The 253036-nt window shown below is 39.8% G+C and overlaps 6 protein-coding genes across 17 annotated transcripts; 3 read left to right on the top strand and 3 right to left on the bottom strand.

Moving 5' to 3' along the window:
- The first annotated feature begins 14978 nt into the window (after positions 1-14978).
- Positions 14979-30707, top strand: MYOZ2 (myozenin 2). Its single transcript, XM_084203898.1, has 6 exons — positions 14979-15137; positions 15687-15790; positions 20797-20966; positions 22350-22479; positions 23827-24010; positions 30302-30707. The coding sequence occupies exons 2-6, from the start codon at positions 15715-15717 to the stop codon at positions 30531-30533; spliced, it is 792 nt and encodes a 263-aa protein (XP_084060024.1). The 5' UTR covers positions 14979-15137; positions 15687-15714; the 3' UTR covers positions 30534-30707.
- A 12582-nt stretch (positions 30708-43289) lies between these two features.
- USP53 (ubiquitin specific peptidase 53) lies at positions 43290-71853 on the top strand. 3 transcript variants are annotated; one of them, XM_084203757.1, is made up of 16 exons: positions 43290-43334; positions 50089-50799; positions 52521-52613; positions 54498-54632; positions 55671-55784; positions 55881-55963; positions 56258-56363; positions 56786-56932; positions 57469-57618; positions 57830-58001; positions 58615-58764; positions 59356-59499; positions 59882-60608; positions 62530-62603; positions 67297-67408; positions 68190-71853. In XM_084203757.1, exons 2-16 carry the CDS (start codon positions 50656-50658, stop codon positions 69178-69180), a joined length of 3342 nt encoding a protein of 1113 aa, XP_084059883.1. In that variant the 5' UTR covers positions 43290-43334; positions 50089-50655; the 3' UTR covers positions 69181-71853. The 3 variants fall into 3 exon arrangements, with proteins under 3 accessions (XP_084059883.1, XP_084059885.1, XP_084059884.1); XM_084203758.1 differs by lacking the exon at positions 43290-43334 and adding an exon at positions 43683-43797; XM_084203759.1 differs by lacking the exon at positions 58615-58764.
- A 4622-nt stretch (positions 71854-76475) lies between these two features.
- On the bottom strand, positions 76476-78364 carry FABP2 (fatty acid binding protein 2; the record flags this gene model as incomplete). Its single annotated transcript, XM_084203878.1, has 4 exons — positions 76476-76526; positions 76753-76860; positions 77456-77628; positions 78298-78364. 4 exons carry the CDS (start codon positions 78362-78364, stop codon positions 76476-76478), a joined length of 399 nt encoding a protein of 132 aa, XP_084060004.1.
- A 4811-nt stretch (positions 78365-83175) lies between these two features.
- On the bottom strand, positions 83176-189274 carry PDE5A (phosphodiesterase 5A). 10 transcript variants are annotated; one of them, XM_084205208.1, is made up of 23 exons: positions 188719-189274; positions 186438-186601; positions 140154-140256; positions 120338-120920; positions 119562-119651; positions 113297-113368; positions 112124-112213; positions 110808-110945; positions 110276-110343; positions 108072-108180; positions 106301-106385; positions 103354-103529; positions 101900-101959; positions 98645-98791; positions 97041-97166; positions 95767-95861; positions 92409-92496; positions 91182-91282; positions 91010-91087; positions 90591-90654; positions 90296-90370; positions 89743-89826; positions 83176-88398 (listed from the first exon to the last, which is right to left on the bottom strand). In XM_084205208.1, the coding sequence occupies exons 3-23, from the start codon at positions 140234-140236 to the stop codon at positions 88264-88266; spliced, it is 2547 nt and encodes an 848-aa protein (XP_084061334.1). In that variant the 5' UTR covers positions 140237-140256; positions 186438-186601; positions 188719-189274; the 3' UTR covers positions 83176-88263. The 10 variants fall into 10 exon arrangements, with proteins under 10 accessions (XP_084061334.1, XP_084061333.1, XP_084061336.1 ...); XM_084205207.1 differs by having other exon boundaries at positions 186515-186601; XM_084205210.1 differs by lacking the exons at positions 186438-186601; positions 188719-189274 and adding an exon at positions 124127-124237 and having other exon boundaries at positions 140154-140202.
- A 24240-nt stretch (positions 189275-213514) lies between these two features.
- On the top strand, positions 213515-217401 carry RPL7L1 (ribosomal protein L7 like 1). The gene is made up of 7 exons (XM_084204084.1): positions 213515-213575; positions 213703-213811; positions 215341-215504; positions 215653-215790; positions 216031-216140; positions 216300-216512; positions 216760-217401. Exons 1-6 carry the CDS (start codon positions 213559-213561, stop codon positions 216506-216508), a joined length of 747 nt encoding a protein of 248 aa, XP_084060210.1. The 5' UTR covers positions 213515-213558; the 3' UTR covers positions 216509-216512; positions 216760-217401.
- Positions 217402-218500: 1099 nt separating this feature from the next.
- On the bottom strand, positions 218501-220191 carry MAD2L1 (mitotic arrest deficient 2 like 1; the record flags this gene model as incomplete). The annotated part of the gene is made up of 5 exons (XM_084204355.1): positions 218501-218673; positions 219158-219261; positions 219583-219703; positions 219786-219932; positions 220110-220191. The coding sequence occupies 5 exons, from the start codon at positions 220189-220191 to the stop codon at positions 218501-218503; spliced, it is 627 nt and encodes a 208-aa protein (XP_084060481.1).
- Between the last annotated feature and the right edge of the window lie 32845 nt (positions 220192-253036).

Genomic DNA, 253036 nt, shown 5'->3' with positions numbered 1-253036 from the left:
ATTTATAACAGACTGTAGACAAGCAGAATTTGCCCAAGGCAAAAATGGAAAATAAGAAGCTTTACAGAATTCTAAATCAGAATAGTAGATGTATTGGTAGATTTTCCCAGCATGAACACTCTCACAGAACTGTGGAAGCTATAAAACAATTGCCAGTCTTTATATTATTATCAATTGCTAAGTTATTTTCATTTTGATTAGTCACTTCCTAATATCAATGGATGCACTTGAGTTTAGTCTCAAAAAGTCAGTAATTTTTGAAAAACAAGAATCAGTATAAAGTCAGCATATTCTTAACTCTGTGGCATTTCTAATGTTTTGGGGATTCTTTCTAACAGAAAAGCTTATAAGCATAAACAGCAGTTTTGATCAGGTGCACATCAGCTACTCTGATTTTTAGATCTGTTCAAAGCTGTTTATATTTAAATTTTGCCTATAAAATGGTTTGTATAGAAACACAGGACTTGAAGCTCCCTAGTGAATTACTTGTATGCAAAACAGAATATTTTAAAGATGATGATCAATATTGCTAACTTTTATAGTTTCCAAGAAATTCCCCACCAGATCCACATAATTTCATCATTTTGTGAAAGTTCAAGATTATTTTCTCCGCTTTTCTGTGGAGTTCGCATTCTTTACTTCCTTTGGCAGTTTAAAACCCCAAGAGATTTTCCATGTGGCAATAAAATAAAAAGATTAGTGTAGAAATTAATAAATCTTCCTACTGAATCAGTATGCCCTGAGAAAACTTGCATTTCACAGAAACACCAAGAACAAAACAAGGCAACAAAACTCCTTGGACCATGTGGAGCCAAATCCTGCTACCAGCTACGTCAACGGGAATTTGGCTAATTTACCACTTATGCCAGCAGGGCAAGGACTCCATCTCACACAGAAATGTGCAGCACAACAAAACACAGCAAATTTACAAGCACTGAACTGTGTCAGCAGTTCTGTAGATTTTTGTAGCCTGTAGAATTACCAAATGTGATTGACAAAACACTATGGCAGAAATCAGATTTTCTAATGTTATATTCTGTTAGGAATTTGCTCACTCATGTGCAGAATTATAGAGAGATATCTCAGCTGGGACTCTGCTGAGGCTCAAGTTGCTGTCTTGGCCTCCTGTATAACCAGTGTGAAGGGGCATTCTTAAAAAGAAATTAACTCCATCCTCAAACAAATGCCTAAAATAGGTGGACTGGATCCCAGGGCCCCGGACACAGCCTTATACCACTCCAAACTCACCTAGGCTTGAAGAGGTCTGTTTGGATAATTCTGTACTTGAGAAATGGATCATCAACAGACCAGAAAAACCACCCAAGGACAGTGAAGAGATGATTGCTGTTATTTTGGGAGCCATAAAGTTATGGAAGTTTAGGCAAATACTTCAAAATCAACTTGAAGGCTTCTCAAAGGACCAGATCACCACTCATCTCTTCCTCCACTTTAATAACCTGCTGTTTACCCTGCAGAATTAGATACAGATCACTGTGTTTTGGATGTTTATTACTGGAGTTAGATGTGACTCCTCTGCATGTAACCTCAAACAAACAGCAGTATGAATACAGGTTGGGAGAGCAGCAATCCAAACAGATAACATTCAGACAGTAGCAACAGTAGCTTTGTTTTTCCTTGTGACCTTTATAATAATTTCTACTGCTCTGAATGCTCTGCCATATACTGTGTACTGGAGGGCAGAGAACACAAAAGTAGTTAGGACGAAGTTCACAAGCACAATGAGGATTATGGACACTTCCAAGAAACATTGTGATTTCTTTTCCCCTCTGATAATAATTTGATTGTACCTTTCATATTTTTACTTCCCTGTTTTAAATTCTTGCCATTATTCACCATCTCCCTTTCAGATACTACAGTGTGTATGAAATGCATGATACTTTTTGACAAAGCATATAAACTTCCTGAAAAACCACAGCTAAACTAAATACAGGAAATACATGATATTGAACACTCACCTACATATACACAGAAAGATCACATGCCACAGGAGATGTGAGGTAGGCAGGGAGCAGGAGGGAAAAAAAAATCATGTTTTACCAGTAAAGCAGAAAGATTCTATTATATCAGACTGTAGGACATGGTAGGTTTTCAAACTTCTATTACCCTCTGCATTTTAGGGACTGGTGCAATCTTTGGAACAAGGATGGTCAGTTTGTCACTAAACACTTCAAGCTTACTTATACACTATTATCAGGTTTCTTGCTCTAAAGTTTTGCAAGCCCAAAAGAGGACAAGCAGTTGGACTAAGCCTAGTGCTGTCCAACAGAGGGCAATGGTACACAATCCATACAATCCATACTATTTGCTCTCCCTGACAAAGCCTCTGTTTCAACAGAGAAGCTGTGGCACAGTTAGAGATCCGTGGGGACACCAGACACCAAGCAGTGTCACTATTAGCACGTCCACTGGAGCTCAAATGCCATAAAACTTGTTTGAGCTAAATCAGATGATAGAGGAGGCATTGCTTAATGAGTCTCACACAGACTGTAGTTAATTACTCCTGACCACAGCAGCACGGGGTGGACAGATGTCATTATCTCATTTTACCAATGGAAGAGAACATGGAATGGAAAGAACACGTGCACTGCCCAAGGCTGTTGGGACAATGGCAATGCTGCACTTGGATGGGGACATTCCTGGCTCTTACCTTCACCTATAATCCACTGGCTATTTATAGCAGTCATGCATACTTCACAACCAGCACAATTACATTCTTACAGCTCAGAAAAGGAAGAGGAAGGAAGCTCCAGGTCCTTTGAAGAAACAATCTAGTAATTCAAGAGACAGATCAAGTTATGGCCCAGACTGCCAGATAAAATTCACCAAATCCCATGAGAGAGAATGTAAGGCTTTGGAGCTGTTTATTCATAGGAACCACAGCTGAGTGAACAGAGATTAACCTCAAAGGGCAGTAAAAGGATTAGTTTAAAACATCAGAATTAAAGGGGAGTCCACATTTGCTTACCATAAGGGAAGCCCCTGTCTTCTCCCACGTCACCATGCTAGTCTCACCTAAGGTCTGTAATAAAGCAAACAAAATCCATCCAAAGGAACCAAATCTTAAGTTCCTGTTAAATCATGAGCCTCCCCATGAGCTATTGCCAAATCATCACTGGCAATGTCTTCAGTCTGATGTCTGTTACTAAGGAACACATAATGTTTCTGTATCTGTCCCAACAGTAATGTAAAACATACACTCAACTGCTACCAAGGGGACCAAGCCTGCCACTAAAGGGAAAAGAATGGCACAGCCATACTCAAAGGCACCAAATGAAGGCATGTTTACATCAGGAGTCACTTCCATTAACCTGGGGAAAAGGTGACACACACGAAAAATTATGAAAGATGGTGCAAAAGTATTTCTAGTGCCTCCTTGAAAACTGCATAAATAAGGAACTGTGATTAATTTAAGAATGAGTGAGCAAAACTTGACCAACTTGCTACTTCTTTCCCAACAAAGTGAAGTTAACAATTAACTTCTCTTTCTTAGCAGGTGGCATAACAATAAATGCATATAAAAATGGACAAAAAGCTTAAAGAAAAAAAATCTGAGCTAATGGATTAGCAATACTAACTCCTGGAAACAGAAACCTCCTGGAAAAGAGAGACAGTACATAAACAGAAAGCAACACGAACACTGCTAAAGAACCTTCCTTGAATGCACAGTGGCAAGGAACAGCCTAAAGGTAATGAGCAAATGTATAGTCAGTTCATGTGATTACGTGACCACCGGCTCCAGCAGTTTCCATGCGAGATACTGAGGCACAGTCTCTGGGGGAAAGAGAAGGAAGTTGGCATAATTAAAATGCATTATGAGCACAGTCAAAAGTCACACACACTTTGTTTACAGCTCCCTTGCCACGCAGGCCCAAGTCACCATCCACTTGCATGACAGTGCTAAATAGCTGTTTAATTTAAGTTCTAACAGTAAACACAATTCAGGGGGAGAAGCAAAAACATTGGATCTGTCATCCCTAATAATTCATCCATGTCTCTTCTTTCCTATTGCACCAGAGCATGGCTATTTGTTCTAAATCAAATGTCAGGGCATAGAGACAAATCCTTCCCTAGGAAAAAACCCTCAGCCTTGGTATTTAATTGTATACATAATATATTATACATATCTTTTATTCCTAGTGCAATAACACTGAAGAATAACTCCTGTCAGAGTTTGGATGAAAGGGAGTCCACATTTCTGGGAAGTCTTACTCTTCAAAAAGCCTTAATTCCTGTACCAATGAATTTTACTCTTGCAGTGTGTTTTTTGAGGGGGATGGAACTATAAACACAACTCCAGACCTTTGCCAACAATAGTTTCTTGTTTGTTTTAGTTCTGTTCACTGTTCTAAGTGAAAGAGGAATTTGGAAAAGCAATTAAGCTGCAAATGTTGGCAGCTTCTGTTTGATTTGACAGATAAGCTTTATCTGAATTAAGGAGTATAAAGGTGTTGGTACAGCAAGTGTTACTCCACTGGGCACAATGCCCACATTTAGGGCAGCTCAAGTAATGGAGAAATTACTGAGGAGAGTAAAACACACATGTACAATCCCACAATGCATTCCCATACAGTGCAAGGAGTTTTAATTCCACATCTGTAGAATATCAAGAGTAAGAATGGAAAATATCTATGGCATGGCTGGACTCTTGTAAAGTGGAAAATATGAGATGGTAGGAGTTTTGTTTTCTGGTAATCATCTAGCAAGCCCATTAGTCATGGAATGCCTCTAAACAAAGTGAATCTGTGAAGAAAGAAATGGGAGCAAGAACATTAAGAGAAAATACAGCACATGTCGGAAGTGAAATATTCCTTCTCCCATTTAAAAATAATTCTTCTTGCAAAGATGGAAGTATGGATCAAAATGTGGCCTTTGATTCTTCATATTTAAGAGCTATGTGAGGTCACAATTATTTGGATGCAGCAAATTACCTTTTATTAAAAAAAATTAAAGGGGCAGACTAACCCAGCAAGTATTACTTCCAACACGATTGCTCACACTTGGTAAAGAATAGTGTCCAACCTATTGTACATTGATTGTATATTCCAAATATCCTGTAAAACACATCCTTTCTGTGGCAACCTGCTCACTAATCTTTTCTGCATGACTCCAATAACAACTGAAGAAAAAAAAAAGGGAAAAATGCCAAGAATTAATCACAACTCAGATATTATCCCTAAAACACGTGCACAGTAGTACGGTAGGTGTGCTCCACACAATGAAAACTACTGCAATATTTTGCACTTAAAAGGGTCAAATTGATGGGCATATTTGGGGGTATAATGCACTTGTGACATGTGACAGTTTTAAAATGTATACGTGCCTAAGTTAATGACATTGTATTCAGTTTCACTGACTAGTAGAGCCTTTTAAATGAGTTTGGAGACAGTGTTCAAATTTTTGTAAGGTAAGGTCATGACATGTCTTGATGACACAGCAACAAAGAAATACTACTTCTAATTCACCACTTTTGTGCTAACCTGCTAAAAGAACATCTGCTGAACGACAGGCTTTCTACATTTCAGCCATGAAGTATTCTAATTAACTTCAGTTAATGGGATCACCAGAAAATACCAAACACTGGAAATGCCTCAAAGCAGAACAGCAACATCCCTAGCATTTAGGGAAAATTCACTAAAGATGGTTGCTAACAATTTGCACTGCTGAATGCAGAAATTAGTTCCCTACATGTGAGACACGGGAAAAAATGCCCCAAAATTAAACTGATAGCTTGTGTTGTTTCAATGGTGACAATGGTGTTGAATTTTTTCCAAGCTGAATTTTTCCCACAAGGACACTACTTTGGTGGTGGGCATATTTTTCCTCAGCAAAATTAATAGTGACAAGAGAGAAACTCCGAACCTTCTTTGATAATGAAAGCACCAAACAGAAAACAAGTTCAACCAGACTATAATCTTAGAAGTGAGGTCTACATCTCATTTCTGATCATTGGGAAAAAAACCACAACAGCAATACAGCCTATATCTTCTCTGCTAATACTGAGTCTGCCAGTGAAAAACACCCAGAGAAGCAGCTTCAAAAATGCTAGAGGCAGACTTAGAGTTTTAGGAATATCCCCTTACTAATAAATAATCATTCTGTGACTTTATTAAACAATTAATATCTGAAAGCTTCTAAAACACATCCAGGTTGCCTCACAAGCCTGGTTGTTAACTGATACCCAATGCCTATAAGGTCAGCAAATATTGCATGGTTGCAAGGGGAACATCCATTGCTTTGGTCACATGATTGTCAGCTGAAGATGACCAGAGTTTATTTGGATGACTTCTTTACTTCTGCTACCTTCACTATGTAAGGACCTAATTTCTCAGCCAAAATTGAACAGGTCAGCAGAAAAGGAGTCCTTAATTTCTAAGGAGTCAATTGTCTAAATGAAACTGATTCATTTTGCGCTAAAATTTCTGTCTTTTTTTGTATTGTATATTCATTTTCCAAAATACAGCATTGTGCTCTTCCAGAAGACCAAAATAAATTTCTCTCTCTTCAGAAGCCAAATAAGTAACTATTTTTCCTTGTGCAACTAATACAGATTTAACATCTTACATATACTGTAAAAGAAAACTCAGTCTGTCCTAAGGGTGAATATTCCTCAGACCTCTTATCTGGAGAAAACTGACATCCCAAGAGAGGATCTGTTCCCTGAGAATCATCTACAGCTACTGCCTTTAACTTACTCTCTAAGGCTTCACATGTCCTGAATAGAGAGAAACAGACAGTTACTGAAAAATGTTGGTCCAGGTTTGTGGTTTGGTAAACCAGCAATCTCCGCTTCAAAAGTCCTTTTGCCCAGTATCACACTGTGAAGTCTAAAATTAGCCTAGCCTCTATATTTACACTGTTGGATAAGGTAAGTCCCTAAATTCATGTTCAAAGCATGTAAATAAAAATGACATTGTAGAAGCCTTGAGATCTGAAAACAGTAAATGCCTAAATACCCATCATGTCTTAAAATCAGCCCCCTGCTCTGTTGCCCAGAAATGGTGCTGGCATATGCAGTTTTGAACACCTAGATTTCTAAAATGCTTTCTAAAAACAGTCTCAATAAAGCTGGTGACAATCTAAATCAGGAATTTAGAGGCCTGCTGATTTCTCCCAGTAGTATAAGTACTTTCTAGCTTTGCCAGCCCAAATGTTTTCAGATGGAGGAGGAACAAAAGAGGGTTTGATGTTACCCTCAGGACTCAGCTGCAGGTCCCCCGGCACTGAGTGCTTGCAGTTTCCACTGACGTTCAGCCGAGCTCTGCATGTGCTAAAGGGGAAATCTTATTTGGCAAGTGACACTACCACACAGCATTGCAATCCACTGAGTACAGAGACAAATCCTGCTTTCATCCTTCTGCAGCAGCAAAGCCACGTTAGCTGACACTCCCTTCCCTGAACCAATCGTGGACATATCCTTGTTTTGATTTAAATATGTTCCTGTCCAGGAAGGGCAGAGGATGATGATTTATTTTCACAGAAAAATATGAGCGGCTATAATGATTAATGGGAACATAATTTTTCATAACACTGGGATACTAAAAAGAGAAAGGAATGTGGGACAAGTTATGTAATATGTACTTACTGAAATATGCTTCATGTCTCTGAAAGGAGACATGATTTGCCATCTCTGGAGTGAACACCAGCTTTGCAACTCAGGGAAACTTCAGCGCTTTAAATCACAGATCGATTCCCCCTAATTTACTCTAATTTAAGGTGAAATGTCCATGAAAAGCTACTACACCCAACACCAGAATATCCCCTGCATGACAAATTCTCACCTCAAAAAGAACAGCATCATCCCTGTGGCACGTAGGCCTAAAACTCAGTGAAACCAATGCGTACAAGAGCTGCCTTGCCCCAAACCCCTGAGGATAAAGCAAGGTTAACGCAGCTGCCCTGTGTCAGGACTGAAGGCTCCTGCAGACTATGAGACATTAGTCTGAATCACTTACAAATAGCAACTGTACCCAGAGGAACAAGTGTCTTGGAAAGAAACCACTGTTACCTAGGATGACACTTCTCTTGGAACCGTGCTGAAGTTTCCAGGACAGACTCACTTCAGTTCTAGGGATTAGAAGCCATGTTCACAAAATTTTTCCTCAGGGCAGCACGGGAGTATCACATCATTTCTCTTTTTTTCTGGTGAAACAGGATTAGACTCGTGCACATGTCTGCATCAAGAAATGGGATTTTTAGCTGTGGTCTATGGGGCACTGGGGCCAGCCTTCAAACTTGTACTTTGGCCTACACAGTGACTTATGAAAAGAATGCAAAATTATCCATGTCCCTTCTACTGCAGGCTGCCACTCTTCAAAGAGAGCTGTCTCTTTATCCTTTCTCTATCATGGAAGCAAGGGCAGAGGCTTCCAGGCTGAGTCCAGTGAGGGGCTGTGGGAGCTACTTTCCTCAACAGAAAACAAAAAAATGCTTTCCCTCTAATGGTTATCATGAAGTGGATGCCAATACAGTCTAAGGCCTTACAAAATAAGTAATTAGAAGTTATATTACACTGTATTCTTCATTTAGAAAAAAGAATCTGCCTGGAACATGAATAAACCAAAAGAAAAAAAAAATCTAGTTCAGAAGATGGTAATCTCTAGATACAATGACTCTTTATATAAAGTTTGTTATGCAAAAAATATGCATTAATATATTCACACCCCAGTAAGTTTATTGGTTGGGAGAAAGAATTAGAGGAAGTAATAAGTGAAACCTGAGAATCTAAAGGAAGCCTGACATTGGCAGTCAAACCAGAAGTCCACTGAAGTTCTATGCAGAGGTCCAGGCAAGATGATGAGCTGTACAAAGGATGAAACAGTGGAGGAAGAAACTGAAAAAGTACTGAAAAATGCTTCTTTAATAGATCTGCTTCAGGAAAAAGTGTTTCAAATAGCTGAAACACATCAGCAATTAAACAGGTCCTGTGTTACCCTGCTGCAGAGCACTCCTTGCTGAAGGCACTGGTTACCTTAAGGTATTGTGGCAGCCACAGAAATGTTTTCACAGCATGGCTACCTCTGGCTGGCAGCGAAAAATGCCTGTTTTTCAACCAAATGTTAATAACTGTTCTCTTTCTCAAGTGTGGGGAAAAAAGGTAAACAACAAAGTAAGCTTTTCAACTTTATTTGTTTTTGTTTTCTTCTTTTCTTAATATAAGGGTATTTTCCTGCCAGCTTTTTCCTATGGAAACACTTGGCCAGCTGATTCCTTCTTGGGATATGTTATTGACCATTTCCTGCTAGCACAGTTCGGGTGTGTGCACAACAGTGTTCCTACGTAGCCATAACTCCATCTCAACCTCTGTGCCTCTACACTTACATGGTGTTCTCAGCTTGACAGACTTATGTTTAATTTAAAATTATTTCAGCATGAAAAGCTATATAAACCATACTTAACAAACACAGGGCTTGATGGTACTCATGCTTGAATGTAAAAATGATAGTCCAAATACTCTCCTTTCTGTTCCAATTTGTTTCTAGCTCTACAACTTTTTATTTGCTCTTTCAGACCACCTTTCTGTTGAAGCATTGTTGAACTCATGCTTCAATTAGTCCAGTCTTGCTTTGGAGCTCTAACCCCCAGTGATCAGTAGACCAAACACACATAAAATTGAACAGGTGTTTACTGGTAGGATCAGGAGCTTATTTTTCTTTCAACCAAAAATTATTACTCCTCACCCCCATCACTCTCAGCTTTATTTACCAGTGTTTACCATTTTATGGCTGATTTTAAGTGGCAGCATTTTGCTCTCTTCTTTGTTTATTTTGAAGAGTTTACACTGTCCTGACTTAAAAACAAACACATGAACTACAAACCACATATGAAGGAACTCACCCTGCTCATAACAAAAGTCTCTTGTCCTCTCTGAGCTGCTTTCAAACCACCTAGTTTATAGAAGTCAGATCAACAAAATACTTGCATCATGAGTACTGCCAGCATCACAAGCCAAGCTTGTAGCTGCCTTAACAGAGAGAAAGGAATTCAATGCATATGAAGGCAGCAAGTTTGGGGTTTTTTTCTAAGTCAGGAACAGCAATGCTGCTAAGATGCCAGAATTTAATCTCAAGCTTTAAGGCTTTTTTGGTTTGTTTGTTTGTTTGTTTGTTTGCTTGTTTGTTTCCAGCTCCTGCATTCCTAAGAACTTGAGTCTTCCAATAGCTTCTTTTCAGAAAATTGAAAAGATGTCTGAAGCATGTGTCAGACAAAAGTTATTATGCACTTCCCCCACAATGCACTTAAACGCACACATTCTTTATAAACCATTGTCCAGAAGATGGCTCTTTATTCTGAATGGCTGGATTTGACAATACAAAGGTAGGAAAATAAGTATGAAACTAATCCACTGATCTGATAGTATCAGTGGAGCTCATAAAAATCAGAGATACAGCGAGGTTTACCTTGGATCTGCAGCTTCAAGTACTTTAAAAACATTCTACATACTTTAACCATTATGACATGTATTTTGGACCAAAATTCCCTCCTTCACCTTCAAAAACAAAACCCCCCAAGATACTCTCCCAGTTTGATGTTTGGCACTCCCCAGCAAATAGAAGAAGTTCAACAACTTGGCAGAATAGTCAGTCTTTTCTTTGAACTTCTATTTAATTTGGAATGTTTCCTGTTAAAATCACAGGGCCACATCAAAAGTAACAAAATAAAATTCTCAGGTATCCAAATCCTGTGGTGAAGGCATCTACATAGATTCTCTAGGTATGGAGAAAGAATTTGGAATTGAATGCAGTATGAAAAGGGTTTATCTTGAAACAAACATGAACCTGCCAGAAAGACGCACATGCCCTGCAGTATTTTAGAGGATCTTCTCTCTAAGAGCCCCTTACTCAGGCACTCTCAATGCTGGTGACACAATGTCAGACTTCAATGTTGATGCAAGCAGGGAGAAGACTTGTATCCTTTTGATGGAAGAATAAAACAACCCCAAAGAGTATGTCAGGCTCACAGTGAGGAGGACCACCCACAGAAATGAAGGAGTTATCAACCAGTGACCATCAGAACATGCACATACTGAAATAAAGCTCCCTGGCCAGCTGCTGGCTCTGATTAAGTCTTTGACAGCACAGGCTGGTGCTTGTGGCCTTAGCCCTGGGGATTAAATCAGGCTGTTGGCTTTATGTTTTCTTAAAATGCCTACTTCAACTGGAAATGAAGCATGAAAGTGGCAGACAACTGTAAGTAATAAACCTTGAGGAGTCACCCCATATCTGCTGTCCTTGTAGGCTGGATTACAGCCATACCCACAGCAGCCCATCCCCGGGCTGCTGGGGCAGCTTTCCCACTCTCAGGGAGAGTAGGGGCAATACCGTGCCTCCAAAAATGAAGCTCCATCCCCACCTCAGCACAGAAAATCTATTTCCCATGTGTCTGTACTAAATGCAGAAATCCCACAGCATGGAAGAAATGCCACTGAAGAAATTCTCCTATTTTTTAGGGATTATTTAACTTCAGTCAAACGCAGACCAGAGTCTCCAATGAATTGTACCTATTGAACCATGAATTTCAGGGAGAAGTATTATTTAACAGCTAAGATAATTAAACCAGCCTGACAGCCTGTGAGCAAGGGCAATATTAATCTGTCATTCTCCTTTAGGTCTTATTCTGTTACAGACCATGCAGGTAAAACCCCAGCGGGGCTTTTTTTTCCTCAGCCTTTTATGTAGATTGTTACTGAGTCTGATGTAGCAAACGTAAATCCTACAAAATAAACCATCCCATTTGTTTAAAAAAAAAATTTAGATAATGGGATTACTAAATCATATACTAAATCCTAGAATGTCTTCTTATCACTCCCAGATAAAAAATTATATTGTTTGGATCCTGAAAAGAAAGACAACAGTAAAAATATTTTTTAAAGCCTATCAAATTATTAATTATACATTATTGAATACAACAATACTTCAAATGCAATCATCTTTTGCCAGTCTGCTCAATGTAGCTACAGAAAAAGCAGCTAGAATTAAGCATACAATTGAAATGAAAATACTTCATTTTTCATCTGAAAAAAAAATTCCCTAAGCAAAAAATCAAACTGGACCTATTTTTAAAAAAAGGCCTTTCCCACATTTGTCATAGGCAGAGAAGGATATTTCAGATAACTCTATAGTGGGTGTTTTTTTCACTCCAACATTTTTGAATTTAGAAGTGGAAATAGGGAACCCTGTACTGCCTCAGTCAAACTGCAAGACATATTTCATGAAAATTTATGACAACAACACCACTTGGTCTCATTTGCAACACATGTAGGAGGCCTAGGTTCAGAATTTAAGCAAAAACAAGATTACAAGTACACTTAGATCCATGGAGGCCAGTTTCATTTGGAAAAAGCAACTGTGGGCAGTTTATCTCCAAAAAAAGGAACAGTTTAATTTTTAAAAGCAACTGTTGACACTTTATGTCTACCTAACTTATTATTTGGCTCCAGCCAGGTATTTTACACTAAGTCATACCTGTAAATCACTGTCTGAAGCACAGATAGGCACAGAATACAGAAACATCAGCTTCATCATTAATGGAACAGCAACTTTGCCATTGTCTAGTAATTATAGCCCCTTTTTTACGAACAGATATTGCTCAAATTGTGAATTATACGCTACAGATACATTAACAGCCTGAATAGTTCATTGATTTAAATTCATGGCATGAAGTTGGGCAGACATGGCAGTCACAGCCTCAGGCTGAATTTAAGCACCTGTTAAGAACTAAGGCTTTATTCAGCATTTAAATTGCTTCTGTGGAGAAGAGAGGAGAAGCAAAGGAAGGAAAAGGAGAGAAAATGAGGGAGAAGTAGCTCAAGCTTTTTCCACTTGCCAGCCTGGATGTCCTTTCTGGTCAATTATGCAATTTAGAGGAAGCAGTGTGGTGGAAAAGAACCCACAAAGTATCAGAAAAGACCAGACCCAACGGAAAAGTCTCTTGGTCAAATAAAACCAGTTTAACCACATCATACTTAGTTAAATAAAAATGCCCTAAATGAAGAAGACAGGAAAATACTGCCCCTGTTACCAGGCTGACTAAACATCCTAGTTTGCCACTAATAAAATAGTTCTTCTCATTGACATACAGGGTTTAATTTTTGATGATGTCACGTGGTACTGTAGTTCTTTCACCTTCCTTAGCTTTTACTAAGAGTTATGGACATTCTACTAGTCACATGTATATATGAATAATATTTCAACAACTTGGTGTATTTTATGGTGCCCTGACCCTCTTTGAGCATTATAAAAGAGAGCAGCATTGAACAGGATCAGTTCTAGTTTTGCAGTCATGACAGATACACATTCTTTATTTCAGCTGCAATGGCATGCTTATTTCTACTTTCTATTTCAAAATCTTCACACACTGGTAAGTAGTAAATTAAATTCTAGGATAGTCACTCTACAGTATTTTTTTAAGGCTCAGCTTCAAAACAATAACATTTATGTACTTTTTATTGTACCAAAAAGTAGTTAACGGGAATTGGAATAGACTAAACATGAGACTATCCCCTTTGGGATGACTCTTGATATTTCCTCCTGGATTAAACATTTAAGTCAGTGCCAATCAGATGAATTCCCACTTTATAATTGCTTTTGGAAATGGCTTTACTGAATTACATTTGATTACCACCCCCCACCTGGCTCCCCCAATTCATCAGGCTTTCGTAACATTAAAATTCTTCCCTTCAATGCCATTTGACAGGCTGGTAATGAACCCCTGAGACTATTCAAAGTTGTTAGTTGAATAGGTAAGATTCAACCAAGACTGTGACCATGCTTGTTAGTACTGCTAAAAGTGTCTGATCCAGGCACAAAAGCTAGAAAAAAAATCACCAATCAGCAATAGCACCAGGTTAATTCTGATGGTGAGGATTAAAATGAACATTTCTTCTGGGCAGAGAGGGCTAGGATCTCAGAAATATGTTTTGCAAAGCTAAGCAAAGGGAATAGAAAGCTTGAGGGAAAAATAATGCATTTTTTCAGTTGGACAGGCAGATTTTCAGGACATTGGATCAGGCACATACATTTTATCTATCTCAAAGTGCTTCTTACTGGAAAAGGTCTGCACGTCGTGTTGGTTTATTTTATTACTCTCCAGATTCCCTTTAAAGTCAGAATACATACAATTTTCTGATCAATCCTCCAAGCTAAATAAGATCATAATTTTTCATAACAAAAAAGGAACTTCCTAGAACAAAGTCAAATCCAAATCAGAAATACAAGAACTTCACCTTGCTTTTACTGTCCCAAAATTCATCTATCTGCATTCAGACAGGAGGGCAAGGGGATAATGTTCCTTTCTGCTGCTGTTTTAGTCTGTCCAAAGTTGGTCACTGTCTGGAAAGATCTGTGCACTACAAATCACACATTTCTTTGATAAACTGACACAACACCATCCTGGAATGCTGGATATTAGTGAGCTTCAAATTGCTGAAGGCTTTTTGTCCCCAGTGCTCAAAGAAAGTGAAGGGATTTTGAGCAACAGTTTGTGAGGCATGTGCTTGTTGAGCAATTACTCCCTATCACGTCTAATGCTGAAGAAAATCTCATTTCTTTTGCAGAGCAGCCTCTGTATATCAGCCATCTGCCACTGACTTTAGCCATCGGCCCCTACAGGAGCAGGGTTTCATCTTTCACTGAAGGATTAGCCCATGCCATTCTCATCCGCTATAGTCTTGTCTATCTATACACTTAACGCCTTATTTTTAAATGTCTCCTTCCTGATTATAACACACAGATTATAACTCTCAGGGGCAATGAGAAGATGAGGAGATGATCTGTACATTGGGGGGGGGCATTCCACCAAATTTTCAATAAGCTCTGAAAGGGACATAACCTCTCTTTGTTGTGGGTGCAGTTGAATCTTTTCTGTTCTCTTCTTTTGCCAGGAAGATATGAGTGGCTGGAGTGTTTGGTTCTATATATAACTGGTTGATGTCAGCTGGATGCCAACCCCTTTGGAGAGGATCAGCCCCCCAGTTTGTCTCAGTACTAGGTACCATGCAGATCCCAGCACAAGGGTACAAACCATCCAGGACCAGGCAGGTCATCCCCATGCATAACTAACTTCTGAAGCCTCAGCTAAAGGGTTGACATCGCTTTTTATCTGCACAACAAAACAGTAGGGTAAGTGTATTGTTTCCTGAAATGTTTTGACATTGTCTGTCCTACAAACTGTCATATACAAGACATTTATGTAACCTCTTGACTCTGCAACTTAACAGATGTTTATATTCTTACTTAGTCAGAAATGCACCTTCTTTAAAGATGCCAGAGGAACTAGTTTCATTCCTCAGATTCTTTATTAGATTAAGAAATTTCAAAATGTAACATTTCTGAAAACATAAACCGAGATGTAAATTAAAATTAGTTAGGAATTTACATCTTGCAGTATAGTGAGTAGATGTGAGAAGGCCTATACCACTGACACTGATTTTTGCTGAAGAATTTATGTAACCAACTCAAAGTCCATTCCTTTGAAACTTCTATCCATCAAAACATGTCCTAACATCTGTCTGCAAGCAAGAACTGCCAGTGCATTTTGCAGGGCAGTATTTCTCAGTCAGAAACCCCTGACTTCACTGTTCAGCCATTCTAAACAGGCTGTTGGAAATGAAAGTTGACCAAACTGTGTGTGCTGGCTCAACAATATAAAAATGTGTTGTTTTTTTGCAGCAAGGAAAAGTCGTATCAGAAAATCACAATGCTATCAGATTCTGCCCTGGCCAAAGAGAGGAAAGAGCAAGCATCAGCCATTATGGATGAAATACACAGAAATGGTATAGCACTGAACCCAGCTTACTGCATATGCAATGTCCTCTAGCCCTCCCTAATACATTTCCTTTAATCACAGAGTTTAACTCTCTTACAGCTTTGTCTCTGGGTGTTTTGCCATAAATAATCTTGTGGGAGTATCATGCTGCCTATGGTAACTAATCCTTTTGTAGTTGCCTCTTTTCATTTGAAAGCTATTTTCAGATGAACAACTGCTGTGGAGGAATGAAGTAATCTAACAGCTGATGTACATTCTGCTAGGATAGCCTTTCAGAACATTATTTGGGGTTAATAACGTGACTTCATTCCACATTAAAAGGCTATCATCTAAGAAACATAATGATCTGTGCCCTCTTGTTGTTTTTTTCTTTTTTGGTCTGCTTCACTCTGCTTTTTTATATAAATGATAAAAAAATTTGAAACAAATGTTCACATCTCCATTCCTCTCAAATCTTGTCTTTGTTACTAACACATTTTACTAGCATTTGGCATTCTCTCCAATGCACAGCCACCAAATAATCTTATTTGACAGAAATTTTACTTCTCTGTAGTTGCACTGATGAAAATGCAGGCCCTTTTTGGAAGGTTGTTTGATTTTCTAAAACAGGTTCTTGAAGTTATGCTTCTAGCATGACACCTTAAGAAGCAATTAACTCCAGTGGGAATACAAATCTGCTTGGCTTTCATTAGGCATGTGCTGGATGCTTTTGGAGAGCCTTCCAGTCCTGCCCATGAAGCTTTTTTTACCATCTACATAAAAGATCCATTTTCTAAAAGTGATAAGCACCCCTCAAGCCTAACAGCAACCACAGGGAGCTGCATTAATGTTTAGAATTTATGAAAGTTATACCGCTTCCATGGGATGAAATACTGAACACGGAATTCCAGTTTTGAAAATCTTCCCAGTGGGCTTTTGTTTCAAGAAACTTGTGGATGGTTTCTGCACCCACTCGATGACCATGGTGATTGCATGAAGAGTAGGGTGAGGAACTAGAGAATTTTTAGAGAAAAAAGCTACAAGTTTGCCTGGTCCTACTCCTTCAGATATTTCCAGAGGTTTATTCCTGAAGTTTCTATTCCTAAACAAATACCTCTTTCCTGTTTCAATTCTCCACTGAACATGCACTCAAATCTGAAAGCCAGTCTGTACTTCCAGATTTCATTACAACCCCATTTTTTTTGGTATTGTAAACCCAAGCACTACATGTGCCTGAAATAGCCTGTAAGCTCTTCAGGGCAAAAGGGAAAAAAAAGTCTTTCATATGTTTGTTTGGAACCAGGCATTTCACATGGTAAATGTTGCTACTATTCATAGCAATACTAATAAATGTAGCATACAGCCCTTGAAATCATTGGCGTATTTGGATAATCTGTGCTGATGCTTAACATTTGCCTCACATAATCTTCCCTTTTATTATTTACGTATTATCAGATTTGCTGTCAAGATTCATACTCATAGTTATGGCAGCTTATCCTGCAAGATATGCTGTGATATGTGGCCACTGAAGGCAATTCTAACTCTTGGTAAAATTCTATTTTTACCTCTTCTTCGGGTGCTTGAGATATTTATATGTTAACAAAAAATGAATGTCCATGAAATGGGTGTGATAAGAGACTGAAATTTATAACTGTACAAGCTCAGTGAAGCCAGATAGAAAAGACAAGGATAACCAAAGCTGTGGTGACACAAAATATAAACCAGTTCTTTGGGACCAAATCTGAACAAGCCTTGGAAAAACCAAGGAGAAATATTGCATTTAATTGACTAGATTCAGCCTAACTAATTTTTGACATTTTGTTTTGATCTGAATCGTTAATTCAATGAGCTTAATTTGAGATCTAGAAGGTGAGCTGTTGTCTCTCTGAGCTTGGAATCACTATTCCTAATGACAGTCCTGCAACTGGTAATTACATCAAAACTAAATGTACAGTTCCAGCCAGTCTCACAGCCCTGTGAAACTCTCCACTGCTAGCACAGGTACACAACAACAGAAGGCTCTGTAGCATAAACTCTAGCACCGTGGAATGGTGTAAGCATTCCTACTCCACTTTTACTACAGACCCTTTTTATTATAATGCTTTCAGGTAAAGAGTGACTCTCCCCTTCATTGTTAAAAGACATTCATAGCAGAAACAGTTGTTGATAGACTCCAAAACCAGCCAAGTTTTTTGCCGGTGTCTCAGATCACCAATCTCTGGGCAAGACTGGTGAACCCTGAAAGTCCACCTCTGCTGTTGGCTTGTGGGACATGACTTTGTCCCATTTTTAAGAGAAAATGCACACACCATTAAATGCTGTAGGAATAGACATCAACTGCAAACCTTCTTACAGTCTCAAAGAGAAACTGCATAGTAAATCAGTGGGTGCATACACTGACCTCCTCAGGCCCTTGGTTCGTCTGGCAGACTTGGACCAATCAGGACACTTCTAAGACTACTTGGTAAACTTGGATGTATATAAATACATATGTTTAAAAAGCCCTTGGAGTTCATCACTTAAATCCCACATCCAGTTCTATATTGCTTCTTAAATGCTTTCTTCAGTATCTACACGAACTGTCTTTTCTGATAGAGTTAAAAGATCTTATTTCTGATACTACAACAAACACACTTTCTAATATTTATCATTAAAGTTTATAGTCCAGATTAAGGTATTTAGAAGATTGTAAACTGAAGGATTAAAGGAATATTAGGTAGTGAATGCTGGAGGGACTATATAAATCATATTTAAATACAATCTGCTGTGATTTTAAGCACAGGACAAGAAGGACTTGGCAGGAGCAAATTAAAGAAATGAAGCTAAAAGGTTAAGATTAGGATTAAACTATGAATTAAACTTTCAATATTATTTTTCAATGTCCATCTATGACATTAATGTTCTCTTTCTATCAACCCCTGAATGTCCTCCTTCTCTCTTTCTCCATCACCTTATCTGCACTGACACTGAAACTATCCCTAGACACATCATAAAGCTAGACAGATGATTAGATTTTAGTTGGCAAGGAATTCAAATGAACTTTACACTTATGATTTTGGGATGCTGCCTGGATACACAAGAGTACACAACTGTGAGTTACAAAGTAGCTTGGAGCCTTCAGTTAACATTAACAAGAACAGTGTGTATATAAGGGAACAGCAAGGCCCAAAATAGATAACACCCAGAGTGTCCCAGAAGAATCCCAAGTGCTTTGGACAGAGCTCTGCAGTTGCCTTGGCTCCCCAGTCTCTGATGATGTTCAAGATCCCCATTCTGTGTACAAACAACAAAAGCTTTTCTATGTGAAAACGTTGCTGAAGTATGGGGTCAATTTCTTTCTTCTTACTAATATGAAACCATCCAGCAGTCTCTACCCTTGCAGTCATTTTGAGAAACAGTAAAATCAAAATATGACTTGAGGTCTAAATTTCAGGCCACAGGCCAATAACCAGTACAGTTATCTCCATGCCAGAGCCAAAACCCCACCATTATCAGCCACTGATAGGGATACGCTGGGCAAGCTGAGTCATTTTCTGCCATGTTAAGAACGCCCTGTTTTGTAACTAGCTCTTAAATAACAGGAGGTTGTTAAGATTCTTTGCACACTCTATTTTTAAAGGAGAAGTGCACAATCCAGCTCATGATCCAGTTAACTTGCTCTTGTTCTGCTGAAATCCACTGCAAGTGTTCAGTTGAAATTGGTAAGGACTGAAATGGATCAACAGGGGTGCACTTCAGGGCCCATCTACTTGTTTCATTTACCACATGGAAAACTCTTGTCCATACAGCTTCAGCTAAATATTTAACATATCTGTCTCCATTAAGTTTTCCTAAATGTCAGCACATCACATTGTTTTTCCAACATAAAGTTACTAGGAGACACATGCCAGGCTGAACATGCCATTTACTAAAAACAAAACCCTTCATATGCAATATTGACTTTGGCATTAGGTACCTTCTGCAGCTAATTAATTTGTAATGTGAATTTCAAACTGGCCCTCCTGTCTGCTTACTCTGCTAGCAGGATACATATTATGTATAATTTGTCCTCATTTCATTTTAATGTATTAAAATACATGTCAAAGTTCAGAATTCTAAATCCTGAAGACCATAAGAATATGTGAAACATAGAATGTCTTATTATTGTTGTATTTCTTAAATTCTGCAATGCTCTAAGCAAAAATGAATAAATAGAAAATAGTTTCTTCAGTATTTAGGTCTCTGTGTTCTAAGGATTAAGTTTTGTCTCTAGGTTGGGGACATTCAGTGAGAGTTCAGTGACAAAGCAATAGCTTGCTTGGTGCAACCAGCATCCCAGCTTCCAGAACAACATCATGAAGATGACATTCAGAATTCTGTTTTCAATCATGATTGATCTCCCCTTCCCTTGCTTATGCACTTTCCTTTTCAAATTCCACAGGATGTGAATAAAGACATAGAAGAAATTTTCCCCAAGTAGTGAATAAAGAAATATGCATCCAGTACTTCAGTTTCTCCTTAAAGAGAATAAAACCCAAAAGGTCCTAAATGAATCAATTTCTAGAAGCATGTTGTAATTCTTTGTTAGGACTCATTTTCCACACCTTGAGCTTTATTTTGAGAGTCAGTCTAAAAATAGCATTTAATAGAAACTGGTAGGTGTGTTTAAAGGAGATTATCCCTTATCTATCCAATGCAGGGGACAGAAAGTTAAATGAAGGTTTGATGTGGGAACCTGGGATGAGAAGGAATTTTGTTCCCAGTTTTAGCAGAAGCCAGTTTTTACTAGCCTGCTATTAATATAGTGTGTAGGACACTATAGACCTGATCTAATTTGGAACTTGAGATGCTTATCATCTTTGAGAATACAAGTTCGTGGTGTTCAATAATGTCCTCCAAAATTTGGGAAGAAGGTTTAATTTCACTAACACCATGTGACACTGTGTTATGTGTTAGCCAAATATGCATGAAGAAGTTGTTGGATTTCAGGTGCAGAGCATGGAATATCAGACATTTAAGACAAACAGAGGCTTGTACTTACCCATTGCATTGCAGTCTCACCCACCCTGAACCTTGGAAAAAAGGTCAGCACGCCCAGAGATATCATGGTGGAGGAACTGTCGACACTCAGCAACAGAGGGGCCAGGCTCTTCAAGCGACGCCAGCGGAGATCTGACAAATACACATATGAAAATTATCATTACGTGGCAAACAAGCCAAGAAATGTGAGTATTTTGTAATGGCTTCTTGGTGATTCTACATCAGGCTCCTTTGCCTCTCATGATACACATTGTGTATCATTAACTTGTAGTTTCAGGAAAAATGAAAGCAAAATCCTAGAATGAGGCTAAGAAGAAATGAGCCAATTGTATTTTATTAAATGAGATCCTACAGATAAGAAAATAAATTTACATTTATTTTCATATGGTACAGATATTCCCAATATCTTTGATCACTTGCTCAACAGAAGTTAAATTACACTGGGATAAAATGAGATCCAGTTTGAGCTTTGATAAATCTGCCTTTTTAAAATAAATCCTCCACTGAGCACCCAAGCTGTTATTAAAAACTCTTATTTAAAAGTCCATCTATGAAAACTGTCCCCCCATTTCTCCCTCTATTGAGTATTGGAAGCTACACAGATAAATTCTGAGCACACCACCAATCTTGTCAGAATTCTGTATGCAATTACATGATTTTGCTACAGTCTGACAGATCCGTTTCCCTCTAGTCCACTTTCCCCCCCCAAAACCACAGAGTACATTTGGTTTACAATCAGTATGACATTCCAACACATGAAAAAATGATGCCTCTGGCTGCAGTTCCCTCCCCTAAGTGTCTATTTAGCACCGCTGGTGGCGTCTGCATCATCTTTAGGGCTCTGCCTGCCAAAGTTAATCTTTTTAACATACTTCAGGATGACTAGAAAACATTCTGCCTTGATCTTTTTTTGTTGTTACTTCAAGTTTAAACAAGTATCATTTGTTTGCTTTCCTATTCAAGAAATTCTTACTCTAAACCAGTCTATATTTAAATTGCTTTTAGCCTATGTGTCATGGCTAAAATAAGATGCTGACTTCTTATGAGACTCTAATTCTATATTTATGCAACAATGATTAAGCCTTCAGATGTTTCCTTAGAACTGATATCCCAATAGGAGGGTGGAAAATAACAGCATATCATGAATCTCCAGAAAGTGACCTGCACTGAAGTTGTTATTTCTACTACAAATAAAGGAAAAGACAATCCCAAACAAAAGCAGTTGAACAAATGCAGCGAATTTTCAACTGATATGGGAAGAGACGCTTTGAAGAATCAATGCTTTGAAACTCAAAGGTCTCAAACTTGCCAAACTTCTTGACCCTTTGGGTAGCATGGGTGCTCTGTCTGGCACAGAACAGCATCTAGTGTCTAGTGACCGAAAAAATGCTCATTTTTGGTTACTTAGACAACACAAGTGTGAAGGGAATACTCTACCAAACAGCAGCACAGTGTGCTTTAGAATTGTGCATGCTGGAAATCAGATCTGGGCTGTAAATCAGAGCACTGGTGCAGTCTCCCCAAAGAATGCCATGCCTGAAGTGCTATTTCTTTCTGTCTGAATGCAGCGTGGAGAGCCCATCCAGAGCGTCAGAATGGATGGCCTCAGTGTGGAAGGAATCCCCCAGCATGCCCCAATGACACCTCCCAACACACCTGACCCCCGGAGCCCTCCACACCCCGACAACATCGCCCCAGGTAACGTGGGAGTCTGCAGAAACTGAATACACTCAGCCTCATTGCACGGCAAAGAAACGACCATTTTTAAGGCAGTATTTTCAATAAGAAGATAATGGACTAATATTAGAAATAGACACATTCAAGTCAGGTAACTAATCAGAACTTCTCCCAGAAATGTAAAGGGTTGCTCCTAGTTGCTTGTGTTCATTTCTAAAAGATGTGATATACCTTTTGTACTACTTCTCTCTAAACTAAAAACATAATATCAAGAGAGTCTGCTCCTATATATATGGGTCTTAAAAACACTGAGAAAGAGATCCTCTGATTTAAAACCACGTTAATATATTGATTTTTCTTTGTCGAACCATTGTTTCCAACATGCAACATCCCGCTCAACAGTCAGCAAGCTATCCATTGTAGTTTAATTATCCATAAATGTAAATCTGAAGCCACTAAATTTTGCTGGAACCCTTTAGAGAGGAGTAACTTTGAAAGGAATTTGCCTCTGGCTGCATAAACTGTTCTTTTTTAAATCCTTAACTGTGAGGGTACTGTTGGCTTTATTTAAAGGAGTGAGTTACAAGAAGGCCTTATTTTGTATTCTTTAAAGACTAGAGAAGGCTAATTTGTTTTAATTAATTTATTCAGTGATATAGCCCTTCTTCCTGTTTATGAATTATCCATGAGCAGACCGTGGTTTTTACAAATTCATTCTTTGTTCAGAATTACTCAATGCATGTTTTGTGCAGACCTTTTCCAGTCCATGTAAACTAGGTCAGTCCTGCTCTGCTGGTGTCTGCTGAGGCTCTGTGCATCCTTTGGCCAAACACAATGCAAACAGAGGTAATTTCCATTGCTAAGACATGATAGAAATCTTCAAGCCTTTCTTTAGGCAAAAAAGGTCTTGTCAGAGTAGATTTTAAGCCATGGGGAGGTTTAAGCTTATAGAATGAAATTTAGAGACCTAGATGTAGATGTACTTGTGGAAAATTTCACTCAAAGATGTAGAATTGTCTTACTTTTAATCAACAGTCTGTTTTTAAAATCTTTTTGTTAATTTAGCCTAAGGACTCTCTGGTTTCAAACAAATGCTTACAATAGAAACAAATTTATAAAAAAGACCAAAATAAACTCAGCCTCAAAAGAAGGTGGAATACTTTGGAGCAATTTTCTGTCTAAAAAGCTACAAATTTTCCCTGCCAGGTCCCTGTTTCTGTGTAGCTGTAGCCTGGTGACTTGGCCCAACTGTTCATTTTAACTCACTGAGAAGTTCTGCTGTGTTAGTTCCTGCTTGCACAGGATGGCGACAAGGAAGCAGAAAACACAAAGAATCATTATAATCATTTTACCTTGACCACATTGCAGGATATTCTGGACCACTGAAAGAAATTCCTCCTGAAAAGTTCAACACTACTGCTGTGCCCAAGTATTACCAGTCTCCCTGGATAGAAGCCATTAGGGATGATCCAGAACTGCTGGAAGCTTTATATCCTAAACTTTTTGCACCTGAAGCAAAGCCGGAACTGCCTGACTACAGGAGCTTTAACAGGTAATCCTGAATGAACACTGAATTTTACTGACCAGAGGAAAATTACTATGAAATAAAATGTTTACACCAGCTTTAAAAACCCTACCACCTGTGTTTGCAAGTGTATGCATAAACATGAACACACACAGAGATTACAAGTGGTAAACAAGAGCATTAAGGAGGAAATTATTCTATCTCTAAATTATGGGCCCAAATTCAAATGGTAAAACTAGGAACAGAAGATAAATTGCTAAAAATATTGAAAGAAAGAAAGTATCAGAATCCAGTGCCCAGAGAAGTTGTGGATGCCCATTGCTGGAGGTGTTCAAGGCCAGGCTGCATGGAGCTCTGAGCACCCTGGTCTAGTGAAAGGTGTCCTTGCCCACGACAGGTGGGTTGGAACGAAATCCTCTTTAAGGGCCCTTCCAACCCAAACCACTCTGTGATTCTATGATTCTGTGATTCAGTGTACTCAATAAATGGGAAATATGAGCTTCAAATTCCTTTCAGGATGCCTGTTGTTGACTTCAGTAAGTATGGTATTGTCAGATCTCTCAGTCAAAACTTTGTTTCTAAGTTGTATAATGCAAAGTACTCTATTTCTATTTCTTTTTCTAATATAACTCACATGGCTATGTTTTAGGCAATGGCGGTGCAATGAACTTTATCCCTCAACCAATCCCTCACAGGAAATAGCGAGATTTCTCTTTTATTGCAGTGTTACATTTTTTTATGTATTTGATAACCTTCAGCAACAAATTAACAGCTTAAACATTGTTTTTACATAGTAACTAGTGTATCATGGCTTTCAGTAGAACTTCTAGCTATATGGACAACACTGGGCTTTTAAAGCTTGAAAGCAAATTCTTACTCATGTCTTTTGCTTTCTTTCATTCCATTTACACGATTTTTATTTACTGAAGTAATGGACAACCCTGCTGAGTTCCAGACAGCTGAGCCAAACCAAAACCCCTCCTCAAAAGGCCAGACAGCAATCTATTGAAAAAAAAAATTGTTCATGGCAATAAAAACTTGGAGAAATACACCACAAACATCACTTGTGTTCCTGATGTTGATGTGGGCCTCCACTATGAGTGCAAGGACTAAAACATTACACAATTCAACACCAAAATTGGCACTGCAGACACTGCATTAGTTCTGATTTCCCTGCAGCAATATACATTGCCATGTTAATAACTGAGTCTGTGTGGCACACTCTTCTCAGCAGACAAAACAGTAAATGCAAGTCAGAGAAGTGCCACAGCTGCCAACATCAGAACAGTAACAGCACAGTTTATGTACTGTGCTTATTGTAACCTAAAAAAAAAAAAAAAGAAAAAGTTAAAAAAAAAAAAGAGCAAAAAAAAACCCCGTTAAAGATACAAATGCATGGAGACAGAATCAGTTCTCCTTCTCACAAGAGGTGCTAGTCATTATTGTGAAGGACAGCACCAGACAGGGCACAGAGACTCCATTAACAGGGATATCTGTCATGAGATGCTGTCTGATGGCTTCTTTGTGGATTTTAAGGCTGTCTCTGTGGCCCTGTGTTCTGTTAGCTGCCCTCTTCACAACACTAACTATTTGGATTTCTTTCTATGTGGAGTTTCTCTGTGTATGACATGGCAGAACTGTGGCTTACTACAGTCTGAATTTCTTGAACATATGTACATTCTTATAAGGGAAAAGTCAATACTCTCCCTTGTAACTGCCATAAAAACCTAAAATTTGGCACATAAATGCAGATCCAGACTGTAGTGGTAAAATTCAAACCAAAAACTATATAAACATAGTCCACCACAACTCTTCTTTTCATGGAAAAAACGTGATATCCAGTAGAAAGGGATGCCTGGTAGCCCTAGAAAAGTTGTTACATGCTACAGTCAGACTTATGTTTTCTAGCAGATTAAAAAAAAATTTAGAATTTGAATTAAAATTCAAGATACTCATCTCTTGGAGAGGATTTCACAGCCATGACTTAGATGTCTGCACTCCTAAAAATTCACAGGAGAGTGTTTGATGATGGGATTTAAAACAGCACACTGCCATGCCAAGCTATCCAGCAGAAGACTAACTGGACTTCCGTGTCTAGATCCTACTAAGTCATTCTGTGCATCTAGGTCACAGCATCCTTGGCTTGCTTAATTGCAGTCTCGGAGAGAAAGCAAATTATATTGTATTAAACAATTAAAATATGATATAATAGCACCATTTTGTTATCAGTGAGGGTATCTATCTAGGCTTTCCATCCTGCTGCATCAACCAGTAAAGTGCCATTGTGCTTGTTCTCCGGCAAAGCACTGCTACAGTCACCATGAGTCAGGAGGGGTGTGGTTAGCTGCAAGGGTGAGCCATAGGATTCCCAAGGGAAATGGGCCTGGGATCCCTCCCGGTTCATTCACTGGCGTCTGTTGAAGTGGCACTCAGACTTTACAAATCATTTCAGGCTCCTTTCAGCTTTCCTGGTTACACAACAAACTGGAAAAGCAGCACAACCTGAGCAGGTAGGGAGGTCTGATGTGTTGGAACCGAGGCACACATTCACAGATAAAAGCACTTCAGCACTAAACAGCATCCAGGTTTTTTTTCCCCACTGTCCAGTAGTGAAGAGGTGACTGTGGACCCTGCAGCAGTGCAATTTTTATGACACAAAGGAATTTTTTAAGACAAATAAGGAATTCATAGAGGTGTTTTTTGGAGTGTAGTATTCATTTTAAGCTGCGGGGACCTTGCAGTGCTGGCAGATCACTGGAGGAAGAGCTGTGGCAGCAAATGTCAGGAGGGTTTGTGCTCCAAGGCAGGGCTTTCTGTGAGACTGGCAGCGGTGCTCTGACAGCACAGCCCTGGGCAGAGGGGAGTGGAGCTCAGAGGGGCTCTGAACACACTGCGCACACCAGGCTACTCTTTGCTCCCCTCAGAGATAAAACCAATCTGTTCTAGCAGAGAAAAGAAGCAGAACAGACCATGCCATCTGGCTTCTCTTGGAGATTCATTCCTATTAGGATTGAAGAAGCATTTGCTAGTGAAAAAATTTCTTGTCTCTTTTACCAGTATGGAAGCACCAAGTAATGAATCTGTGGGAAAGCAGCAGGAATCTGCATTTGCTAAGGAGTTCATAATATTACTTAAATTAGTACCTTTATTCCATCTGCTTTCTTGCAGCTGGATAAAATGTCAAAGGTAGGATTATGAGTAACATACAAAGCACCACATCTTACTCACATAGGACAAGCAAGTCAGACTAGTTCTGCCTCTCCTACCAGACAAATTCTACTCAGCTTTCTCAATTCCCAAAGACTACTCTTTCAAAAGCACTACAGGAATTCAGTCGATCCAGACTGGGCTCTGTTTTCATTGATTCATGAATCTTGATGTCTATTAGAAAATGTTAAGATCCAGAGTCTCCCAGGAATTTTGGGTGCTAACTTCAAGTGATGTGACATTGGTGGGAACTGGTGTTTAGCCAGTACCTTAGCACCCAAATACCTCTGTGAAATTAGCATTAGCTCTTGCACTAAGCTCCCGTGAAGCTCTAAGCATTTTGCAGGGTCAGATTCTTTCCTCCTACATCTCATTTTTTTGCAGAATTAATGATAAACAAAATGTTCTATGAATGATGATCCCATTTTAAAATGTGAAATTCACTTTTTTTTTTTGTGATTATGTAACCAAAGGTGCTAATCTAATGCAGTTAAAACATTCCTTCAGAGTTTCCCAAATCGTGTTAACTACAAGCAGTCTCCTATGTCGAGACAACGTAATATTCAATAAGAAAGACTAAGGGTAAAAAATTGAAAAGAAATCCTGTTAAAATGACAAGTAAAAATAAACATGATTGTACCTGCTATTGTTAAATCAAGCACCTACTTTTTAGGAATATGCAAAGTGAATATTAAACAATCTGTTACACTTCCTGGCACTATTTCCTATGGCTCTGAACCAGCATTTCCGCCCTTATGAGCAATGACTACTGGAATTTTTTAGGCATGAGATTTAGGCTTCTATACAATGAATCAGACCTCAAGTAGCACAGCTGATGTGCACACAACAGAGGTCATTACAACACCATGTTGTCAGACAAGTTATTGCACACAAGGACATATTTACTGCTGTAAAGGAAAACCAACATCTCTCAGCCAATTACTGTACTCTCCTTTCTGTCAACCATCATGTGCCCCTGCCTATAAGGCAGGAATGCAGAATTCTCTGAGGCCAAACTTTGTATAACAACTACAGGGGGGTATTTTGGCACAAAAGATACTTGAATTTCCAAAGAAAGCCCTCCTGTTTCTGTTACATACAGGAGTATGCTGTATTTAAAACCCATAAATACTACAAAGAGGATGTTTTAGACAACACAATTGTTTTGCTAATTATACAACTATTACAATTCTGTTTATTTTGATTATCCTTTTAATATACACATCGGTGATAATTAAATATCACAGCAATATGAGAATGTGCATTGTAATTAGGGCAGCAATTAAAACAATATTTATTATCCGGTGAGATGTAGATCACTACATTCACTCTGTGCCAATTACCAAGCAATTATTTTCAATCAGTATCATACGGTATCCATGTTGACACTGTGACCTAGAAGACAGCTCCACAAGAAAAGCTTGATACCACAGGCTCGATACCAACTTTGGATAAACAATTTCCTTTGACCTCAAAAGAGTTTAATGCCTGGACTGGCTGCTGCTGCTGCAACATCTTGTCTTATCATCATTTGAGACACATTTTTAGAGCCTTATCTAAAGCAGTGTTCTTCTCTCAGTGAGGATGCATGCCCAGAACTTGCATGATTTTTTATATCTCCCAGGATTGATGCTTTGGAGTTAACACCACCCCCTTTAACAAATGCTGCTCGTACCAAAATGCAGTGAATCATCCATGCAATGAGAGAGCAGCACCATTTCTTTCATGTCACAGATTCATTTTTCTGAACTAATCTCTTCCTTTTGTGTGTGTGTACTTCATTCTTAGTACAAAACTTAGGGGTTTTATTCTGCTGAAAATCCTGGACAGATCTTCAAACAAGCTCTTTTAGTTTCTGTTGGTATTAGTTTCTCTGGGCTTTTGCTATAATACTTGGAGCCACTGGAAATATATTCCATCAGATCTGCTGTTCTGTACCACACACCAAATATACCAAGGCTGGTGAAACACCATTTCAACAAAAATTAATTTTCCCATGCCATTACACGTCTGGTTTCTGCAGAAACCAGGTGCTCTTGTGCAATTTAAAAATCTGACACTCTTCACTGGCTAGAATATATGCCAGCAAAGTTATGCAGCTGATCAAAATGCAGAGCACACACCATAGTCTGTTTGTTTGTCTACAGGAGGCTGGAAGAAGTGACGGGAAAACTCAAGGGGTTTTTTTTCAGTCTGAAACCCATATATACAGAAGATCAGGGGAGATATTTGGAAATACTGTTGTTTTAAAGCATTTGCAAATGCATCTAACAGTCAACTCCAACTTAGTATTCCTTATCTTCCAGTTTCTCAGGCTTACTGCCTGGGGGAAAATCTACATTCAAATAACATGAAAAATACCGGCTGAACAGTGTTTCAAGGCTTAGTTACATAAACATTTTCTTCAGAAACAAAGCTGGTGTATCAAGTCCTCACCCATTCCCTCCTTTCCAGAGCCTGTTTTCTTTGGCTGTTCCTTTCTGCTTCACTCATTAAGCTCCACTCCTCTTCACTTGTATTGCTGCAATTGTTCGAGCATACTGATATAAACTAGATTGCTGAAATAATTTGGATTTTGAAGCGCTCCTCTGTTTTCAAAGGTCTTTGTTTAACCTAGATCACAGAAGTGACCCAAGTTTACTGCACAACCCACATACATTCTAACTGGTACAACAATATAGTGCTGAAACACAGTGTAGTGGGAGGAACAAGCAGCTGAGGAGAGGAGAAAATGGGGTGAGAAGTTTCTGAACTAATTACTTGCTAGAGAGAATGTGTTGAGCTACAGTTTCAGACTTATCAACTTATCACCAACAAAATAAGTTTAGTAACTGTGACTCACCAATTACATGGTTTTCTTGTAACGTCTTTTTCTCTTGGCTTTTTCATCCACTTGAATTTTTGAAAAGGCTGCAAGCTTTATCCAAGGGGAAATTAATCAGATCTTAAAGAGAATTTCCCAGAAAACACAAACAGAATGGGTTTTTTTACAAAGCTTGAAAATCTGAACAAGAAACTGCAACAAAAATCTGCTCTTTTCAGCTGCTGGGAGGGAAAGAAAACAAGTATTTTTAAAATCATATTTAACTTTTATTTCTCTGATATCTGCAGAGTTGCCACTCCCTTTGGTGGTTTTGAGAGAGCATCAAAGCTGGTTAAATTCAAGGTACCAGATTATAATATGCTGATGCTAAACGATCCCAGATTCATGATCCTTGCAAACCCTCTTGCTGCCAGAAGATCCTTCAACAGGACTCCCAAAGGATGGACATCTGAGAATATCCCAGTAGTGTTCATTCAGCCTGCAGAGTCCAACACCGTTCCAGAAACAGAGGACCTGTGAGAGAGGCTGCATTCTACATGGTACAAAATGCTCAAAGCTGCACATCCTTGTATTTTTGGTCCAAATATTACTAAAAGCTACTGACAAAATTTTTCCTTGGAAGCTGGTGTCTCTTTTCTAGCACCCGGTTTCATCTGTAAACATGAGCTAAATAAAGTAACTTGGAAAATATGACAGTGATGTTTTCTGTTTGTGTTTACATGTTCTTCTTTTACTTTCTGAAACATTTGCATGTCATTTAAGAGCAGGTGTACCAAGAAAAAAGAGGTGACACTACTCTCAAGGGACTTGAAAGGTACTGTAATTTAGGGGAAACAATCAAGCAAACTTTGCACTCAATGCACCCCAAATCCTGCCTGCTCAAAATAAGCTCTGACAAATCAACCTTCTTCCCAAACCCTGCCTTTGGCCCAAGGTAATAATTGTGTCATTACTTCAGTGACACCAAATTCAGGCCATTTTCCTCCTTTCTGACTCTTCCTCAGCTGTTATGATGCACATCAGTGCCTGTGTCACCTGGATTTGTTTACAGAAAACCCAGTAAATTTGGCATTGACAAGGATTACGTACTGGGATGAAAAAGTACAGAGGTATTACCTGGATGTCTAGAATGTTTGTATTATTCACAACTAAAAAGCCCAGCGACGACTGGTTATGTCAAACAAACAAAAATAGTATCACCAAGCTCTGTTACCACAAATGTTTTTCTCAGTAGAAGGAAATTTCATAGACCTTTCCCTCTACATCTATACTGGGACTTAAAAGCATGAGAGAGTCCTTGCTCTTGATATACTGACAGGATCTGATATTTTATAAATATCAGCATATGTGTTTTTCAAATGTCATTTCAAGGCAGGTAGTTGGCAAAGGAAATTTTGCCATCCATTTCCTTTCATTTACTTTGTCACATAATTTTCACAAATAAATGTACAGGTGCTGAACAAATTTAGGAAACAAGGAAATAAATAAATAAAAAAAATCCGCCTCATTGACTGAGAGCACTTTCCTAGCAAGGGATTAGTTTGGGGATCTTAACTGTGCACATTGTACAACCATTAAATGGACAATGACAAAAATACTAATTCTTCAAAGTTAAAGACGCAAGACTAAATAAAAAACTATGGTGAGATGTAATGCAAACAGGTTCTGGAGGAATTAGCATTTTATGGGCATTCATAAGGTTGTTTGAAGAGAAATATGAGAAAACTGGTGTACAGCACATACACATGAGAACTGTGAAGAGGGGATACATCATTTTTACTGTATTCTCTGTAAAAACAACCTATACATGCAAAGCATGCCACCTTGCTTCTTACACAGCACACATAATGGCAACTTTAGTTCCCTATATATCCGTGGGTACACTGGAGCAGAACGGGCTCAGGAGGCTCCAGATGTTTGAGAGGCGCTGAGCCTGCTATGGACACGTTCAGCTGATGGTCTGAACAACAGAAAGCACGGGCAGTCCTTACGTTCTGTCCGACGCTTCTCGGAGGAGCTGTGGAACCGCAAAACAACGCGCTCTGATTCCCCTCCCAGCTCAGTCATTAGCTGCAGAGTAGGAGCCCTGTGCCTCCCGTCCCACAGCTCTGCCACCAGAGAGCCGCAAGCACGCCAGCCCATCGCACGGGCCGGAGCGCTCCGTGGAAGCCCCGCTGGCTGGGGAGAATCTGCAGCCGCACCGTTCAACCTTCCCGCAGCGCGGGGCTTGTGCCAAAGCACCTGCTGGGAAGAGGCCACGCTAAACTCCTGAGCCATGCCTGGGAAGGGTTTGGGAGAGTGTTAACTGGCAGAGGGAGGGCTGTGCAATGTGCTAAGCATTCAACAGCACGCAGGAGCCAGTGCCAGTGTCCAGGAATGTTCCCTGGCTGCATCAGCCTGGATGGAGCCTCATTGTGCAAGTCCCACTGCAATAAACAAATCCCTCTGCCAAAATCCAACTCGTTTGCCACAAAGGAACATCTCTTGGTAAGACTGGGAATTCAGAAGTCCACTGTTACCTTGACTGGGGTTTAGGAGCCGCCTTTATTTTTTTAGACTGTTGTATTTCACTTCAAGTGTATCCTATAACTAAAGGAAAGCTGCAGGGGGGCTCCTAAAGGCTTCTTTTAGCTGTAACAAATACAGCTGCAAGGACAGATTGAATGGGAAAACACACAAGTAGCAGATTTACACAAACAGAAGCTAGCACAAATTTATAAATATTTCAGGAAAAGTGCATCGTGTACGTTTTATCACAAGACACTTGTATTTGCTTCACAAAGAGAAAGGCACTGAAGGGTATGGTGAGAATAAATATGCAATAAAAATGCCTAAAATGTTAGTTCCCAAAGGCTTTTTTGCCTAATTTTTACTTACATTAAGGTACCCATTGCAGCAGTATAAAGGGAACTCAAAAATTAATTTAAATGTTTTCAACAAAAAGTGTGTTAATTGGGAAAATAGATTTGCTATCTCCCAGTTTATACAACATACCCTACAATCACAGTATGTAAAAAATAAATAAAAAGGTGTATGAGCCTTATGAACCTTAAACCTTTTTTGACACGAAAAATCCGGGTCCATGGCCTGTACTGTCTGCTCTGGAGAAAAAAAATTAACAGCATGCTCCCTTCTTAGAAGTCAGAAATATGTCAGCATGTCTTGGCTGCTTTCCCTCCTGTATGATCCATACAACTGACAATTGTGGAAATAAATTATTATTCTATTGTCTCAAAGTATCCCTGTGTTTAAATTAATTTAATATACATTGTCTCAATCAGAAGCAGGAAAAACACACTGGAGACAGAGATCTACTCCCAATGAAATCAAACAAAAGTTTTGGCATTGTCCTCTGTGCAGACAGAACTTGTACATGGTATTTATTTCATCTCAAACATGCATTTGCAATCAGAATTGATACTATGTGTTCAGCATCAGAATGGATGTTTTGGATCACAGAGCTGGGCCTATGTAGGTACTTTGTTTTGCATTTTTACATATGGTGAAGTGCTGACAACTCCAATCATTCCTTAGAAATACTCTGGGAAACTGCATGGAAATGCAGGGGAAAATGAGCCCATATCCAATTAGATCTCTTTAAAATTATTTTCAGACCAGAGATGAATAATCTGCACTCTGCCTCAGCGCTTAGATGTCCTTGCTAACCAGCACAAAATATTCTGGGCAACAGCTAAACCAAGAGCATAAAACAGCCCTTCCTGAAACACATTAAGACTGTGGAGCATAAACCCCCATATATGTTAGATTAGTATTTTTCATTGTGAGGCCCATAAATTATAAGCAGACTAGACAGAAACACCAGAAGATCCCTATAAGGCTGACAAGTCACGTAGCACTGGCTCCTTCATTATTCCCAGAGGCTACATACTGTTCAAAACCAAATAAAAAGTGATCTAAATGATTTATAAATAGTGTGTTTGCCACAGAGCTGTTATGTAACAGGGTGTTAGAACATAGATTATAAAAAAGTTACCAAGGGCTGTCAGAATACTGATGCAGTTTAAGAAACAAAAAATTGCATATAATTTACTCTTACTAAAAGGAAATAAGAAGGCACTGAAAGGGTAAAATCCTTACAAGGAAATAATGCATTATTTTAAACAGCCTGCAGACCAAGTGTTCAGAACAAGGAAAAACTATTACAGAGCTCTAACCCTTCTCCCCCTAAAAAAAAAAAAAAAAAAAAAAAATTATCATGGTTTAAGAGTACAATAGAGGAGACTCAGAAGACAAAAAGACAAATAAAACTTTACTGCAAGGACACAGTAATTAAACTATCTCAACACAAATAAAGGAAGTTATGACAGAGGTGTCCACAAATGGTATGGAAAAGATGATGAGGGAACAATAACACAGGAACAAACTGACTCTTAATAAAATGGTAAGGAACCAGCTTTAAAATGAACGGAATAAATATTTTTTCAAGAAATGCCTGGTAGTGGAACCTGATGCTATAAGATTCTATGGGTCAAAAACTATTAATAACTTCAAAATAGGATAAACAACTTCATAGTGGTAACTATGCCTATTATGGATAATGGCTACTACGGGATCTGCACCTGGAACATAGGAAGTGTGTTACAAAGATCACCCCATATTTACCCCATTTCTTTCTATAAATATCATCTACTGGTTACTGCTAAAGATGTGAGAAAGAGGGATTTGTCAGTCCTATGAAATACTTTCTGTCTCCCCAAAGCTGTGTATTAGAGTACCATGTCAATTCTAGCACGTGCCATTAGTACCGAGGTTCATTAATTTCCATCAAAATATCCATTAGGAGAGCAGTGACAGCAAAGTCAATTCCCACATGGAAATGGGGACATTTAAATGTAAACTGGGATCAGAGAAAGCCAGGCCTAACTCAAACCTCCCACACAGCATATGGGCACTGCAGGGAACACAAAAGCCTGACCTCAGCTACACCTTTGGCAAGAGTCCTGATCCTATACAGAGAGCTCAGGTTAGTACACAACATACAAAACTTATTCCTCAGTTTTTCCTTTAATAAAATGTAAATACTAACGCAGGCTGTATAACTTTTATTATTGTATGTTTGGGGGTTGGGGTTTTTGTTTGCTTTTTTTTTTCTGTTTTGTTAGTTTGTTTTGTTTTGTGTTTGTTTTGGTTTGCTTTGCCTTTTGCATTTTGGTTTTTTTCTCATGTTGAAGAATGAATTTCATGGTAAAAATAAAGAAAGTAAAAATAGCCTTACATGAGTACATACATAATATTCCTGGCTGTGGTGTAAAATGAATGCAAGAAACATTACAAGTAGAATAACATTCTACTTTCATTTTACTTGAAATACTGGATTTCATTCTACAATGGGCAGGCTCTAACTAATAAAAGTATCAACAAATCAGTATTTGATGTTTTTTAAAATAAAGATGTAAGTTTAGCTATTAAAAAGTCCAAATTACTTCTCTTACTGTTATTTTTGGACAAAACTTTAAACTAAATTCAGGATGAATTCACAACCCTTTTGTTTTCAGATGGAAATTGGATTTCCTGAGAACAGACTATTCATCCAAAATACCTGGCCCAGAATTTCCCTACTGCAATACTTCCCTACTGCACAAAGACACTGTGAGACAAAGTTAAATAACATTTGCAAGAGGCAGAGGATTTATAAATCACTGTAAGAGTGAAAATAAGCCCTGGTATTGTGAGCCAACTATTCTTTCAAAAGCAAATGGAGATTAAAATATTCGATGGTGTTTGTACAAAGAACAGCTTGAACTTTGCCAGTTCAGAGCTGGCTGTACTCATTAGCACAGGAAAGCCCTCAGGCTGCTTTGCATGGAAGGTATAACTTAGAACTGGATTTCTCTAGAGTTCTGAAGGACATACGGACAGTCATCTTCCAAAACAAAAAAGTTGAAAATTTCAAATCTTAAGGAGACCCTGGGTGCCAGGAGGCTGACCATACCCAGTCCCCATGGGGGAAGGCTGGCAGCCATGCAGAAGCCCAGAGTGTATTACGGCACTTCCTTTTCCTTTGAGAAGATTCTCTGCAGAGACAAGTTAATCTAGGCAAATAGTAACTTGAAACAGTACTTACTGTGGTCATTACCCTCCAGATTACTGAAAGATGACTATGCAAGATAACTACAAATGATTATAAACAAACATTTGAGGTATGACAGGCTCTTCCTAGGCTGGCCTACTGTACGTCAAGGAGCCAAGTAAGGCTTAATTCCGGCAGCAAATTCCAGCACTATGTCATTCCTCAAGTTCTTAATGAGAACATTTTGACTATTTGCTGGCAAAGGTAAAAACAAGAACATGCTGTACAAAAAGAAAGGAAAAGAGCAAGCCAAACTAAAATGGAAGTGTCTATTTCCTATCCGGGTTTTGCAGTGATGCAAATCCATTCCAATAATGTCTCGTTGCTGAAAAGGAAGTGATACTACACAGAGCTCAAAATGAAAAGTCTCCTTATGTTTAGTGGTGTCACCTCATCATTCCTTCAGATGTGGCTTATAAAATAGGCAGAAAGAAAGGAAAATGTGGAAATGGAAAGCATCAGTGGGAGGGAAGCAGTAAAGCAACCTGCAGATCTAGGGTTCCGTGAGATGAAGAACTATTCTAGAATGTGTTCCTTGCACAAGACATTTTCTTTTAGCAATGTTCAGACACCTCGACAATTAAAAATCTTCCTCTAATTTTCCATCTAAATTTGGTCATACCCACCTTCATTTCTCATTATAACGTTTTTTTTTTAATTAATACATACTTCCTTTCTTGTCACATTTGCTTCAACAGGTATATTCAAAGACTGTAAGGTCTTTTATGCTTCAGTTGTCCAGACTAAAAAATTCAAGTCCTTTTAGTCTCTTGTCCACTCCTTTCATTTAGTAGGGATTTAAAACATATTTTTACAACTCTTTTAAGTTCAATTTCTTGCATGTGGTTTTCCAGATCTGGTCTGTTTTACCACATGTACAACACACAGCATTAGTACTGTTTTTATCTGTACAAGAAGTACAGGGATGAAATTATTTGGATTCACATTTTCCACAGTAGCATCAAATCAGTGACTCACAGCCACTCTGTCTTTGGCTTGCACACACCCACTTTACAATTGTCTCATCTTCCATCCGACAGGCTCTGAGCTTTTATCAGGGAGCCTTTCCCTTTAGGCTCTAACACACGACCTTGTACCTCATATTGTATCCCATTTTATTGCTCTACTGCTCAAGCTCATCCAATTAGTTTGCTATGACACCACACTACAGGGACTGTTTCCCAACTCTGTGATGTCAACAGAGCTCATTAGCAAGTTCCATTTTTGTGCCAGGATCACTAATGAAAAAATTAAACAATATGAGTCTCAATATCAATTTTCAGACAGAGCTCCAATAACTTCCCCCTGCTGCTAAGTGTAACATATTGCCACCTTTTCCTCTGGGTTATTTCTTTGCCCATCTGACACTTACCTTAAAAATTCCCCTTTTCTTCAGTGTAACAAATTTGTTTATCTAGAAAAGCAGTTACTGCATCACATAAAGAAAGCAGGCAAGTCTGGCATGATCTGTCTATGGCAAAAAGAAAGTTTTATCCTATTTACTTCCACATTTTTTTCTCTAAGAAGTCATCATCATCTTTAAATACTATGTTTTAACCCAGTTACATTTTACTTGGCTATAGACTGAGGTGCATGAGGAAGGGACTCAATTCATGTATTTCAAATCAAATCATGCTCAGTTTCTCACTAGGACAAAATACAAAACATTTTTTGCATTCTATTATCTGAAGTATTCAATGTATTTTTTTTTAATGAGATACAAAATATATTATGTAATGGCAGCCACTAGTTACTTCTGATTTTATACTCACTAAATTCTTCTTTTTTGTTTTCATTTTACTTCATGTTGGGTTTCACCCTGAAAGTTCAATTCAGCCACAGGAGTTGTCTGTATGAGTCTGACCTCTCTTTCTTTTCTTTTTCTGTCGCAGACATCCATTCTGATTGGTTTACATGCTAGGAGGAAGCAATAAATGAGACCCGGAAATTTGCAAGGACTGTTGAAGACTAATGCAACACAAAGATCATCATAAAAACTTTATTTTTTTAAGAGAATCCAGATGAGAACACAATTTTTAACAGTTGTCAGATATATACAACACGCACAATATTTTCTTGTATTTTGACTGTTTCAGCAACTAACTTTAAAAACTGAAATACTTTCCTATTTTAGGCTATCCTATTACATTGTTGTTCCACAGAAGTAGATTATTGGACTGGAAACTGGATTATCCAAGAGGAAAAATATTCAGTTGCAAGACTTATGCAACCCCCACCCTTTTCCTTGTTCCTAAAGAATGAAAAAAAAAATCAAGAACACAGAGACCTTGTTCCAGGCCCATTATCATCAAAAAGTCTGGAGAAGAATGCAAACCAATGTTTCTTTTTCTAAGGGTGAAATGCTAGATGACTTCAATGAAATTTCTTTTGCCACCCCACTGAACATTGTAGCCCTTAAAAGCTACCAGGAAAAATTGTATAGTCAGGCTAGCATACAATGAATAAGAGGAAAATATCTTGTGTTTATTCCTGCACCTACAGGAAGATAAGTTTAAAAAAGGTGGCTATGCTCTATGAAAGTGTCCACAGCTAACTGAGAGAAAGAGGAGGAAAAAGATCAAACTTGACCAAAAATGCTAGGCAGTTTTTTTAACCTAGCTAAAATAAACCACCACTTAACACACTCATTGCTTCTGAAGCCTCACTTGGAGCTTTTAAAATGAAAAAAGCCAGTAATGTTTTTTTTTTATACAGGATCCATTTTCTCCTCCTTTCATTCATGCCTTCTAATGTCCTCAATTTACATGTATAAATTTTAGGCTCTATGCAGGATGTGGGAATGAGATCAATTGGATGAGTAAGCTTCATGTGACGGCTTGCTACAGACTATATGAGGAAAACATAGCTGGAGTGTGTTTTAAAGAAAGGTTGTGGGAATAAAGTGCTTATGGTAGGGAAGATTTGAGCACTGGAAAGGACTTAGGTAAAGTTCCCCATAAGAAAACACATCCTCGTAGAGCTTACTGCAAGCTGAAGATATATTTCTCATTTGTTCTGCTCTTGTTTTGGATCATTTTGTGGCAATACAGCTGAGCATACAGCCTAGAGAACTTAGGCTAAAGTGTTGTTAGGACTTCCCTTCAGAAGCCATAGCAAATGCATATGACTGCTATTGGATGTCACAAATAATAAAAATACTATTTACCTTTTCTCGGCTCTTCTCCACCTTTATGGCACTCCATCCTACCAGGGTGTTTTCCTTAACTCTTGCAGAATTATGCAGAGCACTGAGCCAATCACTCCTGAAGACAAGCAACTGCAAGAACACCTTGGAATTGGAAAGATTTTTTTCTCCTCTTCAGGCAGAACTGTTTAAACATAGGATCTGACAATACCCCAAAGGCTTAGAGAATGTGCACATATTCTGAAGTAACCCTTACCTTACTTAATGAAACTTTATCCTGCTACAGCCTATGCAGAATAGGGCCCAGGGCCCCTGGTACCTTTCAAACTACATTTTCTTCTAGAAGAACGATTCTCTTTATCCATTTTTCTCCTGAGAAGGGTAGCACAGCCTCAAACACTCTCTTCAGAGCTCAGTAATTACTTCACAACAACAGGACAGCAGTTCCCATCCACTGGAATTAAACATGTTTTCAATTAAAATGGCATTATCTCATAAGTGTCTTAAAGTCAATGCTAAATGGCACTTAATCACATAAAAATTGCTCATGATAGGCCAGTAAAACACACTGGACCATAACAGGCAGGATAGTGTAGTGCTGAAATAATTGCAGTGAAAACACTTAAAAAGAAAGATGTAACTAATAAAGCACACCTTAAATTCTGCATTGGCTTGTGGAATTTTCTGCCTCAGACCTTACACATAATTTGCTAATTTACTTTTTGCAAAATACTCCATTCAGTGCAGACACAGTTCCTGTTAAGTACACAAAGTTGATTTCACATGATGAACAGCTCATGAAGAAGCTGAAAGATCCATGCAGAAGACAAGAGCAACAATGACAAAATCAATGACTCAATAAAACATTGCTTAACTATTTTTCAAAAAAACCCACAAACCTTAGTATTCTACCCTTCCAAGAAGAATTAGAGCAGGCATAATTTTTTATGAAACATTTGAACATGAAGAGGATAGCAGTTGATTCAAAAGGTTGTTGTAAACATATTCCAAGCATTAGGAAGAAATATGAAAGAAATTAGAGAATAGGTGTTTCTGTACAGCTACAGGTATGAAAATGTCAATTAAAAAAATACATTTAAACAAAGACAAAATATAATTTTTCCAGAGGAAGAAGTCAGAATTTATTTACAGAAAAGCCACGGGCAACAAGATTAGAGATGACCCTGGAACAGGAAAATGGTAACACCAAAATAAACCCTTGTGTGCATCCGTAAAACACAGATCTGTAGCCCAGTCAGTGATGAAAATTATGTGTGACTCCTGCAGCATTGAGGAAAAATATTTAATGCAATTACCTTTGAACATTTTGATGTCTCCTAACTAAGTTAAGACTTTTCTTTTGGCATGTAGCTATCCACAAATGTGTTTTACCCTGGAATGGACATGTGCAAACCCCCAGTGCCCTGGATGTGCTCAAGGATCTGGATAAGTTCCACCTCTCTTCCCTCCCAGCTTGGTGTTTGGTGTCACATCCTGAATGCTCCTCCTTCAACCCCTCTCCTGCAAATTGAGCACCTCTTCAGCTCTCCATCAACTCTCCAGTGTAACAATCGATTTACTGATAATACTAAAAGGTACCCATAACCCCCAGAAACATTCTTCTGCATCATGCCTAGCACATATCCTGCACTGCCACAAAGGCAGCAGGAAATCATTTGCCCTGGTAGCATTGTTTTGTACCATTTATTCTAATTTTAAAATTCTTCTGCTACCTCATTTAGGGCTTCCTGTGCTGCACCTGTGTCACCCTCTGCCTGAACTGCGTGTGGAAGGCTCTCTTAAGATTCAGTGCTAGAGAATCTTAAAATATACTATAATTAAAGCTCACAGACCACACTTACTCTGAGAGAAAAAAAAAAAAAGGAACAGAAGAAACCAATATAAATCCTAAGGGACTTGTAAAGATTAGTGGTGAAAAACAAATCCGTGCTGAAGAAACGGCAGAGGCAAACATGAAAAGCAGAGTTCAGGGAAAGCAAAAATATCAAAATGAGGTCATAATCCCACTTTGGGACACACAGATGCCTTTGCTTGACTGGCTTTGCAAAGAAGCAATGCAGGGATCAAGGACTGAACTGACACTACCCAAAACAATAAGCAGAATGCTTTTTATGAGTGTACAACAACAAGATGCACGAACACAAAATTAGATTTTTAATTGCCATGTAAACACATTGACTTTCAACATGTTTTTACCCTTACATTTCTAATGACTATCTCTCAACAAAGAGTTAAGAAAGAACTATGCAAAAAAGTAAAGCCAGGATACTGTATGAATCTTAGAACAACGGATCAGATATTCAATTCCCTTTAAAAAATCACAAATTCTAAGAAATTTTAAGAAAACAAGAGACAAAGAAATATAGTACCTGTCAAAAACTAAAAGGAATCTGGTGAGCACACCTTAATGCCTCAAGAAAAAACATTTTATGCAAATCCTGTAATAAGTAATTCCAATTTGTGAACATGACTCTACAAATCACTGAAAAAATGTGGCTATCTGTTGCTCTATCTAGCTATTTCTGTATATGTAAGACAAAAATCTGGAAAATTTAATGAAAATCTTGCCAAAGAATCACCAAATCAAAAAGCTGTTGGAAAACATTGGAGAGTGAACCTGCTAAAAATCACTTTGCTGGTGGGGTTTTTACATTGGCAGTACAATGGAAGAAACAGTAGCAAAAAGTAATCTGAGGAAAATGCATCCATTAGAAAAAAAAAGGGATACAAGAACAATAAAACGTCATATTTAAGGCAGTGAACTAATTTGATGCAGTGCCTTGTATTCCACACAGTCACTTTGCAATCTGGACGACCTGAAGTAGACGCAGAGAGGGAACTCTACAGGGAAATTACTTTATTTACTATTGCAGAAGACGCTGTTGGAGAACCAAACATGCTCTTAGGCACAGAAGCACTCTTCCATTCCTAGAAGACTATCAGAAAGACAACTGAAAGACAAAAAATACAAATTGTATCCATCAGCATGTGCCAAGGACTGATGTTGGGTGTGGTAGCACCTAAAATGCCATAGCAAACCTAGAAATGAACGGTGTTAGTGAAATCTACATGTTTATCCAGGTAAAAAAAATCATAATAGTGGAATATAAAAGGTACTTGAGCAACTAGAAATATGAGCATTTGTGGATACGGAATTCCTATCTCAAATAACAAAAGGAAACACCACTCCCTGGCCAGCATAATAGATTAGATAAAAATCAGAGGGAACACGACTTTGGGGCTATGACTCTGGGGCAGGTGATAGATAAATTAATAATCATATAGGACCTTTGTAGGCCACATGAAAGCCAAACTCAACTCTGAGGTGGACGTACACTTGTGTGGGGTTTGGCTCACAAGCCACTCTATGCCAGTGCTATTCCGTGGGCATCTCAGGGAAAGCCAACGTGCACAGCCAGACATCCTGGAACGAGAACTGGAAAACAATTGCTGGAAAAAACAAGCGCCGCCGCGCTCATTTTAGCGGGTTCTTAACTCCAAACCCCAGTACCGGAGGGGCACCTGAGGGGCACCCGCTGCGCCCTTTCAACCGAGCACGCCTGTGCCCTCGAACCGAGACCAGGCTGGGAGGAAGCAGCGGGGTTCTAACAGTCCCCTTACCTGGCCGCGTTTCCCCCCACACCTTCGGCAGGACGCGGGGATCCGAGCCCCGCTCCCTCTCCCTCTCCCGCCCCATCGCCTCAGGCCCCATCGCCTCAGGCTCCATCGCGGCCCCTCAGGCGCCCCCCGGCCTCGCGCACCTTCCCGCGCGCGCACCGCGCACGCGCGCCGGCGGAGGGCGCGGCCAAGGCCTCCAATGGCCTCTCGCCGCTCCTTCCCTCCCTCCTTCCCTGCCTGCCCTGGCTCGGGAATATCCGGGACACCGCTCCGGGAGAGCGTCCCGGCTGCCGCCGCGGTGCGCAGGCGCGGCGGCGCCGGGCTGGGGAGGGGAGCGCGAAGGAGGAGCGGGAAGCGGGGGAAGTAAAAGTTGCCGCGAGGGCGGGGCCGCGCCCGGAGTCGCCGCCGGGAGGGGGCGGGAGAGGAGCTGCGTGCGGAGCCGCCGGTGAGCCGGGGGTCCGCGGGGACCGAGGCGGGCGTGGGACGGGGGCTGAGCCGCGGGTCGGGCAGGGGGTAGCCGGCAGCGGGCAGGGGTCGGCTCGGGTCGGGTCGGGGAGCGGGCACGGTTGTGGCCGCGGTCCCGGCGGGGGAGGCGGCTGCGGTGCCGAGGTGGGGACGGAGCGTCGGGGGACGGGACGGTCGCCTCCTCTCGGCCGGGGTTAAATCCCTGCCGGGGCTGCGTAGGTGGGGGTCAGCGGCAGCTCCGGGGCCGCGGCCGGCGCTGCCCCCGCCGTTGTGTAAGCGGAGGGGCCGCGGGGCTGGAGCGGGGACCCCGGGAGCGGCGGTGCGGGCTCGGAGCGAGCCGCGGTGCGCGGTTAATGTTCAACGCGGCGGTCACATGCCCAGCAGCGAGTTCTCCAGGAGTGGTTCCAGAGGCTGTCTGCCTGGAACAGGAAATGCCAGTACAGGTAGTGTTGGAGCTGTTTGAAATTTAATGGGTTTGCAGCGTTTTGGAGGCAGAGTTGTTTGCTGTGTGTTCTCGTACAGATGGAGTTTCGGAGGCGTGCGGGTAGATGTATGGGAATATATGCAAATCACCTGCTTAGCATCAGGTCTAAGTTTACCTACATCCCTTACTTTGATTTTCAATGCAAATACTTTAAAATCAGCTTTTCAGAGGAACCATGACTTGGTCCTTCAACCTACATTTTTCCTTTCCCAGAATAAGTGTGTTTTACATTACTCTACTTAGCGCTTTATTTTGCTCATGCAACCCCCTACCAAAACCAGCAAACACTGAAACACTTTAACTTTCTTAACTTTGAAGCTACTAGGATTATTTTAAGAACAATAACTTAACAACAAACACCTTTGTGCCTGATTCACGATACCCTTCCGCCCCAAGGCAATGGAAAATCCCTTGACTGATTTTATGATCACCTGCTCTTATAGAATGAAAGGGTGTTTTTTGGTGTCAAAATAGAGAGACCTCATGTTATAATCTGACTGTAAATTAGCCTTGTCAAAGGGTAAATAATCCTTTCTTCCCCTAACAAATTGTTGCAAAGTAAGAAGTGCTTACTGGTTATTTTTTTGAAGTATCAAATTACTCATTTAAAAAGTTATTATTCTTGACCAGTGGGATGTTGACAGTAAAAACAGAAAAAATATGCGCTTGACTTTCCTATCAAGCCTTGATAGTGCGGAATCTTTTTTGGCCATACAGTATGCATGATGTGCCACTGACAAAATTATTTGCATGTGTGACCCAGAGGAGGCTGTCAGGATATTGGCACTGTCCTTGCTTGTTTCTTGGTTTATGCCTCTTGATAGAGTAAAACAGTTTGGTCACTGAGGGATGTAGTGATGGGAGCAAAACCCATTCACAGAGTTCTTCACAAGCTTCATGGTTGGAGCAGAAACAGGTAGGAGTTTTTTGGGGCCAGGTTAAATGATGATGGGTTGAGGCTGGATGGGGATTTTAGATGTGTAGACTGAGTAAAGTTTGTAGGAAGATTTGTACAGGATATGTTATTGAAGAAGTATATAAGGTGTAGTGATTCAGACATTCAAACTCTTTTTTTGACAAACCTATAAAATATGTGTGGGCTTAAAGATGATGCTGACATTACCATTCCTTGTAACTCAGTTTTGTCATTTTTTCCCTGGTGACTTAAGGAATCAGAAAGCTTTTTTGAGGAAGAACAGAACTTGCTATTTTGCGCTTCTGTTAATGATCAAACATCTGCGCAGATCAAACAACTGAAAAGCTAGGCAATTAGTCTGATGCAAACAGGGAAGTGTGAGTATCCCTGTAAAGACACATTGTATCTTTCTGAGGCTCAGGAAAGGGTACATTGTAGCCTTGAATAATCACTTGTAAAGCAGTAGGAAGACGGAGAAACAAAAATCTTCTCGGTGGTGTCTGTGTGATGATTCACTGTAAATGCTGGCCCGTGTCATGGGCTGGGAATTTGTGTTCTCCAAAATCTTTACTCAGAGTTCCCATTGCAGCTATTTCTAAAGTCGGTTTCTCCTTGTGACAGATGAGGGAGGCTGAGCTGTGAACCTGTTATTTTGGTTTTGATGCAAACAGGAAAGTTTTTATTGGAACAGCTTAAAGCAAAAAATTGTGCACTTATAGAAAAGCTGTCTGGGATAGCAGCTACGCTCCTGGTTCTCCGTCCTGGAAGGGAACAGAGATGTGTGATGTTCAGCAGCAGTGGTTTGGCATAGGAGGGACAGCTATATAGGCAAGGGCTCCAGAAGAGACAATAGAAGCCCTGAAAAAATGAAAAAGTCTGGGTTGAAAATCTTCAGGGATTGTTTGGAAGAATTTCTTTTTGAGATACCATCAAATGCTCCTTTGGTGTCTTGGGGCTTTGTTGAGTCAGTGACCAAAGGAGAAGGAATGTGTCAGACCAATGCCAGCCAGTGGTAATATACTAATATTGGCCTTTTCTTGTAGTGTTGTTCTTGTTTCTTCTTTTGTGTATTGCAAGTAAGTGCTGTTATGAAGATTTTCTCCCTCTCTGATGTTTAAAATAGTGAGAATTTGCATTCCTGTAAATGTATTTTGTACAACTTCCAAGGACAAAGACTGGTGGCTGCTAAAAACATTTACGTGTATCTTATGGTGCATGAGATTTGTTTTCAAATATATTTAACATGGGGGCTAAAGGTGGAAGGGGACAGGATCTGTGCAGGGGCCAAAAAATTATGATTCAGCCTCATTGAGGTGGGTATAAGAGATTGGTCCTTTCAAAATTTGGTCTTTTTCTGCGTTTTTAAAGCAGCTTCACTGTTTATTTCTTTCTTCAAATGTAGGGGGAAATCATTACAACCTCCAGCACTGTGACAATACAAATCAGATTTTCGTTCACTTAACAATATTTGTCAATTTAAAACGACAACCTTTAGAACTGAGGCTAACACTCACATTCTTGCAGCTGCAAGTGGTTGAAATGTTGATGAATTTAATTCTGTTAAGGAGGAGGCAGTAACCCCAGTCCTAATCATATTGGCTCATTGCAGAGAATTTTAGTGGTTTCCTATCACAGCTTTATTCCTTCATAATATATTTCATCACTCTTCCCTCACAATTTTTGTTGTCTTGTGTCTAAATTCCTAAGTTACATCACTTTAGGAATTGATTTCCCTGAGTTGTCAGTGTGTTGGGTGGGGTTGCCAGGCTCAGCACAGAGGCATGAACTGCAAGCAGAAGCAAAATGCTGTGTGGCTTAAAAGTGACCCCAGCACTGGGCATGAGAGAGGTTTGCCATTAGTAATTTGTGCAACACACTGAGAATAGTTGCAAAGTGAAGCTGAGAAGATGTAAGTAACTCTTCTTCTGCCAAATTTCAGGGGTAGAAGCAGTCAACAACTTTTGAACTTCTTGGCAGGTTTCCACTCAATTTGACAGAAGGGAGAGAAGCCTCAAAGATGATTATGTACTTAGAAAGTGCATGAAAAGAGGCAGCTGGCTGAAAGCGAGAGACCTTGTAAGATGATGTGAGGAGCAGACTTGGCTTGTGCCCCAGCTAGGGAGAAAAACTGCATGAGGCAGAAAATTATGAAGAGCCCAGGCACTGGTAGTTCCAGTGTTCACAGAGCCAACTGTTATCCCACCAGTTTTATCTTGATGGATATCAGAGATGCTTAAACCCAAATGTGCTTGTAGAAAGTGATTGTTTAGGCAAAATATCAGCTGCACTGATTTCTAAGCTTCTTTAGTGACACTGCTTCTTAAACTAAAGAGTCTGTGCCAGCCACAGCTACGTGCTGGGGTGTACCAACCTAGCAGGTGATAACGTGTGGTTCTGCTGACAAGTGGATTTCTTGTTCTGGAAGCTGTAAAGCTTGTGCCAGAAATTTTTGACAGGCATGTGTTTTGTTCTGTAAGGCTGCACAGCTAGAGGTAGCAAGGTGCTTGATGAAATCACCTGTGACTGAAGAACAGTGACTGAAATTGGGCAAGGTGGAAGGAGTTAGGCTGGTAAATAGACATTGGTTTGAGAGCTTATAGCCCTTGCTTAGTGTCTTTGGTTGAGAACAGTTGTCCACAGTCAGTTGCTGTAGTCTGAAGGGTAACAGTATTCCTTCAATTCTTAGCTCCTAACAATCTTCTGCAGCACGTCAGTAGCACTGTGTGAAATAACTCTTTTCCTGAAATACTGCACTTACTGAAGACTCAGTATGGTTCAGTCACAGAATGTTTAGGTTGGAAGGGATCTTAAAGATCATTATGTTCCAAACCCCCTGCCATAAGCGGGGGCACTTTCCACTAGACCAGGTTCTTCAGAGCACCATCCCACTTGCCCTTGCACACTGCCAGGGATGGGGCACGCACAGCTGACTGATGGTCCATATTCTGTCACTCACACCTTTGGCAAGCCAAGAACTTAAAAAGATCTGGTAAACCCCAGTGTTTAATAAGTGCTACAGTGCCCTTAGCAACACTGGCTTACCACAGACAAGGAAGAAGTCTTCAGGTCCTAATTACAGTGCTATTGACTAGTGAATTTAGGTTATGGGAGTCTGGTCCAAGTCCCAGTCGCCTGAAAGTTCACCCAAACTCATGGGAGGTGAAGCAACCAAAACTGATCAGCAGCATCACTTCTCTGGTCTACGGAGCCATCTGTGATGGGGATAGGCTTGTCAGCAGAGCAATCATATTCTTCTTGTTTGGTTTTTGGTTTTTTTTCAAATCAAAACTGAGATAGTTGTCCAATGTAAATTTCAAACCAAGATTCTACTATTGGCTTTTTCACCTTATGGAGAGGCTGTGAAGACAAATTAATCCCATTGCTTCTGGCACTCTTGGAAGGCTCATCTACAGTGCCTCTCTTACTGATGAATGGGAAGCCATGAACCTTAGTATTTGATGCAGTGGAACTTCTACATACGAAAACTGCAGTTAATGCGTTCTGCAATTTATTAGAATAAGATTGTGTGGCAGATGGAATTATTTGTATTCACAGCTTTGTGGATGTGAAGTTCAGCAGGAAGCATTTTAATGCAATGGGATGGTAACACAGAGCTCATCCAGAAACACTTTCTCATTAAGTTCTTGCACTGAATCTTTATAGCTTTTCCTGACAGCCAGCTCAACAGCTAAATGCTTGGTGCATGGAGTGTTAGTTTTAGGGCATCCTTGAAATGCAAGAAAAAATTACTTCCTCTGAGTTCTTAGTAACTGAATGCTCTTTGTCAGTATCCTAAATTGTTCTGGACGAGCTCTTGTTTCCAAAACAGATTGTGTATTTCTAACAAGATCTGAAGATGGTACACATTTCCAGCTACATTTTCTTTTCCTATTCTCTTTCTGGGTTAACTGAAGTGAACATAAAGAAAACAAAATTGTTACATGATGTTCTGTCAAGGTCAGTTTCCAGCTAGTTTTCAGACTCCTTGTGCAGCGCTGCCACAAATCACACTTCCTATCTCCAGTATTATTAAATCAAATTACTTACGGGTGAGATACAGTAACATCAGTAAACAAACAGAACTCATCTGATTATTCATGGGGCAAAAGAGACTTTTGGTTAGGTTCCAGTTATTGATTTTATTTTTAAAAACAAGCAAGTACCAATGTTTCTCTTAAATAAAAGGGAATTGTTTTAGGGGTGCAAGACTTCCTGTGGGTATTTTTGAAAGCCACATATCCCAGCTGTACAGCATTAGAGAGCTGTAGAGTGGTTTTATGTGAATGTGGTGTTGCTTGTTCTGAGCTAAGTTCTCTTCCAGTTTATACAGTATTCCAACCACACAATTAATTTTTGTTTTTTAATACTCCTCATTAATCTTGCTAAGCTGCACAGTGGCAAAAACTGTAGTGGGAAGCTGCAGGTTTTGAAGTATACTGGTATGTCTTTAGTATCTCACATGCTTGTGAAATCTAAGGTGAATATCTCTGTTGAAATGTGAGGCCCAAATTTTACCCCTTTTTTTTTTCTTCTACTTTCTTTCCCACATGTGCAACCCCAATTGTGTTGGTTTATTTAAATTTATTCTGTTCTGTTCCTCCAAATGTTTGTGTGGGTGATGTAGTAATGCCAAACAGACAGAATAATCCATTGTTGTGAGAGGATCACGGCTTGGGCTTTACATGTGGTTGTGGGGATGTTCTGGAAATGGACTCATTTAACCTTCAACATGCTCCTTCAAGAACTGGAGAAACAACCGTTGTTACTGGAATTTGGAAATCCTGGAATTGGGGCAGTGCCTTGCTGTTTAGCACTGTTTTTCTGGTTGCTTTGAGAATGCAGCCAGGTTAATGACACATTTATGTAGTGTTTAGTAGGCAGAACAAGCTTCTGAAAGCTGAGTACTATCTGGCAATCCAGCCATAAAATTGAAATAAAAACCAGCTTAGGTTTTTGAGTGTTGAATAAAAAGACTTACTTCTTGGTAATGTTTTTATTAGACTCGGAGATTCAAAGAATGAATAACTCATGTATTAGACGGTCTTTTTATATGCTGTTGCTGGTTTTTAGGAGAATCTTTACAGCAATTTTATTTTGGTCTTCAGAGATGTGTAAGGAATTAGAAGATAATAAATTATGATAGATGAAATAACTTATATTGCTTAAAACCAATTATAAGGTGGGGATTTTTTCTTCTCCTCTTTCCTGGCTATTTTGTCTTGCCTTTAGATTTAGAAGTTGGTTTAGCCATGATCTTTTTGTTTAATTTAGAAGCTCTTTAACATTTTGTATTTTTCTTTTTTTTCAATAATTTCTGTTTTTTTCTTATTTCAGGTTCCCTGGAAAGAGAATGAAATAAACATGACATCTTCTAAACTGGAATATATTTCATTGGTTACAGTCAGAAGTAAAAAGAAGATGGAACAAAATGAGAGAACAGGAGTATAACACCTGACAAGAACTTTCCAGTTTTGTGAGATATATATATATATATATACACACATACAAACTTTCAATATAATACAACTAATGATTTATAGTAATACTTTATTGATATCCCTGGAAGAAGTCAGTTACTGTGCAACTTGCTTAATAAGAACTTGTATTCTAATGACTTTTAACATGTTTTAACCTTAACTGGACACCTTTATTTATTTAATTTTTTAAGACAGAAGGTTAAAAACATTGTCCAGCTGTATTTTTACTGGGAGACTGCTCCTGAGGGATGGCTCACAGCTGCTCATGGAAAATGGACTTAAGCCCATGAATGGTTACTACTGCACAGAGTTGAATGGAATGCCATGACTTCAGAAATATTGTAGAACCACCTTCTTTGCCTTGCACCTATCATATCCTTAAATATTTTAGTGTGAACATTGTGATTATAAACTCTAAAAAATAATGGCATGGGTGAAATTCTTAAGAAAACCTGGGGGAAACCTTGGAAAAGTTTATCAGCCTGGAAGTATCCTGTCCCTGGCCCCTACAAAAGGCTTATTGAATGAACCTGGACAAAACAGCTGCTTTCTTAATAGTGCTGTTCAGGTAAGAAAAAACTTCAGCTATTAAACATTTTTTGAGTAGATTTTCCTGAGGGTGTGTGGAAATAAAAATGGCAATTGTAGGAATAAGACACTGTTATGAAGGTAATTTTATTCAGCATTTAACTGTAAAGATTTGAGAGTATTAATGCTTTATTTTGCACAAAATTTTATTTGCATGCATCAAGAATATCTGAAAAACTTTCCTTTTGTATTTTAAAGTTTTAATTCCTACATTTTCAAACTTTCTGCTTGGATTTTAAAAATAATGTTTCTGTCAAGCATAGCAAAATAACTTCCAGAATTTACATGACACTTTTTTATGTGGGGCAGCAATTACTACTTGTATTGACTAGGCCACTATTTTTATTAAAATCTCATTTTCTCAGAATTAGCACACGAGCGAGCCTGGGATACTGGGATATATCAGAATATGCACATATAGTGAGGGCTTTGATTCTAATCTTAGGAAAGATTTGTGGAATTAGAGTAGGAGATACACTTGGTACCAAAGAAATATTACTTGGAATTCTTCTTAGAATAAGGTCCTTCTTGTAATGCTCAGATTTTGGATCTGAATGTTTTTAAATTGTACAGAAAGATTTCCCAAACTGGCAGAGGCCTTAATAGACATGGACTTCCTAAAGTCTTCCTAAAAATTGGAAGACTTAAAATTGGCATGGATTTAAAACTAGGAGATGTGAGAGGTATAGCTATGTGGTGTGTATAGTATCTATATGTATTTAAAATAAAGTTGTACTGTAGTTTTAGTAGAGGGTTTGCTGTTTTGCATCCAATGGGAGCACCATGACCTATATTCTCTTGAGTTCTGCTATTTTCACCTAGGTGCCCTAAAATGAAGCCCTAAGTAATTTTCAGTTCTAGTTTCAGGCAATCCTACAACTTCACAGCCCAGTGCTGTTTATCAAACAGTGGCAGATGGTTGGTGACTGCCCTTTTACAAGGAAGAATGTGTTCCTTTCTTTTATTTTCTTTTACCCTCTGCTCCACCTTCACAATTGAGCTTTGGACTTTCAGTTTCCAACACATCCTATTTCATTTTAGCTTTTATATTTATAGATAGGATATATTTTCCCCCCTGAATTCGCAGCTGTTGTCTTACTGTGCCTCTTGACAACTAATTTTCAGGGGTTTTATTTTTATTTTTATAACGGACAACTTTCTGAACTGCTTCATTTCATGTGTACCCAAGACATTAGATATTGAAAGCAGTGGTGTAGCCAAGCTGTTACTACATTTTTGTGGAGTGTTTACCCAAATAAGAGGTAGAAACATACCTGTGTAAACACCAGGATTATTTTGATCTGTGGAAAAACAAATGTATTTTAGCAATCATTTAGATAAGAGACTGTAAGAATATCATATAGGACTTACCTCTTATGTAGAGCTTTAAGAAAACAACTACAGTCCCTGTACAGGGTTTAGATTGCTGCTTGTTTCCTTGAGAGTAGTTCAGCTCTTTCTCCAAAATACATTGTGTTAAAAAGTTTAAAAGACAGATCTAAACTGTAAGTGCTGAATGTAAAACTTTAGTTTCCACCTCCATAATTTACCCAACTAATGGAAAAACCCCACATTTCCTGCAGCAATATTGATATGAAATTGTATGTTATGTGACATAAAAAACCAATTAAAATCTACTGTATGTTGTGTTAAGCAAAGAACCTTCAGAACTGATTACTGATTTTCTCTTTATTTCTATAGGTATTATGGCAACTTGACATATTTCGACGAAGTTTAAGAGGTTTAACTGGACACGTGTGTCAAGGAGATGCCTGCATATTTTGTGCTTTAAAGGTAGATAAATTCTGGAAAAATGATATTTCACAATGAGGGAAAACCAATTTAAATTATTTTTTTGGAAGTGTGTGTCTGTATCATACCTATCCCTGGGTGACCAAGTCATTCTTTTTGTAAAGAAGCAATTTAGTTTTAAGGACATTTTTAACAGGTGTTTGTAAGATAAATATTTTATTGTGTTTAAAGAAGAAATTTTGCAGGATTCTGGGGTTGGTTAGAATGGCATGAGTTCTTTTTTTAACAATGTATTTGTGATATTTAACTCTATGTCCTATGTACTCACCTCAAAAAAAAAAAAAAGAGTTGTTAATTCACTTGGAAAGGTCTGTCCCCAGCTGTTCTGTACACTGCTGGTTTTGCTTTCTTGGCTCTTTAAGATATTGGTTGAGTAATTCTGTTTGTTCTGTGTTCAAAATCTTGGACATGTTCATTTCCATGCAATATATACACTGGATGAGGATAAACAGTGATGTGTTTGTGACTTGAGTGGAGTTTTTGGTTGAGTTGGGGTACTTTTTATGCTCTTGGGCTATTCTAACCCTTCTCACCTGTTTAACAGTGAAGGATATTTTACCTCTGTCAGCTTCTCCTATGAACTGAAAGCATAGCCAATAAATTCTGGGACTTGGACTGTGCAGGCCAGTAAACTGAGCATACCTGTCTGCACACCTCCTTATCTGTACCGCTTGAATTTTTTTTTTAGCTGGACACATAAAGCTATGTTGCATAACAAAAATGACCTAGCAGCTAAAATGAGGAGTAATAAATGCTTTCAAAGCAGATCTGTTAAAAACTTCATTTTGAAGGTTTGCATGGAGATAGTAATGGCTGTAATTTTTGTCACTAGTCCCTGCTTTTTGTTTTGAGACAGAAGATTAAATACTTGAGAGACACCCTGGAATGCATCATGGTTAAAACAATACTTTTGTTAGCACTGGAACTTTGCTTCTCTATTTCATCTTTGCCTTCTATCCAACAGATTTTAACCATAGGAAGCCTATGTGAAGAATGCATATCCCTGTTTATGTTTTACATGGCTTCTCCTGACTTGCTTTGTCTTTAGTCTCTGCGATTCTCTGTAGAGTTTGACTTAGAATTCTTGACTGGGGAATGCACCTTTAAATATCTGCAAATCTGTAATTCATTTAATAGCTTTTAACTTTCAGTTGTTTCAGAATCAACCTCCTTTACTTGCTAAATGATGAGCTCACTTGGATGGATATCCCTGCCAAAAAGAAAAGTAGCAGCCAACTCTCTCTTCTGGGAAATGAATTAAAACCAAGTGCAATTTATTATCATGTCCCAGAACTGCAGATACTGACCTTTTCTCTTGTATTGTGTGCACTGGTTCAGCACTGAGCTAATTTCATAGCAAGGATTACTGGCACTCTATCTAATTTATGGGAGGTTTATAATTTTAATAAAGATATACTCCCCTCCTAAGCAGTAAATATCCCATTATTTAGTGAATCATGAGTGGTATTATATTATGCCCTAAGAATTACACACCATCTGTAGACATGAGATACATATGGATGAACTGCTCTTCCAGGGGCCAAATTAAAAAAGCTGTATAATTACAGAACAGGGCTTGTGTTGCCTCTGGGAGCCCAAGTCAATCACTTTTAGTTTTGTATTTGTATGTTGTTGTTCTACAGGTTCAGTGTTTAGTTTGGTACCATAACATCTTGTAGAGGAATCGGCAGAATACAAATGTACTAACTTGAAGAGGAAACAATAATTTTGAAAGTTACATGGGTCTATAAATATTTTAAATATAAATACTTCACATGTTTGTGCAAGAACTGATGTATTTGTGTAGAACCACAGTGTCTAGCCAAGTGGTTAATGAAGCTAAGTAACCACTGCATTTTGTCCTAGGCCATCTTTTCCCAGTTCCAGCACAGCCGAGAGAAAGCCCTCCCGTCGGATAACATGAGACACGCCCTCGCGGAAAGCTTCAAGGATGAGCAGCGTTTCCAGCTGGGATTCATGGATGATGCAGCAGAATGCTTTGTAAGTGTCTTCATGAGAGTTGAGTACAATTCTGTTAGTCCAGGCTCATGGGTAGGATTTAAGTAACATAATCCTGGTCTTCTGTATGCCTGTTTAGGGCAACAGACACACGGAGTAAGTGTCAGATAAGGGGGATGGAGTACTCTTGCATTTGTTCCATACCTTCCTCCCTTAACTGTAGCTTAGGCAGAGCAGGAAGTTGGCGAGGATGATGAACTCTGAGTCACTCTTAAAAATATTTTGATGGAGAGAAAGGTTGTCTTCTTGGGAGAAGCACCTATGGATTTGGATATGTTGTCTGTTCCTTGAAGTATTGGGTCACCAGCTATTGAAATACAGTGTGGTACAACTGGCCAGCTCATTGCTGAATTCTGCTGCAGAAGAGATTTTCATTGTCTTACCCAAGAGTGAACAAATAGTGGAAGATTTTGCTGTACTTACTTTCTGCTTCAGTGAAGTGTCTTTCCGAAAAACACTGCGGCCTTTAAAGGTGACTCCCGATGTCACAGAACTCTGGTAAAGAGACCTTCTTGAAGCTCCTGTGTTAGGCAATGAAAATGTTCACCATCAAACACCTGCAGTATTAACATTCAGACATGGATTTGAGGGGCAGGAAATATGGTTGCTGCTTCAGTTATTTTCAGCTTTGGACATCCTTTGGCAGTATCCACAAATTAATTCCTACCTGCTGGATGTTTTCTTTGCATATGTAGGAAAATCCAGGGTAGAACTCCTTAAAGAGGCTGTTTGAGATCTTGCAGTCATGAAAGAGAGCCTCTTATTACTGTTCCATCTACTCAAAATGCATTTGGACTCCTGAACTAATCTGTCTGATCTACCTGAATAGATTCACTTCTTTCCATTACCTCTGGTATTTTTGGCAAAAGGAAAAACGGCCTTGCTAATTCAGGGGACAGACTCATTGCAGCCACAGTATTTTGGAGCCAAGGGGCATAGTTGGAGTACTACAATGTAATGTTCATCATGTGTTCTGACTTCATCAGTTCAGTTTAAATTTATATTATTATTTCTTTTTAGGAAAATATCCTTGAGAGGATTCATTTCCACTTAGTGCCAAACAGTGAAACAGATATGTGCACTTCGAAATCCTGTATTTCTCACCAGAAGTTTGCTATGACACTGTATGAGCAGGTCAGACCTTCATTTCATTGGTTTAACAAATACCTTGTTTTCTCTTTCCTTGGTAAATAAAAATAAAAGGGTTTTTTTGTTTGTGTTTTTTTTTAGTGTGTGTGTCGCAGTTGTGGAGCATCATCAGATCCATTGCCTTTTACGGAATTTGTGCGTTACATTTCCACCACAGCCCTGTGGTAAGACTTGCTGCTCATTTTTCTATATGCACCCTGCTAATAATATACAAAAGCATGCCAGGCTTTTATGTGTTAAAAATTAATATATATTTTTTTATTGCAACATGCTTTTGTGATGCTGTTCAAAAATAGCATTTGGATTTCAAAAGCAAGCTGTAGAGAGGGCTTGACAAAAAATTTGTATTGTTACTGTTTTACCGCTGTGTGTCTTCCTTTTAGTTATACAGTACAGCTAATTAAAATCTGTTACTCGTTAGAAGGGAGATCCATAGGTATGGAATTTATTTTTTGCAGTAATGAAGTAGAGAAAATGATGGAGAGGCATGAACGTCTCAAGCCAGAAATGTTTGCGGAATTGCTGCAGGCAGCAAATACTGCTGATGACTACAGAAAGTGTCCTGTAAGTGAACAAAAATGTTACCTGACTTTGGGATACAACGGAGAACTTTGTGGATGGTAAATCCGGCTAGAAGTATTCCTCTAAAAGCAGGGTTATGTGTTGTGCTGCTGCTTCAGAACAGTCAACTTAGGGAAAACAAAGCTCTTACACTTATGTTTTATTGTTCCCGTTACAGAGATTTCTGTTCTAAGGTGGTGATTGGATATAGAAGTTAAGCTGTAGTCTTCATCAAAGTGGTTTTATAATGAAGAATGTTATCCTTAAATTGTTAGGAACAAACACCTTAACTAAATTTTGGAATTTAAGACATTGCAGAGTTGTTTTTTTGAACTAATTCTTGGGTAGTGACTCACCTTTGGACTTCGAATTTTTAAACACTTTTGTTTTCCTTCCCATCATGGTTTTTGTTTCCTTTTTCCTAGAGTAATTGTGGTCAAAAAATAAAAATACGTCGTGTTCTTATGAATTGTCCTGAGATTGTCACCATTGGTTTAGTCTGGGATTCAGAACACTCTGACCTGACAGAAGAGGTTATGCGGAATCTGGCAACACAACTTTATCTTCCAGGGGTATCTGACCTAAAACTTACTCTTTGCTTTTTCTAGAATTTATTTTTACTTTTTGATTTTATGTATATGTGAATATATAAAAAATAGAGTTATTCATATGTATTTTTATAAGCATGACTTCACTTGACATAAAGTTTATATAAATATATGAAGTTTATGTCTACTTTGACAGTTCTTTGTAATGTGCTGCTTGATGTAGTTTCTGTGAGAGGAAAAGGTCCTGTTGGAAGTGTTTTGTCCCTAAGTACAATAATTAATCTAGGAGACTTCCTAGTTGAAAATCTAGGAATATCAGTTTCAGTTTAAAATTTGTGGAATTATTCCAGAGCATTAATTCTTTACTCCTTCAAACACAAAAAATCTCAAAAAAGTTAATACAGATATAGTAAGTGCAAAAATCAATATTTATGCTCAGGAAAAATTGTATAGTACAACAGGACATTAAGTAACAGTTGTCTAGGTGAAATGCTAGCAGTAGGTCAGGAAATTGAGGCTGTGTTTTATACGTGTTTTAAAATATGTAATCATTTTTACAGCTGTTTTATAGGGTTACAGATGAAAATGCCAAAAACAGCGAGCTTTTTCTGGTGGGAATGATTTGCTACACGAGCCGACATTACTGTGCCTTTGCCTTTCACACCAAGAGCTGCAAATGGGTGCTGTTTGATGATGCTAATGTCAAAGAGGTAAGGTGACCTGCTGGTTTTTAGCCCTTCCTGCACTAGTTCTATCTTTTTGTTGCCATTTATGTTACCCATTGTGCTAAAATGTTGTATCTTCATGTACATTTGGAATTAGGCATTTGGTGTCTCTTGCTTAATGAATTTCTCTTTCCATATTTGGGTTCAGCGTTGTTGATAAAGTTTTGGGGTTTTGTTTTTTGATTTTTTTTCTTAGATTGGAACAAAATGGAAGGATGTGGTGTCCAGGTGCATTCGGTGTCACTTCCAGCCATTGCTGCTATTTTATGCTAACCCAGATGGCACAGCTGTGTCTCCAGAAGATGCACCAAAGCAGATTATTCACTGGTCTCAATGCAAAACAGCAGGAGGAAGTGGGGAAGACCTGGGTAATTAGATATATGGGGTTTTTAATAACAGTATCAGCTGTATTTCTGAAATGGGCATTATAAAGGAGAAAAAATGGATTGGCTGCTTTGTTCTGAAGTACTTTTATCAATCGTTATCCACGGAGTATCAAAAGAAAAGAGATTAGTGTGTATACTCAGTATTAGACCTGTTAATAAGGGGATACAAATTGAGACTAATGGGTAATGGGAAAAAGAATCCAGTCTTTTGGTTCTGTAATTTGTACTGCTGTCTCAGGTTGGCTTTTTTAATTTCATGCTGAGCATAACTTACAAGGAACATAAATAAACTGCAAATTGCATTTGACATGTTATTCTTCACATCATGTGTAGCAATAGAAGACAGATGACTTCAGGCAGCAAAGAATTGAGGACCCTGTTTCACTGCAGGCTGCCACTATAAATATGGCAGTATATAAAATATTACTGAACCTTATTGCCTAGTCTATCGAAATGTAGTGTGGTTTTTGGTGATGTTTCTCTTCTGGCTTTTTAATCCAGAATGAAAAAGCTTTCTCTCTTTTTAAAATTTTATATAGTGGAAATTTAAATCAGGAAGCTTTTTATTTCTAAAGATAAATATGTTGTTTGATAGGATTTGAAAAGCATTCTGCTGCTAAATCAGACCACGTAAAAGAGAATGGAGTTGGAGATTCCACTAATCAAAGGAGTAATAAAAAACTTCAGCCAGATAATCCAGCGTTCAGTAGAAGCCATATTCAAGCAAGTGGTGGTAGAGGCCCAGGTGTGTATTCCCTACTACCACCCCAAAAAACAACCAGATATGTCTTATTATGAAATATTTCAGTTGATAGCATTTCAGGTGGGTTGTAACCTCAGGATTAGAACTATTTCTAAGGGAAAAAAATTCCATAATGGACTCAATTGTTACACAAAGATTTTCTCAAAGCTTAAGTAATATCTGAATACCTGCCATGGAATGTTAACTTTTCCAGAGAGAGCTGTAAATGCAGAATATTTATTACCCTTGTTATGCTTTAACTGAAGTGGCTCTTGAGGCCTTGTTCCATTTCTTGAACATTTTCAAGCTTTCCAGTGATGTTGCTGATTAAAAGGCACATCAGTGACCTGAGGCTGAGGTGTGGCTCTGTTGGTCACTGGCTGCTTGAGTACACTTTTCCCCAGCAATACTGTGATATGAGCATGATTTGTAGTCCTGTATGTTAATGGACTTGATCTAAAGGTTGGAAAGAAATCTCATGCTCTTAATCTGTGTCAAACAATTCATTAGTCTTACTGTCCATAAATATGTTTGTGTGTTTTGGTGATGAATGTCTTTTCAACAATGATGTTTGACAAGAAGTATTTTTTGCAGCCAAGTTAGGATACAGTGAGCAAAAGGACAGACTGAAGGATTTATCCAGAGAGTGTGCCCAGAAAGCTGCTGACATGAAAAACTTCACATCTTTACGGAAAGATGCAGACAGAGGACCAAGGAAGGAGTCTGGGAGACAAAGAGGTACATTTTAAAAATAAAACCAGAGAATCAATGGATTAAATAACTTCTAGCATCAATGCTGCTTGTGCAGATTATTTTCTCCTTTTAAGAGACCATACTGTAAGATCACACTTTCCCAGTTTTCAGTATTCTAAAATACATGCTGGATTTGTAGAGATACTGTAAGAAGCATTAAACAATATCAGTTAAATGACTGCTTCCACCCTGGAAGTGTTCAAGGCCAGGTTGGATGGGGCTCTGAGCAACCTGGTTCAGTGGAAGGTGTCCTGCCTCTGGCAGGGCAACTGGAACTTTGATCATTGATTTGTGTTGGAGTGGACTTCATCCTTTGAAACATGAACGAGAACTGTAATGGAAGTTTTTTCCTTTTTGTTCTTGTCAGACTTGATTGGGGAAGAGCGTTCCAGTGCTAAGTCAGGGTCTCCTCCGGTCGGGAATGGACTGAGGCCCTGCGCGGATCAGCGGATCTACGGCAGCCAGGGAAGGGGCCCCTACAAGCACGACAGCCAAGCACCTCACCAGGCAAAGCTTTCTGCACATGTGCTTGGACCAAGCAAAACAGAACCTTCTCCTGCAGGGGACAAAGCGGTGACAAGGACTCGGACCGATGGCGTCACTGGCTACGACACGGACACCAGCCAAGACTCCAGAGACAAAGGAAGTATGAGGAGCAGGAGTAAAGGCTGGAAACCAATGCGAGAGACACTGAATGTAGACAGCATTTTCAGTGAGACTGAGAAGAAACAGCACAGCCCGAAGCACAAAGCAAACCTGAGCAGTAAATCTAAGCACGAAAAGGAGCGGGGCTTTAACCACTGGCCCAAGGAGAACCAAATGCAGAAGGGTTTAATGACTATATACGAAGATGAGACAAAACAGGATACAGGAAGTCGAAGTTCACTGGATTCTGAGGGAAAAGGGAATGCTGAAAAAAGCAAGGGATTTACAGAGAGAAAAATCCATGGTGATAACTGGCAAATTCAGAGGACAGAATCTGGGTATGAAAGCAGTGACCATATCAGCAACGGCTCTGCAAATCCAGACTCCCCTGTTATTGAAGGAATCAATACAGCAGATGCCAAGAATGTGAAGGAAAGTGCTTCCTGCAGGTAATGCTAGTTCTCTTAGAACCTGCATAGGTTCTATTTATGGAAAAATAACCTGTTCTAACGTTTGTGTGTTCTTCAAAACCAAAACCATCCAGGAAAACATGCTTTGAAACTTGCTTGAAGTCAGGTATGTGGAAAGCTAAAGTGTATCTAGAAATAAGGGTGTGGGCAATTAAGTGTTCAATTTACCTTCACTCTGGTTCTCTTGGGGAGGCACTAAGCCAGTTACTGAGGCACTGAGCCAGAACTGCTAAACCCTGCTGAGGGGCAGGGTGTGTTCATTTGTAGTAATTGCTATGCTTCTTTACTTACAAGATTTTTAGACTGTGTCTAACTTTCCATCTGCTGTGGACTAATACAGTGTCCATTTTAATCACACCTGTAACATTGGTTCAGGCCCTGACAAGGAGATGGGAATGGCAGTAGGTAAATCTTGGGCGCTCTTACCAGTCATAGTGCAGAAATTCAGTTTTCTAGGTCACCTCAGATATGTATTGAACACTTGGTAATTGATTGACCTGTCTGAAATAAATCTTTGCTGAAAAGTGTAAAATTACTAAAACTGGTTGGACTTGATCTGAAGAGGTCCGTTCCAATTTAAATTTATGGGATGTTTGAAATAGAAGGTTAGAATCCTTCCACACGCAGTTTTCAGTATTGTGTATCTCAAACTGTGTGTGGAATGTAGATCCTTCTATAATCCATTCTTCTTTCAAATCTTATTTGCATCCATAAAATGGAAGAGCACAGTTGGGAGCCCAAGCCTAGTCTCTTTGATAGATCTGATTTGCTAGATGCAAGCAAACTTTCAGACCTATAATTTCATGGCAAATTACTTCACAGGAAAAGAGACTGGCAAATAGCAGGATATGAAAGGGCCTTGACCTTTCTCCCCTTTGTCCCACTCTTTCCCTCCCACCAAATTGTACAAAATCCCACTGTCCCAAAAACCTTATGGGCTTTTATTAGTTAATGACATAATTATGTATAAAGCTACTCCAACTCATGGTTGTATTTTCAGGATTTGATGGTTGCCTCAAACAGTGATTTTGCACAGTTGAAACTGTCTCATTTTAAGCATGCCGTAGAGACGTTGGGGAGCCCAAATGTGTCATTTTGTGAGACAGAATATGATAAATTTCAAATAGTGCAGTCCATTAAGAAGCTGTTTACATTGTTATTTAAGCATTCGTTAAAGAAAAAAAGAAACATACTTTGTCAAAATACAACTGACTTCCTGGGACTTCCAGACATGCTTTATATGACTGGTAATTTCAACTGGCTGGCAATACCTACAAGTTTCCTGCTAATCTTTCAGACTGCCTCGTAAACCCCCCAAAAAATGCAAATTAATTACTTGAAAGTTCTTTTAGAAAGTGGAAATATTACTGTTTTCCATTCTTCATGTTTCTTTCAGTATTTTTCTTTTCCTGTCCTTTCAATAACAGGTTTTTTTTTTTTCAATTGAACTTTTGCCCCCCTGTATCTTCTTCCCTGCCTTACTCTTGTAGAAGGTAGAAATTGGCAGTGTTTGTCAGCTCCCTATCTGGATTAGTAATGCATTTTTTCTGCTTATCTAAACCAGCAAGATTTAGTAAATCCTCTGATAATTTTTTTCCCTCTCCTTTTGGGTTTATAGCTGTGATCTCCCAGTTCTATTCCAGTTAGAGGGGGGAAAAATTCAAATTAAAATCCCTATGAATGAGATACCAAGTGTCAATCAAAACTTAGAATAATATTTGTTATCAAAACAAAGAATTAATGAATAGCAAATTATCAAATTAGGAAAATGGACAAGATGGAATGTTGGTTAACAAGCTACACTTAAGATAGTTATACCTACAAAGAAATTGGATTAGGTGACCAGTGGTGCCTGTTCAACAGTTTCAATGCTGTAATCACATATATGCTTCTGTTACAGTGAACAGAACTTGCCAACCAAAAAAGCTGACAGTGTGGTACATTCAGTACCCCAGCAGAACAGAAGCTTCCATGGTAAGAACCTATATAAAAATCAAGTTTTCAAAAACTGTTGTAGATATACCAGAATTTCGCTTCCTCCCAGCCCCAAAACCCAAAAATTCCTAACAGAGATGACATGGTAGTTTGGTTCACTCCCTGTCGTTTTCCCAGAAGCTTCTCTAGGATATTTCTTGGTGGATACTAAGCAAGACTTTTTTAAAATGTCTGGGTGGACTGTGGCACCATTTGTTTTCCTCCTAGATATGAAGCAGTATCAGGAAGAAACACTTGTAATAAGGAAGTCTACTTCCTTTTACATACTAATATGTCTGCTAGGGTTTTATGAAGTTGATAAATGCCTTGGCATAGAAATATTATAGGTCAGCCTGAGGCCAGCCAAAATCATTATCTGCTGTTGTTGAAACAATGGGAGGGTGCTTGTACAAAGAGGGGCAATAAATATTAGGCCACTTCCTCAGGAAACATTTGATTTTTATAGATATCATACTTCTTTTCAAATAATGTATAGTATAGCTTCTCCTAGGACTTAAAGTGGGGGTGGGGGTGTTGCCACACCATTTCTACCTTTTCTGTCCTTATTCTAATTTATTTTTTAGTGCAGAAAGATAACTAATTTCATATTTGCTTATTTTGACAACCCAAAACAAACAAAAAAACCCAACCAAAAATGAGTAGCATGGAATGCAAGGATCTGATTTGCATGAGATTTATTCTGCTTTAGTTCTGTACTATATTATTCTTATCAAACACATTTGGATAGGAAAAAGGGAAAAAACCCAGTGAAAACCATTTAACATACTCTTCAGGCATTAAAAATGAGTGGGTTAAAGCAGTGAATTCTTCTCTGGAGAGAGTACTTAAGAATACTTAAAGCTTTCAACATGCATCCTACATCTTCTTTTAAAAAGTATAGTGATTCCATGTGATCCTTCAAGATACCACAAAGAAATTGATGATAAGATCCCATCTATTCAATTATTCTTATTCGGTAACTAATTGTTAAATAGGTTCTTATAAAAAAATGCATGTATTGAGCTCCATTTTGGAAAATGATACTTCTAATGGAAGTGATCAATGAACCAAAAAGAGATCTGAAGAATTTGATAATTTTACATTTATGTGAGGTTAAGAATTTATTTGGACTCAGATTTTGGGTTGTGAAAAAGTGTGTCAGAATACCTTTAGCAAGGACTAGAGAGTCATTTACAGGTATCAGTTGTATTACCTTGTGTTCCACCTCTGAATATGATGAACGAGACGTGGATTGGTAGGTAAATACCAGACAGACTCCCAGAAAACAGGACTTTAAAAAACAAATGCTCAGTCCTTTCTGAGAGAGGAATGGAATGTAAGAAATCTTTGTTAAGCTCTCATGGCAACTCCAAAAAAAAAAATATGCTTGAGTGGTTTTCTTGTGTGGAAAACTTCTTATGGAAATAATGTTGGACTTCTAATTATGCCCACCGTTTGTGTAACTGTGCTTTACCAGCTCCTTGTTTTTTTACTGGAGCTGAATGAGGCTGCTGTTAGGCACTTGTGGGATTCTGTCCCTGACTTAACAAAAATAAACTTATTGTCAGAACATTATAAAGATGGAAATACTGGATCACATGGTGATTGGGAGAGCAAGTGGCTGCTCCTTCCACAGGCAGTAAGCAGTGGATAACTGTACTACTGAAACAAAGGTCCCACAAAGCCAATCCCTAAATTGTGTGGTCAGATTTTGGCAGGAAAATGTAAATATTGAGTAAGCAGATGTAGCATTCATGATTTATATTAATCACTTTGTGTTTTGAAGTTTGAACGTGGTGAGTTGAGGAGGCAAAGTTTTTTTTTGAGCATGAAAAACTTGAGACATGAGCAGTGTGAGGGCAAAATTTCCAACCTCATGTTCTGCAAGTTAAAGAAAGATTACTAATTTTGATGGTTTTCCCATTGTGTTTTAATGTTTTTTTCCCATTGTTCAGTTCAATAGCATGTGACAACTCTGAAATCTAGAATCATTCTAAAGATCTGGTTAGTGTGTAAGAAGAATCTAAATTGCCTTTGCTTATATGTCACTTCAGAAAACCCCACAAACCAACCACAACTCTGAAAAAGACAGCTCATATGCTTAGGAAAATTGTACATTTATAGTAATAATTTAAAACATGCAACTGCTCTTAAGGAAATCCAGTTCTTACCCTTATGGTGCAGTCCATGTACATTGATGTCAAGTCTAAAGAAATGAGTAGAGAATTAAAGCTTTGTAGCTACTTAGTTTACTTACCATGAAAGAGAAAGAAATGAATGCTTGACTGGAGCGTATTCAAATGATAAAGTAAAGATGCATGTCAAAGATTTTGCAACTGAATGTTGCTCCAAAAGTAAAGTTTCTAGAATAGAAGGATTTTTTTTTACTTTTTTTAAAAAGAAGACTGCTCACTGTATTTCAGAAATACTACTCCATTTTGGACAAGTTATAACATACTTACTTCCTTGACTGAGAGGCTGTTATTCAACTTTTCCTAAACTTCCAATAAGTTTGCCTGTTATTTCAACTGAATACAGAAAATGTCTGGGCTAAGAGAGAGAAATTTGCCCACAAATATTTCTTATAACAAAGTATTCTGCTTTGTGGCTGGGTTTTTTATTGACAACTTAGGAAATGCTAAAAAAAATTCAGGAAGCATGCAGTTAAAACCCATAAAGAAGAAGTTGTATTTAATGTGGAGTTGATTCTTTGTTGGAGGTTTTCATAGGGGTTTTGTATTTATTTTCATCTGGGATTTTTTTCCCCACAGAAGCTGGACTTGGTAGATTTTTGCACGTTCTGTCTGTGTAAATGGAAATAAATTAGACAAGACCTTGCCGGTCCTACCTGTGGGCTTAGTCCTACCTGTAGAATGGATGTTCATCTCTTGAAAATTTGGATTGACTACCCAGCTGTGAAAATAGATGTCTGTAAACCTTAAAAGCAGACTGGTTTATATGTCAGAACACGATTACCTTTCCTTTATTGCTCAGCTCTTAATAACCCATTGATAAGGATGCCGGGCTCCAGCTGAGCAGGGCTTGTGTCCCATATTTAGGTTTGCAGAGAACGGAGAGCCAAGATTCCCAATCGAGCCGGCGTCTGGTTTTAACCGTGCATGGCTGTCCTGTCAGCAGAAGGGAAAATAACGCATCTATTTTTAAGCTGGCTGGAATTCCGCGGGCACAAAGCACCTGGCGCGGCTGGATGTGCCCGGGGGAGCCGCTCGCTGGCCTCTGCTGCCACCTCCCGGCCGCCTGCGGGCTCCTCCGGGAGTCGGGCTCGGAGGGGAAATCATCCCAGCCTGCGGCAGAATGAAATGTTTCTGTGGGAAATATTACCTCACTGTTGGTTGTCTCGCTGTTAGGCAGCTCCGTGGCACACAGGCTGTTTTGAACTCTCAGGTTGTACCTTGCATGGGCTCATTCAGTAAGAATATTTTCCCATAAATATTATTTCTAAGGTTGTAGCATTGTTTATTGTGACTTTTAAAATTTTTTCATCTCAGGACTTGAGGAAAGCCATATAGGGGCTTTGTCTCTTGAGCTGTGTGCTGCTTTAGCCTCTACTACCTGCGTTCTTGGGCAAAGATTTCATGTCTTTAGTCTCACGTCACCTAAACATAGGGCAGATGATGACCCTCAAAACAAGTATCACCAAACAGCAACACCCGAAGTTTTCACTTCAGTTCTGCTCTGTTGTTGGGGTTTTGGCTCGCATGCTCATGAGTCTAAAGTTCCAAGACTTTAAATATTTAAATTTAAGGAAATAACAAGTAAAATAGGTGTAGCAGTTATATGTAGTCTGTACATAGACAAAATAAGCCATTGTATTAATAATAATAATGGTAAAAATAAGAAGCAGTTCCTTTGAGTGGCTTCAGAGGAGGTGACTGATATTAATGAGCTAATCATGGCATTAGGAAGATTTGGAGTGTCTATCTCTAAACAAATAGACCGCTGCTTGTCACTTGCCAAGTGAGTGGTTTATGCTGTGTGGTGTTGACATGAATACTTCAATGCTTCCTTTATTTCCTGCTCACTAGGAGCTGCCTTGTTCAGAACTTGTATTTTCAGGGAATGATTCTTTGCCTGGGAATAAAAGGAGCTTCTGGAGTGGGAGTGCAGTAGTGCTGGCCCAGGCACTCAGTGCTGTGTGTTTGGGGCACGTGTGTGACAGCACTCTTTGTCTGCCCAGTGTCTCTGTGAGCCTTACAGCCTGCTCTAGGATTTGAGTTGTTAAAACCCACAAGCAACAGAACAACCTAATCCACCCCCAATCTCGGCAGTATTCATTCTGTTTAATTATTGTAACATGTAGTGAATTTTTGGAAGTCATAGTTCTTATTTTGTCATTTAAATTACTTTGGATGTTTGAATAAATACCCTTTTAAGAAAAGCTTACTTTGAAAATGTGCATAAACCAGATGAAATATTAAGGTGATCTTGAAAATATGTCTACAGGACTTCAAAATTGTGATAATTACCTATTTTCTGGTAACAAGAAAATGCAGAAAACTTCCTCCAGATTCTAAGATCTGACATCGTGCAGATTATCTTCAAAATGGTTATTTTGATTAATCTCAAATCTTGAAAGAGATCGTCCTGTTTTGTTTGTTCTGTAATCTCTGAGGAATTACAAAGAAGGAATTAGATTGTACATCTGTTAATTTTGAAATATTTTCTTTTCTAGCCCCAGATTTGAGAAAAGACCAGATCAATTCTGAAGTTAACTACAGACCTCATCCTCATGTTGGTTTCTCAACAGATTTACATTTGCAGGTGGTCAGTCCTCCAGTAAAGAGGTAACCAGTACTGGCATATTCCTATCTAGTAGTTTAAGAAATACTGATTTCTGTTATGTTACAATGATCAATATTAAGCACTGACAAGTTAAAGAACTCAATCTTTTTGACAGGCAATTCCTTTTGAATTTTGCATAATTGATGTGTCTAAATTGTGTCTTTAATTTTGATGCTGCCAGTGTTACCTATTGGCTTAGATGGTTTGAAACCATCTTAGCAGAAACAGAGGGATTTAACCTTTTTCTGTTTGGAATTATATGCAACAGGCAGTGATTAACCAATTTGTGGTTAGTGCAGTCACCCCATAAAGCTTTGAAAGGTTTGTCTGAAGAGGGAGGAGAGTTAATTTGTGTTTAGAAGCTACTGCTGTATCTTCTTGTTTCTAATATGGACTCTAAGTGCTCAGTATCTCTGAAAAATGAAGAATGTAAATACAAATGTATCAACTTAAAGCAGCAACCAGTATTTGAAAAATCAATGTATCAGAGTCACAAGGATGTTTAGAAGAGAGCAGAGGTCATATATGACTTCGTCCTGAATGTTGAAGGGAATTTATCTTACCTTTTTGGGGCACATTTACATTTCAAATGAAACAAACTCTGGAGTAATTTAATACAACTCCAACTCCAAGGGCTGTATCCTATTGAACAGATCCTAACTCTCTTGTCAGTTTGACTATTTCAGCAGTTTTACCAAGGCTGTATTTGAAAAAATCCCTGTTATCTGAGCCTTTTCATATGTTTTTACCGATACTCACATCCTGGGTGGTTTTGTATTTTAGAGCTGAAATGCCTGAGACCAACAGGAAATTTTTCCCATCATCAGCTCTCCAGCCAGCTGTCAAAGAGATTGTGAAGTCAGACAGCAGGAACAAGGCAAACGAGCCGAACCCTTGCGAGTGGCTGCACACGGAGAGGTTTGAGAAGCTCAACGTGCCGGTGTACTGTGCAGACAGCGTGCCCCACCCCTTCCCAGACAATGCCTGTGGCAGGAAGCCCATCCACAGCGACTTTCCCCCCTCTGCCCAGCAGTCCCATCACCCAAGAAGTCTGTCCCATCACACTCTGGGTCCCAAGGTGGGGCTGGTGCCCTGTGCGCCTCAGAGCCTGCTGGAAAGGCCGGCGGTGCCGCCCACCCCTTCCAGTGAGCACCTGCTCCGGAGGGCAGATCCCCTCTGGGTGCCTGAAGCCGTGTACCAGAACGTTCCTCCCCCCTTACCCCCTAAGAAATACGCTCTGAGCACTTTGGCAGGATCAGAGAATAACTCGGTAGCAGATGTAAAATCAACGGAAGCATTGCGAAATAGTCCATTAAGGCAAACAGGTGCACCTTCAAAATCTGCAGCAGAAGCAAGTGCAGTCCCAGCTGAACAAAGGTTTAAAGAGCCCTTTCCAGGGAACGAATTGTTTGTTCATAAACCGGATTCTCCACCTCGCTTATCAGTTAATGAGTTCTGGACCGTGTCTGAGAACATGCTGAAGAAAGGATCTCGTCACACGGGCCCCAGCCCTGCCTATGCAGATGGGAATGACAGCGTGTCCCTAACCACTTACTTCTCAGTAGACAGCTGCATGACTGACACCTACAGGCTGAAGTACCACCAGAGACCCAAGCTGTATTTCACAGAGAGTGGAAGCTTCCAGAAGGAGAAGCATTCTCCAGCAGCTGCAGTAGATCTGAATGCCACATACCCCACCACTCTGGAGCCCAGGCATCCCACCCCCGAACAGAGGTACAAGGCAAATGCAGAAGGAATACACTGCAGTCGATAGGTTCTTCAAGAAGCCCACACCTGGATCTGACTTCAGTGTTTCATGATGTCTGTAAAGGGGCACAACCTCAAATCTGTGTGTGTGTGTGACAACCAGGTACTCAGCTGACTGTACTTGCTTAGGAGTTGTAACTGTTCAAACAAATATGCAAATAGAGGCGAAGAGAAGAGGTGCTAAACTTGTGGTTCTTGGATTTGTTACTCTAGTTGCCTTAATGCTTACCTCTGTTACTCAGCTTGTCTTCTTCAGTTTGTATTCCACGTGGTCCCTTGGGCGTGCACACCTTGCAGCAGCGGGATCGGCTGGATGTTACTGATTCTGTAAGAAGATGTGGTTAGCTGCAGTGTAAGAAGTGTTCCTTCAGACTGTGGTCGCTGTTCTTAGACTCACAAAAGGGATAAGCATGCTACCACAACTAATGCAGTACATGAAGTCATAACAGAGCAGTATTTATCCTCAGAGGTAGCAGGAGGTGACATGGTTTTTTTTTAAGCGATGTCTCTCAGAGTCTGTGCTTTCACAAACCTTCAAGTGTCTTTAATGCAAGTTTACCCAGAGGATTTATTTTTTATTTGAAAAGCCTTAATAATAATACTTCTTTAAAAACCATTTTGGTTTGCAAGTGTTGAATTAGACTTTCAAAGGGAATGGAAGTAAACTGCAGTAATGCTTTCCTATTAATACCTCTGCTCTGTTAGTGTACATTTTAAAACACATCAGATTTGTTCCTTTAAACTGTATACTTTAACTTATTAAATTTAACTTCCTAAGTTACAAACCAGTATAACAGAATAGGATGCTAATTTTAAATACAGAGTTATGCAACTATGAAAGATTAATTTTGTAACATTTTAGAAGTAATTCCTACTTAGGTTCAGTTTTGACTTATTCTACAATTGCATGCAAAGTCAATGCTGCTATTTATTAAACTCCCCTTTTTTTCCAGGTTCATGGGGATCACACATTTAACTTTGTTTTCACTTTTTTTTTTTTTACTAACATGTTTTCCCATTTGGATCAGTCCTACACATGGATGAGATCTGCATTAGCAGGTCAGGCTGAATGTGCAGCCAGACTGGCGGCTAAGGGGGCAAGGAAAGAAGAGGTTCCTCTTTCTCTGCTCTGTCTCCAGTTTTGGCAGCTCTGGAATTTACCTTGTGTTTTGTTAACCTGACTTATCTCAGTAGCAAAGAGGAAGATTTATTTGGCTTTTATCTGTTTAGTTAAATCAGTGCACAGAACCATCTGCTGGGTGCTGAGGCAGCATAGCAAAGCCTATGCTTTAGGCACAACCTAAAAAGGTAAAATTTTTCCATTTTTCACATGGGAGTGTTAATTTGGGGTGCTGCTGATTACACCTAAACATCAATGCCTTTTATTATGAAAATAATAAGAAATCAGAAAAGCTTTTTTTCATGTTCATAACCTTACGTACATGTTGTTTTAGTGCTTCAACCAAATGATGGCAATTGTTCAGCACAATTATCCAAGGTAAACATTTAAACAGTAGTTTTGGTTATTCTGTGGCAAGGTCAGGTTTTTTTTCTTTTAAATAACATGTACCTTACAGTAGAACTGGAACATTATATATATATGCAACAAACCAGGTATCTCAGATTAACCTTTCTACCTTCTTGATCAAAATTTGTTGTAGCACTTGGGGAAAAAATGAATTCTAGAATTTATAGTGAAAATACTATGCATGTTTCCGTATGGCTGCTAGTAAACAGCAACTTAAACAATGATCCTTTTGTAGGAAAATAAACTGAATACAGAGGAACACTAAAAATGTAGGAACTTGGGTGATTCCTATTGTAATATTTTTAAGAGAGATTTCAGAACCTGTAAATTAAACTTTTCTAGTTCATCTAGCCATGTTACATAATATACATAGCCAGTTAAGTACAACTGTCCTCTAATACCTGTGTAAAAACCAAGATTATTGGAATTTGTAAATAATGTATAATTTGTAAAATTGTTTTGCAAAGAACAAAAAAATCTTGTATTTGAAATGACAGTATTTTTATGTATGGATAGCACAGCAACAACTGTGAATGATGTTAGAACACTTATTTTTAAACATGCATAGCAATGTTGATACTTGTGTACCATGAGCAATATGAATGCCTCTTACTGATACCAATGAACTCTGCTCCCAGTAAGCACAACTGGTAAACTCCTCTCTAAAGTAGCTGCAGTAACTTAGGTGTACTTCAGTTTCCTTGCTTAGCTCGGAGCAATCTTACCAGACAGCTTCCTCTGTGACCCATGTTTACCAGGTATTTCATGATTAAACAGACAGCTAATCAAGGCACCTTCATTTTTATATTTGCCTCTGCACTCCATGTATGTATGTATGTAATATTTGCTAACTAATATGTGATAACTCGTTTTAACTTACCTAGGGTGCCTATTTATTTTTTTATAAATGTCCCCCTCCAGCTATAGATTTGTATAAGAGCCTAGACAATTTTTGTAACAGTAAAGCTATTAATGAGTCTTGTAATTAATATATTTTTCAGTCTTTAGAATTATTTACTTGTAAAGTTCTACTTGTTGAAAATACCAAGATAAAAATTTAAAATCTTTGTGGTCTGTTCTTTTTGTTTCTTAAAAAAAAAAAAAAAAACCAACAAAAAAAGTTGGCTTTCCAGAACGACATTTTTAACATGACAGATAATTCTGCTAACTGATTGTTGAAAGTTTTTGTGAAGATGGTGGTCTGCTCACCTTTTCTGAACAGTAAAATTCATTTTCTGACGTATTTGTACATAAAGCTGTTAAATAGATTAAACTTATTTAACAGCTATGAAATGCATAAAGCCATTTTTATACCATAATTCTCAGACTTGGTGACAAGTGATTGACAGATACATGGGCTACCTTACTATCTTTACTAGGGCTAAGTAAAATTTACCTGGATCTCTGTACTTAGGAGCTCCATGTGCCTATGGAACAGCCAGAGCCCAGTGCAGCATCAGCCTGCACTTTGGAAATCTCATGTTTTCTGAGAAAAACAAAACCTGTAGTGTCGGATCTGGCTGAAGGAGAAAACTAAATTAGTGGAAAATAGCTTGAAATTCAACTTCCTAAGCTTTAATAGCCTTTAAATCTCCCCTGTCTTCCTTATTAAAAAAGAAATGGACTAACAGACTAATATTACAGTCATTTCCCAATAGGTTGTTCCCTGGGGATTTCACTTGTGATATCATGCCAGAAGGGAGGGTAAAAAAAGGTAGTGAATGGTGAGCTTGTCTTTTTAATGGCCTGAAATCTGGAACCCCCATTCTGGTGTTTGTGAGAATGCAGTCACAGTTCAGGGCTCCTGTGCACCTTGAGTCAAGATCTCTGAAACCACCCTGATCTCACAGGTACCAGCAGCCACGATGATAAATGCCAGCAGGGCACAGCATCTCTCTTCTGACAGCACAGGGCTGACACTTCAAACAAACCCCTGCCAGCAGCAAAATTGTCTTCACAACTGAATAAAAATAAAAGGAAAGAGCATCTGTCCACTTTTGCATTCCCAATCCTATTTAACCTCATCCTGGTCCATTTTCATTTATTGTGTGCAAAGACACTGAACCATTGCACTTCCAAGTCTCTGCAATCCAGTTATTTTGTTATATGTACTCCTGGGAAAAAAAATTAACACCAAGCATGGATTGTACTTCTCAGAAGTGGAAATTAGAATTCCCAAAGGAAAAATTCTAAAGAAAACTGAATCCCCTTCAGCCATAGCTTGAAAACTGTCTTCCCCCAAAATGTGCCCTGGCAAAACGTTCACTCCATGTTCTCAGCTTGTGTTTTGTTCTCCAAAGACTGCAAAAGGCTCTTTCCTTTAACACAAGTTTGAAAGGCTCCCTCTAGTGAGACAGAGGAAATTGATGTTGAAACCTTTTAATTACCTGTCCCTGTCTACTTACACCATCCATGGGCGGTGAGGAGGGATATTTATGTGTCATCTGGCAGTGACTCAAGGCTGCTTTTGTAACCTCCTCCTTCACAGTTTCTAGCAAGGAAAGCAGAACCTGATTTATCTTAATCAGTAAGTGAGGACAGGACACTGCTGCTGGGTTAAACACTGGCATCTTTATGTATGTATATATTTATATCTATAAAGACTGAGCCGGAGAGGGCTTAGTAACTGCTGAATGTAAAGAAAGAAAAAACAGAGAAAAGTATTATAGAAAACCAACCAGTCTCAACCCATCAGGATTAACTTTTTGGAAGCAGAACAGCTGGCCAAGCTTCATGTGTTGAGGGAACAGGTCTGAGCTACAACTTCAGTGTACAGAAGAGCTGGGTTTTATTCTCAGCCACTCTGCAGGGTGTCCTTTCAGTGGATTTCATTCACACAGTGCATACTTCCATGTCTGCCCAACAAACCTTTAGGCACTAATCACAAAGCACATCAGTTCTGTCGTTCGTGACCTCTAAGGCACAGTTCAGCACACACGAGCAGGACACTTGTGACACACAGATCCATCACGGTGCAGTACAAAAACGCGCCTCCTCCACCCACACTCAAGTGGAGCCGTGTTCCCGGTTGCTCATCCCGCACAAATGGTCCTCCTCTTCCACCGCCTGTGCTCATAAGGTGCGATATAGGTGAGAATTCCCTCGGTGGCAATGGCCCTACAGGGAACAGGAAAGGTCTGGTTATGTTCGCAGCGCTGCACAGCTTTTCAGAACATACTAACATGTAAGGAGCATCAATCACACCTCCTGAACAAAGAGCGGATAATAAATCTCGCAAACAAATAAATAAAGCTGGGGTGGTTTGGAATCAGTTTCCAGTTTCCTGAGAGGCATTTGTGCTCCCGAGGCCTTCTGAGGCGGGGCTGTGGGAATGCCGAGGCTGCTTCCAGGGGCCCGCTCCTGAAGCGGACCCTTTCCTCCAGGGGGCATAGCCCTTCGGGGCTCACCGACCGACAGACCGACAGACCGACCGCCCCCCGACCGCCGCTCCTCACCTGGGCCGCGCCCTCAGGGCAGCAGGTAGATAAGCAGAAAAAGCGCTAGGTCGAAGAGGATGAAGAGCCACAGGTCCAGCCAGTAGGACTGTCCCGATAGGGATCGTGACATCACCCGCCCACCATCGTCCTGCTCCCGCTCCTGCCGTTCCGGCTCCCGCGGCTGCCGCCGCGCCGCCGCCTCCATCTCCTCGGCGGAAGGGGGATGAGGGCGGCGGCCCCACCGCGCAGGCGGCAGCCGCTCTTCCGGGTGTGGCGCCAATGAGAACGGAGCGCACGTACCACGGCCACGCCCCTCCCGCCTCAGGAAAGCCCCGCCCCTCCCGCCTCAGGCACCGCCCCGGCATTCCCGCCTCAGGAAAGCCCCGCAATCCCCGCCTCAGGCACAACTACGCCATTCCCTCTTCAGGGACCGCCCCGGCCCTCCCGCCTCAGGCAAGGCTCCACCATTCCCGCCTCAGGACAGCCCGCAATCCCCGCCTCAGCCACGGCCCCGCTCCTCTCGCCTCAGCCGAAGCCCCGCTCCTCCCGCCTCAGGCACCGCCCCGCCCGCCTCAGGCACCGCCCCGGCATTCCCGCCTCAGGAAAACCCCGCAATCGCTGCCTCAGGCACAACTTCGCCATTCCCGCCTCAGTCACGGACCCGCTCCTACCGCCTCAGCCAAAGCCCCCATTCCCGCCTCAGGAAAACCCCGCAATCCCCGCCTCAGGCACCGCTCCGCCTCAGCCAAAGCCCTGCAATCCCCGCTTCAGGCACCGGCCCGCCATTCCCGCCTCAGCCAAAGCCCCCACCATTCCCGCCTCAGGCACCCTCTCGCAATCCTCGCCTCAGGCACAGCTCCACCATTCCCGCCTCAGGAAAGCCCCGCCATTCCCGCCTCAGGCACCCTCTCGCAATCCTCGCCTCAGGCACAGCTCCACCATTCCCGCCTCAGGAAAGCCCCGCCATCCCCGCCTCAGGCACGGGCCCGCCCCTCCCGCCTGAGGCAGCGCCTTGTAGGGCGGGCCCTTGAGGTAAAGAGGCTGGACGCGGAGAGTATTTCTGCTTATCCCTCCGTTTTAAGGATAAGTGATGCTTGTTGTGGATTCCCCAGTGCCGATGACTGACTTTCTGGGCGCCGCTGGCTGCTGCTCCCTGCCAGGTGAGATGCGGACGCTGGGGAAGAGCAGGCAGTGTGAGCAGTCAGTCCTGTCACACCGTGTTGGTCTTGTCCTGCCACCTGTGCCGGGGCTTGTGTGGAAATAAACATTGACCAACTCGTCCCGATGCGGTTTCTTAGAGAGCAGATGATGCCCTGAGAAAAACTAGAAGACCTTTTGGAAATCCTGTTGTGAAAAAGTTTAGGAAAATTAAAATTATTTTAAGATACACTCCTTAAGGTTAATTGGAGCTTGTGCACGGAACAAACGTGGAAAAGTTCATGTAGACAGTGTATTCTGTTGTGCTTTACGTGCACAACACCCAGCTGCAGGAGTAAATAAAAATAAATGAAGTGGCACAACCTGATGCCGCACTCACACCTGGGATGTGCCACCCTCAGTCCTTCCAGTGCACTCCATATTGAAATCAGGGCTATCATTTTTGTGTCCAGAAGAATGACCAGAAACCCAAGAGTGTGTAAAACAAAACCCCTCTCTTTGTAGCTATTACCCCTTTTTAGCCTCAATAGTAGGAGATACCAAGAGATTTTATTAAGAGATAAGGCAGATTGCAAGCGGGTGCTTCTGAACAGAGCTTACTTTTCTTAAACAAGCACTTAAGGGTAGCAGTTTTCCTTTATAAGTTCTGTCAATCGAAATAACGATGGATTTGTCTTTCTATAGCACATATTGGTTAAGCATGTGTCGTAGATGAAGTATGTTAGAGATTTGGGACAAAACAATGACAGCACTTCCCTTTTAAGCCTTGTCCCTATCTGTCCTATCTCGTTTATTTTTGGTTTTCCCATAATTTTGCACAATATCAAATACAGATAAACTATTTCTCAGTATAAATGCCTTTGTAAAGAAACTAAGTTTCCATCTGAGAGCTTGTGCAAAAAGTACTGAAGTTCTGCTTATGCAAAATAGTTTCTGCAGCCTTTGTGACACTTCAGTAGGACTTGGTACAGAAGATATTTTAGCGTTTGGTAATGGGAGTTTGTTTATTCAAGGCAAAACAGGAACATTAGGAGCTAGCCCTTGTTTTCAGCAGGGCTAGGTAGCTGCCACTAGGGAGATGGTGTGAGGGGATGGAAAGTGAAAGGAAACCACGCAGAGGATGTGTAGAAAATGGACTTTTATTGTTCCTTCATTGTGGTGCAGTTCTGTGTGAAGTGCTTAGCCCCTTTTGAAGAATCTCTTGGACTCGACTCCTTCGTATAGGTAGGTCTGTTAAAAAATTAGGAAGGAAAAATCAGTGGCTGGAATTGCTAAGTTTCATTTCCCAGATATGGTTCAGAGAGTCTTAAATTCTCTAGAGGCAACTGAGAATTTTAACTATAGATAAATGAAGCTATTTGCCTTGAAGAAAATATTTTCTACTTTTAGAAAAGCTTTTAAAACTTTTTCTGTTCATTCTATGGCAAACTTGTGTGTAAATGACTTCTTAACTCACCTGAACGAGTTCATCACCCACGATTTCTCTGGTTACTTTAAGTACTTTTCCATTGTCTTTTCTGGTAAATGTGGCCACAAGTTTATTTCCTTCCAGGGTCCAAGCACCCTATGATGGGAAAAAACCCAAATATTTTGCAACAGTTATGACACTGGTTTGGTTTAAAGGCTGTAGAATGCTTAAAAGTGAAAAAAAATTATTGAAACAGTGTAATAATGCTTTTTAGAAAGGCTGTAAAAATGAAATTTTAATAAAACCATTGGCTTATTTAGATGCATAATAGCCAACCTAGGTGTTTTTAACTGGTCAATACACCTTATTTTAAATAATTATATGAACAGAGATTTGTAATTTCTTACAAATACCCACTCTGCACTCTAGGTGGTGAACTTGAGTATTAGAAGGAGTAAAATTGCAAATCGTCTGGATTTCATCGTGTGAAAATTGCTACTTGCTCTGCTTTTTGGGCTCTCTGGAACCCTGATATCCATGGTACAGTCTTGAACCTTTAACATTAAAGACTCCCTTATGCTTTGGTATATAAGCTGCAAGAATTCCTGAACACATAGGTTCAGGAAAATTTCATGTAATTCAGAAGGAGAATTTAAATTAAAAACTAGGAAGACAAATTATTAATCTTGAAACTGTACGTTATAAAGTCATTATCCCACAGTAAATATTTAACTGTGTAGAAGACTCTTACAGTAAGTTCAGTCCCATCAGCCAGGCTGTACTCAAAGTTGACTCCCAGGGTAAATTCAATCTCTATGTTTCGGAAGTTGCTGGCTTCTTTGACATTAAATTTGTCCCCATTTTGTTGGATGGTGATCTTCAGATTGTCATGGGCTCCCAGCTTTCTTTTCATCATGCCAATACCTAAAAAAATCAGTTAATATGAATCAGAAAAAAAACCCCAAACCTCTGGGGCATCACATTTGTCTTTTTTCAATCAATTCTGTGTGGCCAAGTGAGTTTATTCCAGCGTTCTCACCCAAATTTTTGCCCTTGAGTTTTTATCAAGGCTGTGTTCACTCCTACACATCTAATACAAATCACTGTCTTAACTGGAGTAGTTAATGTCCATATAGGGCACACTTTGTACAAACTTCAAGTAAAGATCAGGATGTTAGAATCACTTGAATCAAGTGTTTCTCTGAAATTGAAGAATGTTGATTTCCTCCCTGTTGAATTTTTAAACTGGTTTGATGTTTTCAAAATAATAATCCAGCTATAGAATTAGGTTTAAAGTTTATCCATTCAAGTTGTCTGAGCCTTTTCCTCAAATCTAGACTTAAGAGATTCTTTTTTCTGCTGAAATAAATTTGGAATTACTTAAGATGCTTAAGATTAATGCAGTGTAATTAAATCAGAACATTTCTTAGCATCTTCCCCCCCAGCTCAGAAAATTTTGAAAATAAATGCAGGGGCAGAGCAGCCAAGAGTGAAAGGACAGGATGGCCTGAAGGTAGTTGTCAGACAGTTTGGGTTTCTATTCAGCTGGAGTGATGTTTTTCCTGCAGAAGGGATTGGAAAGGTGAGCCTTACCCATTGCCTCCATGAACTTCTCATAGTTCTCGTTTCTGTCAACTTTCCAAGTGCCGTCGAATGCCATGGCTGTGCCTGCAGGAGGGCTGCTCTGCAGGGACGAGTCTTTGCACAGGGAATTTATGTGCTGCCTTATCTTGAGGGCAATTTACTGGATGACGAGGCTGAGTAAAGCTCAACTGATACACTGACCTCTCCAAGGAGAAGTTTCCTGATATTTAATCAAATTCCCAGTCCTGACCACACTGCTTGCTGAATTTCTCTTATTGCCCCCAGATCATTACAGAATCTTTATTGCTCATCTCAAATAAGAATTGCTAATCCATTCATTTTATCCACAGTGTGGGATAAAAATCAGGTGTCTAGTGAAAGTAATAATTAAACTAACAGCATTGCTTGACATTTTTTATCTCAGTTGCATCTTCAAGCTTGTGGGAGAGTCTTCAGGCAACTGGAGGTGATATTATTTACTCAACAAAACAAACACAAGTCTCAGCTTTGTCCATTATAATTTGTTTTGGGCCTGTTCTGCTCAGCACACCAAGCATGGGGCAGAGGATTTACTGAATGTCTGCAGGTTGTTTCAGAAAACCCTCGTCTTGCTGCCTGTCCAGCACTGAGCTGTGAAAATTGGGATGGTAGTCTCTATTCATGTCATCACTTTTTTATATACATTGTTTAAATTCTTAGCAGCATCTGCAAATTTTCTTCATTATAACAAATTCAGTGAAGAAACCAGCCAGATGGAAGGTGTTCAGGCTGTTTACTCCTAAGGGTCAGGAGGGAAGTACTTCACAATGTGCATTTCACAACAACATGCAGGTTTTTGTGTGTAGTTTTCACATGGAGCTTTTCCCCACAATTTCATGCACTTTTTGATCCCCTGAATAACTCAAAAAATGTTTTAGCTGATGCCCTGTGCTGTGCCAATGATGCATGGCTAGCTCAGAAAATGGCCAGACTATTCTGAGAGTCAGATTATCTGTTTTTATTGCACTGGTGTGTATCATGACCTTTGTAGTTATCACTGGCAGTCATACCTGAACTGTGTGGTATATATACATGAACACCCAGGGTTGAGTTATAGTTCATCCAAGCTGTTACATAACGAAACTGATAACTCTCTTTGCAGTCTTTGCAGAAAGGTTCCTTGTGGCAGTGGTTGTAGTGCAGCTTCTGCTGTATTTAGTAGAAAATCGAGGTGTAAAATAATGTGAGTTGCTCAATATAACAAAATATGACTTTGGTTTTTCATATGTATTAGAATCATACAATCTACACGTCATTTAGTGTTCTTTTGTCCTCCTATAGTAGCTGGTTTTCCTTCAAAAATCACAATTAAAATTGGTTTTGTAGATTTTCTTAGTTGGAACATTCCGCAACATTTTTCCTTCTTCTGTCTCCCTCTTCCTTGTGTGGTTTTTTTTCAGAACTACAGCTTTTTTTTTGATGGTGCATTGAAATCTTGTTTTCTAGTATTGCTGTTTTCATGACAGTTTGGAAAGCTAAGGATGTGTTCTTGGCTTCGTGGCTTTCTCCAACGTGCCAGCTTCAGAACACTGAATGAAAATGGACAAACTTACTAACTTTGAAGTTTGATCGTTAGATGAGGTGGATGGCAATAAATTATTAACTTATATGGTTATGCCAACCTCATCCTGCCAATCTATGACCATTGTAGCAAGGTGTATTGTGATGGCAATTGACAGTGAAGTTCCAAAGATCAGGGTGACAAGAAGGCTTTTGCAGTGGGTTGTATTAATCTCCCCTGTTTATTGTTTTGTGGCTCGTATTCAAGTTTTTCTGACTACAATTAGCCAGATCAGTAGAACTGTTGGGTTGGTTAAGGCTTGGTGCCAGCATAAACATAATATACTCATGAAAATATTGATTTCTGTAATAGGAGACTAATCCCTGATAAAACCATGCAGATTGCCAAGTATTTCTGAGTGTTTTCTACTGAATGATTCTTCATTATGTCTTGGGATGGGTTGCAAAGACGGATCCCTTACTGGGATGTTTCACTAAGCATTTGAACCACAATTCTCAATTCTTTATCAATGTGGTAAATAGACAATTGCATGCCAGTGAAGCCAACTTAAGCCTAACAGTGGGTGGCCTAGCAACCAGGAGCTTGATGGAGCCTAACTAATGCCATGTCTTGGATAAATAATTTCAAGGTACATATTGCAGTTGGGTGTTGCATTGCAGCAGGATTAGATCCTGCTTGAGCTAAATGTTGTCCTGCTCCAGGTGCCTGTTTGCTGAATTTCTGCTTTTATTTTGGTTCGAGGAGAATCTCCTGGATGCTGCTAATGTGAAATCTGTTCAGCAATAGAAATCAGCATTTGAGGATTGCCTAGAAATTTCCAGTGAGTATAGATCCATTTGTGTGATTAGTTAGTAGTGGGCTGTGGGTTTTAAAGCTTGCTTGTTACTCTCTGTATACACTGCTTTCTAATTCCTGTGTAATGCCTCTGATCCATTTTTGAGAGTTTTTTATTGGAGAGAACTGAAGTGCAGGAGTTAATAAGATCCAGGCTGAAAAAAATCTGGAAGCAAAATTTAGGATTAAAACAATAACAATCCGGGTATTTACTTTGTCAATTTCTGTATGCTAAAATGAATCCTAGGATAACACAGAATCATAGAATCTGGCCTTGTTTCAGTGAAAAAAGGGTGACAGTGAATGTCTACCAATAAAAGTATGTGTGCTTTTCCAGAAAAGGTGAAATTAATCTCTGAGTATTAGTGCCATTTGACACTTGCCATACAGAGACTGATATGCCAGTTGCCTTTTGGGGCATTTTGTCAAGCTTTTCTAAGAGTATTTAAATTTATAGCTGAATATTCCTGTGTTTCCCAAATTCTTTTTTTTTTTTAGAATATGAAATGTGATCATAGAGTGGGGTCAAGTTATAGTCCAGTGAGCTAAGAATGTACAGTATTGAAAGTCTGCGTCAGTCATTTCAGTTTCTCCAAAATCTGAACTGCACTTTTAGCTCATTTCAACATAACTTTTTTGCTTATTGCAAATTTTTCTCTTGGTTATAATATAGCTCCCAATCCCACAAAACTTTTTTGTGATTATCTGCATTAGTGGCTTGAATCTAATTTTATCTGTAAAATAGTGAGCTTCAGAGTTCTTCTGAAGTGCAGCATTATAGCAAGAAAGCACCCTGTATGGCTAAGATATTCAAATATTTGTATTTGCAAAAGGAAAAGATGGTTTAAGATTAAAATTCCTTTCTTAGCTTGGGCATAATATGTCTCATGTGAAAGCAGAACAGACACCCAGATTCTGGTGCTCTTTCCACCTCAGAAATGGACTTTTCATGTGACCTTGATCAAATTAACCCCTCTACTTATCTGTAAAATGAACTTTCCTTTCATTAAGAAGCTCTATATATCATAAAATAAATTGCCAGTGACTTCATTAACTACTACAATAAAAGCATCCTGAATGCTTAGGTATCACATGTAAACCATTGGTATGACTGAACCATGGATTTTGCTCCTAAAATTTAATGGTGGTAGACAAGAGAAACCTGTGTAAACTGTAGATTTTTTGGCCATAATGAACTGGGGTATTATGCCGGTGAACTTGGGGTATTTTTCAACTGAAGTGGTTCTGAAGTTCTCCGTGTGCTAAGAAAACTCAGTGACTGTCAAATTCCGTAAGTCTGTCCCTAAAGCTTACTATCGGAACAAACTCACTCATGTGAGATTTTTCATAAAAATCTTGTAGGGTGAGGTTTCATGGGAGTGTGAAATGCAAAGCTGTCACCACTGCTGCTAAAAATGTGGCTGGAGGAAAGAGATTTTGTCTTTTCCATTTGTTCATGAGGCATCAGACCTGTACAAGAAGAGAAAGACCTTGTGTGATGTTCGTTCACCTCTTCAATAAAAATGCCCTTGCTCAAGGTTGTATTCTTTGCAGGGCTGGGTAAGAAATGGATCCCAGCACTCCTGCTGCAAACATTGCCACTTCTCAGAAGGGAATTCAAACCTCCAGCAGGCCAGAAAGGCTGAGCAGCAGCATGACTGGGCTGGTGAGGGGGTGGAAAGGTTGCAGTCCCAGCAGCAAATGGTGACCTGATGTTTGCAGATATGCACAGGCACTTGTGCAGTTGCACTCATAAATAAGTTGGTTCAAGCAAACAGTGCTTGTGTTTTGTGCTGAGCTAAATCTGGCCCTTCATAACTTCTTGAATGAGCCTGCTGTTTGTCAGGGGTATACATACTTTTTGGTTTTGCCTAGAGCTAAAAAAAGTCAAGCCAGAAGTGTTGCTGTGAAGGACCTAATAGGCAAAGAAGAGAAATTGCCAAGAAGCCCACGGGTCCAGAATTACTTCTAGGATCAGCAGTTTGTGCAAGATGAGGCTTTGGTTGCAAAAAAAATTTTTTTTCCACAATTTTGTTGAAGTCACTGGGCTGACTATTTCTATCTGTCTTGCAATTGATATCCCCCAGGAACTGATCTACGGGGGCAGAGGATGAGGATACCTCTGTGTAACTCTGGTATTTGCTGGTTCTGCTTTCTGTCAGAAATGAACTGGTTTCTGACAGCTCTCAGGAGGTGCAGCTCCAGTGCTCTCTAGTGGTCAGTGGCACTGAATTATTTTTTGTGGTTTTGAAACAAGAACTACTTTACTGCTGGCTGATCTCAGTAGTACTCAGAAGTATCTTGATATTAGGAGATATTTTTCTCTTCAGGATTTTTAGGACCTAGAAAAGTTGCTATGAAATACAAATTTACAGAAGCAATGATTTGAATCAGGCATTAAAAATTACACCTCAATAATATTAATTATAGCAAACAATAAAATTTGACATCATCCTTTTTATTTAAAAAAACATGAAAACAGCCCAAAGAGAAGAATGAGGAAATAAGTTAAAAGCAGCAGTCTGACCACAGAAAATAAGCTGACCCTTATGTTCTCTAGCAGCTGTATGGTAAGTAGGGCTAATGATTCTCTTAAGTAATGTAACTGGCTTTATTCTAAGAAGTCATCGGACAGAAGCAAGAGAGAACACATGACATTCAGAAGACTTTAATAGTGTTTAAAGGCAAAACATAATATACAGAGAAACCCCTTAACCTAGTACAAAAATACTGTGCCCAGAAACTATATATTTGTTCAGGTATTTTTAAAAGATAGAAGAATACAAATGGACAAACTCAATGACTAGTGACTGTGATTAAGGTTTTTATTAAACTATAATAGGAATGTATGTTAAAACTATTTACAGTGCATTTCAAACTACATTCTTTAAGAGACACATGCAGGTGTCTGCCATGTGAATACAAAGAGGACTCAAATTCTAACTTCAGTTACATCTGTAAGGTACCTTGGGCATTGGTGCGAATAGCTGAACCAGCAAAGAGCAGGTGAGGCAGCCGTCACCTAGGATAAGGGCTTGGTCCCTCTTTACAGGTAAGAAAAGATGGATTTGACCCATTCTTTCTATACAGCACAACCCAGTTCCCCTGAGGTAAGTGGGAATCACAATACTGACTTCAGGTGGGCATCTGAGCATGCATGAGGCCCTGGCATGCCAAGCTCGTGCTGTGGGAGTAGTGGGAACCAGCAATTACAGAGCATTGTCACATAAATACACATTTACAAACACTGGTACTCAGATATGAGTTTCTCTATGGAAAAAAAACCTTTCTTATGTGGAGAAGAAACTTTGCATTCACCTCTCAATCACCAAGATGAAATATCCTGCTGTCACAATTTGCTCCATTCAGCAAATGTCACTAATTACCAGGACAGGGTCTGTAGTGTTTCTTCTTCTTGTCAAAGTCCAAACCAAAAAACTCAGCCCTCGTTATTTACCATACTCTGGCCAAACTCATTCTTCTATTCAAGCTTATGTTTTAAATTAGTGCAAGTCCCTGAAAAAGTACAGCAGGGAACTGGGAAATAAAGCTGAAACCTTGTGGAATGTAAACTGCATGTAATTTAAGATGAAGAAAAAACCTGCAGCATCACAGAGATAAGACTGAATGAATACCACTATATAAATTTGCTTGAAATATGAGGTGTTTATAAAAACCTTTAAAAACATGTGAGTTTATTATGAATAAATTATTATGAAATTCATTATTATGAAAGCAAGGCAATTATTTTCCATAAAAAGTCTTTGCTATGTTCTTATGCATGATTGGAAGGGACAGCAGCTGGATCACTCCTCTAATTTGAAGGGCCTAGACATGATTCTTCATTATCTTTCTGTATAAAGGATTGGAAAATCAGTTACCTGCTAATTTTGACAAACCTTATGTATGAATTAGTTAAGTACCCTGCATTTGTCAGTTCATGCAACTACCAGGTAAAATGTATTGGGTTGGAATTCAAAAGATGCAAACAATTGTCAGGGGGTGATGCATATAAAGAGGCTTTGGTTCTCTCTTCTGAGGAGAAATCAGCTGATCATCAGTGAAATTAATTGTTTCCTTTTATCAGTAGCTCACTTGTATATGGGCACAGTGAAGATATGAGTAATCTGCTCTTAACTATAAACTGCTTCTAATTAAAAATTCTCACCATCTCCAAAGTCAGCATTAGATTATTTCCCCCTCACTTTCTTTAACTGTATGATATTATAGAAAACCTAGGCCTTCTACAGCTAACATTGCATGTGTGGCTAATTTCTTGGAAAGGAAATAGTACCTACAGCTCAAGAGCTTTACTGTTATTTGGAATTAGAAGAGGTAGGGTTAATCAGTAATTTTGTGGACATTAACACAAGTAATTTTTTTCAGAACAAATCCAAAAATAAAAGCCTACTTCAAGCATTAAACTGTGCTGTGGAGTGAGTTTGAAGAAATAAATGCTAACTTAGTTGTCCTCATTGAGCAAAGTAGTAAGAATTAGTGGGACCAGTTCTTGTACCCAGAGATTTAAATCTCAAATGTGACAATGGTTTCAATGGACTTAAGGCTGAATTGACAAAACTCCATTTCAGCTGGTTTCTTGTGTAAGCCACACTGATTGTTACAGCTCAACAATATAACATCTTTGAGAGCAGACTGAAATAATGAGATACACAGCTCATGATGAAATTAATGACAGCTGCATAGCTGTAATCCACCAGCTGGCTTTCAAAAGGTTCAACTCTGAAGACAGTGAACTTCAAGCAGGAAACCTGCTGTAGCCAGGTTAGGTTTGGATTTTTTTCCCATATTGTCCCCTATCTACATTATGAAAGGAAGGAGCAGTTTCTGCAATTAAGTCACACAAAGCCACAACACACTTGGATTTTGCCTTCACTATGTAAAAGCTTTGAATCTCATGAAATACGGCACTCTATGCTTTTAAGGTTCTTAAACCAGTAGTTTAAAGGCTTTGGTTTTGTGTAAATATATACAGATGCAGGTGTGTTATGATATTTCAATGTTTATTTGCTAGGAACTGTATTTATATGAATGTTCCAACATTTATGGTGGAAAAGATTCTATGGGATAAATGTGTACAGATATATAATTAAATATATGCACATACTGTATAACTGTTCTTTTTAAGTGAACCTTTAAAAAAATGTAACATCATGCCCTTCTTTTCAAGTCAAAAGTATGAATCCAGCACTGCTTCATAGCATTTATAAAATTAGTTATAATAAAGTTTTGCTGAACACACAATATAGTAAAGAAATACTGGAATATTAATGTCAAAGTTACATCACTGCACTGTGATATCATTATACTTATCTGCTGTGTTGTCACCATGAATTACTAGTCTCAACCATAATAGCAAGAATACACCTTTATATACATATATTTTATTACTATTTATATTAAATATGTATCTCATTAGCATAATAATTATATTTCAGTATCTCAAGCACTCAAGGATAAGACTATACAAGGGCTATGCAAATCCTGAAGCAAAGTTTTCTATTTATCCAAAAGTCCCTAAAACCTTTTTTGTGGGGGGATATGTTGGCAGGGTCAGGCTGCTGTCACCTGCATACTGTGTATGCACAGAAATACATAGACAGATATACAGAGTACTGCAAAACAGCAGTTCTGGAATTCTTTGGGAGTGTTACAATCCATCCTTATTTTTATTTTTTTTTAATTTGTTGGGACAGAATAAGGAGAAATACTTCTGTAGAAAACTGTTTTCAAATTCACAGCTGCAATCATTTATTACTGGTGCTCACAAGAGAAGTTCTCCTCACAAGAGAATTACTTCTCACAAGAGAAGTCAGAGATAGGACTTAATCAGTGACAAATAATTTAGGGTGGCAGAAATATTGCCAACTGTCAGAATACCTTGTTCTACATTAAAAAAAATATCGACATCATTTGTCTAAATGAAGGAATTGATGAAAAGGGGGAGTTTTCCCTTTTTGACCAGCTCTTACGACTTGGGTTGACAATCTCCTGGGAAGGAGAATGTATTGCAGTTTCTATCTAGAGTTTCCTGGAATATTGTGATAGAACTAAATTACCACACTTAAAATCCAGTGCCAAATGTGCTACTTTTGCCAAATGATGATTTTAACTAAAAAATAATGATTACAGACTAAAAAACTGGAACATTTCATGTGTCTCTGTGCAGCCAGTTATGTGTGCTGCTAATGCATTTTAGACTGCTGGCATTCATCTCCTTATCCTGTTCATCTAAAGAATAGTACTCTCCTTGTATTCCTCTTTTGGGATTTGTCCAATGTGTATATTTTCTTTAATTGTTTCCAATTCAAAACCATTTTTATTCATCATCTTCACTTAAATAATGCACCAATTTTTTTACTAGTGTAAGTTAATTGATTTCTTGCTTTGCAGAATATTAATGCCTCACATACAAATGGCAAATCCCTGTAGCACTCTTGGCCATTTTTGCTTTTGGTATTATTTTGTTTCCTATTTCTTCAAGACACTATGATTAATCATTTTAAACTAATGTTAAAATGATTTTTAAGAGATGTTAACATAGAACTTCCTTCAAAGTGGTCATAGCCATTTCATAGTAACACTGGCCTGAACAATGTCATTGATGGTCACCAGGAGTGTGCCCTTCCTGCATCATTCTGATTCAGCTTTTCACTTCTTGCTCTTTCAGTCATTTTCTTCTGCCTGTGATCCAGTCTGTTGGTTAGATGATCTTAAAATCAACTTCCAAATGAAGTTAAAACCAGAGTACAAAACCAATCCTGCTTTTTTTCCATTTCTCTGGGTGCTTCTTGCAGCTTTCCATGGCAGCCTGTCAGTTACACTGGGACATTTCATCTGTCTTCAAGCAGTTTCCATTGGGCATGGAGAGCTCAGACACCTCCACCACAGAACTCCTGAGACTCCCGTTGCCTAGTAATTCACAGGGGTCTTAGACATTGCTTCAGCTGGAATAACACATTTTGCTGAGACATCCATCTAATATGGAAAAAACCCAAACTCTACTGGGTGCACAGATTTTGGGGTTTTTCATCTCAGAGCCCACTTCTGCTGTCTGAGAGAGGTTAGCAATAGTTTTTTTGGAATAGGCTCCCCAGAGTGAGTCCCAGTCTTCCCCCTGAACCTCTGGAAAGAGAACAGGCAAGACTGCTCAATATTTTTATAACATAACACAGCAAGGTGGGAGGAGGGAGTGAAAAGGTGCAAAATGCAGTAGTCTTTCAGATACTGGCCACAACATGATCACTAAACAACTATGTACATCTGTAAAGCAACAGGCTCTCAGGCACAGTCAGTGCCTGCACCAGTACCTTCTTGTGGGCTGGGGTAGCAAAAACTACCCCTGCAGGTCTTTTTCCATATCAGTCAGATGTAATAAGAAACACATTGTCTTCAGATAATCTTGGCATCTAAACAGTCATGCTCTATCTTGAAATGTGGAAAAAATAATACAGCAGTGGCAAAACATAAGCCAAATTCATACAGTGTTTAGCAAGATGCGGTACTCCCCTATTACTGTGTCTCCTATGTGAACTTGAGCTTATGGTGGTGAAATCAGCATGTCAGTTCCGTTTGCCTTGGTTGCTTTCTCCATTTATCAGGTTCTCTTGCTGCTCAGCCAAGGCTTGCCATTTCTGCCTGTTTTTTCTGCAGCCATCCAGCAAAGGGGAGCAGGCCTCTGACACGTGTGTTAGGGCCTGAAATGAATTGAGAACATGGAAAACAAATTGCATTCAATTGTTAATTTTAAAAAGGAGGATGAAACACATCTCATTTTTTTTTTCCGATTTCTGAACTTAGAGGAAGACTTGTAGATCATTAAATGCACTGGTTAGCTAGCGCAAGAGCTGGGTACAATTTGGGCTAGGATCACATAGTAACTGTAGATATAAGCAGCAGTGCATATTTCAGAGTAAATAATTCCAGTTTTTCTGGTCTTTTCATAAATAGAAAGGTAAAGCTCCCTCCTAATAGGAAGAAATATAGATGTTCAGGCTCTAGAACTGTGGGCATTCAAGTCTGCTCAGGCGTTCTGTTAAAGTTTTCTGTTTGTCCAATCTCTATCTTTGCAGAGATAGTCAGTCTTGTTTCAATGGCCTACCTCCTACTGGAGACAGTTTTCTGAGGCTTCAAAGCAAAGGCTGCCTTATTTTCGGGACAGTTTCTACAGCACAGAGGTGCTTGATTTTCAGAGACAGCAGCTAGTAGCTCCCTTTCTCTATCACTGTTTCCTTTGAACTGGTGAATGTGCATTCCTTTCAGAAAAGCTAATTGTGTCAGAGGGAAAAATTCAAGTAATCATCCTGTTCCTTGCACTGGAAGGTTCTTAAGAAATCCGTTTTCTGATCACCTCCTTTCTTTTTCTCACCTTGGTTTCTGTAAAATACTCTGTACAGTTCAAATAAACAGACCTTTGCTCCAGTGTTGTACTGGCCTAAAAAACCCCCTAGAAATCATTATGTTGTTTTTCACACTGTATTTGACCAAGCAGCTTCTCATACAGTTTGTGACCAGGACAAAAAAAGCATTTCAGTGAATTATCTCATGCAATGCTTTGGTGTGTGATGAAAGAGAAGGAAAATAATGGGATAGGAAGTGTTAAAATTGGGTCAATTTCCTATACATAGAATATCACCTTTTGTATCATGAACTCTGAATTCTTTAAAACTTGTAAACCCTTTCTATCAATGCACTATCTGGATACCATTCTTTTCTTAGAGGTCAAAGCATTAGTTTTGTGACTTTCCCTGATAATCCAACATGTAACCCAAGGACATAACACCAATTGCAGAGAGTACAGCATTTTAACTAGGTTTAAAAAATTTGTGACAAAACACATTAATCAGACAAATATACAACTAATTATTAATAGTAAAATAATAATTTCTTCAACAGAATAATGAACCATATGTAATATAAAATGAAAAAATATTTTCTAAGGGGCTAGTTTTTAATTTGATTTTTATTCTAATTGTAAATCTGTGTCTACCAGTGAGCAGCTCTGGTTTCAGATATTTGCTGTTCTTCCTTAGGCACCATACCTCATACAGCTGCAAGCAAACAGCATCTATGAATCCAACCTGCATGCTGGGAATTTTGTTTTTCTTCTCTCTGTTCATTAGATCCTGCAGATAATAAGTGAACAAGCTCTGTGTTTAAATGCATTCAATATAAAACCCAACCAAAACCAAAGAGAGAGTCTGGAATTAAAAGGCAGCACCTTAAACAGCACAGCAAGCTCAGCACAGTGGGGTATCATTGCAGGTGTTAGAAGGACGGGAATTGGACTGCATGACTTCCCTCAGGAGACTGGCTTTGGGTTGACGGAGCCCAAATATCCAGGCAAACTTACTGGCTTTGGATAGCTGCATATAGGTACCAATAAAGGAATGTATTTCCTAGTCCAGTTAGTAATACTGACTTAAGAGAAATAACCTTTTGGTTCAAAAATAATGACACACTATTGTTGTTTTGGAACCACAGAACAAAATTGGCTTCTAGGAAGCCAAGGAAGGAGCTGGTCCTGTACTGTGGTCAGTGGGAAAAATTTTAAGTGCTGATTCCAAAAGATATTTTGCAAGAGATACCACTTACTGTGGGTTCTATGTTGAGTTCCTTCCGCTCTTTATCTCCTTGATCAAAGAACTCAGTAGCCACAAGCTCAGCAATCTGTAAGAGATTCACTCATTGAGAGCTCTACAAGTTCGCTAGCTGCCTACAAACAAGAGTGGTTCCCATGTCCCCTTAGGACACATCACATTAGCCCCCCCACACACATTGTGAGACTCCAGTGCAGCATTCCACCACTGCCTTTGCAGTAAGGACTGGGCAGAGGAAACAAACTTTAAAGCAGCTTGCATTTAAGAAACCTTAAAAATCAAACACACACCCGTTGCTGAACTGGCCATGGTTTGGTTATGGCTGATAAGTCACAAGCAGTCATCAGCATTGCTCTGCAGAACAAACAGAAAGAAAGGGATAAATTACATGAAATGTATGTAGCCACCAAGTTGAGTGACTAGGAAAATAGAATATAGAATTTCAAGGAACATCAAGTCAGAAAAACAAGTGAAATTAAAGGCAAGTTATAAATCTAACTCCACATACTATTTAACAAAGTTTCTTATACAGGTTGTACACTTAGTAGTTCAGACTCAGGGAGTTCAGGGATCTATGTGACAATGCCAGCTTATACAGGCCCAGAGCACAAAGACCTGCTGGGTTTAATGAATTTCACAGCAACATGGCATGGGAAATTGTCTACCCACTAATATTAACTGATTTCATGATTATTCTGCTTTTACTTACAGAAATAGCTCCTTTTGTGAGGGATCTTCCCAATTAAACTGCTTCTTCCTTAGAAGTTCAAAAAATTCTCCTCTCCTCCTTAAAAAGAAGTTAAAACAAGAGATTTTGCAGGATGCTGACATGGTGCAAATATCCAGCAGTGATTATTCAGCCAAAGTTTCTTCTGACTTACTTGATGTATAGTGCCAGGTCTGTGGCAAGAATGGCTTGTTTTATCATTTTCAGTGTAGCCTTGTATTCTTCAATGGAAAGGCTGCTGAGAATCTGATTTCCCTTTTCAAAAAAAGCCAAAATCATTGCTATCAGTAAAAAGGGCAACAGCACACCAGTCTGCTTAAGTGTCTCTAAATCACCAAATTGTTACGAGTTGCTTGCTGATATCTGAGGTCATTCTTTTACCCTCCCTCCTCTTGCAGATTGCCTAGTTTAAAAATAAAACTTCCAGTCTTCCTGAGTAATGGCAGAAAGCTGCACAGCAGCAACATCAGCATTGACTATTACAAAATGAAACTGCAAGCAGAGCAACATCAAAGCCTTCAAGTACATTTCATTCATTAAAATTAAATTTGTCACTGGCTATATCACAGCTTCTCTTTCCTCGTCCTTCCCCTCCCTGAAGCACAGGAATTATAACAGGTTCCCATACCTGTCGATACACCTCTAGTAAATGAAAACATTTTCCTTTTATGAAGTGGCATAAATAACAAGTTATTAACTAAAAGTATGAACTCAGCAGCCCCCTGCTAAACCAAAGCACTACAGAGCAGGTGAAGTGGAACTTGCCTCAATTGTTTTTCCATATTTGCCCACCTGAATAGGAAAGGATCACTACAATACAAAGGATACCAGAAGTACCACAACCTGTGGCACAAAAGGAGCAGTCCTTTGGAAGGATTGTGAATGCTAAATAACTGCTTTTGAGAATTAGTTAATAGCAGCAAACAAGAAGAATGTAGTTTTATTTGCATATTTACTAAACTTAGATTTGGCTTCACTTTGGAATGTCAACACAAGCAGTGTTTGGTTTGGTCTCATCAGGGCTGCTTTGTGTATGTGTAGGCTGGAATGTTTTTGAAATGAGAGGAAGGGCTGGGGTTTGTTTGGTGGTTCGTAAGAGGGTAAGAGGTCGTGAAAATGGCACAAAGCCTTTTGTTTCCTTCGGTCCAAGGAAGCAAGTACTCAGAAGCATGTTAGCAAGGCTTCCCTTATCAGGCAGCACTTGGAAGGCTTTGGTAGCACTCAGCAACAGAACTGTGATTTCCATGTTGCTGCATTTGCTTTCTTTACCCAAAAAGGAATAAAGAGCACTTTAGAACATATAAGGGTGGGATTCTATCCAGAAGCTAAAAATAGAAAGTAAAATAGTTTCCTTCAGCATAAGCAGCAATGTGGCACTCACTGGACTATTCAGGATCATAAGGCATTGATCAAAATGATGATGCTCCATGATTGAGTGGCAATACAGCTGAGCCAGTGGATGTTCGCTTCTGAGGAGGAAAAAGATGGAGAAATCAAATTAGACAAACATATTAGTGATCCAGAAATAACTTCCCCTTCCCTTTTTATCCATATTCCTCTTTGTAGGAATATGGATAAAAAGATAATGGTGTTCCTTCGTCAGAGCACTTAACAGCTCTGGTGTTCTGCCTTCTCTACCTGTAGAGACCAGCTGCTTGCAAGTAGTGACAATGTAATACAAGGTTACATAAGGAGTGAAAGTTGCTCTATAGAAAGCAAAGGTAACACAGTTCATTCACAAGCACAGTTTAGGAGATGGTTTTGGTTTCTGAAACATGTTCTTAAATATTCTTAAACCAAATGTTCTTAACCCACCTGTCATATTTAGTCAGCTCAGCTGCTGAGATTGTAAGTAATAATGCAAACCTAACAGGAAACCCACTGATACCAATGGAAAAATTCCTGCTGACCTCTGTGCAATATGATGCTGGGCCCAAAATGTTTATCAATGTTTATCTCTAATTTCCTAGTGTTAGTGACTGTACTGGTGTTTCATCACCACTATTGTCATGACCAAACTACTGCAACATTGTTACCTACCCTTTGCCCAGGGTAAAATCCAAAAGGGAAACTGCTTAGAGGCCAACAGTGATGTTGACTGTTCTACAGGCAGTGAAAAAAAAAGCAGGAAACCAAATTTTGTAGGTACAGAACTTAAAAATACCTTAGTGCAAAACTTAAAAGCATCTTAGTTTAGAAAATAGAATTTTCTATTTGAGTAGAATTTGAGTACCTTTAGTCAAAGTAGAGAAATTCCTTCTCTCTTGAGGAAGTCCAATTTCTCCCTGTTCCTTGTTGCATAATACAGTTCTTGGTTTTTGCTGCTCTGTCTTAATTTTCAGCCCCTGGTCCCACATTACTCATGTGAGCTCTTCAACTAAATCTGGATTTTTTTGGAAGTCTATTTTGCTGATGATCCTGGATCTGTTGCTCTGATTATAATCTGACCTACACATGTTTAATCATGTCAGTAGCTCTTTTAGCATATAATTCCATGAGACTTTCTATATGGTTAAAGACCATTCACAAGACTTAGTGGCTGCAGGATTGGGTCATTGAGTGAGTGACTGCAGAGAGGCTCAAATACAAGTCATAAGAGGAGACTCTGGGGATTTAAGAAGCACAAAAATGTGGAGAGAAAGATGGAAAGACAAACAAAAACCCAGAAAAGAAGATTAAAGGATGCAAGCCCCTGAGGAATATGGGCTGGCTGCCCAGCACCTCCTCTGAGACCACCACGAAAGGGGCGTAGAGCAAATGTACTCTTGTGTTTCTGTAAGGAAACAAACCACAGGATGGTGCCAACACATGCTGGCTGAAATTCCTATTGAATGAAGTGGGATGCATATTGTGTGTCCCAGAGTTCATGCTGACTGGAGAGAGAAATATGTGAGAAATCTCTTAGGTTATCTTCCCAAGTCTTGCTCCAAACTGGAACTTGCTTAGTACTCGCAGACCCTGACTGGGGCTGGAAATGCATTCAGGTCTGACTTCTGCAGTGGCACTTCTGTCAAGTCCCCACTACAGGCCAAAGGGCACAGCAGCTTTCTGAGCACAGGGGTTTGGTTACGCAGCTTTCTGTGCTTCCTACTTTGCATGTGGGATTGGAGCAAAAAGGAAAATAACATCCCCCCCCCACATAACTACCAAAAGGCTTTCAAGCAGTTCCCTTTCTGTAACTCCTACTGCCAGGACCATTTCAATTTTTGAAACTCTGCTGCTTAAGAAAAGAATCATACACTGAATATCTACCCTCCCTGCTTCAAAGGAAAAAACAAAAGGGATCTGTTCCTAGAAATAACTTTTGTATTTAGGTTTAAAAGAGAAATTCATGGAACTTCCTATTGAGAACGGAATTATTAAGCTATAGCCATCTCAGCTTTACAGCATGTGTAAATGTTAGATTTTGCTGTCTATGACACTTTCCCAGGACATTTTTGAGAGGAGATGACGCATCTCCAGATGTCTTCCAGGAAATTTATTTTTAAATAAATAAAGCAAAAAATAGCTAACTAGTTCTAATCGCTGTGAGGCTACAGTTACCGCTGGAATCCTCTATTACCAAACTAGAAAAAGATCTCTCTTCCAATGTTGTGGAGTTTGTTTTTTTCTTTACACATCAGTCAGTGTTACTCCAAACACATACATCTGAAATGCAGGAGTTCTGCTTCAGCTTACTTTTTTTTTTGCCTTTCAGTATTGTGTACCTTAAATAAGTTTTTCCTCCCCTATGATCTTACTTTACACATAGTGAGAACAGCAGACCACTTCTTCACAGGTCAGTTCAAAACCATTCTCCAGCTCTGTCAGAAGAAGATGCACATTTCTGGGTATCTTTTGCCCATCTCTGGTCAGACCAGGACACACTGCCATATCACAGGAATCACATTAAGCCACACTTAAAATAAACTGAAGACTTGTATATTGTTATTTGAAGTGATATCAAATTCACTGGATTGGGCAGATTTCAAACTCCTAATAAATTCTAAAACCCAGTATCTTTAGTTAAAAATCAAATTATGGGGAAAATTTTAGACTTACTCTAATATTTCATTTTGATAACTTCAAACCAAAATATTTTGTTTAGTAAAAATATTTTTTCAGTGTTTTAAATATTTTTTGCCTTTTTGTATTGTAAAGGTCTTTCTGTAATTCCAGATGGGATCAAAGTTAAACAGTACAGATAACCCACAATCAATGCAAAACAATGATACATTTTTAATGCGATTTTAACTATGTAACTTATTCTAAACAACTTAGAATTCTGGAAAAATGTGGCTAAACCAAGAGTAAAACAATCTGGGTTTAAAACAGTGGGGAGACACCTCTGTACCAGAGGGGTGCAGACCTCAGTGCTGTGTTGGCCTGGACAAGAAGTGAGCAGCTGGGTAGGGCAGGGAGTGATCTGAAAAGCTGCACATTTCCTACATATTGTCACTTGGAAGCTGCAGCCTTTTGGTGTCACTTGATGGGAAATCAGGGAGGGGACTTTGGGAGCAGGAAGTGTCCCTGCATAACAAAGGGTTCACTTAATCTGCCATCATAATTAGTCAGCAACTAAGGCTGTGCATCTATATCTTTGGACTCATGAATCGTTCTGCCTGTTCTTACACTTTCTGCTTTGTGAAAACCTGCTCCTTTGCACAGCCCCACACCATCAAAGGTTGTACCTAATTTAGCTTTGTGCTTGTGTTTTTTCACTCACTTGTTTTTATTTCACTTCTCTCAGCCCCACTTACCTTTGTATGTAAGAGTTGTTAACTCCCCTGTGATCCAGATCATGGCTCAGAGTTGCTATCAGCAAAGCCAGCGTTTCTAAGTCAGTCAGTTTGCTCTGTATGCAAAGAGTAATGCCACAAGTGAGTTGTGGATTTATTTACTACAATGTGTTTTACATGTGCTTTCTGAATAATGAGACCTGCTCTTAGTAGAGTCAAAAGACAACTCAGTTTGGAAATGATTGATTTTATGTTTCTGCTAGGAAGATGCATCTCCCAGTGCTTGCCTTTGCCCTCAAACTAAAAAAAAAAATTGAATTATGTTCAATGCTGTTCAGACTCCAGAATCTAGGACATGAGAATCAGCAGGGAGTGAATCCAGTGTAGTTAAGAATAAACAATTTATGGAAATTGCAGTGGAGACTGTCAGGATTCCAAAAATAGCAGGCAAACTATCAGGATCATCAGAGATTGCTCAACCGCACACAGAGCAAAACTACCACGTCCATTCGAACAGGGGAGGAAGATGGATGTCCTTGCCTTGGTCTCTTTCAGCACCTTTTGTCATTTTCATTAGTGAGATAGTTTGTAGAGGAAAGAAATGCCTCTTCCTCATTGGTATTGGGTTTTGGCCTACAAATATTTAAATGACACATTTATTCAGAATGAACAGAAACATTCTGTTTCCTACAAGAATATAAAACCAAAACCTAAAAACTTGTTTTGGAAGAAATTAGAATCAGTGTTTTATTTATTTCGAGGATCATCTAGCCCTAATCAGAACAATTAGGTTGTTTTTTAAATTATTAGGTGTCTTTTTAAATGAAAGGTTGAAAATTTGTTCAAAAGCTTTGGAAGGAACATTTAAATATTTATTTCTATGTTTTTATGTAGTGTTGTGTATCTGAAGCTGTACTTGGCTTTGCATTTCAACCTGAAAAATTCCTGTTCAAAATTTTAAGGAAACGTCCTGAAAATGGGTCAGCCTTTTTTTTCTCCACTTTTTTGACTTGCTTGTAGCATAAGCATTAACTTTAAAAAAGGACATAACCATGTACATGCCTTATTTGAGATATTCCCATTGGGAACATCCGGATAACCACTTCCAGAGATTTAACTGAAACACAGAACAAAAAACCATGGCAGCAGTTTCACAACTCAAGCCCTCATAGCCAGAAGTCTTCTGCACAAGATTCCACTGGGAATACCATGGAATAACGGACATCTTACTGACATGACAATCAGAGCTGTGCATCATTAGAGAATTTGTCTTAATGGAGGAACCGTAAGTGTACCTGAATCTTCCCAGATTTCAGAGCAGCAAACATGCACTGTGCTGTGTTGAAGGCATGTCTCCAATTGTGATAAGCAACGTTTTTTCTATAGTTTTTCTTCACACTTAAAATCCACCTGCAGAGAACCTTTAAGAAACAGCATCACACAAATGTGTTTTCATAAGAACAGAATTCTAATACATTCTAACTTGCTTAATCCCACTTGGAAACTCTTACTAAAAAAAAAAAAATCCATTTAACTCAATTTCAAGTTCAGCTGTAACATGCTTGTAACTATGAACATAGATAAGAAGAGGCTTACACCCACTAGTACAGCTCCTGTTTGAGTGTGTCATACTTGAGGGTTTGGGGTTTTATTGCTAAGGGCTAAATGCTAATGTCAGAGGCACTGCTGTTAATTCAGAAACTATGTTAAGATAGCTGGGAGGAAAAAACCTCTTGTTTATGATGACATATTTGATAGAGAAAATTTATTTAGTTATTGAATCCTCTTAAGAGCTGTTTTGAAAATGAACAGGCAGCTTTTCCCTCCTATCAGCTTGTCAAAACCCAAGCAGAATTGGACTTTCGAAAGCAAATAAGTATGATAGAAAGATTACTGCATTGCGGGGTAGTTTCTCTTTTAAGCAGGAGGAAAGCGTGTCCTGGATGTTTTACTCAACAGTATTAGAAATTGTGGGTTATAAAATTTTATATATATACACACATATATATACATACATACACACACTTGTTTCCTACCTTTTTTTTTTTTTGTAAGGAAGTAAAAGGTATGAAGGTCAGGTAGTAATTTGATATTGGGACATATTCCTTAAGGTTGTTCACCTTACTACAGAGGGCTAAGTACTAGGATGTTCAAGAGATCAGATTAGGTAATACAGCACTTTTGGCCCTTGGACACTACTAATCTAAATTGATCTATAAACTGCTGGTCTAGACAATAAATACATGCTTTCTTTAACTAATGTGTTTACCTATGAAGCCCTAACAAGTTAATCTTGCATTTTGATATAAAATTTGATGGGTTTTTTGCAAACGTTATAAAGCAAAAATAAGGTATTTAGAAATGAAGGTTTCTACAATGAGATATTGTGTGCACTGAGTGGAAGAGTCTGAAGAGATGTTCTGTTTACCTGTCTTGAAACTCTGACAGATGTATTGGTAAAAACCTTCAGGGAAATTCCCCCAGCCCATCTAAGTTATCATCTGCCTCACTCTTGACTGTCTCCATAACCATGAAGTTCCTCCTAATCTCTAATCCATTATTTTGTAGGGAAAGACTAAGGTAATTACTACCTGATATGAACATGTGAACAATGTTCTTGTCCTCTTTGTAAGAGTTCTTCACTTCATAAGAAGTTGCTATCCTCTCTCCCCCTCAGTATTCTGTTTTCCAGTCTATTAATCATAGACTGTAAAATGATTAATCTTTCAGCAGAACCAAACTCAGGACAGACTCCAATTGTTCATATGGCTTCCTTGTTTGCTAATTACTCCTTAATGCAGATGTCCAATTCTATTTACAGTGAGATTATGTCACTGCTCTGAATTCCTAATAATTAAGCTGTCTATTTCTGTGGGGTAGTATTTGGCAGCAACCATACCTCGTGTTTCATTTGAAAATTTTGCACCAGGTTGAGGTCTGTGAACATTCGAATTGTGCACAGTGTTGTTTCAAAATCTGACAGCTCAAAGTCACTGAAGTAGAAGTCAGTCAGGTTGAGAGTTTGTGCAGATGGCACTACAGCAGCCTGGAGAAGAATGAGAGAACACAGCTTAGCACTAGGGCAGAGAGAGAGCAGAACAAATACCTGCTTTTTCAACAGACTAATTACAAGTTTAATTTTACCTTCATGTGGTACGGAAAACTGATGATTGCTTCTCATTTACTTCCCCATGCCTCTCTTGTTTAACATTACCTTTTTACCTTGGATTTAAGAAGCACTTTTCCATAGACCAAGAGAAAAAGGGTAGAATTACCTGGTCAGTCTAAATCACCAGAGGCAAATTGTAACCAAAAGTATTGATGAAACTGGGAGAAGGAGAAAATAAGGCAGTGGAGTTACATGTTTGTTCTTATGGATATGCAGATAGCAAAATCCATAACTGTTGGCATTTTTCTAAAAATTGTGAGGAAAGAGATGTCAGTAAAACAGATTTGCTAACAGAATCCACGTTCAGCATGATGGGAGTCAGAACATTCCATGGGCAGAGCTTTCTCAGGGCTAGAAACCTGAAAAATTAGAGTTCATTAGTGATCAGTAATCTTTAAAACCCACGGTCAGTGGTTTTGGTTCAGTTTGCATACAACCATAAACCTTCAGTGTGAAATTTGAAACTACAAGGTACAGAATACACCTGCTATCCTGTATATTTTTAAATCCGAGTTTTTAATTGTCAGTAATATCTCCATCTATTACATTCCTTTTCTAGTTATAAAATACTGAGTATTTATATTCATTGCCCTTCAAAATACCAGTGTTGAGGTCGTGCTAAGTCTCATATTAACTCTCACACTAACAAAATGAATGCTAAATCTTATACTATAGAACAAAATGTAGTATCATTTTCTGCAGTAGAATAAAAGGTGGGGTTCTCAGTGCTAGTGCTTTAGAGCTGTTTCACCTCAATATGAGCGTGGTCCAAAGAAAATCAGGTAAATCTGAAATGGTGAAGGAAATAAACATTTGTGTTTATCTTCCTCTTTGTAATTCTGGGGAAAAACATTTCTCCAGTGTGGGCAGCGGTGTCCCAGAAGGCTGAGGAACTGAAAAGGAAGCATTTGTCATCATCTACAACATCAGTCCACATAACATGCAAATCCATAGAACTATGGCTGCCAGCCTCTGTTCCATATCAGTTCACTGTCCTCTCCCTTGTGTGTCAGAATCAGGAAGTCACAGAAGATTATGAAAAAGAGTGTTGACACGGAAAAAACGCACCCTTCTTACACATTTCTTTTGCCACTAATTTTATGTCCCTGTTTGGATTCATGTGGGATTTCATCTGTGAATACATCAGAGGCCTGCATGTCCAGTGGTAAATAATGCAACTGTTCAGCAAAGCTACTGACATAATTTTGAAAAACTGCAACTGCAGGCTGGGATTTCACAAGGAGAGGGACTGCAAGGACACGGAAAGAGCTCAAAAGAACACCTCATGCCTCACTTCATTCATAATTTATCTTTCCCTTCCTTGATCTCCTGCCTTTTACAGCCACAAGAGTAAGTTTCATTTCAGCTGAAATATAAAAACCCTGCACTCTATAACAGTTTATAGTGTTGTTTAACCAGATTAGCTATTTCCTTTTTCATTTAATGAAGTCACTAGAGCCTTCTGCTTCCTGTTTTACAGCACAAAAGTTCATCAGCTATTTTAATTTCAATTTATTGAGCTATAGGTTCTGTAAATACATTAGCAGCAAAAAGAATTCTATGGAAAATGTAGGATCTCTGTGTGGCAACTACAAAGAGTTTTGCTTTGTTTCATCTGCTTTGGATGATAAAACACAGGTTGTAGACAGTACCCAGGCTCAAAGGAGGTCACTGATGCATTGGAAATGATGATTAAAGTAAAAAATTTGACTGCAGCCCATTCCATAAGCAGATAATTAATAGAATATAATAGTGCCAGTTGGAAGAGCCCTACAACCATCTTCTAGTCCAACTCCCTGATAAGTATGTATTTTCAGATTGTTTGGAAGCAAAAGGTGTATCCAGAAAAAAAAAAATCACGTTATTTTGGCCATCTTTATATTACAACATGAGTGCAAAAATAAAAACTAAAATCAAAATTTTCTGAGTGCAAATAAAAGGCCTCTGCTTGTGCTCTGGTATCACCTTGGAAGCAGTGGCTGACACAGGCCAGGACTGTGGTAAGAAGCTGTGGACAGTTAAGCCATGCCAGCGGACACTGGCCCAGTTCTGGGTTTGCTATGATTCTGTTTCATTGAACAGTAAGAGTGGAACCACAAAGATTACATCACAAGCCCTGAGGAGAAACCTTAGGGGAGGAGTTGCACTCTGGTCTTGTCATGGCTCTTTATTGATGAGCAGCAGTGTGGTAGGACTGAGGTTCCAAAATCCATGTGACACTGTTCTAGAAATATCCTTATTCTCACACCTTGTGCCACTTGGCCAGACCAGTCCCATGCTGCCTAGCTCATGGTCCCCTATGCCTTCCTTCCCCTCCATCCCTCCTGTTTGTTTTTGTGCAGCAGGGGTAATGTTATTTCCCTGGAATAGCTGCTGAAGGCTTGGAAAACCTAAGCACATGCTGTGCTTTGAAATGCACTTGAAATCCTCGCTATAGTTATTCCTTAGGCAGTGGCTTCAAAACACAGAATTAAACATAAGCAGAACAGGACACTGCACAGAAAAGCAACTATAAAAAAAATTTTTAATCATTGCATTAAAAATTCAATACAGAATTTATATGTAAGGCCATAAAGCTGCAGCCATACTTGGGATATTTGAAATGAACCAAAGCTGTAAGATATACAGCATTCAGACTTAGCTGCAGAATGAAGAGTTCTCAACATTTTGCTTCTGGAATACTTAATCATTATGAGTTTGATACTGTCATTGCACCAGTGACTGTCTCAAACCCCTGAGAAAAATCAGTCAGCACAGGTCTGGGTCTCACAGTGCTCTGGCCAGCTTTTGTCTCTCCTTGTAGACATTGTAATATTTCCCTTTTATGTGATTCAGCTCAGGAACCTATCAGTATGAGCTTCACTGTCATTTTTATTTCTGGGACATATGCTTCTGCCCCTTTAGGGATGACATCTGTGTACAGTACTGCTCTTGGTTGTTCTGCTGAAGCAATATTTTTAAAGTAATAGTAAAAAATTCAATTACCACTGTTACCTGCAGCTCCCTCGTTTCCTCCTCAGCAGCAGAAGCATGGTATGAGAGAACCTATGGGAAGAAAAAAGCAGCCCTTAGTACAAACAAAAGAGCCATGTGATAACAAGGTACTTTTCCTAGAGCAGATTTCTCAGCATTCCACTGCATTTGCTGATGAAATCTTCTGTTCATGTAGGGCCTGAGCCAGTTTTAGGGGAGCTCTCTGAATGCATATGGGGAAATATCTGCATCTTTTACAGATCTCCCACAGCACAGAATCTTCTTGAGATAATTAGGCCAAGAAAACATAAATAGCTTCTATGAAAGAGCAAAGAACTCTCACTTTCTCTTTGAAAAGTTTTCATGGCCCACTTTCAAAGGCAAATAATACACGAAACAGCTCTTATTATGGGCCTGACATTACAGCCATAGTAATTCTTTCAAGAGTTTATTCAGACACGAAAGAAAGTTTCACCCTAACTGAAACTTGGCACAGAAGTCTGAAAGACAATACATTCATTTTAAATTAAAAAAATAAGCTCAGATTTTTAACTGTTGAGAACATATGACATGAAAGTGTTACAGAGTTTTATTGTTTCGTAAAGAACCCATTAATACATTAATCTATAATCTGGCTGAAACTTCCAATAGTATCTATGAAGTGCTATGGTTGGAGATAGAATTGCTAATTTGCCATATAAGCAAATGATTTGGACAATTGTTTTACCAGCTTTTTATTTAACATGACCTAATACAGGTTTATTTGAGAACTGTAATGTTTCTTTTAGAGGCCACAGGGCACATAATCCCATTTTAGGAGCTCTGCAAACACTGTTTACATAATGGATGTTAGGAGATCCAAAGTCTACACATTTTTCACTTTCTGCTTCAAGTTATCACCCCTGAGTAATTCAGTTTCTCAGACTAAAGCCCTCTTCAGCTGTGAAGCTTAACAGGAACCAATTTAAAGGCTGTGACCAGATGATGTTCATCTTGATATGGTTTGATGGAGTCTGAGGAAATTGCTGAGAATCTACAGTAATGCTGCTGTTAACTCCTCACACTGGTTTGTCTGAAGGACTGAGCCAAAATCATCACAAAACCCCTCAGACAAGAAGAGGAAGCCCCTTAATCTGCCAAACCATTTCCCCTTTCCTACGCAGCAGAACACACCCACCGTGCTGCTAGCATGCAGCCTCGTGGAGAGGAAGAGATGCCTCCAGCTCCCCACTAAATCTCAGGAGTAAAGTTAGGACACAATACCAAATAAAGAGTCTGCTGGCAGAGTCAGAAACAAGCAGAAAATTCCTGAGTAACTCAACAGTCCAAATGCTGCTCTCCTGAGGGATAACAATCTCTGCTGAGTGTCCCTGTGAGTAGCTGCACTTACATGCAGAACAGAGAGGGTCTGGGGAACATTAGGATCTGTTTGGGGCTAATTAAGGACCACCTAGATTTGATCTCACCTCTAGTGTCACCATCTGTTTGGCCATGGCTCTTTCTACAGCCTCGTACATCTGTGTGTTCTGGATCCCCAGGCCACAAAAGATGACAAATGCTTCCAGGAACTCCTCATCGTTTCTGTTGAAAGCCTTGATTTTCCCTGAGTTTTCTTCCATCTTATTCACAAGCTGGCAAACCCCTATGTCAGGACATAGAAACAGAAGGAAGTAATACAGAGAGCATATCACTATCAAGAATTAAGTTTAGGACAGATAAGCCTACAGTATAACCACCAACATACATAAGTGACACATAAAAATGCTGTAGTACTTTCCTTTTTTCCCCCCCAAAGGCAGTTTTAATGTATTATAAAATAAGTTTTAAATTTTTATATATACGTAATAAATTCAAAAGTACTTATTAGGATTTGTAAACCAAAAATGTAGGACTTCAGAGATTTGATTGTCCTGTGAAATTCTAGGGTGGTTTTCATCCCAACTTTTATTATTAATACTATTCTAGATTGATTTAATCCCTAAAGACAATTTGTCCTTTGGAGGCTAATTAAATTTTTGCAACCATGCCAAAAGAACATTTATCAAAGTCAGAACAGTGGTACACAGTTTTCTCTTCCTCATTTGAGCCAGTACTAGGATTTTTTCAAGTAAATGAGCTAAACAGGGAATACCCAATATGAGGTTCAAAGCTAAAGTACACTCGGCCTTTTTTTTGAGGATGTGGTTGAATTACAGCCTCTTGCAAATACTACTGAACTCTTTGAGAAACATCTGACTGAATTCAGCTTAGGTTCAAATGTGCTGATATTTACATTTCTTAATTTTCTGTTAAGAATTTCTGGCCCTTTCTGCACACATGTCATTGAAGAAGTCTGACAGGTAACTTCTACCACACCTTGCTGCCGTTTAAATCCCTGACACCACTGTGAGCAGGGGGAAATTCAGAAATACACCTGCCCTTAGTTTTACCTGCTAAGGTCAGCATATTAATTAAAGCAGATGAATTACAGGAATATGTTGTCTTTGGCGATGAGTACTGTCTTAATAGACTCCAAATGTTTTCTCACTGCCAGGAGCAAAAAACTTGCATTTTCCTGGCCAAGTGCCAAGATAGCCAGCTGCAAATTAAAAATTCTGAAAAAAGTTGCCACGTGTGCATCTTCCCTATTATAGCAGATAATAAAACTAAGGAAAAAAATGCAGCAGACACAAACTGTGGTTTTAGAAGAATGTTGGCCTCACAAGTTTTGATGCCTGGTGACAATGCAACATTGTCCTGTTTCCAAATTGTATTCTGTTTGGGGAACTTAGTGTCAGAGCCTCCTCTCAAGAGAGACCAAGACCACTACAGCTGTAACCGTTGAGTGTAATGACAGGGATTGGGGTATCTAAATATGGCAAACAGAATTCGGAACCTTTATGGAATGAGATGGAAAGGAATGGATCATTGAATCACATAATCCCATTAGAAAAGAATTCATTCAAATGAGGAACAAGATTAACTTTCCCTGGGAAAAAAGAAGCTGATTACTAAGCTCTTCAGGAAAATCCCATAAAACTGACCTTCAGATTTCTGTTTCTGCTTATGACATTATAATTATTTCCATAGCAACTGTGATGTAATGAACACAAGATTAAGACCCAAAAGTGAATATGCCACAAAAGTAAATGAATTCTTAAAAGACACAGTATTTGAACATAAACGTCTCTTAAAAAACTAGAGAACTGCAATAAATATACTGTGTATTACTTAAAACTAACCTCTTTCAAAAGCTTCCCCAAAGCACTGAGAAGTCCATTGATTACAAATTAAGGAACTCCAAAGTCTTTCATTGGGACAGAGTTATAAAATCACAGCAAGATTCTGTAAAGCTTTCACTACATACCTGAGAAATGTGCAAGTCAGGAGAATAAAGTTCTTTTCATTCTTTCTCGCTAGTAAGATCTGCTTGGGTTTCATGTGGACAGTTTTTCTTACCCCTATCCCACTTCCCAAAATCTGATTTGGGGTATCCTAATCTTACAAATAATTTTAAAAAGAAACCAGACTTATAATAATAGTCATAGTGCTATCTAATATTGTAAAGGAACTTCTGGGTACTATCCCAAAGACAACTTCTTGACCTCGCCCTATTAAATAATTGAACATGAGGCAGATGCGAAACTGTAAAATACTTCAAAGAACATTTCCCAATAAGAATGACTCAGATTTGAAAAGCCCACCTAAATGGGTGGCCTGACTGAAAGTTTCAGTTTGAACTTCAATAGAAAATCCCAATAGAAAAAAAAAAAAGTAGATGCAACTGTATTATCAATAGCTCGCAGCATGGTGAAATATCCCTAATTAAAGCTCCACAGTTCAGTCTTCATTTTGGTCTTCTAGGGTTTGTTGGAATATTTAAAGTAATATTTAAAGTAATAAAAGAACTCATGAAAGAAGCTAATAGCAAAAGAAATTTCAGAGAACTCTATTAGATAAAGATGAGGTTTCTCTTTCTGCCTCAGATGTTAAAAAACTAAATCTGTCACAAAAAAGGGACATCATATTTACTCTATAAATTGGGCTATGCAGTTTTGCCATCATTCTCAAAGAAAATTATTTTAAGATCATTAAAAAGGCATTCTTGGAACTCTTAATATTTACTTGCCAAATTTTTTAAAGCTGATGAAATTGGATCCATGTGCCTATCTAAGAATTGGTATATTTTGTTTTCTGTTTGCTTGTGGGGCTTACTGATGCCAGGAACAAAGGTTGACACTCATTCTCTACTCTTTAGCAGCTTATTAGGTGAGCAATTTATATTCAAGGTTGCAGTTGCAGACTTATTAGTTGAGAACATGATAATTAAGGATCTTCTCTCCTGGCTTCAGACTGCATGTTGCTGTGATTTTATCGTGGAGCACATAAATGCATCTATGAAATGTACAGAATTATTTTTGTTAAGATACCTACCTATCACTTTATTCTTTTTCCCGTTTTTTATTGGTGTGCACAGCAAACTCTTTATGTTCCGACTTAGATTTTCTGCATTGTCATTCTGTTAAACAAACAGAAAAATAGTTACAATTTTAAAAGCTGTTTTTCAGGTGGTTGAAGTAGAAAAGCTGTAGAGCTGGGCTTCACAACTACTCTTGGCTTACATCTTCCTTCAAGGAGCAACCAGGTGATCAATGAGTTTGCCCACAAACAGCAGGCAGGAAAACTACTACAGCTGGGTTAGCATTCTGCACTCTTCCCAGGACTTTGCAGCATATCCCATGCTCCAACAGAAGGAGATGAACTTATTTGGGGAGTGGAAGGCTAGAACAAAGAGATAACACCTCCCTTTCAAACACCTGGGGAGAAAAGGCCACAGCTCTGCTCTGACTGCCCCAGGAATAATGTGGCAGTTGTTAAAAAATACATTTGGTCTGACCTCGAATTGTGCATGGCATCAAAAGAAATGGGCACATGCTAATATTTCTGATCAAAAGGTTAGCTTTTTTTTTATATTGTTGCTTTGTGCCCTGCTGCTGTGCAAGGACTATAGAGAGTATCTTGGCAGGGTTTTCATGAGGTAAGTGTGCTGTTGAATGTCCTCCAAAGAAAGAGGCACGCCAAGGTTTCTAGGGCACTGGCAACACCTGGGATTTCCCTCATGTCAGAGTGCATCAGCTTTCAAAACATTTATCCTACTGCCCTGCTCCTGCAGTAGTGCAAGTGTAGTCTCTATGGTGCTGAAAAACATTTCCAGATTCCTTCTAAAAGCACTATTGCTTTCTCTTTATGTGTTTCTTTTACATACATAAGGTGAATTCCAGGAAAAAGAAAAGCATCAAAATAACTCTTCTGGACAGCCTGTTTCCAACCAACATTTGTTTGCATGATTCTCAAGGTATTTATTTCATTTTTAAATGTCTTCAAAATCATCATCTCTTTCTTTATTAATCTATAAAGAATGTCCATTGGATTCTGTCCGTACTTCCAGTCCTGCAGTTAAGACAGGGTTAGTTTGAGAACTTAAGTCCTGTGTTGCTCAATCTGTCACAGAAACCCACTCCAGAACATCCAAGAAATCTTGCACAGGAAAAGAAAGGGAAACAACCCAGCTCCCCACCATGAGCCTGCCCCTTCTTTCCACTTACTGGAACAATCAGACTGAGCACTGTCTTTTCTGATCACTTTGTTGTGTATCTCAGAACAAATTTTGGTAAAAAGCCATCTGCCGGACCACAGTAGCTCCTCTCCCTTCTTGCCGACAGGCTTGAACATAACAGTAAGAGCAGACATATTTCTAATTTCTGCATTGATAATATGGGAAAATACATAATTAAAAGTTGGCATTTTGCTGATGATGACCGTGAAGGAAACCTGACTGGAACTTGAGCCTCACCAAGTGACCTTCCCTCCTCACTCTCCAGTATCCCTGTGCTCAGTTATCCACTGCATCACCAGCTCACACTTAAGGAAGTGTTAGGCAAAAGCTCCCAAAGTGAAGTTGATCCATCTCCACTGCAGCAAAGAACTTGCATCCCTAACATTAATCTTTGCCAGAACGAGAAGGGAAAGGAAAGGATAAAAAGGAAGGAACTTCTGAGAGCCTCCCAACACTCACTGTGTGTTTACACCATTTTAACTGGAGCCACCTTGACAGAAATAAGAGGAAAGCAAAAAAAAAGTTTAGAAGTTAAACAGAAAAAGATTTTCCATTTCTGAATTTCAAACTTAAGCTTATTTTACTTACTGTCCATGGAAATCTTCTGTCTTTGCAGACATCTGGGATGTTGAGTGGCTCCATTGTATTCTTCACATACTGAGCATACATGTAATTGATTTTGTTTGTGTCACAGTCCCTGAAGGATACAATATTATTATTATTATAATATTATGTGCTTTGCATAAAAGTGAGTAATTTCATTATGCCAAGCAGGAATAATAGGAATATCTTTCCCATATGAGAGAAGGATATATAGATACAACAATAGATATATAATGGAGCTGAGTTCAAATCCTGTATCCTAATCCAGCTGTCATCACAAAACTGCAGCATGGATTGGTGCATGCTTTCCACCATTTCTTTAATGTTCAACAACATTAACACTGAACACCAAACTGAAGAAATAAACAATTCCCTACAGTTTACACAGATGAAGGATAAAGAATGAACAGCTGGGTTTATACAGAAATAAACAGAACTATTTGAAAACAAACTGCACTCATAAATCTGATACTCCTGAAAAACCAATACTGGGCGAAATTTGCATATTAGTTCAAGAGAGTGCAGCAGGTGTCACTTGTGAATTTTCTGCTTCTAAGTTAATTTCAAATTTGTTCTAAAAGTAAAGACAGTCACATGGAGCTTCTGTTACTGAAATAGAACTGTCTATTGCAAATCAGAACATAAAGTATCTTTACACAATCAATCATCTCCACTTTTTTAGCCACAATTTAAGGTATTTTCATTCTCTTCGATCCCTTGCCGGCCTTGGAGGAGGACATATATCCTACTTATAAACCTATTCCCATCAAGCTCCTATAGTTTCCCTCCAACATTTAGCTTAACTTTTGTTATCCTCCTGGTGTAAGGATGTTTCAGGGCTGGAGGAGAGGAATTATTCTTTTATTATTTCACGCATACAAGGCAACGCCCCACAATTCTGAAAAACAGTCTGATCTGGGGCTTGATTCAGTGTCCTTGATTGCATAACAAGCCTGAAATGTTATATTATGTAAAGTAATACTTCCCATCTAATACATGTCATTATATTTCTGGTCTTGCCTGAGATTGTGCCCTTCAAGCATAGCAGAAGTTGTAAGTGCAATGGTTGACTCACAGTGCAGTCCTCGGCATTTAATTGTGCTCTCTCATGAACAAGAGTCTGATAGGCAACTAAGCCTCCAAGATTCCTCTTCCCTATCAGGTATAAGAGAAGTTCCTGGCAGCTCATGCAAGCAGTAAATATTTTAAGTCTATTAACTAGTCACCATAAAAGGGATAATGAGGAGGAAGTCTCCCTTCTTATAGAGTAGAAGAGGACTAAAGAGGAACTTTCTTTTTCACCTGTGATTTTACCAGGCTGTTGTACCTCCGCACTTTCTGGTTGAACACTGTCTAAAACTATAACACAGCTCAACAGCTTTTAGTTGCTCAAGTCACACACTTTGGACATCATTCTCTAATATAGGGAATTAATATGATAAATATTTACTGCAAAACAACATCAAAGGGGCTCAAAATCTGTTTCCTCTCTGCACAAAATATCTGTAGTTGAGTATTTTATATAGAACTATGTCTCTTTCTGACAGTATTTGAAACAACTGGTTTTGATGACAGAGACCGTTATTTTCAAACTTCAATAGAGAGGTTCAGGCTAACTTCAGGAACTCTTTTATCTGGGTATTTTAATTCAGCTCTTTATCTCTTTTTTTCCCTCCCAGTTAAACTCCTTAGTGGTTTCCCAAAGATGAGTGAGAGTTAGAACTTCAGGATTCCAGTCTTGATTTAGTCAGATGTGTTCTTTGAGTAGTCTTCCTTATCTATGAGTTGAGGATAATGATTAAAATAATTGATTAAAAGCATTATTTTTGTTATTATCTACTAATTTGCATATGTCTCCTTTATAACATAGTCATCCAACACAGATTTCTTTGAAATCAGTTTTAGACCAGCTCCTCTGCACATTTCCATAGCTCAGCCTTGAAATACAAATATGTTCTTAGACTGGCAAAGTGAATTGATCAAGCCCTACTCCTGCTCTGCTCAGTGAGACCTTTTTAAGGCAAGAGAGTTGGTCTATGCCCACTTCAGGGGAAAAGCTGCTCTATAAAAATAGCAGTAATACATGGGATCCAGCAGAAAAAAAGTCTGTTATTATGAAAAGAATATTAAAAGCATAAGTTTGTTCAGAATTCTCCTAAGTGAACAAAAGTCAGAATTAATTGGTTTACCTCTTCAGATTTTCAGCTGAATCCTCTAATTCCTCAGATTCCATGTGAAAGACACTAGAAAATGTATCCTGGAATATCAAGAGGATGCTTGAATACACAGGTGTATAAGGTTGTCATTATTTAGAACAGTATTACTCATTAAAACCTTGTTGCAGTTATCAAGGCCTATTCTGTACTACAGACAAGTATAAAATTTAGCTTTATTCCACATCTGTCATCAAGCATACTGGATCCTACCACAAGGGTATCTTTTGATACAACTTTAAGTATCATTGAAGTGTCTTGAATCTCTACTCATGACCCAGAGAAGATATGCCAGTATTTACAAGCTGTGCCAAATTGATATGTCAGAACAGAATTTCTATAATTACACAAAGGCCAGAACCTCTCATGTCAACACCCAACCTGAGCAGATGCCATGAAAGAAAAGATAGAAAATTAAATTACAAGAGAACATATGAGAATGGAGGGAAGCCAACCCCTCTCCCAGGGAATAAACACTTCTGCCTTCAGACAGAATAAACATACTCACTGGACAATCTTCATCCACTATGAAGATGGTACACCTCTGCACCTGCATGAAGGATATTATAGTGGCTGCTATCTTCTTCAGGATCACCTCCAAAGACTGCTGCTCTTCAAAAATCAGGCTGGCAAGGTCAAGGAGCACCTGAAGAAAAGGTCATTTGTGGGGGTTTGACTAACTGTGATTTATGCAATAATTATTGTTACTGACATCTTTGAGTCTTCTCCTCTCCCCTGAATCAGGGAAGACAATGTTTATGTCTGTGACCAGAAGTAAGCTTTGGCTCTCAAAATTTCAAGGTAACAGTCAGTATTAGCCAGTTTGACACTTTTTATGGAAGAATTAAATAGCACAATGAGCTCTCTGATGTTTTCAGTCAGAGAAGCAAAATGGATTTAGACATTAATATGAAACCTGTGAAAGCCAGACAACAGAGTTACTTGCCCTTAAGAAACCTATTTTCCTATGGCCCATGTGTGCATTCTCAAACCACTGATTTTTTTTTAACACTTCTGAACACAGTTGTTCTTGGTTGTAGTTCTAACAGATCCTAATTAACTTATTGGGTGAAAACATAATTTAGATACAGTCTGCTGTTTTTCAAAGCTGCTGTTGAAGGACTTAGCTGCTCATATATGCTCTATTTTTTTCCCTCACAAGAAACACGAAAGAATTTAATAAACTGTCCAAATTTGAACCAATTTACTAACACTGATAGTTGGAAACTCAGACCTACCAGGAAAACTTTAAAAGAATTGCTGCCTAGTCTTTTCTCTGAAACATTATCACATTATACAGAGCAAGCATATTCACCCATAAAGGCCATGGCATTAATAACCCATCAAAACCAAGCTGGCAGCAAAGTAGAGCTATAGCAATCAGAAGGAAATTCAGTTTTCCATTTGATCATTACTGAAAATATGGTTAGTGACTGTTATAGCGGTAATAGCCTAAAGGAACAGTCTGTATGCCCTCTGCTATTCCACAGGGATATTCCTGCCTGTAATTTCTGCAGTCTGACACCTCTGGTTGTTTAATACATATGGTGAACCACAGGATAACTGCAGGCAACATCGAGTATATTAACATGGAATGCATTTTCTGACATATGGCTCTACCTGCTTCCTCTAGACAGCCATTTCTCACAGCCCAGGCTGGAATGCACCCAGCCTCTTCCCAGTGCAGCCCGTGAGAGCTTTAGCAGAGACACACAGCATTCAGTCACAGAGATTAAAAGCAGCCACAGAACAGGAAGAGGAAGTGCTGATTACTTGCAAACCCTCCTGATTTCTGTATGCCTGGGACAAACCTGTTGGCCGTACCTGATTGCGCCTGTTCTCGAGCAGAGACGTCTCGTACAACTGAGCGTTGTGAAGAACAATTCCACAAAATGCCAAATATGCCGCAAAATCCTGGAGACAAATGAACATCGACATCTCACAGAGATCATGTCACACAGCATTTGAACTCTATTCAAAGATAAGCTACTGCAACATTTTGTTTGCACTCTGAAGTATTAATTGATATTTTTGTTGGTTTTGGCAACCGCACGTTCAGGATCTGGGTTTTTTTCAGCTACTCATAATTTCTTATTTCCTCAAGAATCCCTTCTGCTTTTATTTAGCTAAAATATGAAGATCATTATCTTGGTACAAGTAGGGTTCATCTGAAAAGCGACTTCAAGGAAAAAATAAATGTGCAGCAATGCTAGCTAGAAAAACTGACCACAGACAACCAGCCTCTCTGAGGGAATTCAGTCTCTTGGGAAATGAAAATAAAGATTTGCTAACATAGCAAACCCACAGGTTTTTCCTCATTCAGGATGGGATTAATTCTGGTATCCTACAAATACTCAGTGTGCAATTTTATTTTAAAGGGGAAGTTTTCTAAGAGAAAGGATGATTTCTAAATCTTTTATTGCTGATTGTTAAGTCAACTTCTTCAGCCTGAGCACAGCCTGGGTTTTGCCCCACCAATCTGAATGTGAAGTCTAGAAATTTTTGGAAAGCAACCACACTGAGAGAATTAGGAACCCATTCTATTGTCTGCTCTCCTGAGTCTCTCATATATTCATAATTTATCTCAAGCTTTATCTTTCCCTGCAAATGCTATGCTGAGAAGTGACATGGTATTTAAAATAGAATAACTCCACAAATGTCATTGTTCAAATTGTGTTTCTTGGGCTTGCCAGGAGAGTTAGAACCAAGTAATTAAAAATTGAAATTTATGAAAGTGTTTTACAATGCATTCCAGTAGAGTAAGCCTGTGTTTCAGAGATATATGACATGGTGATCCAGAAATTAAATTATTTCACATCCATATTTCTCATGCCCCCATAAAGAAAAATATTTGCAGTATTTCCAAGAATGTTCACTTTCTCATAGATGTTTAATTTTTAATAACTTAAAAATTTCTGAGCAGCAGGAAAATTAAAAACATGTCCATCCCCCTTCCCCTGTGAAAACAGAAGACACATAAATGTCCAGCTTTTATACCTTTTCATCTTGTTCAGTGAAAGTGCCACCAATTCCAGATTTCTTGTTGATTGCTTGAGCCACACCAACAACCTAGTGCATTAAAACCGGAGAAATTAGCTAATTGTAGGGGTCTGTCACTGGATTCCATTTCCAGGCATACTTATGTAAGATAATAAATGGTCATTACAGGTATTTGCTTGGTTCACTATTAAATCAAATTGTTAAATAATAAATGTTTCTCTCATGCAGAAACATTTCCTAGATTACAGGATTTGAAGACCTTAGCCTTTTCCTAATACAATTCTGTATTTCCATTCCTTTTGAGACAAAGTATTATTAATCTAACAAAAATAATGCAAAGCTTTAAGATAGTTTCAGATTTTTAGCATGATTACAACAAGTGATAGAAAAAGCTGCAAAGAACTTCCTTTGTTTGAAGTGTAATTAGTGTAAAACCAATGCAAAATGCTAATGATTTGGGTTTTTTTCATCTTGCCTTTTTAGGATAAACACTATCAGAGGAAAATGGTGCAGTGAACATGTTTAAAAAGCTGTATTTAACCATTCATGGTAAAGTTGTAACTGCTAAACCAATGGAAGGCATGTGGTTTTATTTTTGTAATGGAAAAGAAGACAATTTACTGTCTCTCAGCCCAGCATTCCCAAAATACTGATGCTGTAAGTAAGGCCATTGTTCTTTAACATGAATCACTGCCAACTGTGGGCTCAAAAATGTCTGTCTGAAATAAAGCTCAACTGTCAGCTCCATTCCATACAACCCCATTTTTCCCACAGTCAACCTTTTTCTTACTTCAGTGAGGAATATTTCTCATCCAGTGGACATCCTTTCTGTAATAACAGTGTACCACCAGCCTGTGTGCTCCTCTGGCAGACTTTGAATGAAAGTTATTATGCTTTTATGTTCACCTACATGTGCGGAGGTTAATGCTTAGACCTCTTCTCATGCCAATGTTTCTCCTAGGTGCTGATTTAATTTTTTTTTTTCCAGTTTTGATCCAGCATGAGCTAAGACAACTTTAACAAGGCCAGAGGCTTTTCACCCAAAAGGTGAGTACTTTTCATGTTGGAAAGCAAAGTCTGCAGTGCTTAAAAAAAAAGCTATAACAGTAAAAGGACCATATTAATACAGAAAAAAAAAAAAGTATTTAGGCTCCTTTCATCAGCATTCCACGTTTCAGATACATTAACAAAGGCAGGTGTTCCAAGAGCAATGGTCAGTTTTAGATCTTTGATAAGGTCTTTCAGTAAAGGATTTTAACTGAAGGGGAAGGATGTAATGAGGAGAATAAACCTGCGAAAAATTCATGTTGACTTGATTAGGATGAAAATTCTGTGCATACGCAAACCTTTCTCTTTTTATTTGCTGTTTCAGTGGCATTCCAAGCCTCCAGACAACTGTGTTGTGCCCATTTCTTTTTCATACAAAATGAACAGTTTTAAAAATTAAACTGGCCCAAATTCTGGCTTCATTTATGTCAGCGCACTTTTCAGAATTCCATAGAATATCGTACAGAGACAGTAATGAGAAAAACTTCAGTGGGGTATGTTTTAGCCATTGGAGTCTTGCCTGCAACCAGGTAATTAGGAGAAGAGGTAGGAAACTTGAGAGGATCTGCTCCTGTTACTAAAGTAATTATGTAATTAGGACAAAAGTCAATCATGTGATAGCATTTGGGGCCATGGAGAACATATGCCTGCATTTTAGAGAATACTAAACACAGTGCGAAACCCAAATCGTCCTTTTTAAAACTTATTCTAAACAAATCACAAATAATAGGCCAACTCTGATCTCCAGCTGGGAGTTATGATTGCACCAGCAGAAAAACTGAATCAAAGGTGATCAAGTGCCCTAGGCTCAGCTAGACAGTGAACTAAAAAAGTTTAAGATATTACTCTGGACTGAAGAAAACCAAGGCTAAAGGAAAGACTGAAGTCATTAGGATCTGCTTACGTTTTGGCACCTGTGAGTTTATGGCCTAATCATTGAAGTAAGCAGTGTTCTGTGGAGTGCTACAAGCTCCTTATCCTGAGCTTTCCCTCCAATTTGGACTAGGCAGGTGGGGTTATATAACACAGTCTATCTAGAGGAGTCCTGCAGTTCCCAACAAGAGCCTTCTTCCAGGTTTGCTCTATTGAAAGAGCATAAGGGGTGAGCAGAAGGAAGTTCCCCTTGGATCAGAAACCAAGTACTTTGCTCTTTTCCATTCAGATCACTTAATACAGACATAGACCACAAAGATAAAAAGCAATTTTGATGATGGAATTGTTCCCTTACTTTCTGTTCCAAAGAAGAACAAACCTTCCATCAATTGCTGATTCAATACCCACATGCATTTTACCACATCTGAACACAGCTTTCCTGATTGTATTCTTGCTGGTAACACAGGTGATCTTCCAGCGCTCTACTTGTTACCTAGCCTTCCTATTCTAGCTGTGCTACTTTTCCAATTTAATAAATCCTGATCCACATTACAAGGAGACATTACTTCTAATTATCAGATAAATTCATTTTTACTGTTTTCTTGCAATAGTTGAGTCCTGCCTCTAAAAGTAGCAGGCTACACCGAGTGCCCAGTAGGTGACAACTGATGGCTTTAATGCTGATGCCTGTGCTCTGGATTTTATATGGATGGTTTTATGCTGCAATTTTTTGCACATTAAAATTACAGTCCTAACTCTCTGAAAGCTGTTCCAGCTCTAAAGGCAGCTGATGCCTTTTTCAGTAGGTTCTTACTAAGCCGACTTCTGATGTAATGAATATTACTTCTTAAAGAGATGTATTTTTTATTTACTTTACTGGCATGTGAAGGAAAATTACATTAAGGCCAAAGAACGGTAACAGAAATGGGAAACCTCACATTTTTGATAAGAGAAGCCGACACCCACTACAGAAGACAAAGCAGTGTTGACTTTACTTTGCTCTCCTGGTCTTGTAGAGGTTGGATTCAAGCTTATAAAATTATCCTGCAGTGACAGAACTGTATTTACAGACTTTCATTTTTTATCAACAAAAATTGCACATCCCTTTCTATTGTTCATGCCAGCAGCAGCCCCCATGCTTTGCAGCAGTCTAGCTACTATAATGTGTGTCTCAGCATAAGCTGAAAATCCATCCAAGTAGCAAATTACTGATCTCCATAATCCTGCAGCAAGACTGCTGCTGGAACTGAGTTTGTTTAAAGTCAGCTTGGCTAGACCTGCTCTATCCTGCAATGATTGGCATGTGTGCTATCTGAAGGGTTCACTGGGGGAGAAAATAACTGAGCTGGCTAAAGGTGACATACCCAGTCCCTTTTACACCATAAAATTCAACAGGGGATTTTCAAAGGCTGTTCTAAGTAGTAGGACCCTGATTTTTTGGGAAAAGCTTCCCAGTGACAGGAAATAGGTCCCAGTAAACAACAAACTGAACAACTGAGTAAACATTGCCAGAAAAAACACCCAACATTTCCCTAGTCAATTACTAGGAAATTCAATCTTACATGCTCGCAGCTTGAGAGAGATGTCTCAGTTAATTCAGCTAAAAGCTCCATATGAGAAAATCCTACTGATTTTAGTAGAATATAAACTGAGACTGCCTTTTATGAAAATTACTATGCCCAGCTCAAAGGAAAAAAAAAAAGAAAAGCAGCAATAACAGAAAATTGTGTCATTCCTGGAGGTGTTGTATGGTAGCTGTGGTGGCTCTGCTTAAAAAACCATCCATTCTCCAGGTATCCCAAACCTGCTGGAGAGCTCCACAAATTGGTTTAAGCTGAGGAATAAAGTAAGGATGTCTATTCCCTATCCAATCCTGTCAAAATGACTGTTTGGTTTACAAGTGTCCACAAAACTATATCAAAGGTAAAGTCCTCTTACTGCACTGCAATGTGTCTCATTGTTACTAATTCCTGGGTTCCTTTCCATGAGCTCTTCTGTGAATCAAATTGTTTTCATTTATGGAATTTTTTACTAGCTGTTATTTTTAAATGCAACTTTGGTTTCTCACATGCCTCGTGGAAATATAGGCAAATGTGAAAAACATCTACTGGAAAAATCTCCGTACTTCAGCAGGCCCAGAGGATTTAGTAATCAGCATGAGATTTTCCTCCTCTCAATTACTGACTCTTTTGTTTTAAAAAAATAGCACTAATACTAAACAAACAAACAGAAAGCCCCAGTTGCTCCTCTTTCTCAGTATTTATTTTTGGATGTCTTCCAGAATCATCTTTTAACTGTGATTGCTGACATCCTGGGCTAAGGCAGCATTCACAAGCCTCAATATTTCTAGAGGGGCTTGGGGAATTTTTAAATTTTATCTATTTATTATTTTAACAGGGAGGAACCAATGGTCTGGTTTTGTTGTTTGGGGGATATTTAAACAGAAAAAGCAGCAGGGTGCAAATGGAAAATTAAGGACTGATTCACTAACTCCAATGTCTCTCCAAAAACATGTCAGTCATTTCTTACAGTGAGAATGACAAAAACCTTCTGGTAGAGACTGTAAAACTCTGAAAAAATTAGTAACTGCCATCTTTTCCTGTAAGAAACCTTACATTTAACACCTTCAAATTATTGCTTCTGAGTAGAAGACTCCTCAAACTTCAGGTTGGCTGAACTTGTCAAAATAAACAAATTCCCACTTCATTTCCACTTGCTGATGCACTCAGGAGGAGGAAGCTGGCCAAAGACACGGCCCATTGCAGGTTTACTCAGCCCTTAAGTCATGGTGGACTGGACAAACAGACTGCAGCTCTCATTCCTTCCCCACCCACCACCAGCACTTCCACACTCCTCAGGCAGCAAGGCTTTGTAGTTCATTTCTGCACCTGGTTCTGTGCGGTATACCACCTTTTTCCATTTGACAAAAAGAAAATGGCATGGCTTGGGTGAAATTGGAAGCCTTGCATCAGCCTTACATGGACCACTGATCCCTGACAGCTCTTCACATGGCATCTGCTTTGTTCATCTCTGGCCCAGGGCCAGCAGTGACTGCTGCCAGGTATAAAGGGGAAGATTTTTAAGCAGGAATGGGAGTAGGAAAGGATCAAGTGCGGTCCTTGGAAGAACGGAACAAAATAATTTAAGCTGAAATTTGCAGTATGGGAAGAAAGGAAATACTGGCTGATCATCTGGGTTGGCTAGAATAAGATTCAATAAATAAATTAATGCAGGAGTTTAATAAATAAATTTAATTTTAAAAAAGGTTCAGTGCAGTAGAAGTCAAGGTGACACTGTAGAAGAGGAGTCAAAGATGGAAGAGCAGAAAAAAGGCATGATGTCTTCAAATCAATCTTGGCAACATTTCTTTTTGGGAGCTTCAGCTTTCTGGAAGCAAACTAGAAATGCTCTGAAAAATAAATTCCAGGAGAGAAAAATCTCCATTTCAAAGCTCTGACACACTGTGTGGAGAGTATTCTAGAACTGGCTAAAAGCCGCTACAGTCAGGATCAAAGAAAATCCAACCATACTTTCCTTACTCCCAAAGAGTCCATCTCCTCTTTTCCCCATTCATTGCCTTTCATAGACTTTACTGCACTCACTCTTCAAATCCTCAGGGCAAGAAAGTGTTGTTAGCCCATAATAAGAATTCTCCCCACTGCAATAGCATGAGACAGGATGAGAGAGCTCCCATGAGATGCAGCATGGACAGGAAATATAGGCAAGAGTTCAGTGAGCAGATTCACATTGTTTCAAATTAGGAGTCATTTAGGTTATGACTTGAGGATGACTTTTCTGAATCACATTGACACTGTGTGTTTTTCAGTGCCTGATGTCAAGCTCTTAGCTCATAAGTAATAAATTAGGAGTCATGTTGAGTTAAGAGAGTGTAAAAATAATCAGGTTTGCAGAAAATGATAAAACCCAGTTTGTGCCCTGTGAATTAAGCAATACAGATACAAGCTAAGCTGTCTAGTAACTTAATCACAATTTGAGATAGACCAGTAAGTGTGCAGAGAACTTTAATGCTGACAGATACTGAGTACAGGAAGTAGGAACAGCACTTCTGGAGTTAAATATATATATTCAACTGCTGCATTTGGGATTAAACTCTTCCTGACAGTTCCCTTTGGCTTACTTTACTGAACTAGATAAGATAAAATTACAGTCTAAACAAACATAAGCAGTCTTGCTAAAAAATAACCAACAAAACAAAAAAAACCCAACAAAATAAAAAAAACCCCACATGGTTGGAAGATGATGACTGCCAGCTAATGAAAGTTTAAAGCATTACCATGACTGGAAACAGTATTACATGAAGTGATCCCAAAATTACACTTACCTCTTCCCTGTGATTCTTTATTGGCATACAGAGAATGCTCTGAGTCTTATACCCTGTGATCTGGTCAACTTCTGCATTGAATCTTGGATCCTGATACAAGAAAAAATGCAATTATTAGACAACTAGCTTAAAGACCAGTTCTTTTTCTTCCTTGGTTTATAGATTAAGAAAAGTTTGAAATTTTATTTTGCTATTATCCAGGATAACAAATGTTCCATTACCAGCCAATAATTATATCAAGTTGTTCCTATCAGTGTGATAACAACAGAAAAGCATTTGTGTGGAACATGAGTGCCAATAGATTAAGACTGCTGCTATAAAGAATGAAAAACTCAAGCCCTAGGAGAAGCCTTGTTTTTGAGCGTAGACCATCATTATAATAAATATGCTCATGGATTAACCATCCCTAGTTTACCTTTTGTCATCAAGAAGAGATTACAGAAATAAACTATAAGATCTGTGCCCACAGAGGAACACAGTTTCATAAACGTGGTTTGTGGGTTTGCTTTTATCAGAGACTGCTCACCTCAGTATTGAACTTTGAATAATCACCTCAACAGAACTCTAATTTCTTTAGTCCTAGCTTCATGTTTCTGTGTGCACATGTATCTATAATACACGTACTAGAACCAAAACCACTGTCAAGTTTGCATCTTGACCACTTGAAGTCAATACAGCACCAAACACAGGCACTAAAATGGCAATATTCCAGCAGCTGATGGTGTGGCAGCTTCTACTTTTTCAAGAGTTGCTGAAGACCAATTTCCTTGGCTTACCTCATAGGCATTCTTGATGTTGAGAGGCTGCCCTATGGCTGCCACGTGACCCACAATGCCCTTGTTCCACTCCAGGCGAATGCAGTTGTTGGAAGCTTCTTCCAGGGTGGATCCTTCTGCCACGTCAAACAGCCTGCTCACGAGGAACTTCTCGTTGGAGCTGTCCTCACACACCAGGAACAGGGAGTAGCGATCGGCTGCGATCAGCTCGTGGATGTGTAGGAAGATCTTATGGCAAAGCGCTGTGACATCTAAGTGACTAGAAATATCTTTCACAAGTTCTAATAGTCTCGAGCACTGATCCCCTGCACTGGTCTCAATCCTTGGAGATTGCAGAGGCATCTGTTCCTTCTTGTCAGAGCCAGAGAGGAAGCTCACTGCTCCTACTGAGTCCTTGACAAAAATAGGCCTTAAGGGTCTGTCAAATTCAGAAGCGGAGATTTTCCTCGCCGGTGTCCCGGAGTTGGTGGTCTCGGCACAGGCAGGCTGGTGACAGGCACAGGCTTCACTCTGGGACTTGGTTCCCTCCTTGCAGACTGGGATGGTGTGAACTCTCTCAGCAAACCATGCATTAACCATTTCTCTGTAAAACAAAACCAAAAATACAGCGAATGACGTGCATTGAAAATCCTCCAGCACATACTAGAAGCTGGCACTGTGAGAGGATAACTAAGCCTTTTCACACAGAGGATACTGATGCACCTTTAGACTCCTCTGTATCAATATTCTCTAATTTTATGCAGCACTTGGCCCAGATTAAGCACTAAAATTTTCTGCCCTGTAAAAAATAAGCTATTTTTGCCTAGAGGAAATACCTGAATAGGGCAGAGGAGTACCACTTATGCTGTGGCTTTCAGAGTACAGATCAGAAGTTTGCACCATCATTTTGTGACTGAAAAGTTCCAGTCCTTTCCATTTCTAAGATTTGGATTTCTGTTTAAGACATATATATATTCATTTGAAGACAAAACTTGCTGGTTTTAACCTCTAAAAAGGTAATTTCAAACTTTAATTCTCTCAGTCAATCACCTGCAGTCCTTCCTATTTTTCCATTGCCAATATACTGTTTTTAAGTTAATTTCCCTGCCCTCCAAGTTAATGAAAAATGCTGGTTGGATTCAAAGCATAAAAGCTTTGCTTAAAAACCATCAAAGAAACATGCATATTACCAATTCAACCCCTTTCAAAATAATAACAGACTGTTTTCATGCACCTCTCCTATTTCCTTTCCTTGCAGATGACACGCATCGTGTAACTCAACCCCAAATACCAAATAACCCTAAAACTGTATTTTTAAGTGTTCACCACCAATCAAAATATGCCATGCATCTCTAGTATTTAACTGTGCTTCTCAAATTAACAGCACTAGAAAGCCAACCCTAAAAAAAGCCTCACTAAATACAGCATATCATCGTAACATGAGTATACTTTTTTTATCACAATATCATTTTCTCGTCCAAAATCTGAGGGGTTTTTTTTTCAGGGTTTTTTTTTTTGTCTTTGGTTTGGTTGGGTTTTTTTAATACAGGGCTTTTTCTTTTATTTGCTCAGTGTGAAGGAGTCCTCACAGCAAATGCCTCACTCCAAGAAGAAATGGGTTTTTGCTGTATTACATAACCTATGAGCCTAGGAACAGCAAAAATCCTATTAACAAGTCTGATCTTTTGGAAACCTTTCATGGTGGTCATGTTTTAAATTTGGGATATTTTTTATTTGCCCAGCAGACCGCAGGAATTCTGAGAGTGAAGCTGAATGAAGCCATGGAACTGAGTCAGGTTAGTCAGCCACTGATCAGTTACATGCATCATTGTACATTACATATGAAGAGCACTGTACAATAGTCTTATTTTCCTTAGAGCACACCTTTATCTTTGCTGTAAGATGCAATACTGCAAGCACAATTAGCCCTTAACTCACCAAAGTGATCAATTAAAATCTTCAAGTCCAACAATATTATTTTTAATAGCAAGCCATCCACAAAAGGAAACTCATATGACTTCTGTTAGGAAGGCTTGAAAGAGTTTCTTCAATCACATACCATTTGGAGACCTCAACTGTAGGAGAACAAAATGCTATTAAAAAATTGAAAAAAAAAAAAAACCCAAAAATGCTATTAAAAATTGAATTATTAAAAACCAATGAGCCTCCTTTATTAAAGCAGTGATACTTGTTTTTTGTGCAGTAACCTCATGCAAGTGTTTCTTGCAGTGAAGCAAAGAACAACTAACATATTATAAAAAATTGGACTTCAACAATATTACTTTTCATTACTTAAACAGGATAAACATGAAATGTGGGAACTGTGACCATTCATTACTGCAATGCATAATATGATTTGCATAGGGCAGTGTCACATGTGCAAAAGTTGTTTCGCTGAGAGTCAAAATAAGAAGCTAGCATTTGGTTCCACTTGGAATTTTCATTTGTTAGTCTGAATGAGAAAGAATAAACATTTTCAATTAAAATGACAAAAAATGTCCCTAAGAAAATTAAAAAGCTAAAGATACCAAAATCTGTATGTAAATACAGTACAGCCTCTAAAATCAGTGCTGCTAACTCATGTTCACAGATGCATTATATGTGGGTCCTTTTTGTTTTACTCTGATCTTCTCAAAATAAAAAATAACCTGGAAATTTTAGCTTCTCCAAAACAAAACTATCATCCAGCACTAAGGCTGCAGAAAAGAACCTGCAAATGCCAGCTGGAGGTATTTAAACCTCAGACACAAGGAGGTAGGTATAGAAAAATTTATAGTTTTAAAGAAGATTGCTGACTTGACCCAGATTCACATGTGTGCTGACTTCTTTTCTGAGCACTGAGGACTGGCATTAATGGAAGGTAAGATTGAAATGTAGCAGTAATGACATAGTACCAGATGGAGGGTGTTCTCCAATGACTGATGAGGCTCAGAAGCTGTGTAATTGAAAATGTTTGAAGGCATGTTTGGAAATGAACCTGTGCTGTTGTTGGGCAATTGCAATTTGCAGGGCAATCTGATTCACTGCCCACTTACTCCTGAGGAAAGGAGCATATAAAAAGCTATCCTTTTCCCTCCTCCTGATTTACACTGAATTTACATACGCTGATGTGTGTATAAAAGATGCAAGGCAGAGAAAGAATCCATTACCCTTCATGCATAAAGAAAAAACTACAGCAGAAATTTGATTTATCAGTAGAAACCTATAATTTTGTTTATTCTGCAGCATCGTGTTATGATTTCCCCAGGCCTTAATGGTGTAGCAATAGCAATCAGTAAGAACAATGTACTCTGAATGCTAATACCTGTTCTCAAACTGTGTCCGTGACATCATTAATTTTTTACCCTCTTGCCTTTTTACTGTGTAAAATAACCTCCATTTCTTATGGAGGTTATTGAGGGATGTGGAACACAGCTGTAAAACTTTCCCATGAAAGGAATTATGTTTAACAAGAACCAAAGTACTTGTTGGGTATCAGCACTGTTTATGAAGCACTTAAACATTGAACAGAACTGTATGTGGAGCTGCGTAATTATGAGTAACATATTCCTGTCCTTTGATTTCTCTTGGGTGATGGTTCAATAATTTGCCAACATAGCGCGTGATTCTCAGAAAGCTCTAGATTAACAACAACAACAACAAATCCTTAACTAAACTGGTTAAAGCATGGCTTTCAACTTCAAGCCTTTTAAGCATTTTACTTTGGGCAACAGGAAAGCCATTCAAATTAAACTGGAAAAAGAACAGTGTTCAGTGACCTTTACCAAATGCCTCTTCTAACAAGGAAACTATTTAGCTCCTTTTACTCACCCAGTTACACACACGGGTGGAAGAACCAGCATTTCGCATGAGCTGACGTATTCTAACTCTATTTAAAATCTCTTGGTGTCTTGACATGCGTCCGCTTGTTGACACTCAGTCCTATTTAACAATGCATGACAAGAAGGGTATTATGACTAACACAAGTACTCTCACAGCACAGAATTAGCTCAGCAGATATCCGACACCAGACATGTCCTGAGCCACGAGTGAGGCTCCTGGAAATTAGCAACGAGTGCCATGTACAATTAAGATGTCATTTGAAAGGACTGCAGGAAGAAACCAACACTTGGGACTATTCATAGGAACAGTCTTCAGTAAGCATTGGCATTGTCAAGAGCTGATTGTAAGGACAAGACCTTGGCTGTAGTTTAGAAGTTGCAGGAGCAGATCCTGATCCACAGGGATCCATGCAGACACTTAAACTCAGTGCAGTGTCTCTATCCCACCATGGCAATCACTGTGAGTTGAAGAGCTATAGGACCCATATGCCTCACAACCGGGATGCATCCTTTAATATGAACCTTCACTCAAGAAAAATGTAATTTATCCCAGAGCTCATGAACAGGAATAGTAGAATATGAAGTTACCATTTTTTAGTCACTCCTATCAGCCAAATCAAATCTTTCCTCTATGAAACATGACAGTAGTGACTGCTGAATTTGGCTGGTGACTTCATCAGCAGATGACAAAACTGGAGAAGAACTTTGAAGCGATAGTGCTAAGAAGGGGATAAAAATGCAATGGCAGGCAAAACATTGAAGAAAAAAGAAAAAAGTTGTGTGATCCTCCCCTCTCTATCACTGCTTATATACAAGAACAATCATCTGCAGTACATGAGACCTTGCAAGTTTCAGAGGAATTAAGACTTTGGCCCCGATTTGTTAAATGCTGCACAGATAGACCTGTCCCTAGAGCAAGAAGTCTTCAGTATTAATAGGCAATAGAACAAAAAAATCAATGGTTGAGAAAACACAGACATAATGAAGCCACATGTCTCGCCAGGTCATGCAGGAGGGCACGTGGGGACCTGAAGAGAACTTGGCTCTATTTCCTGTGACATATGCATCAAACCATACTGACACAACACTAATCACTATGCTACTCATACACCGGGAATATTAAATAATTTATTGTACCCATCTTTGCTTCATTGTGATTATCTTCAAAGTACACAGCAGACTTCTCAATAAAAAAAACAACCCAACAACCCAACCCAGTGAAGATGTTTAACAGCCAGGTTGTGATTGTCTTGCTTACATATAGCCTATGTAAGAACACACCAATGTGGCCATTCAGCACAACTGCTTGGCACCTTTGGAGCAAACATACAAAAAACAGAACGCAAAGCTAACACCGAGATGCAACAATGACAGTAAAAACTGCGTGTTACTTACCTTGCACAAAGAACGCGGAACGCTCGCAGTTCCGTAACAGAGCACGGCCATAAGTAGTTTTCAGTGAAACGGCAAAGAATTCCCTGTTTTCTCTGTCACTCACAAACCACTCATATATACAATGTATGACATTTTGGTAGTTGTGTGGGCTGTTCTGCTAATTTTTCATTCAAAGCAGCAGTTATTGGTAACACTTCAGGAAAGGGATTACAAACTTGCCTGCTAGAAAATGCCAGCTTTCAAGTGTCTGAATTCCTGTAGCCTGATCCTGACAATGCTGAAATCAATAATATTTCAAGCTAAACTTCATAACTGTTTTATCAATTGCCTTCCATAAAATAACCACTAGATGTCTTCAAATTTCTCCCCAGCATCTTGACATAATTTAGACACAGAAATAATTTAAAGCATTAGCAAAAACTCCCAAACTATTCAGTTTTAGCAAAGGAGTTTGAAATGCAAAGCTACTTGGATATTATACTTGCCATCCCATTTTCTTTCTAGTATTTCCTATTTCACAATCATATTCTAAGTGGTTTTGTCTCTTTTCTAGCAATGGAAAGATTTAAGGAAATTGTATAAGGCCTCATTAGATGGAAACAGTAAACTGACTGTAAAAGAAGTGTTTTCAAACTGACTAAAAGAGTAGATTGACAAAACACTAGATGTTTTTGCCTAAACACTTTCCAATTACAGTTAGTGAAGATACCATGTCTCACAGTGGTAGGCAAGCAGTTCTGGAATATGAAGTATGACAGTGCCAGTTTTTTAGCACAACTTGGTCAAATATATTAGGATACGTTTAGCTTTAAACATTTCAATTGGTACAAATGACTTTTGCTTGAATACAGTTCTTAATTTAGAACATTAATTCTTGATTCAAACCATGCTCATGAGAGACTGAAATAACATTTTAGAATGATGAAATTTTAATATTGTCTGAATGCGCATTTTTTAAAAAACAGAAGGCAGAGACTGCTTTTTTACTTGTTGCAAAAGTATTCTAATTGGAAAACTAACACTGACAGGCTATTCTTGGCTATTTTCAAGTTTTCATTAATATCCTAACTTCAAGCTTCACTTTTTACAAGAAAGCTTTCTTCCACAGAAGAGACTTTCTTGTTGCACTATAAAGAAAGACAGAATAAATCCTCAGGGATTAATGTTAAAATTCTAAAACCTGACCTCTATTTCTCCTCCCTATGTTTGCTTCTTGCTCCAAGCCCCCAAAAAAAAAAGAAAAAAAAAAAGAAAAAAAATAACAATAACTAGGTACCAAACAGTTTCATTGGGAAAGCAGTAGGACAATACCAGTAATTTCAGTGAAAAATGGATTAAGAGTTAAATTCACATGTCCTTGGAGATCTCATGTAAATCTTCGGCACTATTTCATTTCCACCTGAATTCCTAAACCAGGGGTTAAATATGGCTGAAGTGCAGAGGCTCTGGGATGGCTCTCCCTGCTGGGGTGAGTGCACATAATGCACAAATAAGTGGGAAAATATATATCTTTTACTAAGCAAATATATTTTGTGGCAAAATTTTCAGTGCCAAACCCAATGTGAAATGACAACCATTGTTATCCATGAGGGCTATTTGAGTAGGGCTTCTTTTCCGGCACTGGCAAAGAGCTCCTTTTGTATTTAATGCCCTTTTTAAAATACAGTTTTCTTCAAGTCAATCATATAAATGAGAAAGCATTCCATATAAATTTATGTATGTTTCTTTTCCAGTAAGGAAAAGAAATACTTCTATACTGTGCTTTTATTAACTATATTTTTCCATTACAAAACCAAAACAATTTAATGGTGAAAGTAGGTGGTAGCACATTAGTTTACATCAAGAATGCATTGCCTATATCCTCCTCACATGAGGATTCTTCAGCAGATACCCAATACAGAACCTCCGTGATCCTCTATAACTTAGAAATCAAAAAAAGCTGTCGAACTTTCTTGAGTCTCCTGCAGAGGACGTTGAAAGATCAAAAGTACTGTAATATGGTAATAGCTAGCCTGAAACAGAAGGAGCCAAAAAGGGGATGTTAACTGTCAGAGTGGTTTGCCCCATCTTATTTTCTCCTCATCCCCTAAGGCTCACCAGTGTATTTTAATTAATGTTTTCTGCACACCCATTTGTTTCTTTATTGCATAGGGCAAGTGGAATTGAGTGAAAGCACATTCTCCTTGTAGCTACTCACTGTTTCTGCTGACTAGTTCATCACCATACCAAAGATTCTGGGTAGGAGTTCAATTTAGAGCTTTGGGGGAATTTAAGATGTAAATTGCTGGTAAGTGGTTTCTTATCATTTCTCAGATGACAATTTCTTCAGTCTACAGTAATTGCTGTTTTAGAGATTGTTTCCAAAATACTCCAGCACTCATCTCACTTTATTTCCAACAACAAATGCCAGAAGTAGTCAATCACACTTGCAACTTGATGAATACTGGTAACATGCCTCAGCTTCCTGAATGCTTTGTGAATCAGTAGTTAAAAATATTTTGGGAGCATCTTAAAGCTTTGCTGTTATCATGAAAGGCATAAGGAAGGATATTGATACATTATTTATAACTGGGATAACTATGAACATCATTATGCCAACAAGAAAACTTTCCAAGATTCACACCGAAATTGATTTTTTTCCTGGACTTAGATCTCAGAAAAGCTTGGTAAACATCCAATAAAACCAAGTAAATAGGAGAAAATATTCTGATCCCCTGCATTAACACCACTGCTTCCTGTAGGTTTCAAGCTATGGTCCGAGGCATCAGCGGGTCTGCAGTCCTCTCGTTAATGCTTTACGCTGGGTAACTTAGAAAAGCCAGTCCCCTTGCAGCATATCCCAGCTATCTGCACAGGATTCTGTACCTCTGCTGGAAAGCTACTGGGGTCCTTCAATCATGGAAGTTCAAAGCCCACTGTCTACTCACCAAAATCATGTTAGGAGTGCATATGGTTCATACCATATGCATTTTTAGGATTATTACTTTTTTTTGGTATGCAACACCTTTTAAAGAAAAAACACAGGCCACAGCACATTTCAGTGCAGAAAACATCCAATCCCTTTATCTTTGAAAATCAGAATTTTCATTCAATTAGAAAAAGTAAGCGCAGACATTAGAAACGCACAGAACGCATATGACACATAATATTTAGGAGCTTCAACTTCAGATAGCTGGCTCAGACTGAAAGACATTTTTAAAAGCCCTCTAGACAGAGACTAGAAGGCAAATGTCCTGACTAATGTAGTACCGCAGGCAGCACATTAGAAATTGATTGTCCACCAGCCATCAAGAAGAAAAAAACAACCCAAACAACTGTGCTTGAGTTTTCCCCAAGTAATAAATGTAATTGATATATTCAAGTAATGCAATACCTGAATTTTAGCACAATTTCCCAGTCAACACTAATTCTGGAATCCTCAGTGAAGAACTGTGAAGTACCATACTGTTAAGAACACTTATTTTTCCAAATACAATCCCACCTTAATTCATCTGTAAATATTTCTCAAACATGCTAATAAGCCAAGATGTATTTATAATAAAATAATCTTATTTCTACTGAAGGGCATATAGGATTTGGGTCAACAATTGGTCTTCAGCACACCATACATTTAGGGAATCAGATAAAATTCTGCCTGTAAGAACACAGTTATCTCCAATTAGAGGAAAAATTTTACTTTGGCTGTTTTGGCAGTCTGCTGCTTCTGGGAGCAAAGAGCACTAAGAATCACTCCCATATTTTTAAAACAGGGACAAACAGGAAGTCAGAAGCACAAAAATATTCCATAGCAGGTTGAAATAAGTGTCATGTTAGAGCATGGCAATGCATGCATTGTTTTTTTAAAGGAATGTAAAAATTTCAGGAATAAAATTTCAGGAAGACAAAAAGGCTAATGAATTCAGCCATAAATGCAACCCAAACCCCCCAAAACCAGCAGATGATGCCTTTATAGCATCTAGTTAGAACAACCAGAACAACCATAGTTGCAGCAACAAAGCAGAATCACCTTACTTGAAAATGTTTCTGCTTCTGGGAAGCTGGCATATGATAGGCAATTCTAAAACTTTGGGAAGGGAAAAATAACAAGAAGACCCGGGGAAAAAAAGATAAAAAGCTTAAACTTTATAGGAGCAAGGCATTTAGAAACTCTTGACCCTTAGGTGTGCAGTACCAAACTCTCCAGCCAGAAGTTTTGTCGGCCACCACAGCCTCACTGAGTGACCCAAATTCATCGTGTCCCCACGTGTGCCGGTGACACACTTCCCCTTTGTTGTGCTGCACTTTGATCATCTTGGAACAGCACCTCACAGATAACAGCTATTTATATTGCCTCCGCATGCCACTCACCTCCATGGTACAAAATAAAGTAATAAATATCTGATTCCATAGCTTCCTACTCATGGGATCCCGGTTCATTCACCTACTCAGAGGAGGAAGGACTCCAAGCTATTCACCTGGAAAACACGCTTGTAGGACTGCAGCCTCGCACTGCTCACGCGCAAGTCAATCACCGCAGTTCTATCGAACAATATCCATAAAGCCAGCCCAGCTGGAAGGAGGCCGGGATGTGGCCTTCCTGCAGACACTGCCAGCCTCGAGGCATTGCAGATCCAAATACAAGGTGTGAGCCCTTGGAATGTGCTCATCTTCTGCAACACATCAGAGGGGAGAGAGGAGCACAGGTGCACACTTGTTAAGCACACTTGCAGCCCTTCTCTCCAAGAAGCCAGCACATGGACTGGGGAGCACAGTGACTCCAACAGCTGTCACTTTATGAACAAATTGTGAATAGAAAGAAACATCTTTTAAAGTGCCACCTTCCCAGAAAATACAATTTTGATTCAAACCACACCAATGGATACTGTTGTCAAACTGCTCTATGCAAACTGGATCAGGAGGCAACTACTCAGTTATATGAGATGATAACCCTAACCCCATACTTAAAAAAAAATCACAAAGCATACATCTTCTAAGTATTGTTTAAACACCTAATTAAAGCTTCTTAGTGTTTGGAAATTACCAAGAGAACTACCATATCAAACACTGTGCAAATTAATTAATTGCAGAAAAAAAAATTAACTATTCAGCGCTCATTATAAAATTGCTAAATTAGGTTCTAATTCAAAGCTCATTAATGTGGGTGGAAACAGCTTGTATTACGCAGTCATAAGTGATGGAGCAGGTGATCTTTTCCTATTCCTATGTAGGAATATTTGAGAAACAGGTACAGAAACTATCTTTATCCATTAGCAATTGTGCCTCACAACATGCAGCTGAATATGCCTCCATGCTCTGCAAAATACAATATGAACTAACTTCTCATTCTATTGCTTCCAGGACTGGTGAGAACTTTGGCATATTATGAAACAAAGAAAAAAAAAGAAGCAATAAATTATGACTAGAAAAATGTTGAAGCTAGTTTAGGGAACCCTGCTTTACTTGAGAGAGTAAATATAATGCTAAGTAGCAAAACATTAACAGCATAGTCTTTGTTCAATGTTTGCTGAGCTGCAAAGATTTAGCTAAAACAAAGCACAGTATTAGATGCTAGGATTTTCTTTTTTCAAGCCCTAAAAACCACTACCAAGTGGAACACTAAACCTCTCGAAAAAGTACAGCTGTTCTTTCAAACCACTCAGCTCTATATGTTATCATCTTTGTATCAACATACAGTGAAGTAATTTGTCATTTGTCTTTTTAAATACAAGCTTACATATAACAGAGGTATTCCTTATTAAATATACTTTTCTATTTGTACAATAAGGACAAAGAACATTCCATGCAAGACAGCAGAGAAGAGAGTTTTGAGACAATTGCAATGTTTCCGTCATTTCAGAAACATCACAGAATTGTTGCCAAGCGAGGGCTCAAAAGTCTACAGTGTTTCTGCAAACCCCTCTCTAACTGCAGAGGCATTACCATCTCAGAGACTCGACTGACTGTGTTGTCTGAAGTACTGCCTCTTTCAGAACGGCACAAACGCAAAACTGTGCCACAGAGTGGGGAGAAAAAAAAAAAAAAAAGAGCTAACCCATCCTGCCCATGGGGAAAACAAATCTGACACAGTGGTTACTATTAATTAGCATTCCTATTTGTTCAATACTACATCCAGTTTCCAAAAAAAGTGTGATAGGCTGAACTAGGAAAATGCTACTCCTCATAGCTGCTAGCACCCTATTTCCTGGGCAAACAAACTGCCCTTCAGTGCCACACCACGCACTGGTGTTCTGGAGAGCAAACATCAAGGTTAATGACTTCCATCTATGCATCCCGCACCTATGTACAGCCTTAAAAAAATTCAACATTTAAAAGATATTTTCAAGGCTTTTTTTTTCCTGTTAAATGAACCTAAGAAAGCAGCAGCAGACGAAAGGGGACTGCCTGACAGATGGTCACAAGCAAGCAGGTGACCCCTGAAGCTTTCTAGCTCTCTGCGAGTCAATTATTAATGGGGGTTTCTCTTCTTACCGCCCCATCCCATGCAGAGAGGAGCAGCAGCAGCAAAACCTCATTCAGAATTCATCCATCCCCGCCAAGTGACTGGGGGAAGAGGCAAATCAGCAGCGGCGAGCAGATGGTGCGAGCGGCTCGGAAGCGGGAGCACAGCAGAGAGGAGCGCAGCGAGCCCGCGGAGACGCCGTGTCCGAGGAGTCAACCGCAGGACTTACTAACCCGAGCTCCCGCTAAGATATACCGTGGGAGCTGCAGATCGCCCGGGCTCTGCATCCCCACGGCTTTGTTTATCGGAAAATATTCAAAATGGAAACCTGACTCCACGTCTAAAAATAGCCGAATTTTCAAATCAACTTGAAGTCCCGCTGTTGAAGTGTGTGACAACAGTGAGCAAATACCTCGTCTTATCTCCAAAAGGCAGCATGTCAAGTCAAGGGGGAGGGAAATGCCCAGACGAGCTCTTCAGGTCCTCAATATTGGGTTCTTCGCAAGAACCGGCACCGAGAAGGGGCGAGCGTGGAGCGGCCGCCCCCGAGCAGCGGCGGCGCCCGCCGGCCCCGCGCCGCCCCCTGCCGGCAGCGCTCCCGCTCCCCGGCAGCGATCTCTCCCTGCCCGGGCTGCCCCCCGCTCATCCGGGCAGCGATCCCTTCCCTGCCCGCCGCCCTGCCCGGGCTGCACCCCCGCCTCCCTCCCGGGGGAAGGCGCAGCCTCCCAGAGGCGCTCTCCCCACTGGACGGGCTCCTGTGCCCCCTCCTCGGGCGGAGCTCCGGTCTCGAATACTCTGCCCTCGGCTCATCAGCGCTTAACCCGTGGCCCTCGCTCCGGGGGCCGCCCTTATGTCAAAAAAGGTGATGAACTCACAGGGTGACGGAGCCCTCGAAGAGCAGCCCTTTGTTTTGAGATTACTGAGCACTGACACAACCCGCCCTCCCCAAAGACATCAGATGCTCTTTGAGGCGTCTACCTACTTCGCAGGGCGGGGAAATGCTCACTACTCACGAGAAGTTGACCGTGTCTGTTTTGAACCGAGGAGAACACAAAATAAATAACTCAAAGCCCAGAACGGGGAACTCCGGGGTTAGGACAGCTTCTCTGAGCTGCTCGCGGTGCCGGGCGGGCGCTTCCCGCCGCAGAGCGACCGCGAACCGGGGGCTAAAGGCGAGAGCCGGCGAGGAAGCGCCGCATGTGCCCTTCGGTGGCAGCCGGACGGAGCTGCTGCGTGGTGGTTTCAGTTCTTGCTCTTTCGAGAGCGGGGGCGGCGGGGGTGGGGTGGGAGTCGCTTCTTTTTATTTTCTTTGGAGGCAGCAAAGTGAAATGGAAAAGAGCGAGGTTTCCCTGTAAAAAAGGAACTGCCTCTATCCGCCACCGCTCCGGTCTTACCTCGTAGCTTTTCTAACAAAGTAAGAGCGGGTGAAGTCGCCGTGATCGTCCAGCCACGCTTCCACCGCTTCCTGCTCCGGCGCAGGGGGAGCGCAGCGCTCCATGCTCGCACCGCAGCTCTGCCGCCTCCGGCCGCGGCTGCCGGTGCTGCCTTCCCGGCCCGGCCCGCTTTACAGCTGCGGTACCCTGAGCTCCCGGCCCCCGCCCACGCCCCGCTCCCAGGTGTGCGGGCAGCAGGAAGCCCGGCCCGCAGCACCCTGGCGCATCTCCGGCCGCGCTGCCGGTCCCGCAGCGGGCAGAGCCGGCTCCACCTCCGCCGCGGCCCCGCCTGCTTCGAAAAAGTGTCTTTTTCACAAATTGAGTGTCGCTTTAGAGGGTTCCACTGTCGGCTGTCAATGTGTGATCTCTGACAGACTTCAGCCTGGATACGACTACTAAACCCCTGGTTTTGCAGTCGTTCATGCCTACAGTGCGGCTGTTAGATCCCTTTTAGACTCTGAATAAGCACAGCCTATCTTTGAGGATGCTCAACACACAGCTGTGACTTTCTCAAAATTAGACAGCTGGGACTGCAATTTTGGTTTACACTAAGCACCACTTTCAAGTATTGTAGTTCCATTCTATGATGTGCACGTGCACATGTTTATAACAATTTATCCTCTGCAGTCACAATGCACCTTTCACAAAGTCTAATGCATATCTATTGCTTCCTGTGTTGCCACACGTGCAGTGTCTTTGAAGGTAAGATAACAAATAGCAGAATGTTTCAGTGGAAGGGAATCTACAGAGTCTTGCAAATTATTCTCCTCTGTAGTCAACTGAGAGCTATTGTATGAAATATTTTCTGCTGCTCTTAATCCCCTTTCAGGTGTATATAGACTTCTGATACAGAGATATATCTCCTGTATGTAGAGAGGTGGGATTCTGCAGCCTGAGAAGGGGCTGCAGCAGGAACTTCACAGCAAAGGGATTCAGAACCTGTCCATGAGCTCGAGGGAAAAGTTTTATCTTCTGTGTCTTGGTGTCACATCTGTGTGTAGCTGACTTGGACACATGTATCTTTTGGCTGTGAGAGTTTGTGTGTAATATGAGGCGCACACAGAAAGGGAGGTTTTACATGAACATTACTCTGTTGTAAAGGGTATCTCGGGGGAAATGTTGTGCGTGGTGACCAGAGAGCAAATGTGAAGATAAAGCATAAGCCAGTTACACGCAGCACGAGTCAACCTGCTGTTCAAGGCAAAGACAAATCTTTCAGCAGGAAAATACAGAATTGCCAAGCAAACTGCATAAACAGAAAACATGGCAATAGATGAAGCAGATGTTTAGTGCCAAAACCTGGAAAGAGTGGTATGTTAGGAAAAAAAAAAAAAAACCTGTTGTGTAAATCACAGATTTCTGCATTAACCATTTCAGAAAAAGAGTTCTGAGGCTGCAGTAGACATGGCAGTTAAAGCTCCTAAGCTAGGCAGAGGTTTTGGAAAATGATACTGTGTTACAATGCTTAAGTATAATAGCAATGTACAACGTGCAATTATAGAATGCAGATTTTATAAGTAACTGAAATGCCATTCCCTGAATGGTCTCATATGGAATATTGATTATGGTACTGCTCATCCAGTCTCAAAAAGCAATTGCAGGATCATCAGAGGTGATCTAGATGGGAAACACAAGAAGGACCAAACACATGGAAATATCTTCTTTGTAAAGAGGCAGAAAGAGTTTGTTTACAAAAGGAGAAATACAAATATATAATTTAATTACTGGTATTTAAAAAGTAGGATAGTATTTTCTCCCTGTCTCATAGGAGAATAACAAGGTAATGGTCAATGCAATTATGTCAGCTGCAATAGATAGCATCTCATTTCATGTAATTAGGAGTAGCACTAATAGAAATAAGCATTTATCCTGTGCTAACATCCAGTATGCCCCAGTCAGGAGCAGAGGTTGCACCAAGGAGCACTGTAAACATGTAACATTAAATACCAGGCCAGCTGAGGCGCGTCCAGCGTCCCTGTACTCCGTGCCACGAGGAACTGGGACCTGTGGCTGCAGCTGCTGGGGCCCTTATTTGGCCTGCAGATAAGATTCAGTGAAGCCGATGCAAATGATCATCTTCCTGATGATCAGTGGTGAATTCAGTGGCAAAGCAACAGTTCAAAGGACTGCTACCCAAGCAAAGAATAGCAGAGTCTTTCCCAAAAGAAATAAAAACTGAACAGCTGGGAGGGGGGAAAGGGATGCCTTCCTCGTATCCGATGAATTTCCATGAATAATAATGAACATGTTGTTTTCATTTTTAAGGTGACAGGAGGGGATGAAGGCCAAGCATAACAAAGAATGAATGGTCAAAGTGGAAAAAGTCTTCCATAATTTTGGCTTCCAAATTGCTCTGAAAAAGCTCCGTGTATCTTAGCTCTCGCCCAGCTTTCCAGTTTATTTCCAGAGCTCAGAGGATGGAATTGATGTGGAGTAGCTCTAAACCTGAGAAGGGCTTGTAGTAATGTCACACAAATAAAAATGTCCAGTTCAAGTTTAGAAGCCAGGAAGCTTTACCATCTACCATAGGCCATGCTATTGCAGGACTAGCGGATGGAAAAATTATTTGGCTGAAATCTTTCATCTCATGTTTTGCAAATATTGTCATGTAAGGAGATAAAAAAGTGGGGCTGTTTTCTGTATGCTCAAGGCACATAAATTGGAAATTCTGCTAACTCAGGATAATTAGTAAGAATAAATAAGGAAGTATGTAACCAGAGGAAAAGTATTTATGTGATAATTTATGCTCAAAGAACTCTATATTTATTTAAATTTATTTGAAAGTGATATAATTCTATTCCATTTCCCTTTAGAAGAGAAAAAATAACGTTTCAGATGTCAACATTGTTAACTTGTCTGACTTATTCATTAGATGAATTGGAGCAGCATTTAGCTTTGCTATGAAGTGGGAATTGGCTGTCTTTCTACCATCTCTTAAATCTGAAAAACAGTTGGTCCATTTTGGCTCCTAAATCAAGTTTAGGACTGTAGTATATGACCAGTGAGGCTAGAATATGATAAGGCAGAGGAAACTATTCCACTTCTGTATAAGCCAGCACTTTCACACACATGCAGTGGGAGAATCCTAATACTAGTGAGGCAAGTTTCCATTCTCCTTCCATTCTGTTGCATAAGGAGAGTGAAATAATTACCAAAATTCAATTCACTTAACATCTAATAGTTATTTAGTGATGAAAACACTAACTTATGAAAATATCTTATAAATTTATTCTCTCAGTCCTTTCCAAATAATTGCTGGAAATGTTTCCCCAGAGCTGCTCAGCAATTGCATAACCTGCCCTCTCCTCTGGGATAACAGTGCATATGTCCTACAGGAAGCCATGGAAAATAGTAGCTTCCTCCTATTTTGATTTAAATGTGACTGAGCATTTGCGTCAATCAAAGTACCAGGCAGAATTATTGTTCACGTCAGGAAAGCAGCAGCTTCTCAAAGCTGTTTGTAATGCATGGATATTTGTCTGGAAAACACTGTCAGACTTTATCTCCTGAAAAATATAAGTTAGGATTTGAGTTTGACATATTATTTGTAAGTCTATCAGTATGCTGAAATTTTAACTTTTTCTGATTTCTGTTGGAAGTCTCAGGATAAGTTGGAAAGCTGTTAGCAAGTCTCTCTCTTTTTCTGAGCCTTCTCTCCTTTAAGCTAAGTAGTGCCACATCTTTCAGTTCTTCCTTGATCATCATGCTTTCCAGCACTCTGACCATTCATTTTCTCTTTGGGCATTCCCTAGATTGTCTCTCCCATTCCTGCAGTGTCTCACCAAGTTAGGAATAAGTAATCCATCTGAACACAGATCAAATCCCAGTGAAGTGGAAGGAATATTTTGGGTTCTTTGCAAGCTCTGTTCCTGCTAATACCGTCACCCTTGCTCATGCCTTCTTGGCAACAGCCTGATATTGTTGACTTCTGTACTCTCTGTTCCCTTTTTTTATATACTTGCCATGTACTCAGGTGCTGCCTGTGTGTTTACCTCTGCCTAACTGTATTTTCTTCCTCTTGAACATTTTTAATTTCATCCTGTGCTTGCAATACATCTCCAATTTATCAAGCTGAATTCTGTGCCTGTCCTGCAATGTGTACCAAGCTGAGTGCAGGGTTGCTGAAGGGCACCTGTCTGTGATAGGGTTTGATCACTGGGCCATAACAGGGTTTGATGCAGGTAGGTGAAAATGTAGGTGGATAATGGAGGGTTTGGTGGATTTTGCTTGGGAGATGGAGGGTAAGTAGGAAATGTGTGGGGCAGATTCATTCCAGGCCCTTGTCAATGGCATATCAAACCCTTTCTTCATTTACAATGATACTTAGCTTATTTTTAAAGAGATTCTTAGCTATTACTTAGTAATTTTCAATTAGCAGTTGCTCTTACTAGTAGTTTTACTAGTAATTGTGATTTCAATTTGAAGTATTTGGAATGTACCTAGTCTTAGAGATAATATTTAGTCAAATTATAAGAGGTTTGTTTTCTAGTTGTGGTTGTTTGGAGACTCAGTGGCAAATGATATAAATGAAAAATTAGTCAGATTTTTTTCAAGTACATACCACTGCAATTTGGGCATTCACTCTCCTGTTTCTGTACTCGTATACCTCAATTCTCTGTTGAGCTTCTCACACATTAACCTAACAACTGGAGTTTCTGAAGGCCCCCTATCATCACAAATAAGTATCATTGCTCTCGGTGAAACCCTCGGGTTTCTGGAGCTGTTTCTTAGGACGTTCTCCCAGTAATGATCTCTTTGAAACCACAGAGAGGTCTAGTAGCACCAACTCCTGTGTCATGGTTTAATCCACCTTGGTAAATAAGAATAATTTTGCCTACACTTTGCCCTGGAAATGTGTCTGCTTGGGCCTATTAGTACTATTTCTTTCTTTTCACAGTAACTCCTTTTCAAAAATAATTTCCTATCTTTTAAATGAGATTTTATTTCTCCCTTTAATGAAAAATGTAGAATTCTCTATGTTAAAATGTAGGCCAGACCTCAGTAAGTATTCTTAATTGGTCTATATTAAGGGTCTGCCCTTCGTGTTATTTATATCTCTATAACTTTTTGTAATTTGCAGCTTTTTCCATCAATAATTTTATACTTTTTGTTCAGATCTTTCAGTATGATTTGGGTCCATTTTGTATGGACCACACTGATAGTATACATTGCTGGGGCTTTTATCAAAAGCCCTGTAGACTTGTGAGCCAAAGCCCTAATGAAATCTTACTGGAGTTTACTTTATCAAACTAATTCATGGTCTCATGGGAAAATAGGCAGGTTTTTTTATTCCTGACAAAACTAATTTTCTGTGTAGACTGGCGTTAATTGTACTATCATCCTTTCATTGTACACTGATTTCTTCCTGTACCAGCCTCTCCATCAGTTTCCCTGACGTTGATGTCAGGCAAAATGATCTGCAATTTCCTTATTAAATAATGGAACAATGCTTGCTTCTCCTCTGTCTTGGGGATCTTATGTGGAATTTCAAGATATGTTTTGCTTAGTTTGGTTCTTTTTACTTTTGTCTTTTAGTGCTTAGGTTTAAGGTTCATTCCTGTTAAACTGCTATTATTTTAGTTCTGATGTTTTGGAATCTTAGTAGTGAACATACAAATTTCTTTTTTAATAGATCATATGAGGTGTGTTTTAGGGGCACAAAGCTGGTAAAGTAATATACAGTGGACATAGAAGTTGTTTTTAGGGCATTTTAGGAATGCACAGATATATTCTGGTATTGAAGGAAAATGTTAATCTCTGTGAAAGAGCAACAAAAAAAAATGAACAGTAAATACAGTGAATAGAGTTTATGTATAACATTGATATTATAACCTAAAGGTATAGCCACTGAATTTTCACTGTTCTGAACAATGTGAAAGAAAAATGTATAAGAGATTAGTTTGTAACTAAGGCTCACTGCAGCACTGCTAAATGAATATAAAGAGTTAATTGTACTCAAGAAGAAAAGGTGTGAGAACAGCCAGATTGAAAAGAGGTTGTTAAACAGGAGTGTGTCCATTTCTGACTATCCCATTTGATTTTTTTTTTTGGAGGGGTATGGCATAGTCAGGATCTTTCCATGTTCTCCCTCACTTTTCATACCTATCCCCAGAGGCATCTGTGGTGCTGATGTTTGCTTGGCCAAGGGAATCTGAATGAGAGTATTCACAATGTACCATTGCTGAGCCCAAATCATCAGTGTGCTCATGGAGAGGTTTTCCCCACAGTGCCTGTTCATTCCTTTTTATCTCTTTCTTTTAAAGCTATGGCTGATGTGAGCACTTGGAGCTTTCAAAACCCTTTGATATGTGGTAACTAGTTTCTCTCTGGTAAATAAAAGAAGAAAACTATGAGAGTAAAACAGTGAAATGGATTTTTAGATTCTCCCATCAAATAGCATGGGGTCAGCATCACCCTGCCTTCCTGAAGAAGTGAAGCTGTATTTCTCAGGAAATTAGTGAGTATTACAAGAGCTGCTGGGTCCGAACTGTGATAAGTATCTAGCTTTTCACATTTGGTTCCATGTGAGACTGGGTGACAGAGGTGCAAAATGGACTGAAAAGCAGGATTTTGTGTTTGGGGGACGTAGTATCTCTCTGCCATTTTGCTTGCCTTTGTTAGTGTTGTAGAAGAGTTTCTGTGTTTTATGAGAATTTTATGTGAATTTTGTGGTTTCACATTTGGAACCAAATGTGGTACTTATCACAATAATTGTGGTCCTTATTACAATTTCTGAGGTTGCTACTTACATTTCATCACTGGCAGGTTGCACACTGTTAGGTTTCTGAGGCAGGGGCTTTCCATGGCCATGTGTTTCTGCAGCCTTTAGCATAGTTGGTACTTCATGTGAGGCTGTAAAACCAATGCAAGGGATGAATTAAATCCATTTTTGTTGGAATCCAAATATCATTTGCATAATTTATGAGCTTTTTTGTTAATTTTTGTCCCTCCATTAGATCAGAGAGGACAGCAATAGTTGTCACTGGTAAGAAGCTATGCAAAATAGAAAATTTATGGGATTTCACTTAGGCTATAGAAAAATTTTCTATTACAGCTAAAATGACATCAAATGAGTCCCCTTGGTTTTAGTATTACATTTAGTCTTCTGAATCACCAGGGAGCTGATTTTTAATCTTTCTACAGCCATGAGTGTTACACACTCACTTCTGGCAGTTTATACCAGGTCCTAGGAGAGGCAGGAGGAGTTGTGTCAACAATGTGGCAGACTTCATTTGGCACCTCTGCTCCCAAATGGATAATGTGAACATCTGAAAACAGCATGTACCTCACTGGTGGCAGCCTAATCTGCTGCCCTGGGTTCAAAGTGAAAGAGAACCTCATCCATTCAGCCCAAATAACAAGTAGCTGGTTCAGCCCTGCCTGTGCCCTGCTCTGGCATCCCATTTTTAGGCATTCACTGCAGATTTTAGGGCAGGGCAGGATCAAACAGTGTGAACTGTGTGAGAAGAAAGCTGCCAGAAAGAGTAAGGAATATGGGGGCAGCAGAATGGAAATAAGCACATAATTTTGTAAAGTGTTCCAATATGGAACAATATTAAGGAGGCTCTTGATGAGCCTAAAACTTCTTCCAGCTGCTTGTGAGCTACCAGTGCCTGACATTCCTGACTTCTGGCTTCTAAGCCTGGTCTCTTTTTAGAACCTTGAAAAAATCCCAGTTTTTATTGGAGCTTATTGAATTTATTTTAATTTTATTTATTTCAAGAGTAAAATGTTTATGTGGAAACAAGTTTGTGTGGTGTTCTCATGGCTCAAATAGTAATACGAGCACCCCTGAGGAAATGAAAAGTGACACAGCATGGGCCAGCCTGTGAGGACAGCTGAGTGCTTGAAGGCTGCAGCCTGGCTCCTCAGTTCATCCTGCACTGAGCACATACATATTCCCTGCTGTTGTCCTCCTTTCCATGTGAGACTGGGTGACAGAGGTGCAAAATGGACTGAAAAGCAGAGTTTTGGTGGGGGTGGGACATAGCATCTCTGCCATTTTGCTTTCCTTTGTTAGTAGATGTAGAAGAGTTCCTGGCTTTTATGAGAATTTTGTGCTGCCTACACTCTTCCAGTATAGTGCCATTACCAGGTAAAAGCATGAGCAGAGAAGTATTGCAGTACTGGACTTCAGTACATTCATACAAACTTCAGGTTCATTTATACTGTGTTATCAGAATTTGCACTGTGTGCCTTTTGATTAGAGCTGCCAACATCTATTTTGTTCTGTGACAGCTGAATTACGGGTTTTGTGAGGAAAACCTCACAGCTGATTAAACTTGTATTGACAGGATTGCATTCTGTATTAACAGGAAAACAGCTACTTCAGGCCCCCTAAATCCCATCTTTGCCTCTGCTTTTACTTTAAGGCCCTGAAAACCCAGAGTAAATCAGGAAGCATTTGCCACCAAAGATTCTTTCAGTGTAAAGGAAACCAAATATGTCATTGCCAATTGACCAGAGTAGCTCTTTTGATACATTTATGTCTTCTTTTAATCTGCTCTTTGTCTTTCACTTGTGGATTGATTTATCCTTCCAGCATTTCTGTCTTAGGCAAAATATTTTTGTTAGTTTGTAGAAGATAAATCACAGCTCTTCCCTCTAAATACTTAGTGCCTGACTCTTAATTTCTTGATCTCTGTGTGTGAATAAAAGTCTGACCTTGTTTTGCTACTTAAAAGTACTAGGGGGAGGTAAGGGAATACAGAAGTGTACATAATGAAAACATCAAAAGGAAAAAAACAACACAAAACCAAATCAATCAAAAGGAAAAAAACAACACAAAACCAAATCAATCTTCTTGGTGGTTTTGAATTTTTTGTGAGGTTGAAAGATGTTGATTTTCTATGGGCTAATATTCATTTTAACTGATACATGGAGTTTAATGTTGCAACCAGGTAAAACAAATTTTAGCATTCCTGTAATCTTGTAATTCAATTGCTTGCTAGAGGATGAATTATTTAGAATGGAAAGTGTATAACAAAAGAAGGATATAAATATATCTATAGAAACAAAAGGAGCAGGAACTGGAATTCTATAATGTTTATAGTTGCTAATAAGGAAAGGAAATAAATACAAGTTGTTCTTAAACAAGCTGGTAAAATTGAAAGTGAACGCTGCAAGTTTTCCCAAGTGCTTTCCAGCCATAAAAGCTTGCAGAAAGTAGATTTTACCACAGATACAGCCCAGCTGAGCATGGAGCTGAAACATGCACAGTGCTATTGTTTCCATTTGCTAACAGGCCTTGCTTGCTTCAGGGGTCCCTGCATGTTCCGGCTGCTTTTCATTCCAAGTAGCTCAAAGCTTTAGGACTGTTTGGTCCCTTCACATCTCAGTAGGAAAGCTTTGGATTGAAACAGCCTCCCTCATTCAAAAACAGAGCTTCTTTCTTCTTCTTCTTTTTGCTTTTTTTTTAATAATTCCCCCAGGATTCTTGCTGTTTCAGAAGAGTTGTGCTCATGAATAGTAATATGAAATAAAATAATTTATGAAGCTCTTACTACAATGTAATTTTAAAAAGATGGGGGTGAAATATCTGAAATATCTTTCAGTTCGTGTGTTTATCTGTGTCTTTGACTATCTATTGGTTCTTGTAACTCCAGGACCCTTCAAATTCACTAGCCAGCATCAAGCACATCTAGTGGAAAGATAAATGTGACAAAGTACTGTGAATGCCTCAAAAAAAAAAAAGGGTGTCCTGTTGAGAAGAGACACCGTTATCATGCCTTCATCAAGAGTCAGGTTGTCAGTGACCATCTCAGGAGGGGACAGCAGAGAACCAGCAGCTTGCTGGGTCTGGAGCTTCAACTGGAGCTCTGCGCAGTCCCAGGAAGGTGTTAATATGATTGATTTAAAAGCCTGGCAGCCACAAAATACAAATAGAAAAAACACAGCTGGGTTTATTTCAATGCTCTCAGAGCAAGCAGCTCTCTTGCTTCAGGCTGGACTCTGTCTGCTCTCTTGCTCCTTTTCCCCTGCTAACGTTGAGCTTACCCACTACTTGCAAAAAGAGTGTGGAGACATCATAACTTCATTACCTTGCCTAATTTTGCTCTCTTAGTTTTAGTTTCTTTTGAAAGGAATTGGAGAAATGTCCCTCGGCACACTGACCTTCCAGCTTCCAGCTCTAGTGTCAAGTTCTTTTCTGGTGTGTCTGGTGTCCTCACCACATTTCACCATATTCCCTTTTGTTCTTGCTCTTATCATCACCAGTGATTGAAAATACCTTACACTCTAGTGCAAGAGCAAAATACCCTCTCCTCTTCACATCTCCCTGAGGAAACTCTTCTTTGGCAGCACGCAGACACAAGTCAATAGCAACAGCCATCATTATCCGACCATGCTGCTGCTTCTGGTTTGTTGCTCCCCTTTTGATCTTGCTGTGTTCTGCTCACAGACCTGTGCTGCTTAGCAAAGGTCCTTGGGACATGGCCCATCAGGCCTTTGTGTTTTGTACAGGGTATTTCTGTTCTCTGGCTGAATGTCTTGACCTTTAAAAGGCAACTCTAAGGCTGTCAAAATGTGGTTTATTTAATCAAGAATCTTATTCAGAGATAGCAACTCTCTGTTACAGGCCTGAAATTCTCTCTGTGTATTGTTCATGCCGACACAGCTTTGCCCACACAAATGTTCATGGAGCTCAAATAAAAGGAGCTGTAAATAGAGAAGAAAAGGCCTTCAAAATGATGAGGTAAGCTTTCTTAATATTTACAATCTTCCTTGTTGGTAAAATGGGTAATTTGAATTCAACCTCATCTGTTTTTATTTCAAAAATGAGAAAAATACAACCAATACTTTTTTCCCTCAGTGGAGCAGATTAGTGAGCTCCAATGAGCTAAGCACAACACAATGAAATGAGGTAATTTAAAGAAAACCATTAAAGGTAAAAACATTTGAGTAATCAACAACAATGTTCCCTTCAGAACGGGTCATTACAACAAAGGTGGTTGTGCTGCCAGTCCTGTTGATTTTCACTGACTACAAAGCAGAATAGAAACTTTCTCCATAAATCCCTGGGTGCTAATGCAGGAAGGTGGCTGTGTAATCTGAGCTGTCTGACCCTGGCAAAGGAACAGACTGTAAGCTCACTGCCTAAAGAAATGATTAAAAAATTCAGTGCTGGGAGGAGAACTTGCTTCTTTATTAATGTTTATCAGATTAAAGAAGTTAAATAACTGAAGCAATGTGAGCAGTGCATAAAAGCAGGGAAGTGAAAGGAAAAAAACTGGTCTGGGAGCGTGCCATGGCCTCTGTCACAGAGCCTCTCATTGATCTGCCTTCCAATTCATTCTGTCAAACAGCTGGCATGGCCTGGGGTCCACAGGCAGAGGAAGAGCACCATTCATTCACCCTGCTGTCCTGAGCACAGATGCTTTCCCTGGTGCCTGGTAGTTCCTAGCCAGCTTCCAGAGCTTTGGCAGAATTGTTCACAGGTGTCTGACACACCAGGATGACACAGAAATTCATACAAAAGGGATATGAGGTTAATGCATAGTTAATACTGTTGTTTTTATCTCTGTAAAGTGTATCTCCATGAATCTGGTAGGAAATAATATGTGCACATTACATTAAAATTCCTTCTTGGAAGGTATATATCCCAGAAGTTAAGGAAAGAAGCTAAGGAAAGAAGCTTTTTTTATTTGCATGTGAGAGTTTTAATGTGCTTTGAAAGGAATTGATCTGTCAGTGCTGGGGCCGAGATCGTTACCCACAGAAGAGCACAGCGCACAGCTTGCTCTTCAAAGAGCCTTTTAATGTGCCATTCCAGGCAGCTGCACAGCCCAGCAGAAAGGGCAGGCTGGAGTGGCATCCTTCTCTTCTCAACACCACGCTTTTGCTGTGGTTGACTAAACCTCCCCAATAAAAGCTGTGACTCTCAGGCCAGTCCCACAGCACACTGCCGTGTCCCTGTTCCTCCTCAGCATTTACTGTCACGGTGGTAGGAAAGCTCAGGATTAATGCCAGCTCAGGAGAGCACGGATTTTAGACCAAAGATGTTTCTCAAAGTCTCTACAAGAGTCAGTACAAACTGAAGTGGCCATTTATAGGAAAAGTAAAAGGCAAATTAGTGACAGCAAGTATTTTAACAGGGGAATCTAATTTTTCTCCTTTTACCACATGTTATGCAAAGGACGATGGTGAGTTCTGTATTTGCTGGCAGTGGAGGGAAGTCTGGGGAATCTATTCATTTTCCTCCTCATTTAAACAAACACTCTCAGAACCATGACCAAGAAAGGAAGTAAAAGTACTTAGCAAACTTATATTAAGTGTTCTAACTCAATGTTTGTATTTTGCTCCTGAAAAATATACTGACTGTATTGATAGCACCATAGTGTCCAGCTCCTACAGTCTGATGTGGGAGAGGGCTCAGGGAATAGTTTTAACCTTGTATGGAAACCTAGTTTTATTTTCAAAATACCTGCAGCTCAGAACAGTCTGAGCTATTCTGAAGCAAAAATTGTGTCCTTCAAAGAAAGTTCATGCAACTCCCACAGGGTAATCCTGTCTGGAAGAAAAAGCTACTGGTGCCCAGAGACAGGAATCCCTCTGAGGAAACATGTCTCTTCCCCTAACTTTCTAGTGCTTTGGGAATGTGATTGTAAAACAGAGGTCTTGTGAACACCAAGAATATTCCTGTAGAAAGATGATTTCTTTTCACCAGATAGCTGTCTCAGATAATATCAGCCTGCTACATAATGCTACTGCTAGCCAAGACTTTATAGATTTTCATTTCATGGATAAACCTGTGACTTTGCTTACTAATCTGGAAGATTTTGCATAGAGGCAACAATATTTATGAAATTATACTCCATTCCCATAAGTCTGTATTTTTGGCTATTGAGCCTGAAGTTCTCACTTTGGGGATTGTAAAGCAGATTTTAAATGTGATTGAAAAGATAATTTGGTCTTGAGAAGCCAAAATATTTAAATTTTGTTACCTTTTTATTCTCATCTCATCAGTTTGAATGTTTCATGCTACAAGTACCTTGTGTCTAAGTAAAATTTTATTAGTTAAGGATGAGCTGTAACTCCCAAATGCACTGTCAAAAGAAAAAGGAAAATCAATGAAGAACTGATGGGGGTTTTTTAAGGATACACCTGAAAGGTTTGGATGAAAGATTTTAATTTCTTTCCATAATTTATCACCTCCACTATCAAAATAATGTCCCTCCTGCCACGGAAGGGATAAGTCATAAACGGCATTGGATGGTAGGTGTTGTGTTTTTAATCAAAAGTGTTACCACTGCGTGGCTTGGTTTTCCTCAGGAAAATCCCATGTCTTTTGCAGAGTTGAAGCAAAATGTTTTGAACTTATTTGCTGCCTTGAAATAAATTAATCATAGGTACGGAAAAGAGATGGAATTGCGAAAGGCAGGTATTTTATGGCAAGGAGTGGCCCATTATTTCATCTTTCTGAGATCAGGACAGGATATGATGGGCAGATTCATGCCTCTCAGTGACCTGACTAAGTGCAGAATGCAGTGGAAACATCACAGGCTCGGGAGTAAAAATAGCTGCAGAGGTACCTAGATACTTTGCTGTCCCTTTCACCATCATATTCTCCTCATGGCTGCAAAAGTAATTAAATCTGAGAAGCAGATTTGTGGGTCAAATTCTCCTCTCTGCCCTGTACTGTATGTTTAGAGTGACTCATTTCACCAGGGTTTATCTGTATTTATGGAAATGTACTATGAAGGAGAAGCTTGTTGATGATGACATTTTGACCTTGTTGGGAGATTTGCACCTGAAGTGGTATTTCTATCAAAACTGTGAGGAAGCACCAAATCTGAATGATGGTAATGTGTTATTTCACTTTGGCAATTTTGCTTTAAAAGCTGTTACTGTTTTTCTTGAACCACCAGATTCAGCTTTTTCTAAAATAACATATTTACTGCTTCTGTCCCACAATAGTTTACAGAAATTGTCTCTGTCTCCAGTGCTGTCTTGGGAATACTTAGAGGTGTCCATCAGTCTGAATATCTCTGAGTGACTAATACAGTGTATGAGCCCTGAGAACTTTGCTACCACACAGGAAGTACAGTGATGTCAGTGAGAGCTCAGTATAGATATGCGTTATCGATGTGATCTAATGAAGGAGACCGATACCCTCTGGAATCAGGACTATTTGTTCTGATGCTTCAAGAACCTTATTCTCCACAACTCTGGGAGCTTAAATCAGGTTTGTGTTGGTGAGGTTGCTCAGAAATAATAGGTACAAAAAGGGAAAAACAACAAAGGGTCTTGACAAGCATTTCTTGGCAATTCCCATTTCCCGTGAGAAGCAAACACACAAATGCTTTTTTCGAAGTGACGCAGATGTCACCGCACGTCCATTGCTTGGGAAGGCCCAGATGGACTCATGTTTGAAGAAAAAAACAACAGGCAGGGAGTTTGGAGAGGAAAAACTGGTTTTGATATTTTGTGGCTGTCACCTTCTGATAGAGGCGTGTGTAGGCAAGCAAGTGCTTCTCCCTCCCTGCCCACAGCTGCCAGGGCTGCTCTCAGTCAGAGGGTGCTCTGCCAGGCACTTTTGGGGGGAGGGAGAGTGCAAGGAGCACTGGCAGGCTGTGGTGGGGCCTGGCCATCAGCTCTGTCCCGACTCTCATGCTGCCAGGACAGCAGGAGGAATGCGGGGTGAGTGGCTTAGTGTGGGCCAGAATTCCAGTCTTGCCCAGCCTGCTCTTGTTCAAAGACTTGCTCTCTGAGTTGGCTTCTTCATGGAAAAGGACAGTTCCATCTCACCAATTAGTTAACACGGCTGCTGTGCACAGACCAGAAATAAAACAGCTGTGGAAAGAGGGGGGAAATGCTGGAGCTGTGAACCAGAGAAAGACACTGAGTTCTCCAGTGGCTCAAGGTCTCAGTTACATGAGCAGGGCTTCTAGCAGTACAATTCCTTCCTGGATACAAGTAGGGATTTAGTTCCTTCTGACTTCCTGCCATTTTTGTCTAATTGGCTAATTTTACTGACTTGATAGACAGAGAGTCAGAATTCCTCACCTCCATTTCTACCCTGTCACAAATTTGGATTATTTTTGTTATAACTAGTTATTTATTTATTACTGAAAAAGATGTTGTTAATTCATAATAAAAATTCAGAATCCCATATGGATGAAGCAAATGAATCACACATGTACTGAACATGGATTTGAAACACCAGCCTGTCAGTGTCATCCAGTGGAATTTGGCCAGAAGTTGCACTATAAATATGTGGGATCTACTTTGTCATAGGTTATATTTTGCTTGCCTTCTATGCTAGAACACTGATGTCTGATTTTGAATCATTATTTTTCCATTTATTCTCATTTGATATATGCAAATATGTCAGTGACTGGAAGTGGAGAAAGTTGGCAATTTATCTTTTCTAAGCGATCATCTAGGAATCAACAAACTATCAAACAAGGGTTTATTCCTATTGCTGAAGTAAGAAGGATTGCCCTGCCTGCTTTGACATTCCCAGCAAGGACATTTAAAAGTGTATCATCCACGTATGACTTGTCTTGGAAAGAATTTTACTTGCTTTTTTAATAGAGGTGTAAAAGAATATAAGGGACATTAAAGAAAGAGGGAAAGGAGTTTAGTCTGTATTAGTTGCAAACAGCAGGAGAAGAGAGGCTGTTGTTTCATTACCAGTGAGTAGATATCTACTGCATGTGATCTCTGAAAGATTCCTTAACTCTTTTCAAAAGTCTGGTCAAGCTCTTATCTGTATCATCTGTATCTATATCTTTATCTCAAAAGTTTTTGAACATTGCCCTAAAGAACTCAGTTATTAGGGCAAGTTCAAATTCCTTTTACCCACTGGAAGAACAAAATTGTCACTTTGGAACTTGTCTTCTATGAAAAGGAAAAAACAAAACACCCTATAATTCTTTCCAGGAACTTAAGCAAAAAAAGTGTTCAGAGAAGATTTTCTATTTAGGGGAAAACACTGAAAAGTCCCACGTGGCAGAGCCTCAGCACACATTACATATCAAACATACCCTCATGGCTGTGCAGCAGTGGAGAGTGCTCATGGGCACTCACAGGCCCTGCAGGGCTCAATGCTAATGAAATGGTTAATGATGGCAAATCATCCAGGGCAATAGCCTGTATTCCATGCAGCCTCGTAAAGGATTTTTTTCTTGACTTGTTTCACATCCCATATTGCAGGGCTTGTTTTGTCAGCCAATCCTTAGTGAGGCTGCTGAGCTGGGCCCTGCTCAGGCTCCAGCAAACTACAGCAATGAGGTTAATGCCCCTCAGTGCAGATTCATTAAAGTTTCTCATCTGAACTTGCCTTTTCTTCAGCAGAGGTCACTGATCCCTGTAATTTGATGACAAAGGTATTAATGAAATTTGTGCTAAAGAGCATTCATTTAGAGAAAAAAACCCCAAACCCAACAAATACTTTTAGTAATATTTAAAGTAACCTGGATTATTTTGAAGTACTGGTTCTAAAGGTTTACCTTTGATTTATGTAAAAAAATATTAAAGGATGGTAATCTAGAAGGGTGATCATGCAGAAACCTTTTTATCCAGTTGATTTTCAGCCAAAAGAAGACCAGTGGCTTCTCCCCATGTCTTTTTTTCCAAGGCCGTATGGTACTGTTTGTTTGGGAAGTAAGGCCTTCTTGAAACCAAAGATAGCCAGGAAAGAAGAACAATTTAATTTAGATTATAATTTGCAATTTAATTTGAGGCTGAGAAGACATTCTGAGAAGCATGGTAGTAATCCAGCGGAGGGAGAGTGAGATAAATAAGCTTGCACTAATGTCAGCACTAATTAGGATCCTGTTTTCAGCAGCTGAGGCAGAGTGGTCAGGAACAGCTCAATTATGTCCGTGCTGTACCACGGCTTGTGGTGAAGATAAAACCAGAGAAACTTCACAGTGTCTGGCTCTGAAATTTGGCAACAAAATACTGGAGGCTATTCCAGATGTGCTCATTGGGAATTTGAACAAATTATTACTTTCTTTCAACTTGCAAGGAGATGCAAAGCTTTCTTTCATTCTCCTGACTTAGAAGATAGCTTTAAACAATGACACATAAGTACATGAGTCTCACTTCAGAGGCTCCTCCAGTTTCCGTGATCATTTAGGAGTTAACATGTTCTGTTGTGCATTTGCTGGATTGGAATTCAATAGAGCTGTAACATTTCATCTCTCAGAGCTTATTTCTCCTCCTACCCCCAGTCTGTTAGGAGCTAATAACCTAAACCTCTAAGATAGCCTCGTATTACAGATATTGCACAGTTCCTAAATACAGTGGGAACAGTTATTCAGGTTCTCAAGTGCTGTTGTGAGACACAAATAATATTAAACATTACCTTGAGATGTCACATTTCATTTTTGTGGTGAGAACAGAGATGTGAATGTGGAACTCTGATGAAGACTTTGGAGCTTTAGAAATGATATTCCCTTTAAAGCTTCATCTGTGAGCTTAAAGACATTTCAAATAAAATGCTTTGTTCTTTCAGGGGGTTTTTGCATGGATGTAATTGGTTAAATATGTACAAAACCTGTCTACAGGCCTTGCCTTTGTACATATTTAGGGAAACAGACACTGTTTCTATAAATTATAATAAAATGTACGAATAGTATAGCAAATGACAAACATTGTAAAATGTTGTCTGAAAAGTTCAGCCAAGCACTAGATACAAATTGAATTTGATTTCCAAGATTCCAGACAAACATATTTTTGTTTCTCTAGATTTATGAGCCGTTCTAGTTCTCCACTAATTTCCTCTTACTTCTTGGAGCTGTATTTATATTTGGTTCACTTGGCCTTCTCGAGCATCCTTTGCTATGCCAGTCCTTAAGTTTGATTTTCCACTCAAGTACTCTTCTGGGGACACTCGGCACATCAATCCCTTGAGGGCTAAATTTGGAAAGCACAGCATCAATTGTTATCATTAACTGCCTTTAGAGTACATTGGAGTAGGGAGAGAAGTGATAGATTTCCCAAAGCTTCCTAAAGAACCATTTCCTACTTCAGACCAGGACACATGCTCTGCTATCTGTTTAATCAAGTAACAGAAGGAACAGTCATAGTCAAAAGCCAGAAGAGGAACAATTATCTAGTCAAATAATTTGAACATCTTTAGAATTTGACTCCACAATGCAGTAGAGCATAATTTCATTTTCCTCCAGACATTAAAATTATTAATAATAATAAGAAGTCACTATAAATTATGAACAGTACAAAGTGTTCAAACCAACTCAGTTGTAAATTTCTTTTGGCAAAATTCCAAAGGTCTTCCAGGGAGGATTTTTTGCCTGATACTGTGCCGCCTTTGCACTTATTTTCTTTTAGTACCAGCAAAGAGAAGCAGAAGGCTGGACCAGCCATTTTTCTGGGCAGGAGATGAAGACATCAAGAAAGACTCCTGATATTATCTTGAAAAAGGATGTAGGCTACTGGCTAAGGTTGGCAGTAATGGGAGGTGAGTTATTTCATAACTAGTTTGGATACTTTCCATGAGCTGGTTAGAGAAAAATGATATAATTCTGAAACTATAGCAGAGAAAGCACAAAGTGCAAATTACTCTAATGAAAGCTTTTGTGAGCAAAGCCTTTCATTATAGCTATTCCAAATGTGCAAAAGGGCAAAGTAACAAGTCTAAATACATTTTGCTTTTTCTTAAGCAGTGCCCAGTGTGCCTTGAGCTCCATTTGTTCAAGTAAGTAGGAATATGGTGATACAAAAGCAGATGGTGTTTCCTGCTATTGGATGACAGATGTTCCCTTATCCCTGAGATTATGCAGTTAAGTGTAATGCATTTATAGCTGGGTTATGCAAAATACTGAGCACCCTCAGCTCGCGTTAATGGCCCGGGCATCTGGAGGGGCCCAGTGCCTCCCAGGAGGTGCACAGCTCTTGGGAGTTGGGGACCTTCTTAGCTGAACTCTTCACCTCAGCTCTTGGTTTGGAGATGTCCTGATGATCGGTGTTCAGCACCTTTGGGAGCAGCTTGCAGTCGCCCTCGTTAGGCTTGAAGTCAAAGACCTTCCCTCTCTGCAGGAAATGAATCAAATGCCGAAGAACTCGGTTGATGCAATTGTGTGAATGTAGCAATGCCACCAACAATAACCGTGTGGAAACACACGTCTCTGTGTTGCGCTGAGGTAGAAAGGAGATAAGATAATCTCTGTGCTCAGTAGAAAATGCTCACTGAAAGCTAAACAGTTCCAGATGCTGGGCAGCCTCCCCTTTAACTTTACACTGCTGCAGTGTAGCAGCATTGGGTGAGCCCTTCAGTCAGCCCTGATCCTCACTGCCCCTTGAACATGGCCCTCCCAGGATTATCAAATAGGGCTCCTTCTCCTTCCACTGAGGTTTCTTTGGAATGGCCAGAAGCATTTTTATATTTATCAATATGGACCCTGAGATGAGGCTGGCAAATGTATGAAAGTCAGTCATATTGACTTTCATATATTAAAGAGCTGCCAGAGGAGTGCAAAAGGGGATGTCCCACTAATGAGAACTCTATTAAAATTCATTAGGAGGAAATTCTCCACAGTCATTATTTACCAGTTAAAAGTCAATGAGAAAGCAAGCTTTTACTTATTTCAGGGCTGATTGTGTAGATGCATAGTACAATCACCTATCTGTAACTTCTGGATGTTACTGCATACTCTAGATGGATATAGTTACAAAGCAATGATTTAGGACAACATGCCAAATGAGTTAATTCATCCTTGCCTTAAAAGTTCCTGGATTCCTGCTGAACCTTAGCTTTGACCTTCTCTGAATAGAAACAGGAGATAGTGACTTCAAAGCTGATACAATTCTTGGGTAACAGAGTGCATGACCAAGTTTCTGTTAGCACATATTAAAATAAATTTTCAGCAGTTAATTCCAATAGTATTTCATTGTATATTTTAGTGCTACAAATGGCAGTGTTCCTTTGTATAAAATTGTAACTTTTATTTCATTTGATGGTTTTCTGTGTTTTGAACAGTAGATTTTTCTTTTTAGCTTATGAAATACTGTAATTTGTAAAAAAAATTAATCAAGGAATTGCTGCTTAAAAAAAAATTGATCTCTTATACCAGCTCCCTCTAAATTCTTCTCTTTTTTAAACAATGCTGTGTTTTTATGTAAGCAATACACATGCCAGACACTTGTGTGAAAAATATGATGTGTACAGTGCACTTCATTTATTTCTTGACATAACATCATAAGTTGAAAAAACGCAGGAGTTTGTAGGAATTAAGTTAGGATATAAAACAGACTATGTCAAGAGAAGGAGACAACTTGCATTAAAAATGGGGAGACGAGGACTCGCTACATAGTTCATGCAAATCTTATGTGAACTTTATAAAAACATGAGAGGGGCTCACTGCAGCCATGTGACAAAGCACAGAGCATTGTCACCCCAGGACACTCACACAAACAGGACAGAGTTTCACTGTGGAGAAACCCAAATTCTGAATCTGAATCTAGTAAGTGCACAAACCCCATTGCTTATGGAAGTTCTGGATGTGAGAGTGCCTCACCACCTCCTGTGACCCAGAACGGGTCTAGGGCAGCACTCCCTGGCAGCACAGTTTCTTTCCCACTCTCTGCAAAGGGAGGAATTTGTCACTTTGGAACCTGTCTTCTTTGGAACCAGGTCTTCAGCACGCGCTGGTAGGAGTTATAGCACTGTACTGAACAAAACATATTGTCTGCCTGAAATCACAACAGAATTTCAGGATGAACGGCCTGGCATGAAATAAATATTTGAAGTTCAGTCCACTTCAGCCGATTTGCCCAAAATAATAGGTGATGGTTAAAAATTATATTTGGATTCCAAATACCCATCTAAATGCATTTTACTTGGCAGCATGACAGAACAGTCATTTTTAGAATTTTATGCCATTAAAATCAGAGGTCAGTTAAAGTGTAACTATCCAAACATTAGACTAATTATTGCTACCCCATGTCTGTCAAGGGCTTTGTTCCGTGTCAAGATGCCTGCACACTTTAGCATAAATACTGTAACTCTCCTTCCCTAGCATCCCTCTTTTCCTTCACCCCAACCCACACACAGAGTGGCATTTAAATAAGATTCTTCACACTGTGTCATAAATATTAATGACATGAAACTCAGAGCTTGGCATTTTTCACTAATGGCCCTCTTCATCACAATTTCACCCCTGGACTGCAGCCAGCCCCTGTGTAACTGGCTGACATTTTTTTAAAACATTTTACTATCAAAGTGAAACAAAATACTGAGACAATTTCTCACAAACTAAAATTGTTGGCAAATCCTCTCTCTGCATTGTGCGCTTGGGGTGTCATTTGGCATGACTTCCTGAACAATGCCCATGTTGGCTTGGCATGGTTTGCCTTGTAATTACAGCTTATGCTTTTCACCTAATCCCTGTAATAGCTCCAAATGAGCTGTGGATGAACATTTGATATAAAACTCAGCCTGGTTAAAAAAAAAAATCACGTATTTCCCTACAATCCAACTTTTCTATGAAGCTTCCAGAAAATCCCCACAGAAAGATTAATACCGTTGTTGGCATTTCTTAGTTCTTGTGGTTATTTGCATCATTTCTGTCCTTTCAGTCTGAGCCGTACCAGTCATCTGAAATTGTAAATTAAACAACAAACAATGTTTTGGAGATATTTATGGCAGTGTTCAAGATTTAATTTTCTGTTGTCTTTCTGCCTGAATGAAACACGTACAGCTCAGTCTCTCCATACAAGATAATGAGCCTTCTGAACAAGCTGCCAGACACTGACACACTTCCTGAAACAGCAAGTATGTGTTTGCTTCTTCTTAACCTTCATTTTCTATCTGAGTTAGGACCACAATCCCACAGGACATCCCACAGGCTTGAGCCTTTCAGTTTCTAGATCATCACTGAGAAACTGACATTTCATTAAAACAATTGGGTGAATGAGACCAAAAATAATTTGTCTTTTGCCTTCAGCAGAAAGTAAAAGTAGAAGGTGGATAAGCAGAAACATATTATGGGCTCATTGAAATCAAATGTATTTCACAGTGTGGTGTGGGTCAGAGCTTTTAGTGCTTTGAATTAAACAGGATAAAGAGCAAACAAAACCACAGGATTGTAGGGCTGGAAAGAATAAGAAATCACCTGATACAAGGCAAAAGCAGCAACCTTTGGGTGCTTCCTGGCAGACATTTGTCAGCCTGCCTTGAAATCTTCAGTAGAGATGCACAAAACCTCAGTCAAATTTTCCTGTTGTTCATGGCCCTTTTGTTACAAAATGTTTCTGATGGTGTGACATGAGTATTTCTTGAATTTTGTCTTGTTACTTCTGCAGACATATAAAATAGCCTTCTACATGTCTGAGAGACTGTTATCAAGGCTTTCCTCAGTCTGTTTGGCTAAATATCCCACTTTTCCAATATTTTACCCTAATTCATAATTTATAGATCACTTCATCATTTTTATTGCTATGTTTGGGACTGTGTCTGACCAGTCCATGGACTTCCAGAAGTGTGGTCCCTGACATAGCCACAGCAATCCAGCTAAAGCCTTATCAGTGCTGCTCTAGCAAAAGGGTTCCTCTGCAAACTTGTCTGCTATCCACATTCCAGAATGACACTTGGTGTTGGCAGCAGCATGACGTTGTTAAGTCCCGTCCTGTCTGCTCTCAGCTGTCATTTCTGTGCTCTTTTCTATCTGAATGTCTCCCTCCTCAGCTATTCCACATTTTCTCTCTGTGCGGGTTATTATTCCTGAGCGTGGTGATAACACCTGTAGAAGTCAAAAAAGGTACAAAGTTTTCCATTTGTATCTCCAGTTTGTCACAACTGTGTGGAGTCCTATTCTTGACCTCCAAAGTACTGGCAATGAACCAGACTTCATTTGTCTGTAGGTCAAACAAGCCTCTTCTGTGATGTGACCTTTGGGTAAGGGGTGAAAGCACTGACCAGCACTGGGACAGACCCCAGTGGAACATCCATTGGATACATCCTCCCGTTTGATAAGGAACATAACTGTTTAGCTCTGCACTCCCATTGGACATCCTTTTTCCGTAATTTGCTGTTATATGAGATAGTATTACAGACATAACACTAATGAATGCTAAATATCTAAGGATCATCGTTTTACTTTCTGCTTTATTTCTCAATAATACAATTTTGAAAAAAAATTGCTTAATGTGCAGTCAACAGGGGAACCTTTGAAAGCACACATTTAAAATAACATCTTTTATATTGGTTTGTTTCTCCTTCAACATATAGAATTAAAATAACAAAAAATGTTCTTTCGTTCTGAATGATCTGGAGGTACTTATTATAAACTTGTGCCTTTTAAAAGTCTGCATAATTTAATGGTTGGGTATCAAATGCAACTTAAATTGTCTCTACTGTATGAAGACAATTTATGATATATTTCAAATTCAGGTAAGTATTTGAATTATAGAAACTTGGAGCATTTGCTGACTGGCTTTCATCCGCTCTGAAATCTCCAGCCATCCAGTAAATTCAAGGTCAGTACGAGAATGCTTGGATTCAGAATGCAAATTCTTTTAAGGTCTCAAAGTTCTGAAAATTTACGAGTGTTTGCATCTGGTGTTTTGATTTGCCTCCTTCTACTTATATCTTTGTTTTAACATGTAAGGTTCTATTTTTAAAAAAAAAAGTGCAGTTATATAGGGGTGTTTATCAGATATATGCCCAATATATAAAATGGTAATGGACCAGTCCAAAACTGTGGAATGGGCTGTGGTGTCCTCCTGTTGTTTAAGGGCTTGAAGTATTTTATAAACTCCTACTTTTAACTTATGCATGCACTCAGAGATATGGAATGCTTTGATTCTTAATTTAGAACCTTCATACTGTGCTTTGACTCTGGAAAACAAAGGCAGCTCACCTAGGAGTTCACAACTCGGAAGGGCTGCTTCCTTTCATTGCTGTCACCATTAGAACTTCCTATACAACAGGAGTCCAAGTGTGAAGTGCAAAACTCCAAGTGTTCTTTAGGGTGGAAGCAGAACCATTACTGTCCTCAATTCTTTCCAAAGCAGAAGGAGTAGAGGATTGTCTGGCTGAAGTAAGAAGTGCAAGGAAAAACCTATGGTGTCTCTTTTTAAGGATATCGTGGAATAACACTGGAACAAAATTTGACTTGTGAGGAAATTGCCCCTTTTGGATGATAAAATATTCCATTAGAAAGGGATCACAGCACCCTGCATTTCCATGGTGCTTAGTTTCCTGAAACCCTAAACCCTTCCTAAGTGTTAACTAACTCACTTTGTAATTCTCCCTTTAGGGAAAAATAGTACTTCCAGACCTTTTTTGACAGATGTTGAAACTTTGTCTCTGGCGGACAGAATTGTATACCCCAGGTCAAAGCAGAAACAGAGATCTCAGCCCCAGGTTGTCTCTTATATGAATATCAGGTTTAGTCCTACAAGTTGGCAAGCTCTTGGAACAGCCAAGAGGTGAAAGAGTCCCAGACTTTGTACAAATACTCATGGCCCTTTTACAAGTAATACTTGTGTTTCTGTCCTGCTGAGAGATTTTGGAGTGATGCTGAGTGACCTTAACTAAATTTGCCTAGAACTTGATCTATTGTCTTCACAGCAGATGTTTTGCTGGTGCTCACCCAGGAAAGTCCTTATGCAAATGGATAAATTAGCAGCACTGTTCCCATTACACAGGCGTCACAAGCTGAGCTGGTGAGCTCTGCACTTCCAGCACAAGTGAACTGGGTCTGTTACCATACTTCTTGTGACGCCCTGGCAAGGAAGAGCTCTTTTAATCTAGATTCTTTTTGCAAAGTTATTTGTTCAAACGGCTTGAAAGCTGTTCCAGTGTGGAACGCTAGGCTGTCAGCATGGAGCCCTGAAACCTGATGTCTTCCCTATGAGTGTCTTGAGGGCCAAGCTATTCCAGTGAAACGCAAACCTGAAGCCAGCCAGATTTATTTTGTCAGCCTGTAGCTCACTGCAGTTTGTTTGAGCTGAAATCTGAGGGCTTCCAGCAAGGCAGGAGCAAAGAGAATTCTAGGAAAGAACATGTGGTGTTTTAGTGTGTGGGGTTGGTTCTCATGCTTTCTGTTATGGCCCTACAAGATTCCTGTAAGCCCCAACCCAGTGCTGTGAGCTCCTCACAGAGCTGGTTTCAGAGAGCAGCATGTGTGCAAGGAGTGATGGCTTGGCATCGTGCCCAATTTACTTCTACAAATAGGAACTAAAGATGAGGTCTTCTTGTGTGGCTGGATAAAATACATATCCTGCCTTACAGCTGAGGACACATGCACAGTCTTAATCACAAATCTTCACCAAGAAACTGTTTCTAAATAAGTGGATAAGTGTTGGCCAATTGTTTATCACTTTTTACTGCTGGTATGTTTAACGGGAGACCGGATGATTGGAGCAATGCAACAGCATTACAGGAAAATATTCATCCTTTTCCCAGCAAATGCTTGCACTCATTTTTATTTGCTTGTTGTGACAATATGTTTGCGAAAGTGACTGTAGGACTTGAAACTGAGATTAGTTTCATGATGAGATGGAGTATATTTGAAACAAATTTAGCCCGGAAGGCTATCCGGTCAGGAAGAGGAAACAATATCAAGGAACTAAGTTGAGCAAACAACTCAGATACTGAATTGTGAATATTGAGCACTCAGAAAAATTTCATATGGGCTGACATTGGTTATCTTTTTGCAACAAAGAGAAAATTTCTGTAATATAAAGGCTGGGTGGTATATTGACCAACAATTCCTCAGAATGAAATTCAGCTGACTCTACTGCCCCTCTCTTCTCAACCACGCACACTTCGTAGAGTATTCCAGTCAAAATAATTGATTCTATAAAACAAATGACTACATTGCTAAGAATAAAGAGCATATTTTTGACACAACTTTCGTTACAACTCTAACCATAGAAGTATCCAATTTTCTCATTTTTATGTAAATGAAACTCAAATAAGTTGCGTCTTCCCTTGGCCTATCTTGCAAAAACCACTAGGGCCCAAATTTTCCAGAAAAAAAGAATGCAAAATGCTGTCTGCTTGTAAGTTTGTGATTCATGCCTCCTGTCAAGACTACCAAACCAGTAAAAACACTGGAATGTAAAAAAATAAGCATGATTATGTATTTCAGGAAAACAATTTTCTCAAGAATGTTTCTGGAACAAATTTTCAGTGTTTAGCTATTTCTAGTTGATATTTCGGTGATGGAATGCCTACTGGCACCAATTTGTACCATGGAATTGTCCCACAGGACAATACTTTGCTGTAGTGTGTTTAAGGTGTCTTTTTTTGCAGATTCTTGTAGCAGCAAATCCTTTAGCAGCTCATTACTTAATGGAAACTAAACAAAGCTTCTTCCAGGAAAAAAATGTTGATCTCTATCACCCCACAGTGAACTTCTCTTCTTAAATACATAACACATGCTTTTGGAAAATATCCTCAGTTTAATCTGAGCAGTGTAAACTCCAAAGACAAGACCACATCCTCATTCATCCATCTTGCATAGCTCAAAACTCCAAACTTTCTGGGAAAAATAAAAGGAAGCCCAGAAGATACTTTCATGTATACAAATCTCCTTGTGTGATATGACTAGACCTTTGTCTGTCATTCCTATTAAAAACAGCCACCTTCACAAATGAGAACTCAGGGGTAGGCTCTTATAAATAGGGATCCTGCAGGCCCTGGCTGACCTTCTTTGCTCTCAGCTAACAGATATTTCTTTGGGAGTTTTTCCATTTCCTATGGAAACTTTCTGCTTTTTATTGAGCAGCAACCCAGTGCTGCCTGCTCCCTGCAAACATTGTCACCTTATTGCTGTGTCTGTTTCTGCCAGAGCTGCTGTTCCACTGCTTTTCCATTCCTCTGAACTACCATGGCCACTGGTATTAATTGTACCAAAAGAAGTATAGGGTGAAGTTTAGGCACAGAAGCCATCAATTTAGCAGCTGATATGTTATTCGTAGGTTTTGAAAAATATACAAGAACGATTCCGAGCTTTGACATGAATATCATATACCTCATGTACAATCTCAATTCATTTGGAGCAACACTGGATCAGGAAGAGGAGGGTGTTTATAATATTTCGCTGCTGCTGTCACTTGCAGAGATGCAGTGCACTGTTTTAGTGGATCCAAGCTGGAGATCCTTTCCACACTGGCTTTGGCTGGCTTCTGCTTTTTGCAAAAAAAATTGCCAGTTTTTCAGCAGGAAAATGTTTGTGCCTGGAGTTGAGCAACCATAAAACAGTGCCATGAGTCTCATGGAACAATGAATAAAAGAAAAGGACAAATTATTTTGCAGATGTATTTTAGAAATATGTTTTCAAAATGTTTGTCCTTTCAAAGCATTAAATTACAAATTTTTATATCTGGTCATTACTGTTCTATTTTTATATCTGGTCATTACTGTTCTGACTTTACACTGTAGGAAGACATCTCGCTCCTATTGTCCTTACTGTGTCAGTGAGCTATTCCTTCAGGAGAAGTCTCAGCATGTGAAAAAGAAACTATTCATGAAATCAGTGAACTCTATTTTAAACTGGCAAAGCAAGTTGCTCCTGTTTCTCCTCCAACTTAACCCGTAATTCCTGGAAGTATACAGTTCCCAGATGTAAATGTTGAAAACCTAAAATTAAAACCAGATCACTTGCCTTCTCTTTTGAGGGTTGTGGAATTGCATACTTTGTGTTTATAGTATAGCTGCTGTGTAAATATAGAATACAGAGCAAAATACTGCTTAGGCCTTATGCCTCATTTGTGTTTGTGCCTTTTTTCTTTAAAGTAATCTTTTGTGATTTATGGCAATATTATAATAAACTGGGACAAAATATTGTCTTCTCTAAGAAATATATGCTTTGAAATAGATGAATGAACCAAGCTGTTAGATAATACACAAGGTCCACTATCTAAACTTTGGAACTGGTTCTTGGAATTATGTTCAGATAACTGGAGGGCCATTTTCTCAGTACCTCTAGCAAATGCTTGTTTTTTTCAGAGGAGACAGTTTTCTTTCTTAGCCATTTAGGGGGAAATCTTGCACAGGGCATATTTCTACTGAAAAACAAAGACATCTCTTTCAGAGGATCTGGAAATACCAAATAAAAAAGAATATTATGTGGCTTGTTTGGCTATTGCTTTAGCCATCTGCTGAGAGTGAGAGTACTGAGCATCCAGTTTGCATATTTAATCTGCCAGAATGTAACTTAATTGTAACTTACTGCTTTTTCAAAGCTTTCAATAATAGAAGGTGCTGAAAACTCTACTAAATTGGGTGCATTTCACATAGATTTCCTGTCTGGTCCTGTCCACTGACATGACCTAGATTCATTATTTCATACTCTCTCTTATGGCCTTGGGCACAGATTTAAAGGCATAGTCATGGGGACTAATGAAGCATAAAAACATGGGAAAATACCATGAAAAATTAACCAAATGGTCCACAAGGTCAATTCTGCTTTATAATGTTGGTAGATGTTTTGTATTTTATTCTATTTGTTTGGCAGAAATCTTCCATAATCAGGATCATTCCATAATATTTTGATAAAGGATTATCAGGTCTGAGTTACAGAACTTTTAGTATTATGGTGAACTATTTTGGATTTGTTTAAAAAGGAACTTTTTGGATTTGTTTAAAAAGGAACTTTGAATGCTGATTATGCTCAATAGATATTCCTAACGGAATAATAACTGCTCAAAACATCCAAAAGGAAAGACATTTTCCCATGAATATTTCAATGGTTTTTTCAAACCTCCATGAAAATAATACATCTTAATGAAATAGGGGCATAGACTGCTTTTTAATATCCCAAATAGGTTTCTGTAATTGTGAAGTCAGGTTGTGCTAATGTTACCTGATAGTTGGTCATGAGGGACAAACTGATAGGGATATGTGCTAGAAGATCCCTTATCAAATCTAGGGCTAATTACTTAGTTGCTGGCCTAAAATGTAAGGAAAAGTTATTAAAGCAAAAAGAATAGTAACAGCTGATATTTCAAACCTGGTTACAAAGGGATATTAGTACAGAATGAAGTCCTTGTCTGTGCTTTGATGTCTTTTATTCAAATCCATTCTTAAGAAAGGACATCAAACCACTCATATTCCAGCATTTCACCATCCCTGTAAAAAATTCCAGCTGCTGTTGTTGCTGAAAGTGCATAAACAATTTGTTGTGTAGCATGTGCAGGTCCTGCAGCACTCAGAGTCGTGCTGGTCACACTTCCAGTGCACCATTACCTCATCCCTAAGCTCTGGGAAGTTTGTTGTTAATTCTGCATGGGTTCACTCATTGAACAGGCAATAACACAGCAGATAGAGACTGAGACAGATTAACAAATAAATATCTACAGAATTATTCCTTTCCTGCTGATGGTGAATGCCATTTGTTTCTCCCACCACCATCCTTCCACAATGTATTTTTTTCAGAGTACACTGAAGGTGGGGGTTTGGAAGCAGTGCCATTCAGAGCCCATTACAGAGAAAAGTAGGAGCTGTAAGGCTGATTAGAGCTGTTATCTAAATGCCCCCATTACCCAACAGGCATCACATTGGAAAAAAGGTCAGACTAATCCAAGGAAAATAATGTGAGGAGAATACTGTAGGTGTTCAGTGCTGTGGGGGTGAAGATGTACTAGACTGTTCCTTGTATCCTCTGGCTCTCTACAGGACTTTCCAGCACATTCTCACACTGCTCTGCCTCGGGTCAGGCAAGGACTGCATAAACTCCAGTGATCCCTCTCTGTTCCATCACGCTTCCCAGGAGTGGCCAAAACTGGAGAAATTTAATTAAATATCTGGAATGTCAGGTGGAAGCTAAGGAAAACCACATGGCTACTTAATATTCTATTACTCTGTTTATCTTTTTCAGGTCTTACATTAAAACTTGTGATCACTGAGCCCCATCAAGGGTGGGGAGGATAAAATCTGCTTAGGAAAGGCAGGACAATAGGGAGCCAACCATGCTGCTCTTCTACATCCTCTTCAGTCACTGAGGGGGCACCAGTCACCTGCCCTCAGGACTAGTCCCACCTTTTGAAAACAGGAACAAATACAGAAGAAAGGTCATAACTTGAGCCCCATCTGATCTTTCCCTCTTATATCCTGATAAAAAGAAGGAAGGAAGCAGAAGGAGGAAGAAATATCAGCAGAACTGGGTGAGTTAGAGAGGAAAAGGGACTGATGCAAAAGCTATTTTTCTTTAAAAACTTGCTAAGCTCAAGCCTTGGTCCCAAAAGTATCTTCATCAACCCTTGATTCATAAAAAAGCCTGATGTGGTAAATATTTCTATTCTCACTTTCCCTGATTTTCAGGGTTTATGACTTCTTAAGGGCATTGTGCTATATCGAAGTTCATCTCTCTATAAAGAGTTCATGTATGTGGCTGTGTGCAGCTTTTGTAGAAAAGAAGGGAGGAAACCTGGGGTGCTGGGTCACTCTGTCACCATGTTTAGCCATGTCACTCACCCACTTCAGACCTAAATGCTTGCAGGGTGTAATGACATTGACACTGCATTAGCAGCAAAAATATTGATTCCAATTATTTGCCATTTCTGTCTGCTGTAAAAATAAGCCTCCCTTAGTAGATAATGAAAGTAGTAACTAATCCTTTACCCAAATTTAATTTTAGTGCAGAAGTCTGTAGGTTTGTGCTAGTTTAAATATTAAATTTCCACCTCAACAGCTTCTTTACACAGGCCAGGCCAGATGTGCATCTGGTGTAAATTAGCATTGCTCTGTGGATGCTGTAAGAGACAGGAAGATTTCTATCAAGCAGTGCTCAGTTCCTGAATGATTAAACATATATTATGTCAATCATTTGGGTATAAAATACTTCTGCATCAGGATTGCTTTCCTGCCAATCTCTTTGGTAACATTTTCCAATATATGCAGCAAAATAATGTCAGGGCAATGAAAAGATGAGGTAACCTCAGGCTGTTTATGCAAATAATTTTGACCCAAGCAAGTAGATTTCTCTGAGACTGGTCAAAATGTTTTGTTTCAAAATTTAGATAGTGTAATTTTGAATACCAAATTCTGCTTGAGGTTAGGTTTAGCTATATTCACTTAATACTTCAGTGACACTAAGTGACACAGTGTGATCAGTTTGCCAAAAATTCAATTATTCACGCAGTCCTACTCAAGCCATACAAAAACTTGTTTCCTTGACATTAATTTCTCCATCTTTTATGGGTTATCTACTCTGTGGGTATAAATGGGCATTGCTCAGCTAAGCCCCTGACCCCATAACTATTGATTCTGGTCTAGAGCAGTGGTTTCAATCTGTAACAAATGGAGAAAGTCTTTGTTTAGGCTTAAGTTCAAAATTAATTTTTTATTGCCCTGGGAGAAGATTACTGTACAAAATGGCACAGCCATGCATTTAAGATTGACAGATTTCTTGAGATCTGATTTATAACAAATTCTGAAGTTTAAAAACTTCAGATTTCTGAATTTCTGAGAAAAATGTTTTCTCAGAAAACATTTTCTAGATTTCTGGATTTCTGAGAAAATGTTGTGGAACATGCCAGTCCACACCTTTCCGTGGATTGGACATCAGACATCTGAGACTCTTCAGAGCACCATTAATCCTTTAATTTAAGCAGTCTCTGGCAATAATTCAGGTCTAAACTTTTCCCCTGAAATAACTAAATATAACTTTTCTAAATAAGTATTTTAAACAGACGTTATACCACTCTTCTAAAAGACTCTTTAAAATGCTGAGGCTCTCCCTCTTTTGGAGTTCTAGACCTTGATTTAATCTTCTCGTGTTTTTCATTACTGAATACTTACTTCTGCTTCATTCCTTGTTTTTCCAAACGTTCCTGGTGCCATAGCACATTAAGGGTTCCCCTAGCAACATAAAAACACACTTTTCCTCAGAGCTGCATCTCCGTGGTCTAAAGCATTTAAATTATGGCCTTTTAGCTACAGCTTGTTCTGAGCTTAATTAAGGGAATTTTAAAATAATAATGACAAAGTTTAGGGCATTCTTTGATCTGCAGAAAATTGAGCAAGAGGGTCAGATCTTGAGCATTTTGTGCCCAAATTAGCAATGAAATATTTGCATCCAGAGTTTATTTATATGTTAAAATGTAATTGGATCCTAGGTTTGAACTTTACCTTCAGTTTTGTGAAATGCTGTCTTTATTGGGGCTGGCACTATGTGGATACATGACAGCTTTAGCTGAGGACTACCAAGTGCGATGAAATCTGTTTATACAATTCTGTATTTGTTCTCTGTCACAATATTTCAGCTCTCCCGGAGTTTTATTCCATAAGCAGAAGGATGTGTGTATGCACACACTTCAATTTGCTCAGGTTTACCCAAGCTTGACTACAATGAAACATAAAGAGAATGAGTTGACATTCGAGATCTGTTTCATTTGCTACTAACCCTTTCCAGCAGCACAGCTTGAATGCCTGCACTAAATCCTTCTCAGAACAGTCATCCCTTTCCACCTAAATGGAAAAAAAATCCTCAGAAAAATATCTAATTCAAATAATTTACCTTAATTTTTAGAAGCACAATGAGAAAGTGCAAGCAGGGAAATGTAGTTTTTCTTCATTATGATAAATTCCTGAAAAGTAACTTCTCAAAACATCTTCAGTACAAAAGAAAAGCTCATAGCTTTGCTCCTTGCAGCTTTGCTCGAGTTCGTAATGGGAGAACTTCACTGTGCTGGTGCCAATCTGAGATGGAACTCACTAAATCCTGGTAGAACACTTGTCTTTCATTACTTCTCTTCCACATTTTTCCTGGCACATCACACTATTTATTTACCATAATCTATGCATATCCTGCCCTTTCATTACTCTTGCATCATTAAAGCTTAAGTACCGGATTTGGGAAGTGTCTTCAAGCCAAATTTCAAATCACTGATTTCAAAATGAGATCTCAAACCAATGAAGCAATAAGCAACAGTTGTTTGTGAAACTTTCCAGGATGGGGAAAAGGCACCAACTATCAGAAAGCTATGAACTCTTTTCTCCTTCTTTTATCTCCTTTGTCTTGTCCTGTGTTACTAGGCAGTAAAAATTCAAAGCTCTGGATATAAATAGTGTCTGATTTACTCCCAAAGCAAGGCAGATACATTTGTGGTGATCTCATTGTTTGAGGTGGGTAAATGTAGCTGAAAGATAAGTTTTCTTACACAAAAAATATAAAACCTCCCAATATGGTTAACTTCTATCTTTGGTCCTTGTTCATGGGCAAGCCCAGTTCATTCAAGGTCAGCAGACAAAAAGGGTTCCTAATTTTACACATTTGGAAGCTCTTTCAAAATTGGAAGAGTTATGTACATGTGAATGTCTATCCACACAGGTCTGGTTCTAGAAAAACACTCATATTTGTGATCTTTTGACTATCAAACTTTTTATTTGCAAGCCTGTGTGCTAAAAGCGAAAGAACTCTGGATTTAGTCTGGGCAGATGTGCAGAGGAAATCTGCAAAAGCAAACTCTCACCTTCTCTTGAAATGCTGTTTTAGTTAAACTGTAGAGTAATTGAGCAGACATGGAGCTGCTGCTGCAGGATTTGTGAACTATGGAAACCTTTGGAAATCCTTTCTGTAAGAAAGCTCAGTTCCCTAAGCCAGGAGAAAGCTGAGAGCTATAACTAAGAAACATAAACTTACAAAAAAATTACAAAATTACAAAATTTCAAATTTAATTTCTATGAGATAATGCTAATTGACAGACTGTAATTAACAAAATAAAGGCCATATACCGATCACTGAAAGCTACCACTGATACTTAGATTTTGTCTTTCTAGTAGCATTTGCCTTGTAAATACCCCTCCTGTTTCTGCTGTATATGATTTAATTGTAGAATAACCAAGTACCATCAGAGAAACCTTTTTCTTTAAAACATTAGATAAAATTTGGTTTTGTTTTACCTTTCTGTAACAGTTTTTTCTATATGAAGTTTTTAAATGTGACTGAGGGAATTTTGAGAAAATTAATTCCTCTTGGTAAAAATATCTTTGAGAACTGTCTGGAACATAAGTTTAGGATTAGAGGAGTCAGTAGAAATAACTGAATGTACCTACTCATCTATGACAAATATGACAAATATTACTATTAAATCCTAAGTCTCTCTCTGTTTACCATTTTTCAGCCTCCCCAGTAAATGTTTTTGTGATGTTCTGTTGCAATTTTGTTAAAAGAGGATGACTGACTCCATTAGAATAACTTCAGAGAAGAATAAACTGAACTTTTTATTGTACTTAAAAATACACAGCAAGTTACCATGGCATGGAGACAGATAAAATAAATTAAGGTTTCTAACATTAATTCCCCAAGTCTGTTCTGGAGGCAAACAGCATTTCCAGTTTGATTCAATTTGTTGTGTATATTTCCCCAAGCTCTCTTTCATTATGATGCAGGGTGCTTCAAACATTAGAAGAGCAGTGAGGAATGCTCATCATTCTCACCCCTGTTGGTATTGGCTTTGTAGATGGAGAACTGATTATACAATCAGGATTCTTTCCTACAGCCTGTGCTCATCTATACAGCAATGGATTGTCAGCTCTAAAAATCAGTTCTGCTTTTGCTTTTGAACATTTAAGTTTTTAATGGCGCCCAAATCTGAGGATGCTTTGAGCTGCTACACAAATGCCAAAGCAGGCCATTCCATCTCTGAGAGGATAAACTGAGATAGAACAAAAGTCAAGAAGGTTTCCAGGAGAGGAAGCAAAAAGCTGGCTGTTTATTCCCAGCCAGATGTACTTGTCTCTTTCTCTGTATGTTTGACTTAGTCCTGGCTCAGCTCTCTCCTTGTTTGGGGTTTGCAAGAATGAATGGATATTATGACACTCTGTCTCCTGATGGTTCCATGTAAATAATTATGAGGAAAGGAGAGGTGGATGGAGTTACTCAGCCATTTTGGGTTTTAGCAGATTTCCTGAAATTTCATGCCCAGACAAAACATGACATAGGGCTTAATATTGTCACTGCCTTCATTCATCCTGCATTTCTGGTGTGTCCAAGGGGATTGCAACAAGCAATTACCAGCAGGAAAGCAGAGATTATATCTGGGTTGCCATTATGAATACAGGTTTAGAAAAACAAAAGATGCAATTCCCATTGCTCACTGCAAAAAGAAGGAATAAAAGGCTCTAAAATAAACATTTCAGTGAATTAGTACAGAACTTCATGCTTTCAATATTGGAGCTCTGCAAGGTACTTGAGAGATAAATGGAGAAGCAGCACTGAACTTTAATGGGCAACAGGCTCATTCTTTACCTTCCTATAATTTTCTGAAATAAAAGCAGCTTCAATGGAAAATAGTCCTGGCATACAATTATGGACACATCACATGCCAGGAGCTTCTAGTGGGGGAAAAAGGCACGAGAACCCCTGCACACACTGGGTGAATTTGCACAGCCCCTACATACCCCTTTCTTCAAAAGCCCTCCCTACCCGGGCAGTATTTTAATTCATGCTTCTCATGCCTCTGTGATGTAAAGAAAGCCATTTTGCAGATGGGAGATCTGAATACTGCGTATTCACAGCCTGGTCTCCAGAGTTAGTGCAAGAGTTCAGCCTAATCTGAAGAGAATAAAGCTCATGAATATGCAGGAATTTTGCAAATTGATTGCAAGGAGCAATCCTTGTGGGCTGACCTGGGAACAGGATGTTGCTCTGGTGATATGCAGTGCTTTAACCACAGTGCATTTCCACTAACCCCAAACGAACCTCAGGCCGTGATCAGGAAGAAATAAAAGAAGGCTCCTTTATTCAACAGATTACAAAATTTATTATGTTTATCTTTGACTGAATCATTTATCCATCTCTGGAAACTCAGGGATGACTGAAAAATAGCTCAGTGGACTGCATTTGGTGAACTTTCCATTAAACTCAGGAACATTTGGGTCATGTTCTCACAATCCAGTTTCCCCCAAAACTCCTTCTTGTCCCTAAAACTGATATAGTTGAATGACAGAAAGATGAGCTAAAACCTCTTTCAATATTTTTCTTGACAGTGTTGGCAACAACAGGACCGGCTGTAAATGAAGGATGAATTAAAGTCAGGGGAACTAAAAACTTTTTGCCCTTCTCTCTGGGTGGCCCTGCCTCCCCTGGGTGCCATCCTTTCAGCCAATGTAAATGAGGCAAGTAATGAAATGAGAAGAGTCTTGGCTGATTTCAGAAGGAAAGAATATTGTCCACAATGGCTTCAAGTCTTCTTATTGTTTGACACAAAAAGTGTATTCTCTATACAGGAATACTTGGCACCTGATGAGCTATAGAATGGTTTTCCTGAAGAGAATCAGAGCTCATTTTTACACATTTGAAATTGTAATAATTGAAAATATCACATACTGATTGCATTGCAGCAGCATGGCAAACATGTTCTGTTACATATTGCCATATTTTGCACTTGCAGTACAGGTTAGCTGGATAATGTTAAATAGAAGATATTTTGATGCAAACCTCTGCTGATTTTACTTTGTGACTGATTCATTAGCTAAAAGAAATTTTAAAATGTGGTAATTTTTAAAGTTCACATATACAGCTTGAGTGTATTTGAATAACTCTGAAATAAAACATCTCTATACACAGAAGGGAACAAAAATATGCCTAGAGCATACCCAGACTTCATTTACTATGCCTGCAACCCAAACTTTTCCTCTATGTAGCTCCACAGAGTCATGTTAATAGTGCCATTAATCTTCCCTGCAGTAATCTCTACCTCTCAGCTTTTACACATTCAGCACCTGGGGCAGATTTGACCTGACAAGTTTGTCCTTGAATCCTATCATTTACAAAGTCCACATTAAAAAAGCCCGCATGTATTATCAGCACTGCTGTGTTTTATCAAATAACTGCCACCAGCTCCTGCCTGAAATAGTTCATTTGCAGAGCTGTTGCCACCAAACTGTGGAAACCAACCATCAGTCAAGAGCTTGTTTTGGTCCCTATTTCAGCGAGAGCAAATGAACTGCAGATGGAGCACTGTTTATACTTTCCCATCATCTCAGAGTGCTAGGAGCTGTCGCTGTGATGTCATTGCACTTGGGCAGGACACAGAGAAGGCAGCAAGACTGGAAACATTTATTTATTAAGAACACCATAGAAAGAACACCAAGAGGCTGGAAGTGCAAGGGACATCACCTTGCTTTTGGTGTAGACCTATAGGGGAGACGTCACATGGGGGAAAAAGTTTGATGCATCTGCTGATCAAATTGAAAATGGAAAGAACTTGTTCTTAGATTTTATGTAGCTCAGTGTCAGCAGGAAATTTTGGTTGTTTGGGGTGGGGTGTATATCTGAAGCCTCTGTCGCAGAAATGCTGGCCTTTCTGGCTGAGACAGCTGAGTTTTGTCTGATTAAGATAAATAGTATAGTCCTTTCCCACCCTCAGGTGTCCACCCATCTTGGGAAGCACTTGTTTACTGACTGGCTTGTGTTGTGCATGAAGCAAAGCAACGTTAATTGAGAAAATTGATGATAGATTTTTCACTTCCTATAGCAGGCTTCATCCATGAATCTGTGCTTGCAGCAGGAATGCTGTAAGTCACACCAGTCATTGGAAAAGTCTGATAACACAGAACTGCAGAGCACACAAGCAGTGATAAAGCAAACAAATCAAGGTTATGGTATCACAAAAGGAACTTTGTCTACCCGGCCAGAAAACAATATTCTTCACAGTATTACTTCCTCATTGTCTAGCCAGTGTTTTGTGTTGCTTATTGTAAAAGCTGCAAACAAAGCATGTGAGCATACTACAATATTCTCTATTAGGCAAAGATCTGTCCTGCAACTTCTAAGAAGCTTTTTATGTAACTCTGCTCTCCTAAACATGGAGGTAACTTCAGCTGAACCAGTGTCTAGTAGAAATGTGGGAATGAGTTCTTCATATGGCACCCCATGTGGAGAGAACAAATGTCCTTTGTTTTTATTTTAATAATGAACTTTCAAGGCATCTATACTAAATGATTTTGTTCTGCCCGTAGTGTTTGGTGCTCAATTTCATTGCTGTCTGTAGGAAAGTGCATTATTATGTGTTTAATGGTCACTTAAGGCTCACTTAAAGTTTTTATTACAGTATGCTTATTAATAGTGCACAGCTTATTTCTGGAGAGGTTCCGTTCTGCTATTTGTGTTTAACTTATGTTTTAAAAAAAAGTGAAATTTTAAGATGTTGGTAATATCTCTGAATATTTATGTTGGAAGGGATTTCAGGAAGTGATTTAGCCCCATTCCTCTGCTCCAGGCAGGGCTAATGTCGACATTAGAACAGGATGCTCGTGGCCTTTTGCAGTCATATTCTTGGTGTCTGACTCGAGGTTTCCCAGCCTGTCCAGTGCCTCTCTGTTGAGCCCCAGGGAAATGTGCTGTGTAGCCACTCAGTTCAGTTCCCAGGCAGCCTTCAAAAGGCTTTAGGACCAGAGCTGGGTCCCAGGTGCTGTGACCAACAATTGTACATCTGCCAGTGCGTGCCTGAAAGCCTTTTTCAGCACACTCGGCTTTCCTGCACTGAGCTGGTGCTTCAAGGCAGAAGAATGGAAATGCTCTGTATGGTTCCAGGGGGAGAAGAAACACTGTGGGATGTAATTTACTAAATTATCAGCAGGGGCAGGTAGAGGAAGATACTTTGGCAGTCAAAACCAATAATGAACTTGCTTTCTATTCACTTAATCTAGGGGGCTTTTCTACCCCTACTTCATGACCCCTTCTGTCACTAATATATTCCTTCCCTGAACAGTTAGGCTTGCATTAATCCCTCTGGCTGGCAGGAGAATCCAAATTTTCAAGATCACCAAAGTAAATACAACCTGTATCTTCATCTCTCATATTTTTTACTTCAGAACTACTCGCTAACTTTCCAGACTTGGAGAAAATGTAGGTATCCCACCCAGTGGGTTTCCCTGGTTCTGCTGAGCTGAAGACATAAACACTTGGAAGAGAATGCAGGAAAAGGGGATCATATGAGAAGTCTGTAAGAAAAGCTCCCTTCACTGTTCCATGATAACTGTGACCCTGAGCATCTCTCCTCCGCTGTGGTCAGGAGGAAACAATGAAATACTCCAAGTCACAGGGAAAGGAGAACAGCCACTGTGGTGCAGCTACAAACCTGTGCAGGGGAGGACTAGCCTGGGTAATTTAAAAGATGTTTTTACCCCCAGGCTAGATTCTAACTTTGGCTAGGCTGGGGTAAATCAGGCATAACTTTTCTGACATCAAAAGCTCTGCTCCACATCATCTAGCTTCATCTCTTGAAACTGAGGTCAAACCCATTAACTTTTCTAGGCAAGTTCTGCCCAAAATGAATGGGTGGAGCAAGGTCAAGCCTATGATTTTATTATTTTCACTTGGGCACTTGCACAATTTAGTATTCACTTCTGGCTTTGTCTTTTAAAGGGCATTTTTTTGGCATCTGAACTGGCAATTGTCTGGCCACAACTATTCAGCTGCCCAGTTTTGGATGGGGTGGGTTGAGGGTAGGCCAGCTTGAGAAAAACAGATGCAAAAAGGGTATGTAGTAATTTTTAGGATGCTGTAAGAAAACTGTGTTGGATTCTATGGGTCAAGATTCAGGCTTTTATAAAAATAGAGCTCATTTTTTGCCTGTATCAATTTTATTCTTTCGCTTTAATTTAAAGTTAGTGAGCCATATGCAGAACAGAGATGAAAGTCTCTTAGTAAATGTCTGTGACCTTTATTTTGAATAATCTGCAACAGTTTTCATTGTGATAAAATGTAAGCATCAGGCAACTGCTGAGGTGCAGTTCCCAGTTCAGGTGGCTGTGCTTAGCTGCATGTCATTCTTAGCTGGAAACTTGTACTGTGATTTCACATTGCTTTGGAAGCAGGGAATCACTTTAGCAACATGCTGCCTTAGACATTTCTAGTAAACAGAAATTCAGCTGCGGTTGCAGTTGCTGCTGTGGGTGTTTAATGCATTCCCATGCAATACCACGGGAAGGGGCTGATCTGCAAGAGGAAGTAAATCTAGTAATACCCTCCTGAAAGGGTGCAAAGCCCCGGAGCCAAGGTGGGCTGTACTGAACATTCTCAGCCACCAGGTGGCAATGAGCCGTGGCGCTGCGCCTGGGGACACGGCAGGACCACCCACTGCAGAGTCCGGGCATTGCATGGGAGAAGCTATATTCCTGTGGAGCACAATCCTTAGGACCTCTGATGGATCTCAGCATGCTGGCAGCGACGGCAGATTTTTCATTCCGATGGTGTGAATCAGTTTTCATTCCCTTGGTCGTCTTTTGTTATTTGCCACTTAGCAATGTCATGTTTTAACACTCTCTGCGTCCTTTGGGAAGTAACTGCATTCTGTTATTTCAGCTGTGAGCCTGATAATCTACTGAAGTGGTGATGGATGTTTTAAAGAAAATGGCAATTATCATGTGCAGTTATGCTGAGCTTGAAATCTCCTGGAGCCGGTGTATCCTGTTACCAGCAATAAGAAATAAGAGCATGTGGAGCACTGTGCTCACCTAGAAGAGAGATAGTGATAATTTAGGAATGAGTTCTGAGAGACATATTTGCTTCTGGCCTATGCTGAGGTTGTAATTTTTTCAGAGAAAAGGGGTAAAATTATTCACTAGGATTTTTTTTTTTTCTATTGCGGCAAGAAAATAACATTCAAGGGCACCAGCAGAGCTCAGCAGCACTTCTCCCAAGTTGCAGTAAGGTCAGCATTAGGAATTTCTCATTTTATGGGATACTCTGGGAACCCTTTATCCATTTGCAGGAAGCACTTTTATTAGGAGTGGAATAATTCTTCAACATCACTCAGGGTTTCACAGGCATGTCCTTAACATCTGAGAAGAAACTGCTTCTGAAGGAGCCCTTTGTCATGTTCTTCACTTTGAGATCCTAGCAGGGCAATCTGAGGCAGCAGAACTGACAAATGCTCTGCAGGAATCTAGTGTTTGGTAGTGTGTACTGCAAATGCCTCCTGCAAAAATAATACTGGAAAGGAGGTTGCTGCAGCAAAGCTGGACACCACAGACACAAAGCAGTGGTGTTGCAGACACTCATGCAAGTTTAATTTCTTCTGTCTGTGATGGTATCAGTCTTTGGTTACATAGCAGTCCTACAGTTTTCCCATTTTCTGCTGATTTTTTTGTGCAGCCAAAGTATATCCAGCTAAGAAGCTCTGACTAAAACATCTTGAGATAATGACACTGGAGCATAATTTCTTGTATGCCCAGGCTCAGCTCCAATCACCATTTTGCAAGTACATACAATAACAGCACACTGCCTTTGGTAAAATGGTGTGATCTAAACAGGTAAAGATGAGAAAACCCAATAGAAAGTTCAGAAAGGGCAGGGAATTAAAAAGGCAGGAAAAGACATGGTAACAGTGGAAAGATTGAATTTCATGTAACACGCAGCAGTCTCAGTGTGCACGTTGCCTGGCCAAGGTAAACCACACAATAAGTTACTGTACAAACAGAGAATCATGAAGTGTGTGATCCTTTAATCTTGAGGTGGCATCCCTGTAGTTCTGTTCTAATTACCTTGTTATGGATAGCAGGAGCTGATGTGGTTCCAGTTCCTGAAGGGGCATGGTAGCTTCTGATTGTTGGAAAACAGATTAAGGCAGTTCCATGGTTTCACAGGCATGCCTACAATCCAGCTGTCAGGCGTATTTCTATTTAGCTATGGTTTGGAAGGTGTTTAAGGGGAACAGCAGTTTAATGGAGCATCTGGATCTCATTGCAGGCCTGCTTTTTGTTTTTGTGTTTCTTAATTTATTATTACACTTTCCAGCTGGGCTCATAGAGGCACAAAGGAGACAAGACATGGCCCCAAGTCACAAAGCAAATTTGTATTCCAACTTAAACTTTAAAGTTTCCTTTTGCCTTTTACTTTAAATGTTAGAGCTTCCAACACTCCTTGATGGTATTTTTACTTGAAGTTTAACTTATGATTAATGTATTAACATTCCTTGTTTCAAAAACAATTTTAAAATATATTATAGAAGGCTTTATTTTTTTCAGCTTTGTTTTGGTCCACTGCTGCTGTTTTGTAGGAATAGTTGCTTATCTGTCTTTTTATTCAGGAGAATGTCAGGGGTGTGTTTGTGGTTTGAGGACTCCTGGAGCTACTCTGTAAAATGTGCTGTATGGTACGGGTAATCAATACTTGACTCTTAATATGGATAAAGAAGTAGCAGAACATGCCGGCTGTTGACTGCATTATGTTGTTTATCCTGCTTATGAGTCTTCCTGCAGGCTGTTCATCCTCTTACAATCCATTGCCCAGTTATTTCTGACAAACTTTTGCTTTGAAAAAAAAGGCAAAGGGCTGCAGTCACATCCATGTTCTGATCGTTGCCTGCTGTATTCCTCCCTCACAGGACCCAAGTTTGTTGTCCTCCCACTCTGTTAAACTGTGCCAAAATACAGAATGTAATTGAGAAATAATGTATTAGTGCTCTTGTGAGGAAACAAGGAAATCCAAAAGGAAATTCCACTTGTAAGTGTCTTCAATTCTGTTAAGGCAAACTGTATATTTGGTTGTCTGCTTGAAGGGGAAAACTGAAGCCCAGCCACTTAAGTTAAAGGTGTGTGTGACCTTGGCTGTGCTGGTTGTTTGCTACTTAGGTAAATTCTTGCCATTTCTGATATCTGTGGATCACGTCCTTGGAACTGCTGTGTAATGCAGCTAAATCATTTCCATGGGCGTGAAGTGGAAAGACAAGAAATTTGTCCCAGGGTTTAATCTGAGTGAGATACACTGTTTTACTAGAGATTAAAGAAGGCTCTTGAGACAGTAAATAGAAATACGCCCAGAAGCAGCCATTTGGCTGTCAGGTCTTTAGATTTATATTCACGCTCACAGATCTAATTACTGCTGGTGAACTGGAAATATCTATACCAGCTCCACTCTTCCCTAACGTGCTGCTGATCACAGCTGTATAAAGCCAGTGAGTGAAAAACCAGCAAGTGTTTGTCAAACCTCAAACACTGGCCCAATTTCTTTTTGTTCACGATCCATGCAGAAAAAGGCAGGGGTGATTCCAATTACTTTTTATCACATCCATGAAATGGGATCATTTCTCTGAGTTTTGTGGAACAAGATGTTATCTAATGCAAATTACAGCAGCTACATGGATGTTTCTCTGAGGGGCTGTTCTTCCAGATGGAACCATTGGAATACTTTCTGCACCCTTTCCTCCTGCCTCACCCTTGAACTGTTCCTGGGGTCAAGTAATGTGGAGGTAAAGCAAAAAACCTACAAAGGAGAATCATGAGAGCTGTAAGTTTTGTCCACTGAATTGGTGACAAACCCTGAAAGATGGATGGGACCTAATTGTAACAGTGATCCTGATGGTTCCTTCTCAAATTTCTGCATTTATTCCTGAAGCTCTGAGTATTGCAGTACAAGGCCTTGTCCCTGTGCATCTTTGCTCTGTTCACTAAAATTCTCATGCCCTCAACAGAGATTCACATGTTTCTCACTCATCTGGCAATACTTAGGGCATTGTCAGGATCTGAAACTCTTCACTTCATTGGGCAACCATCAGTAAATGTACAAGCTCTCACTTTAGAGAACTCCTTGGATGCTGTTGGGATGGATGTGAGCAATTTTGGCTATGTCAGCCCAAAAGGCAGCAGACAAATGCAGAGAGAAGAGCATGCTAACAAGTTCTGGAAAGCTGCAGGCTGCCAAATGAGAGCATGCAGAGCATGGTGCTTTAAAAAGTGCTGGAATTTGTTACTTTGTTCTAATTTCCTGTGTTTTGAAGGTTTTTTTTTTGAAGCTGTGATGGCACTGGAGACAGTAGTGATGATGAGCTGGAGAGAAGCATAGCTTGCGTGCAGTGCTCCATCTCAGAAAATTTTGAGACCTGATTCATTTTCTTCTGGGAAAACTTTTAGTGCCAATTATGTTCCAAAAGAATTTCCGAGGCAGCCTGCCCATCCAATTTCTCTCTTTTCCAGCTTATAAAACAGCAAGCTGATAGCATGCATCTATCCTTTTGACCCTGTGGAGCAAAAGGCAACTGAAAAGTCACCGGGCTGCCCCTGGAAGCTGGGTTATGGATTCTGGCCAAAAGCGTGGAAGCTGTAATTGGTGTGGAAGATTTTTCTTCTCTTAATCACGCCTTCATATTTGAACTCTTTCCAGTCTTCCCAAAGAACAAGTCATTAGCCACTCCTTTGGAAGCAGAAAGGCTCAAGGCAGCATAGTTTGAGATTTGTTTGACCTTTCAGCTCTGCTTTCCTCTGAGCACAGGATTACTTTTGCTCTGTGCAATTTGGATTATGTAGGGATTCAAACATCTGAGAGGGTGGGGGAAATGATAATTTTTGAGTCAATGAATGAGACTTTTGGGGAACCTCTCTCTATTGGCTGATATGTTTTTCGGGAAGTTTGGTGTTATCAGAGTAGTTGCTGAAGCTACTTGCATAAAAATCTGAGGGGTTTGAATAGGATGTGAAAGTCTGAAAATTCGTTCTGCTAAGGAAAGGTATTATCCTGTGATGTGTGTTGAAGGCAGGAAATATTTCACAGCCTGTTCACAGCAGAAAATAGGTGAGAAAAAATCAGTTTGCAAAAGGAAGGAGTTAAATTATCAAAAAACATGAAGAAATGGGTTATAGTAATCTGATTTGACTGTCCAAAAGAAAGAGAACACTGCTTTCCCCAGGCCCAAAAAGAGTTTGCAGGACTGACCCCTGAGAGAAGCTGACCCAATATGCATGGAAACAAGAGATTCCTGAAGGAGCTGTCTCTGCCAGAAGAGCTGCTGCAGGGATGTTCCTCTTAAATGAAATAACACCATTCCTGTAGGAAATAAAATCTGACTAAAATCACTAACGTTATGGAAAATACTCCAAAACCTACACTGTGCTGTTCTGAATGCAGTTGCTCAAAAATACCCTGAAGAACCAAATGCTGCAACTTAAAGCAAATAATACCAATTCAATAGGCATATGACGTCAGCCAGTGTATGGAAAAAAAGACAGGGCAGCTGATTTAATTCACAGAAAAGACAGAATTTGGTTAGTATCCTTCAGTGATTGGTTGCCTTTCTAATGGTAGGGTTTGTTTGCTAATAGCCAACTGTAAATATCATTTGTACCATGTAATCCCGGGTTACTGTGATTCCCACCCTCCCCCTGGCTGGGGGAATTTGAGTTTGATCATGAGTAACTGAGACAGAAGTACCAAAGTACAGTAAATCCAACAAAATTCTTTCTTACCCCAAAATACACATTCCAAAACACTGGAAGAACACAGCACTTTTTTTTCCTGTATTATTTACTCAAAAAACAGATGAAAAATAATACAGTTCAGGAGGCTTATGTGTGATTAAAGGAATGTACTGTGCATACATCTTAATATGCAACATACATATAATTCCAATTGTATTGGTGCATGGAGTCAGAGAAAAGATTTCTGAAGGCAAAGCAGGAGTTACTCCCAGAAACTGAGAGGGAGACAGTCTTATAATTAGCTTTACTGGGATTTTATTTCTACTTTGCATGAAGGCTGTAGCATGTTGGAATCTCATATGCATTCATGCAGTATTTGTCTTTTAAGCATGATTAACATTCTGAGAAGAAGGTTTAATATGCAGTTGGAGCCTAAAAGAGCCACTTGGAACTTAGGGATCCAAGTCCATGGTGTAGAGTCTGTCCTGGAGCCAGCATAACTTTTTTCCTGCCTGTAGGTGAGGAGACCAAGGCTTGAGCAGAGCTGGCTGTTAGGGGGATGCTTTTGGTGACAAAGTGACACTGGCTGTGCTGATGTAACCTGCTCTGAATGTGCCTCTCTCCTCGACGTCCTCACCGGTTTGAAAGGGTCACTGGCCATGCCAGGCATCTGTGTAGCTGCTGGGGTGCACGACTTCTTTTGAATTGTCTGCCTCCAACTTGCATTATCAGGTTACTTTTCTTTCAGGGGCCTGCATAAGAGAGCAGGTCTCTGCCCAGTGCCAATTATAAGTGCAAAGAAAAGCCTTTTTGTTTGGGTTGCCTTTGATGTGTGTGGAGAGGAAGCGGGCAAACCACACTGCTGGGTTAGCTGACCTCTCCGCGGTGAGTTCCAGTTGCATTTACTTTTCAAAAAGCTATAAAAAGTGAAGGCTTTTCAAAGCTGTAACTCCTAATTGTTCCCAGCACAAACCCCAAACAGCTGCACTTTGTGCTGGGAAATGCCTTGAAGGCTGAAGGAGGGAGCCTTCCCTCCAGGCCATGTGGATGTTTTACAGCTGTACGTATGGCCTTGAGGTTAAAGTGACTTCCTTGAAGATCCCATCCATAGATGGGCTGGCCAGGCAGTTTTGTGGTTGTGAAGGACGACCTTGGCCTGTTGTCCCGAATGCTGCCGTGGGGGGAGGAATGTGCTGATGGGAGATCTGCACATCCTCACCTTCCAGGGGTGCCTTTCAGCACCCTCACCTCTCTTGGCACACACTCCCTGCATTTGGGGCCCTCCTAATCCTTAGGGACGGGTCTGAGAATGGGAAGCAGCACATCCCTGCCAGCCCGAGGTGCTGAGTGCTCCCATTAACTCTGTGGGGAAGCACAGGAGTCCTGGGCTGAGACTGTGCTGACACCAGGGCCTTGTTTCTGCTCACTGAGGCAGGGTTTGTTTTATATAACCTGAACTTTCTCAAGCAGCTCTGGAAGACCCAACTCCAACATCTGCTTTACAGTTATCTGACAACTGATTTAATAAAAGCTCTGCAATTAACAGGCTGAATTCATGGAGCTCATGTTCTTCAGAGCCTCATCTGGAGGCTTTGCAGTTCTTAATGCGCAGAACTTTGCAGATGCTGCACTGATCCACTAAGTTCTGCTCTAATATTGTTTAAAAGTAATTTCCCTCACCATGTTGTTTCTGCTTTGCTATTTCTGAGCTATGCAAAATTCAGGAAGCTGCCTCTTGCACATGATTATGAATTGCTGGCCAGGGTGAGATACCTAACAGGCAGCTAAAATATAATAAAACATTAAATGCATTTTCATATTGTGCACATTCTCTTTACGTATTATTCACAAGGGACTCTGAATTTGCTTCACAATAATAACCATGAAAGGAAAAAATTCTTTTCTCAGTAATGAACAGATACAGCAGAAGAGTTTTGGCATGTAGTACTTCCCTCAAAGAAGTTTTCTTGAAAAGTGTATGAAGAAAATCTCAATAAAATATTAAGATTTGACCTATTGCTGATTATGTTCAAAAAACACAGGAGAGAGTCATGGCAGGAATGTAATAGGAGGGAGAAGGAAAATAGGGTGCCAAGTGTATCCCTTAAAAATGAAAATTTTCTGCCTTATTATTAGGAAGAACAGCAGGTTTTATTAGTGGCATATAAACAGCGCTGAAACCTGGAAGTGACAACTACCAGCAGCCCACGGCTTGTTAAGTCCATGATAGAAGGTTATAATTCATATGCCATCTGGAAATTTTGTTGAGGGCTGCTCTCAACATGAGCTCATCATTTGGTACAAAATATTCCCCTGCAGGAACATGTCTCAAAGAACAGCAAGAGAACTGAGGGGCAACAATTTTCAGGATAAGAATTGATAAATTCTGTGAAGAAAAGAGATGACTTTATTTTCACCTTTGACTTATTGGTATTACTCTGAATTCACTTAGGTCCTGAAGTCTGAGTGCTCTCTTGTTTCTTCCTGACTGAACTGGTGATCTATTTAGACCCTGCCATGTGCCACAGACAAAAAGTCCTGCCACAGACTTTACCTACAAAACTCCTTCTGGATACCTGGCAGGAAACTGAAAATGATAGAAAAACATAAAAATGAAATATTAAAGATAGCTGGATGGACTCTACCAGCTCATCTGACACATAAAAAAAGATGGGAAAACTTGTTATATTTAGGCTAATAAATTAGAAGACAGGTGATGTGTTATGCATATTATATAACAGAAGGTAAATGCTATGAGAAGAGATTATTTAAGTGATAACATTGGCACATGGAAAACTTCCTGGTGACTAAAAGCTACTTCAGATTTTAAGTAGGAGAGGCCATTAATTTTTAACACAGGGAAAGCCCAGAGCCTTGCAGAAATTTAGCCTCAGGAATTGTCTGAATCAAATCAGTTTAATTTAGCATTTAACAGAGAGAAAATGCATGTACAAGTGGCAGTGCAGTCAAATTTTCAAGCGAGGTTCCAAGCAAAACTGAAATTACAGATGAGGAGCTAAGTTTGTTAAATGCATCACATTACTTACAGAAATGTTAAGGTAAGTCATGGACCCGAAATAATCTGATGTGGATATCAATTATTTGAGCAGTCTGTAATTAAAGCCAGACTTTTCTGATAGCTGTGGCTGTCTCCACATTGTTTTAAAGTGTTTGACCTTGAATAATATTTGCTGAACTGGATGTCTACGGCCACAATATCACACAACGTATTTTGGTGTTGTGGAAGGATGAGATCACCAAGGGCACACGCAACCCACAGCCTGGTCCATGGACAGTGACTGATGTCAGCCCAGAAAACAATCTGATTTTCATATATCCTGAAAATGCTCTCTGCTTGCATGGACATTCAGAGATGTTTTTGTCAAAGTAAGTCATCAGTTTTCCTGCTCTCACCAGTCATCTTTTAAGTGGCACTTCCCAAAAATGTGTTCCCCTCTGAGATTCAAACCATTAGTCACACTGTTGATTCAGTCAGGCTTCCCAAACCTGGCCTGTGTCTCCTATCAGCTGCTTCTTTGTGCATCCTTTTCTTTGAATTATTGCTGATCCAACTCTACTACAGTAATTCTGTGTACACACAGTGTATTTTATACTAACAAAGACATTTGTTTATTGTGGTAAAGACCCTCAGGAATAATCTTTAATTTTAAAAAATTGCTGCATTAAAATTGTGGTTCCCACTGAAAACACTGGGACTTTCCCAACAGGCCCTAAAATGACATGAGATTTAGGTACTATAGGATCCTCCCCTTAGTATGGGAAAAATATAAAAGAAACCTTAACTAGCTTCAGCCCAGTTCAAAATGAGACTCACTCCAGCACCAGCTCCATAGTGCTGTTTTTAGAATAAAAAGCTGTGAAAATCAGAGCTGGGGTCCTCAAAGTCAGTGAAGCCATTCTTGAAGATTTAATCATTGTGTATATTTGGAACACTGACATTTTTAGTCTTATGAGTATTGTGAGAATCACAACTTTAGTCATGCCTAAATGCAAACGTTATAGAAATATTCCATACAAACTTTAAGTCATGAAGCAAATTGATTTAGGGTTGGAAACATCGTTCTGTTTGGGATTCTGCTCGGTTTTCTTTTTAAAAATACGGTCATCTCAGAAAAAAGTTTTCCACTTTGATTTGTCAATAAAATGGGAAAAATTTATTAAAAATACTATGTTGGTAAAAATACTCTTCTAATATTTTAATCCTCCTTATTTTCTGATATATTCTGTTTTCTATGAAGCACAGTCTGCACAAAGAAATTCAGCTGCAAAATCCTTGTTTGAAGTGGGAAGCTGAGACTTTCTGACAAATTGCAAATAGCTAACTTGAAAAGTGTTCCCTGTTATCTTCCTCTAAATGAAAAAGAACACGTCTCTTCTGACATGTGTTCTTGCTATCTGCTGATCTCAGCATTTAAGAATGTTTGGGGAATAGGACAGGACTGTATTAAGGGAACTTGGATGAGTAAATCCTCTTGTGGCTCTTTAGGAAGTTATAATCTGCAAAAGGACTTCACTTGAAGGAATCTCTTCTACTTAGAAGGCAGAAAGGGAAAATTAAAACTCCCTATTGCACACAGCTTGCTATCTGATTTTTCCCCTCATGTGTAGCCAGATTTTTCTGAGGGAAAAACTTTAATGATAATTGCTTTTTTCCATAGCAGAGCAAGGATTTTTTGAACAGATGCTGACTGATTCTGTTCTGTGCAATTGGACTGGCGGCTCTCAGAGTACTTTTTCAGGGCTGCCAAGTTATGAAATGTTTGAGGTACAAGCAGAGTGTGAATAAAGCTTTTATTGCTTTGAACAAGACATCTCGGCTCAAAATTCCCTTGCTTACATTTGTGTGGATATTAATGGCCTGTTAGTTAAATGTGGATATAAAAATGTCAGATGGACTAAAGCAGATCAAGTCATATTTCTTCTTAGTTTTACCCTTTAAATGTTTTATGGTTACTATCACTGGGCTTCCCTCCTCTTCTCATGTTTTGTGTTTACTGGTTGTTGCGTGGTCACCTTTTAAAATACAAATACAGCCACAAATCAGCAGCTGTTTTTATTGTCAATTATATCAACAGAGTTGTTGTCTCTGCTTTCATAGATGAGGGAATAATTTCTAAATGGGGTGAATGAAGAACTCCTTATATTCTTCTTTATATTTGAGATGATATCTCTAGAAAATAGCAGGTTTCCCAGGGTCTAAAATCTTTCACATATGCTAGGAGAAGCTTCAATCAGTCCTCTTAAAAATCTGTCTCAAGTCTTTAAATACTATTGTTGTTATATTTTCAAATTCTAGATTATACTTTTATGTTTGCCAGTCTTTTTTTTTCTAAAGAAAATTTTATCATTTGATCTGATTATGATTTAAAGTTAGTGATTTGAACAGTTTTTAAATTTTCCTCTATTCTTTTTCTCTTCTCTCAATGTGTTTTTGTAAATGAAGACAAGTAAGAAAGGCAAACATGGAAGAATTTTTTGTTTCAGAAAGGAAATTATGTGTTTAAATACATTTAAAGAGAAAATGCAGTTTCACTATTTTATATAAAATGAATGTATCATTTTCAACCAGACCTAGCTACTAATACTAATTCATTATATTACTTAAGTAATTACACAGCATTTCAGGAATGATAACTAATGCTAGAAATTGCACAGTGAATTCAAAGGTTGCTCCCTTTCTAGTGCTGCAGCAGAGCCTGATCTGGACACGATCCTAGGCAGTAATGCTGAGCAAGTTCACTGTTACAACAGCATTGTATTTTGCTCTTCTTTTCACTACAGATTCCAAAGGCTGTCAAATTCTCCCATGTTGCTGATCCTTCTCATAATGTGGTTGTGTGATACTCTAATGGTGCAAGAGTTGTGTCAGCACCCTGCAAGCCAACGTCTGGAAACCATCAATGCTTCGTGGGGCACAGGATGGCACAGACACCACTGATGCATCTGGAAAGAGCAAAACCTCTCTGTTGTGCCCTGGTAGGGTGGGTGGTTGCCAGGGGAAGGCTGGGAATCTCTCAGGACCCTTCACACAGACTCCTGGCACATATACAATGGCTGAACCTACAGTATGACCAGGAACCCAAATGCTCCATGTGAAAAGAATGTGGAATATTGCTCTCTTGGTTTTTGTTAGTTACAATCTGTTAGTGACAGTCCAGCCTGTAAAAAGTGACAGCTACAACTGTGTGGATAAATTTCCCATCTGAAACAGATCTGAAACCAATTATTTTGAACCTAATTGCATGTCTTGCATAGCATTTGATTTATTCATGCACACAATGGCTCTGTGGCATGCGGCAGCCATCACACGTAGGACGTCTTGTTGCATGTGACATGAATGGTGTAAGAATATTTTTCCATGCTGACATGGTTCATCTGCTCAAACTTAAAGAGCTCATTTAGCAAGGCATCCTTATTTTTTCATGTTTCCTTTATTCCCTTGTAGTGGTAGCATCAATTAGTTATTCAGCTCCATTTCAAATATTTTAAATGCACATCTTATGTAGGACATAATGTAGGACAATTTATGCAAGACCAATTGTGTCTGATTATAACATATTTTCCAGAATCTAGAAAAGCTCACTAAAAGTCAATAACTGTAGCTTTTCATTACTACTTTTTTCTGGACATTTTCTTTGTTTATTAATATCATGACTGGCAACCCTTATCAAGCTCCTTTGGCTCTTCTGGTTCTGCCAAGAGCCGGGACTGTTCAGGCTGGAGAAAAGTGCAGAAGACACAAGTAGAAGTGATGCTGTCTTTTTATTTTTTTTTTTTTTTCCAGAATGCCTGCAGCTATGATTTTCCACTCAGTGAAGATTTTTGCCCCAAAGGAATGAAGAGTAGGCAGATGCTCAGAGAACAAGTGATATGGAGCTAGGAAGATATTAAGACCTGCAGCTCATGACAAGCTAAAATCTTGTGCAAACAGAATTACAATTAGCCGTATTCTGATGGGATTTCTGAGGACTTAGAGAATTCTTGATGGTTCAGAAAGACAATTTAAACTTCTAACATGCCTCGTTTTCTGTCAGCTATGCAGAGGCAATAGAAAACATTTGTCAAAACAGATGGCAGGTTTAGCCCCCCGCCACTGAATGCAAACGGGAAGTTCAAGGTCCAGTTAATGGCTGCTGAGCCAAGAAACATTTGGAAACTTAGTTTAGCATTGAATAGACCCCAAAGAATACAGTGTTACAATTCCAGGACCCCGTGGCTAGGCCAAACTCGGAATGCTGTGAGCAGTCGTTTCGCAGCTTACGCTTCCAGCCAGAACGAAGAACTGCTGAGGTGCACAAAAACTGAGATGCAGCAGCTAACATGGTTTTCAGGATTTTTGAGAAGACATGTTTGACAGCTGCTTCAGCCCAGCAGAACATTTCTTTGCCCAGTGCTTCCTGACATTTTACTGCCACTCAATTGCTTTTCCTACGCTAAAGAAACATTATCTGAAAAGCAATCATGTGCATAAAATATACAAGGAGACGAAATGTGAAAATCTCTGTTTTTTCTATTAAATCATACTGGTATTTTCACTGAAATAAGTTTCACAGAATCTCTAGGCAGATTGTGGAAACTATGATCTGTGGAGCCGAAAGGTTTTAATTGCCAGCGGCGTAACTACTGAAAGCAAAACAAAGTCACAGAGATGTTTTACATGCATCCAGTGAAACAAATACTGGGGTAATCTGTGCTGATTAATAATGGAAAAGGTTCTTGCTGAGATTGAAACAATTCACTGTTAAATGAGCAGAGGTTACTTGCCTGATTTTGGAATAAGAACATAGAAAAAGCTCCCACAAAGTGTTTGTAATAGTGCTCAGTGCTTTATACAGACCCTAATCAAGATCCTAATAATGTAATCATACAATAGATTAGAAAGGTAGATTTTCCCTATGGAATGGGTACTCAGTGCAGTAAATGCAAGGTTAAACTGCACCATGTCTGTCTCTACCTTTGCATCCTTTGTTTGTATATCAGGAATTAAGCGCTGAAGACCAAAATTGTAGCACTGGTGAAAACATGACTGACCTGTCAGTCTTGCACACAAGTCTCTGTCACCAGGTTCAGAATGTTTCTTCCCAGCTGGGTCTGGCTGCGTTCCCTTCTTTCTTCACCCTGAGGGGAATGTACAACAGCAACCTAAAATCAAGAGCAAGGGCTAAAAGATAACTTTTGTGGCTGATAATTGTCAGACTCCCCATATTTGTTTTCCATAGTTTCACAGGAACGGCTTCCTAAGGATTAGTTAAGGCTGCCTCACTGGTTTACTTTTTATTTTCTTCTAGAATTTCATGAACCTATGGGATGGATGGCATGAGTGAAAGCCAAGTTGCTGTTAGCTATATCTTAAGGTAAGCTGTTAAACACCCAGTGTTATTACCTTTTGTGTTTATTTGGAGTTGTAAAGCAGCATTAATGTGCATTATACCCTGAGCAACTTGAGAGTGAGCATGGAACAATGGCAGGTCCTTAATTTCTATACCAGTGGTTTCAGACTGGACCTAGAGACTAAATCAGATAATTAAAATTCAGGTAATCTTATAAAGATGTTCAATTCTTCCTCTTCAAAACCCTTGTGTTTTTCATGCAACAAATTTGGCCAATATGCCACCCTTGCTTCCTGCAAAGCAGAACTGAGAGATCTGTGAAGAAAGCTGTTAAGTGTTCCCTTAGGATTTAGGCCCTGATGATCAACACAGCAGCAGCAGGCAGATGTTAACACACCTCAGCTGGCAGGAAAATTCAATTTTTAAAAGACTGTGTGTTCCAAATCACTGTGGCAGATGTACAGTGAAGCCCACAGAGCTGTGGGAGCTCATCACCAATACTGAGGGTCTTGGATCTTCCTGACAGATAACAGCTTGCTGTAGCGGCTGTCTCCAGAGGGTTGCTGTTATTTGGAAGCAGCACATTTCAGTGCCTCTTTTCTTGACAATACCTGGGATTAATTTAGTCTACTGTTGTCTAAAGATCCCTGTGGACAAGGATCTGTCTTGAAGGAGATGGCTTCCGAGACCCAAATTGAGTGATGAAGAATTGTGGTCGCCAAATTTGTTTACATAGATGGGCTTTTTAGCTGAGACTTTCACTGTGTGGTTTGACACTAAAAAAGTTATTCCTGGATTGAAGCACTGGGAAACAGTATAAGGGAATAAAAATGCCTGTACAGAACTAGAAAACAACTCTTTTAACTATATCAATCATTTAAAATAGAAAAAAAAATCATTAAGTGAATTGCCTTTTCACAAGTCTGGCTAAGGAGCAGGGCATTTCTTGCTGGATTTGTGAATGTGTTCAGTACTGTGCAAATAAAATAAATGCTCTTTTCCCTTAATACTTCTATAAACCTATGTTCTGCCACTTTAATCTACCAGTGACAATAATGCAGCATTTTATTTCTTGTTTTGTTGTGACTATTAAACCTATGAGCTTAGATAATTTTGTTAAAATACAATTAAAATGTAACAACTTGTCTAGTTATCCTCCTAGTCAAATTTGTCCTCATTTGAAAGGGCTCTTTTCTAATTTTGACTTATTAAATTCCATGAGAAAGATCAAAGGTGCCCTCCTGTTCCTTATTACAGAGGATCAATGGATCACATACTTCAAGGTTTGAAAAAATATCTCAGTGAATTCAGCTGTATGCAGTAGTTATTATGTTATCAGGCCATTTTACAGTAAGAGTTAAACTCCCAATCCTTTTTTGAGCAGCCTTAATACATGCTAAACAAGTACCTCTTTCCTGAGGAGCATGGTTCTGTTCTTGTTTCAAATTTAAAAATGTACCATGTCCATTTCAGTTGCTAAGCTGTGTGATTTACGAACTGCTCTCGATGGATTGTATTGGCATCCCATCAGGACTGCATTCTAGCCTTCCTCCCTAAAATACAGGCAGTTCTAAGAAGGCAGCACTATTCTTGTGAAAACAGCATTTATATATTTCTCTTGCATGTTTATCCTCAGCATCATCTTACTGGGAACATGCTTAACCTGCCAAAAGCTCTTCTGAACTCTGACTGCAAACCATTCCAAAGTCCAAATTTTTCATGCAAATGCCATATGACCTCAGGTAGGTAGAGAACTCCAGGTTCTCTGAGCACATTAGCTGCAACCAACTTTACAGTTTTCTGAGCCTTTTGCCTGCTGCGTATTCAAAGCGCTGTTTACTTATTGCCCTCGTCATCTAGTCAGACTGCATAGCTTTGATCCAGGCAGTTTGCTTTCAGTCTTACCTCAGGATTCACAACCTCATCGTGCTGAGAAGTCTGACCCAGGTGCCTTATCCTGAAAACCTGAGGCTTTTTATTTGTTTGATCAACTCCCATGGCTTGCGAGCGATCCAGCTTTTGTTCAGCCGCCGTTCTGAAGGCTGGTGCATGGCTCTGCACGGCTTGGGCTTTCCTTAATCAACATATGGACTATAATATATTGGTTGTTTTGAGTCTGATGTCATGGGAAAAGTGTTGCTTCAGTCAGTATGGAAACTTGCCCAGATACCTTCACGTTGTTTCTTCCTTGACTGTAGTATCTGCTTGAAACTTTTCACTTGCCTTCTAATGGTTACTCCTGCTCATCCGCAGGCTGTTTCCAGTCCAAATATAGCGCTACTTGATTGAAAAAATCCAAGAAGCAGTTCTCTTTTTGGCACATGTTTAACAATCCCAGCTAAATCCCTTCTGAAATGCCAGGGTCCGGTTTGTCATAGAAGGTCACAGGCTTGCTGGGGCTGTCCCTCTGGACATTTCAGCGACTCCTGTGTCTGCACAGCTACAAAAACTCGGCTGAAATCTGGAATGTTTTTCAAACCCTTTCTTCCCCTCCCTCCGAAGTGGCTGTGAGGAAGCAGTGACCGAGGGTATCCTTGTGAAACTCCTATTGACCCTCAATATGGAATGCGCAGCCAGTTCAGGGCTGCGTCGGGGTCCCGTGTTTGGGGCTTGTTTTTTGTACTTTAAAAGAACAGCTAAAGTAATTTTATTTGCTTGTCTGCATAACTAAAGGATATTACTCAGGGCAAACGAATGTAACTCCAGTGATATTAATAGAGCTGAGTTAGAACAACTGGAGAATAAGCCCTTAAATTCTAGGGAAATTATTATTGTGCAGGCTGAGTTTCAAAGGCTCTAATGCTGTCTAATAATGTTAGGAGTCTCTAATTACCAACTAATTCCTAATTAGCTTTTCCTTCCCTCTTATGCTTTTTTTGTTTATGTCAGAGTTTTACTGTAAGAAAACAAAAACTCTGTTCGAGATAAACCTGCCCTGTGTGGTGCCTACAGACATGTAGTACCTGCCCAGGACAAGAGGCTCAGCAGGCTCAGGGCTTGCACACTCCTTTTGAAACACTCAGAAAATCAAAATGTGTTTCTCCTTCGTAAATACCAACGGGGATTTTTCTGTAGCTTTTAACAAGGCTGATGAGGACTGGATTTTCCTAGGGACAAAGATACCATTCTCTCTTGGGGGTTGTCTCACTGCCAGATTTCAAGCTCCTCTTATAAATCACTATGGCTCTTCAGAAAACAGATGAAAAATATGAATGTTGGTGAAACCACCCCGCGCTAAGTTTGTTCCAAAAATGGCTGAACTATTTTCTACCAAACTTAATTAAAAAAAATTAAAAATTACCAAGTCAAAGAAGAAGAAATTTCAACCTGGATATTGAAGTTTGGCTTTATATCTTTTCACACGTTATGGAGCTGGGGCTTTCTCCATGCCATCTGATTAACCACTCCAATTTTTGTCTGCATTAGAAACTTTATACAATAATGTAAGGAACAACAAGTATGGAGACCTTTGGTGGGTTTTATCTGGATTTGGAGGATCTTCTGAATACTATCAAAACAGTGAAAAGCGTCCAAGATCCCAGCTTTTCTCAGGCAGTACTCGCCAGAGAGGGCAAGTGTGTAACTCCACCAAAATAAAGAAATGCTTAAATTATTAAAATAATGCATATTCTATTATCTAAGGCATAGATAATAGAACTTCGGCACTTTGGATTTGTGCTGTGTGGTGAAGCAGGTTAGAAAACAAATAGAGAGACCTTGCAGAGGTCAGTCTGTCCTGGACACCCTGAAGCTGCAATGCAGAAGATGGCAAAATGAGTCCATCTGCAAACAGACTGGAAATAAACCACTACTTGAATGCAATTTTCCTTTTACCCAGAAGCTAAGACAGTGCTTTTTTTTACCTTGTCTAACCTATTGCATTTCCAGGCTATCTATCAACACAGTTTCAGCTCTCCCCTTGCATAATATGATGAGAGAGAATCCAGGAGCCAGGCAGAGGATGTACTGACCATGGTGACACCTTTGCAACATTTAAATGGCTTTGGCCCTTGGAAAGGCCTCTTGGCAGTGACAAATGTGCACGTATTCTGATACTTGATGTCCTGAGATTTCTTCTTAGTTACTGTTCTCTATGAAAACAATGTTTTTAAAATAGTGGAGATGATATCCAGGATATTTTTGCTATTTATAATTCCCATTGTTGCAGCCCTCTGGGGATGATTAGGTTGGATGACTTCAGTGGTGTGATAGCTATTGATATAAATAACTTTCCAGAAGATTTCCTTGTGACTTCAGAACAAATTAACTGGCAAGAAAAACATTTCTGAAGGAGTTCAGTTACCTAGCCATTTTCTGAAAACTACACTAGGCACTGCTCTGCATGCAGAAGAGATAAAAGCCTTTAAAAGCTAATCTTTGAGTGCTTAGGATTTTCATTTCAAAAATCAATTACCAAACACCTAGGTCCCATTTTCTGGAGTCTTAGGCTCCTCAGTCTCTCAGCTATTTCTGACTGTTGTGTTTTCTGAGAAATTTAAAGAAAGGGAAGAATTCCCACCTAGATGAAAGCAAAAATAAGCTGTACTCATCAGTGATCAGACACAGGGTAGAGTTCAGTGAGTTGCTAGGGAAATCTGGCCCAGGGACAGGTAATTATCCAAAACTCTCTGCTTCAAGCATACCTAAAGGTTTGCTGTTGGAAAAGGTCTTTCCTTTGAGATTTCCAGGGTTTCCTGGTTTCAGGCAGGAAAGGAATAGTGGAATAAGTGCTTCTCACTCTATTTTGGTACTTCTGATCCCTGAAGAAGAGAGGTAGACACATGGTGTGTGCTGAAAAGAAACTAACAAAGTTCTAATTGCTCTTTCACACATGAGTCTGTTTCATGCCTTGTTTTGCTTGCAATTTTAAATCATGTTTTTGTGGACTAATGATAACAAAGAGCCAAAGATTTCAGATCTAAATAGTGAAAGGGGAACCTGCTTATCATTCTTTCCCTTTTGGAGTTCATGCACTCAAATGCTCCAACTTTGTGTGCCAGTGCATGTGTGTGTACAAATACAATTGGATAATCTCCTTAGCTTGCCTGGGAAAAATGGAATTCTTGGACCTATTTGGTAATTGATTGAGAGACCTTGGATGAAGAATCTGCCCCTACAATTTGATTATTTAATCAGAAGAGACTTCCTTGAAGTTAGCAACAGAGAATGCTGAAATCCTTGAGGGGCTCTCACTCTTTACAGTTTTCAGTTATTTAATTTACAGCAGAAGCTGCTTCCTGTCCATGACAGGTCTACAGAGGGAATCCTATGAAGATCTGCTCAAAAGTTTTCTTTGAGGTAACTACAGCACTTTCCTTTAGCAGGATGATGGCTATTTTATGCCAATGGAATATGCTATTCTCTGTCAATTTTATGCCAATGAAATGCTCACCATGTCATGGCATGTTATTTGTTCCATGGAATCACAAGTGTTCTTCAGCTCAGCAGTGCTCCAAGCACCTAGAAACTTCCCTCTCTGAGTGACAGCCCTGTTTTTCTTGGAGAATATTTGAGAAGTGTTACAGAGCCATCTAAAATTGGAAACCTCCAGAGAAATAGCAAATCCCTTGGTCAAGGAAATATGAATATATTTGAAATTTAGTAAAACCTCAGAGACTTGCTGAAGTCACCTAATCAGTCAGCAGGGCTTCAGAGTGGGAACAAGGCTGGCACTCCCTGGTGCCAAGTGACTGGAGTCCTTCCCTGTCATGGTAAAATTTATGTGTTGCTTAAGGTAAATGAACTGCAATGAACCTTTCTGGGAAAAAGAAAAAAAAAAGTTCTTAATTCACTTGCATAATGAAGATGTAGAGGATTAACATGTTTTCACAGTGAAATTAGTGCACTGTCGTGCTGAATTGCTCCACACCCTCATTGCTGTAGATGGTGGCGAGCAGTGACAAATCCTGGAAAGTGTAGGAAATGCAATTGTAGGATCACATGCAACAATCTACCCATAGGGTAATGTTTCCCTTAATTGGAGACTTTATAATTTGGAATTACAGACTTGCATCTTTTCAAGGCACTTTTCTTATTTCCAGTTTAATTTGCATGACATTGTTAGCCTTGATATAAACTCTGGAAGATGCAATCATATCTGGGGGAAAGGGGGCAGCTTCACTTTATGAGACATTATACATGCTAAAAGATAATCCTTGGGCAAACTGATTATAGTACAAGCAGCTCACAAAAGTAAAAGATATCCTGTGTGATATTCCAAAAGGAGCAATTTGATCCAATCTACTTTGCATCTACTGCAAACTGAAAAGCTGCTTTAGTTCTGGCCTAGTTTTCTAAACAAAGTTCCTCCCTGATGTTTCTTTGGACCCAGATAAAGAAGCACGTGCCTAAAAAAAGAGTTTATCAGTATTAATTTTCAGTTCTACTCATTTCAGCAGTAAATGTGCAGTGTTGTTCTGTTCTCTGTTCTTCAGTCTTCAGTCTGCAGACTTTGGGTGAGTTGGAGCATTGACTGTCCATATAAAGCACAGGGCTGAGGCTCTTGCAGAATTTGGTTGGTGTAATGAGCTCAGAAACTCTGCATTTCCACCCCTCTATAACATGTATTAATATGGGTATCTTTACCAAGGGAGAAGGTTCTCATGGGAATATACAATGAACAAGCATGATTCTCCTTTCTCTTTTGTCACAAAATCCTGTACTTGCTCTACCCACAGCTATTTTGGCTGTTTCTTAAATAACTTCTCAGTGAAGTCACTGATTAATGCAAATTATTATTATACATTGGGTTTTGTTTAATGACTTTTTACTTAGATTTCCATGAGATGAGTAAGCTCTTAAGCAGATCCTCTGCCAGCACTTGTTACACAAAACCACTTTTGCACATGAAACCAGGTATTGGATGAGGGGATAGTACACTTATTATTTACCTGTGGCCATCAGGTGCTGCTGTGAGCTAAATCTCTCCAACAGATCCGTAAAACCATGAGGAGAGACTTGGCCAGTGGATTATGTTCCCAGTCAAGTGTCATACTTTGGCATATTTCACTAGGATTGGAAGTAAAGGTGGTATTATTCAAAAGAGATGCTGTCTGAAAATATCAGGGAGAAATTTTGTTGCTGCCTCTGGTATTTTTTGAGCAAGCTGATAAGCTGAGGCACTTCCAAGTCGGTTCTTTGCTGCAGAGAACTGGCCCTGAGGAAGCTGCCACCTGGCAGAGTGGGGTGTTCCTGCCTCCTTTCCCTGTGCTGCTGCTGCTCCCTGGTGTGTGGGAGAGGTCATGGTAGAAATCCTGCATTCATGAGCCTCGTTAGATTCCATTTTGCTCATGTTTGCTCTAGGTGGCCTGTGATAATGACAGGGAAAAGTAACATTAATTTGCTCTCATCGCTGTCCTTGGAACTCAGAGAATTTTTGGTCTTCTGTCTGAAATTTCATACAGACTTAGAGACTTGTTCTGTGAAATCATCTCGGTTACTAAAAGAAAACTCCTTCTTTTTGAAGACAAATCAGAAGTTAACCAGTCTCTGGTGCCCCACTTGATCTGAATTTACTGCTTCCAAAAGATAAACTCTTCTACTTACTCCTATTCTCAGCCACAGGAGAGCAATGGATTTCTTCAAATTAAGTTCATTTTCAACACTAAAGGCTAATCAAAGTAAATATAGTAGAAGGAATTAAGAAAAAACACTTGTTGCTCTAGCTCCAACAAAATTTCTCTCACTTCCATGTCCTGCCTTGTGACACAGGGTTTGATCAGAAATAACTGTCAAATAAAGTAAAATAATAATTAAAAAGGAATCAGCAAATAATTCAACCTCTAGGAAAAACAAAAAGCTTTGAAAAGAAGTTTGAATTGCAAATAGCCACCTTTGCTGATGCCTTGGGGTGCTGCCAGGCTTGGATCGCAGATGCTTTAGCCACCCCCAGCCGGTGAGCAGGAGAGGGCAGGTCTCCTTTGCAGGGCTCTGTCCTCTGCACTGCTTTGGCCAGGGGTTGGGAGAAGCAGGGTCACCCCGAGGGAACACGGCAGGCACCGTGTGCAGGCACTGGCACCTGCAGAGGAATCCCAGCAGGCTGCTGCTGGAATGCCCCTGTGCTGCTCTTGGAGGGGCTGGGAAGGCTGCTTCAAAACTTACCCCTGTACCAGAGTGTTCTGTGGCTATGGAAGAAAGATCTCTCTGAAGGGTAAAGTGTCTTTTTTTGCCACATGTGCCCCTCTAGAAGGCTTTAGTCCCATCACTTCAAATGACGGTGAACAACAGATTTCACCACAGCACTTGTAACGCACCTGTACTGCTGCATCCTCTCCTTGCTACCAGAAAGCAAATTTATTGTAAATTAGCATGCAAATTAATTGATGACAAAGTCTCTTGTAGTGTATTTTCTATGAACCCTTTGTGCTGTGGGGTGTGGCTTTGGCTTTCAGGCTTTTTGAGGAGACCTTATTAAAGATATCACTAAGATATCACAAACAAGAGAACAGCTTCTATGCTTTGATATTTATATTGGCTCCTGACACACCTCAGATAATGAGGTTTCTCTGCATCAGTTTACATCATAAATTGTCAGGTAATTTAGCCCACAAAGAAAATGTGCAAAGGAACAGCTGTAATCTCTCGGGCTTTTGTGACAGAATAAAACAACAATACAGCCACAGCAGAGGCTTTGTGCCACTCTGTGGGGATGGATGAAGAGATGAGGGCAGGAGGGAGTTACTGAAGTTTCCACAGAGCATATAAAAACCTCATCGCCCTGTGGAGAAATGCAGGCTCTGGGCATTTCTGCTGGTAGCTCTCCACACTGCTGTGATCGAAAGGTGTGGGCAGGGGGGGATTAGTGGCCTGCTGTCCAGTTGCCTTTGAGACTGTATTTACCTTCAAGCGCAGGTGAGTCTCTGTGGACATGAGGACATTAATTATCCTCAGCTCTTATATTTCTTTGGAATAGCTAGAAAAATAGTTTCTCTAAAGTAATGGTCATTATAGGCCTGAGTTTTCCTCTTTTCTTGTTTAATAGAGAATAGCTATGGCCTGTTGCCTTGCATAAGAAACCAGCTGAATTCACATGTGGGTTTTTTTCATGGCTTCCTCTCCTGCTCATGCTGCAGACTTCTCTTGCTCAAAGGAGCTGGCACATCATTGCATTTTTGCAAAAGTAATGGGTTTCTTCTGGAGGCATAAATCAGAAAGCCGTAATAAAACACAACAACCCCAGCAGCTGACATGTTTTAGAAGCAGCTGAAGATGAAAAGCCCTTCAAACTTGTTGTTCTCCTCAAACAGCTTGTGTTCAATCTGTTCCATACAAACACAGTAGGAATTGACCTTTCCATGTGTTACTATAGGACAAACACCACTCTGTGGATGTGGATAGTTTACACTGTGGAATGCTCCACTCATACATATTTGAAATATTAATCTTTAGACCCCAGTGCAAACAGTAAATTACTCCTGCACTGCATTCCTTTCTACAGTTTAGCACCTTTTCAACCTCATTTGTAAAAGATTTTTCTATTTTCTTAGACATTTATCCTCCTTTCCTTTTAAGAGTATATTAGTTTGTAATACCTAAATTATGGATTTTATAGAAGCTCTTTAAATCATTAGAAAAGATTTGGAAAAGAAATGATCCATCATTCCAATGTGTGCAAGTGCTTTATGCTCCAGTGAGGTAATGGATATCTGCAGCTATTTATGAAAAGTTTTACTGTATCTTTTAATGCCAAGCTTACAAACAGTGGCCTTGGAACATTATGATACAACCTCAAGTTATCTGCTGCCCTACTTTGATTCCCATGGTGGTATCTTTCAAGAGTTCTCTTGGCTGAAAAAGGCTTTGATCTATGACTAAATGCCTTAAGGCACAGAAGCAGGGAGCTTCTGTCCTTGCATAAATGAGGAATGACAGCAGCAGACAGGAGGAGAAAACTTCAGGATGAGTTGTGGGAAATGTCTAGATGCATCCTTATTTTCATGATTGGTTAATGAAGCAGTGGGACTGGGATTCAAGGTGGATCTCTGTTCAAGCTAATTCTAGAAGTGAGTAACTGTGGTGTTGTCATGAACCACATAAAATGCCTTTGTTTAGGTGCTTCAATGAAAGTTCTTGGGTATGAGGCTCTTCTCAAAATGTGGCCCTAGGTCTGCAGCTGACTGCAGTTTGACTGCAGTTCTGAGGAAAGATTGACTCAGACATCTCTCACTCTGGTCAGAACCTGCCACTGCATATCTGGGAGCACTTGAACATGGGTCACTTCATTAAAATGTCTCTTACAGACTAAATGCAATAACAAGTTGGTAGTTTTTGGCACAAGGCAGAGACCTGTGATAACCTCTGTGACCTCACTGGAAATTACAAAGCAGGTAGAGAGTGGTCCCTGTAAATGCTTTATCTTTTATGTTCAAGAGCAACCTCAGCATTCACTTCCTTTATCTTAACATTCCAAATACTTAAGTATGACAGAAAACAACTAGAGTTACACTCCTGATAAATTGCCACTGTGACCTTCACCATGCCCTGGAGTGTCAGCTTCATGCGATGTCAGCTAAGGCTTTGTGTCATGATTTGTCATTTGTGCAGCTGCCAGATGCTCAAAAGTCTGTTGACTCTGAAATTTGATGATAAAAGCACTGTGGGAATTTAATAACGAGCCTTGGTTTGTTTGTTGATCTAGATCTTGACATCCATAATCTGAACTACTTTTAATATGCTGCTATTGAGCAGACACTAAGCAAAAGGTGAGGACACCCAAAGTAATTATTGCAATGGCTAGCCCATTCCTAAATGCCATGTAAAGACCTGAATGACCAAGTTAAATTTCCACATATAAGCACAGTGTGCAAGGATTAATTATTATTTTTGTTAGGAAACCATAGTAAAATGATATTCACTTTTGTAGATGCCCTTTTAATAGTTTCAGTGCACCAGAAACCTAATGCTTGGAAGAAAATACTACCTCAGCAGTACCTCTGTAATTAAGATTTCACCTCCCAGAGTCAGGCTGCCTTCATGGAGTGTGCTGTCATGGTGCTGGACACGGCCTTGTGATACCTGATATTGTTGTTTCAATGCAATAGGCAACTTCACATTCAGCTGGAGCAGTGCAAATGATAATATTATGACCTGACAATGTTATTCTTTTAGCGGATGGTTTGTACCTCTAACAAGGAAAGTTTTATGAAATTTGTATTGGCTTGATTTACACAAAGTGTATCTATTTTGTGGTTCACTTTGACATAACTTTTCTATTTTTTTATTACTGCTTGGTGCATAGGAAAAGAATGGTTTCAAGTTTTTTTTCTTTATTTTTCTTGCTTTTGTCTTTAAAGTGCTCCAAAGGATCTCTGTGTACAATGTGGTTTCAAACAGAAAAATATATTAATTTTGAACAGGCATTTTGTTTTAGTAAGTATCCCTTTCAGGATTCTTGTGTCTTTATTGGATGAATGGCACAGCTTCAAAGGATAAAGATAAATACTTCATTCTTAGCATTGAAAACAACCTACTGTCAGCAGAAAAGCTTTTTGAACTGGTTGGAGCCTTGATCTAAGTTCTTAATTTCTGACATCTCTTAGGCTCTTTCTTTTCAGCTTCCTTTGCAGCCAAGATAAATGGCACTGTCCTTCCTGAGCAGGGGGTTTGGGGCAGGGGTGCCCTGGCAGTGGGTGCAGCTCTGTGCCAGGGCCCAGCCTCGTGCAGAGTCACCTGGGGCACCTGGAGCTGCCTCTCCGTGGGGTCAGTGCCTCCTGCCTGGGGTCACTTGCAAATTCCTGACATCTGCTGCAGGGGCTGTCTTCTCATTTATGAGCTTAGGCACTCAGCTCTGGAAATTTTGACTTGAGCTTTTTCAGTAGCAGGAGTGCACACAAAGGAAAAACAGAAGCCTTTTGTTCTGAACAAATTTTTCCTGAAAGTGAGATCTAGGTAGAAATTTGACCTGCAATTGGCCACCTATTTAATTAAAATGTTTTTTATGTTGTTGTTTTTTTAAAATCTTCTCGTTTTACTCAGCCTAGGCTAGGATGCCAAAATAAATCTCTGATCTATCTGCCTATCACACTTTCCCCTGAGAAGGAAGAAGATTTTGCCAGGAATATTGTGTGGGGCATACAAGAGATTTAAGCTTGTGGCAGTCATGCAGTCCCAGCAGGGACACTGTAGGAAGAAAGCAATGGATCTGGGTGCCCCAGATCCATTGGGGAAGGGACTCTTCCCAGTGCTCCTCTGATCCTAAGGCAAAGCCCAGACTTCTTCTCCACTTGGGTTGTCTCACTGAAGGTCCAACAAGGGTGTTGTGAGTCCAGCACGACTGGCAGTGAAACTGCTTTCTGCAAAGACTTCAGGAACAGCCTTGTGCTCCCGAGTTCTCCAGTGTTCCAAAAACATAGATCATATCTTAGGGATGCTGCTTTGTGCTGTTTGCTGCTGGGGCACTTCCCAGCAGAAGCACTAGGAATGCTCTAGGTGTGGAGGTAACATTAAGAGGCATTTGTGTGGTGTCAGTTGCCATGGAGGGGAAGGGAAGAAGCAAGCCTGGCACTCGATTTTCCTGCTGGTTTCCTCCCTCTTTTCCGCGGGCTCCATGCCTCTGCATGAGGGCAAGGAGGAATTGCCCAGCACTGTGTGAGCTCAGCTTGGCTGTGAAGCATCAACAAAAGCTGTATGGAGAGGTGTTTGGAAATAGGATACAAAAATACTGTTTTCATATTCAAGCTTTTAAACATTTTCTTTCTGTCCAGCTCAAATTCCAACTCCTTGAGCAGGTTCCACAAAAGACCATTCTTGAAATCAAGTTCTTACATGAGATTTGACATCAGGAAGACACAATGACAGTTTGTCCAAATTAATGGACTTGAAATCTGTTTTCCTCTGGGAAATGTTTAATATTATTCCTTATGTTCCAATGACTTGACAGATCACAGAAGTGATCTAAAGTTATGTTCTCTTCTTCTGAGGAAATAGCAAAGACAAAATGTTCACTGTGTTTATCCTTAGAATCCCTACTGGACTCCTAAGACTTCCACAGATGAGGGGATAAGAAAAACAACCGTGGAAATTTAAAGTTCAGGCTCCTCAATAAGAAAAAACAGGAGTTCAGTTCACTACTTTGCAGATTCTCAATCCTTAGCAAAATTTTTTTTTAATATTTCAAAATAACTTTCATCATAATGTAGCAGCTTTCTGTTTGGAGAGCTTACAAATCTGAAATATAATAGTTTTTTTATTTTACTTGAACTAAAACAGTGGTAAAAAATAAGTAGGTTAATATTACTGGTTTTAACAGTGAATGCCTAAACAGACCCCTTGAAAAAAGGTTTTTACAAAGCTAAATTACTTCAATAGGTGAAACATAAATGAAAAAAAATAATTAGCATGAAACATACTTTTATACCCTCACTGATTCTTCATTTTCCATATTTTTGGTGCTGGCTGAAATGCTAATACTAAGTATTCCTTTCCTATGTGGAATGTTTTCAGCAGCTCAGAAGACAACACGCTCAGGTCTCACCCCAGAAGCTGCATTTCCTGCAAGTTGGTTCTTTCTCTTCTAGCCCAGATTTCTTTGATTCTGAAATAATTTTTGGTTGCATTGCCAAGAATTAAATTAACCCTTGTGAAATAGAGCTTGAAACATGTTTCAAGTTTCCTTTCTTTCTTGAATAAAAAAAAAAAATAGGAGGTTGTGAAGTATCCTTTAATCACGTATCAGCCAAATTATTTTTCGGTTAAAAATTAATAAATGGCACCTTTCTTTGCATTTTTCATTACTGAGGGAGTGTAAGGTAGTTTATGTGTAGGCAAATACATAGTAGAGACAAAGAGAATTTTCAATTACTTACTGGGTATTCTGTATGTATGGTATCTGAGCAGTGACCTGAGGAAAAGGTCAGTTAAAACAGCCATGGTCTTTCACAACAAAATATTTAATTGGAAGGGTCTAGGACAGAGTCCTTGGTCATATCCAAACTAAGAGAGTAATAAAAAATATCTTCAGCTAGAAAACAGATGTTTCAACACAATTCTGTGTCATAGAAATGTTTGAAAGAGTTTGTTTTAATTCCTTGTGAAAACAAAAGCAGATTTTGAAGCCTTGAATACAATCACAGGACGGATTTGTCCTTGGGTGGTTCTGCGCTCCAGCAGATGCCAGGCATTGCTGCCCCAGCCCAGCTTTCCCTGCCTGTCCTCTTGGACTGGGCTTATTCTGGGAATCATGCCGCCCACAGCCTAGGGAGGAGAGACAAGCTTGTGCTTCCTGTAGATACTGGGGAGCTGCTCTCCTTTCAGCTCTAAAGCTGAGTTTTCCAGGCTGTGAAAGAGGGATAGTAAGGAAAGGAAAGGTATCCACTGAAGAGATGGAGAGAGGGGTCCTGTGAAAAAACAGGGGAACCAAAGGCAGAGTGGATTGGGAGTAGCAGTGCAAATTAGTAGTTGTACTGTCTGTGAAAGGGTAGGACTATGGTGCACAGTGGAAATAACCCATACAACACAGGTGCAGATGGCTGGGTGTCCCCTCCTGGCTGAGACCCTGCCCCAGCCCTGACACGTTCTCCCTCATGGAGCTCCTTGTATGGAGACCCTGACACGTGTGGGCAGCAAAACCTAATAGAAGGCTTGGCTGGGTGAAATCACCTCAGGCAGGCCCTTTGAGTTGACCAGATAAAGACTTGCTCCTTCCTGCAAGCAACCCTGCTGGGCCCCAAACATGGTCACTTCCAAAGTCTTTGATCCACTCACCTTCCAAAGTCTTTGATCTTCTTCTCCTTTCTATTCCTTTTTCTTTTCTCCTATTTATTCTCTTTTAATTTGTCCATCTACTCTAACCCCCTTTTCTTGTTTTTTCTTCCATGTTTTCACACTCTTTCTCCTCCTGTGTTTTCCATATGCTTTCTTTCCTGATCCATTTCCCCCCTACGTTCTTCCCTCAAGCCATGACAGCTTTTAGTTACTCTGAGAAATGACATATTGTGAAGGTGCTCTATTTTCCAACCTCTTCCCATGCTCACTCTGAGCTGGGAGCAAAATGTTCCTGGTGTGCTGCCAGCTGAACCTCTCACAGTGCTACAAAGCTGGCTCCCTCCCATGCATGTACTCCAGGGATGCACTCCCACAGCAGGGGCGGCTGTCGGCGACTTCCTACATGGCTGGCCCTCTCTTCCTTTCCAGCACAGCACCCAGCAACTATAAATCAAATTATTTACACAGACTGTCCTTAAATCCCAGAGGTAGCAATTCGTTCTCAAAACACGCCTCTTTCTGGAGAAAGTAGCAAAAACCTTTGTTGTATCAAAGCATATGTGTTATTGTCTTCTATTTGTCGTGGAAGTTGGATGTGTTTGAGACAGCAGCATCATTGCTGTGTTCACTCTTATGGATGGGTTGGGATGAAGTTTCCCTGTATTTGCATTTTCTTTCAACTTGAGGATTATATGGGGATCTAATATCATCCCCTCATGTTAACCAGGCAAAGCCAGACTGTCTTCCTTACAACATATTAAGGAAATCCTTTTGTTCCACTGCAACTTTTGGCCTCTTTTTGGTTAGCAGCTGTTCACATCTTTTAGGATTGTAGGCTTGCTAAATGACATTTATTTGCAAAGAAAAGCAGATGCCATCTATTACCTCAACCATCATAAAAATTACTTAAGCCTTTTAGTGTAAGTCTCCAATTAACACATTTGAAAAATATATTTGTTCTCTCTAAAGTGCATTCTGAAATTGTAGAACTACTCCTGCTTCCAGCATTAGTCTGCAAACAGAAAAAAAGCATAATATTCTTTGGGGGAGAAGGTAGGGTAGAAACAGGAAACAGAACACGATGCAACCTCTTTCCTCATATGAATGCTAATTTATAGCTTTAAATCATAAGATACTGGCCCAGTTTCTGTTCTTAAAATTAGACTCTCTTTAATATAAAGAGGCAGAGAGATAAAAGGATTCATGGTGTTTGTCAGCGCAGGGGAAGGCACAAAGCTCAAGGAGGAGTGTTACATAACACGTCCCATAAACACTTCTGCATTTATGGTACTTTATTAGTAAGTTTTCCTCCTTTTGCTGAGATTGCAGGCCTGGAGATCTATTCCTCATACAGTGGGTAAGCAGTGCTTTACCTCTGCTGTACAGTCAGGGCTTAAGCTCTCCCAGTGTCCAGTTCTTGGCTATAAGCTCAGAGAAGAGAATTCAGTATCCAGAGGAGTCAAGTCCCACATCTTCACTGAACTTGCTGTCACAAAAGCAGCTTTGTCTTTGGTGTTAAGATACTTTGGGAAGAGTTTAACCATTTATCTCTGAGTAAAAGGACATACTAACAGTAAATACCTCACCTCTGGCTTTTTAAAATTGAGTTTATTTCTTCTAGTGTGTTGTTTCTAGATATATGGTGAGATAAAAGAACATGCAAGCCAGTGTGAAGGAGCATTACTCTTCTTTTCCAGGCCAGGCTGTGAACAGCCCTGGTGTGTCTGGGCAGGACCTGGAAGAAGATTCCTTTCCCATGAGGAATCTGTCCTAACATGACCATCTTCTCAGCTCACATGGGACCCTAAAAGCTGTGCTGGCAGGGGCTCCTGGCAGTGCTGCCCACAGATAAATAGTCCATTACTGCCTGTCACAGCAGCAGGGCAAGATGCATGTCTTCATTGTCAATGTGCCTGTTAGAAGTCCTTGTTTTAGCACAAACCCCACAAAAGTGGGGTGTTCTAGCTTAAAAACTGCAATACAGACAGTGCTGGCTGAGGCAGAGGAACAATCCCTGATTCGTCCCCAGCCACTCACAGCTGGATTTGCAGAAATATCTTGCACAGATGCAGCAAAATCCTCTAGGATTTATCTGTCCAGATCCTTCACTGAGTGATGCCCATGTCCTAGGTATAGCTTCTCTTTCCTTAGGGATTTATTCTTTTGGTTCCTAGAGCTGTTGGCACCTGTGGTCCTTACTGGCCTGGCTACATGCTCCATGCTCCATGCTCCATGTGGCCACATCTGAATTGTGAGCATATGGTACTCCCTGTTACTCCTTTCAATTATTCCTTCACAAGCTTCTGGCTGCCTCCTCACAGCCCTGTGCTGGCTCTCACATGGCTACTTGCAGTTCCTAAGGAATTCTGTGCAGTTTTAATTGTCCATTTTTTTCTTGGGAAATTCAGACCAGAGGACACAAATATATAAAGCAAGAGGATTTAAATTTGCTCATGTTTCTAATGTCCCTGTAATTAATTTGCCCTCAAACAGATACAACAGTCCACAGGAGTGTGCTCAGACTTGATATTTGGTTGCTGGGACGAGACAGAGGAAGAAGCTGGATCTGGGTCTTACTCTTATGGCCTTTAAGTCCTGTGTGAAAAGCACAGGAGGTGAAGCAGGTCTCCCTGCACCAGCCCCAAGGGATTTGGATTATATCATAGTGGGTGAACAATCATGGGCATCTTGTCTGTCAGGCACAGTCTTCCCAACTTTTGCCACGGGGGACATGAATGCCAGCACCATGCTGCCCTACCAAGAGGCACAGCTTCAAGCTGGGGCATGGATTTTGAGGCCCTGATCATAAAAGATAAAAAAACCCTTGGGTAACTGGAAGCAATTCCACTTCTGTTCTGTAAGCTCCTTAGTCCAAAGACCCTGCAGAAATGCCAGTTATTGTTTGGCATTATTCTTGGGAGGACATGTGGGCAAAATCCTCTCAAACAGGAAGTTCTTTCATAGCTATATTCAGAGCAACTCTAATCACATTACATTTTCTGTCTCTTCAAAGATCCCAGGTGCCTCTCAGTTCATGTTTAATGTCTGCATGTGTTTGTTATGTTGATAGTAATTTACCTGCAGACCATAATTATGGGAAGTTCCTAGAGCTGGTGATAAAGTGCACTGATAAAGAACTGGTGACCACAGGAACCTTTTTCTCAGTTGCAAGTGAACCCTTGAGTCATTCAGAGAAGTGGAGACCTTTTCTGGGGAAACAGAGCTCTTTTTACAGCTCTTTTGCTTATTTTGTTGCAAAGGTTTCTTAAGTTGGTGCAGTAACATTTGGTAAGTGAAGATGCATTTCTAGGGCTGTTTCTTCCATGCTTCCTTGGTCCCTTTTTGAATTCTCAGTCCCACTGTGAAAGCCAAGGATCATTTTCATGCTTGCCAGGCTTCTGTGGTCATCTATTCCTTCTCTTGTTCTGCCTCCACAAGAATTGAGAGTCGTTTTCATCGGTGTCAGTGTGAAAGAGTTTCAAAATCTCAAGTAACAGTCTTGCTGTGCTGCTGTGCAGGCAGAGTGCCGACAATAAAGCAATATTAAGCCATAATCCAGTTTTAATGAGATTGGGGAAAAAACAATAGAGGAGCAACTATGAGACTTGGTACAACAAATATTTAGCTACTGTGTGCAATAAATTTGTTCATTACAGGCTGGGATTTCACTGCCCACCTGTGTAGTTGGGATCTTTGTGTCCAACTGTCACGTTGATCATGGCATCACTTAATTTAACACAAACCTTAGTAACCATTGCCTTGTAAATTCTCTCCCAAGAAACTGCTTAACTCAGATTTCAGTGAAATCAAGAGACTAAGTTTCTCAAAAGTAACATGTTTAAAACAACCAAAACGAAAAAAGGAAAGCTCACAAAGAATTATGACTATCCCAATAAGTAACAGCTTCTTAAGAGTGAATAATTTCCTAGGCGAGTAATATATGTGGGAATATTTTTGCTTAAAGATTTAATCTTAAGCTTTTTTCTTTTTTTCCTTTTAAAAATTTTTTTTGTTAGTCCTAATGAAAATGCTACTATTAAGTAAGTGTAACTTAAAAAGTTCATTTTTACAGAATTAGCATGGGCCTCCTGTTAAGTTGGAAAGAACACGAGTTCAGCTGACATTAAGTTTTGGGCTAAAGGGCACATTTCTATTTTAGCTGTGCTTTAATTTCTCCTATTAAATTAGTGTTATATAAACCGAGATTTAGCATAGTTCTATTTTTTATCCCCTTTTACAGTCGGCATAATAAAGATCCAACACTTGACGACAGAAAGGAACAAAATACACACTCTGTCAGAACATGTGGCCAAAGCTGCTATTTCAGCTTAAATTGCACTTCTGGAAGGAAGGGGAGCTCTCTCCAGTCAATGCAGTGTGAAATCTCTATGAAGAGCTCTGATACCACAAATCCAAAAATATAAGAAGCTACTGGTATTTTTTAGGTACAAAAGTGTGCTGGCTTGCAATAGACTGATATTCTCATGCTTCATGAATAAACCTTCTGCTACAGATGCCATGTTTAATTTCTGCTCAACACCAGCATTAGAACTGCAGGCATCAAATGAATTGCTAACAAAGCCAAACTGCTATATTTACACCACTGGTAATTATTTTTTTTAATATATTCTGAGCATGTGTCTTCCAAAGGGTATGCTAAAGCAAGGAAAGAGATTTAGGAGATGGATGATAAATTTTAGAAACCAAATAAGCATCTAAAACTTATTAAAATGGGTTAAGCTCAGGGGAACAGTAACTTAAGCACTAGATTTTAATGGAATTTGGAAGGGATGAAAGAGAATATGTCACACCTTATGAGCAGCAGCCACAGAACCTGTCAAGCATACAAACAACAAAACAGATATTTCTATTCAAAATTGAGTTAAAAAAAGAACAGGAAGAATGTTTCCTGTTGTATGTATTTATGTGAGACACTCAGTGATCACTTAGGGAACAACGTGAAGAAAGGTTTTACTGGCAGATAGTGCAGTTTCCCAAAGGGCTGTGAGTTGTGACAGGGAATATTAATGCCACTGCTCTAGTAAGGGTGTTAAAGATGCACAGTTCTTGGGCGGGCTTTATATAATAAAACTTGAGTCATTAAAAGAGGGGCTGCAAGAAAGCTCTAAGGAATTAGCTGAGCTGAAGAGACTGTGCCTAAGGTGAAAATAGACAATGGGCAAGTATCTCATAGTTAGAAGTAGAGTGAACCTGAGAAACAAGTTAGTAACAGCAACAAGTGGGGCTAAAGCACGGCTGTGTCTGCTTGCTGTAACCCATCTGGGCTCTTGTCAGGAACAGTCCATGATCACACGGGCCATATGTGCAGCAGCATCTCAGCTCAGCAAGCTGCTGGTTTGAACTACTCATTTCCTTACAGTCACTGGGGTTAGTTGGAGCCAAAGTGATATTAATTTTAATTAGGGTGAATGAAGAAAAAAATATTTCCATTTGTTCCACTAAATCCCCCAAATTTCCCTTTTAGTTCCATATGGGAAACCTTACATTAATTTGCCAGTGAATTTCTGTTTGTAGAAAGAGAAAGCAGTGGAAGTGGCCAATGTGTGCTGGCAGAAGTGTCCCCATCTCAAAGGTAGATGAGATTATTCAGAAAGCAGTTTGTAGATGTGGTGTCTTGTAAACTGGAAAAGAAAATCAGCAACAAAAAACCACATGCCCAAGGGAGCACTTCCACAATGCAAATTCAGAAAGGCAAACCTTTAAAGTGATGTTAGGAATTCATAAGCTATTCATCATCTGAAGTATTTTTATTGAAACCATCTGGTGGGTAATCCATAATCATAATAATAATAAAAAACCCCACTAAATGCAGGTGTCTTCAGATCATTACAAACAGATAACAGGGTTGAATTCCAGCAGTGCCTTCCAGGTTTTGAAGTATCTGTGAAGAAGCAATCTCTTTGAATTAAATCCTTATCTGGATGAAAATGCCATACTGGGGCCAGAGCACATCCTGGGCTATACAGGTCTGTGCTGCAGTGTAGCCTGCAGTTCTTAGGCCTCACTAGGATGTGGCAGGAATGTTTCCTGGCTTTTTCCTGCCCTGCACATCCACTTTTTCCACATAGAAATCCGGGTACAAAGGGAAGGAGAGGAAGGTGCCAGGGCTGGGCCTGCCAGGTAAATCCCTGGAGCTGGGCTCCAGCCCCAGCCTTGGACTGGGCCCCTCTTCCTGCCCCACATTCCTCTCACACCAGAAGTAGAATCACATTGCAGCAGTGCATTTGGTCAATCCATTACCCTGCACCTTGTTATCTCTACCCTGAATCCTGCAGATAACATGTTTTCATTCAAGCTTATCTCCCAGAAAGGGAGCCAGTCTGGAGCTGAAGAGAACGAGAGATGGAGAAGCCATCATTTCCATTTCTTCATATTAAAGTGTTTCTGAATAGAGATTTCAAGATTGGGGAATGTAGTGTGTTTGAAGGTATTCATTTCCATCTCCTGTCTAAAAGGCTGTGAGGAATAATTTTTCTCTGACAGGGAGATACTGAAACCTGAGTTAAAGCAATTAAATTAAGCGCTATGAAAATACCCAAAACCTTTCTACATTGGCTATATGGGGAATTTAGGAAGACTGTGAAAACACCTGAAATAAAAGCACCAGGGTATACACAAAGTAGGTCAGGTTCTTCCCTCTGCTGCAGATTTAAGAGCTTTCTCTCCTTTGATAAAACCTACCTGCCTAATTAGCTCTGCCTCATCACATAGCACCAACTCTTACATAAGGCAGTGCCTTGACAAAATTGGTTTAAAGAAAAAAACCCAGCATGTGTTTTTCAGCATTTTTCAGCTACAACTTCAGTGTGTCAGATGCCAAGGTGGGAGATGCTGTTTTGAAAACGAACATTTGTAGGGGGATAGAATAAAAGAAAATAAAGATAGTATAGAAAGTAATCTTACCCCTAAGGAGTTGCAGCTGGGCCAATTATGAAAGATTAGGAACAGGTCTTTAACTTTAACAAGCCACTGCTGTAACCAGTGAGAAGAAGAGTGCTATAAAAGAGTGGGGTGGGTGATTGAGAAGGGAATTGCAGTCAGTTGGCTACCTTGTAAAGAAAAAAGAGTCAGTGCTCTGAGGAGCAGCCTACCAGAAACACCAAGAAGGTATGAAACCCTTGCCATAAGGAGACAGCAGTATGGAACCTCTGCAATAAGATGACAGCAAACATTTTGACAATTATTTGATGATTTTGATAATTAGTGTTTGTTTGAAGCACCTTAGTGATTTCTTTTGCTATTGGGTTTGTGTACTGACAGGAAGAAGCTTATTCTTACTACTAAAATTAGGGGAAAAAATGATGATTCTTTTATCTATACAATATACCACAAATAATTTCCAATATAATTAATATGTGGATATAAAATTGGAACTAGCAAGATGGGCTTGTTATCCTGCTGACTGGTTTAGAAACAGGACCTGTTTTTTCTTCAGGAGCTCTTCCTAAGGAAGTCTCTTGGGTCAGAAACTCTCTTAGATGTGAGAACACAGTATCTGATACAGAAAGGCCTTGATCCCCTGGGGGTTATGGAAAACTCTTAGGGAAGAATCAAGTCTTGCTGAGCTTTGGATTTCTATGGTTTATTCCTGTTGAGGCATTCCCCTCATCTCATACCCCTTTTTTCCAGGTGATTGAGTGCCCCTGCAGTCTCAGTCTGCCAGCTGATGGATCACTACTACAACTGGACAAGGATGCTCCAAGCTGCTGGAACCAAGCAACTGGGCATTGCTTGCTGCAGGTGCTCCCCACAGCTGTGGTCTGGGCAGTGCAGCCCGCAGCTACCCAGATATTGATTCCCTTCTCGCTTTTTCTACCTCTCCTCAGGTTTTTGGCACATTTGCCTCATCCTTCTAGCTTTTAGACAGTGCTGATAATGGATCACTGCAGGAACAGGATTCATTTATCCAGAGCTCTTTAAAGACTGGCAAGGATGGACTTCAAAGGCAGGAAAATGGGACGCAGCACAGCTGAATAGGGGAGAAGGGAGGGCATTCAGATTAAATGAGCCCTTCTGTATGCAGGTAAAGAAACTGATTTCTGTCTGCCTTTCCTAATGTTGGGCTATAATAGCAAGGACAAATATGGAATGGGATAGATTTCAGTTGAATGGGAAGTTTAGAGCTGAGCTAGCAGAAAGGCCAGACCCACTGGGGAGGGGGGCAGGTAAGTGGGGATGCATGGCTGGAATATGTAACTCCTGCTGTGGCTAAGAGGTCTAAGTCTTCAGTACAAGTTCATGTGCTGAAAAAAACACATTATTAGCTGTGAACCTGTCTCCTGCTACCTTCATCTGAGGTTCCCTTCCTCTTAGGCTGAAAGAAAGAGGGAGTGATTATCCCAGCATTTATCATTTTACTGACTATTTTATCTTCCCCCAGGCACCTTTCTCCCAGCTGGCAGGTCCAGTCTTTGTAACTGCTCCACAGATGGAAACTATTCCCTGTGTTTGATCTTCTTTCTCTGAATCTTTTCCAAGTCTGTCTTGGGGGAAGGTGGGTGGAGGTATGGGATGGACAGATGGAAGAAAGATGACTGACCAAAGCTGGAGCATCCAAAATGTGGGTGTGAAAGGCTACACTGTAGAATCAGTTTCTTTGTTCTTTACCCTTTCTCTAATAATTTTTGATTACTGTTCTGTTGTCCTAAGCATTAAGCTGGTAGTTTTATCTATCTCTAATAATTCCAAAATCCTACTCCCAAGCTTATTACTTTACTTTGAGCCTATCATTTCATAGAAATATTTGTGAAACATTTGTGCACTTTTATTTACTGATTTTTATCTGCTGTCTCACTGCCTTAGCACTCAGCCTTATAATATCTGCTGTGCCATGAGGAGAATCCTGCAGCTACCTTCTCCCTTCCTTTGTTTCTGCTGTGTGTAGGGACACAGCCCCTTTCTTGGGATGAAGCTACAGGTGACCACTGACATCCCTCCTTCTCCATTTCTCTGGGTTTCCCTGCCTGGTATTTCCTGGCCAAACACAGACCCTCTGTAGCTTTATCTTGACTGGGCAGTTGTCACTAATAATTGCCAGCAAAGTCAAATATTCCAATCAGAGTTTTCCCCAATAAATAAACAGGGGGAAAAAGTGAGATGACCTTTATAGCCCTATTGCACCGTCAGCACTCAGGGCCACACCTTCCTTCAGGGCTCAGCCTTGCTACAAACCAGTGAAACTACTCTGCTGTGATTTCACAGTAATTACTGCAGGTCACTTCTCACTTATGATGTTTTAATCCTTTTCTGATTCCTGTGTCTGCTGAAACAACTGCTGCCTGTTGTTTCCCTAGTCTCTATGACTGAACTTGCAAAAGGATCTTATGTAGTTGTGTCAGAAACCAGAGCCATAAAATAAAAGTAATTAAATGCTTTAGTTTTTTTTTAAAGAGTACAAGTTATCATCCACTACCCACCACCATGGTATCAGAATCCCTGAGGTTTAGGCCTGAGAACATCGTCTGTCTTTACAAAGCATCTCCTACTGAGTTGTCTACACTGACATGATAAACTTCCTAATTGGGTTATTCCATTCCATCTCTCTTTATGGCTCCCCAGTCTGTAGTATTTTTATGAATAGTTTATGCTGTGGTGTACTTATTAATATGCTTCCACAACCTAAATGGCATAATTATCTCAAAGGTTCAATTAAAAAGTCATCTAGTAGGAGGTGGGATTCCCAATTACTGAGTGTGGGAAAGACTCCTATTCCATTCTCACTGTCTTTCATCTTAGACATAATTGATTTGGTCTTTCTCCCAAATAAAATGTAGCTTTTCATCCCTGTGGAAGAAGGAGAGAGGTCATGGAGACCTGTGGAGACCACATATAATTATGTCTATTTTTACCTCCACTTTCTGTAAAGATAGAATTAAATTTGTTGTACACTCAAATTGCAGACACTATGTGCACTCTCTTATAGATGAGACAGAAAAATAAATTATTATCATTGCTGTTTATTGTAATTGAAAGACAGATTTTATGTTTTGGGTTCATTAGCCAGGCCTTTACAAGTGCATTAGAAGTAAAACAAAATCAATTTACATTTTAATTCTTAGAAATGTTTCACTTTGGAAACTTGTAAATAGGTACTTACCACTCTTTTAGACTATGTCAGAACATTCTGACAGATAGAAATTACAGAGATTCTGTAATTTAATATTTGTAACTTCAAACTCCAGATCTAATTTCCAGAGACAATAATTGTGAGTAGTGCCAGGGCTTTATTAGTAGTCTGCTTTTCTTCCAGGGCATTATTCACAGTGGTTATTGTAAAATTGAGCTTTTGAAAGTGGAATATTTCCCATTAATGCTGATAAATGAGTGGCACTAAAGAATGAATTGTTTTGCCCCGCTCAGTTTTTTTTTTTAGGGAGACACAAAGACAAGTTTTGTTTTACCCTTTTCAGTTTGACATATTCGGTGCCACAAACTGAGGGTACACATCCATGTTAGTCTCATCCTTCATTATACCCACACTGCTCCTTTTGCACTGAATTTGCAGGATTTCTTGCAAAAATGCCCATCTTAAGGAAGCTTATTTTAAAAGAATAAGCCCATGCATCTATCCTCAGTGATTTTCAAAAATGCTTTTATGAAATTTTAGTCTATCTCTGTATGATTGCTATTTTCATGAAAGAAAGTCTTGGGTCACCCAGATTTTCTCTCTATTAATTATTGGTTTAAGTGTGTGTATGGAGTAGTTCCTGGGCATCTTTCCAAATTATATAGACTTTTTCCTTAAAAGATCTGAAAATAGGCATAATTTAAGATCACAAGGTACTTTCTTTATCAAAATATTCCCAATATTAGATCACTGGTGAAATAAACAAAATATGATTTGTCTCTTTACGTAATGAATTTATTACAGACAGATTTCAGAGTGGGGCATTGTTCAATGATGAGAGTGAGGGACTTCAAGCCTTTTGCTGTTTTGAGACTGCACACAGCATCAATAAAGATTTTGTGGGATTTGAAATTAATTTAATGGGGTTTTATACCCATGGAATGAGAAAATAAATCAAGAAGCTTCATGGACCTCTGACATCCCACCTCATGTCCTGAATTGGCTTTTGGAATTGGAGCCCTAACATTTTGTGTGCAGAAGCTCAGGCTGCTGTCTAGGAAAGTGGGAACATTTTTCTTGGGTATCCCTGCAAACAGGGACATTTGAATATCCGTGCTTTAAAACATTATAACCAGTAGTTAAAGTTTAGCCTGGGAATGCTGCTGTGCTGGGAGATATTTCATAGCACCAGGGCTTCAAATATTTACTTATTGTTTGCTGGCCATTAGTGATGGAATACCCGAGAGCCTGTCTGCAGTGCCCTCCTGTTGAACAAAGCAAGTTCATCTCTACTTTTAAATGGGCTGCTTTCTCTGTTGTGAGCTACCAGGGGTTGCAGCTATTTTCATAAGTCAGTCTGAAATTTGTGTAGTTATGGAAAAAGCGTCAGATTATTTATTTCATAAGCTTGTTTAAGTCTCATGTCCAAAAAATAGATATGAGAGCTGGGTTTGCTCACAGACGGCTTGTTCTTCCTGGCATTTGGGATCGAGCTCCTAAATACAGATTTTCATGTTTTAGGTGTCAAAACACGAGTGGGCTCATCTGGAGTGTCGGAAAGGTTTGCAGCACCGCCGAGGTGAGCAGTGAGACTCTGGCACCACCGACCCTCCCAGCCAGGCCGGAGCTCCCCGCCGCTGAGAGGGCACCGCGGTCAGTGCAAACGAGGATGGTTTCAGAGCGTCGGGTCACACCTCGCTACTCCGTCCCGCACGGCACGCCAGGAGCACCGCCCGCCTGAGCGTGAGGCTCTGGCACCCCCTGCGGGTGACGCGGCTGTCACACCGCGTGTCCCCGCGGCCGCTCCTGTCCCTGGGCCACCGCCGTGCCGTGCCGTGCCTTCCCTCCGGACCGGGAGCCTCCCGGCACTCCGCCATCCCTGCGCGCGAGCGGCTCCTGAGGGGGAGCGGCCGTGGCCCCGCCCCAGCCCCGCGCATGCGCGGCGCCGGCCCGGCAAAATGGCGGAGCTGGAGGAGTAAGTGCGGCTTAGCGGAGAGAATGGGGGGCGTGCGGCATCCGCCGCCATCCGCGGGCTGGGGGCGGCCAAGGGGCGGCCGAGATGGGTCGGGATGCGGGATGTGACCGGGTTGTCTCGCCCGCAGGCCGAGGCGGCGGATCCCGCTGGTGCCGGAGAACTTGCTGAAGAAGAGGAAGGCGTACCTGGCCATCAAGGCCACCCAGGCCAAGCAGGCGCTGCTCAACAAACGCAAGGTACGGGGGGGCCCGGCGAAGCCTGGGTCTGCAGCCCCGGCTCGTTCTCCGGAGGAAGGAGTCACAGTTCCTTGAAATTCCTGGGAAAGGATCCGAGTGGTCGGGCCCCTCGGAGAGGGCACCGCGGATGGGCAGGGATCGTCTTCGGGGTTCCGAGGGGGACTTGAGTCCCTCAGCCTTTTCTCCGTGTGTCTCTGAGCCGTGTAAAGAGGACAGGATTGTACACGTTATTACACCGAAACAGGAATATATGGAAGACTGAGTTGTTCCTGTTGGATCAATGGTGGTCAGGTGTTTGCAGCCACATGTGGGAAAGTGCAGCGCTGCTGAGTTGCCTTTGCCGCCCTGGGATTTCACTGTCCGAAACCACTTTAGTGTTGAAACCCTGCAAGGAAGCCGTGCTTTTCTCAGGGTTCATTTAGAGTTATTTCTCTGTTAGAGCAGCACAGGTCATGGTGAAGCCTTTTCTGCCTGTGGGGTGGCACATGTCCTGGTGCAGACACACCCTGTGCACACTGTGCCATTTCCAGACTGGCAGAGCAAACCTTTCTAATTCCCAATCTGAGACCTGTTCTGCTGTACCCCAGCCAATACAGTAGGTGTCTGTCTTATAGCTTTCCCAGTGAATTTTGTGGGATGATGTGCAAAACTCCTGGTATTTTGTTTAATACCATGTTTACATTTTTAAAAGCATCAGTGGCTTGCTGTATTTCCAAGGTGGGAGCATAAGCAATAATATTATATAGCCACTCCTTAAGATTCTCATTGCAAAAAGGATCTTAGTGATAAAACTTTGATTAGGTCTGCCTGTTTTGACAATTCAAATGAATTTAATGGGTGATTTACGAGGTGAAATAGAACAGAAGACACATAACGTTAGATAATTTAATTTAAAGTGGCCTGCTAATTTAACCGGTAGAGTACCTTAAATATAATTGTGTAATGCTGTGCATTTTCAAGTGAGTGTTGGTGGATGTACTTATTCCTAAGGTAAAGAGAGACATTTAAACATCTGTTTAATTCTAAAAAGGAGCTTTACATTTTCTAGTAATAATGAAAAGACTTTTTATCAGGGGAGCCAGATGTTCTGTTTAAATTAGCAATATTTAAGAGTTACTTGAATGTTTGAAATTTTTCCTGCATGTGTGCCAGTATAGAAACTGACTTTAAATGCTCTTGGAGGGTAATTTTGAGTCACACTAGGGTATTGCTGTAGCATCTGTTTTGCTCACATGTTGTTTCTGGCTTTTCCAGCCATTGCTGAGCTGTGTGTGTAGCTATGCCTAGAAGTATCCCAGGTCTTTTCCCTAATTTATATTTTTCCTGCGGAGAAGCTCTTTGTTCACTGTTCATAAATAATAGTTGTGTGTAAGTTCCGTGTGTTGTCCCTCAGTTCTGCCTCCCTTGGGCTTAGGTAATCAAATTTATTTTCTTACTGCTTCCAAAGCTGTAAGGACATTGTTCACTACTTCTGCATTTCATTTGGCCTTTGAGATATAAACCTCACTTTGTTTTCCTTTTGTCTGCAGCAGCAGAAGGGGAAGCAGATCCAGTTCAGGCGCCTGGAAACGTTTGTTCGGGACTCGTGGCGCAAACGCCGGGATGACACACGCCTGAGGCGCATGGAGCAGAGGCCTGGGCAGGCGGCGGCACCACAGGAGAGCAAACTGGCCTTTGCCGTGAGGATTGTGGAGTGAGAGCCTTCCCCTGCCCTGCCCTGTGTTGTGTCATTTCCACGCCAAGGCAGTGGGATCAACCCAGACATCACCTTGCGGGTGATCTGAGGCCTTTTGCTGCCGTATTAGAGAAATGTGGTTACTAATAACTTCTGTTTTCCTCAGTATTAAGGGAGTGACCAAGAGGGTGAGAAGAGTGATTGAGTTGCTGCGGCTGAAGAAGAATTACACCGGGGTGTTTGTGAAGCTGAGCCCACTGACGCTGAAGATGCTGCGGATCGTGGAGCCTTACGTGGCGTGGGGGTACGTACCCCTCCCGTGACCTGGGGGTCATTGGATTCTCCAGCTGCTATCACAGATCCATTACTTCTCCAGTAATGGTCAAAACTTTATTAGCTTTATGTCTAAAACTTGTTATTGCCTCTGTTCCCATTGTTCTTGACGTAACTTGGTTACTTTCCCGCCTCGGCACAAGGAAGTGGGATGGGCTTCCCTCTGTCTCATGTCTCTCTCTTACAGAATCTGATTTTTGTTTCTGCACAGACAGCCTAACCTGAAATCTGTACGAGAGCTCATCCTGAAACGGGGCCAAGCCAAGATCAAGAAAAAGAGGGTGCCTCTGACAGACAACATGCTAATAGAGGAACATTTAGGTGAGGAAGAGGGTGAGAAAACTGAAGGTGTTGAGAGTTTAGAGTCTGACCTGAAAGGGTGGGGAGGGACAAAATCTTGCCAGATTGGAGGACTGGCAATTCTGGAGCAGTGTGGGTAAAGATGATACAGTTGGACATCTTTTTTTTTTTCTGATGCAGGGGCCTGTGGTATCATTTGCCTGGAAGACCTTATTCATGAAATCTACTCAACTGGGAAGTATTTCAAGAGAGTGACCAGCTTTCTGTGGCCGTTCCATCTGTCAGTGGCTCGGCACGCGTCGCGGAACAGAGTGGGTTTCCTCAAGGAGATGGGCAAGCCTGGCTTCAGAGGGGATGCCATCAACCAGCTCATCCGTCAGCTCAACTAGTCAGGTGAGCAGTGCCTGCTGGGCTGGTTCTGAGGCTTACCCTTCATTCCCTGTCCCAAGGACAACCAGCTGCCATTGAAGATTGAGGGGGTGCTCCCTTGGTTTTGATTGTCATTCTGCAAAAGTGACCTCAGAGGAAACTAATCAAGAGTCCTATTAGGAATCAGCACATGCTGTTGGACACCCCCATGAAGGCTTGGTTCTTGGGAGATAACATTACTTTCTTGTTTATTTTCTTCCCTATTCTGCAGGGTTTTTGTGAAAACTTCAGGATCTGTGACCCGTTCCTTTTCACATGAACCTTTCATGGACATTATCTATATGCAGTGATCTGTATGCAACTTCTCTTGACTGCTGGTGCCTCTATAAAAGAAGAAATACAGAGATGAGGATGGAGATGGACTTTGAGCTGGCCCTTCTTAAAAGAAGAAGATAAATTCTGTTTGGTGCAAGAATGAGCTTCTTGGAGCAATTTCACTTTTGCATCTCTGTAAAATAAGTGTTTTTTATGCTCACTACTGCAGACTTCACTCTTTGATGTGCACCTGCTTCTGGGGGTGAAGGGGTAGTGGAGTCACAATTGTGCTGACAGGCAAAAGAAGACACCAAGGTATTCTTCTGTTGCTACAGCACAAGCCCTAGTAGTGAATAATGTCACTTTTTAAGTACCTAGATTGTATTTATTTTTAAAAAATTAAGGGTTTTGTGTTCCTGATTTTAAGAGCCCTTTTTTTGGCCTTTTTTTTTTTTTAACTTCTGCTAGATTGGGACTGTTGGGGAGAATTATTTCCTGGAAATAGGAAAGCCCAAAAAGGTTGTAATACAGTCATGGGGTGAGGTATATGTAATCAAAGTTTTTAAAATAAACTTCTGAAATTATATTATTATAACAGAAGGTCCTACATCACTGTAAAAGAGTGGAAAAAACAGTTAAACACTCTGGCTGGAATGAATTTAGTGAAGGAGGTGAAGAAAACCATGGAAGAGTCTGAAAGTTCCAGAGATTTAAATCCCTAATTTCTTCCACTACAGAAATGGGTAAGGACACATGAAGAGTCCAATGCTGTTCAACAAATATGGAAGGCACTGTTATTTTAGTTCACTCTGACTACTTAAACTGGTTTTTGAAGACTTAGGTGGGGGCAAACTGTTAATCCATGAATAGATTTCCTGCAGACTCCACACCAGTTGGAGACTCAGGAAGGAAACAGTTAAGTAACAAGACAAGGAGGATGCCTTGTGGATGTTACTTGTGTGACAGTTATAAACTGTTTTATGATGTAGCATTCATAAAACTATCTGAAATAGGAAGGACTGCAGATTGTCATTTAGAGAACACTATAAAACTAGAAGCTTTATTCTGTAAAACAAGAGTAGAAACATAGAAAATGCTGGACAGACACTACAGACATACACAGAACAACTTTGTCCCCAGAACTAGAGCCCAATGGTCATTAAAATACAAACTTTCATCTATTTAAAGTTTTCCTGATAAACAGCTGCTTCCACTGTAGAGCAGTACAAGAATTGTTTGGATGATTTGTTTTTGGGTTATTTCTGGTAATAAAACAGCCCAGGCTTCTGACATGAAAACTGGCACACTAGGAATAAGATTATTTCAGTTGCGACAGAGAATTTGAAACTGCTAGCAGAATGTAGTTTTAAAATTACTTTAAAATATAAAGTTAGAGGATCTGAACATAATTCTAGCAGCTAATCCCAGATTTAGGCAGTTTTTCTAGCAGAGGCAGTGGTTTAACACACCATTAGATGAGCTCATACAGTAACGTAAGAATTGAACTATGACCATGAATACCTTTTTAAAATCTCTTCAAAAATGATGCCAGCTTAGTCTAGTGTCACATTTTCACAGACAGGCATGGTGTCTTTGCGTCATGCTTTATCAAGAGGACAGTAATGATGTGCTCATAGCTTAGCTGCATGATGAATAGAAACTGTACAAGATGACAGGACAAAATTTGCCCCTGCATCTTAGGGAACAGAATCCTTCTTGTAAGCCACCGTGGTGTTGACTTTGTGGATTGTGGTAGTGAAGGAACGCAGCCGAACCTCCTCTGAATTGGCTATGAACTGTGGTCCTGACTCTTCCCACTTGGCTGGCACTGTCAGGTCTTTATCCGTGTAGATCAGCAAGTCAAAGGCACCTGGGAGCAAGGAGAACAAATTCATCATAAGGAGATGGCAAGTTTGAAGTACATCTTCTAGAAATTGACCAAGGTTTTCAGGAGTTACACTGATACTAGTTACGTGAAAAAAATCAATAGTTAAAATAAGTTATATTCATGTGAGGCCATTTTAGTTTTCTCAAAAACTAAATTGTGTTGTAAATTTTTTTAAGCGTGTTACAGTGCTGTGGAGCTGAGCTCTGTATAGAATTTCATATGAACAAATTATTCATGAAAACTTGCATTCCTCAGGGCATACATATTTAATTTCCTCAACTTCATTAAGCCACCCAAAGTTCTGTCCTGATCTCAGTCTAACAATGTGTTGTGTCACAAACCTGATGGTACCTGATGTGTAATAATCAAAAAGCCTCTGAAAACCAGAAAATATTTTCTTAAGTTGGAAAGTTACTGAGGTTTTTCAAAAGTGTTTTATTTCTTTAGTGCAGTTTGGGATACTCACAGGCAGATTCCAAGAGTGGCAGGAAGGTTACTGTGGCAGTTATTTGTCTGATGACAGAGCGAATTTCATCCTGAATTGCCTTCTGAGATTTCTCCCGTGGTCCACTGGAAAAATAAGAAAACTCTGGTAAGAGAAGAAACTTCTACTGTGCTGACAATTTCCTCTAAATAGAGTTCTCTTTGTTAAGCTCTGGTAGTCTGTTTGCTCCAGTATTTTTAGAGTATTAGTAACACTTTATGAAGTCTTTAGAGAAAGTTAAGTGATAGCTGCTCTCCCTTTATTGTCGTTGGTGTGCTCAGTCTGGCTTGCAGACAAACAGAGGGCAGGATACTGAGAAATGCTTGAAGGAATAATGGCATCGATTCAGTGCCTGCCCCGGTATTTGGGATAGGGAAGCGCGGGAGCGGAGGGACCGCGGTACTCACTTGTCATCCTTTGCAGTTTTGTCGCACTCGATGTCAAACTGCCACCGCTCCAGGACCTCGCTGCTGTCGATGCTGGAGATGACCACCACTAGGCGCTGCACGATGCACTTGTACAGCCACTCTGCAAGAAGCCAGGGCAGTACTTAGAACAAGAGAAGCAGCGGCAGGGACACTGCCGGGAGGGCCCCGCCGCCGGCCCGCACCTTTCATCTGCTCGGTCACGTTGTTGAGGTAGTTGGCCAGCTCGGGGTCCGTGGTGACCAGCAGCGTGAGCCCGTACTTCTGCACGCGGGTGAAGGTCTCGGGGGGGTAGATGCCCCGCTGGTACAGGATGCTGTTGATTCCATAGGCTGCACGATTTAGACGGAGAGGGAAAGGGATGTGTACCACACCCCCCCCACGCCCCAGCCGGCGGCCATGTCGCTCCACAAGACGCGGCCTCCCACCCCCTCACCTCCCCTCCCACGCTCCTTCTCTCCCTCCCTCTCTCGCAGCGCGGTCCCCGAGGTCCCCCGCGGCCCCCTCACAGAAGAACTCGGCGACGAGCTCCGCGCTGCCGCGCAGGGTGATGCCCTGGTGCTCCCGGCCGAGCTGCTGCTGCGCCGCCATGGCCGCCGCTTCCCCGCCGCCCGGTTCGAATCCGGCCCCGCCCCCGCCCGGCCCCGCCCCTTCCGCGCGTGCGGCCGCGCTGAGGGGGGCGCGCGCCGCCTCAGGGGACCGCAGCGGCTTTCCCTCGGGAATCGCCGTTCCCTGGGCCCCTCACCCGTGGGAAACGGGCCGCAGCCTGCGGGGTCCCGTGGCTGCCTGGCGGGGAAGGAAGGGGTTTTTCCTCCATGTTAAACTGCCCGGCCGCTCCCGGTGCCGTTGCGTCTGTGGGCGGGGCTGAGGGGAGCGCGGAGCGGGGGTGGAGCGAGTGAGGAGCTCTGCCCCGGGAATGCTGTGGGAAGTTGTGTTTCGGCGTTTGCCAAGGTGTATTCGACGTTACGAGCCTAAAAATGGTACTTTCCAGGTATGAATTCAACAAATAGTTCACTTATGATTTATTGTTGGCTTTCATGGCGTAAGTCATGCAGTAGCTGTTTCAAAATAAAATACTCTTCTGCAAGCACTGTGGAGATGCAGGTGGGAAGAACGTGGAAAAGCAGGATAAACAATTTTTTTTCCAATCCATAATAACTCCAGAAATAATTTTTTAAAAAGGGTTAAGAAGCATTTGGGTTGTTGGGCTGCCTTGGTGAAGGGCATTTGCTACTTGGTCGAACAACTTCAGTCCTGTTACTACAGGGAGACCAAGGAAGATGTTGCAACCAGCAGTGGCCATCATATCTTGGAAGAAGCTGTGGCAGAGGTTAACAGGTAAGAGAGGCTGAGCAAAACAAGGAAATGTTGAAGTATGTTATTATGAAGAGGGGAAGTTATGGTCTGCTGGGATAGTAACAAGGTAGCCAGCTAATTAGATTATAAAAACAATTATAGGCAAGAAAATGAAAATTAATGGGTTTGCTGGGCACAGCATAGCTGCAAATGAAATTATTCCCTGGATGTGATTCTTCCAAAGCATCATCTGATATCATCATCTCAGGTATAGCTTTTGTTAGATACCCATATTGCTCTTGAAAGAAACAAAATGAACAGTCTTAAAATGAAGTTGTATTCAACCCAGAAATATTTATGGTGAGGATAAAAACCATGTGGTTATTACACAGTACAGTGGGCCAGATGCTAAGAGAGTAAATTGATGGTGTGATTGCTTATTTTATTGTAATAAAACACTTTTTCACAAAAGCTTTGGCTTTCTCTTGGTTCCAGTTTTGATCCAAGAGGAAGCATGGTTTTCCTCAGGGTTCAGGCTTCTGTGATTAAAACAAATGGTGTAGTCTTGAAGTCATGTGCTGAAGTTCTGAAAGGGTCTGAATAATTTAATTTACCACAGGAAATTTATTCTGGATCTTGTTCACTAGTGATTGTGTTATATATAAGTCTTCTGAATAAAATATTTTGTGAGTAAGAGTGGTGTATTTCCAAGGCTTTGATAATGGAAGCATTTTTCATCCAAAGCCTTACTTTGAGAAGTTGGATTGCTGTGAATATCAGCTGTTTTGCTTAAAACATTATGTACTATGGTTCTCTTATTTATCTTTACCAAAATCCCTACACTTGGCTTCTTGTCCATTTTGCTTTTGGAGAGCTGCTCATTTTTGTGATAAACAGAAGAACTTGAAAGCATGAGACCAGGCAAGAATAGTAGAGCTGTGAGTTAACATATTTCTCCTCCAGCTGTTGAAATCAGACAGAAGAAAGGAATCCAGGTGTTTCTTGTTTAGGAAGTTGATGTCCCTGTGTTTCAGTTTGCATGGTTTGCACACACACACAGGTGCATATGCTTATCATGGCAGACCTAATTGCTTCTTCATTACTGCTGACAAGATTCACCTGGCAGACACTGAGAGTGGTTGGTGACCTCTCTTAGAACTCTGAGCTTCCTGCACCTGGGCTTTCAGAGTTTTGGGTCACTTTTCTCTCCCTGCTTCTGGGCTGTGATTAGCACCAGGTTCTGCCCTTCTCCCCCACAACAAATCCCCAAGACCTTTGCATTTTGTCTGTGCTGTAAGTAAGCTGCAGCTGCCATCTGACCATGGCCCAGCCAGGTGTGATGGGGACGTGCACACAAGCCCTTCTTTGTGTTCCTGACCGTGCTCCATAGCCAGTGCCTGCAGTTTGTGCTTAGGGAATGTCCAGCAGGAGGAGGGGTCTGCAGCTCTGCCAGGGATGCTGCTAAGGGTGAGTTGCTGATTTGTGACAGGCTGCTTCCTGACCTGCTCCAAGGGACTCTCACGAGTCAGGAGGACAGGCTAAGTTGTACTCCTGGCACACCAGGAGTTGGCTACCCTTGCTTTAATTATCTCATGATAAAACCTTCATTTTCATAAGGAATGTGAAATCCCAGTTGGATTTAATTTAGGTGTCTTATAACTCCTCGGTCGCTGTTCAGTTTCTCAGTTACAGCTTGATGTTGCAACAGTTTTTTTTGGTTCTGGTTCTGTGAAAGGAAATGTTTTGTATTTAGCTTGGCTTGTCTGCAACATTCAATGATTGTTTCCCCATGGTAATTGTCAGTGAACCACGGGGAATCCAAATCACTGGTAGGCCTTCACTTTTTTTTTAAGGCAAGCCAGGTCACATCCCCATAGTCATTCAGCACACTAGGAGACATAATCCACTTGCAGGCTTCATTCCCATTATTTGTTTATCTTGTAACCTTGAGGAGGATGTGGACAGGTCTCTTCTCTCCAGAGTAGCAAAACAGCTTATGTAATGAAAGTTTCAAAAGTCTTTGCAGCACTAAAGTTTGCAGGGTAAGTACAGGTGCCTCTTGTCAGCTGTGAAAATAAAATCTCTTCTCAAGTTGGCCAATCCTATTTTTAAAACATAAAACATGGAATATTATTACAAGCATCAATGCTGTGCCCTTCACAAAGGCAATGAGAGCAGTGCAACAGTGAAAGATTGTCTTGAACTTTAAGTATTCATGAAAAGAAATGGCTATTAAAATTAGTCAGTATGGGCCAATAATCTGCACTGTAACTTTTAATGTGATGAGTAGACTTTCCAAAGGGACTTCCCTTGGTTTTGAATGCCATGTGGAAGTTTTTACAGTTAATTATCTGAATGTATTTTGAGATTAGAATATGTCAGGTACGTACTTACTTCTTTTGTAAAATGAGAGAGCTTTGATGTTTCTTTTCTTAAGCCAATGTTAGAACTCCATTTAGCTTGATAGTAGCTGTGTCCAGGTAGTGGCTGCCTTGTGCAGTGAAATAAATTCTTTTTGATTTTGAGACTTTTGAAAGCTCTTTCTGTAGAACATAAAGTGATATCTTTTTCCGTTTCTGGGGAAGGTCTTCCTTCGAAGACCTGACATTTTTCTGAAGGAAAAAGTTAATATTTGTGACGGTTTTACCCCTGAACGACCAGGAGATGGCAGCAGGCACACGCGTTTCTGCACCCCTGCAGTTTTGGCTGGAAGTGCAGCGAGTTGGTTTCACTCTTAGGTACTTCACTAGTTTTACACCTTTTTCTAGTTTTAAAATCATTGTTCAGAATCAAGGGGATACTAATGCCCAGTTTTCGTGTTTACCTTTGGTTGCTGTTGCATTAAAGACAATTTAACAGTGAAATTATTATTGTTAAACATTTCATGTGAGGATAGGAATCCTGTTTCAGAATTGGGACGAACAGGACTTTATTGAGCTTTTTTGTGCCATGAGAATTTATGATGTCCCGTTACACTGGTAACAGGTATGTGAAATCCACTGAATCCTGCTCTTTACAACTTAATCCCCTTCATTACTTATTCCCCAACCTGAAGGTTGATAGTTTGAAAGGTGAATGTTAATCCACTTTAGTTTAGCTCCTGTCATATCTGAAGTTTTCATATTAATAAATCAATGGAAAACTAGGGAGTTTTTAGGTAACTTAAATTTACTAAGCCAATATTCCTGGAAATTTAGCTTTAAATTCAAAATGAGCCTTCTTAAGTACCCCAGAACATTGATTTATCATATATAGGTTTATCAGCAGAGACTTTTGGTGGGTCATCAGAAACTGAGGAGAAAAGGATCCTGAAGACTGGTAGCACAGTAAATAAATACGTCTTGCTAGTACCATAGGGAATTTTGATAGGATTCTGTTGTGTGGTTGCAACATGTTAGATGGGAGTTGTTGCTTTGTGATTGCTTTCTAATCGTGTCACTTCTGTGTATAACCATGATAGGCTTGTTCAGTTTATTGTGCAGCAAGGAATGCAGTGCAGCTTATATAATGCCTGAGAACTTTAATGACTGAAGAGGGAAATACATTGTAAAAAGCATGTAATTGGCATTAGAAATAAGCTAGGATATCAGCACTCTCCTTTTCCATCCTTGCTTACCTGGAACTTTGTATGAACTTGGCCTAATCAGTTTGGATGTAGATTTCAAATTTCCACAAAAGGATTTAATGGTCCTGTCAAGCTCATGTACACTGAGTTTCTGCAGCTTCTACCATGGAGATGCCTTGTGCACTGACATCCTTTTATTTTCAGGAACAGAGTCTCTACTGGTTTGGGTTTTTTTTTGTTAAGGTTTGACAGTGATGACAGAGCCCACCCTCATTTAACACTATGTTATAAGAAAAGTCATCTAACACTGAGAAAATTGAGGTTCAGTAACATTTACATCCAGAGGAAATCCAAACCCTCATCTCCCATGTCCAGGGAAGTCTTGTCATCACCAGGCTTTGAGCTGGTTTGGTTGGGCAACATTCCTTTTGCCCTGTGTTGAGACTGTGCCATGGAACAGAAGGGAGTTGAAAATCCATTTGGAGACAGCAGGGAAGAGGAAGACATTGAGCTTTAATGGTCAAACACCTTGCAAAGAGACCGCAGACTCACAGTCCAGCTGTCAAATTACTTTGTGTTTCTTTTACTTTATTTTGCCTATATTTTCACTTTGTATGAGATTTTCAGTACCCATAAAACTTAAACAGTGGGGTCTCTTTCTCTGGGTGAAACTTGTGTCAGAGAACTTTTTCTAATATTTCTTTTTATTGATAGTCACATTTCTTTTATAACATTTTCATTGTAAACTATGTTAAAAACCCACAAAACAATATTAGTGGGAAGTGGTAACAAAGTTGTGTTGCCCTGGGTGGTTATAAGAAATGAGGGGTATTTGTCTCCTGTTATTATTACCTCAATAATCTCCTAAAATGCTGCAGGATGACATACCCTGTCTGCTTGTTGCCTGTGCTGGTTTGTTGGGTAGAGTGCCCTGCATCCTCTTGTGCAGCTCTTTCCCTCAGCAGCATGGCCCCATTGCTGAGCTCACCCTGCCAAAGCTCTGTCTCACTGTGCCTGGCTGTCTCCAGTTACTGCCACACACGAGGTTTGCATTACTCTGATGATGTTTAAGATTTCCTCTCCATGGCAGCCTTAACCTTGCTCTGTCCTTGGGCGCGTTTTGGCCAACCAGACTGCACACAAATTTAGAAGCTGTAAAAATCTGTGCTGACCTGCAGGTTTTTACACGTTACCCTTGGCGATTTTGCATTATATTTACCAAATAAATTGCACTGTTATTCATAAAGAGGGAAAAAGAATCCAACTAAATTCCCTGCAGATGGCAGAGGACATGCACGTGATCACTCCCATCTCCTGTTTCAGCTGCTGCTTCATAAAAAATCCAAATAAATATTTTAAAAAATGCTGATAGTAGCAAAACTGAACCTAGACTGAAACAAAAACCTGTAGCAAAGGAGCAATAGTGGACATTTTACTCCAACATTAAATAGGATGCTGTAAAGCCAAAGGTGGGTAAGTGTTGTAAACAAAAGTTTTGTATAGCACATTAAAACATGCAGTAACAAATTCAATTCTTCAGCTTCATGTACTTCAAGGTGGCTTTGCAGTAGTCATGGTACCAGAAAATTACATGGGTGTGTAAAAGATTGTAGTGTTTGGGCAATATTCATCAGCCACCCCTGCTTGAGAGAGTTGTTCAGGGATGTATAGTCAGTAAAAATTGAATTTTACAGCTACTGAGCACAACTAGAACAGGAAAATTAGTGACCTGAGAGTAGCATGGAGAAATCACAAATGGGAAACTACTGGCTGTGTGGGATTTTGATGCCCTCAGAATATTTTGGCAAAGAATTAAGTTACCTGAAAAAAGGCTCCATCTCTGAAGATGATGATTTGTGAATCAGGATGATTTAGCCAGCTTTTAACATGTTAAAGGTTCAAATAAACCAGCTGTAACTCCTTTGCTAGATACAGAGCAGTTGGTGTCTTAGCTGTTTGTGTGCACACCTTTTACCTTCACAATCCAATTCTTGACAGGATGGCTTTAGGAGAGTTTTGGAAAACTTGACTTAGTTCTAATTTGCAGAGGGCTCCTGAACCATTGTTCACTATTAAGTAATGGTGACCGCAAGTTACTATGGCCTGATTGGATAAAAGCCAGTCTGAAACACAATACTGACCTGTGTAGTGCTACATTAGTTTTTCTTTATACAGACTATTTCTGCTGTGTTAAATCACTCTTGGTGTTTCTAGAGTAGGCAGTTTCAGTCCCCACTCAGCCCTGTCATGACTGTTTTCCCTCTTTCTTTTCTCAGTCTTTGAGTGGAGGAGAAGGACATGGTCTGGTAGTGTGACATTAGAACTGCATGTCTCCCTTATTTCCCCTTGAGATTTGTAGCATGAAGTTATCAGTATCTTTAGCAGCACTAAGGTGAAATATTGTGGGGTCAGTCTTTTTTTTTTCATTTGGTAATGGTGCTGTTACTCACTTATATGCCTGAGAATGAATTTTCTTATATTTGGCTTACTGTATTATTAACTGGAACACTAAAAACCATGCCTATGTTGGAATAGGAATGCCCTTTAGAAGAGGACTTGTTTTTGTGAAGCAAAATAATTGTTCCCAGAAAAACACATTCCTTCTCCATCAAACCTCCATTCTATTTGACACACTAGCTGTTCATTCTCTGAGAATCTAAAAATCATGTTTAGTGATTTATGGACTGCTGTTGCTAATATTTCCATGATCCCGTTAAAAGTGAGTGCTTTTTCCTCAGTGGCCAGTTTTTTGTGTTTTAAATAACCAAAATGTCAATTAAACTGAAAGCAGGTCTAAATCATGTATATACTAAAATTGGCATTTGCTTGCTGGCAGATTTTATAAACTATCAAAATCTGTCCATATCTGAGGAAAATGAAAACCAAGGTTCTGGATAATGTTAGGAAGTAGGAAACGTGTAAATTTACATGCTGTGTGAAGTGAAATAGTCACAAGCAAGTCAAGTTTTAAATGTTCCTCATTTTTATTTACTGTGTTACATGCTCTTCCATTATTTTATCTCACACAAGGTTTTATATATATGTGTATATGTGTGTGTGTGTATCTACTCGCACGCACTTGCTCTGGTGGTTTCCTTTTTCTGTGATGCCTTTTCCAGGTAATAGAAAGGAGGTTACACATGTGTTCAACATGGGCTTCTTCATAACACACATTATTTCCAGCACTTTGAAGGAAATACAGAAACAAAGAATGGTTGAGGTTTGAAGGCACCTCAGGAGGTTTTCTTGTCCAACCGTTCCTGCTCAAGCAGGATCATCTGGAGCAGATTTCCCAGGACTGGGAAATACCCATGGCTTTTGGGTGTCTTCAGGGGTGGAGATCTTCGGGTTAAACTGTCCTGGCTCTCTCAGCCTTCCTTTGTAGGAGCATAAGTGTTGCCTCATGTCCCGCCCAGTGTCCAGGTCCTTTTCTGGAAAGCTGCTTTCTGGCTAGTTGGCTTCCAGCATGTCCTGCTGCATGGAGGCTTTCTTATTCTTCCACAAGGGTGGGATTTTGCACATTCCCTCGTGGAGGCTGGTGAAGTTCCTGTCAGCCTATTTCTCCAGGTGGCTGAGCTCCCTCTGGATGGCAGCATGGCTCTCTGCTGCGTCAGCTGCTCGTCCCTGCTTTCTGTTATCAAACTTCCTGAGGGTAACCTTACCCCATCATCCAGACCATTAGTAAAAATGTGACAGGAAAGCTTTGGGTCAAGAACTTTACTGAATAGTTTTTTTCTCTGAGAAGGAAAGCTCAAAATCCTAGCAAATCAGTTTGGTAGTTTTAATTTAGTGTCTTCACTTTTCTACAAGCATTGCAGGTTTTTTCTTTGGGTTTTCTACACCATAGCCACCTTACAGGCTTTGGCTTTGGGTATGAAGGTTCTGGCACTAAGCAATCTTGTTGTCTTGGCAGCATTAAAGCATTCATAGCCCCAGCTGTCTCCTACACACCACAGAAAGCCTCCAAGTCCCTTAATTTCTCATGAAATTTGGCAGAATGGGAAACCTCAGGGATCTGTAAAAGGACTAAAACCTGCCAGATGCATCTGCTTTAATTTTTTTCTTTAGAGATGGGCTCAGAGATAGACCTTTTCTCTGTCAGTGACAGCACAGTGGGTTCTGCTGCTTTCAGGACCTGGTGATGACAAGGTTGGCTGCAAAGTTTGGCATCTTGGTAAAGTGAAGACACCTTTGGTTGCTTCTGTCTAAGAAAGCAAAGCCCTGAACAGAACTCCTCACCTTTCTGATGTCCCAGCAGTGGCAAGAATCCTAACTGGTTTTATGATGGTGTGTGAAACTGGGTGTCAGTGGGGTTTGGGGCTGGACCATCATCTTTCTAAGTCTCTCTTCTGTAGAGCTGGGTGAGTTAACACAGCCAACACAATATTGAATGTGCATGTGAAGCAGGGAAAGCCTTCAGCCCTACTTCATCAACCAAACCCACATCAGAATACCTTTAGGAATGGTGCTTCCCCCATGGGATTGTTGAGCAGGGCAAGCTCATTTAGTTAAACAGTGAAACTAGGATAGATTCCTAAAAATGGGAACACACTTTGGCACAATACCTGTGGAGTCAGATGTCTGTCAGTAATTCACCAGAAACAACAAGAATAGAGGATGTTTGTAACTTGAGATTTCTCTTTTTAGTAACTTACCCAAAATGGATACTTGATTGAATGTATGTATTGTACACTAAATTACTCAGGTGCTCTTATACACACAGTTGCAGCAGCCCCACTCTAGCTGCCCCCAACATGCAGTCTCTTCCTTGCATGCCAATAGCTGGTTTATTAACCAAAGCAGGTACGTGTCCCAAAACAGCCTTGGGGGTCTGTTCAGGATCCTTGCATCTGGGGTCCAGAGCTATGGCACTGCATGACCCCTCTGCATGGCAGTGTGTTAGATGGTTCTGGGGTCCCTTCACTGCTCTCTGCTGTGCAGGGATGTGAAAATCTCCTTAGAGCATTGGATTGGTGGCTGCTAGATTGTTTCTGCTCCCTCCAGTTCAGTGAATCTCCTGTGTATATTTGCCTTCAAAGGCGAGCTGTGCTGTTCCCTGGCTGTTGATGTGCATTGGGAGGGCACTGGAACAAGGGTCTTTTCCACATGTGCTCCACAAAGGAGGTCTCCTTTTCCTGTGTGAATGATTTTTTTTTAGTAAACACTAGCAAGTTCTGTAGCTCTGTTGTGTCCATATGTTTAATAGATCTTTTTTATGCTGTTTAATTAATCCCCAGTGCCTTCGCAACTCTTACACAAGGGCTGAGTTTGCTGGAAGAAAATTGAATTCCAGCAAGTTGGGATTCTTTCACTGTTCACTCCCTATTAGTGTCCATTTGCTGTTTTGCTATGAAAAACTGAATTATAGTAGTAACCATATTAAGAAAGTCTCAATGACAATCACTCTCATTCCCATTAACTCAAATTGGCTTTTTAAAAACTCAGTATAAAAACCAGTTTGTCTCTAATTAACTTCTAACATACTTATTTTTACATTAACGCTATCCCAGGGGACACTTGAGCTTTTTTTGCAGATTTCTGTGTGTAGAAATGTCATGGGTGATTAGTGTAAAGCTGCAGCATTCATTGCTGTTACGCTTCCCTTAAATGCATGTATGTTGCTGAACCTTCTGATGGTTTAAATTCACTTTGAAAGAGATGATACTGAAGTAGTAAGAACTGTGTTCTTGGAAGTGTTGCCAGGTAATCTGGACAGAGAAAAGCAATGAGAAATGAAACAGTAGGAAATTGATTCTAAAAAATGCACAGGACAATTAAAATGGCTTAGAAACGGATTAAGTGACGTCTGCTAAGCTGCAAACCTTCAACTTTTTCTTCTGTTTAGGACATTCATAATAACCCCTGTGTAAATTATCTGATGTCTACTGAGGATTGGGAGACACCATTTCTTTTTCCACATGGACATTAGTAAGTTTTCTCCCTGTTCAGGAAAACTGTGGAAATCCAACATCTTTTTGACCTCTGCTGTTTTGATGAAAATGTTTGAAGGAGTCTGGCAGAGCTTTAAAGTTCTTGTGAGGAGGGGTTCAGTAATGGATATATACATGACACATGAGTGTTTAACTCTTGCTTCCTAAGAGAGCAGCTTTTGTGAATCCTGATTTAGGTCCTCAGACTATTTATCTTGTGATCACAGCCCTGAACTCTGCTGAGAGCTGATTGATAGAATCAGGGAGGATGATAATCTGAAATAAAAGACTAAGAAACTGCAGCTGTTTGACTTAAGGAATGTTGATGGCTTCCAAGGCTTGCTGTCTATGGGTGGAATGTTCTGTCTGAGAAAAGCAGAATTGCCAAATCCTGGTATTCTCTATTTATCTCTTCTGGGTCTTTTTTTCCACTTCTCTGCAGTGGTTTCTTTCTTTAGAGGAAAAAATTAGAAGAGCCAAGCTATTTTCAAATAGGGGGGAAAACAGAAATGCCGTATTTTCTTCAGGATATCCAGAGGAGAATAAGTAAAAATATGGGTTGGAATAGCAAGATTTGTGTCAATAAAGTTCTGTCACGTGCTTTTAATTTTGTGCCCATGCACACTTGTCGGAAGACAAGGTCTCCTTTTAGCCACGTGTCCTTGTCTGTGGCTGCATTTCAGTGCTGCTCTGGCCTAGCATTGGCTCAGAGCATCACTGAGGTTGGCATAAAAACTTTATTTTTACTTTTTGTGCTTTGTTCAGTGATGCCCAACCACTACACCCAGGAAGACCTGGGTTTTTTTCTCATCAAGTGATGAGAAATAATTCTGTTATATGGATCTGAGCCTTGAGGGCTGAGCAGCTGGCCACCTTAGCAGCTAACTCAGGAAGGAGATACACACTTGTGTGTGACCTGGACATAAGTTGCTAAGGGTTAGCACTAGTCACATCAGTGTTTCTGTACAGCTCACAAGACACAGAAAACAGTTAAGAACATCTTTCCAACACAAAGTATCCAAGGTATTGTTTTTCCATTAATTACCATTTCCCAACATGCAGCTATTACCAGTGAAGTCTTCTGTGGGTTGTTTGTGTTCTTTTATTTAGTGTGCATGACAAAGCAGAAATGTGCAGGTGATACTGCTCAGTACTTCTTTACAAACAGTTTGCATCATTTTTTCAGTTTAAATAAGATACATCACTTTCACTAAGTTGCATCTTAATACCTTTCTTGAATCTGCTTATGTTCACTTCTGGAGAGTTAAATGTCTTGTTTCCCACAGAGAAAATTATAAATAAACACATGGATTTGTTTACATGAGGGTTACACTCTATGATTCTAATGCTCTTTGTATCTTTCCTAAGGAGAAAAAAATGGTCTAATTTTGTGTATTTTCTTATGCATGTTTTTCTTCTGATGTCGTCATTTTGCCTTGTGGGAAGCTGTGCTTCAGGAGAAAGCCATGTTAAAAATACAGTTAGAAGAAAACTGATCTTAAAGTAATCCTTTGAGTCAATTAAATAATACTGATCTCAGTAGAACATCTATTAGTGTTCATATGATGTTACTGCTAATACAGCATGAATTTATTATGGCCTGGAGTAGCCCAATGAATTCCAGATGAATTCATAATAGCTGGATTCTTAAAATGCTACCCGGTCTACTTCAGGTTTTCTGTTTCCATGTGTAATTAATACCAGAACCCAACACTGCTACCTGCTCCTATTAAAAAAAAAAAAAAAGGGAAAAGGAAAAAGCCCCACATATTTGAAATCAAATTTAAAGCTTGAAAAGCTGTGCCGGAGTCTTGGCATTAATAATTTAAAGTACTACTTTAGAACCCATCTGAATACACTGGTTTTACATAATTCAGAATTGTTAGTGGTTTATCTCCTTCAGCCAAAATACTCCAAACTGCTTTAATGTACCTAGCTAGATTATTAGCTTGAAAAACAGCTCATATCATATTTGGAGATACATAAGTGTAAAATTTGCTACAAAGCTGTACTTCAGGGATAGCTATGGAAATGAAATGTGTCTTCAGAGATTTGTTAATCAGACATCCTCATCCCAGGGAACAACCTAGCAGCTTCATCTCATAAGAGTAGGAAAATCTGTTTAAATAGTTACATTTTTTAAAAAACAGACATAGAAACCTAAGCAGCTTCACCATATCATGGGTTATATTGGTAAATTATTTTCTTAGAAATGTTACATGATTGTTAAAAGCTTCACCTACTGAAGTTCAGCATTCCTTGTGGCATGTTAAATTTCACACTGCTGTGTCTGGACTCATGTAACATCACATATTTTAACTACTTTACCCCACCTTGGTGCTGGCTATGACCAGAATCAGAAGATTTCTCTGGTCTCTTTTTTCCATCAGCCCTTACCACACAGCTCACACAGCGCCTCCATAGATTGTTAGACCAGATGTGTGTGCTGTGCACACTTGATCAGAAAGCAGTGCACCAAGGACACAGCAAAAATCATCTCCAATAACTCTTGAATGTATTGGTTCTGTGATGATGTAAATCAAATCATGGTCCCATCAGGGCTTTTCTTTAATGTAGAGGACAGGCACTGGGCAGTGAGGAGGAAAGTTGGGACACCTTTATTTGGAGTTCAGTGTATGGTAGGAGGAGGATACTTGTATCATAACTGATAAACTGAAATTAGCCATTTTTACTTCCAACTCTCATGCCAGCTGAGCACTGTAACACTAAAGTCAGGTGTGAATTTACACCAGCACTGTTTCCTCAAAATTTGCCTAATGCTGACAGGAAAATTTATCAAGGTCTCCCCCAGCAATTCATAGTTCAATGACAGCTTAGGGAAGAGAATGAGGGTGAATATATAATGTAGTTAAGATATCAACAGACTGAGAATGGCCTCTACTACTGAGTAAGGGCACATTTGACACAAAGGATTAAAAATCAGTGTACAGCTCATAAGCAGAGAAAGTACAGGACATCTTTTCCTTACACAAGCATAGCATGAGAAGAAAGGCTGCACCACGGTGTGTGGAATAGTGCTGGATGGCAGAGGTTTGAGCATTCTTATCCCTGGGACTTCCAAATATGCATGAAGAGAGAGCCCAGCTTTTCCTTCACTCTTGGAAAGAATGGGTGAAAAGCATGAGCCAGCAGTGTGCATTCACAGCCCAGAATGTCAGCTCTGTCCTGAGCTGTATGAAGAGAGGAGTGGGCAGGTCCAGGGTCCATCAGTCCATGCACATCCTAGATCCTCCTTTGAGCACTGTGGTTTCCACTCTCACACCCAGAGAGAACAGTAAGGCAGGAAAAAAAAAATCATGTACCATCTTTTCTAGATGAAGTCTGGTTTCTTTTTTTCAAATAGAGTGTTCACCATGAGATTAAAGTCCTAGCTTCCTGTTTTAACATGCTTAAAAATAATTTTTGAAGCCTTGTGCAAAAGGAGCCATGAAGAAGTATTAAATGGAGATGGAAACACTGATAAAAGCAAAGAACGTAGAAGGAGACTGTAAAGGAAGCAAAGACAGAAGGGAATAAAGATGCAAAATAAAACTATAATAAGAGAATCCACACAATTCCCTTAAAAGAAAAAAACCTGAAAATAAGTTTCAGACATTCAAGATTTTCCATAGGGTGAATGAAACTTACACCTGGGTGTAAGTGCAGTTGAACTAGTGAATTTGTACCTGATTACAGTGGGGGAAATGTAAAAATGTTTCACTTTCTTTGACAGTGTTCTGTGATTTATGAGCTAGTCTATTTTCAGAAAGCGTCTGTATCAGTTTCGTGGAGACTTCAGCTCCAGAGCGCCTGCAGCATTTCGAGACTTAGGCTAAATTTTAGTGGTGTTTGCCAATGAGGAGCTTTAGTTTTGTGAAACATTTGAACAAGAAAGCTTTTGAGAACAATGTCCATTGCATTTTCCAGAGACAGTGAAGTAACCAGGAAAGGATAATAATGGTTGTCTTGAACAAGAGGGACTTTTCAGGAAGAGAGCAATAAATATTTGTAGTTACAGGCTACCAACATGTTCCGTCACACTACTGCTGCAAATGTTTTCATGTGAGAGCCTTTCAGAATGAACTACTGAATATTTCACTTGAAAGAACTGTGAGCTAATGATATTCTGGTTTGGGATTTTGCAGTCAAAACCACACACGCATTAACTTTTCATGTTAAACACTCGCCAGAATGGCTGTAGCAGCCGTGGGGACTGGAGGAGGGCAGGGTCTGTGCGCTTCGTGCCCTGTCCCTGCCGCGCCGCACAAGGAGCTGCGGGCTGGGCTGGGCTGGAGCTGCCCTGGGCTCGGGGCTGTGCGGCCGCCCCAGGGCATTGCGGAGTGCAGGCCTCGCTGCTTTAATTTTATACCCGCTGTAAAATCAATTCTGACTAATATCTAACCTATTATTGACACTTTAGCCCGTGGGGAATGGCCGAGTCTGGCTGTTACAGGCAAGCAGTGATTTTACCCAGGCCCTCAGGGCCTCCTGTTGTGGCTGAGGCAAATGTTGCTAATAAACGCCTCCTTCAAAGTGACTTTTGCAGCTGAATCGGAGGGATTCCAGTCACCCATTTGATGGAACTTTAACCGAAAACGTGTTGGACAAATTAAATGTGGGTTAGCCTCTTGCTCTGGACTATATCAGGAGCCTATAAATGCAAAATGTTTGAGGCACAGAAGACCATGCTCTGTAATTAACCATTGTAGCTCTCCTCACAAATGAAAAGCAGCCTAACCTGGGGTGTTCAGTGTGTCAAGACCTGGGCACTCAGAGTTTGGAGAAGGCAGAAGAGGAAAGAAGAATGGGAGGGAAAACTAAACAACATTTTGCATGCACATATATTACTGTTAGCTAATAGCAAAAGCCTCAAACGTCTCACCTTGTAATGGAAGAGTCACAAGCTCAAGTATTTCAGTGTATGCACTCAGATTTGGGTCTGTATGTCATTTATCCTGTTGGGGAAAAAAAGATCTTTACACTCAGTGACTTAGAAAATAGTGATGAGCTAGAAAGGTTTTACAAACTAGATATAATGGTTTGCTCTACATTAGGGCTGCTCCTGAAATATTTAAAATTTAGTTTGAAACAGCTAGTCAGTGGCCTGTTTGACAGGCTGAAAATTGCACACCAAATTTGCTGATAGCAGCAAATATGACAGAGCAAAATAGTTGGTGATTAACTGTATTTTCAGGTCTCAGTATGGAAGGAAGGATTTCTTTGAGCAGACATCAGATAGCTTTTTTTGTGTTTCTAGTCAGGAGTTTGGTGTTTCAAAAGAGGGGCTCTCAAGTAATTTAAGGAGAGAAAAAGAATTTGATGAACAGGTACTGAGTCTTGTATGTTAATATGGACCAAAATACAATGAAATATTTGTGAACTTCTATTGAAGAGCTTATGTCTTAAATTCTGTCTCAACATTAATAGTAAATGTACTATAATTATTCATCCCTCTCTTAGCCAGCTATCTTCTGGCCAGAATTTGATATTGTTGATCTTAAGTTAATCATAAGTCATTACTTATGACCACATTTTTTGGAAAACCTGTGGAAGTGCAGTTTCCAGTGGTGCTCATGTGTACAGATTAAGTACATAAATCTGAAAGAAGTGAGACCTAAATTCAAGCTGTTGTGCTGTAATGCTGTTTGTGCAGGAAAAGCTGTTTATCAAAGCTGATACCTCTTTGCTTATCTGTCTGAATTTTTAAGTAAAAGTAGCTTACAATAATAAGGAGAGAATGACAGAATAATTTGCTTTTTACATAACAATAGTGATATTCCTTTCATCTTGTCCTTCCCACTTAGAGTGTATGGAGAGATGGTGAGTGGAAGGCTCAATGGGGAGGTAAAGCTGAATTGCTTTCCCCCCTTCTCAGTCTAAAACTGCTTCTTTGTTCTTATGATGCTTGTAAGACCAGGATATTGGTAAATGACTTCCATATCTTGGCCAGAAAGTCACATGCACTAAACACGAGTGTGTGTTTGTGACATGGACAAGTGAATCTGGTGTGTAAGCACAGGAGCCAGGAGGGATAGCAAATGCTATTGTTCCAGTAGAGGGAAAAAAAAGTTTATAATACTGCAGTGTTGTGCAGTTTTTTCATTTGGGAGTATGTCTAGAAGTGATAAACGTAAAACCACGACAGTTTTGTCTAAGTTCTATGGATAGGAAGGCAGGGCTTCTGGTGAAAACACTCTGTTGCTGTTCCCTTCCATTGTGGCTTTTAGACATTGTTAGTTACCATTGAGAATGTTGTGAACAGAGCTGAGGGAAAAAGCAGCTGAGGAAAGACAATTACTGTGGAGAATTCCTGAATCTGAATCTTTCTTAATCTTCCTGGATAGACGCTGGGACCTTGACGTGGATCGGGCACTGGACTGTTGGGGCTTGGAGGGCTGGGAGCAATGAAGTGCTGTGTTCTTCATCTGCCCTCTTCACATCATAGGCTCACAGCTAATTAATCACTGCTAATTTCCAGATGGCCTTCCAGATCAGCCTAAGGCAGGGCACACTTGAGTGAGGAAGCATGACAGGGCTCTGTTATCAATGTTTCTGGTAAAAGAAACAAAATCTAGTGTTTCCTACTGTACTTAAAAGGCTGGAAAACCAGGAGCTATAGCGTTGTTCAAATATGAATACAAATGTTCCAGCAGTGATACTTGGCATGAAACTGTTTTCTGTGATGTGCATACTGTCATAAATAAGCTCTTCTAAAGCACTTCCTCCTTCAATTTCATCATAATGCTAGAGAACTTTCAATCCTAGAACTTGTTCACAGAAATGAAATATTTCTGAATGATTCTGAGAGTTGTGTTGCATTTTGCCCTAACTGTTCCATTTGATACTACACATAGAAAGCATTATTGCAAACAGTGGGGGTTTTCCCTTGCAAAAGAACAGGTTTATATGCTGCAATCACTAAACTTCTCTTTAAATTGCCTTGTGTTAGAAAATATCTCATTTTCTATAGTTGTGCAAAGAATCATAAGACACCCAGTCCTGTGCCTCTCTTAGTGCAGATGGAAAAGAAGGATTCTTTACAAGAAACTGTTTAACAATTCTTGTCTAAATAATGGTGCTAAATCCAGCTTTTATTAAACTCAGCACCATGGAAAATTTAGGTGAGATGTAGCTGGGGATGTTTATTATGAGAATAAGGCTTTGTGAGAGTTTGTTTTTGAAAATTGGATGTGGGAGATGCAAACTCCCACAGATATGAAACTGAGCAGAATGTTTGCACAAGCTCTTGCAAAAGAAAACACCAACTCTGAACAGCTATGTTGCATAGTCTGAATATTTATGTGATTTTCCTGTGTTTATTTTTTTTTTTTTTTTCATGCCATGGCTGTTAGGGGCCTTCATGTGCTGCATAACACAGTTATAAGAAGACAGGAAGCTGGAGGGGTTCTGGAAAGTAATGAGTGATAATAAGCATTTTAACTTGAATTTTATCTGGTTGGAACCCCATGAGTCTTTTAAAATGTCTTTATTTTCTGCTGTATTTTTGGAATATGTTTTCTAAAATATCTGTCCATTTTGGACTGAAAGAACATGTTTCATTGGAGGAATAAAAGTTGGTTCCTTATGGTCTTGCAGCTGTCCGAGGAACTATTACAGATTATGAACTGTTTATGCATTTTGTGACAGCTGGCAAGACTGCTCCTCAAAACCAACAATAGTAACCAAATGCTGTTCTTATAAATTGATGTGTTCACATATTTTACCGCTGTGCTGGCCTGACTCTGTTATTACTTGCTGTCCACCACAATTGTTAGTAAGAACATAAGAATGAGTTCATGGAAATCTAATATTTCTTTTGCACACTGAAGAATATTAAAAAACTGCACTTTCTTGGCAGATAACACTTATCTGACATGAGTTTCTTTCTTAAACATGTAATATTAATTCAGGCTACACCTGAAATGATAAAGACCTAAATGTTGAAATTAATTAGCCAGAAATTAATCCTGTGATCAAAATATTTTACATTCTTCTGTAATTCTTGATAGACCCCTAGTAATCTTTACTTCCTTTCTTAAAATAACTTCTGCACTTATTTATGTTATAAAAAATGGAGTGCCAGAATGTGGATAAGTAAATGAAAACATATTTCTGTTAATTTTGGGATTATTCATGATTTTATCTGGAGAGGGCCTCCCACATCAGATCTGACTGTGGGCAAGTTGATTATTTGTTCTGGGCAGCCATTTAGGTGTGAAATTCCAATTTCCCTTGGGTCAAAACCGGGTCTCAGTTTTGCTAAGTGTCAGATGCAAAGTTGTGTCTGTTACATAGCTTGTGACTCTTCAGATCTCTTCTGGATCTTCAAAAGTAATAAAGAGTTACCAAGTGATGTGTTAGCTGATGTCATTTTGTAATTATCAGTACAGGGGTGGTTTTTTTTGTGTTACACTGCTGGTGTAAACATTATGCTGTCCAAACCCCTCAGTGGTGTTTGAAAAAAAATCACCATAATAAAAAGGGTACATTTTTCCTAAGTGTGGAGGAGTGAGCTGCCACTGCTGCTGGACTGACAGAACTGCCCTTGGACTGAGCGGGGGTGAACGTGGAGGCAGAGTTATGAATTGTTTCCTCTATGAGTAGAAAACAAAAAGAATTTGAATTTCTTTATTTCCCTACTCCCTGTAACTCTTGAGTCAACTGAGGTAGGAAGATTGTAGCTATAGAAGAGTGGTACATCTTAGAGAGTAATATTTAATCTTGCTTGTCATGAAGAATCAAAACAAGAAAATGTTGTGATGCATATATAATCATTCAGGATGGTGAGTATGCATAATGAGAGAGCATTAGTATTACTAAATATTTTTTTTTGAAACCAGGGTCCTGCTGTCCACATGTAATTTCAGTTGTTGTGTTCTCTCACCGATGGGCCATAAAGCTGTTCAATAGTCAGTCCTTATACCTAGGAGTACCAAGAAAGAGATGATTTTGCTGTACTGTGCCATTCTGTTCTACTGGGTTCCAATACTTAAATATGGTGCTTATTTGAGCCAAGTATTTGTTGGTGGCTGTTGCAGCTGCCTCATAACTCAACACGACTGAAGCTCCATCCAGCATTCCTGGCCTATCTGGTCAATGTCCCTGCTCATTCCCTTTGACCCATCCAGCTGCACTTGTCTGCATGAGACCATGTCTGGTCTGGCTGCCCCGCCTCTGTCTTATCCCAACTTTTCTGCTACTTTCCTATTTCTTCTTTCAGCACATCATAAGCAGATCCTCTCCAGTTCCCTTCTCCTTTTCTGTAGGGTTTTGTGCCCCTTTTCCTCCTCTTTTACTTCTATGACTTAGCCTTGGATAATCTCTCAGCAAGGGCATTCAGTGTCTCCGGGCTGAAATCCTTGTTGTTCTCCATCAGCTTCTGTTCTTGAATGAACCCTCAGCTTGGCAGAGGAAAGGAGCAGCTCAGCTGCTCTACTCTGCTGCAGTTGCTGCTTTGTTGCTTCCACTGAACTGACTTGCCCAGAGATTTCCAAAGAAACATCTTGTACTTTTTTCTGAGATGTCCTTCATGCTGAGAAGGTGCTCCCCATGAGTTAGCAAAGGCACTTGAGAGGCTTCACCCTCTGATGTTTGCTTTGTCATGAGTTGTACAGAAATATTGAAAGCAAGTGTGTAGGTGGTGTGCTGAAATAATTGATTGTACTGTTGACTAATTTATTTTCTTTTTATTTTTTGGTAGTATTATGTATTTCTCCACAGTTAGGCAGCAACTGTGTTCCTCATATTTGTGAACTGGAGTCTCCTCAGGAATACAAATAATTATTAATAAGAGAAAAGTTTTAAAATAGTGTTGTGGATTAAATGCAGTGTAGGGTATCACATATGTTATAGAAATTATATATGTTGTAGAAATGACAATGAAAGAATTATGGAAAATAGAGACATTTATTTTTATCCATGCAAAAATCTAGTAAAATCTGAATGCTTTCTGTATTCCACATGACTTTATGCTTTCATTTGTTAGCTCTCATTGGATACTCTCTGGTTTTCCTCCACCCTTGTGCTGATATTCTCTGGGGGTCACAGTGAATTGCTTTCAGGTTCTTTCCTAATGGCTTTCACTTGCCTTTCGTAGCGTTTTAATACATTGGCTTGAATCTCCCTCTGTTTTTCCTTAAACTTCTTAAAGAAATGGCTGCCCTAGTGATCTTGTTAAATTTCTAAGCCAGTTGGACAATGAACTTTGCCAGATCTTCCTAGCTGATTTATTGAACTGAAATCTTCCCATCCTCCAGGGCATGCACTCTGACTTTTATGTATAATAGCCTTATTTACGTTGTTCTTTCTTATTTCTGGCCGAGCAATCCTCTTATTCTCCCAAATGAAGTACTCTGAGTGCTGGAGCAGAGTGGATGGTTTTTAGTTGGCTGGCCTTTTGGAGATCTAGGAGCTCCTAATCACAAGGGTTTCCTGGAGGATTAACAAACAACACATCTGTCCTTTGGACTCTTTTGACTCTGACCAAGACCTGCTCTAGTAAGCACATTTGGGTTTCCTCCATCTGCACAAGACTATTCCCGTTGAAGTTTCTGTATTTGTCTCATCTACTTCATTTCAGCAAAAATGGAATGTGAAATTTGGACTACATTTAAATTAGCCTAACAGTGCAATTGTTACAAGTGACATTACAAAGAACAGTGTTCCTCAAGGAAGAGCAGTAAATTTTGGTCCAGAAACGTGGGCTGTTCAAGTGAGGCACTGCACTGCTGTTTAAAGGAGAGAGTGAAACTCAAAGAAAGTATTGTCGGAGTAAATCCAGTGTGCTGGGCTACTACGTAACCTGTAGCACAAGGGTTGTAGCTCAGCTTCTTAGGCTATGCTTCAGCTGTCTTTAAATCCCCATCCTTTTTCTGTGTGTCCCAGAGAAATGAACTCCACTTTGAATATACTTGTTCCAATAAGGGAAGAGAGGTGCCTGAGTCGATGCTAGCAGGCAGTTCTTGAGTGAGAGGGCATCTCAAGGGAGGGGTAAATCCTAAATACCTTGTTTTCCTAAGTATCTGCTACTCAGCTAGCTGTGGACCTTTGGTCTGACCAGAGATGGTTTTCTCATGTGTTGAACACCGGTAGATAGAGGAAAGCAGCAGGGATAAAACAATTAATCAGGCTTCCTGTCCTAAATTTTTGGCATTCCTTTTTATGGATAATGAGAGCGCTGTGAGACGTAACTGATGGATACATCATGCACATGAGCACTCATAGGACAGATTGTTAGATTGTGAGCACTCATAGGACAGATTGAAATGTTGTTAATATAATCCTGTAATGCTAAATGTCAGAAATGCTATAAAAGTTGGGGCCTCACACTGCTGCCATGGAACGCTGTTCATCCCTGCATGGTTTGCTTAGCCTGCTACATCATTTGGTCCTCTAACATGGCTTTGAAAAATCTTAGAGAGGTCTTCTAATTCTTTTCAGTCTGCTTATTTGCAGCTTTTCAGCAAATGGCAAGTACTTCTGTTTATTTCCTTTGCAAAGCAAAATCAAAATTTGCAACTTTTATGTGCTTCCAAAGCTGTTCCCCCCATAGATACAATCTTCAAGTCTCTCACAAGGAATAAGAAGTCATCTTTCTTATTAGATTGTCAGCTAAAGCCATCTAGGAGAACCAGGCATATGGTGTCCTCAGAAACTTACTAGAGGCAAGATGTGCTTAATCTGTATATTATCCATGATCTCTGAATATTTAGTAGCAAAAATTCCCTAAAGTAGCTAATAAGCAGTAGCAGGGAAGGCTGAGTTTTATGTGGAATGTAATGAAGAGATCCTTAGCCTCAGACCTGAAAAAGACAGAAAACTCTGCTGGAAAAGATTTTAAAAAATTGAAAGTTTGGATCACAAAAACATTCGCCAACCGAGAAAAAAGGTTTCACTGTTTGCAGGGACCACTCACCTTTTTACTGGTTGCAAGTTTATTGCTGTTTTATCATGAAGATTTGCATGATCGTGCGTTGAGACCTAAACTTTATTAATAATAGCAGAAAGCTTATTTGCAACTGAGAACAGGTATTTTCAGCTAAGACTGAGGCTTTTTGGGCTTGCTCAACAAACAGCAAGGGAAATCTTGCATTTCAGCAGTTACAGTGCTGGATGCTTTTGGCTCTAGAATATGAAGAGTGCTCAGTGATTAATCATATTTATACACAATATATAGCAATGTCTGTGTGAAAATAAAATGTGATACAGCAATGTCTGCCTCAAAATCAGCTTTTAGGGTGAAGCCAAGGACTGTGTGGTGTACAGCACTGAGGTCTCAGGTACAATAATTGCAGTATCACACTGTGCAGAAATTCAGAAAATAGCTTATTGCTAAAGTATACATCAAAGTCCACATGGCATTGTGTCAGATCAAATAAAATGACATCATGAGTCTATGTTTCATGTTTTAGGGGTTTCCTCTTATTAAATGAACTTCTCATAACCTTTCAGGAAAAGTATCAGTCCAGGTTTCGAGACTTACTCTGTTTCTCCCCTTGTAAAAAAGAAGAGTAAAAAATGTAGTCTTTGGTCTTCATATTGCAATTCTCATATTAACATCATCAATAACTTTATGACAAGAGTTTTAAGGAGCCACATGAGATACCATACACTGTTTGCTCTTTAGACAAATACTCTGCCTTTACCAGTAAAAGGATACTCTGATGTTGTTTTATTGATCTTCTTCCTTGCATTTGGTTTGGTGGTGAACCTATGTACTTTGTGTTTGAACATCTGGGGCAGCGTTTATGATGAGAAAGCCATAAATTTTACTTTTTATTAGCTGCCCCTGGTTGCAAACAGATTCTCATCTGAAGATCTAACCTGCCCAGGTCAGAGACATAAATATTTTGGCAAGATTTGCTATCTCGCGTTACTCCCAGTTTTCAATCCCCTTCCTCACCCCTCAAAATATTTGAGCCATTCCAAACTTCCATCCACTGGGCCCCACTGTAATTTGTTTAGAGGTCGTGGACTTCCCTTTCCAGGTTTCCCTGGTAGTGTCTGCTGTGCTGTCTGGAACAGACCTTTCTACACTGTGCTGTGTTAACACAGTTCCTAAATGTGACACCAAATGATGTGTTTCAGTTAATGAACAATGCAAATTTGGCATCCTAAATACTTCACATCCAATCCATCTCACTGGCAGCCTTGAAGAATATGGCATAACACTTTATCCAAGCAATTCTCCTACTCAGTTAGGAAATACTACAGACTTTTTATGGAAACACAAATCAATGTTTATCATGTTTCTGACCAACATGGGTAAGAACTGTGAATTCCTAAACCATAGCAAAGGAAATCACTTGTGTAATGCCTTATACTCAGGATTGCTTCACTGGCAGCCCATGCTGCTTGCTTGCTTGCTTTCAAGATTGAGTAACTTTTCTTCAGCCAACGATTCCCTTGTTTCTCGTAGCTGCTCTGATATGCTATTAATCTACTCTAATAAGAGCAACTCCAAATCCCTTTACTCCCTAAGAGCTGTTGGGCCAATATGTCATCCCATCTGGCCTTTTTCTTAGCACAGAATTCCCGAGGCAGTACCATGCTAAAACTGGTTGAAGGATGAAAGCATAATTCTTTCTAAGTACACATCAGTACCAAAATGTGCCCTCCCTCTTTCATTGTCTTACTTTATGTGTTGTGATAACATTGCTTTCACATTCAAAATGTCTATATCATATTTTTAAAATGTGCTTTTTATCTAGTCTTAAGTAGTAGAGAATGTCCTGAAAATTTATTGGAGGCCCATAAATTACTTTGTACCTGGCTGAGATTGCCAGATGGTGCAAAGTGAAACTTAAGACTATGAATAGAGAATTCCAGTGTTTCCATTGGTGTTCCTAGTGAAGGCATGTTACATGAAGTGCACCATCAAAAAAGATCCCTGATGTCAAAAGTACTGCATTAGTAGCCCCACGTGCATTAATTCAGAGAAGAAGAATGTCTGAAATGCATTGTATCCCTGCAGTCCAGCCTGAGAATCATTTCATTAGTGCAAAAGAAATCACAGTTTTGTCAGCTGTAACCCACTGAGAGTAATATGGGAAGTGTAAGGTGCATGCTGTAGCAAGGAGGCCATAGTGCTGTCACAGCCAGGTGGAACTCAGAGGATGGAGAGCGATATGAAAACCTGGAGTCCAGGTTCTGATCTGTTGTGGCTGTGCACAGAGCCATCAGCATGGCTCCAGAACTCACTGGTTTGCTTTCACTGAGGAGCTGAGTTGGAATGGTTGTGGTCATGATTGGGTTGGAGTGGCTAATTCTGCATCTCTGAACTCTGGTATTCCCTGGGGCCTGCAGGGAAAGTGCAGGTTCAGAGGCCAGAATTTCAGCTGAAACTGATGCTTGAAATATTTCACTACCTTTGTTGTAGTGTTCAATATTAAGAATGTTGTAGCAGGTATCCTCAAGTGTGGCAGTCTAAGTGTTTGATATTTTCTTCTTCTCCAAACCCAGTGTCTGTTCAGTGCTTTCTCAAGAGAAGACTGTCTAGGGTATGGTAAAGAGTTGATGCTCTAAAGGTGATACTTTGTAAGTACATGATCTTGAGGATTTGGGTAGGTTTGGTGTTAGTAGATTTGAGGCTATTTTAGCTGACTTCGTGTGGTTTTGAAAGACACTGTGAGTTCAAATTCCTTTATTGTTATAATCAACTGTGAGTTCAAATTCCTTTATTGTTATAATCATCTGAGGCAGAATTTCTGATTGCCACATTCTTTCCAAATGCTGCTTTTAATTTTCTTTTTTTTTTTTTAAATCAGTTTCTTTTCTGCATAAATTAAGTGTCATATCTTTGGTGTGCTGGTCTATCCTACAGCTTTGTACACTTATAAATCCATCCCTATAGAATATAGTCTTTCTTAGAGCCCCTACAACCTGGTTTAAGTAGGACAAACTAGAAAAGGACACCTTGCTTTAGAATCCCCTGGTCTGACAGGATCCTTACTCTGGGGATCTGCACTGTGGAGCACAAAGATTTCATCCTCCATCTATGCTGTGACTCCTGACAATACAGTGCTGCTTCCTTGGCTCATTGTCTGAGCCTTACATGCATTTTATAGGATGTCATCTATAAACCCCAAACACCCCACCAGTCAATGTGAATTTGCTTTCCTTTTCCCCATTTTCCCATTGATTTCAAGAGTCTAAGCTTGAACTTGTTCTCCCATAAGACTAACAACTAGATGTTGAGTCAGGATCGTTTGAGTTTCAATTTTTAGTACATATAAAGTGAGAATTATATTCAGTGATCCAATGAAGTTACTATAATATAAAAAGATGGGAGATCAGGAATCAATGTTTATTCAGCCAGTCATACTGGGTGTATATAGGTACTATTTAAAAATAATTTATTTATTTTTTCCAGTAAAACACTGTAATAGCAAACTTCTATGAGGTCACATTTGTGCATGATGATTTATGTCCAGTGATTTCCACAGGTAGATGTGGAGCTGTTTCTTTTCTGCTCTTTGGAGATTTGAAGTGTATTAACTTTATGAGCTTCATGGGAAAATTATTGCTTTTTAGAGGGATTACTCAATTACCCACTTAAGGCAAAATGCAATAAATCTTATGTTACACTAAAGCCAAGCATTAATCAGTGGGCCCTGCAAGCATGACAGCTCTCTTCTTCTGAATGTCCAGCCAGCTTAAGACAGTATTCATTGTCTTCATTTCATTCCCCAGAGATACAGGTGATCAATTCTTATTATTCTGCAGCAGTTTTTACTTACCAGCCTCTGTCTTAATCTTCGGAACTTGCTGTAACCCCTACTTGTCCTTGTGCATTTTGATTGAAGTTTAAATTCTATTTCCCTGCTAGGTGAGGTCAGTATATTCATACAGACAGAGGCAAAATATTTTCCACGTAACTCCGAAAATTATACAACATTTAGGAGTAATTTTCAATATTTTAAAAAGTACATTTAGTACAAATATTCTCTGTTTTAATAGTTGATTTTCAATAGTGGCAAAAACTTACAAAACTCAACTTTGGTACTTTTCAGTAACCTTAAAATCCAGACAAGAAGTTGCCATTTGTTCTTAACAAAGAAATATTTTCAGCCTAATTATTAATTAATTTTAAAAGTACATTCCCATATCATTTATGGTTTCCTTTTTAATGCATGGAGAATATTTTCTGTCTAGAAAGTGAACCTGAAGTGCATAGGAAGGCAAGAATAAGAAAACTGTTTTCTAAACTAAACCTGTATTTTTGCATTCATATTTTAATGTATTTTGCACAGCTAAGTACATTCCTGGCAGTTACACTGAACAGCTCGTTCCTCCTCAGTGTCTGTGTGGTGAAGAATTGCTTGCAAAGTCAGTGCAAGCAGCTTTTTGTTTATTTGTACTGGTTATCTTACACACTGGAAAGATCCTATTACATTATATCATTGCACTCTGATGAATGTCAACAGTAATGAGAAGCTAAGAAAATATTTTTCGAGGATGTAAGTTAAAGCTGTCTCGCTGATGAAAAAATAGAAATATTCACACTGCAAGAAGAAATCGGGGTGTATTTCCTTGATTAATGTGGCTTTTCTTGCTGTCGTCGTCCCGGCGCTTTTATTCCCAGGCCGGTAGGTGGTGCCAGAGTCAAAGAAACCTCGCCTGGCTCTGAAAGGCGCTCTGCCGTTGGTGTTAAAATGGCATTTCGAAATACTGTGAAGATGCTGTTAGTGTGTGTAGATAGGCAAGAAGGAGGTTTTGTGTTAGAAAGCTCGTTTCGGAATTTCAGGATACTTGGTTTCATCTTTAAATGGTTGATAGAAGCTAGGCTTAGAAAGCCAAGAGCTGGGATGTTCCAATCGAGGAATAAGCTGGTCCTGAATCTGCCTTATGTGATACCTGCACATTTTACACGGGAGAGCAGTTGCTGCAGGAAATAGAGAGAAATATAAATCTTAAAAAAATCAAGCTGATGGAACAAACCCTCACACATTCCAGCTCACTCTTTGTTATGTATGTGAAGATCCCAACTGGAATGCAGGTTTGCATGCAGTAGTACCGGGCAAGTTTCATATTGGTTCTGTTTGATAGCTGCATTAAGGCAAAAGGCTTTTTTCCCTAAACTATAAAACTATTTGAAGATGAGATCAAATAACTACCTAGGATTTTTCTACATGGAAAGACCATGACTAATTTTGTGGAGGACTGTAAGTGTTTTTAGCCCTTGTTTGCTTGCAGGTATTTCTCAGAGGCAGACAATTAGTGTGCTGGTTGGTCAACTGTGTACTGTGCTTGTGATTGCTGATTGTTTATTTGTGTAACCTTGGGTTGTGTGTAAGGCTGCAAACTTCTGCTTTCCAGTATTTGGGCTGGGTTAATGTGATGCAGGACAAGCAGACACCTTTGAGCTTGCAGCATCTTCAGCCCTGCTCACGCGTCCTCGCACAGCATTCTTTCAGTGTCGTAGCCACGTGGCCAGTAGTGTTTGCCCAAGAGGATCTCATCTGTCATCTCTGTGGTAAAGATCATTTCAGAGACTCCAAAATGTTGCTGCATACTGCCTTCAGGATAGGACCAAGGGATTTATGGATTGCTGGCTACAATCCAGGTTTTATCTGAGACAGATGACATTCTTTAGTCACCCACTTTGAAATGCAATTAAGTGGCTGGCCTAGTTTGTCATGTGCTGTGATTGACACTGCAGCCTGGGAGCTGACTGACAAAATGTGTGACTGTGCTGCCATTCTGTCAGCAGGGACCTGGGGCCACCATCTCCAGCATAGCTTGGGTTGTCTGGAAGATCTTGTCCCCTGCCAACCTGAGCGTGGTACAGCTTCAGCCACGGTTGTATGTGCTGTGTGTCTGACTCCCACTGGAATGATTATTCAAATAACCAGTCACGTATTTCCTCCTGGCTTCACAGCTGTTTGATCCAGGGAATTGAAGCTGTGAGCATTACTCCTTATAGTCCCTGGTTGTTCAAGTAAGGATTTTAGAGAGTTGTATGCAACTGCAAAGTGTTTTGGTATATTTCTAGCCAGACTCGGTGACAATTTTTTCATGCATCCTTCCAGGCTTGTATGTAGCTGCCGGAAAAAAATTACTGCTGTTTGGCCATAGTTTCATAGTATGGTTTAGTTGGTGACAGGTAGAACCATCCTAGTTCAAACAAATTGTGGTTTTGACTGATTACAGTTTTTAAACCTTCCTGCAGTTTAGTGAAGTTTGAAAAGAATGGTATCCATTAATAATAATAACTTTTTTTGTACAGCTTCCTGTGCTTAAATACCTTTGTACTTTGCAATCGAAAATAGTTACCAAGGGAGAAAAATGATTAGTCCGAGACTGTGGGTGAGCTAAGCAGCAGATCCTGGACTAGAACTCTCTCTCCCAAGTCCCCATGAGTTATTCATAAAGCAGTTCAGAGTCACTGCATTAGCCATAGCCAGGTAGATTTAAAATAATTTATAAATGGAATAACCATGTGCTAATGGATGTGAAGCCATCAGACCATTTCCATGTTTGAAGGGATTTGGATGCAGCAGTCTGTGTAATTTCTTCACATCTCTGCGTTCAGGCTGCTCTTCCATTCTCTGCAGACCATCCAGAGGGAAGGAAGTGCTTCCTGCATACAGGTAAAGCATTGCACAAAGTAATACAAAGATAATTTTAAAAGCCAGACAAACATTTATTTACTGGCAGGATCCAGTCTCAATGCCATTCCAGGTCATCCAGAAAGGAAACCCCTCCACACTGCAGTGATAGTGAAGTAGTATGACTGCTCAGGCCGCTGAGTTGAGTGATGGGTTAGCTCAATGACTCCTGAGAGCCCAGAAAGCCCCAGACTGCAGAGGACCACCCAGCTCACTGGCTCTAGTCTCTCCAGTCACAGGGAACATTTCTGACTTCCTCAAACAAAATCTAAACTGTAGTGAAAGGTCAATGTGTGATATCTTAGAGGTCTAGCAGGGAGCAGAGCAGCCCAGATGACTGTGTGCATTTCATCTTGTGCTGTGCCTTGTGACTGGGTATTTTCTTCAAGGTTTTGTGGATAAAATGGCTTGAGCCAGATAAAAGTGACCGGAGAGTTACAGCCACCTAAAACCCCTTTGGTCTCCAAGGCTCGGAACCTCGTGGCTGCAATACTCTAATGGAAAATATTTGTGGGCTGGTTAAATCTGTGGCTATTGTAAGTGAAGATAAAAGAAATATTTAATAATATGTTCCTGCTGTTGTCCAGCACATTGCTGGCTGCATGAAAGCATGTGGAGCCTCTCTGTAGCCAGTGGAGGTAACTCAGTGCAATGGGGTGGGAAAGAGGGTGTCTCTTATAATTCAATTGTCACAGAGTGCCTGGGGTCATTCCAGCAGACAGTGTGTACAGCTTCGAGATCTGAAAGGGCTTTTGGTGATGTGAAACATGCATTGCCAAATGCTGGATTTGATTTGTTTGTTGGAAGTTCAGAATAAAGAAGATAACTTTAAAAGGGGTGTTAATTCCTTGGTCAGGGACAGTTGCCATCTCACCAGAGGCACATGTGTGTAGGATTAACTCCTCTCCTAGGCCCTTGAAGCTGATCTGTAATATGAAAAAAAAATTTTGAAATGAGCAGTATGTGTGCTGACCTTCCCATATGAGGGGTAAGACTGTCCAGTGTCCATGTGGGTGGCAGAGTGGAAGTTTCCATGAAGTATGGGTGGGAGCTTCTCTAATAATTAGCATTTATAGTGGTTCCAGTTGCAGAAGGTTGGATCACTGGCAAGGGCAGTGTCCCATCCCTGATCCCTGTCTTGTTCCATCTTGTTTATGAATCCTTGTTTTGGGTACTTAAAAATAACAGCCCTGCATAATTCAGTGTGATTTCAAGTGTGCAAGATGCCAGTCTTGTGATCAGTGTCACGGCCATGCCTATTGCCTTGGAAAGAGAACTGGGATTTATGGCAGGGTCACAGAGGATTGTGTGTCACCATCAGGACACTGGGATGGTGCTCCATGTAGAAAGCAATGGGAACAGCTTGGTGATGCTGACAAACGGGAAAGGAGGCTGTGGCTTCATGAGTGCATGTCCCTGATTCAGCACCTAGCACTCTTTAGCTGTCCTTATGAAATCCTCCTGGTGCAGCACTGCCTTGAAAGATGCAATCTGCAGATGCTCAATGTGGGCTCAATTTACCCCACATCATGATAAAGTTAGAGACAAAGTATTTCCATTTGTTTTTATCCATGGCAAAAATGAAAAAAAAAATCATTAAAGCATAAATAACCTCATGTAAGATTTTTTGTTTTTTACAAGAGGTTGTTTTCCTTCATCTGATCCAGGCTTTCATCTCCTTAAGTGTACATATGGACATGGTCAAACTTCCTCTGACTAACTTGGAAGCTATTTGAATATTGCAAGTGTGAAATCGTGACCACACGTGTTCTATTAACACTTTGCATAGGAGAATTGTGTATGTGAGAGGAAAATCAGATGCATATATGAGGTGAAAATGGAAGCAGTTGGAAAAGGTTGGAAAGAAATAAGGGAGACAAAAAAAAAGAAAAAAATATTTTGTGTGTATGTAGCAAAACACATAATACAAATTTAGTTATCTAGGCTGTCTTCTAGTCCATTTCTCAATATGTCAGAAAATTGCTCATAATCTACTTGAAAAATAACTGCTTCATGCTTGGTAGAAGTACTGCAATGAATGATTTGAAGTTGAAGGCAACAAAGTGATGGTGAGAGGCTGAAAAACATAAATATCAGTTCTTGAAACTATCAAAACTGTGCCAAGGTCAAAAGATTGTTCCATTTTTGTTGTAATAGAAATGAAAACTTCCAATGTAAACCAAGAAAAAGTTAACAGACTTCCCCTAAATTTTGAAGTATAGGTGCTATTTTAATCTCCTTTTGTCCACCTATTTAAACATACACACACTTCATGCAGCAGTGATATATGTGGGAAGAAATATTTCAAATATCAGGTGACTTCTTTACATTGTGGGATGCTTTCATACTTTTAAATTTTGAAGGTCATGTCTGTCTGGTGGTTTTTTAAAATTATTCAACTCAACACCTCTGAGGCTCCTTCATACTCTTACAAATCCACATTTCCCACCGTTTTTGCAACTTGGCTTTTGAATGGATTTTGCTGGTTCTGGTGATGCACTCACTTTGACATGCAAGTCCAAGGTGTCCTTCTGCAGACCTTACTGCAATCAAAAACCAAAAAAATTGGATTTTTAGCATAGCTACCACATTTTCCTGACAAGTAAACTTTTTTTTTCCTTTCTCTTTTCATTTTAAGCTTTCCAGATAAAGAGTTTTGTGGAAAAGGAGAACATGCAGAGAAAAGGGCTTCCAGGCAAAAGATGAGGCTATGAGTAAAAATGTCTTTCATTTTTTCTTTCTCTCTGAAATGTAGCATGAAGTGAGGGCAGTGACTGTGATAATAGAAGGAAATGATATATGAAAGAAAGGACACTTCAACATAATCTAGATAACAGGAAAATTTTAAATGGACAATTTAACATGAAGTCTGCATGGAATTATTTTTCATTAAACAATCAAGGCTTGTGATAATGCAAATGAAATCCATTTTTAGCTGCAGGAAATTTTGAGAATTTCAGAGGAATAGAAAATATGAGAATAATAATATCATGATGGTAATTCACAGTAATTATAGAAAAGCATAATTGCACAACACAAGCACTAATCAGAGCTCGGGAGAGCACTTTGGCATTCATTAGGATTTCAGAGCTATTAGCATTTACCTTTGTCAATGGGCACCACACAACAAGCATTATTAATTTCATGTCAATCCAGAGCATAATTTCCCTGATCAGATATCAGTTCGTAATAACAAACCACCAAGACTGACTTCTCTGACATGGATTTCTGTCAAGTATTTTAAATAGAGAGCTTAACTGGGGGCTGCTTTAGAGGTAGAAATATTGCCCTTGAACTTAGGTGATCTCTGAAGGTTTTTGAGCTATCCTCTGTATATACAAATTCCATCCATTTTTTTGGATCTGCTGGCCTAAAAAAGCTTCAGAACATTGCCTGTGCTGTCCTTCTTCCTGTCTACAGGAAATTTTGTAAAACTTCATCCATCTGTGTGTGCTAATAGTCAAATTATTATTGAACTGTGCAGGTGCCTTGTGTTGCTGTGGTGCATGTGCAACTCATCAGTTGTGCTCCCTGGAACTTCTAACCTGATGTACAGCTCATCCTGCATTATTCTCTGTTGAGAATTTGTCATTTGCTTGTTGGGTGTTTATTTCTGCCCCTGCTGACTAGCTGCACTTTCCTTCTACAGCTGCCCTGAATGCACAATGTGAGGAAAAGAACATTTTGCAGCTCATACCAAATGGTGATGGAGGTGTAGGGAACTTCTGAGTAAATTAAAGTAAAAGGAAGAAGAAGAATATGGAATATTCTCTTAGGTTCAGAAGAAGAAAAGCTGTATTTCATGCAATAAAAGAAACAAACAAAACTAGGTCTCTGAACATGAAGTGAGATCCTCTGGCTTATAACCCTTTTAATGCATTATTAAAAATAGACTCTGTTCTTTTGCTGTTATTTCCAGACTTTAAAAAGTTCTATGCCATGTGTGTAGCTCTTGAAGGGAAGGGCTGTCTATAGGAGAAGACAATGGCTGGCAAATAAAATAATACTTCAATTTATTGTCCCATTAAGCAAGATAC

Source organism: Fringilla coelebs (assembly GCF_963513975.1).
Source record: "Fringilla coelebs genome assembly, chromosome: 4".
In the NCBI taxonomy this organism is placed as follows: domain Eukaryota; kingdom Metazoa; phylum Chordata; class Aves; order Passeriformes; family Fringillidae; genus Fringilla; species Fringilla coelebs.
The sequence above is the reverse complement of the archived record's forward strand: the minus strand, read 5'-3'. Positions and strand labels throughout refer to the sequence as shown.

Bases quoted from the DNA above. Each gene is read 5' to 3' on its own strand.
- MYOZ2 (XM_084203898.1), top strand. From the start codon at position 15,715: ATGCTATCAGATTCTGCCCTGGCCAAAGAGAGGAAAGAGCAAGCATCA. The intron at 22,480-23,826 runs GTAACGTGGGAG...ACCACATTGCAG, and splicing joins CCCCGACAACATCGCCCCAG to GATATTCTGGACCACTGAAA. The intron at 24,011-30,301 runs GTAATCCTGAAT...TGATATCTGCAG, and splicing joins GACTACAGGAGCTTTAACAG to AGTTGCCACTCCCTTTGGTG.
- USP53 (XM_084203757.1), top strand. From the start codon at position 50,656: ATGGCATGGGTGAAATTCTTAAGAAAACCTGGGGGAAACCTTGGAAAA. The intron at 56,364-56,785 runs GTAAGTGAACAA...CCTTTTTCCTAG, and splicing joins ATGACTACAGAAAGTGTCCT to AGTAATTGTGGTCAAAAAAT. The intron at 57,619-57,829 runs GTAAGGTGACCT...TTTTTTTCTTAG, and splicing joins ATGATGCTAATGTCAAAGAG to ATTGGAACAAAATGGAAGGA.
- PDE5A (XM_084205204.1), bottom strand. From the start codon at position 133,469: ATGGAGCGCTGCGCTCCCCCTGCGCCGGAGCAGGAAGCGGTGGAAGCG. The intron at 110,946-112,123 runs GTACGGCCAACA...CCTTTTCTTCAG, and splicing joins TCGAGAACAGGCGCAATCAG to GTGCTCCTTGACCTTGCCAG. The intron at 98,792-101,899 runs GTAATTGAATTT...ATTCTTCTCCAG, and splicing joins GGGAGCTGCAGGTAACAGTG to GCTGCTGTAGTGCCATCTGC.
- RPL7L1 (XM_084204084.1), top strand. The intron at 213,812-215,340 runs GTACGGGGGGGC...TTTTGTCTGCAG, and splicing joins CGCTGCTCAACAAACGCAAG to CAGCAGAAGGGGAAGCAGAT. The intron at 215,505-215,652 runs GTGAGAGCCTTC...TGTTTTCCTCAG, and splicing joins TTTGCCGTGAGGATTGTGGA to TATTAAGGGAGTGACCAAGA.